Source organism: Anguilla rostrata, chromosome 9 (genome assembly GCF_018555375.3).
Source record: "Anguilla rostrata isolate EN2019 chromosome 9, ASM1855537v3, whole genome shotgun sequence".
Taxonomy (NCBI): Eukaryota; Metazoa; Chordata; class Actinopteri; order Anguilliformes; family Anguillidae; genus Anguilla; species Anguilla rostrata.
In genome coordinates, this window is record NC_057941.1 from 18,725,448 (window position 1) to 18,935,523 (window position 210,076).

The 210,076-nt window shown below is 41.5% G+C and overlaps 12 protein-coding genes across 21 annotated transcripts; 5 read left to right on the forward strand and 7 right to left on the reverse strand.

Annotated features, from left to right (window-relative positions):
* Positions 1-660: 660 nt before the first annotated feature.
* Positions 661-11,406, reverse strand: LOC135263166 (solute carrier family 35 member F2-like). 2 transcript variants are annotated; one of them, XM_064350851.1, is made up of 10 exons: positions 11,271-11,405; positions 10,741-10,824; positions 9,283-9,391; positions 8,570-8,742; positions 7,015-7,142; positions 6,545-6,704; positions 5,707-5,863; positions 4,865-4,917; positions 4,173-4,327; positions 661-3,321 (listed from the first exon to the last, which is right to left on the reverse strand). In XM_064350851.1, the coding sequence occupies exons 1-10, from the start codon at positions 11,299-11,301 to the stop codon at positions 3,043-3,045; spliced, it is 1,329 nt and encodes a 442-aa protein (XP_064206921.1). In that variant the 5' UTR covers positions 11,302-11,405; the 3' UTR covers positions 661-3,042. The 2 variants fall into 2 exon arrangements, with proteins under 2 accessions (XP_064206921.1, XP_064206922.1); XM_064350852.1 differs by lacking the exon at positions 10,741-10,824 and having other exon boundaries at positions 11,271-11,406.
* Positions 11,407-11,544: 138 nt separating this feature from the next.
* On the forward strand, positions 11,545-14,534 carry LOC135263168 (ras-related protein Rab-39B-like). Its single transcript, XM_064350853.1, has 2 exons — positions 11,545-12,392; positions 12,623-14,534. Exons 1-2 carry the CDS (start codon positions 12,178-12,180, stop codon positions 13,047-13,049), a joined length of 642 nt encoding a protein of 213 aa, XP_064206923.1. The 5' UTR covers positions 11,545-12,177; the 3' UTR covers positions 13,050-14,534.
* Positions 14,535-17,565: 3,031 nt separating this feature from the next.
* On the forward strand, positions 17,566-30,773 carry LOC135263165 (cullin-5). 3 transcript variants are annotated; one of them, XM_064350848.1, is made up of 19 exons: positions 17,566-17,678; positions 19,778-19,887; positions 20,444-20,543; positions 21,333-21,509; positions 21,697-21,838; positions 22,241-22,386; positions 23,164-23,244; positions 23,388-23,526; positions 24,405-24,535; positions 24,906-25,013; positions 25,271-25,335; positions 25,759-25,891; positions 26,131-26,262; positions 26,824-26,947; positions 27,078-27,253; positions 27,983-28,144; positions 29,082-29,200; positions 29,509-29,632; positions 29,895-30,773. In XM_064350848.1, the coding sequence occupies exons 1-19, from the start codon at positions 17,655-17,657 to the stop codon at positions 30,087-30,089; spliced, it is 2,388 nt and encodes a 795-aa protein (XP_064206918.1). In that variant the 5' UTR covers positions 17,566-17,654; the 3' UTR covers positions 30,090-30,773. The 3 variants fall into 3 exon arrangements, with proteins under 3 accessions (XP_064206918.1, XP_064206919.1, XP_064206920.1); XM_064350849.1 differs by having other exon boundaries at positions 23,388-23,481; XM_064350850.1 differs by lacking the exon at positions 17,566-17,678 and adding an exon at positions 17,688-18,107.
* A 5,289-nt stretch (positions 30,774-36,062) lies between these two features.
* Positions 36,063-68,524, forward strand: capn5b (calpain 5b). Of its 3 annotated transcripts, XM_064350854.1 has the most exons (14): positions 36,063-36,183; positions 42,078-42,282; positions 50,394-50,525; positions 55,421-55,629; positions 55,838-56,030; positions 57,584-57,777; positions 59,010-59,087; positions 59,430-59,625; positions 59,983-60,105; positions 61,102-61,298; positions 61,644-61,765; positions 62,042-62,092; positions 62,476-62,612; positions 62,937-68,524. In XM_064350854.1, exons 2-14 carry the CDS (start codon positions 42,118-42,120, stop codon positions 63,117-63,119), a joined length of 1,980 nt encoding a protein of 659 aa, XP_064206924.1. In that variant the 5' UTR covers positions 36,063-36,183; positions 42,078-42,117; the 3' UTR covers positions 63,120-68,524. The 3 variants fall into 3 exon arrangements, with proteins under 3 accessions (XP_064206924.1, XP_064206925.1, XP_064206927.1); XM_064350855.1 differs by lacking the exon at positions 62,042-62,092; XM_064350857.1 differs by lacking the exon at positions 62,937-68,524 and having other exon boundaries at positions 62,042-62,139.
* A 984-nt stretch (positions 68,525-69,508) lies between these two features.
* On the forward strand, positions 69,509-105,311 carry LOC135263170 (unconventional myosin-VIIa-like). 2 transcript variants are annotated; one of them, XM_064350859.1, is made up of 48 exons: positions 69,515-70,019; positions 73,709-73,771; positions 75,532-75,645; positions 75,823-75,975; positions 78,351-78,535; positions 78,789-78,910; positions 79,204-79,346; positions 79,439-79,552; positions 80,273-80,426; positions 80,970-81,046; positions 82,978-83,097; positions 83,356-83,498; positions 83,998-84,208; positions 84,567-84,702; positions 85,064-85,170; positions 86,944-87,081; positions 87,309-87,467; positions 87,850-87,942; positions 88,536-88,630; positions 88,847-88,931; positions 89,653-89,871; positions 90,387-90,704; positions 90,908-91,111; positions 91,263-91,427; positions 92,109-92,198; positions 92,455-92,582; positions 92,970-93,096; positions 93,551-93,670; positions 93,890-94,063; positions 94,817-95,044; positions 95,614-95,784; positions 96,459-96,576; positions 96,819-96,945; positions 97,273-97,442; positions 97,640-97,833; positions 98,003-98,127; positions 98,214-98,371; positions 98,573-98,726; positions 99,360-99,515; positions 99,721-99,826; positions 100,082-100,195; positions 100,490-100,577; positions 100,920-101,026; positions 101,132-101,317; positions 101,814-101,930; positions 102,079-102,162; positions 102,307-102,426; positions 102,786-105,311. In XM_064350859.1, exons 2-48 carry the CDS (start codon positions 73,754-73,756, stop codon positions 102,876-102,878), a joined length of 6,528 nt encoding a protein of 2,175 aa, XP_064206929.1. In that variant the 5' UTR covers positions 69,515-70,019; positions 73,709-73,753; the 3' UTR covers positions 102,879-105,311. The 2 variants fall into 2 exon arrangements, with proteins under 2 accessions (XP_064206928.1, XP_064206929.1); XM_064350858.1 differs by lacking the exons at positions 99,360-99,515; positions 99,721-99,826; positions 100,082-100,195; ... (5 more) ...; positions 102,307-102,426; positions 102,786-105,311 and adding an exon at positions 85,384-85,425 and having other exon boundaries at positions 69,509-70,019; positions 98,214-98,720.
* Positions 105,312-105,803: 492 nt separating this feature from the next.
* Positions 105,804-122,578, reverse strand: LOC135263171 (glycerophosphodiester phosphodiesterase domain-containing protein 5-like). 2 transcript variants are annotated; one of them, XM_064350861.1, is made up of 17 exons: positions 122,307-122,578; positions 122,116-122,226; positions 116,947-117,245; positions 116,485-116,588; positions 115,782-115,875; positions 114,977-115,036; positions 114,249-114,347; positions 113,693-113,786; positions 112,724-112,869; positions 112,109-112,191; positions 110,967-111,117; positions 110,168-110,392; positions 109,512-109,669; positions 108,905-109,052; positions 108,712-108,794; positions 108,242-108,321; positions 105,804-107,740 (listed from the first exon to the last, which is right to left on the reverse strand). In XM_064350861.1, exons 3-17 carry the CDS (start codon positions 117,127-117,129, stop codon positions 107,613-107,615), a joined length of 1,836 nt encoding a protein of 611 aa, XP_064206931.1. In that variant the 5' UTR covers positions 117,130-117,245; positions 122,116-122,226; positions 122,307-122,578; the 3' UTR covers positions 105,804-107,612. The 2 variants fall into 2 exon arrangements, with proteins under 2 accessions (XP_064206931.1, XP_064206930.1); XM_064350860.1 differs by having other exon boundaries at positions 122,116-122,578.
* A 1,100-nt stretch (positions 122,579-123,678) lies between these two features.
* LOC135263172 (serine/threonine-protein kinase PAK 1-like) lies at positions 123,679-143,830 on the reverse strand. Of its 2 annotated transcripts, none has more exons than XM_064350862.1 (15): positions 143,316-143,830; positions 136,710-136,898; positions 136,338-136,432; positions 136,106-136,253; positions 135,452-135,489; positions 135,105-135,236; positions 132,999-133,254; positions 130,770-130,833; positions 130,248-130,296; positions 129,614-129,726; positions 128,962-129,079; positions 128,675-128,774; positions 128,081-128,277; positions 127,534-127,671; positions 123,679-126,006 (listed from the first exon to the last, which is right to left on the reverse strand). In XM_064350862.1, exons 2-15 carry the CDS (start codon positions 136,882-136,884, stop codon positions 125,920-125,922), a joined length of 1,710 nt encoding a protein of 569 aa, XP_064206932.1. In that variant the 5' UTR covers positions 136,885-136,898; positions 143,316-143,830; the 3' UTR covers positions 123,679-125,919. The 2 variants fall into 2 exon arrangements, with proteins under 2 accessions (XP_064206932.1, XP_064206933.1); XM_064350863.1 differs by lacking the exon at positions 143,316-143,830 and adding an exon at positions 143,131-143,260.
* Positions 143,831-144,374: 544 nt separating this feature from the next.
* On the forward strand, positions 144,375-148,080 carry LOC135263174 (aquaporin-11-like). The gene is made up of 3 exons (XM_064350866.1): positions 144,375-145,196; positions 145,413-145,529; positions 145,855-148,080. The coding sequence occupies exons 1-3, from the start codon at positions 144,602-144,604 to the stop codon at positions 145,962-145,964; spliced, it is 822 nt and encodes a 273-aa protein (XP_064206936.1). The 5' UTR covers positions 144,375-144,601; the 3' UTR covers positions 145,965-148,080.
* On the reverse strand, positions 147,344-154,056 carry LOC135263175 (methylosome subunit pICln-like). Of its 2 annotated transcripts, XM_064350868.1 has the most exons (7): positions 153,448-154,051; positions 152,817-152,953; positions 149,763-149,909; positions 149,406-149,510; positions 149,040-149,213; positions 148,208-148,277; positions 147,344-147,621 (listed from the first exon to the last, which is right to left on the reverse strand). In XM_064350868.1, coding segments are annotated over exons 1-7 (753 nt in total). In that variant the 5' UTR covers positions 153,567-154,051; the 3' UTR covers positions 147,344-147,620. The 2 variants fall into 2 exon arrangements, with proteins under 2 accessions (XP_064206938.1, XP_064206937.1); XM_064350867.1 differs by lacking the exon at positions 147,344-147,621 and having other exon boundaries at positions 148,204-148,277; positions 153,448-154,056.
* A 1,037-nt stretch (positions 154,057-155,093) lies between these two features.
* rsf1b.1 (remodeling and spacing factor 1b, tandem duplicate 1) lies at positions 155,094-168,538 on the reverse strand. Its single transcript, XM_064350864.1, has 16 exons — positions 168,334-168,538; positions 164,855-164,946; positions 164,557-164,649; positions 164,074-164,279; positions 163,149-163,291; positions 160,841-162,903; positions 160,381-160,650; positions 160,098-160,202; positions 159,750-159,829; positions 159,383-159,437; positions 159,006-159,139; positions 158,733-158,800; positions 158,080-158,290; positions 157,689-157,924; positions 157,340-157,522; positions 155,094-157,038 (listed from the first exon to the last, which is right to left on the reverse strand). The coding sequence occupies exons 1-16, from the start codon at positions 168,485-168,487 to the stop codon at positions 156,485-156,487; spliced, it is 4,647 nt and encodes a 1,548-aa protein (XP_064206934.1). The 5' UTR covers positions 168,488-168,538; the 3' UTR covers positions 155,094-156,484.
* A 3,332-nt stretch (positions 168,539-171,870) lies between these two features.
* Positions 171,871-177,154, reverse strand: LOC135263176 (small ribosomal subunit protein uS3). The gene is made up of 7 exons (XM_064350869.1): positions 176,997-177,154; positions 176,240-176,370; positions 175,449-175,542; positions 174,676-174,770; positions 174,086-174,273; positions 172,773-172,974; positions 171,871-171,942 (listed from the first exon to the last, which is right to left on the reverse strand). The coding sequence occupies exons 1-6, from the start codon at positions 177,024-177,026 to the stop codon at positions 172,775-172,777; spliced, it is 738 nt and encodes a 245-aa protein (XP_064206939.1). The 5' UTR covers positions 177,027-177,154; the 3' UTR covers positions 171,871-171,942; positions 172,773-172,774.
* Positions 177,155-178,001: 847 nt separating this feature from the next.
* On the reverse strand, positions 178,002-206,377 carry si:ch211-176g13.8 (F-BAR and double SH3 domains protein 2). The gene is made up of 20 exons (XM_064350908.1): positions 205,992-206,377; positions 204,281-204,378; positions 199,238-199,283; positions 193,551-193,627; positions 192,896-193,040; positions 192,523-192,656; positions 191,306-191,360; positions 190,958-191,086; positions 190,567-190,689; positions 189,359-189,454; positions 186,897-187,013; positions 185,812-185,916; positions 185,164-185,325; positions 184,791-184,928; positions 183,660-183,743; positions 182,505-182,682; positions 181,715-181,935; positions 180,949-181,150; positions 180,639-180,706; positions 178,002-180,294 (listed from the first exon to the last, which is right to left on the reverse strand). The coding sequence occupies exons 1-20, from the start codon at positions 206,010-206,012 to the stop codon at positions 180,202-180,204; spliced, it is 2,292 nt and encodes a 763-aa protein (XP_064206978.1). The 5' UTR covers positions 206,013-206,377; the 3' UTR covers positions 178,002-180,201.
* Positions 206,378-210,076: the final 3,699 nt, after the last annotated feature.

Sequence of the window (210,076 nt, forward strand, 5' to 3'; positions counted from 1 at the left end):
TGACTCCCCGGCCAAATGTGGAACCTCCCCGAATTGTTGTTTTACATGGAAACAAGATCTGAATTTGTTAATTGGTGTGTGTATATATATATTATATCATGCAGTAATACAGTTAATCATTTAATCACACCAGTTGATCAAATAACTGTTTATTGCAGTAACTGGTTTACATTAGGCTATGTAATTCAACGCTTCATACATCTTCCATAATGGGATTGTAAAACAGTCAGTAGCCACGTTTACATGTAGAATATTGCGTCATTCCGAATACATTCAATTCCATTGAACATTGCAAATGAATTGTTCACATGCACGTTGATCTGGGTATGAGTTTACATGCGCAATCATGTAATCATAATAAAACTTTTTTTGACATGCGCAGAACCCAAAACTATAGCTAACTTGATCTGACGTTCGAGTACGCAATAAACATTTCATTAAATATCTCCAAATATGCGTCGTATGATGTGTAAAATATTTGCACTGCTAGTGTTCTTACATGTCAAGCAGCAGTGACAATGGAATTATCCTACAGTTGCTAAATAAACAGAAGAGCTCAAGAGCAGTTTATAGCAATGCCCACTTACCAAGGTGCTTAAAACCAACGCCACTGTCTTTTACTTCTCGAAATTCATTCACCATGCGTTTTGTTTGTTTAAATATATATAGCGATTGACATATGGAATCAAATCAAGTTTGATTCATAAGCGACAAGGAGCTCAGCGAAATCAGAACTATTCACAATGTAATTTCGCAGTTCAAGCGTTTACATGGGTAACATTCTCTTATTGATCGGATTATCAGGTTTACACCAAGCCTTTCAAACCGAATGGAATTTCAATCGAAGGGGATATTCTGCTCCGACTGAGGTGGTTACATCAAAAATAGTTGATTTCCTAGTTAATTCGATTAGACATAGAATATGAGGCTCCATGTAAATTTACCATACTATACCATATTGTGCAAACATTGATTATCACCACTGGTAATTGTCATGTCAACAATATAACTTGTGACAAGAGCTATTTAAGTGTTCATTACTGAGAGTAAGACAATGGGCAATGGGCAAATGGAAAGTATTGTAGGCCTACTGCTGACTGACTGCTGACTCAGAAAAAGGAAAACTGGTCAATTTAGCGAAAACTGGTCAACACTATGATATGCTAACACATACCAATGTTTTGTCCAAGCTATGTTTATAATGACTAAACATCAATACCATTACACACCTTACAATTTAAAATATTACAAAGTAGCCACAATAATAAATATAGGCAAAAGATGGATGTAAACTTTATTGTCTGTACAAAAATGTCATGTAAAGCACAAGAGCTGTAATAAGGCAAACGGAGGTTCATCTGCCACCGGAGTGGAGCTCACCCATTTAAAATTTCAAATGATGTTTCCTCGACTATTTGTAACAGAAAACAATGAGAGGTACGATACTGGAACTGTAGCATGCTGCCTGCAACTTGCCAAAATGCGTTTGGTACTAGCACCGCTGTTCAGAATGCCAAATACAATAACATTGTATAAATACATTACTTTCATAAGATGAGAATCAAGACCTCTCACACTTAAACCCTTCTCAGATTAGACGTTAGATCAAACCTGGAGGACTACTTTACAGTACATAATGACTGAGAAGAGGAAAATAGTGACATTAGTGGCAATATTATTTTCAAATATACAGCATACCATTCAAAAATGTAACACCAAATTGTTAATAAGTAAAACCTTTCACAAAGTAAAAATACAAAAAATATTTGCAAATATTCAAGAGTGAGATCGGCAAATGTGTATGTCAGTTGGCAAACATAATCAGACATAGAGAGTCGTTTGCAGTGTGAGGTAATTGGTTTCTCAGGCAATTAATCCATTTGCTTCAGTCAGCTAAACTCCACTTACGCAGTTGTGATTTTTCTTTGACAGGAGCTTAACACTGCTAAATATTTGGAGGAAGGACTGCACAGGAACACAATTTTGATTCACAAATAGTGATTGGACATGATCCGCAAGTTATGCACTTATTCATGGTAAATGGTAAATGGACTGCATTTATATAGCGCTTTTATCCAAAGCGCTTTACAATTGATGCCTCTCATGAATGATATATGTTCAGATTTGCACACAGATAGTGAACAGAGTTGCACATTTGCAAACATTCCATATAATGTTACTTCATATTCATATTTGTGAAGTGTTTTATATTTGCAGTGTTCTACACATTTACCAGTCATGTTATACATTTGTGAGTGGGACTCACAGCAAATAATTATAAAATATTAGCAAATGATACTGTCACTAATCTCACTCCAAAAAACTGGCCCATAATACAGCAAAAAGAAGTTCCTTCAAATGTATAAATATGACTGGGAATTGGCTGACAAGGGGCAGATACAGCTGAAGACAGCACTGTACAGTCAGATCAAATTCTGCTCATACCAGAGGCCCTCATGTTGCTCAGGGAGGGAGGACTTCCTCATGTCTTGACCAATCACCGCTTCCTCACAGGTCTACTCTAAGGTCATGTCTGCACCCTCCTGAACACAGCATGTTGTTCATTGTTGTTAAGATGGCACTATAATTGCAGCAGGGCATTCCAAATAGGAAGAATTGTGATTAAGATACAATAAAGAAAAATTGCAAATAAATGAAGGATTATGCCAGCTTTGAGATCAGGTACATTCTAGTGCAATCTTTTAAATGCACAAAAACATTTACTTGATTTAAACTATTGACTAACAATCATCTTGAGAATACAAAACAATTCTTTTCAGCTATGTAGCTTAGGTCACTTACAGTAGTATTCAAGAAAACGGAAGCTACGCGCCAGGGACACACATTTGTGTCTCAAATATATACATATATAGGTTATGCTTGTTCTTCCTTGTTACAAAAAACATGAATACAGTGCTGGTGGAAAGGAATGTTCAAGAATGTACATGGTCGCTCAGATTACACTAAAAGTGCATTATGCAAGGGTCTGGTATACAAATGCACATGCTAAATGGAAAATAAATATCCTTGGTATTCAGGCCATTACATCCTGGTGCTCTTTTCTATAGTGCATACCGTCTGCTCACTCTGACTCCACTGCATCTCCGTGCATTTGCTCCCTGACCCTCCTTCCTGCTCGTCGTTCTCAGAGGGAACGTCCAGTTTAGCTCCATGGCTCACAGCGTCCTCCTCAACCGAGGGGCTCTCCGGCTCTCCCTCGCTGGGACCAGACGCGGGGACGGGGGTCAACGTGGGCACGGCGTTGAATATGACGAAGCCCGCGGTGATGACCACGAATGACACGATGTACAGACCAGAGAACTGAGGAGACAAGGAGGGGCACATGAAAACAGCTCCACGGGTGCATTACACCTGACCTCCACAATCAGGGTTGAGGAGAACTGCTCAGATTGAAATCCTTGAACATTAGCACCGATTAGCCTTGCTGAAACAGTGGCCAGGGTTCAGCAACCCTTGCTTTAGGTCATAGTCAGATAGTGTTGACACTATATACAGTTGATACTCTGTTGGACTCACCATTTGTGTTGCATCCTATTCACTTGCTGAGTGTATGTGCAAACAGTATACATATATACCGTTCATGTAATATCGACTGTGAATAAAAAAATTGATTGTGTGAAAGATCACACACATATATTCTCTAAGCAGCCAAGCACTGTACCTCAGTTCAGGCTTCTCCTTTTCCCGACCAAGGTAATAAGATTAAAATTCCTCCTTGAATCCATTTTCCTTAAAGCCTCATAAAACCTGTATTAAGTCCTAGTCTGACACAAAGACAGAACATGCATTATGTCCTATAGCAACCTTAGATACTTAGATACTCTGGTTGGGGTGTGGCCTATTTGCCTACAAGGCCTTATGCATTATGTAAGTCCTATAGCAACCTTAGATACTTAGATAATTTGGTTGGGGTGTGGCCTATTTGCCTTGTAGGCAGTAGGGGCCCCCTGCTAGGGCAGGGCCCTGTGGGCACGGGGGCCCTCCTGTACCACGGGGGCTGCGGGGGTGTCTACTAAGCCAGTCTGTATAGTTCTTTACCATTTTGGTTCTCAAAAGTTAAGTAACCATGTACATCAGACCTGTCACTCCTGTACTAGACCAAGCAGAGCCCTAGTAATTTCCCAAGATGGCTTCCCCCTGCTTTTACTCACACTGTAGTGAAAAAGGTAGATCCCGCAGAAGAGGCTGAAAAGGTCCGCGGTCAGCAGGGACAGGTTGACTGCCGTGGCACTGGTCAACTTTATGACCATAGGCATTAAGCTGTAGAGGGCGAACATGCAGAGGCCATAGACGGTGAAGAGCAGGACTGTGGAAACAAAACCCATCTGTGGCGTTACACATGAAAACCCATGCTGAGAATTTTTATGGTGACAATGTTAATGAGGGACTTCCATATTAAGAACTTAGAAGAGCTATTCTGGAATGGGATAACTGGAAGTTCAGATAAAAAAAATAAAAAATAAAAAACTGAACTCTTTTTAACAGCCAATGTTATGTTTAAGAATGTTTATAGATGAAATTATGTTTGGTTTGAAACATAAGTTCAGTTTCAGGACTTCCAGACAGCTGCATTTTTCTCTAAGATTTAGCATGTGAAATATTTAGTCCAAAAGTTAAAGAGTTAAAAACCAGATGGATCTGCTCAGCCAAATAAATTATCTGTTCTTACAAATCAAGCACCATGCAATCACCCACATGTGCATGTCTTGTGTCTTGTGTTTTGTGTTTTAACTAGCACTAAAGATGGTTTGAGCAACCAAAAGGTTTTTGCACTTCATATTGTCTAATTTTTACTTTTTAAAAACGAGAATTCATAAAACAGAAAAAATCAGGATTAACTTACCAACAGCCCAATCCCACTTTATCATAGCTATAGCTTTGTGCTCCAAGACTGCTCTGTGGGATAAAATGGAAGAAAAACAGTAATAATGGCTTCAGACCAGCCTAAGTCTGTACAAGCAATTAGAATGGACAGATAGTCCCCTCATCCCCACTGTTTCGAGCCAGCACAACTTCATTAGCTTCATTTAAAACAGAATTGTTTTGATGTTTTGCATGCAGACCCACATGCAAAGTAGATTTAATTAGCCAAGCGGATATGCTGTGAATCAGATAATTTAGCACCTAATTCAGCAGCAAGTAAGTGCAAGAGCAAGAGAGAAGGAAAAGACAGACAAAGCAGAAAGAGAATGGAGATAAAGAGGATGGTGGGTACTGGTACTGAATCTAGACTGCCAAAGCTGACTCCGGCAGCCCCATAAGGCGATGCATAATTAGCCATAGCATTGGCCAATAAGGGAGGGATTCATTCAGCCAGGATTTTCATTGTTCACTAGCAACTCTCATTGGCCAATTAGGTGACCAGTCTGCTTGCTTATGCAAATAACTTTTTGTCTCCCACCAATGCATTTCTGTGGACATGTGGACTCCAGTGAGAAAAGCAGCGGATTGACATCACATGTTTTGGAGGAGAGCATGCACTTGTCCGCACGCTCCCAATTAGCAGCAATGAGCGCAAGCGGTGATTATGACTGGCCATTGCAAATTAGGGGAAATAAGTAAGAAAGGCATAAAAAATAATGCTTGGCAGGAGTTCATCAGAGGGAGACAGAGGTATACATATTCAGCTTCAACAACCCTAAAGCCCTACCCCTACACCCAGAACAGAGCAGCGGAATCCCTTACAGCTGAATCCCACTGAATAGGGTGCCGAACAGCCCCACCATGCCCAGGAACTCTATGCTGCTCAGGTTCTTCACCGTGTACTCCTGACACACATTGGAGAGAGCATACAGGGCCGCGCTGAGGAGCACGAGCCCGTCACCCAGCAGAACACTGCGTGCTACAGTGAGGGAAAGAAAGAGGCACAAGTAAATCACTACTGGACATCCAACCAGCACGCTGAAGACCTACATTCCATTTACACACTCATCTAAAAACACAACTTATCAATCTGTGCACCAGGCATTAGGGAAACTGACTTTAACTGCAGGTTGTGGCTTTACTATAGTAGCCAAGACTTAAACACGTAATCTAAATAGCTTCAATATATATTAATCTGCTAAATTTCAAACTTCAAATCACTCTGGACTCCAATAAGGCCATGATTTACATACCTCTACCAAACAATGATTAAGGAATCATATAAACAGTTAATTTCATTTCTCTAACTAGCATAGTAAAGCTCCCAGCTTCCTGTTGGTTACATGCAGGCTTTACTTCGGTGAATAATAATCGTAGGATCAAGTCCAGGATTAAACACTGGGAGCTGTTAATAAAGTCTGTGCAATGAAGCCTGAAATGAGCATTGTACTGATGTATAATATTCAATTCATGTGACCAATACGTTAATTTTTTTATTCCAAATCCTTCAGATATATATACAAAGGCTAAAACAAGTATAAATATCTATCTTTTATGTCAGAAAAAAAGAGAGGTTAGTGGTTATGACATGAAAGCAATAGTGGTTATGTTGTTTTAGATACATTATGCTAGTTATGGGTAATTGCAACCGTGTACTCACTGGAACCCTGGTCTCTTCCTGAAAGTAGGTCAGCCCCAACCATAGCCCCCACCCCCAGGAGACACACGCCCACTGCCACATAGTGCACCACCTTGTATCGGGTCTTCAGGAAGATCCAGGATAGCACCATCAGCACAGGGATCACAAAGCAATCCAGCAGCTGGAACACAGAACATGGAAAGGACACATTCAGGAATCCCTACTTTAACAGCAATAGAACAGAGGACACGTGGATGCTATAACATTAGGAACGGTGCGGATGCTATAACATTAGGGCAGCAGTATAGCAATGACCTGCCTACACATGAATATTCAAAGAACTGAATTCTGAACTGATTTCTTTAAGCAAGGATTGGGACAAACACAAACATGCAAGATCTCTTAAGGGATCACTGCTGTAACAGCATGAACATGCTACTATTGCATACAAGCACAGGTATGTTAACAATTACATTACAGCATCTGCTCACCTGTATGCTTGTCAGTGTTGTGAACTGGTACGCCATCACTACAGTGTAATTTGCCTCAACGTCAGCAAGCCCCAAAAATAAATACTTCCACCACTTTGCCTTTAAAATCTGCAAAATATTTTCATCACCTGTATTTAAAAATCCAAAGAAAAAGCACCAAAGGAGTTAATGTTGACATGCCATGAACAACGACTTCACATCCTATTCAGAAGGGCAAGGAAAGAGCAATCACAAGCAGCAAACAGTACAATTGGTTAATGGTTAATGTTTGGTAAACATTTAAATATAAAATGTGCACAAACAAAATGCATGAACACAGTATGAGCATAATTTGATTATTCAAAGGAGAAGTTGTATTGCCAGGTCATTGAATCACTCCTTTTAATTCTTGTCTTCAGTTTGGGCTAGCTTGACCCATTTTAAACTTTTATCAAAAGAGGAAAGCCACTTTTGAGAGATCTATTTCCTAACCAGTTGTAACCTAAACCACTGTAATTGTGGTTGTTTTGTGTTTATATTTGCAGTTCATCACCTGTATTAGCATTATCTGTCTTGCCTAAATGGTTCTTTGAATATGAAAAATAAATTAGAATGTCAGACAATAAATATCAATAATCTAATGCATGAAAACCTTGATTCATTTTATTTTTTTTACAGAAAAAACTCATTTAGGTCCCCCAAGCCTTTGTTATAGTGGAAAAAAAATGAATGACACTTCCATTGTTAAATGTGATCTAGCAGAGGTAAATGGCTACCATTAATCACATATATTGTTTATATTGTTTGGAACTGAGATAAATATAATAAATATTGAGCATATTTGCTCTTTAAAATACTTTTAAAATCCTTAAAAAAACACTTTCAAATCCCTATAATGCCCTGGGTATATCTGACCTAGGCTAACAGATTCACAGGTGCAAACAAGTAAACAGAACACAAGGGTTAACTTAAAATCTTCAGTAGTTTGAAAATTGCATCATATCAATTTTAAGCAATACAATGTTTTAGAAATAAAATGTTTATTGCATGAATTTTAAAAAAGGAAATGATATTCCAATTACTGAAACATAGCACACTGGTGCTGTGCCCTCTGGTAAGGCTCTTTATAAAAGACTGTGTTTATGTGGTAGTTGAAGCATTAATCCCTGGACCCAAGAATCAAGGTTTTCAATCCCAGTTGGTTGATCTCAAATTTCCAGTAAAATTTAAGACATCATAGTGTAAGCAATGAGCAGCGCTCCTTCAGTAAATTGTGCAAAATCATGTCAATTTTAAACCCATCTAAATTTAGATAAGCATGCTTGCAAAGCAATCAAATAAAAAGTACTCATACAAGTGCATGGCTTCAAAAAGAATGATACAGGATGATATTCAGAATGTAAAGGAATCAGCAGTGTACCGGACTCTGACAGAGACAGTGACAGGGATGGAGACCGAGGGTAAGTGGTATTCAATTAATCTCAATGTGCAAGAACAGCTCCACAGGTCCGAATGCAAAATGAATCTGCAGTACACATTATTAGACAGTGAAGCAGCAGTAGGATGGTTCACCCACCTTTCCTGAAGGCCAGTGTGATGGTATAGGTCAGGAAGAGAAGTGCATAATTTAAAAAGCTCTGTAACATTGGCGTGTTCACTTCTCTGTAAGCCAGGTACTGACAGGTGACCGCTGTCCCACATATCAACATGGACAGAGCCTGACCCATGGCTATCACCTTGAGTAAGTGCCTGCAATGATTGCAAGTGCAATTGTTTAAAAGGACACATCAATGCAAAATTATGCATTAATCCATATACAAAAATATCTCCATCTAAAAATTCTTAGAAATTAATTTTTCAGCAAAATTAATTAAAGACCATCTCTCCTCATCTTGTAAACATCTTGTGACCTAAATATTTTCGATAATGCAAGACAATCAGTTAAGCATGTTTTTCCTGAGTCCACATCATATTGCATTTACCCCTACTTACTGTCATCAACTAAAAATCAACAAATGACAAATTAATGCCTGCGATGCAAATGTGACTGTTTGATCTGACAGGTTTTATAAAGGCAATCAAGGATGCTAAGTTGAAAGGTTTAGGAGCACATTAATGCATTCCAATTAGTACATAACATATCAATTTTCAGAAGCAAATGTTTCTAAAATGAGGGCACTGTAGAGCTAGACTTAAAAATGAGATCTATCAATGCCACGTACATACGGTTAGCTTATTTACTCGTTATGGTCTCAGTTTACTGTAAAATCAACGCATTTTTTTGCTCACCATGTAAAGACATCTCTCAGCCTGTAGCTTGAGAAAAAGCTTCTCCATGGCCTGTGGTAAGCTTCACTCTCCATGGGCTCCCCTGACTCCATCCCGTTCTGCAGCAGCCCTGAAAAACAACAGACAACAAAGAAAAAGACAGATATGGAGACAGAGTTAGATATTAGGGGAAAGGGAGAGGAGGTGGGGAGAGAGAGGGATTGGGGATGGCTCCTGATACGTACAGACTCCAAAGTTCTGCACTCCTTCAGCTCTGGAGCTGAACCCAAATTCTGAGAAGTGCAGCACTAATCTTTCCAGGAATTTGAATCTTATTATAGTGTGCCCATTAAAGTTTCTGCCACAGACAGCGATTCTTGCCTGTTTCAAACTTCCCCACCAACCCTCATCAGTTCCCCTACACAGAAAGGCTTTCATGTCACTACCATTTAGCTTACAGCTATTAGTCAGATATTTTTTCCTCACTCTAAATTCACATGAGCACAAGTTTTAAGCTATATTGCTTTAGTAGTATCTGTATGAAACATTAACATCAGAAATCCAGCTCAATGCTGTATACGGCAGCATATTGTTTTTGTGTGCATGTGTGTGCGTACGCGCAAGAGAGAGAGAGATAGACTTTTGCGCCTCCTTTATTGCACAGGACAGAAAAATTTAAGAAAGAGAGACCACATTAACACAAATACCCACTCAAGAAACATACAGAGCAAAAGGGGAAAAAATAGTAAAAATAAATAATATAAGAAACAATAAATAAACAAAAATGTATATACATTTTTTGAAATATATGTAATAAACACAATTAGAGACCATTGCAAGAAACCTGAAGAAACAAAAAAATGGTAGTGAACAAAACTACACAATCACAAAAAAGAGCCAGAGAACAATTACAGAAAAAGTATCACCTTACCACGACTTTAAAAGAGCAATTCTATGCCGCCCCCCCCCCCCCCCAGATATTTTTCTATGCTTTACTGATCTTGTCTGGTGTATTTGAACCAATGAAATACCCTCAAAAGCGCAAACCCCACCTTTTGGTCCTATTGGCAGGCTCAATTACACCGGGCAAGATCAACAGAGCACAGAAAAGTATTTGAATCCAAAACAAATACGTATTTGACCCAGGTCTGGTACACTGTACAACCCCCCACTCCCCAAATGTCCCAGAAACCCTGAACATTATTCACCAAAGTGAAAAACGCTCACTCAGTGAGCAGACGCTTACGAACAAGTCCAATATACAGGGGTAGAAAGTTCTACAGCTAACTCCATTAGTATCAAGCGAAATGTATCAAGCCACATGAAAAATACACAAGGTAACTTTGTAACTTGCAACCGAATGCACATTGACTTTGCTGGGCAGTCTATTTTAAATGGCGTGGTGCATTGATCTAATGAAGCCTACTAAATTCTGTAGCTCGGCAGGTAACTTAAATGTGATCTGGAGGCTGGACTCACTCGTTCGAGAATTGCAACAGGAGATGCCGCTGTCATTCGAGCTTCGATTCATGCTGTTAGATTCTGACACAATGTCAATATGCGCTGGTTACGTAGAAAACACAAAACGTTAGGGAGCAAAACAAATCGGACAGAAAATGTCATTGTGCGTCAGCTACCCACAGCCCACCACTCTGCAAGAAACCTCAACAAAATTCAGTGCAGTAGTATGTATTAGGAATAGGAATTTTTACCACGTGGCTTCCACGTGTATAGCTCGCTACAGTGACTCGTATACCTTAGCCACCCGCTAACTAGCCTGCCAACTTAGATGACGAAGCCGACATTTAAAGCATTGAACGACTGAGACAGGTGCTAGCTACACTCCTGGCACAGAACTAACTGCTGGTCAAACTTTAGCAACTTTGCTAGCTAGCTAACTGATAACCATCACTAAGAAACTGTCAACCTTGCATTGTCTTGATAGGTAGCCCATTACATTTTACTGAAATATGAAATCATATATATTCTCAGTCATTGCCATTTTATACCTTTGTATCGCCACCCCTCGTTTCCTTCCATTTCCTTTTTATTGCTTTTAATCTCGACGAGGATGTATCGATGTAAATCATTACATCCTAATGGTCAGGACTGTGTATGCGTCAACGAGGAAATCTAACTATTTATTTTCCGCCCAGGAACGTATTTCTAACATCTGATTGGGTATATTCCAAAACCACGCTCCTAAGCGTCTTTGGTATACGTTGTCTGTAGCTGTCAATCCAAAGTGCGCATTTCCGTGCCATTGGGCAATTTTGTGTCTTCAACCGAACTGTATGTGGTGCTGAAGTGACAACTCCTTTTCCATAGCAAGTGGTGTCTGATGATCACGATAGTAGTGGGCAGTGTTAGCTAGCTACTGTTTCGTCCAGTATTGATCATTTAATATTCCGGTAGCCTATTGCTACGACATTAAAATAAGAAAACACAATAACGAAATTAAAGTAGCCTAATATAATTAGACAGGCTATACGGTTATTCATAACTAAACTTCTAGGTTATTCGTGTGTTCATTTTGAAATTATTTTTTTTAAACGGGATCTGAAAATGTGTACTTAACTGCACGAAACGTGGCATGGCAAAAAGAGGGATGCTGTGATATCTGCAGTAATGCCACATTTGGACGAATGTGCTGGAAGCAGAGTGTGGCGCACAGTAGCCTATGCAGAATTTACGAATAACAAACATCAAGCTGTCTTAACAAGACACAGAACTTGGCTATTAACTAAAATACGAAAATATTTATTTGTGCTAATTTCTCAGTCCCGTCGTTTATAGGGTTCTATTCGCAATTACCAAATCTGCACCGCTAGTAATTGCATTGTCATTATAGCCTACTAGTGTCTTGTGCGCATAGTCTAGTTTATCATTATTTCACAGCTTAATTGGGATGTTGTAATGGAAGCGATTTGGATCTACCAGTTCAGATTGATCGTAATTGGGGACTCGACAGTGGGAAAATCTTGTTTGTTGCGCCGCTTCACTGAAGGGAAATTCACGGATATATCTGATCCGACGGTGGGGGTAGACTTCTTTGCCCGCCTGGTGGAGATCGAACCAGGCAAGCGTATCAAACTTCAACTCTGGGATACAGCAGGCCAGGAAAGATTCAGGTAAGTAGACCCCCCCATGTAGTGTGGTAGGCTACTTCAGTTCTGTCTGTATGAGCGTAGTAGTTCCAAGAAACTTCAAGCTTTTTCACTTAAGACTTGCCTGTTAGCCAATAAGTTACTGACTTACAATAAAGTTTCATGACAAAGATATGATAAATCAGTAACTTGTTGTGCATAACTTAATTTGCCTGCTGACAGCAACAGTGCGTTTTTTTGTTTGTTTTTTTCAGATCCATAACACGCTCATACTACCGAAATTCGGTGGGAGGATTACTGGTCTTTGACCTGACCAACCGGCGTTCGTTTGAACACCTGAAAGACTGGTTAGAAGAGGCAAAGATGCACGTGCAGCCATTTCAAATAGTTTTCCTCCTGGTGGGCCACAAGTGCGACCTCATTCAACTGCGTCAGGTGAGCCGCGAGGAAGCTGAGAAAGTGGCTTTGGCCTTTGGGATGAAGTACATCGAGACATCAGCGAAGGACACTGTGAATGTTGAAGAATCCTTCACTGTACTGACGAGGGATATCTACGAACGCGTGAAAAGAGGTGAAATAAGCATTCAAGAGGACTGGGAAGGAGTGAAAAGTGGATTTGTCCCTAATGTTGTACACTCTTCAGAGGAAGCAGTAAAACCAGGTCGAAGGTGCCCGTGCTAGTGCAGCTGAGTGGGAAAGTTTACAGTTTAGCATTCTGCAGCCAAAGATAAGCAATGACCCAGAGCGGAATCTTAACAATGCACAGTGGAAACTGCATCGTAACGGGAAACTTGTCGGCCTTGAAGCAATCCAAAGATTGTTATAGTTAAACACTATAGTATTACTAATTTTGCCAATAACTATGTATCATGATGTGATATAATTCCAAAATGCAAAATACACAAATGGAGCTGTCATTTCCCCATGTCTATGCTATAGCCTGGTTACAGTAGACTTATATAATGCCAAGTTCTGACCTTTGTTTACATAAGAACTAGATAATCATTATCGAGTTTATGCAGTGCTGAAGAAGAAAAACAGCATTTGCCTTTGGTTGAATGGATTTGTTGATATGTGCCTCAACTCAAAAGATACAGTAGGCTACCAAAAGCAAGAATTATTTGTCTGATTAATTAAAGGGCTAAGAATGTATTTTGATGATGTCAGTTACATTCGCATGTAACCAGAGATCGTTTCATCCTCATTTTCGTATTATATTTCACTGCTGAGCTATTTTATGTGGTGTGGTTGAAACCCCAGTACAATTCAATATTTAAGATTTATTGAAGAGAACTCAGCGCATTTTCCCGAAAAGTCTAAAAAGTCGTTTTTATTAAAATAGTAGGCTTTAAAAAAGTGTATAGCTCAGAGAATAATTTCCTCTGTTCTTGTCAAATAATATTGATAGTGGCATCCTGGACTATCACCGCTGAAAACTATGCCATTAGACAAAACAGCCATCTGATAATAATGAGAGCGGTGAGAATTCGGGTGTGAGCAGCCGTTCCAGACGCACTTGTGACTGGATTTTCCCCGTCCTGCCTAGTCAGACAACGAATCTATGTCCCCGCCCCCGAATTAAACGAGTAGTTCGGGTCAGTGCGTTAATTTGTCCCACTTGAACATGAACACTTACAAAACTGTCAAATTAACTAATCAATGCTTTATGAACAACGAATGTAGGCCTAGTGTCTGTTATATTGTGGTGTCATTAGCCTATACCAAATATCCCATTTTAAGTCATGCATTCACGGTGAGTTGATGCCAAATTTCCAAAGGAATAAAATGTGTTTTGTGAGGGTAATGTTTTGAACACTGTTGGAAATGCAATTAGCATTGAATGTTTTTGTTTTTTTTCGATTTATGATTTTAAACTTTTAAAGATTTCTTCCCGATACAAAACTTATATTTTCATTGTATTTGAGAGTAGGCTAAGACACATTTGGTAGCCTATATGCATTACAGGCATAGGGTAAAGACTGGATGCTGATACGAGAACAGAGCGATTAGCAATTAGCTATTGTCATATGATAACATCGCACTATTTATCTTACTGTTAAAAGACAATGCTTAATTGCTTATATTGCATTACAACTGTGCGTTGTATATGGACTTTTATTCAATAAATAAAAGATCATGAAAAACGGGTGCGTTTTTTTTTTTACCTTATTTCAGCACTATCATGAAGCCTTTTCTTGAGCTGCCCAGTTCTTTCTAGAAATGATTTGGTCCCATGCACAAGGAAGCGTGAAGGACTGAATTTATCAGAGCTTGGCCGTCACAGACCACACAAACCTAAACAATTGTAATGCCAACAGGGAAGGAACTCTGACAAACTGCAACCATTAGATTCCTCAATGTTAGCTAGGCTACTTTGTTAGTTGTTCAGTGGTTATCACTTTGATTGCGGAGCGAAAAATCAGCAATATGACCTTCTGCCTTCGCACAAGTGATTGCTACTTTGTAGTAGGCTATATTGTATCAAAAGAAGGCAGCTAATCATGCCTTCTAATATTCACAGAAGCTTAAGTCGTAATGGCACTACAGCTAAATGCTAGCAACCGACTATACATTTTGCAATCAAGCGTAAGTTTAAAAAAAAAGTTAATTACATTAATAATGCTGCTAAAGTTTTCAATACCCATGTTGTAGCCTACATCAGTTTAACTAGCCTACATTAGGTTGCAGTCGATCTACATCCTACTTGTTTTAATGTGGTAACCTGTAGGCTAAGTTTAGGTCCATGATGAAACGTCGGATGACAGAACACTGTATATCTGGGCATTTTTACGGCATCATCATTGTAATCTCTTTTCTGCTTTCCGTGGTGTGGCATACCTTGGTGTAGCCTATAAGGATAAATGTATAGCAGCTGTCAATACACCTCTTTGATCACAATATAAGGCCTACTTGATCTATCTGCTAAACGTGATTCAAGGGGATTTAACAAGTAAGTAGCAAGCATAACTAACCAAATACACCGAAGAAGATAAACGGTAAAGGTATGACAACAAAGCATAATACCCCATCGCAACACGAGAATTGCTGAAAGAATCGTACGTGTTTCCCGCAGACTGTTTTCCGAAACAGAGTTGCCGCCCCCACCCCTCTATTCTCTGTAAAGTCGCGCAGTCAGGGTTGCCAGTTGGTCTCTCAATTTCCTCCATAGAAAACTCAAAATCCCCCATTTTCTAAAATTTTCCCCCCTGCCTCCGAAATGACCTAGAAACAAGATTTACATCTGTCAGGGTCAATTTATTGCTTTCAAGCAGAATATTTTTCAATAATAGGCAAAAACTGATATATATATATATATATATGTATAAAAATGTTCAAGGTAAGACAAAAACTTACTGTATAAATGTCTATTGGTGTTCAATGTGGCATCTTTTTACTTAAAGGCATACTATGCAGGAATTTTACCATGAACATATTATAAAATAACCATGCTAAGACATATCTATGATGCACGGGTAATCTGTCTTTACATATGTTTACCCATTTACCTGTATTTATTATTCTGTTTTTGGCATGTCTCTGGGTGTGGCGCTCTTTTCTGTGTGGGGAAGGGTGTGTGGCTACAGAGCTTGTGGTTTGTCCAGCAAAATTCAAGCCAACAGGTCTTCTTCTAGTATTAGAGTTAATCTTGACATTGCTTTTCCTCTGTGGCATCAGCTGAAGTTCTCTAACGAGATGAAAAGAAATGCAGAGTTGACTTGTTGTCTGTTGGACCAGAAATAATGTTACCCGCAGTGTGAAGCTGTAAAAGTCCCAACAATAAAACCACTATTACATTCAGCATAATGGAAATAATTTAGCTATAGCCTACGTTCAACAAAATGTAATTAAGCTATAATCTGCATTCTTACTGTCAATCACGGTCGCTCATCTCATGGTACTACCGTTACCTCTAACTATCCAGCTAGCTACGATAGGTCGGCTACTTCGTTAGTGGGCACAGTTGAACATGGAGGAGGAAACGTCCTTATTCGTAAACACAGGACCATAACAAGGCTTAAAAATCTTGCGTAGTATGCCTTTAGAGTCCATTAATGTACCAACAGCTCATCATGCCTCCAAAATGAGGTCCTCAAGCCAGTCCTGACCATTGTCAAAAATGTGTCTTACCATTCAATTCCAGTCCTGTTTCACTCTTTTTTGTATATCCCTACTTGGCCACAGTTTTTGCTGGTAATGGCAGCATATCGAAAGCCTTGTTTGCATGTTTGAGACTTCTGGATCAAAAAAGTATAAGAAAAGGAATAATTTTCACCCAATTTATAAAAAAAGAAAAACTGGTGTCATTTTATGAATTTTAGGAATGAATTGCAGAACTACAACATCACACACAGGGCTTCATTTCCAGCTACCATTCATGCGCATAGGTCGTTTGCTGTTACCCGTTTTTATTTTGAATGTTTGTATATATCGATGTAACTATCTTTATTGTTGTCATTGGTGCTGTTCTTGTTAATAATTTCCCTAAGTTATTCAAATACTTTCTTGAAATTTCTTTGCTGGTAGCTTTGACTCGCTTGAAAAGCCACCAAGGAACCCGCTAGTCGTGACGTGACTAACATTCGCAGTAGTGTTAGCTTGCTGTAGGCAAAATGATTATTTCGGTTGGAAAGTGGCATCAGAATACAGTTAAGAGAGCAATGTGGGCAGATAAAAACATCCAAGTTTTAAACGGCAGTCTAACTCTGTGACAGGGACGGTTATATGAAACTCTCATTCATTTTCTTCAAAGAGAAATTCTCCTTTGAACGAGAGATCCATTTATGGGTGAAAGTTTTGCTCTGTGTTACATCAGACTTCCGAGGTCCATGTGATTTTAGGTGGCCGGGACTCAAAATGTTGAATTTACCTAGATAATTGGTTAATACAAATATCATTCCTGCATAGAAGGTATTCTTTTGCAATATTATTGGGTGCAATGTTATGTGTTGTTCAAGTGGATGCCACTGAAGTGGGAATTTAGAGTCTGAGTGATGGATATTCATTATAGAAACATATTTTTCAATCAGCTGCCAGCTGCTTACAAGCTACCTTACCAACCTGATTTTCACAACTCCCCAACATAATCCCAGAAAATACATCTCCCATCAAATCCCTCATGATGTCTCTCCTCCTATTTTCAGCCCTATTGCCTTTAAATCCCCCATAAATGTAGCATTTTCAACCAATATGGCAACATTGATTCTCAAACTGAGCAGCCCTGCTTGCCTATACAAGTAATGGCCTGTAAATCTCGCGAGACTCCGCGAGGGGATAAGTTGAGGGAACATGGCGACGTCTAATTTGTTAAAGGTAGGAGGCACTTCATTTATAAATCGGCAGTATTTCGTGTATTATTTTTGTGTGGCATTTTTTGGTGGTCAGTTTACTCTAGCGTAACTCTCACGAAGGCAAAATATTTATGGTTAAGATGTGATGTCATACTTCGGACAAGAAAGGCAGACAAACTGAATCTGTTTGTTGCTGTAGTACAAAATTACCAGTTTGTATTGGACATCACACAACTTAGCTAGCAAGCTAGGTAGCAAACATGAGCTATTAATAATAGCTAGTTAGGTATTATTGCGCATGGCTAACGCAAATTACATTCCAAGTTCATTTTTATCTAGCTTATGATGTGTGGTAGCTATGTCCCATTAAAGGGGCTGATCTCCTGTTAGTTAGCTTTCAGCTAACTAGCTGGTTGGCCAGATAACTGCATGTTGTTCCCCCACAGAGACTGTAAGTTGAATTTGAGTTGATGAGAGATGTTTAGCTAGTTAACTGTGCTGTGTCTTTACCACTTATGAGTGGGAATGGTTTGCTCACTGCCTGACTATCCAGGTCAGATTTCTTTTTCGCTTTTAATGAGCAGTTAAAATGTTCAGTTGTACAGCTACGAAGTTCAGATATAAAATGCTTATGATGGAAACGATCTGGTCATTGAATTATTGTGGAATTTAAATTTTATACATGAAGTGCATATAGCCTTTTTTATTTTTAAACACATCATGCTTCAGCATTTACTTGGAAATTGTACTTTCACATGCACACCAAATTTCATAGTGGCAAATCATTTAATGTAAGATGTCATGTAGCAGCAAAGGGCAGATGTGAATTACCTTAGAAATTGGAACAACGATATGGAGGGCACATTTCTGAATATTAATAGAACTGTTCCCTTATTGCAGAGTCCCCTGGGTCTGTGTTTCTGCTATGAGTGAACAATCTATTGCGCAGATATTTCTGTCGTTAATCGTAACGTTCATTTATAGGATTCCTTTTTTATTTCATACTTCTCTCTGTAATGGTGCCTCTGCTATGACACTGACACGTCTATATTACCAAAAAATTGTTTTACTGTTTTCATTTATTGGTCTACCATGTCATGAAGGAAACATTCCTCCTTGCCTTTTTTCAGGTTATTAAATTATTTTCCCTTGATCTTGACCATTTAGACTTGAATTTAACGAAATATTCATGGTAGGTAAAAAAACGAGCCTGTCCTAACTTTAAGACTATCATACGGCACATGGCTAACAGTGTAAAACAGATGCACGTCTCAAGACAGACCATTCAGAGATGTTTATGTGAGTGAATTTGCTAACATTGATTATTTCATTGATTATTGTGTTTTATTTCTCATTTCCTGTTTATACAGGCACTTGCATTACACAATAATCAGTGTCAGAGCACTAGTTTAACAACAGAGGCAAACAATAACTGATTGATGGAATTATACAGTACGTGTAGGAGACGAATGTTGTATTTCCAGGTTTGGAATGTCACAAATGTGTCGGTCAGACACAAATTTGTCTGTCTTTGAATATTGCTTTGCCAGCTTGGTGTAAGTTTGCGTTTTTCAGTCCTTTTCCAAACCTGTACCTGACCCCAAGCATTCAGCAGAAAATAGGCCAAAAGGTGCACTATCCCCTGCCCTACCTTGATGATTGACCTTACGGTGGGAAAAGTAGGCTAAATGTTTGGCATTTTGTATTTTTTAAGCCAGCTGTGAGGTTGCCTTTTTGTCCTGCTAGCCAATCCTGTATTATGAAATAACGCACTCCAGATTGTATAGTCTTCATTATTTGAAACGCCTGATTGTTTTTTAAACATTTTCTTTCTCCAATCGGATGGTCGTTCTAACTTTAATTATCCAGGTATCTTTGTACACCCACATCTTTGTACTTTTCAATTTTTGAAGTTCTGCTGTTTAAAGGAACCTAGTCAGTGGTGCAATATTGACTGGAGGGACAAGTCTATGAGCTGCCTTGGTCCTATGACTGGTCCTATGACATTCCATCACACAAACCTTTGTATAAATAAGTGGGACTGACATTCAGTTTCTGAGTTATAACTATGTGAGTTCCAGGCACAGCAGGACTAGATGTGTCTTATGATTCGCTCTCCAGAACAAAGGCTCCCTCCAGTTTGAGGACAAGTGGGATTTGATGCGCCCTATTGTTCTGAAGCTGCTTCGCCAGGAGTCCGTTACCAAACAGCAGTGGTTTGATCTGTTCTCGTGAGTACAGCGAGTCCTCCCTGCACCATTTGGCCTGAGTCTCAGTGCCGCAGTTCACAATAAACTTTTTAACAGTTATGCAGACTGCTATGGTTTTGGCCTAATCCTGGGTTTCTAAGTCATGTTTACTCTTTTGGACAGTTATTTTCATGTTGGTTACAATATAGTCTGTAGCAGCAATAGAATGAGAAGTCATATTTTATGTCCCATTCCTATGCAATATTTAGAGTTGTTGGTCATTTTAAAGTCTGTGAGATTAGTTCATTGTTATTTTGCCAGCTGTTGGGACTGTTTTAGTCTCTGTGAGAGTAGGATCCTGTTTCTCCACACCTGTGAAAAGCAGGGTGAGAAATAACAGCGATCGAAACTGAAGACGCTAGAGACAAAGCATGAATTTTTTTGTGGTAAACAAAATAGGCTCGCTTCAGTAAAGTGCATGTTGGCTTGGCTTGTGTATTTTTTGTCTTTTTGTATTGTTTTTTTGGAACGCATAAAGATTAATTGTTTCAGCAGCTGCTTATGAAACCCTCCTGCTTATGTTGTCCACCTCTTGCAGAGATGTTCATGCGGTTTGTCTTTGGGACGATAAAGGTCCTGCAAAGATCCATCAGGCTCTCAAAGAAGATATTCTAGATTTTATCAAGCAAGCACAGGCGGTAAGTCAGGTTTACCTTTCAGGTTACTTTCTTTTTCTTATATGTAGTTGTGCTGCTGGTGAGTTAGTGTCTGGGGAAGATTGCCACTTTTGTGGTGTACTCTACTTTGTATATTAAGCATGTTAACCAGTGCTGAGATCTCTGGACTGTACTGATTATCCCGAAGAGCCTGGGTGATTAATCCCATACTGGACACTGTTTTTGTACCCGTGAATAAGGTACTATCCCCCTGTTACTCCACAGATAATCCAGGTGTCTAAATTAGTTAAAGGTCAGGTACATTTTCAGGCAAGTATGTTCAGTTTATAAGGAGTGGTGGTCAGGGGGGCTGGAGAAGAGAGGAGGGAAGTAGAATTCTGACTTCCCCTGCTTCAGTCATACATTGAAAGTCTTGTGAAACTCACATCCACCACAGTCTCTGCATTGTCTGTTTTATCAAAGTATGTGATGAAAGGTTGATAAAATTAAGAACATACAGATGTGTAGTACTGGCTCCATATGTACCTGTGTTATGTCTCAATTTACACTGTGCAAACTCTAAGGAATCAGGGTCTTCTTGTTCCAAACCCACATTTGAATTGTAATGAACTTGAATGCACTGAGCCTGTAGATGCCAGCACTGAAACTAAATGTACAAGTCTTCAATATGAACCTCAGTGTAACTGTCCTGGACCTGAATTTGTGCATTTCCTTAGCTTTATCTGTTATGAAATGTGTTATCAGTTTAGCACTGTTAATCCCTGGATTTGATGTGTGGGTGCTGATGTTTGCTCCATTTCTCCAACACAGAGGGTGCTAAGCCACCAGGATGACACGGCCCTGCTCAAGGCCTACATCGTTGAGTGGAGGAAGTTCTTCACCCAGTGTGACATCCTCCCCAAGCCCTTCTGCCAGCTGGAGATCACCCTAATGGGAAAGCAAGGCAGCAACAAGAAGTCCAACGTGGAGGACAGCATTGTGAGGAAGGTATGAAGGCTGAAGCAACCGTATCACTGGATAGAGTGTTACAGACTGGGTGTAAGAATGTAGTGTGAGTTGGTCATCTCTTTAAGCTTTCAGATATTACCCACTTCTTAGTTGGTATGGTCTGCGTCTTCCATAGCGCAGTGGAGCTGGACTCTTATGGCCTATACCTATCCTGTCCCATCCACAGCTCATGCTGGACACGTGGAATGAGTCGATCTTCTCCAACATCAAGAACCGTCTGCAGGACAGTGCGATGAAGCTGGTTCATGCAGAGCGTCTCGGGGAAGCTTTCGACTCGCAGCTGGTCATCGGGGTGCGGGAATCGTATGGTGAGAGGAGAACAGAGATTTTCCGTATGGGGATTTGGTAGTGATGGTGGGGCGGTGTTCCAGAAGCCTCTGCTGATGATGACAGAACATACTCAGACTATTGTGATCAAAACCCTGAGGCCCTGAAAGTCAGAGGGACTCCCTAGTTTTGTGGTAAACTGGTCACTCCAAGTAAGCCCATTAGGCACAAGTGCGTCTATCACAACACTGGCCTGCATTCAATCAGCATATATCCTTTACTAAGTTTTTAAAAAGAAGAATTATACTTATATAATTATAATTATACCCCTATAGTAACTCGCAGACTGCTGTTGTTTAAGTGCTGTTTGTAGTGGATGGAGTGAGTCCTCCCCTCTGCAGAAGCAAGGAGCTGTCTTAATTCTAACCGTTACTTTCCTCCAGTCAATCTGTGCTCCAATCCTGAGGACAAGCTGCAGATATACAGAGATAATTTTGAGAAGGCGTATCTGGACTCCACCGAGAGGTTTTACAGAACGCAAGCACCTTCATATCTGCAGCAGAATGGAGTTCAGAACTATATGAAATATGTAAGTAGTCTGTCCCTTTTTGTCTCGGTGGCAACGGAAGATGTGCCTTCTCAGGTGGAACAGATAAAAAAAAATGTCTCCTGGGCTGCTGAGTAGCTCACTCGGTAAGCACCACGAGTGGGTGAGCACCACGCCGGTGCTGACCGTGGCTGGCAGCCCACAGGAGCGGTGGATAATCGGCTCGGCATCGCTCAGGGATACGGGAGGGCTACGGTCGATAGGGAGAGCCAGCATTGTTCATTGCTCACGAGACCCCTGCTGTCCGTCCAGGCGCCTGTGGCTAGCTGCCTGCACACATGTATGAATGGGTCTCCTCCGCCCCTGCTCTGTGTGCACACAACTTATGGCTACGGTGAGAAAAAGGAGCAACCGGCTCTGGCAGGCATGTGTTTTCGCAGGAGAACCGCTGATTGATTCCACTCCCGGGTCTACAGCAGAGGCCGCATATGAGCATGGTTCTGCATGATTCTCAAATTGGACATTCATAATTCAGGCGGCATTGGAGATGCCAAATAAAGTGTTTTAAAAATTTTTCATGCTATTGTGCATTGACTTTCTATGTTTGTGTGTTGTATGGTCCCCTGCCTGTCTTTGTGTGGAACACAATTCTTTTGTATGTTTGAATGTATGTGTAGGAATACATTCTGTTTTTGTGAAGTACTTTTTAAAAGTTTTGTGTTGTAATTTCTCCTGTGTGTCTCGCCGCTTCATTTGGCTGTGTATGCTTGTTGCTTGTCTTTGCATACTGACCCACCAGTGTGTGTGGTTTTCTTGCAGGCAGATGCTAAGTTAAGGGAAGAGGAGAAACGTGCACTACGTTATTTAGAGACAAGACGTGAATGTAACTCTGTACAAGCAGTGAGTATCCTGAGGAGTTCACCAATGTCAAGTAGTGTCTAGAGTAATGCTAAGCATTTTTTTAGAGCTGAAAATTCACAGTTGCATGCAAGGCGGACACGAGCCTGAATTCTGACAGTTTTGTGCCTTGTTGTGTTTTCCAGCTTATGGAATGTTGTGTGAATGCTCTGGTGACGTCGTTCAAAGAGACGATCCTGGCGGAATGCCCGGGCATGATCAAGCGAAACGAGACTGAGAGTGAGTACAGCAGGAGCGGTAGTGCTGCTGACTCAGTAAGCTCAGGTTCGAACAGAAACGCTCAAGATCACTTTATTTTCTTTTATTGTGTTGCGTGTGCATTGTCTTTTTGTTGTCCATTGCATTTTGAGCCTGGGGGAAGCAGTTCCAGTTTACAGTGTCAGGGTAAGCTTGATACTTTTGGAAGGATTTTTAGTCAGGATGCAACAGTAATTCCCCCTATTTGAATTTGAACCTTGACCTTTTGTTACAAGAGGACACAAGAGCAGTTTCCCCTGGCCACAATGATCAAGAACTGCCTACTCTCACTCAAAACCTGTTTTATTGTTGCCATGACTTTCTGCACATTTCATATTTTGTTTAAGGTTACTTTGTGAAATTATTCTTGTTGCTTATCAGTTTTAAAAATTATAGTGAAAATTAATCCCATGTTTGCTTAAAATACCTGAATGAATGTTTACCAAAATGAATGTTTACTGTGCTTACATACACATAGTTCCCCTTAACACCCCAACCATAATGTGGGTGAAAAGTTGAAACATTCCAAGGGCTGCATCGCGGGGCTCTTTATCCAGTTGCCTTTGTCCAGCTGACTGTACTTTGCCCTTAAGGGTTTTTTTTTTTTTCCGCAGAACACACGATCACTTTAATGCTCATTAGGCTAATATCAAGCTCACTGCAAGCTCTAAGGCTTTTGGAGGAGTCATCATGCACCAAAGCCACTGTTCCTTTCACTGCTAACGGTGCCTTTGAATCACGTGAAATGTGCATTGCCAACGTTACCTGAACGTGGTGTGCGTTTCCAATGTTAACTGCATGCGTTACATCATTTTTCTGTTAGCATGCTGTGTTTTAATTTGCTGTTTAACTCTGTATCTACATTTGATGCTAACAGGGTGTGGTTGTGTTTGTCTCCACTGCAGAGTTGCACCTTATGTTCTCTCTCATGGACAAGGTTCCCAGTGGCATCGAGCCCATGCTAAAGGACCTGGAGGACCACATCATGAACGCAGGTCTGGCCGACATGGTGGCAGCAGCCGAAACCATCACCACTGTAAGTACAGCGGGGTGATTCACGTGGTGTGGAGGGAAAGGGGGCCTGGAGTAGGGGCGTGGGGCATGGAGGAGGAGGGCGGAGAGTGTTTGGGAACAGCAGGAGGAATTCTCAGAATTATTGGTTGTGGAGGGAGGAGAAGCAGGCCTGAGCAGAAGAGGGGAGGGAGCCTGGGATCTTTTCCATGAAAAGATAACATCTTTTTGTGCATCAAGATCACAAGTCACTTGTGTCCCTTAAGCACTGTAAACATGAGCTTAATACCTGACAGTTTTGAGGTGTTTGCAGTGTCAGAACAGCTGCGCAGCTAGTGATAGAGGGCCAAGTTCTTTCTGTTCATGCTGTCTTTACTTTGTGTGTGTGTTTTCAGGACTCAGAAAAGTATGTAGAGCAGCTCCTCACACTGTTCAACCGGTTTAGTAAACTGGTGAAAGAGGCCTTTCAGGATGACCCACGGTTCCTGACAGCCAGAGACAAAGTGAGTCGGTCTCAACAAATGCACAACATACTCTGATTATTCCTCTAAGCTTCATACATCATTTAAGTAAGTGTTGGTAGGATGTTAGTTTTTAAATAAAAAATATCTTTTTCATAAAATCCAGTCATACGATTGGATGGCTGTCTCTCAGGAGACTGGGGCTAGCCGTTTGTACAGTTGACATAATGACAGTTTGAAGTTGGTCTGCTATGAAGTAGTTCAGTGGATATTGACGTAGTGAATCTCTGAATTTCCAGGCTTACAAAGCTGTTGTGAATGACGCCACAATATTCAAACTGGAGCTCCCACTGAAACAAAAGGGGTGAGAATGGCTGCTTCGGTCTTGTGTTTTTGTTATATTCTCTGATTTCTTTTAAAAAGCTATACGGCTATACTTTAGAGTACTATCCTTTCTATTTCACTAAAGCCTTCTTGTTAGGAATGAAGATGACCTATTACATGAAATCAGACTGTTCTTGGGGGCTGGGCTTGCCCCTACTTAGTATATAGGGGAGGTATAGAGAAGCAGAGGTGGGTGGAAATACATGAGTATCCTGGCCTTTTTTTTAAACCATGGTTTACATAATAGAAATCATTAATTAGATGTGTATCACCCAAAGGATTCTCTTTAACCTCAAGTCCTGTGGATTTATTGGAGTGGCAGAGACCATCAGTGGTGCGAGTGTATGGGGTGACTGTGCGGTGTGTGGTGTGGCAGATACTGACCAACTTTGCCTACACACAGCGTGGGACTGAAAACTCAGCCCGAGTCCAAGTGTCCAGAACTGCTGGCTAACTATTGCGACATGCTGCTGAGAAAGACGCCATTGAGCAAGAAACTCACCTCAGAGGAGATCGAGGCAAAGCTGAAAGAAGTGGTACATGCACCAATTCATCTGTCTTAGTTTTTAGAATCACACTGAATAATCATAAAATCCTGTTTCTAAGGCTTTGTCAAGGGTTAAGAAGTTATGTATAGAATTACGACTTCTGTTTAATGTGACTATAACATGAATTGGTACAAGGCAACATTTTTCATAGGCTTTTTTTTTTAAATTGTTTTGATGTTTATGTATCCAGCAATATGACGCGCCCACTGTTTGTGTGATCTCCCCAGCTGTTGGTGCTGAAGTACGTGCAGAATAAAGACGTGTTCATGCGATATCACAAAGCGCATCTGACCCGTCGCTTGATCCTGGACATCTCCGCAGACAGCGAGATCGAAGAGAACATGGTGGAGTGGCTCAGGGTACGACCTCAGGCTTTCCAGTTTGTGATACTGAGCTGCTGCTCCCTGTATAAGATGTCCCCCACTTATCCATGGATAAGATCTTTAAGTGACTATGTGGTAGTGTTACATGTTGCACATTCTGACTTGCTTCATTTATAAAGCTGGATGTAGCTGTTCTCAGTAGCAGTATTTCAACCATGATCTGAGCCCTTTCCCTTTGTCGAGTATTCCTAACCTCTTGCTGCTCTTATTTTAGCTAAGAACTCAATTTGCAATCCGTATGATCAATAATGAACCAAATATAACATTGTATAACTGTAATATTTTTATAGTTTCCACTTTTCAGTTCATGGATTATATTATCACCAATTTACACTTAATTAAATGACCAGTATATTATGGGCTATGGTCTCATTTTTTAACCATTTTACTGGAACAAATGGTGTACATAAACATTTTATGATCAGTTGGTCATGCTAGGCTGTACCCTGCTACACTGTACGCTGTCAGGCCCTATTGCCCTTTCAGACATGCAGAGGAAAGTGTCAGGCATTTAGGGTGCTTGCTTTTTCTGTGCAGGAAGTAGGCATGCCTGCAGACTATGTGAACAAACTGGCCAGGATGTTCCAGGATATCAAAGTGTCTGAGGACCTCAATCAGGCCTTCAAGGAGATGCATAAACACAACAAACTGGCTTTACCAGGTAACATTTTATTACCTTACCGGATCAGTGCGGATGTTTAATGTTCCAGATTGTCTACTCTGCAAAATGTCACCTCCGAGTTCCCCTTATGTGTGGGTATGCGCCTTTGTTTGCCTGTGCCGCCATGTAGCCGATTCCGTCAACATCAAGATCCTGAACGCCGGTGCCTGGTCCCGTAGCTCAGAAAAGGTGTTTGTGTCCCTGCCCACTGAGCTGGAGGACCTCATCCCTGAAGTGGAGGAGTTCTACAAGAAAAACCACAGTGGAAGGAAGCTGCACTGGCACCACCTCATGTCCAATGGCATTGTGAGTGCTGACCCCTGCTGGCATGGACAGGAGTAATGCACAAATATTACAAGATTCAGAAATATCAGTTGGGCTGCTTCCATGTGGTAGTATATGTAGGTGCCATTATGGCTTCTGAATTCTTTCCCCATTAATTTGTTAGCACAATATGTTGGACCAAAACATATTTTATGCAGAATCCATTAAGTCTGCATTAGTAATATTAGTCTCTGCGCTTGTGACCTATTTGTTTATGGACTGCATTTAAATGGACTGCATTTTTACTATCCCAAATATGGATGTCAGCCATTTTACACTAACCACACATCAGGGGTTAGTTATATTTCTTTTAGTACTACCTTTTATGTTCTAAAAGGCATACTATGCAGGATTTTTGCCTTGAAAGTATTGTAAAATAACCATGCTAAGGCGAACACGGTTGAGGATGGAGGAGGAGACTTCTTTGATTGAAAATGCAAGACCACAGCAAGGCTAAAAAGAAATGTATTTTTCTTTTGTTTTCAATTATTGTGAAGCCCTTTGTGTTGCGCTGAGGTGTATTAAATGTACTATATAAATTAAGGATGATGGTTTGAGAAGGACTTTCATAAATCTCCCCTGTCAGAAACTCTTGGAACTCTCTTGTGTTCTGGTACCCTGTCTGAAGGCAGCGTAGGGCATACAGTTTGGTCTCATTAATGGTCATATTGGCCTTTATCTGACACAACTTTTCCTCTTCCTTCTCCACAGATTACATTCAAGAACGAAGTGGGGCAATATGACCTAGAGGTTACAACCTTCCAGCTAGCCGTCCTATTCGCTTGGAACCAAAGACCCAGAGAAAAGATTAGTTTTGAAAATTTAAAGTTAGCCACAGAGCTTCCAGATGCTGAACTGAGAAGGACACTCTGGGTAAGGACAGAGCACACATGGTGTCAGGAGGGCACAGTTCAGAGGTCAGAGATGGCAGTGTGCTGATGAAGTTTCCCTGCAGCAAAACTGTATTTGGTTAAAAAAATATATTGAGGGCAGGAAAGATTATTGAGGGTTATTACCATTTATTCACATACATTATGTCTTCACTTGGGTCGTGACCTTATTTGACAGTTACCTGTGAGCTTAGCTGGTTTATTAGAATAAAAGAACCCTTGTTTCTGAGGTGTGGAGTTTCTTTGCATGTAAGTATTTCTTCTGGTCTGGAATTCACACCTTCCCATCTTTCATTTATCACCCAACTGCTTAAAGAACACTAAACCACAAAGATAATGTGTTTTAGGATGTTCAATACTTTACAATCTAGGAGTTTTTCAGTTGATAGCATAAAATTGGGTGAAGGACAGAATGCTCCTTTCCACACGTCATTCTTATTTTTCTGAGATGTGTATGTAATATAGTCCCTCTCTGATGAATTTGAAGCAAATGGATACTATTTCAGTCTGTATTTTTTCATTTTACATTTTGCATTTCTGTGTCAAGGATAATGGCAGCCCTTTTTATTGCTCATTTGATGTTGTTTTGTAATTGCTTGGTCCGTAATTCAGCAATCCTTTCAGTAGTCTTTTTTTTTTTGCCTTCAATCCTGTAAGGTTTCTGAAAAACTTGTAGAACTCGAGAGAAATGAATCATTTCAAATTTGCGTGACATTACTGATTTGAAAAAATCTTACATTTAATTTCTGTTTGTTTACGTGGATATGCATATTAGTATTTGCAGTACAGACCTTGATGATAGCACTGCAGTCGTACAGTGTTGTAGAGACCCAGCAAGTGGCTAATGGTACGTGTCAGCAGTCAGTATCCCATGCTGTGTATGTGAATATTTGATTTTCTTTTGCCTGTTGTCCACACAGTCTCTCGTAGCCTTCCCCAAGCTCAAGCGGCAAGTGCTTTCATATGAACCTCAAGTCAGCTCTCCCAAAGACTTTGCCGAAGGCACGCTGTTCTTTGTCAATCAGGAGTTTTCTTTGATGTAAGCACCATTTTTTTTCTCTTGTGGAAAATGCAATAAAAGAACACACCCATTAAACTACCTTCTGTATTTAGTGTAATTTCTGAGATTAAGTGAATAAAGTTTAAGTGATGACATAAAGATGAAGTGAATCGATGAAAATGAATTATTTTTTTATTGTTCCTATCCATCATGTACTACATTTCATATCCGAACAACTGAAAACACGGTTGTTGTGCTGAACATTTTGGCAGTAGATATGTTACTAGTATTCAAGTTCAGACCTGCTGCATTATTTCATGTGAAGTAACTGAAATGCTGTTTTTTAGAAAAAACTCGAAGGTGCAGAAGAGGGGGAAGATTAACTTGATTGGCCGGCTACAGTTAACCACAGAGCGAATGAGAGAGGAGGAGAACGAGGGCATCGTTCAGCTGAGGATATTAAGAACACAGGTACACCTGCGTGTGATCCACAGGTTCTTGATTCCGATACCTCTGTGTGTTAGGCAGTGCCTGAACTGATTCAAGGGTTAAGCTGGTTATATAAAGCACATACCAAGAATATGGCCCTCACAAGGCTTATTAGTAAATGTCCACTCTAATTTTTCCATGGCTTAGTCTTCCATGGGGCTTATGTGGTGCCCTTGAAAAATGATCTTGATAGTTTCGTCCACTACGCAAAGTTAAATGCTGTTCTTGCCCTGTCTCTTTGCAGGAGGCCATTATCCAGATCATGAAAATGCGGAAGAAGATCACTAATGCCCAGCTTCAGACCGAGCTGGTGGAGATCCTGAAGAACATGTTTTTACCACAAAAGAAAATGATCAAAGAACAGATTGAATGGCTGATCGAGCACAAGTACATCAAGAGGGACGAAACAGACATTAACACCTTCATCTACATGGCGTAGCACAGAATCGCGGCAGACCGGAGCCATTGGGAAGACTGTGATGATATTGGTGAGGATGATGATGATGATTATGCCTGGTGGACAGTGTTGACTGCGTTGGCTGGAGGCACCACGACAGCAAAACAGGCTTGTGTCAGCAACGAACTTGGACCTATGACTGACGATTCAGTAACGGAAATATTAAAATCCCTGCCTTACCATACAAAACGATAAAATAAAGAAAAGAAAAAAAACTAATAAAAATTCAAAAAAGAAAACAAAGGACTACATTTTGCCAGTTTGTAGGCAGTCTGCATGGTGGCGTTGGCCTTGGTGTTTCTGTGTCTCTGAGCAGCATGCTGTTCTCTGGAGCTCACCCCCGCGTCCTTTCAGAGAACATTATGTGTGTAAAGTGTGTCCAGGCACCGTCCCTTCACCTCCCCTCACCAGCTGGAGCACAGAGACTTGCCCTCGATAGACAGGCCACACCCCTCCCGCTGAGACCCGAGAGAGAGAGAGTGGGGGAGGGCGGTGCACGACCTTCTGTTTGAACGTAAAGAATTGTGACTGTACAATGAGACCATTTGCACTCTATGCCTTTTAATCTGTCTGCATACGGAAATATCCTACTCTTGTGCACTTCACATGAACTCACTTTGGTTATAATGGAAATGGTATTAAATCAACAGTCTTTGGCATAATCCATTTCTATGAATTAGCCTAACTTCTTTGTTTTAATAATCATAGTTTTTCGATGCAGCAAGAGAAAAGGTGCTACAACGTTAGACCCGTTTAATACGATTGTATTAAAAGGGACCTGCTTGTTGAAAGGGTTCCGGGCCATTATTACGGTAAGTTTTCTGCTTCCATAGGTGTACAGAACACATGAAACACAGTGTCCTATTCATGATGAATTCACTTTCACTTTAGCCTTAATTATGATATAATATTTATTATGTATATTTTTTAACCTCTGAAGGCAAAAATTAATTGTACTTAAATTCAGCAGGTCACTCATTTTTTAGTTTTAGATTTTTGAGTTTTTAGAATTAAGGGGGGACTCGCATGTAACACACCCACTCGAAAAACTGATCCCACAGAGTGTATGGCAGCATGCCTATTATCTTGTGGGCCAGGGGCTTGTTTTCATTCTTTTTACAGAACATTTTCTTTTGTCAGAACTTACACTCCACAGAGAGCACTGCAGGTTTGCATTTGTTCAAAGTTTACACCAGGCTGCCGGCCAATGAATAATTAAAAATTAAAGTTCACAGATGCTGCCTTTCTATCGGGTAATTAAACCCTCATTTTACTGTTAATGCTGAAGTGTGTTAATTTTTTAAAATGTGGTATTTTGTTTCATACTTTTTTGATCATTAATTAATAGGCGTTCACCAGACTTGGAGGCGTAGTTCAACACAGCACTTGAGTATATTTTGGTATTTGAGACACAAAATGCTTGATTTGTTTAAATAGGATTATGCTTATTTACTTTCAGATGGAATGACATTTTCCTTTTAAATTACTTGTTGAATACAGACCGGGATTGAATGACGGTGATTAAGCCAATATATTCTGACGAGCTTTTTTCACAGCGCCACCCCCCACCCTGACTTTGCCCGATTACTTATCCTGCTCTTTTGGGCTTGGGAATACGAAAGCTAACTGGCCCTAACTCTGTTCTGCATTGTTAGTATTTTTGTCCCACATAGCTAGATTAAAACTCGTGATAATGCTAATCAATTCTCTGTATAGTAAAATATCATCAGAAGGCGGTTTGCAGAGGAACATTTCTGTTGATATGGGCATGCTACCACGAATGTAGAAATTGTGTGAGCAGCTTTGTGTTAGAGGCTTGTGAACGATTGGGTCTGCTTTGTCTGTTTTTTAAACCTTGTTTCTGATAATAGCTAGCTAGTTTTTTGCTGTTGTCAGAAAAAAATAGGTTTTAGAATTTGTTTCCACAGACAGAGATGACAAACTTATCATTTGACGGTCATTTTCCCACCCTTTTGTCCGTACCTTAAATATTTGGCCTCTTGGTAGTGATGCTGTTGCATTCAGGTTATAGGAAGGTTTTCATGCTTTGTACAGAAGCTCCTCTGAAGCAATTGGGCCACATACCTCAGAGATCTGCACTCCAATCGTTTAGGGAGACAAGGCCATTTTGCCTGATTTGCATTCAGCCAGTACATAGCAATATATGATGCTGAAGAAACTGGTGTTCATGCCTTTCTGTTTTAAAATAGTTTCTCATAAATGTCCATGTCCATAAACAGGGTCTCAGATGTGTTCCTCTGTGGATTGAGTCCACCTCCTTGATGTCCTCCGCAGCGTGTGTACAGAGGTAGCTGTGAAAAGGCATAAGTAAACGCACCTTTCTATACCACTGGTGTGCTCCTGTCAGCTCAGCGCAGAACAGAAGGACTCAACTGACCAGCCTTGATCGGATCAGCTGGACTGGAGAGAGCAATGAGGTATTTGTAAAGTATCTGAAACTTTAGAGTGACCTTCTGTCAGGAAAGGCTGTCATGAATATGTTCCTCTTGTAGCATCACTCCACACAATGATCTCTGTTGTGAAGAGAAGTAGCAAAGGGGACATAAAATATGCAGAAGTGGATTGCGAAATACCAGAACCCCCCCCCCCCAAAAAAAAAGAAGAAGCATAAGACCATCACTGGAACACTGGAAGAATAGTCATTCCCTTACTAGGATCTGTGGATTGGTTAGTAATTAATTGTTCACACGTAAATTTTACTTTTGTTATTTTGAACACACTTGCATATGAGTTCAAACGGGTTCATTTTTATCCAAATGCATCTTTGTTGGGAGCCTGTTATAGATGACAGAATTCAACACATTCCCTGAAGGTTTGGTAATAAACAATGTCCCCTGGAAGCCTGTAACACAGAAGCATATTCTTACAAGTGACAAAAGGACAGTACTGGAGCCCTATTTGCCCTGTGTGTTTCAATTGAATATTTTTTTCATTCTGATGTGAATTTAAAAATAAAGGTCAAATAACCAGAGGCAGCGTTTGCAGCAGATGGTACTGTATCACCCTCTGGAATTGTTTGGTGAGAGGGTGTTAAATTTCCACTGTCAGATACTGGGATTTATTTGCCTACCAGGTTTGGTACGGCCTATAGGTTGTATAATGTGCCACTGTGAATGTCAGATCCCAACGCGTGAGGAATGCTTTATACCAACCTGGCTAGAATGAACCAAAATAACACAGGTAAATGTGAGTGTGAGTCTGTGGATCATGATAACACAGGTGAATGTTCTTTTGTTCTTCATATAACCAGCACACGCACTGCTTAAACAGTGCATTATTGTCCTCAGTGTGTCACCTTTTTCATTTTTTAATCCAACAACTGGGAAACACAAGTCACACCCAACTGAGCCTTTTGGTCTTAAAATGGAATAATAGCACTCTTATATAATAATTTAACATGAAATATGACTGACCTAATGTTAATGCAGTAACAGTGAAGTTAATACTTAACTGGTGCACAATAAGACTTGGACATAGAGTACGTGTTTCCCCAGTCTGTTTTTTTTTTTTTTTAATTATTATTATTTCTCAGCCTCATAATGGCTTCCTTGACTTTCTTTGGCACAACTCTGGTCCCCATGTCAACGAATGCCAATGACAGACTTCAGTAGCAAGACTAGATTCTAAAAGTTCTCTAATATCTGCACTAAGGAAGCATTAAACACACCTGACTAATCAGAAACACCCGTGAAGCCTATTGGTCCCAAACATTATGGTGCACTGAAATGGGTTGCTATGTATAAAAAGTGCTGTAATTTCTACATGGTGAAACCAAAGTGTATAAAGTGTATACCCTTAATCAAAAGCTGAGAATATGTGCTTTAACCACGTGTGAATTGTTTGATAACGAATCTAAAATTGTAGCATACAGACCCAAATCAAGAAAAAGTATGTCTGTGTCCCAAAGATTATGGAGAATACATATATGACAGGTGATCAGAAGACTTATTTTGCACTTGTTAGCCACAAGTGGGAGACATTTTTCTGCAAACCGAGTTGGTTTAGATATAACCATTGTATTTTATAGGTCATCACACAATGTGCTTTTCCATTTGCGTAACTAGAACACAATGAATGCACTATTAAATTGCAAACAAGCCTAAATCAATAGAATACATAAGCAGGCAGAGATTGAAGCTGCTGTCTGTCCCCATATCTTCTGTTTGTTGGTTTGCACAGATGTGCTACGCTCACTCACATATGATTCCTTAATATTGTATTATGTAAGCTACATTTATTTTTAACAGTGACATGAGCGGAACTGTTCTCCTACACAAAATGAGAATACAGCAAGCACAAGTTTTAAAGAAAAAGAAAATGCCAATTATATGCTAAATTCAAATGTGGTAGTGACCCCTGAGAGCTTTTTGAAGGGTCAAAAAGAAGTACACATCAGAATTATTATATTCAAACTAAATTTATAAAAATGTTGCTAATCTTTTTCAACCTTTTACTTTCTTCTATTATTGGATATTGTCTTACAAGCCATGCAGCACGAATGTAATGCAGCTATACTTCAGAAAAAATAAACTCCATATTTGATATACTGATATTAATTGCATTATTTGTGCTATTAATTTCAGGGAATTTTCAATTTAACAGTAAAAAGCTTTTATTTCTATCTATATCTATGTTGAGCAAATATTTGTATGGTGTGGCATTTTTAGTATTTTCCTTTATTCTGTGCCTATTCTGTAAATCACAAGTCATATGGTCTGTCAGATACAACACTCTTGATACCAGAAAATATTTAAGTTACTTTGCAGTAATGGCAGCGTGGATAATCACAGAAAAGAATCACAACAGTGTACAGCATTGCATTTAACAAAAAATATAAAATTCTATGCTGGTTGACCAATTGTGTAAACATCTGTGAAGCCTGTAGGCTTCTCCGCTAGAGTTTAGACACATCTAAAGAATGTTGTATAATTTGTTTATCTTATTCTTCATCATCTTTCCTGCTGATATGCACATTTTCTATACCCATACTTTTGCTGCTATAGTTACACTGCTGCCAAGGTTTCCTCATTCCTTGAGTATGGGCCACATTATGGTGTTGTAAATCTATCATACATATCCCTCCAATCAATAACTTTACGGAATAATGGAGGCTATGCATTCCCCTTTCTGCTCTACAGTCCTTTTTGACAAATTCTTCCCTCTGTGAGATGCCTTCATGACCACGCATCCGCAACAAAATCCATTTTATCTACACAAGGACACCAAACCCCCAGTCAGTGCCGAGGCCCTGGCGACACTGTATCTAATTCTCTCTTCACTAAAGTCATAATTAGGCGATTGATTAAACTGAGAACATCCTACATGTGTTGCAACTTAGTTTCCGTTCACGTTGTTTGAATTTTAGCATTTTCCTAAAATCTAAATAGATCCTTTATGTGTGCTCTAAATGTTAATCTATGTATGTCAGTTTGCCACCTAGAACAACCACTCCATGATGTCCAAGCGCAATATATTAGCAATTTAGCATATGCAAGATGTCAATGTTTGAGCAATCGACCGATAGGCTATACGAATTGACTATTAGAGAGAAAATAAATAGGCCACAAAATGGCCACAAATTCTGGATTTTGATTAGTGAAAAAATGTATGGCTGTATGTGCCAACACAGCTGGAGTGACCTAATTAGCTTATAGCAGAACTAGCCTATGCACGTCAACAATCTATAGGACATATTCTGCAGTTTCTTCAGAAATGTTTAATTTTTTTTTTTTTTTTTAAAGGTCTATTGTTCGCAAACCTAAGTAGCTGCAAGTACCCGAAACCGCATTGGGTCTTGTTAGAGAAGATTACAGTCTGTATTTAGATCACTGTAATATGGCTCGAGTGGAGTTTGCGGTTGCACATGCTCAGTTGAAGTTGATGCGCTGTTTGGTAGCTCCTCCCAGGCGTGCGCGAGTAAGAAAATTGCAAACAGAGCAAAAGGATCGGAGCATCACAGAGCAGGAGTCACAGCAGCCCCGGGACTGCAAGACGGCCGCTGGAACCCCGGAGGATCAGACGAAATACGTCACCGAGGAAGAGGAACTCGGTTCAGGTAAAGGGAAAAACACTGCAGGTGTTCTGCATGTATGTTTCACGAAAAAAGAGTGCCTAGATGGGTTGTGGGGTTTAAACATCGCATTGAAGGGGAAACTGGGGACGGATGCTTGCTAATTGCATAGGAAAGCGCGAGACACGGTCCCATAATTTGATTTATGGCTCCAACCCTGCTTTCTTTATGGATGGCTCGAGGGTAGCCCCTGCCAACTGACTATTCGCGTGCTGCACCGCTCGGGAGAAGAGAAGGATGTTGCTAGTTGATACTAGTATCTACATCTTAAGAAAACAGTAGAACATGTTCTCATATGTTTGGGTCCGCGGGAGGTTATATCAAGCTAGCATTATCGCTGTGATTGAAATATCTAAGCATGGCTTTTAATAGCCTATTGTCTAAATTCAGCTTTATATTTTATTGATTCCTTCAGAGAATAGTTGTTGCAGTGATAACGCCTATTACTAATGACCATGTTATTTTTGACGTGACAGTTTTCGTGCTGCAGACAGTATTAATTTGGCTGTGACACACACACGATTACCTTCACCTTGTTCCTTGTTTCAATATTATTAGGCATGCAGTCAATATTACCTAAACATATCTCCTACAGTTGAAAGATTTTTATGAAATTATGTTTGAACACTGTCATGTATTTCCCTTTGGTATTCTATTTGCATAATATCTTGCAGATGCAATTAAGAGGGGAAATGACTGAATAGTACCTATGTGTATGTCTCAGCACATATACCTGTATGCTTATTAAGTGCAAAGGTAAGATGGTGAGAATATTACAATTTTCCTTTTTTTCCATAAATGCTCATTTGAGTTTACTTCAGAAGCTTAGTGAACTAGCTTGTGAATAAAAGAGAGAATATTTGAAAAAAATAAAATAACAAACCAAGATCTCTCTTTTGTTCTCCCTGTTAGTTCTTCTATGTAGAGGACAGATAGAGCAGGTCTTGCAGCTGCAGAGGGGCTGCTGCCTAATGTTGTACACTGACTCTGAACCCTTACCGTGACCTAAGGTGATACGGTTACCAGTCTGAATAAAGTGCATCCTTCTTATGGGGTGGCCGTTTTGTTACAATTGTGTGAAGGAATTATGGTGTCATGATTTCTTTGTCATTGTCTGTGACTTGACTGAAATGCCATAATTCAAATGAGGCTGATGTAACATTAGCATAACATTTAGTAATATTACTATCAAATATTATGCCTTTGGTGGCATATTTGGCGGGCGGTATGCATGCTCTCCCCGTGTCTGTGTGGGTTTCCTCCGGGTACTTCGGTTTCCTCCCACGGTCCAAAGACATGCAGGTAGGCTAATTGGAGACTCTGAATTGCCCATAGGTATGAGTGTGTGAGTGAATAGTGAGTGAATGGTGTGTCCAGGGTGTAATCCTGCCTCTTGCCCAATGCATGCTGGGATAGGCTCCAGCACCCCCCGTGACGCTGCCCAGGATAAGCCGGTGTAGATAATGGATGGATGGATGGATGGCACATCTGGCTTGACATGACTGGTAACGGGACTGTGACACAACAGCACTCGAGTGATACGACTATGGCATAGCAGCGTTTTGGTGACACAATTGTGTTTTGATATGATTCTGCTGGCATGGCTACCCTAACATTACCTATGCCATGACTATGCCATACGAATATTGTGGTGCCCTATCTCTGTCAAGACATTATTATGGTGACTGTGACATGGCATGATTCTGCCAGCGTGACTGGCAAATGTTGGCATGTCTGTAAGTTCTGTCGTGATCTGGGATGCCAAGGAGTTCTAGCAATGTACTCTGATCAGAGTGCCTTGGTTTTTCCCATACCTGTCCTCAGGTGACTGGTGCACAGGTGTCAGGGTATTCCTGGATTTCAGGCTTAGTCTATGACCTTGCAGCGTTTACCAAGCCCAGAATATCCATCACACTCAGCCTTCACCACCAGTGTCCTTTCAGACCTCATCTGCTTCATTTGCACAGATCCTTTATGGAGGAGGCATTTTGTTATAATATGACATCATCAACTTGGGGTCTCATGTCCTGGGTTCCCCGGTGTGTGCTGGCTTTTGTTGCAGCCAGTTAGAGTTGGCTTGATCAAACCTTGATCAATTAAGGCTGATTTAAACATGTCATTTTTTCCTTGAAGTTATTTTATTTCTGTAATGTGCTATGTGGCAAATGACACCTTTGAAAAGAGATACCAGTTTTAAATTGATGATAGACTGACAGGTGAAACTGGTGCAGTCCCAACTGCTGACAGTCTGGAGACCTGGTCCCTGAACCTAAGCCACCTGGCAGAGATAAACTGGCATGGTGTTAAAATAAGTAGTTAAGGGAGAACTGATCAGATTGTCCTGGTATGTGAATATGGAACATTTATTCTTCATGGAGCTGCCTTGCGATTTTTGACATAATATGGCTTTTATATGACCTGTAAATTTGGGAGTTCAAAGCCAGCATCCACAGGGGAATCCAGGACTACATTTGAGAGCCCCTGATATAAAGAATCAAATTCTGCATATTATTCTTTTTAATTCTGTTGTTACTTTATGCAAAGTTTTTAGTCTTAATAATGTTTATATCTTATATATTTATATCTCTTTGCTGATTGGCTGTTGTATTGATTCTATGAAATCATTATTTGATTTATCAAGGTAATAAATTTAATTAACATACTCAATGTAACATACCTTTATTTGAGATATTACCAATTTTGTATCTGAGATTTTGTGAATTGATGGTTCTCGCAATGTATGCAAGGCATTACACATAGAGATTTACTTTACACATTTGTAGCTGTTATCTTTATTTTAACAAATGTTAAATAAAGTACTTATTACATGTTATTCTGAATTAGCAGTTTAAATTAAGTCCTGGAATGGCCCCTAGTTTGCCTCCCCAATCACTGAGAACATTGTGCAGACACTGCTGATCACCTGTTTGTGGCCCAGGCGTAACCAAACATTTCTGCTCTCCTGTTCTTCTAGTGCTCACCCCTATACTACTGCCATAGCTACAGCAGGTTTAATCTAGACCCGTAAATGGACTTTTACACCTTAGAGTGCAATAGTGACCTTACATAGTTTGTGTAGACCAGCATTTGCCTCTTGTCAGTTCTGCTCATTAACAAAAAACAAATGAGTGCAAAGTATTTTTCATATCTTGTTGAAACAGTATACCACAAGTTTCCGGTATTCAGCCTGTAGTTTACACGGCTTGTTTTTTTTCAGGTTTTCATGATATAGTTTCAGCATGTGATAGAAGATAGCCTTGTGAATTGGAAGTGTGTAGTGGACTATCTGGCTGTAATTGCATGGTTCAAGATATCACCCCCATCTCGAACAAGAGTTTTCTGGTAAGGTACCATTCTAATGTCAATCACTCGAGTTCTGTTCCACCTCCAAACGCTAACAAGATTATAGGGCCGTCTGCTTTATCCCACAAATGAATCTCCCTGGCAACCTGGCCCTTTTACCACCAGCTAGCAGCACAACCCCCACCCCAACCCATCCACCTCTGCTTGTTCTCAGTGAGAACTATTGCCTGGAACAATACTTACAGAGAAAATTACTTTTAACTGAAATGATCTTATGGGTGAGATGTAGGCTAAGTCTTGTTGGAAATTAAAACTAAGCAGATCATTTTAATATGAAATAAATTCTTTAAAAAGATGCTCACCCAATCATACTGTTATGATTTTTGCTTTTATTTCATTCAGATGATCCATTTCTGGAATAACTTATTTTTCTTTTCAAAGCAATTTTGGGGCAGTCAGCCAGGACAATGGGATTTGAAAAAGATTATTTTTTGCATATGCTTTTCTGTCCTTAAGTTGGCATGCATCTGTTTTTTGGCCTCTGGTCTTCAGCAGTACAAAAAAACAATACATACACTCTTCAACACATAATCCTCTCTGCTATTTCTTTTCCTTTATCTGCATGCATCATTATATTAGATGCAGTTATTTATTTATAAAGTGTGCATTTTGGCCAAACAACAAGTGTTGTATTAATACACAAACGGAAAACATAAGGCATACGATTGACAATTTTTATTAGTAACGTGGACTGTGGCGTCGTTTACAGTTTAATCTGTTGTTGATGGACGGAAAGGCTTCTGTCTCGCTTGTGTTGCTGAGCTTTTATCACTTAAAGAAATGGCGCCCATGCTATTGCATTCTTTTGCAGTGCAGCAGAGTGTAGTATCAGTGCTCTCGTTATGGATACTCTTCAGTGTGCTTGAAGGAGAGGTGTCATTGTTGTGATTATGGCTGTCCTGCCCAGTCTCTCTGGTTGAGGGTGTCGGTGCTGCTATCGTGGCTGTGATACAAAGTCAATCTGATTGGGGTTGTCGGTGCTACTATTATTGACGTTCTGCCAAGTCCGTCTGATCGGGAGTGTTGATGTCTTTTCCTGGCTCTTCTGCTGAGCCTCTCTGACTGGGCTTTTCTTTAAGGGGAGGTGTCAGTTTTGTTATCCTGGTTGTAGCACTGAATCTGCCTTTAGGGGTGATGTCAGGGGGTAGGATTCTACAGATGGAGAGTGGTCTCCTGCTGCATATGCAATGTACTGACCACAGATATTTAACCCATGCCCTCCAATACGGTTTGTTTCCTAGGATACAGCCTACCAGCAAGCATACCATTAAATCCAATGAGGTGAAGTGAGCACCGTGTTGTGTTCAGTTGCCTTTGCCATTCTGTTCAGTGAATGTGTTTTTTGTATTTTTTATCAGAATGTGTCCATTAAAAAGCAAATTATTTTTTTAAAGAGTATCAAAGCATAACAGTACATGATGATAAGAACAGGCTGTTCAATCACAATTTGTTATTAAAAACCTTTTGTAACCTATGCAGCTTTATACTGTAAGGTGAAATATCATGATTTAAGAACTATTAGGGATGCAATCTCAGGATTTTAAGTTACATAAAGATATAAAAATGGAAGCCAGGAACAAGGGAGAATGGGCTAAATGACATATTATTTTAATACAAATGGTTTTCCAATGACAATTCTGTTCTTTATAGAAACATTTTGTATCCATAGAGCTGTGGCTAGAACTGGAAACACATTCTGCATTCTAAAGCTTTATCTGTCTGGTGTATTTCATTTATTTCTGTCTAGTGTTATTAATTTATAGTTAAACTGCAAACAGAGAGATTAATGGCTGATGTCAGAGGCTAGGGAAGAATATATTAAACAAGAAATTAAGAAAGCAAAACATTACTCACAGGTTGAAATGGAAGCTGTTATGGAGACCTGTAATATTAGTCATTTTTTCTGGAAAGTTATTTCCAGATTTCACAGATGATTAAGAAAAACTCACGGTAATTCAATGTGCAATAATGTGTATCATTCTTTACTAGTCGGAGTTTCTTGTCTTTGAAATGCATATTGAGATGATTTGGTGGTATACATTCATCAAGTCTTTCACCCAACCTCCACCCTCAACCTGGGCAAAGGCAGAGGTGTGTGAGCATTGTTGAGGTAAATGGTATGACACGGATATTTCTTTCCGTGGCTAATTTTGGAGTGTACTGTGGTTCCACACTGAGCTCAGTCCGGTGGGGATGGACACCTTGTCTCTGCAGCCCCCCATCCTGGTGCACACCAGGGATATTATCACAGGCTTACGCTGTGATGTGCGTGAGCCCATCCCCCCCAGTGAAAAGAGAAATGACAGAGTAGGTGTCATCCGAAGAGCAAACAGCACGCTGCGATGCAGTTTGTCACGAGAGTCCTGCCCCCTCCAGGGAGATAATGGGATGAGGATGTAAGGAAGGTTTGACCCATTTGTTGGCTGTAAGAGTCTTGGTTGCAACTCGGTTTCCTTGAGTGCACCCTCTGTTTCTCTCTCTCTCTCTCTCTCTCTCTCTCCGTCTGTCTTCCACAGCGCCCCCTGTGTGCTGTGCACTGTAACTGCAGGCTGCAGCATGTTCTCCTCAGTGAAAGCTTATGAAGGCCAGCACTTCGGCTCCCTGAAGAAACAGTGTCTGCAGAGCGAGGTGCTGTTTGAGGACCCTCGATTCCCCGCTGTTGATGAGTCCCTCTTCTACCTGGGCAACAGGATCGGGCGGGTGGTCTGGAAGAGACCAAGGGTGAGATTCTTTCAGACAGCCAATCAATCAATCAATGATCAATCCATCGGTTTGGTTTACTGATCAGAATCATACGTGAAAAACGAACTATGTGGTTCCAATGTCTATTTAATGTACAGTCCATGAGCAGTTAAGACATTTTCCAAGTTTATTTTCCAGTATTTATTATCATGTTATTTTCACTTTTCAATGGTAATGCAGCTGGAATGGCAAATTACTGTATAAATTAAATTCTCCTGAAGCAGGATTATGTAGTTGTGGGTATGTTTTAAAAGAATACATCAGGTGTGCTTTTCAACATCACAAACCAAAACACAAAAAAGCAGCAATGAAAATATACACTGTCAGGCTTTCACTGGTACAGTTTGAATGAATCTATGAATCCTCTTAAGTGAATTGTCAATCACATAAATGTAATTAAAGTAAAACCTGACACACCTTCATCCACACTCATGCCTCCCCCTCCAAAATTTGAAATTTGCCTAAAGCAAGCAGGAGGCTTTTTAAAAATCAGAAGAATTATGCCTATAAATGGTATTTCATAGTATTTGATTTGCCGATTACTTTGTTAAAGCTTTAATAGATGTGGTAAACAAGTATCTTCTGTGTCAGTAAATAAAATAGAAACATGCTGGGTTTAAGTAGTGTTAAGAGTCAAGATTAATATGTCTGTCACAAATACGTATTATCATTCTGTGCAAGAAACACCATCAAAACCTGGGAGATTATATAATGCTGGCAGTTCAAATTGCTTTTTTAATTACCCCTGCTAATTCATAATATTCTTGCAACATTACTGAGAGATTGCAGCAACAGTCTCAGAAAAGCCATGGAGACAGTTTCTTGTGCTCAGAGACAAAGACACAGTAAGCTGTTGCCACGGTGCAATGTCTTAAAAAGATTTAAAATTTGCCATTTTTTTTAGTTTCAACTTTACTTAAAGAAACATTTCTGGTTGAGTCCAAAATTAAAGGGATTATTTTAGAATGTTGAATGCCCTTTTAGAATTTTGTGGCCTAAAAAGTTACCAAAAATCCACTTTATTGACACACATATTAATCAAGTGTCACCCTGACTGCTGCTCCCGGTGAGATATCACCGCAGTAAATCCAAGATCACATTTAGCGCTCAATGGTCCCCAAGAGCCGTGCCCACTGTAACCCCCAGGCAGACAGCAGCATTAACCGAGTCTCTTATCCCTGCTTTCATGGCCTGTGCTCTGTGTGTTTCCCATTCCTGAGGCTACACGGACCGCTATTGCAGGTTCAGAGACGCCGCGCCATCAATAAACTGTCAGAGTCGGGTTTAAAGCTACGTGTTGCTCGCTAAGTCACTGAGCATGTCATTTATCCTTGTGTAATAACACAGCTAGGCAGGCTGTGTCAAGTTCTATGGTGACGGAGCAACGTCTAAAGACTGTTATTGTTTTGTTTTCTTTTACTTGTCGTGCTCACCCAGGAAAATGGCATCCCTGTGAAGAGAGCTGTTTGTCAGTGCAGATGAAAGTGCATTTTAAAATGACAGGTGTAACAGCGAAGAGGAAAGCTACCGCTGTTTTTACTGATGGGCAGAGTACTGTGCGTAGTCCGCCTGCCTCATTTAAGGTTAACACTTAGAAGTCAGTAGGGCTGTGTGTGTGTACGTGCGTGCATACGTGTGCCTCTTTAGGTTCGTAGTCTTTTGAAGGTTTGATCTCCTGAAGGGGGGGTGGGGTCAAACATGCTTTCAGGATGCTAATGTTGACTACCCACATTTTTGGACCACTATAGCTTTTTGGGGTTGTCAGTTCCCTCCCTCTGAAAGAGAGCTCAGACTATTCCTTCAGTCTGTACATGTGGTCCTGCCTGAGAAACACCTCCAAATGGAGGTTGAATGATCTCTAGAATAAGGTCAATGCGTTCACTCTCTGTATTTTTAGTTTAGCACTTGATTTTTTTCCCCCTAAGGCAGTAATTTGCCCAGCTGTAGGTTGCCAGGTAACAGCAGAATTGATCATGTTGTTGTAATTTGGACGAAACTTTATGAGCACATAAATTGTCAGCTGCATCCTTATATGAAGGCACTTTATGACCAGGTCTGCCTTTGAGTAATGAGAATGAGTTATTGTTCTTTATAAAATCTCTCTCTCTCTCTCAGCATCAGCGTTTTATACATTCTGTTGACTTGGGGGTTGGTCCTAGCTCCTACTGTCCCACTATTGTAACACTGTACTAAGCTATACCAGTTATCTGTTTTCACCCTGTTCTTCTGAACTCATCCCAGTGTCAGTGGAAATAATTGATTTCTCTGTGTTTTAAATATGTCTTTTATAATATCTTCATATGTAAGATGGTGGTTGCATTAGTGTAATGACCATGTCACAAAAATTACAAAGGGCATTCAAGTAAGATTAAGCATTGAGGTCACTGGGAGCAGTTTGTTTGGATAATGTGTCTATTTTATTGTACTGGTTTCTGAGCCAGACTTGAAACTATGAAAGCTTTGCCTGAGGAATTTATAGATCCTTCGTAAATGAAACGGAGAGGATGCTGGGAGAATGTCAGACCTTGAGAGGGGCGTCACCATGGCATTCATACCGCCTCATCGGCTGTAATTAAAATTTGTGTTCCCGCGGAGAGATTTCAGCTGAGTTTGCACATCGCTGACCTCTCGTGTGGCCAGTTCCAATCAAACCCATTGGATGACAATGTATGCAGGGCAGGCTCCCGTGTCACCGGGATGTCACCAGGCAATCACGGAAAATACCCCCGGGAGTCACTTAGAATCTCACGAAGGTCCCCCATGTCACAGTCTCTCCCTTTACAATAAGCACCAGAGCTCCGCCTCCCCACAGAAGCCATGGGGCTGTCCATGACGAGGCCAGAAAGTACAATGAATATATTATGTGCTTCGTATAGAGTATCGTATATAATAGACCAGTCACCAATATAGTTTACCTCACCACTGAAATTACTGGAGACATATCTTCCTACTTGCTCAATCCCCTGCTGTTTTTATTTTGTGTCACATAAAAAATAAATAGGTCCAAACTATGTTCTCCATTTCTGCTATTTGGCTGCTGCATCAAAAATGTAGGCTCTAGTGGCACAGCCCGTAAAGCGCTAACCACATGCTCTGTTCGAGCTGCGACGTCGGCGGTTCGAGGCTGACCGCTGACTTTTGTCGCACGTCTCTCCCTCTCTCTCCTCCTAATTCTTTCTGTCTCTCTACACTGTCCTGTCAAATATAGGAAAAACCCAAAAATATTTAAACATATTTTTTTTTTTAAATGTTGGATTTTCAGGGGTAGTCTCGACTGGAGCAATTGTTGAGGGATGTTTAAAGGTTTGCTTTCATTTTGGCTGCTGTGCCCCAGACAGAGACATTTAACTCAGAGAAATCTAGATATTAAAAAGGGTAATGCCAAATGTCCTGCCAAAATGTCAGTGATTTTTATGCACAAACAAGTCGTTTATCACTGCTCTGTGACACTTGCCTCCAGTAATGATCTGAACGTTGAAAGCCATGCACTTTATTTTGCGTGGAATTAACAGCCTTCTTCTTCAACACATTGTCAAATAGATCTTTTGGAGTCTGATGATTGACTTCAAATAACAAGAGCCATGTAGGCGGAGACATTAGCTGTGACACGTTAGCTGTGAGTAACTTGCACCACCTGATTGATTTTTCCCTTTGCACACTGCCAGGAACAATGTGGAGGAGGACCAAGACTGATGGAGGGGAGGGTATGGTCTAAGGGGGAGGGGTGGAACCTGGTTTCCACCTCTGCAGAAATGTTCTGCAGTGTAGATGTGGCTTACATGTAACATCTCTGAAGACATTTGTGTAAATATTCATCACCTTGCCTGCTCCAGTGTAGCCAGGATATTAGGCTTTACATGTTAGTAATTACAGAGGAACCATAGAGGTTTAGGCTGCAGTATTTCCGTTTTCCCAGCTCTACTGACACATGACAGGAGAGCCCACATTATTGTCATTCGCTGTTGGCACTTTTCTGTGAACATTTGGTGTTAGCTTGATGGAACAGATTGGAAGCATATGACCTTTCTGTCTGGTTGCTTCAAAAGGCACACAGAATAGAATAGAATAGAACAGAATGGAATAGATTTGAATAGAATAAAATAGAATAGAATTTAGCCGACTTCATTGATCTACAGTGGTGAAATTCATTGCATCACCAGTGGCACAAATAGAACAATAAAATACATTTAAGACAGATATAAAAATCCAAAAACAATCCGTATAGTCTATGTACAGCACAGTTATATATTTTTATTCGCTACATTCTTCAGTCTATATTCCCCCATGTTTGGCTTTAGTAATTTCCTTATTTGTCTATCTTCTACACACAGAATGATCTATTGAAAATATATAAATATGCCCATTGAAAATATTTGCTGGTGTTTTGTTAGCCTTTCAATTCCTTATATCTGATAAAAACAGTATGAGCCAAGTGTCTATTAGAAAAATGAAAATTGAGTAGACAGCATCAAGGCAAACAAATACTTCAGAGATATCTCTGTAGAAGGGATTTTTATGATTCTTGGTTCATATTCAGGATAATCAATAATACTGAGCTGAGCTGAGCTGAGGATGGCATTTCACTCATAAATACTGCCTACATTTTATTCAGTGCTTATTGAATCAGAATTTCCTGTTTATAAAGGCATACACAAATGTGTTCAAATAATTTTTTTAAATGTAAAATTTCAAAAATAAATTGAATTTTTTAGATATCTTGTTACCACTTTAGCTGTCCTCGGGACTGATAATCAACTGACTCCTGTTTACATCCACAAAATCATGCCCCTCTCCACATACGCCCATGACTTTGATGTAAGAGTTTGATATCTGGAGGCTACACATTCATTAGTTATGCATTTGTGTTGGCAAGATTAATGAATTGGTATCATGGACCATAAAGGGACTCGGGTTGAATCTAGATTCGACTCTATTAGGACAGAACTTCTGAAAGGCACTTTGCGCTGTGGGTTAGATGGCTTCCTGTCAAACGTCATCCGAAAAAAGTATGTCCTCTTCGGAAGATCAGATCTGAAACGGAATGCGTGTTTCGGAGTGGCAGGGAAAAAGATCCGTTTGTTCTTTGCCGCGGTTACAGTTGCTGCCCTCCTGTGGTAGTGATGACTGTGTTTTCCTTCTCCTCTGACCGTCTGTTCCAAAGAGCATGACTGATCAATGTCACATAACATCTCCACAACCTCTGATAAATTTTTTCAGCACGTACAGTTTTTGAATAATAAAATGGCATTTCAAGGAAGGTTTTTTATTTTTTATTATTAATGTAGGCATAACAGTCCATGCAATTTGTTGATGTATACATACATTTTTGAAATTATTTCTTTGGTAATTTATTTTTGTAGAACTAAAAGGATCATTTATTCATAGGGCGGCAATGTAAAATACATTTTCTGTATTTCTTTTTTGAATGTAGAAGTAAAATTATATGTTGCTAATCAGAACAGTGTCCGAATGAATTGTGGAGGGAAAAGATGGATGTCTGGTTTTGGGAAGTGACTACATGTGGATGTGATTACATTTGTAGGGTCCTTACAGTTTTGCAATCATTGTATGATCAAATTTCAGAATTTACTTTCTGAAACCATATTTGGGTTTTGAAAGAGAATTAGGGATTTCGAAATGGAATTAGGTTTTATAAAATTCAATTAGTGACTCTTCATACCGTGGTAATAAGAATTCTGTAGGGAACGCCATTGAATTATTTTAAGCAAAGAAATAAGGTGGAGGGGATTTGACATTTAACTACAGCGCACAGGAAGCAGCTATAAAGTATGCTGGCCCTGTTCTAGTTTCTTTAGTTTTACACACTTCCCATAATGCCTGGGGTCACAGTGAACATGTGATGTACCATGGGAAACACACAGATAAATACTTCCCAAGCAGGAGGAGTGGATCAGTTTGAAATGAAATGCCTTTGCTTCAGCAGCACTCGTTCTTCAGTGAGAAGCACACAGTGAGTGATTATTTGATTGGCTGTGATAACTATAGAAATGGTATTAAAATATGAGGAGATGGCTGACAGTGCGAGCCATTTCAAATATATTTATAAAATATATTATCTGTAGAGTTAATATTTGTGTAGCTTTGAAGAATAGCCACTGAAAGAATGAAGTACTGTTCATGAAGATGAGACCTCCAACACTTGAAATGTGTAGACAGAGAGTGTGATTTGAGTAGTTTGAGAGATGAGGGGGTAAAGAAAGAGAAAGGATGGAGAGAGAGTGATGGGGGACAAATGGAGGGCAAATGGAGAAAAACTGTTGCAAGAGGTTGTAATGGTAGTAACAGGAGTATAGAGTGATGTGAGATGTGGCTAGGAAAGAGGCCTGGTAATACAGGAATGGAGAGTTATGGGGTGATAGGAGACAGGGAAATGAGAAAGGGAGACAGAGAGATAGCCATCAGTCGCCATCTGTATCAGATTAAATGAGTAAGTGATGCTGAATGGCCACTATGTTCCTCAATAGCAGAAGCAGAGAAGCCAGAAGTGGTAGAATGGGCAGGAGGCTTGTTTGGCAGACAGAAAGTACTCTGCTTGCTAGTGGAGTGTGTTTAGGCAGTCACTGGGACTGGTTTGATAGTCTTCTCATTTGGATTGGAGTGGTGGTTTGGACAGAAAATTTGAGCACTGACAGGTCCTGCAGCGCAGTATGCCAGCAGCTACAAATGCTGCTAATAGTTAGCGGGAAAGACAAGCAGGGCTGACAAATGTTCTCAGTACAACTTTCTCTGTTGAAAGATGTCTATTCTACTCTGAGTTCTGCTGAATTATAATGCAGCGAAACCGACTGAAGCCCTGACCCAGAGGTCTTCCTATCAGTATACATTAATTGCCCCGGTATCAGAGTGTCTACCTCTTATCTCTTCTGAGTACAAGCTTTTCTTCTCTGAATCTCTCTTTCTGTCACACTACACACCAAGCAAGGTCAGCAAATGCACAGTGTGGAGCTATGCTGGGAGCTATCAAGACCTCAGAAGGCTTTCTGATTTACTGTGCATCCGTGCAGTAGCACACAATGTACTGTTTAGGCAAATACTGCCGTAGTTAATGAGTCCATAAGATTCTTTGGCAATGGCACTCTCTGTTCATCTTAGCTCTCAGCACACTCCCTCTATATCATTTCTCTCCGTAGTTATATTGCTTTTTATTTTATAATGTGTTCTCCCGCCCTGATTCTCCTCTTCTGTGCAGTGTACCATTCTCTAATGCTGTCTGTTCACTCTCACCCTCGCTTACACTCACTCTCTCGTTAACTTATGTGTTTCTTACTCCGTATTAATTTTTCTATTTCAGTGGGCTTTATTGCCGTTGTAAACATGTAATATTCAAACACTATATGACCAAAAGTATCTGGACACCCCTTGGTCTAGGGCTGTTTTTCATGGTTTGGGCTAGGCCCCTTAATTCCAGTGAAGGCAAATCTTAATGCTACAGCAGGATATAATTACATTCTAGATGATTCTGTGCTTTCACAACAGTTTGTGGAAGGCCCTTTCCTGTTTCAGCATGACAGTGCCCCCAGGCATACAGCGAGATCCATATACTGTAGAAATGGTTTCTTCAAGAATGGTTCGGAAGAATTGGCCTGCATAGACCCCTGACCTCAACCCCATCCAACACCTTTGGGATCGATTTGAAAGCCAACTGCGAGCCAGGCCTAATGGCCCAATCAGTGCCTGACCTCACTAATGCTCTTCTGGCTGAATGTAAGCAAATCCATGCAGTAATGCCACACCATCTGCTATAGACTTCCCAGAAGAGTGGAGGTTGTTACAGCAGCAAGGGGTGGACCAACTCTATATTAATGCCCATAATTTTGGGTGGGATGTTGGATGTCAGGCGGCTGCGTACTTTTGGCCGTGTCGTGTATGTCATGCTATTGGCTGTGTATTATTACAGCGCCATGGCCTGTTCATGTATGATGGTAATCAAGCTCTTACCGCTCTACCCCTAAGTGAAGAACTCTTTTGTTGTCTACTAATTTCACATTTAGTTTATGTACTCCCTCTCTGTATCTGCTCCTTTTTCCATGTCTTATTCCTCTTATGCCTCCTGTCTCTCTCTACCACAGGAGCTGTGTGATGACCCTCACCTCTTTGTAGATGGAATCAGTGCCCATGACCTACACCAGGGACAGCTGGGAAACTGCTGGTTTGTGGCAGCCTGCTCCAGTCTAGCCTCCAGGGAATCTCTGTGGCAAAAAGTAAGGCACTATGTTTGTGTGTGTGCGTGTGTGTTTGAGAAAGAGAGAGAGGAGAGAGAGCGAGAGAGAATATGTATGTTTGTGTGTGTGTGTTTGTGTGTATGTACGAGAGCAAGAAAGCATTTAAGCAGACTGGTGTATATAATTGTAGAGGGTGCTTATAATGTACAATATGGTGTAGGTGTTTATCAAAGAATAGTGCCAGTGAAAACAGATGCCACACAGAAGCCTGCTTACATAGACTAAGCTCAGTCATCCTCAGCAAATCTATTTGTTTAGATGTGTTTGTTCGCTAGTCAGTCCCACATTCAATGCCAAATCATAAAAAGGTTTGCCAATTGGCAGCTGTCAGCCAGATTTGTCATTGCAATCCTCTATATTTTGATAACGAGGAACAGTGGTGTGAGATTCTCATCATCCAAAGATACGGAAAGATGTTACCTCAGGCATCATCGACAGCCCCATTTAATTCCTATTCAGTTTAAAACAAATTTCCCGTCTACAGTAATTACAATCAATACAATTTAATACTGCCTGCCTCTTGAAAGAGAAGAGGCGTATATCATAATTGTCTATAATATTGTGAGTAGACACAGGGGGGCGTTTCCTCTGGTCCCAAGTTGGGTGCGTGCGTCCATGTGTGGGAGCTCTTTGAGTTTAATTTTGTATTAGAGGGCTTCATTCTTTTTTTCCTCCTTAATGGTGTGTGTGTTCCTTTGAATCTCAAGTGTGCAACCTACACAATTACAGGTTTGTTATGGAGAATCCTATCATCACTGCAAAGAGAAGCGTATCATGTCTCAATGGACTTGTTAAAACATTGTCTTTGATTCCAATAAAGGTTATTTTCAAGAAGGGTTACTTTGAAGCAGTGATCCAATATCTGGAGATTCAGATGAGCTTTTAGAGCAGAAGTTAGTCTCTGCTCCTCTGTTCCTCTGTGCAGGGGAATCACCATGACAACCGGAGTCAGATAACAGACTGCACAGCCTCCGTTGAGTTGTCACGTAAGGGTTTGAGGTCTCTAGCTTTGTTCCCTGAAATCATTTTTCATGATAGGATTTCATTTTAAAAGTATTTCGTATTACCACATCAACCTGTCCTGGAGAATAGTCCCAAATAGCACACTATCTTGTAACACTGTCGGTCTTGTATTTTTGAATAGGTAGGCCTGTCATTTTCACCCTCTCTAGATTTGAGCATTGACAATTTTGGCAGCTGCCTAGGTGAAGGAGAGGGAATTGACTGTTACAGTTTGTGCAGGTGGTTACTGGGGCGATTGTGGCGGTGTGAATAAGTCAAGTACTGAAAAGAACATGATGTACATTTAGTTGTGAATATGTGCATACACCCTGTTCATACGGCTAGTTTGTCAGGCTGATGTGTTCAGAGACAATTATAAGAACATTAGCACAGCAGCCATTGGATCAGTAAGCTAATGTGTACTGCTATTAAGTAATGTTTGAAGCCTGCCGTTACGCATGGATAAAAAACTAATTGTTTTGCATTACTGTCGGCATACATACCGTAATGTAATTGTGATGTGTCTTAAGAGGAAGGGCATATTCTTAATAGATTTTGTATTATTCAGAAAATTATGTGTTGAAATAAAGTTTTTCTGGTGGGACATCCTGGAAGTGACAATGAAAATGAAGGGTTGAGGCTGAAACCAAAAACAGGGAGGATACTGGTAACGCCTCAACCTCAGATTTAACGTGGTACTGCTGACCACTTCAGTGGTCAACAAGGAAATGTTATTAGCACAGTGAGATGTCTGCCATAGCACATTACAGCAGTTTAACACCGGGCCAACACTATTACTGGACCTCGCCTTCCTGTCTTTAGCAGATATTCTCGGTCAGAGTGACTTGGAAACACAAGTGGAAACACAAGTGTAAATGTGCAGTAATTCACTACAGGGGGAAAGTATAGTCCCTGGAGAGACAATATAATTGTAAGACGTGCAGACTTAATTAACAATGTGTCAACACTATCTGCACTATCAAGAGTGTGGACGTCAATGGCTATGCCTTAGTTGTTGTGTGCACATCAGTGGTTGTAAGTGTAGGCCTGTATGGGTACTTGTATGAATAGGTGGACGTTGTGTTTTCTGTCAGTTACATGAGCATAAGAATTCCACTGAAACAGACGCACCAGACTGGTGTGGGTGTGGCACAGTGTCCTCTCTGCTGGGAATGGTCCCAGGAACTGATATGACAGATGTTATTGTCCCCTTTTATAATTACCTAGCGAAAGGTGCTAAGCCATGCAATCTTACTGGTCACGAGGTCCGAGGTAACAGATAGGTCAGGTGACAAATTGGTGACGAAAGGTCAGCTCTTGTGGGTGTAATGGTTGTATAACTTGTGAAAGGGGATATCTATTACTTTGTGGCATACCATGGCGAGCCCTTCCCAAAACAGAGGATAAATACATGCACTGTGTACAGAATTTATGTGGATACCAGAATGAACTATGAAAGTTTGACACTGCTAACACCCAGTCCTTGTATGGTAGAGGCCAGGATTGTCTTTTGTCTTGGGCTTAATGGTCCTCTAAAAATTATAATTACAAGTCAAAGGTACAGTAACTAATAAGGAATGATTTCCAGCATACAGTGAGTAAGGTGAGCGTCCGTGATTTTTTATATCACAGTTGCTCCCTATGAGTATCTAGCTCATGTGTTCTTGTCTGCATTAGTCCTCACATATATGTGTTTGACACGGGTAGGTATGTAGAGGAAGAAAAAATAAACATACTGTATGTGATCAGTTCTAGGAATAGCTTTCATGGCATTTTAAATGATGATTTGCACTTTTTCTATTCGTTTGCTTGTCTTTTATTGTTGTATCCTATATATTCTTGTATGTTTGTATGTATATACCATCATGTATTCTGCTCCAGCTGAATGACTGAAACTAAGCAAGTGTGGGCTTGTAAGAGACCTTCTGGGAGCCAGTAGGGGGGAATCTTCCCTCTGGTCAAATAAACCCCAATTCCCCAGTGCAGTGATGGGGAAACTGTTTTGTAGGAGATGCTCTTTCAGATGAGGTGCTAAACCAAAGAGCTGACTCCCTGTGGTCATTAAAGATCCCTTGACACTTATCACAAAGAGTATGGGGTTCCCTCGTGTTCTGGCCAAATTCCCAACCTAGCTTTCATAGCCTATCACCTAATCACCCACCAAGTTAATTGCCTAAAAAATGGTTTGCTCCCTCTCCTCATTTGATGATACGTTTTGGCGCAAAATGGCTGCCATGCATCACCCAGGTGGATGGTACACATCAGTGGTGGCTGAGGTCAGTTTCTCTCTCAGCATTGTAAAAAGTGCATAGATTTTAATGAAAAGCACAATATAAATAGGAAGTTGTTATTATTATTATTATTATTATTATTATTATTATTGTTATTATTGTTATGTTTTACTATGACTGCAACCAAATTACCCACCCAGGGAAAATTGGGATCTATTGAATTGAATTGAATTTTAATAGCCATATTCTGACATTGCTGGTTGTGGGACTGCCCTAGTATTATGGACATAGATAGGATGGTTGCACTGTATGCAGGAAGGGGTTTATCTATCCAGAACAGGGCAAGGAGCAGATCTGTCCCTACAGTGGTATGATAGGCAGCTTGTTCTCCTTGGAGACCTCATTAGCACCTCTGTGAACATCCTATTCCCAGTCCTCTCGCCCAGACGCAGAGCACCCCAGCGACACCGTTCCCACGGAAACGACTTTGGCCACCCTCACAGGTGCCTGTTGGGGTCTCAGCTGTGTCAGCCCTCAGCACCTCCCGTAACGTGTCTTCAGACAAGCGTGGCGAATCAGGGAATTCTGAACTGGGGTGGAATAGAGTTTACCGCTGGTGTGCCATTGTGCAGCGTGTTTGAAAGCATTATCCTGCATTTTGTTTTCCTTCAGTTGGAAACCCAGGACCAGTCTAACTCATCCAATTATGTGTATGGCGTGGACTTATAATCACATGTAAGTTCAGGGTGACCAGTCCTGATCACTTTGTCTTCCTCCTTGGCTGAGGTCCGGAGCCAGATAAAGATCGTATGAAGTAGGCAGCCTCTCAGTCATCCAGAAGCACAATTATTCCGGATTCACGGTCAGGGTGAACAGCTAATAGGGATGTGGAAAAAATAGACACTTTAATGAACTGTTCTGATTAAGTTCTTCAGTAATCAGAATAGAAAGGATAGTTCATGTTAAAAAGACCTTTCTGGGGCACTCTGCCTTCTCTGCTTTGACATGAAGAGGGCTGTGGATGCTGCTTGTAGTAAATATCCAGCGCGTACTTTCGGCATGCTTACTGTGGCAGACGTAGCCACCGGACCATTTGATGGAAAGTGGGATTGGTGAAATGGGCCAGTGGCCCTCTTCTATACCCCCCTGTGGGAGGCAGATTAAATCAAGGAAACTGAAAAGGTACCAGACTGAAAATATACTTTAACCCTTTATACTCCGTTCAAACTGTAATAATAACCGCACAGGCTGTGGAGAGACAGGCCATTTAACATCCAAATAGGCAGTTCTGTTATTGCAGGCTTCAAGGAGAGGACAAGCAAGTGCTTTTCTGATTGGTTGAGATGTATGTGCCCCTGTCCGTGGTTCTGAAGGCCTCCCTGGCTTCTCTCCGGCATTAGACTGACAAATTAAGTTATTTCCTTGTCTCTGACAGTACTTAACAGTCCCACTCGAGCGCGCAATTTATGTTGAAGTGATAAATGCGTCCCCTAATTCAGAATTCATCACCCAGGATGAACCTGAACGGGTGTGGGAAAGGATTATGGGCCTTTGTTTATGTAACTGTTTAGCATTTTGCCGCATGCTGATTGGGTGACCCACGCCACATGTATGTTTACATGTGTGTGTGTGCACTTGCAGGTCATTCCAGACTGGAAGGAGCAGGAGTGGGATGTCGAGAAACCAGATTCCTATGCTGGGATCTTCCACTTCCGCTTCTGGCGTTTCGGGGAGTGGGTGGATGTGGTCATCGATGACCGTCTGCCCACTGTGGACAACCAGTTGGTCTACTGCCACTCCAATGACAGCAATGAGTTTTGGAGCGCTCTGGTGGAGAAGGCCTATGCCAAGCAAGTACAGCCAATAGCAGCCTGGGGGGCGGGAGGCTTAGGAAACCCAACTGCAGTTTAGACAATTAGATTAGATTGCCAATCACATTTTGATAATATGAGTTAAGCATCAATTTATGAGTCAAAATGACTTTGTAACCTCTGTTTTGGGCCAGTGAGGGTGGTGGTGAGGAAGGTTGGGTGATGATTATCCTTATGTCACCCGCAGGGTGTACGGTTGCTATGAGGCGCTGGACGGGGGCAACACGGCCGACGCCCTGGTGGACTTTACAGGGGGCGTGTCGGAGCCCATGGACCTGCTGGAGGGCCAGTTCGCCCAGGACGAGGCTGCCCGCAACCAGCTGTTCGAGAGAGTCCTGAAGGTCCACAACCGGGATGGGCTGATCAGCTGCTCCATTAGGGTAAGGACCCAACCACAGCCCAGCAGTCACCCCTCACATTTCTGCCTTCTCTCCTCTACACAGACACGCATGTAAGTGTTTTCAAATAATACAGACCTCTAGTTTCTTCATTGAGATTGTTACTTTGTTAGTAACAAGTGTAGTTGTGTGGAGGGAGACCGAGAGGGGACGGCGATTCAGCCAATGATCTTAACGGCCCATAGCCGTATTTATTTTATATAACTTAAACCCATTAAACACTTCACAGATTCTGCTGTTGCATCATTTCTCCTCTGCGATGACCTCGTGTCACCCTGATAGCGGGGTGGGTGGGGCTAATATTCTCACGCAGCTTGCGTGTGACATTCTCACCAGGCCTTCCTGATGCGTTTTTTTTTTGGGCAGGCTGGGAAAGCTGCAAGGCTGACTCTCTTCTGAATGAGTCTATTTCCATTAGCCCCTATGGTCCCTGTATGAAAGGAAGTGTCAGCTTATACGATCCAATTACCGCCAAGTGCATTTCTCTGCATTCACGTCCGCCGCACTGTGCTTAATGCAATCCAATGGCATGCTGCGGTTTCGTGCACGTAGCATTTATTACCTGAAACTGAATACACCAGTAATGCCCGTGTGTATTCCAAATTTGATCTGAAGATGATTCATTTAATGAAATGGTAAAAAAAAATGGGAAGCTTTGGCACTTCTGAAGGTTTGAGTTTGAATGGCCATTGAAACATATGGATTCTCAGATTAGATTAACAAAATGTTATCAATGTAATACTATTGCTGAATTCCAAGCCTATTTATGCAGCCTAGGTTAGTACTGTGTACATGACAATAGTGCTTTGTAGCATTAGGCCCTCTAATACCTAGAATTATCATAACTTTCATAAAGTTATCATTTTTTTACCTTGTTTTATGATAATTTCACTAAATTTCATCTAAATCAATCCATAACAACAGACGGACAGGCAAAAAGACAAGGTCACACAATCTCCTTACTGCCTAGTCATAGTGGGCATAATTAATTTGAACAATGAAACAGGTCGGTATTCAGCAAACAGTGTGAAATCCGGGCAACTCTCCAGCGCTGGGGAACTCATTGTTTTCCCAGAGCATGTGTTTGTACATTGTGATTTCAAGCACAGCTGAACTTGGGCAAATTGAGAAAAACGTTTTATATTCATGAATTTTCAAGGATCCATTTCAACAGGGGAGCAGCCAGACAAACCAAAATGAATTTCCTAAAGAGAAGTGAAACTCTGGCACCTTCATGGTCTGTTTCAGACCCCGTGTTCTTGATGTATTATTGCATTGGACTTGTTTCTTCATTCTGGGGAAGTGGTGAGATTTAAAACTACAATAAAGTCTCTTTAAAATGGCACCCATAACATTCCCTGGATAGAAACTATAATTGGGTTTTTTTCTTTGCACCTGCAATACAAATCTAAATCTACTTACATTTTTAAAATAACTTGTTTTATACCAAATGGAAAAACTCTATGTTGTAGTGTGTCTCTGATTTTGAATTATATTGAATGTCCTCTGAGTGCGCCTACTGTTTTGTTGCCTAGGCGACTACTGTGGAGGACATAGAGGCGCGGCTGGAATGTGGCCTGGTCAAAGGCCACGCCTATGCCGTGACAGACGTCAGGAAGGTTCGACTGGGACATGGGCTGCTGGCCTTCTTTAAGTCAGAGAAGCTTACCATGATCCGCATGAGGAACCCCTGGGGGGAGAAGGAGTGGAGCGGCCCCTGGAGTGATAGGTAATGCCTCCCTCTACTGGTGTGGAGGGCTACAAAATACTTTTGTCAATTTTGTCAATAAGGAGTGCGGTTAATAAACAGGTTAGTAAATGAAGCTTAAGCTTCTGATAGTCTTTATGTTTTAAGTGTCAGTGTTGTGTTCTGCCCTGCTGTAAGTCTCCTTGTATTAAAGTGGGAGATTTTAAAGAGGCTATTTCAGGCCTGTGGTGAAGCTATGAGGTTGAAACAAGGTCAAGACTTGAGACAAAGCTTTGAGGAGAGTTGGTGTCAATCCTATGTCAATTCCAGTCACTTCAGAGAAATTAACTGAAATTCCAGTTTGTAAAATTAAACATTTTCTATTAGTTTTTTTTTTTTTTTTTTTTACAATTAGGCTAAAGTAATGACTTAAAATTTCCCATTTCAGTTTATTAATGAACTGAATTTCACTTAATTTCCTGAATTGGCTGAGTTGAAATGTAACTGACCCCAGCCCTGGCTCTAAGGTTGTCATTTCAGGGAAAAACCCACGGTTATGTCTTCCCTCATGGTCCTCAGATGGAGATCGATCACACATTCAGCTGGGCCTTATGCTTCCCTGAATTATTCAAATGTCTGATTAAAGAAAAGGAATTTTCTGATAACTCCTGAATTGAATTAAATATCGGGAGTTTAATTTAAAACTATGATGCTGGGATTCGATTTACGATACATTATCAGTCAATACGTTTCCATTTTCTTTGAAATGTGCAGTCGAAACGGAAGGTCTTATATCCTATTAACAGAAACCAGATAGCTCCTGGGAAGATCAGAAAGTTTCTTAATGTATTTCTTCTTTTATGTAGTTATAAAGCTCCGCTGTATGGTGTGGTTTTCTGTACACTCCTCTTTCAGCTGTTGTGGTTAATGTCTGTGACAGTTCTTTGGAGAAAGCCAAGCATGCATACCTGCCCTAGCAACTCATAATGTTCTCATAATGCTGCTACAATGTTATAGCAAGCTTTAGGAACCATGATCATTAGCTGGCCATTACCTGGGTCAGCCTCAGCTCACCCATACATTTCAGGAGGTTTGAACTCAAACTGCTTGACAAGGCTTTGAGTGGCTAATTGATGTAAAAATGTATGCAGATGACGAGTAGCTAAATTTTAGGTTTAAAACTGTTCATTTCGTACATACCCAAACTCAGCTAGCCCCCAGTCCCCGTTTTTGGTGGATCCACATTTTGTCCTCCTCCTGCATTTCTGCTGCAGCTCTGAGGAGTGGAAGAAGGTGAGCAAGAGTGAGAGAGAGAAGCTGGGAGTCACAGTCCAGGACGATGGAGAATTCTGGTGAGAAAAGTCTTCACCCATTATAACCCCCTCCCCACCCCTATTCCCACCCTGACAACAGGGAGACCTGATTTATTTTATTTTCCACTCACGTGCCTATACTTGCAATCGAAATAGTATTCTCCTTAAGTTCAGTAATTGTTTGTGACCAGTTGTGAGAGTATCAAATGGAAGCCTCCTTCTGTTCTACCCTCTGTCTTCACTCATTCACTTGTTCCTTCGCACATCCTCTGTTTCTCACTCATTCCCCTGTTTTTCGCTCATTTCCCTGTTCTTCACCCATCCCTCTGTCCCTCACTCCTCCTTCTGGTTCTGTCCCTGTGGCATGACCTGTGACACCAGGATGACCTTTGAAGATTTTTGCCAGTACTTCACGGACCTGATCCTCTGTCGGCTGATCAACACGTCCTACCTGAGCATTCACAAGACGTGGGAGGAGGCGGTAATGAGGGGGTCCTGGGTGCATCGGGACGACCCTCTCAGGAACCGCTCCGGAGGCTGCATCAACCACAAAGCCAGCTTCCTCCAGAACCCGCAGGTAACAGTGTTAACAGTGTACCAACAGAAGAAAGGAAGCCACTCTAAAGACTTGTGGATATGCGTTGAAAATTAGATTCATGTGGAGCTGGTACTGGGCACTAGTGAAGAGAAAATTGTGATGTCTGTACACTGCTAAAAAGTATATAGTTGAATTGCTAATATCCTAATTCTTCTCTCGCAGCAATACTCATTTGTATTTCTACAAAGCTTGTATTTCTGCAAGAATAAATGAGGACATTTGCAATTTGCGTTCGGCCTGTTTTTTGAGCAGTGTGCAGACCGAACTCTTTTCTCTCGACTAGAAACAGAGTGTAACGCAGGTGCCCCTGTCACGTATGATGCTCTGCGCTTGCAGTACGTGTTTGATGTGAGGAAGCCGGAGGACGAGGTTCTGATCTGCCTGCAGCAGAAGGAACAGCGGGCCCGACCCAAAGAAGGAAAAGTGGAAAACCTGGCCATCGGTTTCGACATCCACCGCGTGAGTAGCAGGGCAGGGAGCGGGTGGGGAGCGCTAGGGGAACAAAGGAGTTGGGCAGGGAGGGGGAGAGTCAGTAAGGAGTGGGAGGAGTCACACAGGGAATTATGGGAAATAGGATGACAGTCACAAGGGAATCTCTCTGAGTATACAGGATCGCCAGACAATAGGAGGGGGTGGCTGGCAATTCTCAAGGATCTTACTCATGTTTTCACAAAAGGAGGTCTGCTGTGTTTGAACAGTTACATTACATTACATTACATTACATTTATTTGGCAGACGCTTTTATCCAAAGCGACGTACAAAAAGACGTACAGTTACTTCTTCAAAGCTGTCCAACTAATCTCTCTCCTCTAGAACTGTGTTATGGTGACATAAGATGCAATGATAGCACTCAGAAGTTTCCTTCTGAATGTTTCATCACCTTCACACAAAGGAGAGGGGCATTTCTGAGGATACGCCATTATTGCTTCTCAGCTAAGGGAGTTAAGAAGCAAGTTCTGTTACTTCCATTGTTCCGTGTACAAAGGTTCCAGTGAAAGCAGGTGCCTATGAATATTCATTCACATGTGAGACTCATGCCTGCTTCATACTGATTCTAGTCACTATTAATCATATTTGTAGTGTATTTTTGACTGTCAATCACTCAAATAAATCTGATAGCATACCTACCACCTGCTTGTGAATATTCATGAGTTCCTTCATCAGGGCTCTACCTGCAGAGTGCACTGTTTGACTTGCACTGTGGAAAATAGTAAGTGAGCACGTACGGAAATTCATGCATTCAGCTGTAGGGTTCTCCATGTAGACGTGGATGGCAAGGTGTGGCTTGAGACCATAGTGTAAAAAAGGACAAAAATGGGATATAATCTCAGCGTGTGAAAAAAATCAGTTCTGGAGCTGGGTTGGAAAGGAAGAAAATTACACTCATGAAATGAAAGCCATTGTTGTGGTCTCCACTGGGGAATGAGGTGAGAAGCAGGGTTCTCTTGTCCCCAGGTGGAGCTGAACAGGAAGTTCCGCATGCATTCAGCCCAGCAGAAGGTGGCGGGCTCAATCTACATCAACTCCCGGTGCGTTTTCCTGAGGAAAGAGCTCAAGGAGGGACGCTACGTCATCATCCCCACGACCTTCGACCCTGGGCAGCAGGGCGAATTCCTGCTCCGAGTCTTCACTGATGTGCCTTCAGACTGCAAGTAATCTAGCCAAGCCTCCTGTGCCTCTCCAGGCCTCAAGGGATATGTTACATTTATTTGTGGATCAGCTGCATTTATTTACGGATCCGATGCATTTATTTGTGGATCAGCTATATTTATTTGTGGATCAATTACATTTACTTATTTTTGAGGCAGTAATACCCCCACGCATTACTGTTCTTTCACTGATGCCTGTTTGTCTCACAGCCTTATAAAGCATCCCAGAGATTGTCTCACATACTTTTTCTGCTGCAACCCAACAGAAGAACCACTTCTTTTCTCTTGTCTTGTCACTTACTGTTTCACCACCTGGCCTTTCCAACTCCTTTCTGCCTGTTTCTGCAGAGAGCTGACCCTGGATGAACCAGCTCAGACCTGCTGGACCGGGATGTGTGGCTACCCCCAGCTAGTGACACAGGTGCACGTGCTTGGGGCAGAAGGGCTGCAGGGCCAGGATGCCAATGGAGGTATGCCCCCATGCGGATGGGAGGGGTGCGCCACAGACACATGCAGGAGTTCTGTCTCGCACAAAGAAGCTGTTGCCGGTGCATTACTGACCTGGCCTCATAAATGAATGGGTTTGAAAGGTGTTTTAACCTTGTCCGCGAGGAAAGCCAAAAGCGATGTGTAAATCCCGTAACAGTTGCTGGTTTCGCTGCCCTTTGAGACCTGGAGTCCCGGAGTTTGTAGCGAGAAACTAAACTAAGATGAGTCACTTAGGAATCTCTTCTGGTCACATGCAGAACTCCACTGTCTGAATCCCCAGAAGAAGAGACACAGCATGATGACAGGAGGTACCTGAGCACCACCTAGTGGCCAGTAGCTGTCACCTTAGGATGATGTAGGTGTTAGTTGTCAAAGATACTATTGACAAGATTTGCCCAAGTCCTATTGGCATAAGATAATTGGACCTGAAAACCATATCTGATCTAATTCACTTTAGCTTCTCAATCTGTTATTGACACCCTAAAGCATTTTTTGATGCATTTGGAATCTTGCCAATAGTTTCTTTGTTTCTTAAGAGCATTGATATTGATTCTTCAAGAATCCCTCTTTCAATTTAAAGAGATGTATTTCAATTAGGTTTTAAAAAACCGTGTAGACATTTTGACAATCTGATATATCTGTAAATGTTCACACTATGGAGTCTGATTGGCGGGTGTCACTCTTTTTTCAGCCTCTGACCCGTATGTGATAATCTCCTGTGAAGGGGAGAAGGTGCGCTCTCCGGTCTACAAAGACACGTGCAGCCCGGACTTCGACATCAAAGGCCTTTTCTATAGGAAGAGACCCAAAGAGGGCATTCACATTGAGGTGGGTGAAACTAGAATTAAGCCTGAGCATGAAGCTGAACAGCTGTTAGCCTTTTGCAGAACTGACAAAAACGAATCAGTTTGACAGGAGTCTCACGTCCAGTGTGAATGGCATCTTGTCAACTGTTGGCTTTGAAGCAGCCCTGTGTTTGAAGCTGCAGTCTTTGCTGAAAGACCTGATTGCTTAAGCAACAACAGGTAGACTCTTACTGTCCTTCTGTCTTCCCTCTTCATCTGTCTCATTGTTGTCTCTTTTATTTTTGTTTGGCTACCTCTCTCTCCCTTTCTCTCTCTGAACCCTATGAACGGGGCCTGCGACGGGCAGATCTACAATAAAAATGTGATCGTCGACACCTTCCTGGGTCAGGTGACCCTGTTCAGCGAACCCACCGACCGGCAGGAGCAGCACACTGTCCACCTGCGCGACAAGGGCAACCAGCAGAGCAACGACCTGCCTGGCACTCTGACTGTCCGGCTGATCACCTGCAGCCTGCTGACCAACATCTGAGCCCCGTGCCACGCCCATTGCAGCCTTAAATCGCCCTCCCCCCCACCCCCCCTTCCTCTCCGGTGGCGCGAGGCTTCCCCAGGACAGCTTTTCCCTCCTCTGACATGGATGTTTGCGTAGCCTGTGCGTATCCAGAAGTGGTTTCAAGGGCTACAAATCGTCCGGGGGGGAGCACCTCTGTGTTTTTGAACGCTGCGTGGTGATGCCCTTTCGGATGCATCATCGCCGTCCGTCTACATCATCGACCCCCCCCCCAGGTTAAAACCCGCCCCTTCTTGGCTTTTGAAAGAACCCTGCTTATTCCTCTCTAAAATAACCCACTTTTCAATGCTGTGCCCCTTTTTCCCTCAGGCACAAAAATACTGCAGCCAATTTTCAGCGCTTTGTCCCTGAAGAGGCTTCTCTTCTCCCCTGTTTGGGGTTGGGACAGTCTTACTGTTAGCCTATGAAAGCCCTTTTTTGCAGGGTGCCATTAATTGACAGCACATCACGTACTGTACTGTGCTATACTACACTGTAGGGACTGAGAATACAGACATCTCATCAATGAGTTTTATGGATGGGTATCTCCTAGTCTGTGGGAATATCATTTTTATTTTTTTTGCCAAGGTGACCATGTTGTTTCGTCTGCCTGTCGTGCCATCAAGTACCTCTCTGGGACCAAAGGCAGCCATGCCATGCCATGCCATACCATTGCTATCCGCCTTTTCCCCCTTCGATTGTATTCGCCTTCGATGTCTGCTGATCGCTGAGAGACAAGTGTAACTGTGGTGAGATGGCTGTGCATTTGACTCTCACGGTATACCCCAGGGATCGCAGTTCTACTGCAGATGTGCAATTACTGTAGTCCTCCATTTGCTAAACATCAAAGTAACAAGTTAATAAGTTTTTGCTACATGATTGATGAGTAGATCACTTTTCTTTGTCGGTAGCAGATGCCCGTGATAATGAAATGTGGTTCAAATCACAGGCGGGTGACATATTAATCTGGTGCCACGAGAGGGACGCCGCGCATCTCCAAAGATTCTCTAAGGTACTGTAAAGATATACATATCAGTTCATGCGCACTTCATGGTGAAAGTCTCCAGTCCATGCTACCGAGCGTTCCATCACCGGAACTCCTTAACACCGGACCTCCTTAAGCCCTCAACAGTGTAAATAGTGTCCTGGCCAGAACTCCTAATATGATCCAGGAAGTAGCACAGGGAGAATATTCTCCCTTGTCATCACCTCGATCTGATGACTCCAAGTTTGTTTATAGGTCACCAGTATTCGTTCTGCACAGTTTACTTCACACGTGTGTCGGTCCACATCATCATGTCTTGAGTCTTGTTCTCTCCACTGTTGGCTGTAGGCCTGTGTATTACAGACTCCTGAGTTTTCACCACAGATTATGTTTCAAACAACACCCCTCACCAGTTCTAACCAGTGCTCAGCAACACCACAAGTTAGTACACCAGCAAACAATGAACTAAAAGCACTAAAAAGGTGAATGCTTGGTCAACATTACACTTCATGCCCTGGCATACGCTGTGTAAGAGGTACATACATATAGAGGTATAAATGAAATGAGTACCCTGAAAGTGTTTTATTGTTGATACTGTTGATACTGCGTTGTATTATACAAATATACTGTATTATGTATCCTAAGTATCTTTGCATTGTTTTACTGTAATTTATATAAAGAAAGTAGTATTTACAGTGTTATATCAGGTTATAATAACCCTCATTTATCATGTGAAAGAATAGAAAACAGAATTAAGCATTTCCATTTTTTTAAATAATGTTGAATGATGTTTTTGGCTATGTTACCCTTGTGTAAATAGAGGGTGGTGCACGGCATATACCTCACCTAGCTGTGGTAGCAGAGTCGTGCATGGAGAGCATGTGAGCAGTTTGAGGTACATGTATAATAGCTACACCATGGCTGTGTTCGAATCAGCGCACTTGCCTACTGTTGAGTATACAAGTTGCATACAACTTGTACACGACCTGTATACTGAATAGTAGGCAAGTGCGCTCATTCGGACATGGCCTGAGTCAGCTATTCAGCTGCTAGCATCACACCTGAAATCACGCAGTCGAACATGATGTGCCACTGTCTGCTTGTGATCTGGAAGCATGAACTACCATTTGGATCATCTGCAAACATTGTGATAAACTTACATTACTGATGAATTTGTGGCAGTGACCGCACTCTTAATAACTGCAAAGATGGAAGGTGTTGGTTGTCCTGATAAACGTATTTCCCTTTTCATCTCCAGTATGTATCAGAGTGTGGATATCCTGTAGTAGATCTTCTACCCTGCTGTCACCTTGAATGGACAGGCGATATATACATTTCAGACAATGGTTTCATCAAATTTATGAAATGATGAGCAAAATTTGTGGCCATGTAATGAGTTCACTTTTGAAGTTATGTACAATTTCAGAATATTTCTACCCATAATATAGGGGACTTTTTAGTTTACTGTGTAATTGGGGAAGATGGCTCAGTCACATACCAGTTACAGTGTACAACAGTCTAGTTGAAATATCAGCCACGTCATTCCTGCAAAGAGTATTTGGTACAAATGAGTATTTGGTTATTGTAGTGAGGATTTACAGAATCATGTAAAGACTTACCACACTGATCTGTATTTATTATCTGTACTGCTTTGCTGTGCAATGTGTCCCTCTGCATATTTTATTGGGCATGGGATAACTGATTTTCTCAGTGCCTAAATTGCTGTACTCAAATTGAGACTGCAGCAACCATAATAACACATATAATGATACACTGTACAGGCAGTGATGTGGAACTTTTTTATTTTTAGTTGTTTTATGATGAACTTGTTTACAGCTGTCAATATTGGCCTGTTTATTAAGAAATGTTTCTTCTCTTCGGGAATTAGTTGTATGATTGGCATCAGAATATGTGCATGCTTATATATGGAATGGCAAAGGGGTTGATAAGTTTTTTTGTTATTTGTTTTTTGCTGCCAACTTGAATATACCTTTATCACCTTTACTTTTCATTGTGAGTCAGCACAAGTGTGATGAAAGGGGTTAGATTACATTGGTAAAAACCCCATGCCAAACAGATTACTGTGGGTGATATTTCAACAGTAGAAATGCCAGTGCCAAACACATAAGCTGGGCTGTAATCTTACATGGCTTGGGAATAAATGTTCAACTCTGCTGGGAGAAACTCTAGCCAGTGAATGCTAGTGTTTCCTTCTTAGATTAAAGGTTTTTGAGAAACTAATTTTGGAAGGAATGTTCAGTCACCTGTTATTGTACAGTAGCTAAAATGCATGTCTTGAAATTTTGTGCAGCTTCAAGGTTACTCCTTGTAACACAAAATAGTTTGACCTCAGCATGGTCATATTTCACAACCATCGCAACCACAATTGAGCGGAGGATATTAATCCCTCAAAGGAGCAGGTCACTCAGCCAGTCACTCAATGCGAGCGCTGCATTGAATACTGTGCAAGAAGCAACACAGCTTCACAGAGAGCTTTTTACTGAAGCAAATTATATACACTGTCTAACATGTTATTTTCAAAGTGTGTGAGTTTCTTTATAAACTTACTTGTAAATTCAAATGCTTTATGGATGGAGGCCCCAGTGTTTGCAAATTAAATCTTCAGTATGAACCAGGTTCACAGAGACCATGAGTGTTACTTTAGGACATCCAAAAGCCATTATAATAATGTCAAACTATAATACCTTTATTATCAAGGCTGTGTTCATGTATGTGTATAACACACACACACACACACATACACGCAGTGCAATTCATACGCATTTGGACAGTGACACTTTTTTTATCATTTTGGCTCTCCAGCACATTGGATCATTTGAAATGAAACAATGAATATGACATTAAAGTGCAAACTGTCCGCTTTTATTTGTGGGTATTTACAATTTTACTCCATATTGGGTGATCTGTGTAGGAATTACAGCCCTTCAGCCCTTTTTATATGTAGTCCCCCACATTTTAGGGGACCAAAAGTAATTAGTCAATTGTCGGCTCAGCTGCATTTTGGCTGGCTGTATGTCATTGCATTATTACTTCATGCATAAGAAGGCAAACAAAAGGTCAAGAGTTGATTCTAGGTGTGACATTTGCATTTTGTTGCTGTTATATCTCAACATGAAGACCAAAGAAGTGTTTTATTTAAAATCCAATGGGGTGGAGTACAGAGCCAAAACTACAAAAATGTTCACTGTCCAAATACAGACTGCACTGTATATAGGATATTAATTCTTTTTTTTTTTTTGACACATTGGCTTAAGATGTATGATTCTTATACTGATTTATGTTTAATGTTGTGATTGCACGTGGATGGCACTGGACCATAGTTGAGAATCTCTATGTGACTGACTGTTCTATATTGCCTTTAGTTGGAGAGGGAATTCCTGCTTCTCCAATGCTAGAATACCTCCTTTCTGATTACATACTTACCTGTGTGCGGAAAAAGCATACGTTTCTTAAATATCTGTAGATATTTGACCTAAATTGCCAAGATATGGATTTAAAATAAATGAAATGAAAATAAAATAAACTAGTTGACTTGTGTAACTGTATGCTGTATACTGTATGTTGTTTTATCTTATAAGTGTCTCTCCTGTCAAATTATTTAATTTGTTTTGTAATTGCATATCTTCTGAAATATTAATAAGGGACATTTATTAAATTGGTCAGTGAGCCAAAACAACTTATGGATGATGCCAGATTCAAGTTTATGTTCCCTCGCATCCACTCGACCTGAGTTAGGTTGTCTTGTTGAACTTTTTATGCGCATGAATTTTGTAATGTTGCACAAGACATGAAGTTCTTCAGCTTCTTACTCCTGGTAAAGTTTATGGAAGTTTAAAGAAGAGTGGTAATTTGCCTAATAAATTCAGATGATGTTAGCCAGGTAATGTAATGTATTCATAATTCTGAAGACGATTAAGACTGGAAAGACTGTGAAAGACAGAATCTCTTAGTAACTCGTTCTCTTGTGTCATATGTGAATTTCTTTTGTGAATAAAATCAGCTATATTCAGAGAGTGAGCCAATAAAACTCTCGAGTAGTTTTCTGATGTTAGACCTGCAAAATATACTGCATGATAACATTCAATATATTAATGGATATTCGTGTCTTTTTTATGCACATCTTTTGTCAGTATTTTGTACTTTTTTGTTGAATCTTCTATATCTGTTCTATCTTGGGTTCAAAATACATGTTTTTTGTCAAATTCTGAAAGCTGTACCTATAATTGCACTCTTATTTGAAGTATTTGTTCAGTACTCTTTAGGGTCACACTGTGGTTATTTTATATTTATTGCTTATTTTAATTTTTTATTATTATTCATATTTTTTGTATTTTGTCCATTGGTGGCATGACTTTTAAATAAAAGTGAAAATTCCAATAAGATTGTTTTTAAAGAATATTATTTTATGAATTTGTTGACTGGCAAGTGCTGTTGTACTGGCATGTGCTACTTGCAGAATAGGCAACAGCACCTTTCTCAAGAAGGGGAAGTGCATATTTTGCAACCTTATGTTTGCTGATCTTTTGTTTGCTTCTTTTTAAGAAGCACTCTAGACAAACCTATTTGAGCATCTGATTGTATGATTGTTTTGCATAACCTATCGATACCTCTCTCTGTCATAGCATTGCCACCTAGTTTGAATTGTTGTGAACAAATGGATTTTATACTTTTCACCAAGGACTGAATTGAATTTTTTTTATATAATGCAAAAGCACAAAAACAGATTAAGTTGTAAATTTGTTACATTTCAGATGTGTGCCCTGTGTCGTGTACGTTTAACAATTATAGGTTTCCCATCACTAAAAAACACTCATAAGGTTCCATAACCTTTAGTTTTAGATAGAGGGCATGTTGTTTCTTTTGAACACAGTACAGGATTACTGGTCATTTGTCACTGTGGGAGAAAACTGTTTGGATGTTGATTGGATAGGTCCTCTTTGATTGGATGTCCTTGTGTGACATGGTTACAGTTTCCCATGAAGTGCAGCCATCGTGCCATTTCTGATGCTTCTGCAAAATTCTGGCTGGAATCCAATATTCTTGCTTTGCAGTTTGGCTTTAACTTTGAGTAGTGCACCAAGGGATATGTACCCAAGATCTTCAATCATTCATTTATTTCAGCTTGAAGTACAGGAGAATGTAAATAATGAAAGAAAAAAAGCTGAAAGTGTAATTTTGTTGTTTGTTGTTTGTGTGAGTTGTCTAAAATTCCCCTGTAGCTATGGTGAGTATCCAGCACTTAAAAGAGAACTCTGTTACAAAATTAAATACTTGGCTTGCTATGTGCTATATGAATCTTGAATTGTGTGTCTGTTGACCTTTTACACACAGGGGCAACCAGGAGGAGGCTTTTCTGAAGGAGAGGACCAGAAGCTCCACCATTCTAATGTTTTCACATCCCCTCCCCTTCCCCCCTCTCTCCCTGCCTCCTGCCTGGCCGTGGCATAACCCCTCCCACCGTTAAGAGCGATCAGTGAATGAGAGCCGCCGTGTCAGTCCGGCTCCTCCCCAGGGCACGGCCACTGGGAGCAACAGGTGCTTCGGCTACCCCTCGGGACAGAAAGAGCAATAGACAGCGAGACTGACTGGGTGAGAGAGGGAGAGAAAGTGCCGGTGAGAGAAAGGTAGTAGGACACAGCAAGAGAAGGATGTACAGCAGAAAAGAAAGCTCAAACGGACAAAAATAGAAAAGAGCCTGGGAGCTTTGGCCTGGTTTCTCCCCTGTTCTTCAATTGGCGTGCTCACCTGTCTTTTCCTTCACCACGGACTTTCCCAAGAGGACCCATACACACTCAAACACACACACACACAGACACACTCATATCCTAAAGGGAGACAGCGAGAGAGGAGAGGCAGTGCTGAATCGCTGAGAGGTGAGTGAGAAAACCGCCTCGAGACTTAGTCCCCAGGCACGACGCTTCCCTAAGCCCTTCGTCCAAAGCTTCTTATAGCTCACATATTTCACCCCAGCACGGTTCACACCAAGCTTTAAACTGGGACATTTGTATAAGTTTAAAGAGACAGCGTCTGTGTTTTTGTCTTAGTGTGTCATCACTTTAGTTTTGCCTCGATGTCGCTGTGTAAGAAGCGCAAACCTAATATTGTGACTGAAGTTTAGATTTGTCCTGAGGTGAAAGCTGTGGTGTGAAGCTGGAAGAGCACAGTCAGAGGAACCAAATATCGTTTGGCCCTGTTCAGAAATGGTCAGAGGCCTGGGCACTGGACAACATTCATGTTCATAGTGTCCTGTTTTACCAGCTGTTACATGTTGTAAAATAACCTTCCTTGTTTGTTTAGAAGATTTAAGGGAATATAATATGATTAAGGGTTAGAGCAACTTATTTACATAACTTAAATTGAGCTGCTTGCCCAGAGCTGCATATTTGGTGGTGTAAACAAGCCCCCTGCTCATGGGCTACAACACTGAGGTCACAAGCACAGCTCCATTGCTCCCTAACCCATGACTTCACACTGCTACCTCTGTCTAAAATGTATTGGTGCTATGTATTGCCCTCCTCGTTTAATGGATATTAAATCTGATCTTGACCCTGACAGTTCAGAATCAGCCAGTCATATTACTAATACTCATTTTCTTTACATGTGGTTCTTATATCACTGTATTTGTAATTGCAGCAATTACTTATTTTATATATGAGTACAACAGTAAATTACTGCCAGCAATTGTGGTGACTCTCAATGTCTTTGTGCTTAGCCTGGAAGACACATAATATGCTTTAATTAAGAGAGTGTTAGCATGCTGGCAGACAACTCCTAACGGCTGCTCTGCTGAATCTGAGCAAAAGGAGCATTACTGTATGTAATCACCACACACATTGGGATTATCTCCTATATCTGCAGAATCCTTAGGAAGCCCTTTGGCATTAAAGAGATCCCAAATCCTCATCAGACGGGTGGTGTGTCAGGTCAGGTGGGGGCTGCAGTAGGTACAGTACTACAGACAGGAAGTGGAATGGGAGGGCTGAGCTCTGGGAGAACAAGTGACAATGACAGTGACAATGACAACATATGACAATGCCCAGCCCTGTGACCTTTCACCCTGTATCTCCATCCTCTAAGCTCACGTCTTTCCTTCCACCGTAGAGGCCCCACCTGCCCAGGCCTGAAGGCTGGCAGCAGACTGGCAGCCCATGGTTTTGGATTAGAAGCTCTTATCTTGGCTTCTGTACAGTGTCAATTATTCAAATTGGTGATAAAGCTACTAGGAGGTGCCTGGGTGTCACGTAACGTCTTTAAGTAAGCCCCAAAACAAATGGAAGCTGTTTGGGATTATTTAACAGGCTCATAATTTATGGTTTACATAACTTAGATTAGCCAGGGAATCAGAGTAGGTCCAAGTCCATAATAAAATAATTCAACACCCGAGCATGTATTGAACTCAGACCTGTATTCAATTAAAGACCCTATCAAACCTAATTAATTTAGAGGTTACTGAGATGAAAACTAGCACGCAGCATCTGCCCTCAGGGACATGATAGGGAAATAGTGGTAAATAGTTTAATCTAATTTATAATTATATTATACATGTTTCACTCCAGTTCTGAGGTTTCCAGCTCTTCTTTAATGAGTGGGCACAAGATCCATAAGAAAATCTGTGATGGCCACATTAGGGATAACTACGTATGTAATATATCTGCCTGGACGTCTTTTTGGTGTGGAAGCCACAGTCCGACACATTGAGGTTTTTTCTAATGGAATTACAGTGGGGAACTGGAATCTTTCCAGTTATGGATCCAAGGGAAGTACAGCAGCTACAAGGAGAATACTACATTAAAGGGGCACCTCACTGGGCAAATATGGGCATAAATCTGTTGGGGCTACTCTGCAAGTACAACCCTGTATAGGGGTATTTGTAAAAAAATATATATATTGGACACTGATATATGGCTTGCCAGACTTTTCTCTTCCATTCGTCCTGTTAATGCCCAGCCGAAATCAGCGAATGTCAGAAAGAGTGAGGCGCTAATCTGCTCACACCATGTGTCACCCAGGATGAGGGTACATGCCGGACAAATGCTTAAAGTGGTGGTGTTTTTACAAGTAAGAGCTGGAATGGTGGATAGATGTGAATGAGGAGATGGCTGTGTAATCTCAAAGCTTTAAATAAAGACTGACCATGGCTGCCTCTCAGCTGGAGGCTAATTAGATTGAGCTATTGCTGTGGATTACCATGGAGACTCGTCATGTGGCAGGGATCGAAAGGGAGAGAGAGAGAGAGAGAGAGAGAGCTTTAGATTACAACTGCACTCATATACAGGTTTGGTCTCACAGCTGTATTTGTTAGTATCATGAAACTCTTTTAGTTGACTATGTCCAGTATAGTATACTAGTTAAGGATGTGAGCTTGTAACTGAGAGGTCACTGGTCAAAATCTCTATGGTTTCATCATGTAGCCCTGCTATTTCAGGAGAGCCTAATGTTTGGGATATATTAATGTTATGTACAGTAGTTATGTTTAGTACTTTGTTGCATTTCCTTTGCATGAAATGGCTGCTTGAAGTCTGACCCATAGACATGACCAGGTGCTGAGTAGTTTCAACACTACTGCTTGTCTTAGCATAAATTAAAATTTACAATTAAAAGTGAGAAATGAAATGTATGTTTTCTATGTTTAATTGCTTTTAAAAAATTATGAAGGATGATACATTAGTGTTATGGAATAGTCCCAGTAGTCCATAACACCCATCGCATAACACTTTATACTGCAAAATTACATACTGCTAGTTTTTTATTTATTTTTTAGGTCCTGGCAGTGGTAGGTAGAACAGAGAATGCCTTATAAGGTTGTTTCTTTGTATCCTAGATATAGTAACTAAATAAATATGGACAAAACAGTGGATTTGAATTAAGTTCGGTTCCTGGGGATTTAAATTAAGTTCAGCACCTGGGGTTTGGAACAAAGTACTGCATTTTGGCACTTCTAGAACAGTTATAACAGATGGGAATTTCTGTCCTGTCTGAATTTTTTATTTCCTTTATTCATTTAATTGATTTTCATGTCAAAAATCAACTTAAAATGGTGCAAAGTTCATGATAGCGGTCCTGCTCAAAGCTGCATTACAAACATGAAAAATATGTGCTGGTTGTGTTCATGGTTGTTTGTGCATGTGTCCTTCATCTCTCCTATCTCTCTTTCTTTCTTTCTCTTTATGTCGCTCTGTATATTTCTCCAATTTATCTGTTCCTCTTTGTTTGTATAATTAACCTGTATCATTGATTCCATGTGAATGTGTTACCAGTGTGAGTGTAGCACTTGTGGGTGGTAGGATGTTGCAGTGTTGGGTTTGTTCCTTATTTTCTCATGGGCCTTCCAGTCTGGATGCGAGCAGGACGATAGCACGTGAAAGGGCTGTTTTTCCCTTTCTCCATTCAGTCCACCAGGTCATATGACTGGCTAGATCAGGGGGTAAGAGCCTGACTGTGCTCAGCTCGGAATGCCTGTCACGGTTCCTCACGCTATGAAAGGGGACGGTGTGACGTTGCCACATTCTTCTGGCCTCACTTGATGTTCCTGTGGTGCTCACCTGTCCCCCATCTCCTGCAGGGTCTCCCCATGGTGACTTCTGATGTCCAGGAATAAACAGGCGCTATGGTCATTCTACAGCAGGTACAGACCCGACTATCAGCTTGTCATTCTTTTCCTTTTTTTCCTTTGGGGGGAATCGATTTTGGCTGAGAAAAAGATGGGTTCTCCCTACACTTCTAAACTGTATTTGGTGTAAGACATACAGCTGCGTCTGTGTGTATTCTGTGCTTCAAATATGCATAAATCCCAAAAAGAGATATTCTCACGGTGTAACAGTGCCTTTGGTCCCATTAGCATACATACATGACATCAAGGAAGCTGTGCACACAATCATATTCAATGGCCACATGCTGGTTTCAGAACCTTTCTTGCCCACATGGTCCCTTGCGGCTGCATTTTGCTCCGTGTAGTGCTTATACTCCTCAGCGTAACTGACCACCCATGACCTTGTTATATCTTATATGTACATGGAACTCAGACCAGGGCTGTTATCAGGAACCTGCCATGCTGACTCACACTGATGTCATGATAGATACCCTGGGGCTCTGGCTAATCCTAGCTCTAGCAACCTACATTCTGAATATTTTGGTCTGTTCTTTTTTGTTGTTTTATAATCTGTGCTCATTTTCATTGAATGAATGACAATTGTATTATTTAGAAATTTTACAGATTAAGTAGAGTACGTTTAAATATATATTTGTTGTCAGAATTTAAACATTTGAGTAGTGTTACAGATACAGGGAACAATGAAGTAGGCCTCATTTTTACTCATTTGAAGTCTTACTAATCTGCTGATCACATGTGTTGTGCATAGTAAAAAAAATGGATAAAATGTGATAATCTGGATTAAGGGTACTTTTCAGGAGCTACTTTTCTATTTTACCTAAGATACTATATTGTACTGGTATAGTCCCAATATGTAATTTGGATGTAAATATAAAATATTTCTACCCTCCCTCAAGAGATAAGCAGGATTTCACTCATATTACAGCCAAGTGGTAAACTATTTGCAGGAATAAGGTATACACTAACTGTCATATTGTCATATTAGCGTGAGGTAAGGTACTGACCACACTATCAAATAGTTCTTGTCATAATGAGAACAGACTGGTATACACAGTATTGCTCTGCCCTTTTGTAATACTGTTTTGTAGAGCCATGGTCCATGATTTCCCAACATGCGAAATTTGCCCTCCAGAATCTGTGATAATCTTTTAAGCATGAAAGGAAGTTAACTCACCCAGATCTACTACATTACATAAAGCTGTTGAAAAGCCTTAAAAGAGTTATTTTAGGACAATGTTCAAATAGGTTTATTGTCACATGTCCTGTGTTTAGATAACTGCAGAGTTCTGTAGTTTTTATTTTGCATATGTTTTGTTCTGCACACATAGAAATTCAGGAACTTTATTTTCTTGCCATTTTGTTGTTACTTTCTTTTGCCATTGTCAATGTGACTTTGTTTTTTTCAGGAAGCAGTGCATAAAGTCCTCTTCTTTTGTTTGCATTATTTATGATTGTAATAAAATCAGGAGATGTTTTTGGAATATTCATTACGTAGACCTTGTGGTCATACATCCCAAGAATCCCTAGTTACAGGGGTTTCTGGTGCTTCTGAATTTCCATTGAAACTGTATTTGTCACACTCCTTAATGAGTTTTCAGAAGATGCATAAAATTGGAATGTCTTTATGTTAACAGAAGGGAGACAGAGCTTTCAGTTTCAGCCTGTAATAATATTAGTGGTGCTAACCCCAGGTGCAAAATGAATAATGTATAATCCAATCACTCCAAGTGGAAAATTATTGATAATTTCCCAGCCCTAATTGGGTTTTGTTCCAGGGGGACTATGTGTGGTTGGATCTGAAGACCGGCCGAGAGTTTGACGTCCCTATTGGTGCTGTGGTAAAGCTATGTGAATCTGGACTGATCCAGGTTCTGGATGACGAAGGAAATGTGAGTGATAAAGCAGAGCCACGCTCTGTAATTGATTAGAGCTATAATTAATGCATGTGATAGTGTCCGTGTTTCATTGTCCAGAAAAGAAAAAATAAGAAAAAGGAATGTTTTACATTTCTGATGCGTTCCCGTTTGCACACCAAGCTCCTGAAAATCTTCCCTTCTCTCCCCTAGGAGCACTGGATCTCACCCCAAAATGCCACCCACATTAAACCCATGCACCCCACTTCTGTGCATGGGGTGGAGGACATGATCCGTCTGGGTGACCTGAATGAGGCCGGAATCCTCCGCAACCTGCTTATCCGCTACACTGAACACGTCATCTATGTGAGTGCCAGAAGGACACTGGGTTACCCCACCACTTCCTGCATTTCACCACGCTGGCTACTGTACACACTGCTGCCTCCACTCTATATTGTCTGTGAAGGGGCAGTCTACAAATAGAGGAGAACACCCTCATAACCACACGCTGGCTACTGTACACACTGCTGCCTCCACTCTATATTGTCTGTGAAGGGGCAGTCTACAAATAGAGGAGAACACCCTCATAACCACACACTGGCTACTGTACACACTGCTGCCTCCACTCTATATTGTCTGTGAAGGGGCAGTCTACAAATAGAGGAGAACACCCTCATAACCACACACTGGCTACTGTACACACTGCTGCCTCCACTCTATATTGTCTGTGAAGGGGCAGTCTACAAATTTAGGAGAACACCCTGCACTGCCAGACGACCTGTATCCTATGCACAGGCCACTCCGCTCCTCAGTGTCAATAGGTGATTTTTCTGCCCACTGAAATGAATTGTTCAGTACAAGTGATAACTTCAATCACACATGAATTCACCTTGTGTCTGTTGCTGAAAGGGATTTGTGAAACCTACAGTGGTTTTTGATGTGCGTCCCACAGTGTGGTCAGCGTCACAACACTACCAGGCTCAGCTTTAGCTCATACTCACCTCAGACTCATCCCACACTTATCACACCTCAGCTTACTCAACCCAAAGTGTGTTGAGCCTCAGCCAGAACTCAGCCAGAACTCAGATATTTGGCTGTCCCTACGATTAATCCACGTCCTATGTGTTTTGTCTCTTTCTCTGTGAAGACAAACTGCGGGGGGAGGGTAAGTACAGAACCATTCTGCGCTGCTGATCAAGCATCCGTTCTTTAACACGAGAGCGTGTGCATATCAATGTTTCGAACAGCTTGCCAGGTCATGTATTACAGGCAAAGGCCAGTGGCATGTTCATGTCCAGGCCTGACACAGTGCTTTATACTCTCTAGACAGTAGGAAAATACAAGCTAAGATGGACTGAATGGCCTGGTTTCATGATCGGTTATTCTCATTATACTACTGTCTCTGCATTTTGTGCATTGAGTACTTCCCTACAGTGTATGGTGGCCATTTATCTGGAAATGTAACATATTCTTGAACATGTCACTGGCTTCACCTGTTCAAAGCTTCAAAAGTAAATGTTCTATGGCCTAATCTAAGAGTTTTCCCTGAAATTAATTTGTGCTTGTTTCACCATGATTGTGGAAGAAATCCCATTTGAGCTTTCAGGATAAAAAATATTGTGCATTAAGTGCTCATGTACGACAGCACCTTAACATTAGACAAATAACAATAGTGATAATTGCTGATAGGTATTAGTGATAGGTAATAGTTTAGAAACATTCGCAAATTATTATTGATGGAAATAGCCATCAATCATTCTTTAAAGTCAATCAATCAACATTCATAAATCAATGTAGTTCCAATGTTGTTTTGTGAATAGAAATCCATTTGAAATTGGAATCATGTTTGTCAGGCTACATTACTTGGTGCTAAAATTTCTGTTTTCATACTGACAGCTATCCGCACATTTTAATTAGCATTCAATGATGCATTACAGGTTGGAGGGTCTCTTGGTGCTAATTAAGGGTGCAGTGTATTTGCAGAGGTGAATGTGTTGTTCAGTGCACAGATGCTGAGTGTAATTTTCTTCTATTCCCCTGAAATGTGTTTATACGCTAACATTCACTTTTCATTTATAGTATGGGTCGAGGTCAGTGCCCAGATTTAAAATGCATGCAAATCAAGTCTTCACTTAGTGAGAAATTGTCATTTAAGTTTCACAGATTCCAAAAAATACACCAAATTAGGTCAATCATCATAGGTAAACATGATTTGCTACAGCGGGAAATGGAATGTAGGGTGTTGTAGGTAAATATTAGTTTTTCACCTCCATTAAATGGATCAGATAGACAGAATTACACCAAATTGATGTGGGTCTTTTGGTAGCAGATTAATTATTGAATAGTATTTGTATGACTAACAATGTTTCCGTAATTATGACATTCAATCCAATAAGATATACTATCCTAGCCCTAGTACAATGATTATATTATCCATAAATAATTCATCTTATTCAACTGCATTGTTGAGGTGTATTTTATTACTATTACCTACTGAAAAGAATTGGTAGCTCGTAGATTGCACAAAGATCACATTTGTCCATGCTCTTCTAAATTGGCAGAGGATGTTGTAATAATGGAGTGGGCTTGCAAATGCAGTTGGCCATTTCAAAGAAAAAATGAAAAAATTTAAATTGATTTAAAATGAAATGAAATAAGTAATGCCATGTTGTTGATGAATGAATAATATGATGGGCATTCATCCATAATGTGAGTTTGACATTTGACCCCCAATTCTGTAGACTTACACAGGGTCGATCCTGGTGGCAGTGAATCCCTATCAGCTGCTGCCCATTTACACGGCCGAACAGATCCGCCTCTACACCAACAAGAAGATTGGGGAGATGCCGCCCCACATTTTTGGCATCGCTGACAACTGCTACTTCAATATGCAGCGCAGCAACAAGGACCAGTGCTGCATTATCAGGTGCTGTACACTGTCCAAGCAAACGGCAATCAGCAATTCACTGTTACTGTAGTCTCTCCAATAAGCCAACTACTGTACAGTGGATTATTTCCAAGAAATTAACAATCAGCCAACAAACAACTGGAACCTGCAATTAATTATTACGAAGTGGCCTGTGTGTGTGTGTGTGTGTATGTGTGTGTGTGTTTGTTTGCGCTTGTATGTGATAGTGCATGCGTGTATTCATGAGTGTGCTGATGTGTGCTTCCTCCAGTGGTGAGTCAGGAGCGGGAAAGACAGAGAGCACTAAGCTGATTCTGCAGTTCCTTGCTTCCATCAGCGGGCAGCACTCCTGGATCGAACAGCAGGTCTTAGAGGCCAACCCAATACTGGAAGGTCAGGCTATTCACCGCTTTTCTGCATGTTTTTTACTGAAATAATACTAGGTCAGACTCAAGCTTCTGGGTCATGCAAATTGTTTTCAGATAGAAATTGAAGACCCCCAAACAAGGGATGAACTCTGAGAGTGATGCTTTATAAATTCTCTAGAATAGTTGGTATGAACAAGAATATTTAGTCTGACCTAATATTATACAATCATATTTGTAGCTGAAACATAGTTCTAATGTAAGAGTGTTAACCTATGTTATGCTCTTCATGAATATGACTATGATATCAACTTCCTGTAGCTTTTGGCAATGCAAAGACCATTCGTAATGACAACTCCAGCCGGTTTGGAAAATACATTGATATACACTTCAACAAGAAAGGAGCGATCGAGGGAGCCAAAATTGAGCAGTACTTGTTGGAGAAGTCCAGAGTATGCAGACAGGTAAGGAGGAGTGGCAATCGAATGGATTGAGCAATACCCCAATACCTTATATCAGAAAAAGCATCTCTTGTGATGATTGTGTCTTCTACTAGGCTCAAGATGAGAGGAACTATCACATCTTCTACTGCATGTTGAAGGGCATGACTCCCACTGAGAAAAAGGACCTGAACCTTGGCCAGGCCATAGACTACACCTACCTCACCATGGTGAGATAAGTGCTCATAACAGCATTACACTGCCTCACCATGGTGACAGAATTTCTCATAACAGCTTTACCCAACCTCGCCATACTGAGGCAACTTCTTATAACAGGTTTACTCCTCTGAACTCTCAACATACCCAGGACACAACGCCTTTTCCCCATACAGCCCGCTTTACCTACCCAGAGGCTGGACGCAAACCGGGTACACGAAAGTCACAAAAGTCCTGTCATGATTCCTCCACACTCCACACCATCAATGGCACTTCAGGGCCTACAAATACATGAAATAGATAGATAACGCTCTGTTTTACATTGTGTGACAAATTTAATGACATTCTTTAGATTGTAGATGCAAAACATTGGTAAGTTCTGTTATTTATGGTACCATTGTTTGGAATAAACTGTTTACTTTTAAGATAGCCAGGTTTTTTCATTGCCTATTGTATATATTGACACCTGATATGATATTTTTAATTAATGACATATAGACAGTGATTTGTATGTGTGAGTAACTTGGAATGTTGAAAATGTGTTTACCACCATCATCATGTAAACAGATTATCATTTTGAGAGAAATGTAATATCATGTTAAGGGAGCAGTGAGTAGTGACAAATCCCTATGGCTATACTGGCCAAGCCATATGAACTGTATGCAAGGCAGATCTTCATTGAGACCTGTGTGTATGTGTTAAAATGCTTTCTCCACCCTGCTGGCGGTCTCCAGGGAAATTGCACCGTGTGTGATGGCCGTGATGACCTGAAGGACTACTGCAACATCCTTTCTGCCATGAAGGTGCTGATGTTCACAGAGACTGAGAACTGGGAGATCTCTAAGCTGCTAGCTTCCATCCTGCATATGGGCAACATTCACTTCAGAGGTGGGCTATTTGCACCACTGGCAGTCCTCCCCACACTGTGGCACACAGCATCTACTGTAGCCTACTCTCTAATAAATGTGTAATGCACACATTTGTATGCTACCAAACCTGCATGGAGAAAGAAATGCTGGTGAGGTAAACCTTATCCATGATGGTGATGTAAACTTTGATGATTATAGAAGATTACAAAAAACATTACACAGCAGTACTCAACAAGCTGTAAGCAAACTCAGCATTGGATATATCTACTGCTCTCGGAGGAATTTGAGGAGATGAATTTAATGCTGCGCTAAGTTGTAAAAGCCTATTACTGTAAGTGAGTCAGAATGATGTTATGCTGAGTACCGTGAGTTCATTCATTTTGCATTATAATCAATGAAGCTATATGACTGAGAGAAACATCTGCACACCAGTATCAGTACTGCCTTTACCTGCCCTTCAAGCATTGACTGATTCTCTCTAATACTGTGACAGACTGTGACCCCTGTCTGTGATAACTGCTCCTGACTCTGTCCTGTCTGGTATTGCTTCTCACCCACCTAGCTCGGACATACGCCAATCTGGATGCCTGTGTGGTGGTGCAGTCTCCTGATCTTGTCACTGCGACAATGCTGCTGGAGGTGGGACTTAATCTGCCATGCATTTATGCTGACTACAAAAGTAACTCTGAGATACGAAGCTAGAGGCCATTTAGACTGTGATAGGGCTGAGTGGAAATTGCCAGGGTGACCTTGTAAAAACAGTAAAAATGGAGGAAGAGGAAAATTCAGAAGGTAGAAATTTACAGTGAAAATTTTTTTCTCAAAGCATAAAATGGCACATAAAATATGGCTTTTTTTCTTGATTTTCACCATAATGGCATGCATTGCAGACAATCCTAAAAGAGTTGCCAGTTATCCAGAGCTAAGCAGTATGACTGCATGGAAAGAAAAATATGTTTCTAATTACAAACCAGTTTTTTGGGTAACGGCCAGTGTTCCACCCCCAGAACGAGGGCAGTTGTGTGACTATTTTCTTCAGTTCCTCATGCCTCTAGTTGGAGTTTGTATGTACAGCACCTAAACTGAAAATCATTATCCTGCTTCAATCCCTTTGATATGTTCACAGCCTTGTGGCATTCATTCTTATTTAAAGCCTTCTTTATTACATGGCACTAGGTGGTTGCATAAAATTACAACCCAAATTTTGAGTTGTTTTATTGTCTGTCTTGGCCCCCAGAGGTGGAATGAGCTCCCCACTGCAATCAGAACTGTGGAGTTGCTCTCTATATTTTGCCACCGACTCCAATGTAAGCAGCACCATGGCTTACCTAATGCTGAGCTCTGAGCATTTGGGTTTACTACCCATACCTATGATAAATCAAAAACTATATCCCTTATCCCATCTGCTTCATAACAATACTACATTCTCTGTTTTCCTCTGGCACCTGTTATGGCACCAAGCTTTATGTTGTTATGCATCAAGTGCTACTATTGGTTGTGACTATAACAATGTGCCGTCATCAAATCTGCTCATTGCCTAAACCTGCATTTGTATGTCCAAATATAGATGTCTTTTGTAAATTGTTATGCCTTGCATGTGTTGATATTGACATACATATGTGCAGCGAGAGGATGACATTGTGCAAAGTGACTTTGAATTCGGTCACATGCTCTTCGCACTGCATAAAAGCTGAAGATCAATTGTGAAGTGGCTCCAGGGGATTGGCTAATGAAGAGGGGTTATACACATCATATGTAAGGCTAATTATCACCTCCTTGCAAAGTAATGACCAGCAAGAATTTTTCCACCCCCCATCCCCAAACCATCCGATGATCAAGACCCTCAATTGATCTTTATTCTGTGTAGTCTCTTCCTGTCCCCTACGTCCTTGACTGTTTAAAGTTGTCTGCCTCCAATCAGGGGTTGGTTTTAATGGCTGTTCTGTGTGATAGGCAGTGTTCTCATTAAAATTGATGGTTCAAGCAATGGCTCCTAGGTGCATTTGTCGAGTGTCTGGGCAGTGTAGAGATAATGGCCATCGTTAAGGGGAGACAAGATTGTCAGAACAGTGATAAGCACTGGTGAAAGACATCCATTGTCACAGCATGAGTTCAGTACACTGTGAAACGAAGAAGCAGAGGGAGGAGTTCATTTTGATGGGACGCAAGTCTTCTCTGCAAGCTAATCGGGAGGTTGGATAGAGTCCTGGACGTACAATGGATGCACAGGGCCCACTTGTGGCAAACATTAGTTTGCACTTTTCATTTTCTTTATCCCTGCTTTTTTGCAGATTGAATGCAATTACCCACAGTATTAAAGAAGACTGATTGCACCATAAAGGAGCCAGCTATTGGTTGAGAGCCATCTTGTATTAGAACAAGAAATCTTGTTTAGTTGTGAAACCTTTTGAAAGTCTGCTTAAACAAAAAATAAATCAATAAATAAATAAATAAATAAATAATAATACATTTCAATAAAAACTTTTCAGAAGCAAGCTTCTTTCGTCAGGGCAGCCCTGATGAAGGGACTATAAAAAAATAACTAAAAGGTGTGTCCATGTTCTGTGAAGGTGAAACCTAGAGACATGATGGACTGTTTGACTACCCGCACCCTCATCACCCGGGGAGAGTCTGTCTCCACTCCTCTCAGCATGGACCAGGCACTGGACGTCCGGGATGCCTTTGTAAAGGTCAGCCCCTCCACCCTGTTTTCCCCATCAAAGGAAAGGTGTGGTTGCTGATGTCAGTTCCTGAATTTAGTCAACAAATCAATAATCAGAAATGATCACTTCCAAATGAATATGTTCAAGAACTACACTCACGGCTCCTACTCTAGGTCTAGAGCATGTGTGTTTGTTTATGAACAAAACAAATAATCGTGTGCTATGCTCACAAGTACACAGTAGCAAAGCACAGAGCAGAAAAGACTATGTTTTCTTACTTTCCAGGGAATTTACGGAAGGTTGTTTGTATGGATTGTGGACAAGATCAATGCTGCCATCTACAAGCCACCCGCCAGTGAGACCCAATTGGTCAGGAAATCCATTGGCCTCCTGGACATCTTTGGGTTTGAGAACTTCACTATCAATAGGTGAGCCTAAAGTAAATCTATAGGTGTTTTGTGCCTTGTAGGGTCCCACAGCATGTGACCGTCTTCTGATCTGTCCAACAAGTGTTCTATGGAGTTTTCACAATCCAGTGTATCACTTTTACCTACTGTATTCATGTCAAGTTATATAAGTTCTGGCCTTAACCGTTTCCCCCTGCGGTTGTCCATCTTCTGCTGTTTAACACTGTCCTTATCAGAAAATATATTCAGTACATATATACAATGCTTTCCACATGAGCAATTATATAATTAATTAACTGGACTTGATGAAGATGAAACTTTGACACAATAGTTCATACAATATTTTACTGTATTTCCAATCAAGTTAACACTTTAAAAGTTCTTTACATGAATGACTTAAAGCTTCCTGCAGGTGATTTGACCTGCCCATCTGGCATCATCTAACTGATGATTTGTTTGTTTATTGTTTATTCGATTTGTTTATTGTTTATGCGATTTGTCTTTTACTTATTGCCTACAGTTTTGAGCAGCTGTGCATCAACTTTGCAAATGAGAACCTGCAGCAGTTCTTTGTGCGGCATGTGTTCAAGCTGGAACAGGAGGAGTACAATTTGGAGAACATTAACTGGCAACACATCGAGTTCACTGACAACCAGGATGCCCTCGACATGATCGCCATCAAGCCAATGAACATCATCTCTCTCATTGATGAAGAGAGCAAATTCCCTAAGGTGCCACTCAAAGAGTTAATCCAGATTCCATTATTGTTTATGATTTACAGCCTAGAGGTATTCACTCCAGTTGGAGAGGTGGTAAGGATAGCCCACATCAAGAGAGAGAGGGACAAATACTCTGATTCAAGGAAGGAATCTGAGTCTTCTACACACATACTACAAATTTATGTTAACATAGTAAATAGTTTCCCTAAGAACGTATGATTTTTGCAAATAACTTGAATAATTCACATTTCCTTGTTCTGTTATATGCATATGCTTCGTTCTAAAGCCACTAGTGGACTTTGGATGGTGGAGTTCGGAAGTGTTTCTTCATTCAATTGTATAAAAAATTGTGCCTAACGTGTGCTTCCAGGGGACAGAAGCCACAATGCTCTATAAGCTGAACTCTCAGCACAAACTGAACTCAAACTACATCCCCCCAAAGAACACCTACGAGACTAAATTTGGTATCCAGCACTTTGCCGGGGTGGTGCACTATGAGACCAAAGGTACAGAGTGATGTCTTGCTTTTGTATAATAATACTTTTTTTCATTAATATGTTTTATCGTGTAAAAGCAGCTTCTCTGGTGGATCAGAGGCATGCAGTCTGCCTGTGCCTACAGCATCTGAGGAGCAGTACAGCACACTGGCTGCACAGCTCAGCTTTGAACAAAGGAGAGAATATAAGCTTGCAGGATGAGAATCTCTGCTGTATGGGAAGATGTGGCCATATTGGGGCAGACCTACAATTACAAATGAACAAATAGCTGATTACATTCTGGTTAAAAAAATACTGTGATATTGGATAGCCCCTATAATTTTTCACCTTGTAAATGAATTAAGGTAATTACACCCTTAATTATATTTAGGCTTTCTGGAGAAGAACAGGGACAGCCTCCATGGTGACATCATCCAGCTGGTTCATTCCTCCAAGAACAAGTTCATCAAGCAGATCTTCCAGGCCGATGTTGCCATGGTAACGTTCCATTACCGTAGTGATTTTGTCAGGAAATCGTTCTGTGATCTATTGGGTGACCTGGTCAAAACATGCCCAAAGGACAATCAACTTGAAAATAAATAAGCCTCTCATTTAACATCGATGCAATTATTTGGTCTTTAATTGTCTGACTCATCATGGCTCTTAACATTGGCTCTTTCTCCTGTTTCTCTGTGTAAAATCTGACCTCAGTTTCTGTGTGGCTATCTGCAACCTGCCACCCCTCCGCCCAAGGTAAAATACCCCCCAGTTAGCATTATTTGCTACTCCCAATTACCATGTTGGTCCAGCACCATGAATCCTCCCCTACCCTGTGAGGCGCCTGTAGCACAACCTCCCCTCATCTCACCTTGCTTCAAGTGTTTTCCAGCCCTACTGATCCAGGGTCATCATATCCATTCACAATCTCATAACAGTTACCACTGCATGTAAAAGTTGGATACTGGTTAAGGATAGGACCCCAGATGTGGAATGTGTAGGCGCTTTCAGACTCCAGTCCATGGTTTCTCCCCCATATCCCCCAAAAAATGACTACATTTCCCATCTCAGTAGAATGTAAACCATTCTTGCTGCAGTGCTCAAACCCAAGAAAACCTCAGCATTGAGGAATGAATGGTAGAGAATACGTATTTACTTGAGATATATTGTCCAAATGACATGATAGTTGATATAATATGCTAAAACAGGGTTTCACCCAGAAAAATTGCGGAAGAAGAGGTGGGAGGGTAAGCAGTAGTGGAATGAAGCAGCGAGCCGTGGTATTCACACGGAGTAGCCTGCACCCGACCTAGCAAAATCATGACTGTACAATGACAATTTTGTTTTTTTAGTTTTATTTTAATGTTGGAATTCACGAGTGCCTCCAGTATTAATACGCGGAGAAAAACATGCAGAACTAGTGACCATGTAAAAGTGAACATATTTTAATTTATTCTCCCAATGAGATCATTGTTTACAAAATGGTTGAAATGCAAAATTTGCTGAACTTGAGTGGAGGTCTCTCATAGAGACAGATCAGTCCTATGTTTTGTGTGTTTACATTAAGAGCTGAGGCCCTTCCTGTATTTTCACCTGTGACACCCCCACCCCACCCCCCTCCCCCTCAAGGTTTTCAGTAAGGTCACCCTGTGGTAAGCACACTGTTAAAGTCTGGACTTGAAGCACTGTTCATTATAGCCCTGATATTCTGCTAATGTAATTTATTCTCCTTTAGCTTACGAAAATGACTTCAAAAAAATTCCATACTCTACTGCATTTGTGTCTTTGAAATATTATGGCCATAACAGTAATTGGAGCCGAAATATTTTCTGGGCAAACGTTAGTCATGAAAACCACAGAGATTTGTGGAAATAATTTAGTGACTGTACCCTCTTTCTCCCTCAGAAAAGTTGCCTTTGGAAACTGCTCTAAGCTTTTCCCCAGCAGTTTTGATATTCAGGGAGGAGAAAGTCTACCCTTTGAATGCTCAGTGAAAAGCACTTATGCCACTTATAATGTCCATGTTTAAGATTCCTGTATGGTAGTGAGGGAGTCAACGACAATGACAAAGGGAGGGACTGAGAGGAAGGTAAAGGGAAACGCTGGAAATGAGGAAAGGAAAAGGCCATGAAAGAGAGAACAGAGTCATGGGAAAGAGAAAGAGAGCGGAGGTGGAAAAAGTAATCAGACCGGCAGGCATTCTGGGCGGATCCCCCACCCCTCCCCTTCCCAGCTTCCCCTTCTCCTGAGGTCATCTCTGTTGTGTGAGCGCAGGGCGTGGAGACGAGGAAGCGTTCTCCAACGCTCAGCAGCCAGTTCAAGCGCTCCCTGGAGCTGCTGATGAGGACGCTCGGCGCGTGCCAGCCCTTCTTCGTGCGCTGCATCAAACCCAACGAGTTCAAGAAGCCCATGGTGAGTCGCCGGCAACCTGCTGCCACGACGGTCCCTTAATGGGCAGGATCATGGTGGCGGATTGGGTTTGAAAGGGGGTACTGTCATTTTGTCTACAAAAAATGTCATATAGGGAACACCCCTGGTGGAGGAACATCTGCTACACAGCCGAGTCCAAGCTGATGAAGTTACCGTAATGTTGTGGCAATGTGACAATGTTGTCCATAACCTTGTTTCCATCCCTGCAGCTATTTGACAGAGAGCTGTGTGTCAGGCAGCTGCGCTATTCTGGCATGATGGAGACCATCCGTATCCGCCGAGCTGGATATCCCATACGCCATACCTTCACAGAGTTTGTGGACCGCTACCGCGTACTTGTGCCTGGTGTCAAACCTGCCCACAAACAGGTGAGTGAGCTCTGAGCACTGCATTCATGCCATACATGCACTCTTGCACCTGAGAGTTGGATGAAAATCCACATATCCCAAAAAATTGCTCTTCCATCATAAGCTTACTTGGCAAACTTAATTGCATACTAAAAAAGAAGAAAGCCAAATATTTAATGTTTATGTATCGTGTCATGGCTCCATATAATGATAATGTTAAAATGATTGCATGTACACGTTGTATATCTGCGGTTATGGGGTAATGATCATTCTCAGAAATGGTCTGCAGTCATATTAGGGTCCTCTGACATACAGTACCCCTGGTGTACTGACCTGTAGTTGAACAGGAGAACATGTTGGATATTGTACACTCATCCCTTCATAAAATTGTGATGTTTCACAGGAAGACTTGCATGGGACATGTCAGTGCATTGCTGAGGGTGTCCTGGGGAGAGAAGGTGACTGGCAGATTGGGAAGACTAAGATCTTCCTCAAGGTGCCTCTTTTTGTCTGCTATACTGCTTAATCATTGAATTTCCAAATCAACAGCCAGATGAGCATCTGAAGGCCAAGGCATAAAGGTGTGCTACCTGTATATGGTGAAACATGGATTAGTTGGTTTCCACAGCCTATAGGACTGCTTGGTCTGAAGGCACTGCTGTATACCAGACTGAGGTCAGGTAGCTGTAGTTTTTTGTTTGCGTTTTTTGCTTTTTGTTTATTTATTTGGAGATTTACAGTACTTGTGCATTATATGTCTTGCCTTGCACTTTTTAACAATTAATACATGGTAGTCCTTGTTACTGGGTCATTAAATGTCCATGACACATGGCACAGGAAACCCCTTACCACAAGGGCAGAGAGCAACAGACACACTTCCAAACAGGAAGTGGCCTCTGGATCAGATTATACTTTTTACACAAAATTCTTGAGAATTATTGAAATAAGATGAACCTGGGTCCATTTTCTGCAATTACAGAATACCTCAAGCATATACTGTATGTAATGCATTGTTGAAAGGTTCAGAAGAATCATGGTGTGACGGGAACCGGCTTTACGTAATTAAATATCTTACTGCAATCCTCTCAGGATCACCATGACATGATGCTGGAGATTGAGCGGGACAAGGCCATCACTGACAAGGTCATTCTCATTCAAAAGGCAGTGAGGTGTTTCAAAGAAAGGTGAGAGAAGCAAGAGAATGGGGGGGGGGGCTCTAGGACCATGGCTATCTGGGGGATACACCCCTGCCAGTAGTTGGTAAAGAATTTGCTAATAATAATATGGCTCATTTTGATTGATTAACCTTAACCTATCCATCACCGCAAACACAACCTATGATTCTAAAAAAACTCAGTCCTAACCTTAATTGAATACGATTTCACTCATTTTCCTTACAGAACTCGTTTTCTGAAGATGAAAAAATCTGTGATTTTGATCCAGAAAATGTGGAGAGGGTACTACTGTCGAAAGAACTACAGTGCAGTAAGTTTCACTTTTTCTGGTTTCCTCAGCAGTCTGTGAGCTACACTAGCATCATCTACCTTACCATTTATTATCGTCTGACTCCGCTGTCTTTTTAGTTATTGATACGACTATCCCACAATAGAATACCTTAACTCTTCACTAGTGATGACTGTACAGAACTATTCCATTTCCATTGCATTGCCTACAACCAGTTTGTAGTACATGACATCACAATGAGTTCTGATGTCCACCCACAAATGCAGACGAGATTGTGCTGCAAAAAAAATTTTTCTTGTCATTTAATTGGAAGCTCTGTGCTTGTTTTTCTCCTTTGTTTGTTAATTCAAATTAATCTGTAATTTCTACAGGCTGAACTGGCTTTGCCAACATGGTAAAAAGATGAATTAAAAGAATAAAACATATGTGCAATAAAACATCTATCCATTGTCAATCCCACAAAGGAATTTTGTACCAAAGAAATCTTATTGAATCAGCTCTATTTAACCTGATCTAATCATATGTCTTTTCCCAGACAGATTAATGAAGTCTTTGAGGCATGTAATTGAAAGAATTGTCATCTACTATATGGGAGTTGGACAAAAGAGTTTTATACAAAGCAGCACAGTAAATCCTGTGGTACTGTCTCAGCTCTCTGTTCTAACTATGTGCCATTGCCTGTGTGTGTGTGTGTGTGTGTGTGTGTGTGTGTGCACGCGTGTCTGTCTGTCTGTCTGTACAGATGCAGATTGGCTTTTTGCGGCTACAGGCTCTTTTCAGATCCCGTAAGCTGTGCAGAACCTACCGGTCAGCTCGGTACCATGTCACCCACCTTCAAGCGTGTTGTCGGGGGTTTCTGGTGAGGCAGGTCTTCCAACGCCAGTTGTGGGCTGTCGTCACCATTCAGGCCTATGTCCGTGGAATGATCACACGCAGGCTGTGCAAGCAGCTAAAGATTGAGGTACATAATAGAATATTAAGTGACAATGTGTAAAATTATTATAAAATATTCAGTGACATATAGTGCCATCTTAAAACTGGCTAGCGACGCTGCTGAGTGCAGAGCACAAAGAAGACCATGGTATCCTTGCTGAATACTGTACAACCCAGGGTTACTAGCTGGATATTCAAATCAGTTGGTGCCATTTATTGTCAGCTATCCCATGTGAGCGCTCATTACATGATTAGATGATTGTACTTGTTAGATGATTTCCAAGAATGCCATTCGCCTTACCATGTCAGTCTTCCTTCTGTTGATGGTGAGAGTTGGGAATTTATTTTTACGCATTTATAATGTTATTAATAATAATTTGGAGACAATACAGTGTTAGACTATACAGAGTTATACAGTGTATACACCCCAGTGACTATTGAAAGGTTATTTTTAAGTCTTCATATTTAACCTTCTACCTGAAAGCTTGTGTGTTCAAGGTGAAAGATGAAAGCAGTGAAGCCCCCCTTTCTGTCTCTGTGCAGTACCAGCGTCGCCTGGAAGCAGAGAGGTTGCGAATGGCAGAGGAGGAGAAGCTCTTGAACCTGATGACAGCCAGGAGAGCCAAAGCAGAGGCAGAAAGGAAACACCAGGAGCGTCTGGCAGAGCTGGCCCAGGAGGAAGCGGAGCGCAAGAGGAGAGAGCAGGAGGACGCACGAAGGAAGAAGGAGATGATGGAGGAAGTAGAGAAGGCCAAGCAGGAGCCTGTCAATGACTCAGACATGGTGGACAAGATGTTTGGCTTCCTGGGCTCTACCAACTCCTTCCCTGGCCACGAGGGACAGGCCCCGGATGGCTTTGAGGTAACATGAAAAGATGGATAATTAGCATGTGGTTAATGGGTCACTTGGATTTGACTTTCAAACCTATTTGTGTCTCAGGTTATGCCTATATATCCTCATTTTACCTACCATGGCTTTACTGGCCATATAACATTTTTCATTTGCATATGATTTGTATGTCACATGTCATGGCATGTGTGTGTATGTGTGTGTCTGTGGGACAGGATTTGGAACAAGCCAGAATGGCCCTGGAAGATGAAGACCTGGAAGAGTCCCTTCCACTCCCAGATGATGAGGAAGAGGACATTTCAGAGTACAAGTTTGCCAAGTTTGCTGCCACCTACTTCCAGGGCACCACCACACACACCTACATCCGACGCCCACTCAAGCAGCCACTGCTCTTCCATGAGGACGAGGGAGATCAGCTGGTGGGTTATCCTGTGACCTGGGCTGCCTTCCATATCTGCACAGCACTGCATCAGTTTCATATTCATTTCAGCTTGAAGGCAAGCACTAAGCACTGCTCTTCAGAATCCCTAACCTCTGCTCCACACATTCTGGCTCCTTCCCCCTCCCCAGGCTGCCCTTGCCGTCTGGATCACGATTCTGAGGTTCATGGGAGATCTCCCAGAGCCCAAGTATCAGATGGTCATCAGCGACGGCAGTGAGAAGATTCCGGTCATGACCAAGATCTACGAGACCCTGAGCAAGCGAACCTACCAAAAGGACCTGGAAGAGGAGGAGGTGAGGAGACAAATGTTGGGGGCTGGGGTCCTGGATGGGAAAAAGAGAGAGGTTTGAGGAGCCGGCAATAGATCTGTTTTCAGGAATGACATTGGTATATCTGCCAAGTTTTAACATTTTAGTGTGTTCATTTATTTTGCTTAACCCACCGTACTTAATGGAAATACTGTACCTGCAGTAACGTTAGCTTACTCGTAATGTGCATAAAACTTAGAAATCCTACTTCAGTTCTATTTGCTGAAGTCAGAAAAGACCGCTCATTCCTGTTACTGAACTCTTGCTTTCGAGGCTAGTCTCGCCTATTTCGGGTATCATTGGATGACTAAGTGAAACACTGTCATTGTATTGCTGGATAACTGGGAGAAAATATGTGAAATCCAATTAAGAAAACTGTAGATTCTATGACCTCATAACACCGTAGCACAGGGTTAAAAACTGGAGTTGCTTCAGGTAAACTGTATCAGTTGGTACCCCTGGTAGGGGTTAACCAGAGGCACTAGGAGGCATATCTCAGCAAGATGGAAGAGGGTATAGAAGCGTAGTTTTCCCATGAACAGACCTCCATATAAAGATGACTGCCTTTCATTAGCCAGAACTGTAACAAAACAACTGTAACAGAACAAAACCACTATAATGCAGCATTCTGGGTGACTTAACTGACCAATGTTGTCTCCCACACAGAGCACTCACAATGAAAGTCAGAAGAGGAACAGTGTTCGCCACAAGCTTGTGTCCCTCACACTCAAGAAAAAGTCTAAAATCACAGAGGAGGTGAGTATGTGGGGGTGAACCGCCACACATCTACTGCTCAGGACAACAACCCTCCAACAGCGGCCCTCTTGTGGACAACTTTGATAATAGATAAAGAGCTGGATGACATCTGCCTTGCAACTCTTCCAGGGTTTCATTTTAAAGTACTATTTTCTGAATAAAGTATTAGCAATTACATTTTCAGTTTTGGTATTTCCATATACTGGGTGTACTGAACATGGATAAGAACCAAGCACAGTCTGTTGATTGCTCCCAGGTGGCCAAGCGTCTGAGTGATGGCGAATACACTGTACAGGTGAACAGTATGCTGGAGGACCGCCCCACCTCTAACCTGGAAAAGCTGCACTTCATCATAGGCAACGGCATCCTACGCCCAGCCCTCAGGTAGGGGACAAAATCTCTGACAGCACCTGCCACAGAAATCCCACACACTAAGCAAAGCAGTTGATGTTTTCCTGTGAGAAGACCTCATTATACTGCTCCTTAAAATTGTGTGTACATCTTTCTCTTTCCCATTCTCCAACCATAGATCTGCTGAGACATCACACATATCTTTACAATTGCAATTCCATCCTTTTTTTAAATATACTTTAAATGTCTATGTATGAAATGTCCTTGTTGTAAACATAGCTAAGCAATGGTTCTCTTTCTCTCTCTCTGAATACCATATATACCCCAGTACCAGAGAATCTAGAGTAGACTTCTTATATATGTCTATGGTGTTATTATTTTTTTGTGTTATTGCTGGTTCCTCTCTGTGTCTTTCCACAGAGATGAGATCTACTGTCAGATATGTAAGCAGCTGTCACAGAACTCATCAAGGACCAGCAACACCCGGGGCTGGATCCTCATCTCCCTCTGTGTGGGCTGCTTTGCTCCCACTGAAAAATTTGTCAGAGTAAGACCAGACCTGGTTTATATCCTAGAAAGATCTTCATCTTAGTGCTTATACTTGTGTATCATGTATGTAATACACCTCCGATGGTTCCTTTCTGTTTTGACATTCTAACACCAAAGAAAAACTAAATTAATTTGTCAACAAATGAATATTCTATGCAGTGGAAGAGGTGTAGGAAACCAATGAATAACCACTGAAGAAATTTCTCAAATATGCTTTTTGTCCTCCACCTTCTTTGTTGTTCTTCTAAAGAATTAAGCAAAGGCCCTTAGATTATGGAAATAAAATGAAAGAATGTTATTTCTGGGCTTTGTTTGAAATGTTTTGTATTTGAGTTTGAGACAGCCAGAAAATCTCAGGACCAGTGAAGCATTTAAACCTGAGAATTAGATAGCCCTCATGTGTTAATGATGTTTCATTAAGCAGTGAAATTTCTATCTCCTTGACCCGACAGTATTTACGCAACTTCATCAATGGAGGTCCCCCTGGCTATGCCCCCTTCTGCGAGGAGAGATTGATAAGGACCTTCATGAATGGGACGCGGACACAGCCTCCCTCCTGGTTGGAACTTCAGGTGCACCCATCCCTCCACCCCTCACTCTGTGCTGGTCTCATTTATCTCAGTCCACTTTCAATCTTGTTATAATTTCACATCGGGTCTCCATCCATTTGACTCTGTGAGTTCCATCAGTTTAGGAATTGACTGTAAAGTCAAGCAAATGGACCTTCTGGTGTGGTGACAGAATGGAGAAACTGGTTGCTTTAAGCATGCTGTCATCATCCACTTCCCCAGGCAACAAAGTCCAAAAAGCCCATCATGCTACCAGTGACCTTCATGGACGGCACAACCAAGACCCTGCTGACGGACTCAGCCACCACAGCCCATGAGCTGTGCAACGCCCTCGCCGAAAAGATCAACTTGAGAGACCGATTTGGCTTCTCCATCTACATTGCCCTGTTTGACAAGGTAGAAGCACCATTCTGCCCCACTGTAGCCTGAATGTTCTGACCATTGTACCACACTGCACAACCGACCAACCATGCAGTCCTACAGACCTGTGGTTCTTAAAACCTTTATTTCTACAGACCAATTATGAAAATTTCAGTGGAGTGCATAAAACGACTATGTAGCACAATGTTCCGAACAATCTGCCTTAGAAAGGCCAGATTAGTCTAAACACATGGCTGCATACTGCTGAGTACAAGTAGCCATAGCATTTGTTGCTTGCTCATTGCCGCCTGTATAGAACACTAATCATGCTATTTTTTTCACACCTAGTGCAGTTTAATAATAAACAGACAACATGCACATTTCTCCTAATGCAGTCTGCTTGCCTCTGTTAGATGGTTCATGTCTCTGTGCCACTTTGCAAAGCTGCCTGTACCGCTACCATTTTGATTGATCGCACTGGACCACCTGAACTTTCAAATGTAAACAAAACAAATTGCAGAAATTGAAATAGGTAATGAACACAAACTTACAGTACTACAAACTTATCAATGGGAAGGGTGTACCTGCTTGTTTGAGCAAAGCAATTTTTCTTACTAATTTATATCAATAGTTAATAATAATATTACTAATGCACTTTCCATTACATTGTAACCTTCCCCATGGGCTTCCAGTGGGCACTTTTAATTCACAATTTAAGTGCCGCTGCCATAGGTTTTTGCGTTCCCACCCCTCTGCTTAGGGCTGTTCTGTCCTTTCCACTCCACATAGGTGTCCTCTTTGGGCAGCGGGAACGACCATGTGATGGACGCGGTGTCCCAGTGCGAGCAGTATGCCAAGGAGCAGGGCGCGCAGGAGCGCAACGCCCCCTGGAGGCTGTTTTTCCGCAAGGAGATCTTTACCCCCTGGCACAACCCAACTGAGGACAGTGTGGCCACCAACCTGATCTACCAGCAGACCATCCGCGGGGTCAAATTTGGGGAGTACCGCTGTGACCGGGTGAGGTGACACCTTGGGGGCTCTACTGGGGAGAGGGGTGCTACCCCTGTCCTGAAACATTGCAATGCCATAACCCATTTTTAGATCTGCAGTTATAGCTGGGATAATCACATTAAGAGAATACTTTTCATTACCTGGGTATAAAGCTGTGAGCAAGTGTTGGGTATGAAGTGTTGGCTACACAATATAAAGTATGATGCAATGTTTGAGTTCAATCAGATTGATATGTTGATATTACATTGTTAAATGTTACCTGGGTGAAAATCCAGATTGTAGCTATGTCAGTAATATTGAGAAAACACTACTGGAGTATATATTAGTTGGGCATGAACCTGGGTTAACCGTTCTGTGATAATATGTTCTTTTCTCAATTTATGTTATATCCCTGTGCAGTGTGCACTTTTTTCTCTCCCCTTGTGTCTCTGTGTTGTACTCTGTGCCTCTGCTCTCTATGTGTGCTGTTTCTCTGTGTGTTGAGCTCTGTGTCTCTGTGCTCTCTCCGTCACTATGTGCTGTCTCACTGTGTCTCTATTCTCTCTGTTGTTTCTCTGTGTCTCTCTGTGTCTCAGGAAGAGGACCTGGTGGCCTTAGCCTCACAGCAGTACTATGTGAGCTATGGGGCTCAGATCCTCCAGGAGCGGCTGCTCAGCCTCGTCCCCTCCTACATCCCTGATCGTGAGATCAGCTCCTCCAAGACCTTGGAGAAATGGGCACAGCTCATTGTGACTGCTCACAAAAAGGTGCTGCCAGTCAAACCAACACCAAGCACCAGTACCAGGCCTCAAGGGAAGCTATCCCATAACTACAAGCCACTTTTCAATCTCTTTGTCATATCTTTCCATAATTTTCATAGTCACCATGGTATCAGTCACAAACATGATCTATGCAGGCCAATGCAGCAAAGGAAACCCATCTCCAAATGTGCTTCAGTGGCCAAATGGTGGCACATGATGACTGTAGGGAATAAACAATACATTTCTATGGCTCTGTCCCACCTTAAACGTGGGAGTGCACAGAATGGCATCATCCAATCAATACCAATCCAAGGGCGACTCCTGTCATTTCACTTTGGTATTATTAATGATATGGGTGTCACTCAGCAACTGACCCCAGCAAAGGTGCCCTTGTCATGGTGTGTGTGTGTGTGTGTGTGTGCATGTATGTGCGTGTTCATGCATGTGCTTTTATTCCTTGTCTCAGAGATAAGTCCCATTACTTGTACTATTAAGATATTTTAATATTAGACTGCAGCCTAATCACTGTGATCATAGGACGGATTTATCTTTTTTCCCCATTTTCCAAGGACACACTTCACTCATTTCTTCCCTTACAGATGCAATTTACATGGTCATGAATTTTAATGTGGCTCAAACTTTTCCTTTCATCAATCATTTTAATGGTCTTATGGCCACAGGCAATCTACACACAGAAGAGAATAGACCCACAGAGGATCAAGGAGGAAGTTGTGGATTTCACTCGGTTCAAGTGGCCTTTGCTCTTTTCACGATTCTATGAGGCCTTCAAATTTTCTGGTACGTATATTTAAGCCTTAGTTATTACATGTGACAACAAACTCATACTTATATGTACATATTAACATACTTAACAGCATGCTATGGAAATATATTTAGCTGCTCAGTGCTTTTAAAGGCAGGAACAGTGGTGTCCTGGAGAATATTTGCTTTGTTTTCTGGTTACCTTCACATTTCCTGTTAAGCCCCTTATCAGTTTTCCGGTCCAATTGAAATCGTTTTTATTTTTTCCTCTACACAAGGTCCCAGCTTGCCAAAGAATGATGTCATTGTGGCTGTGAACTGGACTGGTGTTTACTTTGTGGATGAACAAGAGCAGGTCCTGCTGGAGCTGTCCTTCCCAGAGATCACTGCAGTTTCTAGCAGCAGGTGTGGTACACCCACTGCAAATATCTCACTGGAGCGCAGTGTTTCTCTACTTTTACAGTGGTATTGTTGTTCCCTAGACTGTGAAGACCCTGCTCCACAGAATATCTCTACTAGTCACAGTGATATCATAGGTGCTCAGAATGCCACTGGAATCTTCTTACTACTGAGGCCTCATTTATAAAAATGTGCTTGGATATACACTTAAACTTTAGCTTAAGATCATTTTCCAAGTTGTTTTCTAAATCTCAAATGAACTTCAGTTTGAACTCGTGATTTCAAAAGAGAAAACAGAATGTTTATTTATTTATTTATTTATTTTTATGAAAGAGGAGGTAAACTCCAGGGGCAGAGTTTCACATTGGCTACCATCAAAGGGGATGAATACACCTTCACCTCTAACAACGCTGAGGATATACGGGATCTCGTGGTCACCTTCCTGGATGGCTTGCGAAGGAAGTCAAAGTTTGTGGTCACTCTGCTGGATAGCCCCAATGCACGTGAGCACCCCTCTTATTGACAGCTTGTCCACAGTTCGCATGTGCCACATATTTAAAAAAACGTCACTCCTTATCACCACTATGCACCATCATATGCACCAACTGTAATTACCCCTCCATATCTGTAATGGTGTCTTTTCTAGAAAACTCTGTGATGCTGACTGCCTGCAATGGTCCCGGAATTCTGTGTGTTTCAGCTAGGGAGGATTCCATGTTCCTCAGCTTTGCTAAAGGTGACCTCATTCTGCTAGACCAGGACTTCACCGGCGAGCAAGTGATGAATTCGGGATGGGCACATGGTGTCAACGACAGGACTAAAGAGAGCGGTGACTTCCCAACCGACCTAGTTTATGTGCTCCCATGTGTCACCAGACCCCAGTACGATCTTGTGGTCAGTAATCTCTTACACATCCCTCCGTCTGTCTGTCAATATTTGCACATCCTTTACATGCAGTAAAATGTACATAAATTAAACAAAGTGTGTGCATTAACTTAGTCCCACCCAGATATTCATTTGTGTGACAAGTCCTCTGCGATCCTTTTCTATCTTTGTGACACAGGCCTTGGTCACCATGTCCCCAGAACAGCGTAGGCCCTCGATCAGCCTGTCGCAGCTAGTGCTGGCTGAGGGAGTGGAGAAGGTTAAGCCCTATACCCTGGAGGAGTATTCATATGACTATTTCAGGTACCCAGTTGGCCTCATGCACAGAACCCTTCTTACACGGTGTTGCTATAACCCCATGCTGCTGTAAGCCCTCTGTTCTTCCACAGACCCCCTCAGAAAAGTACTTTGAGCCGAGTGATGATCACTAAGGGCCGGGTGAAGGATCAGCTGTGGTGCTGCACCAGGGATCCCATCAAGCAACCACTACTCAAGAAGGTTCTTAACCATGAGGAGCTCTCCCAGGAGGCCTGCATGGCCTTCATCTATATCCTTTACACTGAGATCACACTGTAGTTTCACACTGTTTTACACTGGGTCTCAACTTAGCCTCACACTTCTTTGCATTGGATCTCTTCATAGTCTCATCATGCTTCATGTTTTATTGTATGCATTAGTATAGGTATTTGATATTCGGTATGCATGACTCCTGCTCCAGTGTGTTCTTCCTTGATAGCTACTGCTGTACCTATCCTGAAGTACATGGGTGATTACCCATCCAAAAGAGCGCGCTCTGTAAATGAGCTCACTGACCAGATATTTGAAGGTGCATTGAAGGCGGAGCCTCTGAAAGATGAAATCTTCAGCCAGATCATCAAACAGCTCACAGAAAACCACGTCAAGTAAGTAATCTATCATGACAGCTATCTTCTGAGATCATGAAAAAACAACACTGTTCAGATTTCTTATATGACTAATGTTCTCCAAGGGTATATACGCACATGTCCTGGAAAGACATGGACATGACTATCCATAAAAAACAGATTAAAAATAAATAAATAAAGCATTGGGCCAAATCTCATTAAGTTTGTAGGAATAGAACAGATCTTGGAAATGAAATTACAAGAGTAAGGGTAATGAGGTGTACTCCTGAAGTCAAAATAGGGACTTCACTTTTTTCAAGTACACTGATTACATACCCTTTTTATGTGGGTATTTAGCAAGTATCACAGCGAGCATTCATTTTTCTTTGTTCATGTGTTTTGTGTGTTTCTGTGCGTCCACATTTGTTCCCATGTTCTGTGTATATTCACAGCAGTGATTACTTTCTCCATTGTCTCTGTATGCTCATCAGAGTGCAGCATATGTTGATGTTTGTGTTTCTGTATCTGTATGGATGTGACCACAGTGGGGGGCCTTGGTGTGTTTGGTGTACTTTGTGTGCTTTCTGTGAGTTATGCTATGTGTTGAAAGTGTATCTGTGAGGCACAGCTGTGTGTAGATCACAGCGAGGCATCTCTGTGCTGTCCTAACAGATACAGTGAGGAGAAGGGCTGGGAGCTGCTGTGGTTGTGCACAGGGCTCTTTCCTCCCAGCACTGTGCTCCTGCCCCATGTCCAGAGGTTCCTGCAATCCAAGAAGCACCACCCCCTCGCCCCCGACTGTATGCAGCGGCTGCAGAAAGCTCTGCGGTAAGTCTTTTCAGAAATTTTTAAAATTAGCAATCCTATTCAAATGGATGCATGTAAGCATGCAGAGACTTGAACACAGGGTATCAAATTCCTACATGCACTAAGGGCTGTAGAGTTTTCTTATTCTGATTTCTTTGGTGTCACACAAAAACTTCTAATCCAACTAGTCATCCCATCTTGTTTTTATTTGTTTATCGTGAACCAGAAATGGGTCCAGGAAGTATCCCCCACACTTAGTGGAGGTTGAAGCCATCCAGCACAAGACCACCCAGATCTTCCACAAAGTCTTCTTCCCTGATGAAACAGACGAGGTGAGGATTTCACGTGACTGCTGGAATGTCGCTAACAGGAGGAGGTAGTGAACCCAACAGGGAATTAAACTAGTGACCTATTGCACATGTACAGAGTGGTAAGAGTATATAAGTTTCTGTTTAGTAGATGGCTGTATAGGCCACTAGATACAGTAACTAAATGTAAACAAATTTTGTTCCTTTTTTTTGTTTACAAAAAATGTAAATAAGTTCTGAAGAATAATGAAATAAAGTGAAAACAAATGTAATTTTCAGGTTTTTGAAGTGGAGTCAAGCACAAAGGCCAAGGACTTCTGTGTCCGCATCTCCAGCAGGTTACATCTCCAGTCCTCAGAGGGCTTCAGTCTGTTTGTGAAGATCGCCGATAAGGTACCGTACAAGCCGCAGGCGACATTTCCACCTGCCGATTGTGAGACTGAAATGTGATCCAGTCAGGTCAAGTTGTGATGAATGTAAATATAAGAAAGAGATAATATTGATAATATTTACGATTCATCATTTCATGATGTTACTATTTAATCAATCTACCACTCAATGTAATTTTTTGCTGTCAGATTGAGGTGTGATTATCACCATGTACCATATTAAGATTTATAGGATTTGTGGTCAATTTCTGTTCTTAAAGTGCTACCTGTTTATTTTGTCATTCTTTTGGTGTATCAGGTGATCAGTGTACCAGAGGGTGATTTCTTCTTTGACTTCGTCAGACACCTCACTGATTGGATCAAAAAAGCCAGACCAGCAAAGGATGGTAAAGTATACCTACTGTATCTTTCTGTTTCTTAATCTATGTTACAGTTGAGACCAAAAGTTTACAGTATATAAACTTTGGAATTGCATTTGTTTCTGTTCTGAAATTGATTTAATTATTCTTATGTATTTGTACTTAAGATTTAGACCTGTTTCATTTTTGCTATAAGCTATATGAGTGTTCTTAAAGAGCAGGATGAGGAAGCATAGTTTCAAAGGAGGCTCTGAGTGTCTTCAACCCTCTAGCTCGTGTAGTGAAGTACATTCAGTTAAACCACAGCAGATCTCTAGGGCTCACACTGGTTAATCTGATGTCAATCCCATCTTTTTACTCTTCCTCTAGGTGTAGTGCCTCCATTGACCTATCAGGTGTTCTTCATGAAGAAACTATGGACCAACACTGTCCCAGGGAAAGACTCCATGGCTGACTGTATGTTCCATTACTACCAGGTGAGCAGCAGATTAATGGCTCAGTATACATGCCTGTTAATACATGCATGAGTGTGTTTCTCTGTGTATAAGACACACTCACCCTCATGGTTGTTCCCTGTCCAGGAACTTCCTAAATACCTGCGAGGTTACCACAAGTGCTCACGTGAGGAGGTCGCCCAGCTTGGGGCCCTCATCTACCGTGTCAAGTTTGAGGAAGACAAGTCTCATTTTCCCAACATTCCTAAGATGCTGAAAGACATGGTGCCCCAGGATCTCATCCGCCAGTTCTCGCCTGATGACTGGAAGCGAGTGAGTGCAAGGCTTCTATGAAAAGTTTACTCTATGAACATGTCCAGTATCATCTGGCACTGTTTCTCCACCTGCAGCCCAATCTTCATAACAGTGCTGCATAAATCACATTGTGTGGAAAATAAATTCTACTGGTCGATACATATTTTACTGTTTTTGTCATTGTAAATTTCAGTGTAATACTGTATGCATAAACCACATTAAGCATTGTAGAAGTGGTGTTTTTATCAATGGTAAATCATGGCTGCTTACACCAAATAAAGAACTATCTGCTTGTTCACTAGCAACTTAAAAGATATTTACATATTCTTGATAGGCTGAGAGTGCACACTGGTGATTTGATTTAGGTCAATGTAAATAGGGTGTCCAGATTTATAGTCCAGTTTCACCTGAACCTTACCCCTGAATGCAGTCTGATTTCAGTGGCTTGACCTGTTCTCATGTCTCCTGAAGTCTCTTCTATTGTGTGCTCATTGGTTCTTGTGTCTCTGTGCAGTGTATTGTGGGATACTTCAACAAACAGGCAGGAAAATCCAGAGAGGAGGCCAAGCTCATGTTCCTGAAAATCCTTTTTAAGTGGCCCACATTTGGGTCTGCCTTCTTTGAAGTAAAGGTAGTCTGTGTTTATATATTTTTGCATATATTGTTAATTTTACATCTACTTCAATAAATGGCTGAACCTAAAGCTAATAGACTCATTAAAAAATTGGAAACAATTTAACTGAGCCATTTTATTTGACTTTCAAAAATCTATTTCACAGCAAACCACTGAGCCAAATTTCCCCGAGATCCTGGTGATAGCAATAAATAAGCATGGAGTCAGTTTAATAGACCCAAAAACCAAGGTGGGTGAAATTTTGTAGCTTTCTGTGAGTGTGTGTGTGCGTGCGTGCGTGCTTGTGCGTGTGTGCGTGTGCGTGTGCGTGTGTGTGTGTGCTTGTGCATGTGTGTCCACATGCAAGATGTGCTCATATTCTGATTCCTTGCAGGACATCTTAACCACACATCCCTTCACCAAGATCTCCAACTGGAGCAGTGGCAACACATACTTCCACATCACCATCGGCAACCTGGTGCGGGGCAGCAAGCTTCTGTGTGAGACCTCACTGGTAAGAGACCTGCTCTTTCCGACATTAACATTAACAGTAAAAGTGAGAGCACTCTACTCTATAACCAAACACTGATATGAAATATTATATATATATATGCTGATATATATCAGCAGCAAATCTGTTATTGTTCCTATGTATAAGAGTTAGGTGGCTGTGGGTTCCAGTGTAAGAAACAGCTATTGTGCTGAACAGCATGATAGAGTACACAACCAGAACAGCAATAGACATATGTGAATAAAAACAGAAGCTGTATATTAAATTAATTAAAGCAATTAAGTCAGTAAATGAATGATGGCAGTTAGATATTGTAATGCCCAGTGATATTAATGGAGGCATATGTGGCTGGCTGCCTGCAGGGCTACAAGATGGATGACCTCCTTACTTCCTACATCAGCCAGATGTTGAGTACCATGAGCAAGCAGCGCAGTGCTCGTGGCAACAGCAACTGAACGCGTTGCAGAAGGATGTGGAGCTCCTGTACCTGCTATACCCCTCTAGGATCTGCCCCTCCCCACTAACTCTGCCAATTTGTGAGCGTTAGGCCATATTCAGTATTTCTGAGTATTTAGTATTTTCTTTCTAGTGTGATGAACGCACGTCAAAACACACACACCCACTGCTTTGGCCGATTTTGGCAATTTTCAGACCAACATCGTGATGGGAAAGAGTTGTGAGGAAAGCTTTTGGGCCTTGTTGCATTCATGCACACAGCAGTCTTTGATCTGGTTCTGGAGCATTTGAACCTTCTGTTGTTGGACTCAGTAGTGGCCAAGACTGTACCAAAGCCATTCTACGGGCTAAAGAAATGATGACAACTGTAACTTTGGGAAAAGGTTTGTGTTAACATTTGGAGAATGGTACGTGTTAGCTTGAGTGTACCTTCACTCAATTGCAATCATGCAATTGAGTTTCATCAGGATTTAGCCATTTTAATTCCTGCCTTAAAGCCTTAAGGTACTGCTTTTCTTTTTCATTTTAAGGTATTTTAGGTCATTTTTTAAATTACAACATTGTTTAGGTTTACATGTTTCAAGTAATCAGTCTATTTATGCTTTATTAACTGATTTGTGTCCTCAGTGTCTCAAATACAATCAAAAAGTAGTGATGCATTTATGAATGCATTGTTCCTGATTCAGGTGCTATTGAGAGCAAGACAACAAGCACAAAACATTATTGCAAAGTTTTACACTGTTGCAGTAAATTTGTGGCCAGTTTCTTTTTCTTTTTTTACAACCCCCGAGTCACAACTTTCCAGATATACTGTCAATACATCCAGATCACACTTTTCTACAGTAAAATGTTTTTGAAGGCATGTTTACTAATGGACAAAAACACATTTTCACAACCTAAATATGACTTATATGGCAATTGTATGGGGTGCCATATAGCATTCTAATTAAAATCCCTTTCAAGAGGGAAAAGCTTAAAGCATAGATCCTGTGCTCTCAAAGCACAGTCCATCATGGCTTTCTAAACTTGCACAAAATCTAGGTTTTAGTCTAACAATAACTCTAAATTTCCCTTTATTTCCCCATCACCTTTTGTTTGGGGTGTCATTCAGCTACTAATTAAAAAGGCACCTTTGATATTGGACCACAATTAGACACCATATGCCATACAAGCTCATTAAGAACAAACCTGTTTTGGTCTGGTCTTAAATTGACTATTGGCCTTTTTGTGGAAGCTAAAGAATACTTGGCCAGGGTTTATTGTAGCCCTGTGAACTATCAAGGGATGTTATGCCCTGTTAATTATTACAACAGACATTATCATAATCATTAAAAAAAATTAATCAGCTACTCTTTTTTTTAACAAAGTCTTTTTCAGTTTTTCACAAGTATTAAAAAGACAACTTTAACAGAAAAAGCATAACCAACAGGTTCCTATCAACCCCCACCCCGAGTCCCCACTCAAAATACTGAACAATTACATCAGACATCCAAAAAAGAAGAAGGTGAGAAAAACAGAAATAATGGGTTATGTTGTCAACTTCAACACCCTCAACAAAGGATGGCTATGACTGCAAAATAGCACAGAATTTCCTAGTAGAACCTCTGATAGTACAGTATATCTAAGATGATACATGATCTGTCTGATCCAGTGACCATATGTTGGCGGGATGTGGTCTTTTCATTTGAACAGTGTGGCCAAGAGAGAACAAAAGGCCAACATATTAATTTTGTAGCTATTGAGAGGGGCACCTGCCAGGGCCACACCAAATAGTGCAATTAATGGAGGTGGGTCTTAAAGATGGATTGCCAGAATGTATGCAACTTTGGACATGACCAAAACATGTGCTAATCTGCTAGTCTTCAGACACATTTTTTGAGAAAGTTTGATGCTGACCTTGATGTAGAGCATGGAGAACCGAGACTAAGAACTTCAGTCCACTGGCGGCCTACACTTCCAAGTGCTCTGGTAGAATACCAAGTGTGTAAATGGGTTACTGAATGTGAAAAATGTAAAACTGTAAACATTGTAAGGGCCCATGGAGGAAGACGTATTATGAGATAATAATGTAAATATTTGAATCAATTCAGTCAATTGATTGATATAATTCATTTTAATCTTCAGTATTTTATTTGGAGAATATTTATGACATGATTTTTTATAAAATAATCAGTGTTATAGTGATTATCATATTGAACATTGGATACCAGATTGATTGGCAACCAGTCAAGAGGTACTAAGTAAAGTGTTCCTTAAGTCACTTGTATATGGTATATACTGTACACATATCAGTGCATCTACATTACATAAAGAAATGCTATTCAAACTGTGAGGAATGTGATAAACTAGCATTTCATAGCAACACTGTGTATTTTGCTCTCACAAAGATGGCAAATGTCAATAAAGGTTCATGTTCGTGTTGGCACATATTACACACTGTATCATGTCATTGCCTTATCCTCTGGACCACACACATTTTGTAATTTCTGCTGTTTTTAAAATATTAACAGATAGGACCATTCTATTTCTGTTCTGCAACACATTTTGTGAGCAGAACATAGGAAGCTGTACCTCTTTTTGAAGATTTTTTCTGAATGTTCGCTGCATACCTAGTGATTGCAGTTATTGGGCCACTTGGACACACTAATACCATTTTCTTAATGGGATCAGGGCTCATCCCATTCTCTATGGCATGAAGCAGAAGAACATCCACATACAGTACACCTCAGTTATAGATAATAGAATATCTATTACCCTAAATCAGGAGAATTAACCAAAATCGACATTATAATGTTGAGTACTAAGCAGCGATGCCATCAGTATTAAAATTGTGATTAGTGTCCCTATATTCCCTAGTGTCCCTGGTGTGGGTGTAGACAATCGAAGAAGGCAACAAGACCCATAAAGAAAGAACAGAAACAACATATTTCAAAATATTTATTTTACATACCATATAGTCATAGCATATAGCAAAGAGACACAGAAGTCAATGTAAATATCACAATGGCTCTTCATTGACAAAGAAAAAGGAAAGTAAGCTGTCCTGCGACACAACCAGAATATCTTTTTCATTAGATAACTCTTCTAATCTGTTTTTACCAAGGTGGCTTATGCATAGTGGCTCCTTCGGCCACTCATAAGAAGTGCCTCAGAAGTCACATATATTTGTGCTATACTAATTTTGAATGTCATCGCACATTCACTGCAGCCCCTTCTCTTTTGTGGTACATACACAAAGGAATTAATCTATTTATTTTCCCCCTATTTTTCTCCAAATTTGAAATGTCCCATTTGTGTGGGATTAAGGTCATCACTGCAACTTCCTCTCTCAATTCTGGAGAGCACAGACCTGTTCTGTGGCTCAGACGAACGGGCACTCTCCTCCAAAACACAATGCCAAGCCACTGCTCATTCTCACTCCGCAGTGAGTCACTGGAGCACACTTCCATGTGTAGCTCAGGCAGACTGTGGTCACGCAGCTGACCAGAGGGGGTCGTTGAGACAGTATGTTCAGATCAAGAGAGATCTCTCACTTCCTAGATGATGCTGCAGTCAATTAAACACCATCCTGGGTGGCTAACAACTACAGCAAGTACTGCCAAAGTCTGGGCTTGATACCATACCATGAGCCCCACTACCAACAGACCATTCACATGACGAGCAACCCAGTGGGGCCCCAAAGAGAGTTTTCACCAGTTCTGAATAGGGAATACTAAAATATTCTTTTAACAGTTTTACAGTTTTACAGTTCTACTATCAAACAGAAACAAACACCAACTGCCTGAGCTGGAGTTTTTAGTGGACCTGCCAGTGAGTGTGTAGAACCTTTCTACATATTAATTTCAAACTTTGAAACCAGAAATGTAATGCATCTAATTATATTTTTATTCCTTACCAGAAGGACAATAATGTTTGGATACTGTTTTTTGTGCCCTTTTCCAAGACTGTCCGTATATGGCTCTAAATGCATAAAACTTGAAATAAAGAAATAATCCATGCTTAAGTGACCATGAAAATTGCAAACATATGTTCAAAAAGTGCTTGTAATTCACTATCAGTTTTGTATGGTTTCATACAGTAAAACCTATAACAGTAATAATACGAGCAGTCTTTTTCCATGTATGTCCAATGTGCTTCTAGTCATTTAAATAAAAACTACATATTCATACTACACAGGAAGCCAGTTACATGAATACTTCACTAGAATCCTGTTTGACAGGGAGATTTGATTAAAGAGAGGAAATGCGGCTAGGCCACTTGTATGAGCACCACCTGTGCTTCACATTACATTCAAATAGATGTAATCACTGAAACGTCACAGGAAAATATCATTTACACAGTTCACACATCATATGTGTATTCACGCTGTTTTCACATTAACTCATACTGCTGCCTTTTGTATTTCTACATGTGAACACAAATATTAATGCTAATCAATTTGGCAGCAGAAATCCATGTATCACGTATGATATCCACATGGTACTTCACAGCTCATATACTGTGTAATACTCAGTAAGGGCTTTATTCCCCCACAAGACATGAACAAGTGCTGGGAAGAGGTAGAGAATTCAACGAATGGCAAGCACCTGGATGATCCTGCCAATATTGCTAAACTTCCTTTCTGGAGGCTAAGCTTCCTGTGACATCACTTCCAGTAAGTCGGATTATTTTCTCTGTAGACTTATAGCACGTCCAGTGAACACTGATCATCAGGAGCAGGGAAATGTGAAGGGTCAAGGCAGATGGGCTGTCCCAGAGGCCTCCTGCAGCTCAGAAATGGAGCTCAGTTTTGGGGCGATGGCTGCATTCAGTGGCTGCCCGAGAGCACTGACGCCAGAGATGGACCATATGTCACTCAGCTCTGTCGGAAACAAAAAGTATTATGTCATGGGTCAGGGTCAAGAGCTAGAGTGAGTTTAGGTGTATGGATAAGTAGTCTACTGCAGAGAGATGCAACACTCCATGTTCTTTCATGCACAAAAGTACATATTTCTTTTATGCATACTATATTACAACACAGGAGGTATGGTACAAGATGTACCCATGGTAAAATAGCACATCATTCAGGAATATGTACCCTGATTATTAGCCCTGCAACCACAAATCTTTTTATTACCTAAATAGAAAAATATTAGATTTGTCCCAGTTGTTAGTTCTTTTTTACACACCACATTCAAAAAAGCAAGGCTTGTTTTCCATTGTAACATTTTCAAATCATTGGAAAATTGAAATGTCAAATTGTAATACTGTCAGTGATCTGGGCATGTTGCACCACAGAACTGCATTCTTGAATGTAGTACATGGCTTCACAAGGGATACACTGCTTCTGGGGGTCATTATTCCCAGCAGATGTGTAACTCACCGGTTCTGAACTTGCTGTAGTTTCCATTGTCATTTGCTTCTCGACTGCTTGAGTAGAAAGCCAGACCCCGTTCCCTCCACCTGGAACACACATGGACAAAATTACCATTCTAGAAGGGAGCCTGTTATTAACTCCAAAGAGACAAAAAAAGACATCCTTCTTGAGAACACAACCAGGAAATTACTTAACTGTTCATTTAACTGTTTGAATTTTTGGAGAAGTACACTAAACTTACTTCCTACACAAAACTGACATGTAATACACCAAATGTGCAACACACTACAAATATATTTAGAGTTCAATAAATAAAAATTGTTCCTTGGATGTTCTAAACAAATCCAAATCCATGTTCTAAACAAATAGTTTCCCAGTTGTTGAACATGCTTGGTTGTTATGCCAAAAAAAGATAGACAAATACAGAATGTGAACTCATGGGCTCATGGACACATGGAAACATCCAGCACACTTACCAGTGAAAGATAAAGACGATGAGGATGAGGGCGGCAGACACAACATCCGTAGGGACCCACATCCGTTTGTAATTCTCTGGAGTCTGCGAGACGGATAGGAGACAAGGGACAGATAGAAAAGATAGAAAAACAGGTCAGGTCCACACCACCAGCGTGACGAGGGGCATGCGCTTTGCCTTGGTCAGTCTCTCACCATGAGGAAGAGCGGCCTACGCAGGTTCTTGAGGACATGCAAGGCGTTGGTGGTGACAGACTGGGCCCCGGCACACCAGGCCAGAGAGTACAGCCAGGGCTGGCTGATCACATACAGGTTAGTGCTGATGTTCACTGATGCATACTTGCTGCAAAAGCCAACACAAACACAAACATTTTTTAAAATGTGGAGGTGTGTTGCTTTCAGGCCAGGAGATACACAGATAAGGCAGAGGTATAAAAGGATGACAAGTCAAGAGGGTATGATTTTGGTTACCTTTTCCCCAGCCATAGACCAGTGGTGGTAAAATAAAAGTGTATGTAGAAGCATAAGAGAGGGGGAGTAGAGATTCTAGTACCCCTCCCAGAGGTTTTTAAGTAAGGTTTGCAGGCTTAGTGGTCCAGAAGGTGATGGGTGAGAGAGGTGGTTCTCCTTAAGATGTGGTTCTCCTTACGGACATGCAGCTGTAGTGGACACTGAGTAAAGGTGGAGCAGGTGCCCTGGTGTAGCAGTGCAGTGCTTGATCTGCTCCTTGGACCTGGAGCTGTAGTGGAAGTGGAGGAAAACGGTGGAGCAGGGAAATACTGCAGGTGCAGGGAAGTGCTACCTTATCTGCTCCTCGGACATGGAGCTGTAGTGGAGGTTCAGCTTAACGATGTTGCCCTCCTGCAGCTCTTCGATGGAGGCCCTCTTTCCAGAGGTCTGCTGCAGGGCTGGGTCCAACTCCTGCACAAGGTCTCTCAATTCCCATGGCAGCCACAGCACCTGCAGAGAATGGCCGCCCAATGCACAAAGAAAAATCTCTTCAAAGTGCCCTAACCAAGTGCATCTTCTCTGTACAGACATAACAGAAGACACCAAAACCATACATTCATAACTATACAGACAATATGTCATACTTCCCGAGCAGCCCTTATGTAAAAAATAAGAAAGACCCAACTGAAAGAAGGGGGCTTAAGTTTCTATGGGAGAGTTTCCTGTAATACACATCCCCACTGAGACACATAGCATCCCTAATAGCCAAAACAAGTAGGAGTTTACCAGGGATTCAGCCTAGGAGGCCCAAGTCAAATCAATAATAACTGTCTTGTCTATCTCTGGTCTACTGTAACACTTCGTTATATATCCTGTTAGGATATTTTTCCTTTATATATTGCTGAAGCAATGAAGGCAAAGGACTGATGCCGAAAAGACTATGAAGCGCTGTGCCAAACTCCTTCCTCAGAGAGGAACAGGAGGACTATGGGAACTGAGGAGCCTCACCTGGTTGGATCGGATGGAGGACTCGTTGTGGATGACCTCCAGAGTGCGGGTGATCCAGGTGTCTCTATAGGGGTGGCCCCTAGGCGGGCGGTAAAGGTCAAAGATCACCATTTTTCCATGCAGGGCAGCCAGGTCCAGGAAGTCGCGCAGCGTGAAGACAGACTGATTCTGCGCTCGGGCCCGATCCGCTGGGGCCAGAGAGGAGGCAGTTCCGAAGGGGTCACGCTGAGGAAGAGGACAAAGAGGAAGAGGAGGGATTCATAGAGGAAGGTAAACAAGTGTGCTATTTGCTCAGACTTCCTTCTCCCCTTCCCTCAGACCAGGTGGAATTTCATGAAGCAACCGATATGATCATTTAGTATAACTTTGTAAAATGGCAACAAGCATTCTTAAGACAAGCCCATCGGGTTTATGAAGCTATTTGTAGCTGCAATGTGCAGCATCAAGATATCCACAGCTAAATTCAGCCATCATAGTACATAACCGTTACTGTGGAAAGTGGTTCAGTTTCAAAACACATTATTTGGAAATATATCTCACTTATGCAGCAATACCCTTTTGCCTAAACAATTACTGTGCCAAGACAAAGTGCAGCTTTGGGTCTGGGAGAGGATTCAAGATCAACAATAATCCTCTGTTGGTTTTGGTAGACCTAAATGCTAGGCTTGGAGTCTTTAAACTTGGATCCTGTTTTTATGGATCACACACCAAGTAGCTAAACTACAGGGAGATCTTATCCAGTGCCCGGAACTTCACATGAGGTCTGTATGAGAGCACATGTACACAGATAGGTGCTCACAGAGAGGAACCAGGCGCCAGCGTTAAGCCTCTCAAGTTCGGTCCAATTGAACATGGCGGCCAGGGCATCTGTGCGGTCCGGGAACACTTCCTGCACATTTGTGGTCCTTCGCAAAGTTCTGTCATGCATCAGAAATGGAACCCCATCATAGCTGATAAAAAATTTAAAAAAAACATAGGTTGTCACTACACCATGATAGTGAACATCACAGGAGAAATCAGTACCTATCAAAAAGACAGGTGACTTTCACAATAAATAGCTATTGCTGGTATTCCTATTATTCAAGTCATAGTACTCCTGCCTGATGGCCTGATTCTATTAATTATTGATTATGTGTTTAATGTATGAACACCTATCTTTAAATACAGGCCTGACTGCTGGATCTTTTTCAGAGTAAAGAGTAGGCTACAGGGATTAAGAGTGTACCAGAACTCAAATGAATGGGGAATGTGGAAATCATACTGCTGAACCATTTCTGCCTAAAAACAAAACTAAAGACAGCTTTCAGAGTCACAAAAGTGAAATGGCTAAAACAACACTTCATTAGGGTAGGTTTGGCTAACGGGGCGCATAGGCTTACAGGTTGAAATTGCAGATGCATAGTTTGGCAACATGTTATGATTTACAGCAAATGTTAACAGCTGTATACATTGGTCATGGAACAAGTAACAACAATGAACAGCAGTGGCGAGGATGTATTTACTCCCAACAATGCCGTGGATTGAAATTTTATTTCATCATCACTTTCTCGGTACAGATGTGTGCTGTTATTCAGTTTTTTTTTCCTAGTAAACTGGAACAAACAGACTGTTTGCTTGTGGAACCCCAGTGCCAAGGGATTTACCTAGCCTGCTGCCTCTGATGCTGTGTGATCTGCACCAGGCAACGCAAGCTGGTACATTACTGCGCCAATAGCAGTCCAGTACACCTCGTGCGAACAATCTGCCACTTTCAGGAGCCAAACTGCATTCCTTCAAATTATTTGTGTATTTGGTGCCAGGACGAGGTTTCACTGAAGTTACTTGATTCAGAGCTATTGGTATAATAATGAAAAATAAAAAGAAGGCCTCTCTGTAGGTGGACTAGCTTTCAGCAGAGGTGGGAGGGGGGTGCTAACTGTAGCAGGTGTAGCTGGTACTGACCTGATGGTGACATCCGTTTCCAAGCCCTCACCTCCTGCTTCGACTACTTTCTCAAAGGACATCTGGGTGTTTTCTGGCGCAAGCTTTTATATGGAGATGCAAAGAGAAACATCTGTTTACACAGTCCTTAGCCTCGTTATTAGTAAGGACATGTTCAAACTGAAAGGAATGTGACTGAAAACAGACTTCATCATTCCCTTAAGGCCTAACATGCACCTGACCAGAGATATATGTGTGAAACAATGTTAACTAGAATCAGAGACCACTAGAGTCCTGGTGAGGTGAAACATCAGGCTCTAAACAATCTCAAAGTGTTGTTTAAGGGGCACATGTTCAAATTTCATATGGGTATAACCTTTAGAGCTTTGGCCCATAGGTCAGAAAGGGAGACAGTTAAGTTATTAATGATCTATTTACTCATTAATGGCTGCTTCCTCCATTCAGAGAAAAAAGGAGACCGATCCTGAAGCATACTTTTTCTGTTCCATGCGTACTATCTACAGAGGGAAATGTGGTGTGGGTATTCAGCTATTTAGGTTACAGGCTCTGAGTCACCCTGTTGTGGAGCTTGAGGGCTGGTATTGATTATTATTGATGAACAGAGCTGACACCCACCATGGGGGCACCTCTGTGCCCGATGAGAATGGGAGCAGGTCCCAGGGTGCCCTCTTGTTTGATGCAGGGAGAGTACAAACCCAGGGGAACCAGGTAAAGGGAAAAGAGCACTGCCACGTACAGTCCCATGGTAACCGCTTGTCGCACTGCAACACAGAAACACCACAGGATCACCTCAGACAGTGGACGGACAGTGGACAACAAACACAAGCAGGCCCAATCACCCCAGTCCAGCATAATATGAAACAAGAGTAATATGGGCGAAGGTGCACAAATAATGTGGAACCCTTTTCTGATAAACATTTCCAGTAAACATTTTCCCTGGGTTTGTCAAGGGTTAGAAATACATAAAGGACAGTATTCTGCAGAATGCAGGGATGGGAAAGGTGCTGCTTGCTTTCCGTTATCACAGTCATGACCCCATCTCCTAATCAATTCCCACAGGGGCACGAGAGCTACATTATAAAAGAAGAACATATGACCTTCACTGCATTTCCCACAGGCATTATAATCACGGTGACCATGGAGATAAGACAGACAGAGAGCTACTGCAGCACACATCAACGCAGGTTGACAAGAGGCTAAAATTATGCTTGAGAAACATGGAACACCCTGCAGATCAGTAATAGGCCCACAACCCCCATGAATGTATTTCAATCTAAATGCATGCAAAACAAATGTTTTTTTCCCCCTGTTTGAATATGATTACAGTGCACTGTGGTTATGTGAGTAAGTATTCTATGTTGATACATAAAAAAATAGCGTGTGGGGTTAATGTTAGGGGTGGGATTAAGGTTAAAGATGGTTAATTAAATAATATCTGCAATTCTAGAAGCCTTCCTATTTCACAAAACAGTTTCCTTGATCTTGAAGTGCAATTGATATAAATTACCATAGTTATATAAAGTGGGTTAACAGTTTAACTAATCCTCCAATTTATTTGCAACAGTTCACCTCATTCATACATACCTTTCTTGTTCATGCGGAAGTAATGTAAGGCTATTGGCCAGGACAGGATTGTCATCATCAAGACCCCGCCCACATGCAGATATGGTGCTGTAACCTATTAAAAGGATGGCAGATGAACATTTTCATGTTTGAGGGAAAAGACAATCAAATGTTCAGTCAACATAATAACATTGTATCTTGCTGTGCATAAACAAGAGGAGATACATTTCTCTTGTGTATTTTTTTAACAGGACGTGTGCTTGGAAGAGCATGAAATGTTATTATTTAATTCGCTGGGCAGGAAAATAACTTTACCCATTTATTTCTCATTCGTGCATTAGTTAGACAGAACAACAGACAAAATATGAAAACAGTATTTGTCCATTACACTATTATGAAAACTGGCATATGGTAGAAGGTAGAAAATACAGCTACGGTTTACTCTTATAGACATAACAGCTGTCTATCTTAAAAACAGACAGATTTCCTGAATGTGACTGAGTGCATCGTATAGAGTACTAGTCATGTCCAGCCCCATGGAGCGTGATGGCTTGACTGAATCTTGATTCTCACCCACCTGGAAGGAGAGGAGGAGAGTAGACCATTCTTTGCTCCACAGGTCCGAAAGCACAGCCGTGGCCACAATGGAGAAAGTCAGAGTCACTAGGATCCCAATCTTCATGGAAAAAATATCATTAAAAAAAATTAGTAGCACATTAAAAACGAATTATCAAGCCACACTGCCAACATAAACATTAACTGTTTACATCCACAAATTATACATGAATGAAAAGTATTCTGAATATTTTTATTTAATTACTTTTTTTCAAAAGCAGCTAGGCAGGCACACACATCAGAACAACCTAGGCCCAGACAGCAAGAGCAAGAACTGAGTAAAAGAATCATGGATACACAGATATTTTAAACCATAAAGATCAACATTAGTATCTTTACAGGCACAGATAAAAGGTCAACCCGACCATTCTATTAGGAGAAAATAAGCAGTATGATTATGGTCTCCAAACTATAAGATAAGACTCTGCATGCCAGGTCTTCAGGTCTTCAAGGTCTTCAGAGACTGCTCTGCAAGACTGAGCTATAAAATGAGATAATAACCAGAACGAGGATGGTAACCAGCACTCTCACTGTTTAGCGGTTATAAAATCTTACATTAGGAAGAGCAGGTATGCAGAGAATTTATAAAGTAGGGTGTTAGAGAGGAAATATGGGAAACTGTGAGGGCAGAGACAAGACAGGAAGCCAGTGGAGAAAGAGCATACATAGGGTAGACAGTGTGTACTGTACCTTGTGTCCCCAGTGCAGATACAGCTGCTGGCCCTCAGACAGCAAACACACTGCAAGAACCTGCAGATAATATGGCTAATATCAGGAACCTCTGATACATAGGGAACCATCAACCACAGAAGGACTTAGATTACACTGCTGAAGTATGTGTAGTTCTGCTCTGTCTTCTAACATAAACAGCAGCCAGGGTCACAGCCTGTTAAAACCTACTGTACTGAACAAACAGAGGAGTCCCATAGTTAAAAAATATAAGCCCTCTCTTGATGACAAATTAACTGAGTTAAAAAGAGAATACGTATTGCTACATTAATACTCATTGGGGACAGTGGGGACTTTTGACAAGCTCTGAACTACAGCAATATAACACATACGGACCAAAAGTGTGATTTATTCCTAGACTTGAAGACTTAAAAAAACATGTTGTTCAGAATGTTCAAAACGTTGTTCAGAATGTCATCTTTTAGATAAATATAATATCGTTGTTATTTTACTGAATGTGTTTTTGGCCCATATAGAAAGTCCAGGACTCCAACTGATGGTCTGCCACTGCCAAAATGTTCATTGTTTTTCCCCCACTTCACATAGTTGGACACAAATCATTCCGGTGCTTATTCCAGGAAATTCCATTGTAGACAGATTTTGTGTGTGACCCCTATACCAGGCCCCAGTACAGCAAAATGCTCTGAGTCAGATCAATTCCTAACTCCTAAAAGTTCATTCAACTACAACAGAGTTTACATGAGGCCAAGAGGAAGAAGATGTTCTCTGTCTGAATGCTGAACATCTCAGTGTGAGGTGCCCTCACCAGCAGCAGAGTCACATAACTGAAGAATGCAGCAGCAACAACCAGAAGCACCACTGACCAGGGAAACCAGAACCCCAGGTTTCCAAAGTTGAACCTGAAACGGAGACCACAGAATATCTTTACAAACACAAGTACGTCACACATGATAACAGTAGCATCACAACAGGGGAGGCAGTGTGGCATAAAGGTTAAGGAACTGTGCTTGTCCACCAAAACACCACCAATGTCCCTTTGATCGTGGTATTTTCCCTCAGCTACTTAAATGTATGTAAAAAATATTGGATTACATTCACTAGGATAAGGGCATCCATCAAGTAAATAAATAACCACAGGCAACCTAATGGTTACAATAAAAAAACATTTTCAAAACAGCAAAATGTTTTTAATACAGCAGGCACATGCACAAACAGACACCAACATATGCGGAAGCATATGTCCCCTGCCCTGAAACAGCAAAAGTGCCCTTTTGGCTGCCGCAAAAAAAATGTTTTAATGTACCACAGGTGCCCTTTTTTATTTTGAGCATATGCCCAAAATAAGCCTGTGTACGGCCCTGTAATACAAGCAAACACCCTGATGCCTGGATCAGTGCATTAAAGAGCTTAAGAAAAGATTATTGAGACTGAACCACATCCTCAATGCACCGTAGTTTAAAAGCAGAAATTTCCTTTGGATTGCTCACTTGAACGCATGTGAGACGTACCAGTCAAAGTCATTGTAGTCATTCTGTGCCTCACTCCAGAAATACAGAAACACCAGGGAGAGGCAAAATGTTGCTATCAGGAGTCCAAAACTGCCACATTCCATCTATGAAAAAACAAAAATAACTTTAAGTGCATTTTTAGCACAGCTCAAAGACAGGAGATGCAGTTCATCATACTGTGAGACTAAGACAGAAAGAAGGAGATTATGTATGCCAGGTTTTAAGAGCTGGGGGAAATACAAAATTTTGGGTTGAAGAGGGAGAGACAAAAGAGCAGGGGTGTGGGAGCAATGGGGTGAGAGAGCAAGCTGCTCCGAGGTCAGAGGCTAATGAGAGAGTGATCAGAGTGGATGCATCGGGAGAGTGAGGTGCAACATGTCTGTCACAGAGAAGAGCCTCGGAGAAGTGCTCTATCTGGTGTAGCGTCAGGAGGCGACGCGGCGCGGCGCGGTGCCCTCGGACCTTGCTGCAGCAGCACTCCCCCGGCGGGGTGCGCGCCCGCTGGTAGCGCCGCCACTGGCACCCGTAGAGGCCCGCCAGGCAGGACACGAAGGGCTGGTGCTCATAGCGCTGCAGAAGCTGCCGGCGCACCACCTTCAGCTTCCCCAGTTTCAGCTTGGACAGGGTGGTGGGGGAGGGGCCCATGGGTCACACGCGCCGTGCCATCACAGCGCAGGAGTGAGAAAAGAGGAGGAGGAGGAGGAGGAGGAGGAGGAAGATGGAGAGCAGAGGTTCAGGCTTCAATCAGTCTTGGTGGAGAGCTGCGGAAAGAGGAAAGGAACCATTAGTATGAGGAGACAGTCCTGAGTTACCGTCGTTAGCTCCAGTAACTCCAATCATCATTCTATACAAAGGCAAATGTATATAAATGGGACCACACCCTATGTCAAAAACTGCTCTACACATAGGCCTGCATTCTGTCTCCAAATGTTTCATGATTATGACAAATTGTATAACATTGAGCACTATATGAATAACATGTAGGCCCTGGTTTGCAAATTGTAAGTGATCAATGAAAGTTTATTAGGCATATGATTAAAATTAATGACAAGTTATATGATTATGCTGACAACAGCCCCACAAATTTCATAACCTATTACACCATCCAATTGCCGACAAGAAAGAATAATGTCTTTCATGTTTCTATCAGTGGCTAGTGGAAAATAGGTTCTAAATGCGGTCAGTACATTTGTTTTCTCCAACACTAATCAATTGGGCCCCAGTGATTGTTTTTCAGCTCTTTTTAATTAATCTTTTCAAGTTAAATGCCACCAACAAACTCCAGCACCCTGAGATGGCATGTTATAAATCTCTCCAGAAATCCTTCTCACATCTCTCACCCTCCCTGCCCTCTGGATAACCGAACATTCAATCACCCACCCCTCTTATATAAGCCTCCCCAAACCCCCACCCCTCTCTGCAGTGTCCATCCATTCTATCAAAAGAAACACACAAATAAATTTCTTATATAACTTCAAGCACAAGCCATTCCTCACCAAGCCTCCAGTGTTATTTCTCCTCTGTATCCTGCTTTCTCACACTGCTCTTTAACTTTTTCAACATCCCAATCATGTAGATACACTGCTGCACCATCACATGAAAATGTTTTTAGAATGTTTTTTGCATTCGCTGGGTGGATGAACTCAATGTTTGAAGTGCTAGCATGAAACGCATTACAATGGGTGACTTGGAGCTTACACTAATATAAAATCATTGTCAACTCGTCAAATGTTGTCATGGCGACTTGCATTCCCATCGGCGGTCTGTGTTCAGATGATGCACAGTAACCACTGCTATTCAGAGCTCATTCCCCATTCAGAGGCACCCCACATTCAGAGCTGAGTCACTCAGCAATCTTTCCACCAACAGAATCAAAACATCAAGTCCAATCAACGGCCACAGTGTCTCTATAGTTCTTGGATGAAAACCACCATTTTGCCTCATCCACTCTAAACCCTCAGCAAAACTGGTGTGAGAGAAATCAATAAAAAAAATTCTAATCAATTTTCATACAAATGCCTTGGGAGCAACTTCCTGTATGTGTATAGGAAGCTCACCTTAAACCTAAAACAGTAACATAAACAGCAAATATGGCAAGACTGCAAATTTTTAAATATTTATAATTAAACACTAAAAAATGATTTTGAATGCAACACGAGACCTTCTAAATGAAGGTCTGAAATTATCAGAAGATACTGAAATGATCTAGTTTAGACAACCTGACATGTTGTATACTGTAGGTAACCCGATTGTGTGTAATCAAATATTTTAAATGTGAGCGATGTGTGACTAACTAATCCCCCCACCTGCCCCAGTCTACAGGAGAACCTGATGGATATGAAACCACAAACTTTTAATCTGCACTCTTGAGAACACCAGGCAAGTCCATACAATAAACAAAACAATGTCACACATAGTACAGGCTGTATGACAAATATCTTCACATATACTTCATATATTACATACCTCTACAGTGCGCTCCCTGCACAGTTCAATGCAAAAGTATAGAGACAGTGACACAATTTTTGATGCTTTGGCTCTGTACTCCAGCACATTGTATGTGAAATTAAAATGGGGTTAATGTTCAAACTGTTAACTTTAATTTGAAGGTATTTACATCCATATTGGGTGTTCCTAGGAATTACAGCCCTTTTTATAAATAGTCCTCCCATTTTAAAGGAGCAAAAGTAATTGGACAATTGGCTGCTCAGTTGTTCCTTGGCCAGCTGTTTGTCTTTGCATTATTAGTTAATGCACAAGAAGGCTAACAGGGGGGTTTAGAATATATTCTAAATGGTAAATGGACTGCATTTATATAGCGCTTTTATCCAATTTACCTTAGGAGTCTGTTGTTGTTGTTTCTCAATATGAGGACCAAATAAGTGTCACCGACAGTAAAGCAGGCCATTGTGAGGCTGACAAATCAGAATAAATCCATCAGAGACATAGCCAAAACATTGAATGTGTCAAAATAAACTGTTTGATGCATTGTTAGGAAGCAAGAGCACACTGATGAGCTCAGCAATAGCAAACAACCTGGTTGAAAGAGCACTGTAGAGGATGACTGAAGAATACTTTCATTTATGAAGAAAAACTCCTTTTCAACTGTCAAACAGATCAAGAACATTTTCCAGGATGTAGGCATTGATGTTTCAAGGACTACCATAAATAGAAGACTACATCACATAACCTCAGAGGGGTCACCACAAGATTCAAACTACTGGTCAGCCTGAAGAACAGGCCAGGTTACAGTTTTCTACAAAGCACAGTATAAAATCTGAGGAGATTGACACTGATGTGACAAGTATTAACCTGAACCAAAGGAATGGAAAGATGAAATTGTAGAGAAAGAAAGGAACTTGTCATAATCAAAGGCACCAGACGCATCTATGAAACATGGTAGAGGTATTACTATGGCTTGGGCAGTGTATGGCTGCCACTGGAACTGGTTCACTTGTCTTCACTGATGATGTGACTACTGGTGTCAGCAGTAGGATAAATTCTGAAGTGCACAGAAACATCTTATCTGAACAGATCTAACAAAATGCCTCAAAACTCATTGGACGATACTTCACCTTCCAGCATGATAATGACCCCAAACAAACTGCTAAAGCAACCAAGGGATTTTTCTATGCCAAAAAGAGGAATGTTCCTGACTGGCCAACTGAACATGTGTTTCACTTGCTGAAGACAAGACTGATGACAAAACGCCCCATAAACAAACAGGAAATGAAGATGGCTGCGGTACACGCCTGGCAGAGCATCTTCTAGGAAGATACCAAGCATCTAATGATGTCTATGGGTCGCAGATTTCAGGGAATCACTAAATGCAGAGGATATGCAACCAAGTCCTAAATATCACACCTTTGTGTCAGATTACATTAATTTGTCCAATTAGTTTTGCTCCCCTAAAATTGGGGGACTATGTATAGAAAGTGCTGTAATCCCTACACGGATCACCCGATATGAATGCAAATAGCCTCAAATTAAAGGTAACATTGTTTCATTTTTACATTCAATGTACTGCAGTACAGAGCCACCTACAAAGACTCACACCTTATATATAACATAAATTGTTTACTGGTTAAATTAAAATAAGGATATGTTTCGCTTTGGGTAAGTATCTGGTACCTGGTGCCCTAACCAGAACCAAGAAAATTATATATCCCATTACATTGTAAAGGCAAAGATCCTGATGTTAAAAATTTTATTTTTTTGTACACTGTACTGCTTCTTTTGACAAGCAAAACATTTGTTCCCAAATGTAGCCTATACTTCATCACCTACCTTTTATATTTGGATGATATATATCATTCTCCCAAAAAGGGGGAATCACTGAGAATGATCTCATAATCAGCACATACAAGCACAGCCTTTCTTTGTGTTTTATAATAAGGAGTAGTGAACAGAAAGGGGAACATCCCATTTCTTGTTCAGTTCCTTCTTCAAAGGAACATTTTCTGTTTTCAGTTGAACATACATTACATAGCTCAAATGTAAATGTACATTTCTCTCGAAATCAAATTTTGAGATTAAAATTACAAACATGATTAAATCATCTAGTGCGAGGCTTCTTTTCTCACCACTGTAGCATTTAATTTACATCTAACCTACTTTTAAAACAAAAAAATTAGTCAATTTAAAATTAATGATGTTTCAACTGCGGCTTGTGTGATGATTTACCAGGTATATGCAGCTCCTCCAGATACTGTATATGAGATGTGGACAACAGAGTTCTTATTCTGATAATCGAACAGTTCCTTTCTCCTGGCTGTTTTAAGTGTAAAGAAAAATGCAATTACATTAAAATTTAAAAGGAGAAAACAGCGCATGTCAACAGAATTCTAAGAACTGGCCTACGGTCTACACTCCTTCATAACTGGAAGAGCACGTATAGTAGAGAATAGTGTAGTCTTTAGGCCTATTATTTCTACCTGGAATTTTACGTGTTTGTTTTACCCGGAAGGACCCCGCAGCAAAGACACTTAGAATCAATGTCCTCCCTATGCAGAGTAACGGGGTCCCCTATAATTCCATTAATGTCCGTTATTTTGCTACTGTATGCATGGTAGGCTAGCTTATAGCAATCGTGAGGATATTCGTTGCGGTTAACGTGTTTTTTTTTCCCGCAACATTCCACAACTGGGTCGAAATACGATGCAGGGTAGCCCATCAATTTCAGTTCCAGTTAACTGCACGAAAGGGCCAAGTAAGCAATACAGTATGAAGGCTTTGTACAACAACTTAATGCACGTGCAAGAGCCACTGCTATAGGCTATGTTCCAATATGATAACTGCCAAAAATACTTTAATCATAACGGTAATTTTATGCATGTCTTGGATCTGTTCTGACCACCACGCATTTCTTAAGTGAATAAACGTTTGTTTTCGTCCAGGTAGACTATTCGTAACCGTTCACATCACTGCCAATACGATTATTGGCAGTTATATAGCGTAATATTGTCATTTACGACCAGGAATATGTGTAAGTTAGTACATACATGCAATTGAAATGTAAACATCAGACACTGAATTTGTCAACCCTGCAACATATATTTTACACATTGGCCTATGCGAGTAGCAGTTCAGAGAGTCTTTTGTCTCTGAACACGCAAATTCTTGACCACTTACGTTTATAGAGCTTGATGGTCTTTCCTTCGAAGCCCCGGGGTGTTCTTTCGACAGCCAATGTGTTTCCGCAGTGTTCCGCAGTGCCTAATTGTAGCTATGTCTTCTACTGATCTAGATGAAGGATGAACAATGAATGATATGCAGGTAAACCGCTGAAAACGAAGCCCAGCTCTCAATCTTTAACTTTCTACCTGTTGAAAATGCAGAGCTGCTCTTTTTTAATGTCATCCGTCCCAGTTTATTTTGTGAATGGCTAATGAACACTGTGCTCCCGACTGTTTAGCTCTGTCCAAACAATCTGCGCGAAGCCGATAGAATCTGTTAAATTGTTACTACTGCTATTACGATTTCACCGCACTCTAACTCTGTCGCTGCGGCAGTGGCATTCTGTTCTGTGTTTTGAAATAAACGAGGCGCCTTTACTGTATGGGGCTCTCGGGGCGGCGATTAAACTGCGATGTTGGGTAACATATTTTCACATCACGTAGGCTACTTCCTTGAGCTGAGAAAAACGTTCTCTTTTCGGTTTATATCCTACGTCATATGTCACTGTTTGGTAAACCTCTTACATTTTACAGTTTCATAAGGTTTGCGTTGTACGGGTTAATTCAAATTCAAGACCCTTTCATCAGAGAAGGGCCTTGAATTTCAAGAAAGTATGTTAAGTTACAGAGTAATAGATAACTGATGCATGTATACTGTATAGTATGTAATAGATGTAATAGAATATATACTTTTTAATATGGCTATAGTATATTCATAAAAAATACTACAGGCATACTGGGTACAGTTCGGAAACTTGGCCCATGTAATTCTAATGTAGACACTGCAATACTGTATTCTGTCCATTGCCTTTGAGCATAATGGTCGTTTCTTACTGAGCACCACCTAACATTGTAAATACATTTTCACCTGAATATTTTCTCGTATTTTCATATAAAATAATGCCCTTTTCCTGAGCAGAAGATTGGCAAATGCAATATTTCAGGCCAGTTTCAGCCAATTGCATGGAGATACCAATTAAGCATATTGAGGTTTAGTAAATGACACATCCCAACATATCATGATAGGTTGTGTCATTTCAACCAGTCACTCAACATAAGCACAAGTCTCATTTCAGGAACCGAGTCTCCCTCAGCACCTCAGGTTCAGAATGACTGTGCTATCAGGTGTCTAATTATTCAGTGTGGCATGAGAAAGCAGCTTGCCAGTTAAAAAAAATCCTTCCTGGATCACAAATGTAAATTAGCCAATTTCCAGAAACAAAGATTGGATTTTCAGTATCACTAATACCTCCCAGTGCACCCTAAATGAAAATTCACAATGAAAATTTTGCTCAATGAGGTGCAGTTTGTGTGCAAGAATATTTATTTTGTGGTCACTGCTTAATCAATAAACTAAATGCAGCTAAATGCAGGTAAACACACAGTTGATTTTTTTTTTATTGAAATGACTCCATAAATAATAAACACTGAAAAAAGGCTGACAGTGAATCAGCTTGTTCAGCCACAGTAAACCACACGGCCACTCAAGCATAAAAAATTAGACTCAAGTTGTAACATGGCATTACAGTTGTTGCCATTTAATGCAGAATCCTTTGGCCTTCCAGCCTTAAATACAATTCATTTTTCTCATTCATTTTTTTGTCCTACTGCTGTGTCTATTATTTTCCCCTTGCAACAAACACCTTAGGTCATCTGTTGCTGTACCTCTTGAGCACAGCGTTGTCTGCTTTAATTGAGACAAACAATCTAAATGATGATGATCTAGGATGAAAATGAGAAGACCAGAAGCAACAACAGCACTCCAGAAGTATGGAGCCACTGGCAACACACAACACAGTAATATTACCACCTTTAAAAGTAAAGAACCAATTCATGCAGTTAGCAGTCAATCTGCCAAGAGCACTAGGAATGACCGCATCCTTTCAGAATGTTTATAAAAAAAAGGAAAGCAGCAGAATTCAGAGGAGACACTGTCTACCTTGGAGCACAGCATGAAATTTAGTTGCTGGGTGCCAGACGTTAGGACACAGTCACAACCCACAATATACATGCTGAATGCTGCAATCCTGTTAGCCTTGTTATTTGTGGATTGTTAAAAGCAAACAGTAGCAGTTTAGAAGAAAATTAGCTATAAATTATTGTTTTGCTTTCTACTACTGCAGTTGAAATGGATAGCTAATTTTATGTGAAATATGTTTTCCCATCAAGTCCAAAATCAAAGCTCAGCTGGTACTCTTCAGCACACATTCCTATACACACACACACACGCACACACAAAAACATGTGCACGAACACGCAGGAACACGTGCACACACACACACACACACACACACACACACAAAAACATGTGCACCAACACATAGGAACACATGTGCACACACACACATTCCATGAATGGCACAGTTTGCCATAAGCTATACTTTCTTGCATAAATTGTGGTCAACTTTTTCATTGAAAATAAAAAAATAATAAGGTTCAAATTCCACAAAGTGATGGAGCACATGGTAAAATAAATAATGAATAAGACAAATAATCTACTCAGCGTAAGCTAGAACATACTGTGAGGTTCAACAGTGTTTCAGATTCTCTTTTACAGTTATAAGCATTTGAACTTTTTTTCAATTTTCCACAGAAGGAATTCAAAAACTACTCAAATTCTTTAGTATTACAGAACACTCGTCCTGGAGACCTCTGACTGTATTGTGTGTCATTTCAACTTATTTCTCTTAATTGTGCTCATTACAATGACTGCCATATTCCAAGAGGTTATGTTGGTTTCCTTCACAGGCTTGTCTGAGGGAAACGCACAGAACCACTGCTTGACCATATATACACAATTACTAGATTGTATTCTATTTTCTAGGTTTGATACTTTTAGAAAGTGGATTCCCACAAAGCAAATTGTTGTAAATAATTAAAACAAAGCCATTTCTATGGTATATAAGGAAGACTATGTCTGTCCTAGTGATGTTTTACCTAGTTTATGAAGGTATGTTTACACTGCATAAAAGCGCCACTTTCAAACATCAGTCAGAGCTTTATGTGTTCATTAATCCCACTGATTGCAGAACAAATACACTGACCAGGACTCAATTGACATGTGTCCTTAACTAACAATTAAATGTGAATCTGTATTTTTGTTCTTTGCCAACTCAGTCTTTTGATTTTTGCAATTACTAAGGAACTTGTCAAACTGAATTTGTGAAGAAGTGCACCGCTATTGTTTATGTTAATTGAATACAGGCCACTGTCATTCACCAGAGAGAAAGAGAAGGAGAGAAAGAGAGTGAGACAGAGGACTTCTACTCCTCCTTGGCCCACTACAAGCAAAAAGAGTGTGTTTGTGTGTGTGTGTGTGTGTGTAAGACAGTAAGAGAAAGGGAGGAATGAGAGAGAGATTTTCCTGATTGAAGCTGGACTGAAAAATATTGCATTTATCAAAACTATTCTCTTTTCAGACCAAAAAAGACTTGAAAAAATAAGAATAATATATTCCATTCTGATAAACAAAAAGAAAAATAAACAAAGACATGGACAGACTAGAGCCTAGGAGATTCTTTCAGAATTTCAAAGAAACGACAGTCACTTAAAGTCCAGGATTAAGTCTTCCAGATCGAGAAAGACTGGTTTATTTTCATTTTGTACTGTCTTTAGCTGCCACCACCTTGGTAACATCCTTGACCCTGTCAAAGGCGCCAGAAGTCCATAGAGAGAATAGATACGTGAATTTGGGGTGGCAGCACACGGCTTCCCTGGGTGAGGGGGGGTGACGGGGGAGAGCGAGACTCCTGCAGCTCAGCTAGTGGCTGTTCTTAGTTGCCTCTTTGGTGGCGATAATGAGGGGGATGAGGCTGGACAGGGGTTTGGCTGCCTTCAGGAACTGGTGCTGAGGAGGGAACACATACAGTGAGCACGTTGCACAAGCACAAGCTGGACAGAAAAGCTGGGTATAAGAAGCTGGACATATTCTATAGTATTTTTGTAGAACAGATGTCATTATGCCCAATTTTCAGATCTGTGGCTGGTGCATGTTATGTGAATTTTATGAAGGAAATAAAAATGTAACAATGTTTTTTATTAGGAAGTTCTTGCTCAATTACCCTTATGGTCTAATTTTGCATTTAAAGGAACTCAGGAATGGAGCATCAAAAAAAAAAAAAAAGATTTTCAGGACATATTCATGAGAAACCATCACAACCACAGACATATATTTATCTATAGTTGTATACTCAGTTTCTACTGAACGTAAACTGCAATCAGCTGTGTGTCAGGCTCACAATGTGCAAAATATCCTGTTGTTTTTTCAATAGAATGAATTATTAGCCCCCTGTCAATGAATGTTAACACATGATATTTTGTATGCTAATGGCCATTGATGTCAAAGAAGAACTCTATTTACCTTCTTTTTACTAAGTGCAGATTTATTCCAATAGGAATTCACAATGAGGATTATGAAATAAAATTTGAATGACTCAACTGTTGTGAAAGGTAATGGTGTTCCTTAGAGATCAGAGTCCTGCAAGCTCTACCATGTCTCACCCAGAACAATGGCTCCCATAACGCTGGGGGAGAATGGGCAAAACAAGGCCCTGTATACTCCTTAGAGTGCAACTGTGTGTTCCTGCCACAGGTATTAATGTTGCAGGACTGTAGGTTGCCTGGAATAGGTTTCTGTTCCAAAAAGCAACAAAGATACTGATACTGTGTTTACAGCAAACAGCTCATTTTCTGTTGCAAACCTAGAAATTAATCTCCTTAAGAGAGCATTATGATCCGAATGGCTGGACAGCACCAGGCATTGCGCTGCAGTGCTTGTGTAACACCACTGGTCTTTGCATCTGAAACCATGGCCAGCTCACATGTCAGGAGAAAGAGTGTTGATCATGGGACTTTAAATCATGGGGCAGGCCGGTTATTCTATGGTGTTAGAGTTTGAGAATGTATTAATGTCCCACATGCTAACAGTCTTAAGTCCATGTGCACGTGTGGGTCCACGCCTGGGGTAATCTTACTGGAGGAACACAGTGAAGAACTGGGGGGCCAATAAACACAGCAGAAGAAGAGAGAGTGTGCTCCATACGGGGGTGTAAGCCAAAGACTTGTGCACAATGTAACAAAATAGCCTTCATTATCCTTAGGCCTATTGACAGAGAAGCGCTTCACAGTAAAACAAAGGTCTACTGTGCTCCAGTCACCAGCTCTACCGCTCTTCATCTCTCGGTATTGTTTTATGAAATTTGAAGTGACAGACTTTTTGCCTCTATATGCACTATTACACTGCAGTAGATCAGAAGACCCAAGTCTGCTTGAATTACTGGCATATCTCAATTGTTCTAAACACCTGGGAAAAAAATGTTAACAAGTGCAAACATAAACGCTCTTTCCTCAGAACTCCTAGCATTGGCGCAGTCACCTGAAGCAGCTCCTTGGCCGACCCCCTCCTCTCCACATCCATCTCTAGGCAACACTTCAGGAAGTCTCGAAATATCACAGACAGTCTCTCTGGGTTTTGTAGTTCAGGAGTTCCATTGGTTGCTATGAGATACAGAGCCTGATGCAGAACAGGAAAATAAATGGGAAAGTAAAATAAATGGACACAGAAAAGTCAGCATTAGCTGACATTGGTTTTAAATATTACCTCAATGAATGACACAGCAACCTCCTCTGGAAGCTATAGCAGGTGTTCCAGTGCATGTTATGCAAAACAAGATCTCCATGATTTCCCATTTACATTTCCTGACTTTTAGAATGATTTAGCATTACTATAACATATATTTTATTATGACATATGTTATTATTTCCTTATCATGTCCCGTTAATGTCTAGCACTGTACCTTTTTTAATTTCACATTTTTATTGGTGTAGCAACTCATGTTAAATGCTTTCATTGGTTGTGCACTTAATCAATAATAGTGAAGTTTTCAGGGCAGTTCCTTTGACAACATGCAGTGACTCCTCACCCTCAGCGGATTCTCGTTGAGGTATGGCGGCTCTCCTTCAATCATCTCAATGGCCATGATGCCCAGGGACCAAATGTCCACTTTGGGGCCATAAGCCTTGCGGGTGACAACCTCAGGGGCCATCCAATAAGGAGTCCCCACCATAGTGCTGCGCTTGCTTTGCTCCGGGGTTATCTGAGCGCAGAAGCCAAAATCAGCTAGGGGGAAACAAAGTGGTAGATGTCAAATTAACTTTTTTTTTTACCAAGAACATTAGTGCACAATGCAAGCTTTCTCTGAGGGAAAATAATACACATATCAAAATGCCATCCACACAGTAAAATATTCTATGATGATATGAGCCCACACTGGATCAAAGGTACTATCAGTATAAAATATATTCTATTATTGTTGATTTTACTCTGAGCATTTTGCTCTGTAATGTATTATTTCTAGGGAAACATGGCAAAGCTTCACAGTGAAAATCTTGACGTCTCAATATTACCCTCTTGTGTCAAAGATAAGGAATTGAAACCTTTTAGCCACACAGTAATGAGCAGACATCATTAGTACTGACTACCAGCTGTCGTCTCTGCAGAACAGAAGTGTGCTTACTGAGTTTCACAGAGCCATCCATCCCAAGCAAAATATTGTCGCTCTTGATGTCTCGATGAATCACCTGGCTTGAGTGAAGGAACTCAAGAGCTTGTAAACACTGAGGAGACAACAGTAAGTAAAAAGAAAATACACTTCACATACACCAATAAGCTTACACACAGTTCTGGGGAGGTTTTTCTGTACAACCTGTTATAACTTTACAATGGGTCCTGATATGGAGCTCAACAATGGGTCACAATAGCTCTTCAATGGGCCCAGGTGGTCAGTAACAGAAATGGACTCACTTCACGACACACTGCAGCAATCTGTGCCTCATCCATACATGTTTCTGTCACCACGTCTGTCAGAGAGCCTCCAGCCAGGTACTCCATGACCACCCAAAGCTCATCTCCAACCAAGTAACTGCAGACAGGCAGCAAATAAGATACACAGTTACACTGGAACAAGAATGAGGTCACAGTTTGGTAGACACATCAGGGTGCCGGAGTATCAAATGCTTGTACATTCATATCCAAGGTATAGAATTTCTGGTGCATATTTAAGCAAATGTATCTAGTCCAAATTGCTTTGGCAAATATCCAGCACTGCATATTGATTACAGTGGATAATGAACTGCCTTTGTGTAGTACCATAAACAAAAATGGACCTGCGGGTACTTTGTGGGAATGGGGTCATTACCTGAGTGATGCACGTTAACCAATCAGAACCAGAGCTCTCATCGCACATTATCTGAGGTAGCGAGGAGGGACTCCTCCAGTTAAACTAGGGAATGGTGGCCAGATTGAGAGGCAGATTGAGGATTGAAGCAGGACCACAGGGAGGTGTTTATTCCTAGCTATAAGCACTGTGGGATATATAATGATAATAGACATTAATGTTAAAAGGCCTCTCATCTGAAGACATGCAAAGATATGCACACTTGTTTGGATAACCCACCTGTCTAAGTAATTGACAATGTTGGGGTTCTTGTTTTCCCTCATGACAAGGATCTCATTAATGATGAGTTCTTTCTTGGGCTGTTGCTGCAGGTTCATCTGTTTGATGGCCACCTGAGGACACAGATACAGTATGGTATATTATTGTGCTTATATCCGTGGTTCATATCATAGATATGTGTCCAGTGCTAAACAGAGCCTTTTTCTTATCTAATTTCCATGTGCACATGCATACTGTAGCCTGTGGTGTAACAGGTATTTAAGAACAAAATACCCTTTCGCAAATGAAAAATTGTAGTGATTTTAAGAACATATAAAATATTTATGTCTAGAGCATATGATATTGAATATCTGCAAAGACGTCTGCTGGGGAACAGGTCTTGATTTTCAAAGGGTGCCTCACCTCAGTGGAACCACAAGCACAGTTCTTATTTTATTATTGTGAGCAGTTTGGATCTAATTAATTCAGCTGAAAAATTGGAAATGGAAACCTAGACGTCAGTTCTTTCAGAATTCAGGAAACCTCACTTAAAATTGACTGAATGGACGTTTAACTCTTCTGGAGTTGAGTGGTTCAGTTTTGTAGCCAGTGTGATAGCCAATAGTGCAGGGACAGCGAGACGGTGATCTCTTACCTCTTGCCCAGTAGCAACATCTATGGCTGTATACACTGTTCCTGATGCCCTGTGGGAAAGAGAAGAGTTTAACCTAGACACCTACCACAAATGCAGTTAAACAGTCAGATGCCACAAGGAAAGGGGAAAAACAATGTTGGGGCAGCTGGGTTCATTCTGTTAAGGCACTATTCCAGCAGGAGCATGTGCTTCTCGGCACTGTCCCAAATGAAGGCTACAACAATGCGCACATCTGGTGAACATGACTGAACCTTCCAAATTGGGAGAACAATGGGAAAATGCTTTAAAAAACAATACTGACATCAAACAATTACAGTAATGCAAATAATAATAATAATCCATGTTTATCCAGGAGCTAAAATCTGCTACATAAAATGATAAATATTTCAGTCACCATTTAGATCAAAATGGATAAAAACATAAAAAAGACCTTGATGAAACCTGTCCAAAACATTACCGGTAAAGGGTGTGCTTGATGAAGGGTTAAGCAGTGAGGTAGGCATGCAGTATTCGCTCACGTACCCCTGGCCGATCTTCTCAAAGTGGGTGTATTTCTTTTTGGGGTCACCCACGCTCACAATACTACCTGTGAAAGAGACATATTTGGGGGAGGGGCACAGACGTCAGAGAATGACAAAAATGATTCATTCGATTGGTTTAAATAAAGCTCAGATAGGCCAAAGCTTTGTAGAAATTAGTTAACAACTGTTGTGATTGGACAAGCTGCTCGGCAGTGGAATTATGGATAAAGATGACCCAAAGTGGAGAGAGAAATTTCATTTATATCTGCAGCAAAAACCAGGTCAGACTATCAGCTAAACTAAAGGGGAATACTGCAGTCAATGTCACTGGGTGTGCTGTGGAATGAGCACTGTCTGCAGTATGGATCAGGGGCAGGACAGACCTGCAGAATAACATCACAGATAAGGGACTATTATTGTAACACAGACTCTCATGTGAAATTTAGCAATCTCACATGGTTGGAGAGAGACTCTGACCTCCCACGGTGATTAGTGACTTATCATGAACTATGACCAGTCTGCAGCATAGACACTAGAGAAGAAAACTGGTCAGGAGGAGATGAAGATGAAGGACTCAACACCATCACTGCTTCGCCAACAGAGGGCAACATTAGCGCATGTTTGGATATATTGTGTATCTAAACAGAAGATTTGTGCATGTACAACCCCTCTCTCCCCAGACACACAGAAAAATAAAAAAATAAAAAACTGACGGATTACAAAAGACACAACGGTAATGTCATGAAATATAGTATTTCATTTGATGTAGTTGATGCTTATAGGTTTATGAGGTGTTTATAGGAACAGATAATATGAATTCTGCAGGGGTCTGGCTAGCAGTGCAGTTGAATTACATTGACTAACACTGAATACACATACTGATCAACAATTATCGACAAGTTCCCGCTGCCTACATTGCAAGTGAGTTTCTCGGGTAGCAAAGTGATTTTATGGCTAATACAGTCAGTAGCCTTATGAAAATAGGTGGGGCTAAACACATCTTTGAGAAGGGTGGTGTAATCCAGACAGTATCACCAGACTTCTGAAAGGATTTCTAGATGCATAATTTGCCCAACAGTGTTATTTATTATTTATTTTTTGTGATATTAGGTAGAAATGTATTATTGTTTTTAGACAATATACTTTATCACAATATACCTGAATGTCTCATAATTGAAATTACTGTAATACTGTATAATGAATCCTAAATGAGCTGATAAGTCAGTATTTACAGGGTAATTGTTTAGCAGTCATTCATCAAATCACTCAGAAAATCTGTGGTAGTCAGCAATAAAAAAGATGTTTTGTATACTAAGACTCCTTATTACAAAAACTTCTCCATTTGGCAAAATGCAACAAGAGTAAAACGTAACAGTCATACTGAAATCATTTTAATTTGTTTGAAACTGTCTGTCTGTGGGGAAGGGCTTCAGGTGTGCATGTGTAAGTGTACAGGTCAGATGTAAACTCTGTAGGTGCTAATCTGGGAATAGTGACCACAGCCTGGGAAAAACTTTACTTAAAATTAGCCAGGCTCAAAAGAATACAAAATAAAAAAGCCATTGTTCAGCTATACATACAAATATATATACTGTATGTATGTACTCATTCTCAAGTACTATAGAGAGAAAGCTAATGTTGACTCCAAATAATTGCATATTATGAAACAAAAGCTTAAAATAGGCTGACCAGATGTTCTCTTTTTCCCAGACATTTCTTCATTTTGGGACTGAAAATATTGTTTTAGGTTTTGCTGGTTCCACAGACCATACAGAAACAAATTTTCCAGTATTACGTTCATAACGCCTGCCCACCCATGTCCTTTTTTAAAAATGCATACCATCACCTCCTCAGACTGGCCAGGAGTGTGAATGGTAGGGTCACTCATAGGCCACCATAGCCCTGGATACAAAACTGGACTGTGACCCAGGATTGTGAAAAACACAGTCAGCAACATACACAATATGGCAAATATGTTGGGTGAGGTAATTTTTCTTCCACTGGAACTAGTAGTGGCTAGCAGCACTGTGCCTTAAAGACTTGAAAGCTAAAGATTATTTATAATAATGCAATATTATAGAGAGCAGGAAAATCCTGCAACAATTTTGTAACACTAATGGATGAAGTCTTTGTCAGGAGTTCAAAGGGTAGCATAGCAGACAGAGAGACAGACACTATCGTCATGGCAGACAGTATGATTTCATTAGCAGTCTGGTCTGAAAGCACTCACGCAGTTTATCCAGAATCTCCTCATCTGACATCTTCTTCTTCTTGATCTTGTCTGTGTTGCTGGGAAGGGTGGGGGCAGAGGTAGAGGAAGAGGAAGAGGGCAGATTGGGGCTGTTTCTTTCTGCAGTAGGAAAGATGGGTGACGTGGCTGCATCTCTGGTGTGGGGTGAGGTGGAAGCATCCTTAGTTGGGGGTGAGGTGGTAGCATCTTTAGAGGGAGGTGCAGGGAGGGGCTCGATCACAGAGCGAGTGTATATCTGTCAGAGGAGTGTAAATATCAGGGGAGGAACACCAGGCAAGTTTCACATTGTGATGTCATTGTATTCTTACGTAGAGGAAGGATTTAGACTGTCACGTGGTTGTGCATTATTCCACTGGCTGTACCACTTCCTTATTTAACATTTATATTACCCATTCTCAGATTAGAGAGCGACCACTCACACCAAGAGCAGTTTCACCAGTTCTAGACTATCCGCATGCCCAGCATCAGATGTTCCCATGGCATGCTGGGACACGACTGGAGTTTTTCCCCTGGAAAAGCTTTTGGATTTTAAACTCCAGTACAGCTGTAGGTTATTACAATAACTGCTTGCTCAGCTTCTAGGGGTCACTAGGAACAGCTGAGTGAGTCTGTTCCATACATAAAACAGAGAGTATATACAGAACTGAACTGTCAAGGTGAAGCACTAACACTCAAAGATCCTGTTACTACAGACCCAGGTTTCAGGAAGTAGCCTATGTAACCATCCACTCTGTCAATCATCCCAACTTCCAATGTAAAGTTCTAACATCCAAAGATCCTGTTACTACAGATGAAGGTCTCTGGAAATGATCTATGTATGCATCCACTCAGAATTACACATATGACAGTGAGATAGTTACACTGGCTTTGTGTGTGTATGTCTGCCAGGACCACAGTGCAAATCTTGGAATCTTATCTTTTCTTACCATCAGTTAGCTTTCATATTTTCAGGATATCATGATAAGTACTTTGGACAGGCAAAGTTACTGGTGTTATAAATGCACTTGTTGTTTATCTCAACACCCTGAGAATAAAAGGCTTTCTATCCAGGGTGTCTAGATTAAGAGCAGGGGACATAATTTACTTCAGAAGTTTTTTTATCACCTCTGTTAGAGTGGTAAACTAACCCTGGTGTAAAATATGATGCAAATATGTCAGCCAGTATTAAACATGAGATGCTGATGTTCTTTACCTCATTAGTTTACCAAAGAAAGTGCTGATGAAATGCGCACACATACACACACACTTACACACTCATAAAGGCATACACACACACATGCACACACACAACCACTTGCGGACACAAATGCATAAGCACACAAACTCTCATAATCATACAGAAGAACATGCAGACAGACTACAGAGGCAGGCATTCTCCCGAGGGCAGATTTCTCTGCCATTGCCTGAAGGAGAAGCAGGGGCAGATGGGGATGATGAGAGAGCAAAAGCTCTTGGCTAAATTGCTAAGAGGTGAGAATGTGCTTGTTTTGAGGGCCTGACTCTTGCATGCATTGTTCACGAGACACCAATGAGCTTAGCATCGGTCTCAATTCTGCAGCATCCCAGGAGGCTGTCACAACTCGTCCAGTAATCCCCACACCCGGCACTGTCAAAGCACAGTCATGTTGCCATGGCAGCAAACCACAAACCACCTCTCATGCACTTCTCTGACAAACAGCTACAGTACATGAATATTACCACCACTAACCACAAAGTATATGTTTAAAATGCCAGGAGGAATAAATATCACTGGCATTTGGCTTAGCTCTTGTTCTTCTATTAACCAATAATGCCACAACTCTCATATTACATAGTATAATTTAAATCTAAACAATACATTTGAGAGAGAGAGAGAGAGAGAGATGTACTACCATCAAGGTCACCAAGAGCCCTACAATGTGGAGTTAGGTGACAGGAGAAGTGGATACAGAGATTCACTTTCTCCTGTATTGTGAAAAATACCCTGTCATTATAAAATATCAAAAAATATTCACAGCAATCACCCCCAATATTAACAAAATTAGTGAATATGAAAAAATATTGTTACTAGAGGGGAAATCAGTCCTTGAATTAACCAGAACTCACAGATTTGGTGTGCTCTGGTCGAGGGGCGACCATAGGTGGGGTGGTGGCCTCATCTTCATCATCCTCATCATCATCCTCTTCATCCTCAGTCAGGGTGGCAATAGCAGGGATATCAGAAAGGGTCTTTGTGCTCTGTAGTGGAGGAGGGGAGTGGGTTGGAAGAACACAACACCTTGTTGCAGTCAACCGCAGCACAATGTCACACTGACACATGCATATGTGTTTCCCTGCTACTCCTTTAACTCAAACAACACTATGACAGTCATGCAAATAGGAGCAGGTAGAGGGCAACCCCTGTAGCCCAGGGGAACTGTGTGCAGAAGCAGCCACAGAGATCAGCCACTTACCAGAACATTCGAAGACCTATGGCTGTCAGAGCTTTTCTCTGTGGATTTAAACAAATGGTTACTCTTCTTAATTTACCATTCTCACAGACTATAGTGTTTATGATTGATTGAAATGGTTTATATCTAATCCTATTCTGTAATAATATGAAAAGACTTTTTAAAAAAGCAACACAAAGTGATTAGCTCCCCAATGAACATTTCTGTGGTGAAAAGTCAAGATGAAAACCCAGTTACATTTGGTTGAAAGTGAAAGTTAGGACTTAGTCGGGTACAACTCAAGCAATATTGGGGTTAACCTCGTCCGTTTATGTCAAAATGTTGCAAAACTTAAATTACCATTGCTCTAGATGTCTAGATTCTGGCTTATGCTCACTGGGTCAAAGCCCTTACTGTTTGCTCTGCATTTGTTTTTTTACATTAAAAAAAATTTTCAGGCATTTAGCAGATGCTCTTATTCAGTGCGACTTACATAGCTTCATTTTTTCACATTCATTCACACATTCAATGCATTAATACATCTGGATATTTACTGAAGCAGTTCAGGTTAAGTGCCTTGCTCAAGGGTGAAACAGCAGTGCCCCGCCTGAGAAAGAAACCTACAACCGCAGAGTTGCAACCTCACTGTTATGCTACACTGCCGCCCTCTGTTCTCACCAGTGAAGCTCATGTACTTCTGGCTGTTGGACGTCTCTGTGGAGTCAAAGAACTTAAGGACATCCAGCACAGCCTGCGGATTCTTCTTCTGCTCCAGCTTGGTGATGTTGGAGGTCTGGAGGAGCCTCGCCCACTGCTGCGGCATGCCCTGTACACACAGAGGCGTGAGGGCAACTATGGGCATAAAAACACACACACACACCGTTTAAACACTGCACGCGCAGCTACTCACGGTGAACTCCCCCGTAATGGCATCGAAGCCCACGTGAATGGTGTGCTCGAAGTCTGAGGGCAGCGAAATCTCTGGCCGCTCCTTCTTCCTGTTATCTGCGAGCAGATGAGTGTATGTGTCAGTGAGACTCCCAAGGGAAGTGTTTTTAATTACACCTCCTGTAGGGACATCACCTGCCACAGACATCACATCTGCTACAGGCACATCACCCGTCAGAAGTATGACTACATTGAAACATAGTGTGTTTTCATTGTGTTGTGCTATTGCTATTTTTTTTACTGCATATTGAAGGACATGGATGGTTATGCTGCACACCAATCCCAACACTTCCCAGTGGCGTTCCAGCAACCCCACCAATCAAGCTCCACTCACTCTTGTCCCCTCCACCCGTGAGGATGGAGCGAATAGAGCGGTCCTTCCTCTTCTTGTCCTCTGGGTTGGGAGGCAGAGGTTTGGATTGGTCCTTGCTGCCGGCTCCGATCATGGTACTGGTGTTCCTCATGGGTGGTGCGGGAGGCTTATCCTCCACCTCCCCATTATCAGACATCCTCAGCTGAACAACTGTGTGGCAGACAGATAACAAACTGCAGGGTCAGCTTCTAACCCTACAAAAGCACATTACCAATCACCTGCTTTAAGAGAACAGTCACAGGGTCATAGGGTCAGGATCAGTAGCTGTGAAGACAGGCAACAACTCATGTGGTTCAATCTCCACACACATGAACAGAACCAGTCTGTTTTCATTTATAGAGGCATTGCCCGCTCTTACAAGGAAAGGAAATCCAGTTAGAGGGTCAGCTTTGATCACACTCAATGCATAGTTTAGAAAGTAATTAAGTTAATTTATCCTCTCCACCACAAGCTGCGATGAAAGACATTCCACATACCTGTACAGGCATCATGGGTCCAGGGTCAGAATGATTCCTGAGCCAGAGAGACCAAGTGTATGAAGTCTGGTACACCTGATGACTGCTTGACTGTCACAGTCAGCAATCGCGTCCTGTTAAAACCAACTCGTCCTCATGTCGCAAAACATTTCTGGGCACTACTGAATTTACTAAAGACTTATTGATGAATTTCCAATGGAAGCTTTAGAAAATTAATTTCACGTTACAGTCACACAAAAGCAGTCAGCAGGATCTCTCTGGAGAAGGATTCAGGCACTGGACACACTTCAGACAGGAAGCCCTGATGCACCATACAGAATATTAAATCCCAATACACCAAAGTATCTCAGCTGAAATCAGTTGAAATCAAACCAAAAGCATATCTTCTTCATGCAATGTGACATACTCATGGGGTCTGTCTCTGCTGGAACACAAACAGCAGCAGTGTAAAACTATCAAGTCGAGTATTGTTCTGCTGTGCCAATTTGCTCATTCATTCTGCTGTTGCCGCTGGAGACAAGCGCTTCTCCTGGTCTCAGTTTGCAGTCAACACCACTTCCTCCAGGGATGCCTGCTCGTAAAAGCCATTTCGGCAAAACAGCGTTCAAAGGGTTGCTGCTGGGAGATGGCTCAAGGCAACCCTTCAGGTTCCACACTGCACTCTTTGCTGGTAGTGAGGATGTAAACCAGGAACAGTGGATGAGCTGCAAACTTGTAGTGTACTGTATTCTACCCAAGCAGTCATGGCATCAAAGGAAATAACCAATTAAAACAAATCCATAGACAATAAAACTACAGCAACAGCGGTGAAACAGTAATCGGGTCATGTTTTGATCCAATTTAGATTTTAAACAAAAATCATATGTGACTGCAGCATATGTGGCCCCAGACATCTAGATTAGAATGAAGCCAGGCACTGAAAATATCCCACCCCAGCAGAGCAAAATAAAGAAGAGATGTATGAAAAAAGCCCCAAAAAGGGGAAATTATATACCTGAGAGCACCATTCTTTCTTTTGATGATCTTTCTAATGTGTGTAACTTCAACAGAAATAACATACAATACATTACCAAGGCTCTGCTTTTCATAGAGAAATAAAAGGTCATTTTGCAGTATGTGCACTTTAATTAAAAAATCCCTGGAGGAGGAATGAGAACTTCAAATGTATATTTTAACATAAACCCAGATCACATTCGATTTTTACTAATATTGCAGTCTACCTCCATTCCAAGTTTCCTCAGAGACTGTTTCAGGCTAGTCAGATTTTCCCTCTAATTTTATAGGATTGAAAAGGATAATTGACAGCCAAAAGTGTTGTAATAATGACAAGAATGATCTTATTTTGTTCTGTTTCATCATCTGTCTTTCAAATTCATAATGTACAACTATTAACCCACTAATTGACAGTTTTTATTTTCAACACAATTGAACATTTACACAATTGAGTCTTCACTCAACGTTCCAAGAAATTATTATTGAATTCTTAAGGTACACACAGTTAAAAATGACACCTGGAAAAGTCAGCCCCTTTAAACAAATTTTAGTTTGTATGTGTGACGTAGAGTCATTATGCTCAAAATGTTACTCACTTACAGGTGCTAATAAATATATGGTACTTTGGAGCATACACAGAGTGCTGACTACTTATTCATTCTACTTTTCTCTTCAGCACCTGTCTGAGTTTTTGGATGTGCATGTATTTTCTGTGTTCTATTACACACAAATTCACACAATAACGAAAGCCAATCCAGTGAGCAAAAGCTAGAATCTAGACGTCTAGAGGGGTGGAAGTCTAGGCTGAGACGTTTTGACATAAACGGACTAGCTTAACCCTAATATAGCTCAGGTTTTACCCAGATTACATTACATTACATTACAGTACAGGCATTTGGCAGACGCTCTTATCCAGAGAGACGTACAACAAAGTGTATAACCATAACCTGGAACAAGTATGACGAAAACCCTAGAGAGAAGTACCGGTCCAAGTGCAGGGAACAACTGCATAGTTCAACTTGGACCCTGAAGGTTAAACTGTTTAACACTAACACAAACGAGAACAGCAACAACGCAGTCTATGCAAAAATACAAGCAGTAGTTAAGACAGGTGCATTAACTAAGTCACCTACAAAACAGCTACCTAGTTAGAACCCTAAGCTTACAGTCATTTACAGGGAGGTAGGGAGGGATGGGGAGAGGTGCAGCCTGAAGAGGTGAGTCTTCAGTCGTCCCTTGAAGTGGGTCAGTGTCTCAGCTGTTCTGACCTCCACGGGGAGGTCATTCCACCATCGTGGGGCCAGAACAGACAGGAGACGTGTTCGGGAATTTAGATTTAGCCTGGCTACGCCATAGTTGGTTATAAAACTTTAACTTTTCAACCAAATGCAGCCAGGTTTTCACTGGAACACTTAGACATCTTTTCACTGACTTTTCACCACATAAGACCTCACTGGGAAAAAGCATCAAAGTAGGCTAAGCCAATTTACATCTAAATGAACATGTAAAAGAACTTCAGGTGCCTTGCGTGCGGAGATGGGATGTAGCTGAACGGGAAGGAGGGGGAGGTGAGTAGGGGATATGGACAGTGGGCAGTGATGTTGAGAAAACAACAATGGGCAGTTGGTACAGAAAATAGATAAACACGCACAATCAAACAAAAACCTCAATGATGAAGAAATACTCGGAAACAAAAATGCTGTTATACATGTGAATGCTTCGCTGGTTGGGCAAACACCCCACATATACATCTATGCTGAGGTAGCCTAATTACCTTGGGGATTAATTATGAAGGACACGGTGGATGTATGTAGTCAGAAATACACACCGGTTTTCCGACTTATGTTTTCTATCTGATCAACCCTGAGGAATTAGCTTCAAATAGTTCAGGTGTTGTGCCATTTTTTGACACAGCTACAAATTTCAACTCCCCTTCACGTGAACATGCATGCCAAGCCACACGCTATGCTGTAATCTCTGCTTTCTAGGGGTTTAAGCTCTTCTCTGCTGTTTTTTTTCTCTCTATATGTTTGCTTAATTTCCTGTGCGATGGTAAATGGTAGAGACTTGAAACTTGGTACACTCATCACAAATGGGTGAAATAAATACATATGAAATCTCACCTCAATTGGCGACATGAGGGGTACTATAATTAAAGTTCAAAGTTATACCCATAACTCACCTACACTCTTTGCCCAGTTCATACCACATTTGGCGCTAGCATTCCCTGGAAGCACCCATACATTCTAGCCAAAGGTCCTGAAATCCGCCATATTGGATTTAATGCTAATTTGCATACACATGTTAAACATGTTTTTCACAAAGACTTTATTTTCTTGACTTATTTGCACCAAACCTGGTATATAGCATTAGTGTACATGACTCAACTTGCTAACCATAAACCACATTCATCAAACAATAACTTTGGGAACTGTGAGCCAATGAATTTGAGATTGGGCATGGCCTACCATATTATTGGCCATAACTCACTGACTATTCATCCAATTTTCACAAATCCTGACACAGATGTTTGCAAGAGGCCACTGAAGTATTTCCAAATATGGCCAAGAGGGAGCCACAAACCTTAAATATGCGTTCCTCAAAAACAGCTAGATAGAATTTCATACAATTCAGTACATATGGTCCAGGGCCCTCTATAAGTCTAAATTTTATGTTTGGTTGAAATTTATGAAAGTGAACGTAGTCTATCCCATAATTACCTATTTCCTAAATGCATTCATTATTTTTGATTGCTTAAAAGCATCTGTGGTTGGTAATCAACAAAGCTCCACACCACATATTGCCATAATTGGCCACTAGCTGGCACTATAATCAAGACTTACATGACTTACAAGACTTCATTCCAATCGCTAATTTTGGATAGTGATAGCAGTCCACTGTCGCTATGGGTATTCTATCCCACAGCTCATTCCAATCGCTTTATTTTATCCATCCTTGTCTCCTCAGTCCTCGCCTGACCTGAAAATTGATTGAGGACCGATATCTTTAAGGACATCCCGATCCGTTAAATGCTCCTTGGAGGGGCTAGGAGAAAGGAGCAAAGAGGCTCCCTAATGGATGCTTGAGCAAGGATGCATGGGCTCTTTCCAAAGGCTTATTTTACCTCCTTGTTTTCTTTCCTTGCTTCCTTAGCTCCACCAAATGTTGGACACAAGGAAAGGACTCGAGGAAAGGACATGAGAACAGAGGAACCAAGGAAACGTGTATTGAGCAAATGGAATGTCCTTGCTCAGTCAAGCGTCAGGTTGAAGCCATCTCAATTACAGACATGGTAGATGGGGAGAGGTGGATAAACAGGTCAATCATTTATATGTCACACATACCAAAAAAAAGTTTTCCTTTCCTCCACTCATCTTCTCCCCTTCTTTCCTTCACATGCTTTTGGGAAGAAGATGAGTGGTGGTGGAGGAGTGGAGGAAAGGATGTGAGCGGCAAAAAGAATTGGGATGCACCCCATATCTCCAATACCCATAGTTCAATTCACAACAAATTTGATCAGCATATTCCTTGGAATTAAGTGAACAACGATGCGAACATAATGAAGCTTTAGATAATGCATAAAATATACATAAAATAGTTTTTGCTTAGGCTTTTTTGTTTTTTGTTTGATTTGCACCAAACCTGGTACAAAGCATTAGAATATGTGACCATATTTTGTAACTATAAACCAGCAGTAGTGGACAATAACTATGGGACCTCTGAACCAATGAATTTCAGATAGGGTGTGGCCTGTCAAATTAATCGTTAAAACTCATTGACCATTCATCCAATCCTCACAAAACTAGAATTGATTTACCATATGGTTATTCTTCTCAATACGCCCAGCTATGACTGGTTAATATTTCTCTAAACAATAAATAGTTTCCCATACATCCACAATTCACTGATTCACTATTCTTCTCAGCTCTGTAGAATGTGCATCATTGCACAACATGTCCTATTGCTTGAATATCATTAAATTTCTTATATGCGTGAGATCCTCTGTTCCTTCAGTCTTAAGCCCCTAAACTGCCACGGCTATATTTTTTTGATTAATTTCTCCAATTAAAATGATAATACTGATAATAGTAATAAAGACCTATATGTAAGATTATAGCTATAAACCATGAATTGTAGAATATTTTGTTGAGTGTGGTGGACCATAAACTAATGGGAAAGAAGACACAATGTTGAACATGGTCTTTTCCACTGTAAAGAGAAGTAGTAAGCAAGGCTGAGTAAAGTTTTCATAAGGATATCATTCAAGTGTCACAAACAAAGTTCAAGGTCTGGCACACCAAAATTCCTCTGCAGTGTTAAAACATCTGGAGCGCATAAGTCTTCACAAACATTTCTCAAGCGTACTATCAAGGGAATAATGAGAAGAATCATAATGAGAAATCTGGTTGAAAAAATGGAGAGACCGATTCTGGTGGGTGCGATTTCCCGCAATTCGTTAATTAATATGCTGTCCGTATTTACAAACTTATATTACTAATATTGACAGGGGATGATATAATGGGGGTCAGATTTTAGTAGGTGCAATTTTGAAATCTGTCTCCCCTCCGATATTAAAAATGCAAAGTCTGACCATCAACAAATTCACTATGTATTATCATCTCTTCGTGTGCTGTCTGTAATACCAAACTTTCGTGACCAGTAATGACAGGGGAGGGTGTGCGGAGGGGAGTCATATTCTAATAGAGGCAATTTTGCACATGTAAAAATCTTGTCGCCCTTCCTATAATTCTGGCAAACACCAAATCCAATCATAACAAACACCTGAACTGGCTATTAGCCTTATTTACAAATGTTGGCTGTATTTTCGGCTATAAGATGACATACGTTTCGAGAATATTTTACAGTGAATAATTCCTTGTATAAACATGGAGGAATGTGTAAATCGATATTACCTGACTATAAATAAGCCTTCCCAAGTATCTTCTGCAGGCATTTCTAGGTAGCATCATGACGACATTTTCTCAGGTGCATGTCGCATAAGGCAACATCCCAAAACCTTGCAAATTCCACCTCTTACACAACGCGGTCAATTTAAAATAAACAAATAGCCTGCAAAATCTTGTGCACTAACACTCACCTCCCAGCGTCTCGATTCCGACAAAGCGCAGAGCAGCTCCTTCGACCTGCTTGTTCTTCCCTCTCACGTTCTGTTCATTTGCTTCCGTCACAAGACTCTACTCCCAGGAGCTATTGTAAGGAAAATACAGTAACCTAGGCTACAAATCTGAAGGCTATATGGGTTGCACACGCATTCTGGAATCGGTCACTTCAATAATCAAATTATCCAGGCATCTATCAGTAATTAATTTTACTTTCCGCCCGTCTGACGGAGAAAAAATACCCAATATGCATGAATCATTGGAAAGTGCACTCTGTTGTGAACATATGACAGACCAGTGGTGACGTTATCCGAGCTTACATCATTGCTTGAGCAGTTTAAATAGCCTAAGAAATACGGAGACGTTTTTCCCTGCAGACACTGTTGAATTTCGAAACATTAGTACAGCAGAAATGTAATATCAAATCAGTGGGGTTACGCGCCAATGTTTAATGGAAATATTTGCTGACATTTCCCTCGGTCGTCTTTGTGTGAATCGCGTGTTCTCGCTCGGGTTTATGGTTAAGGCTACACTGACACCTGCTGGCCTATTCTCATATGTGCCATTGAAATGCCATGAATAGTCTTGATCCGGGCTTCGCTTAACATTAGCCATTTTTATTGTAGTTCTCGTTAAATCTAGGTTATGTTTAGTTTAATTTCTCGCTAAATCTTGTTTAATTTTTAATTTAAATAATGAGGTTTAAAACGTACCCTGATCTAATCACAAACTAGGCCTACTGAGTGAAAATAAGACCCTGGCTTACGGTCCCAAGCACCCATTATTAATAGTTAGAGGACAATAATTAGGCAGCAATTTGAGTCTCAATCAACTTACTTTTCCTTTATGTTGAGTTAAATTCAACTGTTACTGTATTTTCTCTTTGCGATTTCTGTGCTGGGAGCAAAATTGAAACTTGGTTTAATCGTAGCTTATATCAATTAGGCCTATGTATGGAAAACTCAGAAATACATAAGCTGCATCCTTAGAGTTTGTTTAGTGGTCCCTCCCCTGCTTCGTCTTAGTTTAACTTATGGCATGCACTTTTTTTCTCTCCTCACGAGTTGTGCGTGGAACAACTCGTGCAGAGCTAGCCAAGAGTCTTCTAGCACCAGGAAAGATCCCTGACCTCTGATCAGTATCGCCACTGAAAGCTTGGACTTTAGCACGTATGAAAGGGGGTTTGTGGACGCAGAGCTGTAAAGGAAAGCGCCTAAAATAGAGAGACGAGCTCGAACAGAAGAGTTTTAACCACTGCGCTGGGATGGAATATCTAGCCATTTCTGTATTATTGTTGCTGATCATTGTGCTTTTAAGCGAGGCAGCAAGGAGGACAACTTTGAAATTCTTCGCCCGGAAAGATTATGCCGTCTATCTGCTTGAAATAATTTCAACATTTCAGCTATGTGCCTGCACACATGAACTCAAACTCCTCGGCGAAGTGGGCCAAATTGAGCCACAGATAGGATTGACTCTAACGTACACAACTACGGTGGTCCACGCGCTAACATTTCGTGGAGCTCTTTGCAATCCATCCGGTGCCCTCGAGCACATTTACCGTGGAAACCTCACCGGCAAGAGAGCTTTGGCACGGATCGCTTGCCAATTTATTGCGGCAGTGCTTGCACGTTTGGTGATATTAGAAGTCTGGGCTCTGGAGCTCTCCGACTTGCACCTCAAGCACAAATCACTGGGATTTAAATGCACAAGTCCAATTCACACTGTCCTACTGAAAGCAGTTGCTGTGGAATTGGCTTGCGCGTTCGCAGTGCAAACAGCTGTCACTCACTTGAACCGACTGGACGAAAAATACAGAGCTCTTTTCATTGCCGCTGTGGTCACATTCTTAGTTTATGCAGGTTTGTAAATTATTACTGTAATACTTAGCAAAAACAGTTTGGCATAAACATGACAAAAATCTGTATGCGCCGTCTTATTCATAACAGATGCACTTTGGATATCTTCTGGTTGTACATCAATGTGTGTAAAAAATAATTAGCCAGAGATAGTTTTAGTTGTATCCGTTGGGAAGGTATTTTTCTGAAGACGCGCGTGTTGTGCTTCTTGTCCTGTAGGAGGCAGTTTTACTGGAGCCGTGTTCAATCCAGTTCTGGCGTTCTCCATCCAGTTCCCCTGTAGCGGGAACACATTTCTGGAGTATTCCCTTGTGTACGGCGTGGGACCCGTTTTGGGTATGGTACATTAAGAATCCAGGAGAATTCTGTGCCTGGTTTCAGACACAATCTCATTGCGCTAAGTGTACTGGAATCTGTTCGGCATTATTAGACCTTGTGCCTAAATTAGCCTGGAAATGAGGGATTGAGAAGAACAAACAGTGAATATTTAATACTATAATATGTAAATAGTTTTTACAGGATTTTCTTTTTTGAGTGTTAGCAGTGTATGTACACGATTAGGTGAATATCTGATTTCACTGATAGTCATGTCACAGCAGTCCTGTTATGCCAAAATGTGAGATGTGTATTGCATGTTGTCATATTTATCCTCTGTCCTCAGGTGTTGCCTTCTCCGTGCTGCTCTTTGACAAAATCATCCCACTGTTGTCTGGGAAAAGTACATATGAGAGGGGTGCAGACATTGCTGGCATCAAGGATAAGATGGCATGAAAGCTGTATTACTTCCAGCACTCAAGCAGTGCTTTGGAGCTGGTGCATTCACGAGTCAATGCTGTTCTATTTTGACCCTTTGCCAACAATGTGTTAAGTTCTTAGGCGCCTCATGGACTTGACTTGTAACTCCCTCACTCACTGTTAGCCGGCTGAAGATTCTCGAGAAGGGGGAGCTATTAACCCTCACGTTGCTTCGCATCAACGACACTGCGTGCCCTTATATGTTGATAAAATGTTGGTAGAATGTTATGTCATCTGAGAATAATAATGCTGTGTAGTAGCTGTGAAACACTTGAAACACCGTTGAAGGACTGAAGGGCAATACTTACATGAGCACTATGTTTACATGTCTGGCAGCCCAGATGTATCTTTATTATGTTCAGTCCCACAGAACAAAGTTTCAAAGGCCTGTCAGTGACAAGTTTTAACAGGGGGGAGCGTTCTCATCTTCTGTAGTAGGAGGTAAATTGTGCTGGACCAATAACTTACATACAATAACACTGAAACTAGTGTCCAGTTAACTAATGTGGCCTGTTCCAATAGAAGGAAATGACTACCTGACCAAGTCATATGTCAGAGGAATGTATTTATTTTATTTTTTGAAAGATATGGAGAAAAGTACCTTATGCCAAACAGTCACTTTGAAAAAGAGTTTAAATATTTACAAAATATTTTGTATACTTTACAGGAATGTGCTCAGATGCATTTATGCCATTTAATTTTTACTGTAGGCAGCAACTTCAAATATCCATTTTATTCTCTGCTCAACATGGTGCATGGCATTTCATTCCCAATTGCACACAGATCAACACAGACAAAGCAATAATGAAATGCTCACATGCCTTCTTACTCTGCAGTTCATAATCTTGGTTCCAATTCATTTTTGTGACTCTACAGTTATTTCCATTAGTGTCACGTTTTAGATTTTGAGTTTTTATGAGAAACAGTTTGGACTGATTATCAAGCGGTATGTTTTTGGAGCAAATTGACCCTTTTTACATAATCTGTAATTAGTTACTTGTAAAGGGGGAAAAGTCCCATCTTCTCTCAAAATTGCTGACGCCACTTCTAAAAGATTGTCGTGGAGATTTAATCTGTTAAATTGAGCCATAAAAAATGGAAAAAATTTGGACCAACACCCTTCCTTCAGAGTACAGTTGTCCTCCTTAGTACAAATGACATCAGCTTGACTACAAAAACAGCATTGTAGTCATAAATATATACCTTTAGGAAAGGGCAGGGCAGTAGAACAGGATCTGCAAAAGCACGAAGGCCTATGAGAAAATAAGACATTATGATGGATAGGAACATGGCATCCAGCTGAATCCCAGTTACCATCACAGGTGGATTTGAGTAACTCATTATTTCAAACAATCTTGTGGATACAAATGTTTTATTATACAACAGATTTTATACAAGGACTGATGGAATTATTCTCTACACATGTAAGGGACACGCAAAGGTAACACACATGTAAAGTACAATGGAACTTTGAGCCCAAGGACAAAGAATTAGCTGGTGAATGTCAGATACGAGCTACAAATAAACTAAACTGATTCAGTGCCTTGACAGGGATTACGGTCAAAAAAGTCATTCTTCAGCTTCCCCTCATCAAGTGCTTCAGTAGACTGGAAATAGGAAAACTCTCTGCAATCTGCAACATCACAGCCAGAAACAAAACAAATAAACATGCTTGTGTCTGCTCCTTTTCACAATTTCATCAGGGCATAAAGTTTACTTCCCACGCTGGTTAGGTTTTGGTTGTTTCAAGCACACAACGTCAGCAATCTCACAAAGACACATTTTGTGGACCGTTTATAGACTAAATATTAATGTCTAAATGATCATTGTACAGAACTACTCATAACCTTATTTCATCCAAGAATTTGTAGGTGTACTGTATCACCATATTGACAAGCAAGGAATGCTAGCCTGGCTCGATTCTGTGAGTATGACCCCAGTGTCAATGTGGCCTGAACCAGATAAGTAGATAACTGAAACAAGAGCAAATGAACACATAAAAATTCAAACAGCTGCGTTGTCATCACACCCATGTGATAAAATGTTTAGCACTCTGTGAGAAATTCATTAAATGGGTGGCGAAATTTCAGTCCAGTCAAAATAGTGATCAGTTGAATCTAGATGGTAGCTGCCTGGGTGGGACAGAAACCTGCACGCTCAAAGTCCGAGGCTGACCAGGCCCAGGGGTGAACAAAAGCTGGGGGAAACAAAGCTCTTACCAGTGATCCACATCTGCGTCCTCAAACTGGCCAACCTCAGCAGCAGTGCCAGAGCCCGCCGCTATCCCATCTGATTGCAGTAGAAAAGGGGGGAGGGGGTTGTCACAACAAAAGACTAATTGTATAGACATTTTATTAGGCTTTCGTTACATTTAATGCACTGCAGAAGGAGAGATGGTGATGCAAAGGTTCAAGAGTGTCCCAGAATGCCGCAGGCATTCAAGTTCTGGCAGGTGGATACTGATCCAGGATCAGTTCTTAGAGCCAAAAGCCTACATGCACCAGAAATTGACCGCAGACATGCACTGAAATTCTGACACCCCTGTAACACCCAAAAGCGAGAGGCAATTTATCGGTCCATCAGTTTTGCTTTAGAGATCCGAGTTGGTTCCCATCATGGTCATCGCCAGCTTCCTGTGAGGTTCAGCCTGGGCCTCAGGGGGCACTGCTGATGGATGAAAGGAGGAACTGGCAGAATGAGTTCTAAGCTTGTCGCTCCCACAAGGAAATGCAAATGAGACAGAGTGCATACATTACCAGTCCCACAACAGGAAACCAGTAGTCTCTGTGGCATAAAGCTGGCACCACAATCCACACTCTACAGACTAACCAACAAAATGCACTACTAAAAACATACCATAGTTTACTTATTAGCTGTGACATGTAGAAAAACCTTTTGAAAAAGAAGAAAAGTTGTTGAAGCAGAGTTCAGAAGTTGGTAATTGGTTAATGACCAGTTTCGCTTAAAAGTTCAATGCTGAGACAGACAGGTAATTACTGATTCAGAGTTTGTGACCACTTGAAGTGCCCAGAATAAAATGATTATCTTTACCATCACGTCCTGCACAGCTGTCCTCAGTGCTGACTCCGGCCATGCGGGACTGATTGGCTACCGATTCGGCTAGCATGCCCTCCAGCCGCTCCAGTGTGGCTTGGCCCTCCAGGGTGAGATGGGAGAGGCCCTCTTCATAAGTGCAGAAAGTGGGAAGGTCCTCCTGGCCTTGCTCTGCAAAGGACGTAGGGGAGAGGAAGTCTGTGGGGTTTAGCTTCCTGTCAGACCTGACGAACCAAAAACACACCACTGCAGTCCCCAACCCTTGCCGGGCTTTAGCTGTACAACTAAAGCCACTGGTGGGTGGTAGTGCAATACATCAGTTCAGCTTCCCAAGGGACAAGACGGAACTCGCTGAACACTAACCAGCCTCCTCCACGTCATACTCGTCTCCCTCAAAGTCTGAGTCTGAGTCTTCAGGGTCTGGGTGCAAGGCCTGGCAGTCACACATGGCAGAAAACATAGGCTCCACTGAAGAAGCACACAAAACAAAGTGTAAGCTCCAATACACAGAAACGGCACAGAGTAAAGTTATAGTGAGCAGCATAACCAATCACAGCATTTCAAGAAAAAAGCATGTTAAATAGTATGTTAGATAATTATGAAGTTGGATTGATTAGACACTGTGAGACCCCTCACAGGCAAGATTTCCAAAGTCACTGCAGCAAGCTAACACTACTGAATAAACACTGAATGAAGAGCACATGCGATCTCAGCACTCACAGGCAGTTTTATCACTGGGCACAAAGCGGATCTCTGTGACGGGGCCTGAGGAGTCATCGTCATCATCTTCATCGTCGTCATCGTCACTGCTGCCTGCATCTTCTTTCTCAGGGGTTTGCTCAACTTTCTCCTGCATTTCACTGTCCTCTGGAAAACAGCTTGTTTGCTTCAGCACATTTCACAAAATACCATGTCATACGGCCAATTAATTTTTAAAAAGTTTAAAAAGGCAGACACGGGAATATAAAATGAAGCCAAACAAGTGACACTTCCCATATTTCAATTTACCTTAAGCCAATGGCAATGAAAGTTGCATTGAATTCATCCTTGTGCTAATTAATACTTTTTTTTCCCAGATCACCACACACAGAGCTTGACTGATTTTCACAGTCCATTTCAGTCATTCACGGTCTGAAAAACAGGCAGACTGAAAATCTGAATTTAAATATTGCTACTGAAGCTCATTCAATGTGTCTGAGATGTACGAAGTCCTCACTGCTACCAAGTTTGCCATATCGACACAATGGTTGTTTTCTTCAGTCAGGTGGTGTGAGTCTTGCTAGTGTGTCGAGCTCACACAAGTCAATACAAACTACAGCAAAACAAACTTAATGAAAAAGACTTGACAAAACAATGCTTCATCTACATGAAGAGGGGAAGAGAGAGAGGCAGTGAGATACAGGAACAGTAGTCCAGAGTACAGGATGGCACAGCTATTCAATCAGTTTCCTGAACCTGAAATAAAGGCTGAGCATTTACAGTACCAGTCAAAAGTCTGAGTACACCTGCTTGAAACCTGTTTATTTGTGATTATATATGCTGTAATCTGTATAGACCTGTCTATAAACACTGAATATTTCATTATATGATTTGTGTACTTACAAAATAAATAAAAACATTTTTTTTATGAAAATGGAAATCGCCCAAAGCCAAGGAATATCAGACTTAAACCAGACTCATTTAAAAGTCTGAAATGTGTGAAACACTGTGTTAGATCACTGGTCTAAATATAAAAATCTTTGTTAGATGTACTCTGAATTAACTAGAATGTTACCCAATTAACCTCTTGTCACCAATTATCAGGTGTTATCAGGTGAGGGTCCATATTACTATAAATATAGTTACAACAGGCATTCCTGAATGTAAGAGCATTGAAAATGGCTAAATATGCTGAGTTGAACAAAATGGTAATTAGTTGAAGAAATGAAGATAAATCTTTAAGAGAAGTCACAAGAACTTAAGCAACTGTAAGTGTCTGGAACTGTTGTGGCTAAGACCATCAAATGATTTTAAGAAAAAGGCACCCATGAGGACAAGACAAGGTCAGTCAGGCCAAAGTCACAAAGTCTACAAAAACCAGCAATTAACTGCCCCTGAAATACAAGCTTAGCTTAGCACAGACATTTCAACATAAACTATTCAGAGGATATTACACAAAGCTGGCCTAACGGGAAGAATTGCTGCAAAGAAACCATTGTTTAAAGTGCAGAATAAGAGGAAGAGACTTGGGATAAAAACAAACGGAAAGTAGACATTTGAGGAGTGAAAGTCAGTCTTATGGACTGATGAGTCAAACTTTGAAATATTTGGGACAAACTGCCAAGTATTTGTAAGATGCAGAGAGGGTAAGCGCATGATTTCTGTGTGTGGTTCCCACTGTCAAGCATGGAGGAGGCAGTGTCATGGTCTGGGTTTGCTTTGCTAGCGACAGTCAGTGATCTTTACTATGGCAATTGCCAGTCCATGGCAATCTCCACCAGCAGACCCATCACAGCACACTTCAAATGCATGCCATTCCATCAGCATTACGGCTAGTTTTGAATTCTTTCATTTTTAAGAAAGATAATGACCCAAAGCACACACAGTTGTGCAAGAACTAGCCTATCTGACAAAGAATAAAAGTGAAAGACAACTCAAACTAATGACCTGGCCTGCCCAGTCTCCAGACCTCAATCTCACAGAACCTGTATGAGACGAACTGGACAAAAGCAATCCACAAGTGCCCTTCATCTCTGGGAACTGCTACAGAAGAGCTGGGAAGACGTGTCCAGGGATTTTCTTATGAAAGTTCTTAACCAAATGCATCATGTTTGTGAGGCTGTTATTAAGGCAAAAGGTGGCTATTATGAGGAATTCAAGATTTAGAGACAATTTTCAACTTTCTTCAACATTGCTTTGATACTCCTGATGTTTTGTTGTGTATAAAGTGAGTTTTCAGAAACCTATACAATGCAGAATATTGTCAAATATCTTCACTCCAACCCTAACAAAGACCCATTGTTAAACAACATTCATTGAGTTGATAATTAGTAGAATCACGTGTGCCCAATTTGGGTTGAAATGAAAACCTACAGGATGGTAGATCTCCAGGAACAGGGATGGTTACCACAGCATTAGTGCTTCCTGACATGCCCCAACATTTAATTTTGTCTTCAGTAATTATGTTATGTATAGTGCCATTAAATATAATTACTATAAACCGGAGGCTTAAAATATTAAACAATATATAAATTATAATAAACTATATAACTTGAGGCTGCAATATATTCCCATAACTGCCCATGGTTTATTCACACTGAGTTCTTTATTTAAGAAAAAAGGACTCACTGTGTGCACAATTCACACAGGGGCTGGCATTTTTACTTGCCTGCTTTAGATGTCTTTATCTGAGGGAGGAGTATTGGCAGACAGTCTCAAGGGTGACAATGTGCCTCTCTTACACCCTGCAAAAGTGCATTGAGCAGTTTGGAGCCAGCCTGGGACAGGCAGTGGACACTTCAACACAAACAATGGTCTCTTTGGCTCTCTTCATGCTGGGAAAACCAGTGAGAGCCAGGAATTCATTCTCTGGTAACAGTGAGGTGGAGCTTACTGACGAGCTCTGAATGATTAAAAGTCTGAAATGCTGAGCGACTCCTCGGCTAAGAAGCACTCCCTCCCACGCCAGATATCTTTTCCAGCCAGAAGTGGACATTATGAATTAATCCATTCCATTTTCTAACAAATATTACGTTTTATAGTCGTGCTATGGTTCTGGATAACGCATGTCCTCACCGTTCAGTTTGGTGTTGACCATCACGTACAGGTGCTCCTGTGGGTATGCCTTCATGTCTCGTGAGATGGCATGGAGGCTGATTGTCGGGTATTCCACAAAGAAGCCCTTTCCAGACTCATCGAACCACGACAAGCGGCTACACAGAAAAAGTTATGATAGATAATATGAATTCTAGATAAATAAAAACAAAAAGTTTCAAAACGTATTACACGTTAAGATGCAGACGCGATATCTACCAAAGGCTAGATTGGTACCTGTTAAGCTATACCAAACTTTAAAATCTCAAGCAAAGGAATCTAAAAACTTGAACGAAGAATGCAGTACATAAACTTTACGTACGATATGTAGGCCTACATAGATTTTGCGCTGAATGGCATTTCAGATTTCAGGACCAGAAACTCCAGGCAGTCAATAGTATTTTACTGAAACACAGTAGAAATGGTTCAAAATGGCATATATTGTCGCCTGACTAAACACTTGCTAACAGATGCGTTTGCATGTTTATTTGTTGCGATCGACGGTTGGATTGCACCTCAGTGACATTTTAATAATCAGAGAAAATAGACGGCAGGTCACGGCGGGCATCTATAAAAGAGAAATGTTTAACCAAGATACACATTTAATACTCACGTTTCCGCTACGTACAAGGTCCCAGGTCCAAGACCTTTGCCGTCCAAGACCACAGTAGTTTCAGACTGTTCGTATCTAACGCCTTCGCTCGGTGGAGAGACGTTTTTCAGCAACACCATTTTAACTTTTTCCGTTTAATCCAGGTGAGAATGAATGGAATAGCTTATGTGTAAATTGTCAAGAAAAGTAATCCGTTTTAACTAACCAAGAATATCTTCTTTCAGCTATGAGACAAACGTGAAAGCTTGCAAGCTATATCATTTCAAATATTTCATGAGAATCTATTCTTGTCAGCATCACGAAAGCTGGACATGGAGTTTAGACCGAGCGTTGATTTAAGATAAGAGCTGACCATCCTCCTTAATACGAAATGTCTTGCAAACAGTCCTGATTGGATGGCTTGTTAGTTAGTACTTCTCTGTTTCAAACGCCATCTACCGGACTGGAGATGGTTCCTTAATGGAAATCCACCCCATCCCAAAACACCGGGCTACTCCAGGCGAGTGCAACCGACAGAGAAGATGCTTCAACGAACAAATATCCGAATATAGACCAGTTCTTTTATCTCCTAGGACTACAGAACTTCAAGGTGACTCACCAGTCTTGAAACCATGGAAAGTCCAGGAGTCAGAAAGAAAAAGTCCTGCAAGGTTTTTCTTCAGCCCATGAACTCAGCCAGCTGATTCTACAAATTAGTTATCTCCTGGTTGAAGAATTGTACTCATTAGAAAACCCAGGTGATTGGAATAAAATACTGGGGAGGACTTATTTTCTGAACCTGGGGTTTCCTCCTCTTGCTGCACACGATTCTGTGGGATACATGGCAGCATTCTAGTCTGAACGAAAAAGTGTCAAACAGGAATCTGAAATAGTTCCTCGGTATTAGGTTAAGTACAGGCAAAGACAACTTCTGTCTTTGATTTTCAAATTGTTAACTTGCAACAGATGATATTTTGATGAACCTGTTTCTTTAACCTAAAGGAATTCTGGTCACCCATTTATATTTTACATTTTATTTCATGTAGAAGGCATAAAATGGGGCTTTCCCTTTGATATGTATGTGGGTTTTGTTATATTATCTTAGAACCAATGTTTTCAAAGGACAGAAGCTGCACTCCACTCTTCCAAGGAATCTTTCAAAGCATTTTTATGACATTTGTAAAAAATTGTCACTGATGGATGTTTCAAATATATTGCGTTCAGGTACAAATTGTGACAACAATTAAAGCTCTGGCATGGACTGGATTTGCCAACACAACCATGGAGTTTGTGAGAACAGAAGTTGCAATGTAGCAATGAGACTGGCAAAATTCAGCTTTAGATGGGAGAACAAACATAAGAATGCAAAAATTCCCAAAGAGTATTTGAGGGGTTAAGGTAGCTGTACAAAAATGTTTTTCGTAATTATCCTAATCATTGTGGTTCCCTAAATTTACGCAATAGGGTTGGGTTAGAGTATGTGGCTATGTACAAAGTACATATGCACTTTGTCAGCACCTCATTAAACTTGGGTGTGCATTTCTGACTACCTTGTACAGACAATTGTTTAAACCACCACAACCACTTTGACTGACCATTTGTAGCATGGCAGATTCAGTGAGGGGACGTGTTTTGGATTACAGTGTGTGCAAAAAAATAAAAACAGGTTATGCACCCTGGTTTAATGCAGACTTTATACATCAGTTGTCTAATCTATACTGTTACTTACCAAAACAAAGACACAAACATGCAAGACACAGCCACTGTGTGACGGTTTACTGGCGTAAAAAAGGGTTTGGCAGACAATGGACAACTGCTCAATCCAGACAAGATGCCAATGGCTGGATAATGTCATTTTTTTGACTGCAGTACAAATAAGCTATCTTCATTGGTAAAGACCTGTTTATTTCAGACTCCAGAGACTCATTCTAAAACTGGTCAATGGAGTTTACAGCAAAGGGATTTTTAAAAAGTATTAAAAATATTTTTAAAGCAAGAGAAATTCTAAAAAAAAAAAAGTACCTTTTTAAGAAGTTGTAAAAATGTTGGTTAATAAATGAACTGTATAACTGCCATTATTCAAATACCACATTTATCACATTTTCATGACCATTGATTACTGGTTTTCAGGTAGTAGCTTATTTATCACCGAGCTCTGATTTGGCTTGGATTTCAAAAACAACAAATACCAACAACTTGATCAATATAAAAGATGGAAGAAATATCAACCCTGACAACAATGTCAGTCAAGCAAAGGTTTAATTTTGAATGTATATCTATATGATAAATGAAATAAGAGTAGTTAAAATATTATAAAAGTAGAAAGCTAGCTCAGGAATCTGACTAAAAGAACAGTTTTTTCTTTAAAATGTATGCTAAGAGACATGAATTTGTTTCCCAGCAGTTAGTCATGAAGGAAAGGAAGAAAAAAAAGTGTTCAGTATCAAGGATCTGTAAAAATTTGACCTGACTGGACAAATATACCAATGACAATAACATCATTTCCTACTCATTGGTGGAAAAATGGATTACAAAAAACACAACACTTTATATAAGAAAAAATAAAGATTTTTCTACCGGAGATCCCTTAATGTCCAAGTTGAGAATGGAATGCATTTACTACCCCGACCCCAAAAATGATTAGTTATGGACAGGCAAGATATTCGTACAAAATATAAAAATCTTACAACAGGAACTGAAAAAATACAAAGAAAACAAGTAGAGAATATACAGCATAGTGTCTACAATACAATATCAATTTTTGTAAAAACAAGGCCAAGAATGTATTTTCCTTTCTGAAGACCATTGATACTGTAAAGAGAAAGAGACCCCAGTGAGTTCAAAGGAGGACACTGGCAGTCCTTCACCCGGGCGTGTGTGTGTTTGTGTTTTGTGAGAAGCACAAGATGGCACAGACACTGTGCATTTGAAAATTTGACACTGGCCTTAGTCAAAGCCAGCCTTCGTCCAAAACACTGTTTTAAACTGGCGTGAGGAAGTGGTGGTGTTGGCCAATGGTTAAAAGAACAGAACAAAAATAAACCAGGAAAAACTGATTTTACAACTGTTCGCTGTTGCAGACATAGTCCACGAGGTCAGTCACCCCCAAGAGGTCGTCTTCGTCCTCGTCCTGAGGAGCCATCTCCTGCACGACCAGGCCATTGGGGGCCAGGGCAGCGGTGGGTGCCCCGCTAATCTTTGGCCCTCCCTGGAGAGCTCCAGGCCTGCTTGTGATGAAGCCATCCAGGCCCTTCATGGGGCTCTGTCCATTGGCGGAGGGTAGCTCCACCAGGTTATAATCCAATGGGCTCTCCTCGTCATCGCTGGCCATTCTGTGGGTCTTCTTCACGCTCTCATCCTCCCTGCCCGCAAGGGTCTTCTCCCCTTCCTCCTCTTCCTCATCCGAATCGATACGGTTCAGCCTCTTGCGGACGGGCCGCTCCTCTTCCTCGGACTCCTCAGAGTCGTCGTCGTCGTCTTCCTCCGAAGCTCTTCGTCGCTTTAGTGTCACCGGTCTGCGTCGTTGCCTGTAGTCCCTCATGGGGATGGTGGCCCTCCTCACCACCCTCTTTGTCATCTTCTCGTCTTCCTCTTGGTCAGAGTGGAAACTCCCTGAAGCACCAAGAAGAGGAGTGAGGATGAGAGGCCGCAAACCCAGTAAGGAATATTGCTGCTTACATGTCAATATATAATATTATACATGAAATGTCCAACAAATGAAACAGGAGCCAGGGTTGTGATTTAACAATTAGCAGGTGCATTGAATTGTAGCTCAAAACCTTAAACCGTCCGGAAACCTTAAAACTGTACTTTTTACAGCCACTACATCATCTTGTTGACATGAAATGGGCACAAACACTGTGAATAAACATGTAAGATGGAACAGCAGCGAGGAGCAGTCGAGGAGGCTGACCTTCGCTGTCCGAGCTGGACAGGCGGCGGCGTATTGGCTTCTGCTTCTCCCGGTTGGTGGCTGCTTGGGAGCCTTCTGTGTCAGAGGTCTCACAGTAGTTGACCTGCTTCTTCAGGCTCCGGGACGACCTGCGTCTCCTCATGTCCAGGTCGTTATCACTGAAATCACTGGAGCCCTCTGTCACTGCAGAACCCAATTACACAATCACACAAATACAGTGCTTACTGGAAAGTTTATTACAGTGTATGCTATGCAATGTGGAGTCACGCACACCCACGTGCACGCACAGACCCGTGCTTGTGTGCTCCTGTCTGTGTTAACATATATGCTTACTAGCATTTCCTCATACCTATTTCTTCCTCTTCCTCATCCTCTTCCTCCGCAGTTTCCTCTTCCAATTCATCCTCCGAGTAGTCTCTTCGTCGGCGTGGTGCCCGCCTGGTCTTCTTTGCTCGTTTCCTGGACCGGGACACTTTTATGCAAGGACCTCTACCCGTGCTGCCGAAATCGCTGTCGTCGAACGAGTTCAACAGCGCGTCACTCTCCGCCTCGTTCTCCGACACCACAAAGTCCTCCTCTTCCGAACTGCACACATAACAGAATGAGACACATGGACCAGGAAAAACAGTCAGACATACAAGAGACATGAAGAGAGAAAACAAGTGAAACTCCGAAGAAGAGAAGAAAACTGAAGAAAAGAAGGGACACAGACAAACCAATGGCTGATTGTGACTGGGTACCTGTCGCTGAGGCGAAACTCTTCCTCGCTCTCCTCCTCGTCCTGAGCGCTGTCACTGTCCAGGTCATTCAGCCGCCGCCGTTTCCGCCTGCGCGCGGCAGGCTTGCTTCGGGCCAGCCGACCGTTCTCCTTGCCCTCTTCCTGCAGGATGGTCGAGATGTCCTTCCCCCGGTGTCCCGTGATGTTGGCCATGTCCTTCCCTCTACCAGCACCTGTAAGGAAGGCATGCTCGCATCACAAGGCTAGACCCAAACATGCACATTTTCACCTACTGTACCAATAGAATAATAGAATACATAACACGTTTGCACAATGTCAACATCAGTGCTGCTCTGCAATACTTAGCCCTCCCCCAAGCCTGACCACCACTTGGAGGGCTCACACCCTGTCTGTACAACACTGATATCCTTGTGTTAATCCTACACTGAATGTAGCCTATGATTGTTGATCCAAATTCACTTTGAAATTGGCACTTCCATGCAACAAAGACCACCGTTTCTTATCCAGTATCGGAGCATTAAAGAATTGACACCATATTCATAAAAAAGAATCAGGGATCAGCCCCTTGGAGGTTCCATGAACATTCCCTTTTCTGGTCTTCTTTGTTGAACTGGCATTTCCCTGAGGCTGCCATACGATGGCACTGCTACATACCGCCTCCTTCTGCCTCTTTGATGTCCTCTTCAATGGCCTCTTCGATGGCTTCGTCAAACTCATCAAACCTAGTGGCACAAAAACACAAACAGATTATCATTACAACTTGTCAACCAAGTCACCACTTTTTGAACTTAAGAACTCCTTCACTTTGGGACTTAAACTTTGCCCTCTAGGGTATTGCTACACCTTGATTTTCAGTTTGAGCTGAAAATCAATCTGCATAAGATTGTCTACTAATGACCTACTTTCATGACGTGTGGCAACACAAACCTGTAGCTGATATTTTTTCTTCTCCTCCTTGACCTCCTTCCTAAATTCCAGCTTTTGTGCTCCTCTTCTTCGTCTTCTTCCTGCTCCTCGTCCTCCTCCTCAGTCACTACCTTCTCCTCCTCCAGTTTCAATTCCTAAGAGAAAAAGATGTGAAATGTTAGAGGTGAAATTATAAAGTTTGAAAGAAAACAGTTGGTTTTAAAAAGTATAAATAAAATAGAAAACTAGAGAGAAAACAGAATAAATAAGAACTGCTAATTTGTGACAGTATTTTGGATCATGAGGTGGTCATAATGCCAGCCAGTAAATCAATTGTCCTGTGTGTGGTGTAGTCCAATAACTTCATGGCCAAAACACTTGAACTTGATTGTACTCACAGGGGGAGGGATGATGTTTTCCACACTAATCCCCACATACACCAAGCGTTCTTTCCTGTAGGCACAGAGTAGAGTTAAGCCACTCCAAATGACAGCAGTCTCCAAAATGAACCAAACTTATCTGATGCACAAGATTCAATGGTGTACATTCATGCTTTCTCAAGTTCAGAAGAAATAAATGCAACGAGAAACAAAGGAGAGGAAAGGCATTTTTAAGAAGTTTTAAGAAGGCCTTCATCCATCAAAGGTTTTCCAGAGTTCATCATTCATTCCACTACGATAGCAAAAAGAAAAATGTATATATTTTAAAAAATCATAGTAACTATGAAAATGTAAGAAGCATGTGATGCTACAGGCAGCTCCTGACCTTCGCTCCGCCCGTTCCTTTTTCTTCAGGGCCGCATCTAGTTTCTTCAGCTCCTCCTCCAGCTTCTCACACAGCAGTTTCTGCAGGGTTGTGGTGATGGGGTTATAACATGACAGGCTGACTATATAACGGTTCAAGCAAAGGAGCAGACGGAACAGTGTTATAAAAAGAAAAATGGACTATGAACAGTTCAGACAATACACTGAGAAGCCACCTAAGGAAAGAGCCAAGGCCCATCACATCCTGGAAAGAGTGTGTCAGAGTTTACATTCTTAAAAGATCCACAGTAGGCCAAAATTCCCCTTATTTGTGTTAACACTCACGCCTCGTTCTCCGACTGATACTCACATGCTGGCAGGGTGGGCAATACCATTCCCCGTCTGGGATGATCATGAGAGGTGGCCGGAGGCAGGCGGTGTGGTAGCCACTGTCACAGGAGTCACACAGCAGAATCTGTGGGGAGGGATCATTGAGCAAGGCCGTACATGTTCCTTAGCCTTTACTCTTCTGCGTATTTCCTCTGCAGTGCTATAGGTTTATGCATTGCAGCAATTAACCAATCGGCAAGTTGACTGACCAAAAACGGTCAATCAACAACACCATGCTGTGATACTGACACCTTGTGACTCACCAGTTCAGGGTGGTTAGGTAGGCCACAGTGTTTGCAGGGGTCCTCATTGGGAATCCCATCTGAAGATGAGGAGGTGTCTGAATCATTCCCTTTCCTGTTTCTGTTCCTCTTCCTCTTCCTGTCAATCTCCACCTTGTAATCTTCATCACTATTATCATCCTCAAACTCTTCCTCTTCATAATTCTCATCCTCGTCCTCATCCTCCTCACTAGAGCCCTTTGTTTTACGCTTAGAGACGTTTGACCACCTTGCCCTTCGCCGCCGTCTTCCCTGGGAGGGGTGACAGAAAAACAAAAACACACCCTTCAGGTCATGTGAAGACATACAATAATCTGTGTGACAAAAACCGCTATGGGGTGTTATAATATAAATATCACATTCCTCTAAAGCACTCAGTTTCTTTAATGTAAACACTGTTCTCATTAATGAAAACAAATGGGTGGAAATTAAGGAAACACACCTTTGTTGACTTGGGCTGGCTGTCCGGGTCAGCAGTGGTCTCTTGCCGTTTCTTTTGCACAGGCTTGACTTCCTCTTTGTCACTGCTTTCTTCCTCCTCGTCTTCAGCTATGGATGTCATTTGCATCCTCTCCTGTTTCATGTCCTGGATTTCAGCCATCTTGGCACTCGGCCGGGAAATCCTGGGGGACCTCCTCAGAGACCTCCCTTCAGCAGTGTCTGAGATGCTGTCTGAGATGCTGTTCTCCTTTTGGTTCTCAACCTTCTTTGGAGGATCAGAGGCCTGGAGCTTTTGCTGGACACCCTCCCTAATGATAGAAGCCTTCCTTGGATTGCCTGGGACTCTGAGCTTTGTCCGGGCCTTTGTCATCACCTTGCCAGTCTCCAGGCCTTCCTTCACAGCTGCTGCATCCTTGTTTTCACCCAACATGTCAGCATCTCCATCTTCCTGCTTGTCTTCATTCTCCAACACATCATTGCTTGCTGTTTCTTTTTCAGTTTTCTTAATCACCTGAGGTCTTTCATCCTCCTTCCCCATGTCACTCGCTCTCTCATCCCCCATCTCTGCATCTGGTTTAGCTGCTATGTTTATGGAACTACTTCCTCCTTTCCCCCTTTCCTTTTTCTTTTTTGTTGCTGTGGATTTTTCCCCTGTGGTTTCGCAATCTCCATCCTCTGTAGTGTCATCACTAGCCTCCATCTTGTGATGTTGAGTGTCTTGCACAACAGCAGCTGAATTAGCTGCATCATCCTTGTTAGTGGACTGATTACATTCCATCAGAGAACATTCAGCAGGTGTTTCTGGATCTTTTTGCGATTTCTCTCCGTTCTCTTCCTGCTCTGGGGAAGTACCTCCCTTTGTCCTCAGAGCCTCATTGACTTCCTCTTTGGTCTGGGCTGAGCTTCCTGATTGTACCTCCTCCGGCTTGCTTTGGCATTCTCCTTTGGAGAGAGATGCCTCAGGTGCTGACAGTTTCTCTGCCTCTTTAGACGATGATTTTGTGTCTGTCCCACCAAAAGCTGCCCCAGAAGCATCCTTAACAGCACTGGGTCCCTTCTCCTCAGTGGCTGTGGTCTTCACCATTTGATCAGGGAGTGTAAGTTCAACAGGGTCAGCTGCCTTCTCTTTGTTGTCCTCCTGTTTGCCCTCTTTCTTATCCTCAACTGATTTTTTCTTCTCTTCATCATCCTCCACCTCTTTTCTTTTCTTCTTCCTCATCAAGTTCTCTTTCTTGTCCTTTGATGAATTTTTATGATCCTCTGTGTTTTTCTGGTCTTTCTCCACCTCTTTCCCAACCTCCTCTTTATTCATTACTGAAGATGGTATACTACCCCCTGCCACTGTGTTCTCTTCAGCTTTCTCCATTTCATATTTCTGTTTCCCACTGTCAGGTGGACTGCTCAACCTTCCCTTGTCTAGTACCTCCTCTTTACTCCCACTGTGGTCAATGGTTTCTGTGGTTGCTTGGACCTCCATATTTAAAGGGCTACCTTTTGTCTCCTTCAGTGACACTACCTCATCCCTCTTCCCCACTTTCTCCTTCAGCAGCTCTTTGGTGGGAGTAAGGGATAGATTCCGTACGATGATGTTGCTCCCGTTGCTGCTATCAAAGTCGTCACTTAGTTTCATCTCTCTCTTCTTCAGAGGGATTTTTGCCTGCTGGTCACTCTTAATTGCCCTCTGGACGTCCTCCACCATCTTACTCTTCACTTGCTGGGGAGGTTCTGTTTTCTCAGAATCCTCGGTTTTTACCACAGCAGGTATCGGGGCAGGATCATTGGTACTGCTAATATTTAACTGTGCTTTCGGTTCCTCTTTGATAACAGCGGTGGTCTTGACCCCGTGATCGATCACTGGTTTTTCCTCCATGTTCTTCTTGCTGATTAGGGACTCTATTCTCACCCCATTCTCTTTGCTTTTATTGGTTGTAGTTTCACTGCCTGTGGTCTCATGCTTCAAGTCATTTTGTTCATTTTCACGCTCTGGGGAAACGGAGCAGGATGCATTCTTGGCGAGGTCGTCACATTCAGCCTCTTGTTTAATGTCCTCAGGTTTTTCACTCCCTGATTGATTTGGAACACATAAAATAACTACACTAAATTACAATTAAGCATAACCCATTGCACATACATGAAACACTGCTCACCAGATACCCTTACATTTACAACAAGTATTCTCACCACTTGCACTACTTAAATATAACACATAACATTTTGCTACATATTAAGCAACTCACTGGGTAGGTTTCAGTAGAGAAATTGCACAGCTACAAGTGACCCAAATCCAGCACATGACATAAACTCCCCACCTTCAAGCTCCTCTTTCTTCTCCTCGTCTTCGGGGCTTGGGCTAGTGCTGGCAGACCCCTCTTCCTGGTCCATCTTGGTCAACAGTGCTGGGTCAATCTGTGTCTTCAGTAGAACCAAAGTGCCTGCCAAGTCATCTCGTGTTCTGCAGAAAGAGATAAGAGATAAGAAAATACTGAAGTGTCTGCCTGAAATGCAACAGCACTACATTTAAAATGTGTTCACTCTTTGTCACTCATCCAGTCACAGTCCAATTACCATGCAACTGTATTTTTATTTGTATTTTTAACAATGTTCTCCTGTGTTTATCTGAATATACAGCGAGGGCCTGAACCATTCTCTTTCAAATTGAGAGACTGAGTTGAAGCACAAGCAATACATGTGAAGCAGACTACTTATTTTCACATTGCAAGTTTCCAGCCAACGCCACAGTTGTGTTTGGATCACTGTGCAGCAGGAGTGTTGTCACAGGCAATTCATAAGAGCCCCTTTACGGATACACATACAAGATATTTCAGACAGTCATTACATTTTACTTGTTCAGAACAATGCACTTTGTATCCCAGATAATCTATTTCACTATTTACACACCCTGTCATTCATAGAAGTCTTTGATGCTGTTAGGTGCAACTTTTTACATTAAATCTAACAATAATAAAACACAATGTAAGAAACCAAGTGAAGAATTATACAAACATCCTGAATAAATATCAAAACATCACAATCAGCTAAATATCATGCCCAATGTAAAAAAAAAAGAAAAAGACCCCATACGTTCTTGGATGGAACATAATGAATCCATTGTATACATTACCTGAATAAAAAACTATTCAGGGCAAACATCTTAAATCTGCAAATCAGGATTTTTAAAAACCTATAAGCTGATAAACATGATTTCTGAGTCGCTGAATGGCTACACCATCATACCTGACAATGCATTTCCATGAGGACCCATCCAAGTCATCCTGCTCCTCCACATAGACCCGGATGTTATGGTCCTGGTCCAGCTGAAACCAGTACATGAGCCCATCCTTGTCTCGGCCAATGGGCTGCAATCGCATTTTGTCAGGGTCCTCCTCGTTGATCACGGCCTTGAACTTGAGGTTGTCATCAAACTGGCACTCGCACAAGTACTAGAAAAGTAGAAAGACAGGACATATTTATGAAATAATGTTTCAGTAATCTGACATTTGTCTTCATTGGCCGACCTGTAAGGCGTTTATTTCTGAATCCATGCCCCCCCCCCCCCCCAGCTCCACATAATAAATGAAAAATAAATAAATAAATAAATAAATCAGCGGTACATATACTGTAATTGAGAAGAATAAATGAAGTACATTCCATACAGGAACGTCAGCAGAGGGCAAATGTCATGAGTGAATGTGGTGTATGAAAGGCTACAGGTCGTACTTTGAGGATTTCAGTCTTGCATTCTGCTGGCATCTCCAGGTAGCCCTTCTTCTCCAGTTCCCAGGCCCAGGTACTGTTGAACTCCTGACAAACCTGGTGGGATAGAAACACGAGCAGCCAGTTTAAGATCAAGATGTAAATTACCCAGACAGACAGGCCGCAGGCAATTACCTACTTCCCAATTAGGTGGACTGAAATATATAATAAGACTATAATATGATGCAGAACAAGCCTTGATTCCACCTGAGAATGCACACATGGAGCTTATAAAAGCACATCAACCAAATCATTTGCTCACCTTTATGAGGTACTTCTCCCATTTGTCTACAGGCACAAATTTGCCTATTTTCCTCAACAACTTCACATGAAGCTCCACCAGGACCTTTGGAACTTAAATCAGAAATGAAGATAACCATGAGTCACATACATACATTATCAACAAAGATGCCTTTCTATTTGTGTATAGTTCATCTTTATTGTAGGGTTTACATTTGATACATCAATGTGGTTCACAAACATTAAATACTGATCAGTACAGAGCCATTGTGAAAACAAAAAAACAATTCTGCACAAGAATAAATAATTCACTCACTTTTATAGCTATTGAGCAAGCCTCTACTAGGAGTGGACTCCTTCACCTCCCAACCCTACCCCTACCCCCATCCCCATATACACACATAACACATCCGAAAACAATTAAAAAGACAAAGACCAGACATACACACAATAACACAATTATGACAACATATATACAAAAATTCTAAGGATCTAATAACCTAATTTAAACATTATGGAGAAATAGCAAATGTTCTCCCTCTGTAATAGCAATCCATAAATTAAATATTCAATTCCACCCTTCCGTATTCTTTCTCTATTAATCCTCTGAATCATTCTTTATATCTGCTAAAACTTTCCATACCTTCCCTCAAATATGTTCAAACTGCCCAATTTTGTTCTTTTGAACAGAAATACGTCTTCTTACCTAGCTGACATCTCCAGCTGAGGATGGTCTGCCCACGAGCTCAAGCTAAACCTCAACAAGACAGAGCAGCTCTCTTCCCTGGAAAACCCTGCCCTCTGCAGGACCTCTCCTTCCCCATCCACAACAATACAGGGACTCCGGCTCAGACAACCAGGAATATCGGTGTGACTCTAGACAGCCGACTGTCTTATACGGCCCACATTGGTGCCGCATAATGCAATCCTGGTTCGCACTTTACAACATCCGCCGAATCAGAGCCTTCCTCACTCGAGATGCTGCCCAACTCCTGGTTGAAGCTCTAGCCATCTCCCGACTGGACTACTGCAACTCCCACCTGGCTGGGCTTCCGCCTCACTCTCTCCAGTCCCTTCAGCTCATCCTTTCAGCCCATACTTTCTCAAATTACCAATATGAATGTATCAAGGAACCAGTATGTATATCACATTTGTAACAACAATCATATAAATAGTTATTAAACAATTATTATTGTTTATCTTGTTAATCCTATCTCTAGTGTTTTCATCAAGATTTTTGGACTAGTCTAGCTTGAAATATTACACCTAGTTGGGCCATCTACAGAGGCTAGAACACACAACACAATGATGGTGACGAGTCCACTGCACACACACTTACTGTTCGAAAGCAAAACAAAAGGATTAACTTTGACCAGGGAGGTATTTCACAAAGCAGGATTACTAAATTAGCTGGATAACTGCACTGAGAACGGCTCTTTTTACTTCTGTCCATGTTCCAGATTTGGGAAGGTTCCGGTTTTCACTCAATGCAGTTATCCAGCTCGGTAATCCTACTTCGTGAAACAGGACCCAGGGGATCAACTGAATGGAAGGCTGTCAAGATTCAGACTCTGCACTTGTTATTTCTGCCACAGACAAACATCTGTGAAACTCCCAAAAGGGTGTGGTCAAGTGGTGATGCTTTGATATAAATACATCAAGAAAATCAAATGGCAAGTTTATTTCACAGGGAATGGCCCATTGTGGAAAATGTAAACACTACCAAACTCAAGTCATTTAAAATTGTATGATGTAAATTCTCTATAAACCTGGTAAAGACTACATTCAAATAAAACAAACACTTTTACTGACCATAACAGCTATAAAAAGACAGCCTAAAGAACAGAAGAATCAAATATTTTAGGGGTATGCAGAGGTAATACTATCTGTATCTGCTCACGTGAAATGCATTACATACAACAGTCCAGAAGCTCATTAAAAAGCATTTTATTGTGCAACAAATTATCCTTGTTTCATTGTTCACTTTTTCAGCTAACATTTCCAAACATCATCTGAATATCACTTATTCATTTAAGGGAAAAAAGAAAAACTGTATTCAATGCATTATCTGTGCAAATCCCAAAACAGTAACAGATGCAGACACACCCCGTACTGTACAAAATAAAGAAATTACAAGAAAATGTTTAATACAGTGCAATTATTCAAGAAGTACCACACTTTGACAATTGGGATTTGAGGTATGCCATCCGCTAAGTTATGGTTTGACACGGCAAACCCAATACGTATACACTACAGAGAGTTTGGCACTTTTCAGTAGGCTACTCCATGCCACGTTATTAAATTACATTTAATGTAACTTGGCACTGTGTTTTTTCATCTTACCATTTGAAAAGAATGTGGTCTGATTATAAATTACGGGCGGGGATGCCTTTAATTTAATCATACCTCATAGCTGATTTACGCAGCTTTATCTAGAACTGACGTTTGTTAAATTTGCCTTCATTGCTGGTAGATGGGCGTTTTTTCTAATAAATAAAAAAAGTCGGCAAAAGTTGGAGTATTGACATGTCTACTGTCCATTTGCCACATATCAGAGAATAGTCTATGACCACCAAGAGACTTCGCGGTTTGTTGAAAAGAAAAAAGGAAATGAATACCACGCGAAGTACACAGAAGCTCTTTTCCCTCATGCTGTGAGAGTTACCACTGAGAAAACGAACGCGCAAACTAACGTTAGCCGACTATCAAACGCAATACGCACATGAAAAGAACAGTGACAACTAGCACGTTTCATCACGTAAACAATGCAGATCCAGTCAAAAGAATGTGATTAAAATAAATTTGTCTAAGTAAAGATACTTCTTTCACTAAGGTTACTTTTGGGATTAAAATCCAATAAGCATTATGAATGAAAGAAACAACAGACCGCTCGCAATAGGCACCTGGCAGCTAACTAGTGCCATTCAAATCAGCCCTGAAGTGTGCCCTGTGCGCGTGCGCACTGTTTTCCAGCGACCCACTGCCAAAAAAATCCAACTGTAAATATAGCTACTGCTGGTCATTGTAGTTTATGTGCAATTAAACACATCGATATACATACAATAAACCGAAAATGCAGTGCACCGTTAATATGTATACTTTTTATATACAGGAAAATAGCATAACTCTGACTGACGCTTCAGTTTTAGTTATTTAACTACCAAACTCGCCATCCTTTCTGCACGCGATCGATGAGTAATTCAGCCAGTGAAGGCAATCTTGGCTGGCTGGAAAATATCTTAACCTACAACCGTCAAACGAGTAAAAATGAACGGTCTTTCGAATGCAAAAAAAGTGCAAACAGAGTATAAACAATTATCTTGCTCTACCCACTGCATTGAAACTAATGCATAAGAGGCAACATGCACGTAAACAAAGTTAAACATACACTCCCCACACAATAACACAAAACCCATCGCACGTCGAGTAATACACTCATGCAGACTGTGGTGAAGACCCTCCCCCCAACATCGCAGCCCCTACTACTTAAATCTTAGCTACCTGTCGCGGTCTCCATTAAGTATCCTTCCAACTGTGGAAATGTAAGCTTTGGTAAGTTTAGTGCAGCTCCATAACGTTCTAGGAACGAACAAACTACGGCGAAGCTTGGAAACAAACTGGGGGAGGAGCCCGTCGCCGCCGCCGAAGCAGCCATTTTTCCCAAGCAGAGGACCTCGGTCTGTGAGCTAGGAGGACCAATGGCTGCCCACAATTCCGCGCGTCAGCGAAGCTCGTGGCCCACAAGTCTTTGCGATTAATGTGAAATCACTGTAAACAAACGAGTATATTTACGTTGTATTTGTAGTAATGATTGGCGTCACTTCATTCACAATACCGTGGTTTAAAATTAGATTAATCGGTTCTTAGAGAATAGCATGCTAAGTACTATACTCTCAGGATTCCTTGTTTTTCGTTATTTTTATTTTATAGGCTTCATATGTGATTGTGTAACCTATAATACAGTATTATAAATTCCAGAATTGACCCCATCAGACCAGAGCAATACCACGGCAAATAACACTGACATTTATCTGTTGTGATGTCTCTACGCACAAAGTTTTGGAAAATGAAGCATGGGTTCAGGTTTGGCTTGCCAATGGTGCATTAGTCTTAAATTCCCGGTGCCACATTTTTAACGAGGTGTTCGATGGCATTGGAAATGTTTAGAATTACGTTACATAGGAAAGTATAGCTGCAATGACTAGATCATATTAATGTGTACTGTGTATTTTCACAAGAAAACAAAAACATGTACATCCATTAAGTGCATTTGAAGACAAAATTCCAAATATAGAGGGCTGAATTAAGTCAGGAGATGAGATATGATAATTTCAACTATTTATTCCGAAACACAGAGTACTTTTTCTTTTTTCTTATTTAAATTTAAATAGTAGATATTTCATACAATATATGATAGAAGCCATTGATTTTAGCATTTCGAAAAATATTAACTGTGTTTAACATTATAAAGAATGGTTGATAATGGATTACAGTCATTCAAAATAAAAAGGATTTTTTGATAACACTCCAGATTTAACTTTTGAACAATGAGTCAATTATCACATGACATGTGGTCACAACTAATACAGTAATTTAAATACTGCAATCAAAAGAAAACAGGGAGGACACAGGTATAGGCATACACTGTATATATCACAGAGTGAATGCTCTTTTTCAACAGTAAAAAGTGCATCCCAGGGAATACCATGGGGCATATACAGTGCTGTGAAAAAGTATTTGTCCCCATCCTGATTTCCTCTATTATTGCATATTTTTTCAGATCTTGAAACAAAATTTAATATTAGACAAAGGGAACCTGAGTAAACAAAGACATTTAAAAAAAAAATTTAAGTTGTTCAATGAAAAACAACTCCCCTATATAACCCATGTGGAAAAAAGTAATTCCCCCTTAAACTTAATAACTGGTTACACCATCTTTAGCAGACCAAATTTTTCCTATAATTTGATATCTGTCCTTCACAACATTAGCCCACTCATCTTTGTAGTGCAGTTTGTTCTGCGTACATGCACTGCTCATTTCAGGTTCTGCCTCAGCATCTCTATTGGGTTCAAGTCAGGACCTTGACTAGGCTACTCCAAAACTTTAATTTAGTTTATTTTCAGCCATTCAGCTGTGGACTTGCTTTTGTGTCTCTGCGATCATTGTCTTGCTGAACAGTCCAGTTAAGCTTCAGCTTCAGCCCATGGACAGATTGGACATTCTTCTTAAAAGTTTTCTGGTACAGAGAATTCATGGTTCCTTTTATAATGGAAAGTCGTCCAGGTCCTGAGGCAGAATGTTGGTATAATTTCTTAACTGTGAAAAGCTGTATTTGTTTCAGGAGACACTACCATTTCCCATTGTCTAATTGTCTAATATTAAATTTTGTCTAAAGATCTGAAACCATTCAGTGTGACAAATGCAATAATAAGGGAAATCAGGAAAGGAGGAAATACTTTTTCAGGGCACTGTATACAAATCCCTCTGCGCTGGAGAGTTTGAGTCCCTGTCATGGCACTCTTTTTTACTGTGACGCTATCTCTGTCCGCCACCCTCTCTGCTACCCATCAGAATAAAGTGGAAAAAATACACACAGGAGGTTTGGCTGGCCACTCTCGTAAAAGTGAAATCCATTCAATGTGCCTCATGTGAACCGTATAAATTTGATCATAAATCATTTGACGCTCCACTGCTGAAAAAAATATTTTTTTGGCTAGTACTTTCGTTAGCAGCACTTCAATTTCCGCTTCCGAGAGAAAATGTTTTTCTTTTGTCTTTTCACGGTCATGTCTTTAAATTTATCAACACACACATGTGCATATAAAAAAAATGTTTACGCGAGTTTGATAAATCTGACGTTGTTCAGTTTTACAAAAATATTGATAAATGAGGCCCACTGTCAGTTAACCCGATGCTACATTCAAAAACTTTCTCCCCAATGATTTTGCTCCCACAAAATCATTTGGAATTTTTCAGTTTTAAAAAGTACCACAATGGAGTATACCACAGGCCACCACATAAACACATTCTGTCAACACAACTACTGTAGAGTTATATTTGTTTTTCCAAATCAGTAAAATGTTGTAAAAACATTAGTTTAGACATCAAGGCAAACTGACATTATGCCGGTGCCAAGTTGGAGTCTTTAGTATAAACCTAATGTGAAACTGAAAAATAAGGGCAGTTCAGAATGACTATGATTAGACATGTCCTAGGTCATAGCATCAGTTGTTCATACCACACCCAAGTACATTTCAAAGTTCCACTTTGAAAGCAAGTCAGATTCAGTTTTCCATCAATAAGTTATGTTATTCCCTTATTTCAGAAGACACTTCACTGAGCAGTCATGCTTTTTCACATTACAGAGGACTCACTACAGTGGAAAGTGAGGGTTTAGGAAGTGAGGTAAACCTACATCATGTATACACTGTGCAGCATGTAATCAACAGTTCAGTGCTAATGTATGAATATTAACAGTATTCCACTGATACAGGAACACATACACATTTACACCCAGGGGTATGGGTATTGGCCCACAATGACCATGTGTAGAATGAGTATTAATCCTGGACCTCCATGGCCCTACCTGTCATTTCATTTGAGACCACTGCCTGGATTACAGTTACGTTCCCCCACTGGTCAACTAAACTCTTCAGCGCCAGGCAACAGAAGAAATTATTTCATACGTCAGATATTTTTTTAAAACCTGTTTTTCTGTAACATGGGATTACCAGCAATGCCTATATTATATAAAACTAATAGCATATGCTCTAACTGCAGTCCACCTCCAGCTTGACTAAATTTCAGCCACTGCATTGCAATCTTAGATTTTCCAAGTGTCAATCCACTATTGATTGAAAGGCAGAATGAGAACTATCAGAACCAGTGCAGTAGTGACAGCTCTGGTGAGATGAGAACGAGCCCATCTGCATACTCCCAAATTGAGAGGGTCACAAATTTAATGATCAAATATAATTGGGTATTTCAAATCTGGAGAAAATAGGGTCATACTTTAAAAAAATAATTTACAGACGTGCTTCGTTAAATATTTATGCATTTATTTTTACAGAAAACTGCCAGGGGTGTCCATGTTCATCTCTAAGGAAAACCTGCAAGACAAAAATGTATGAGGACAAGTACATTCTGAGATCAAATCTAATCAGCTTTATACTTCACGTGTTGCTGTGTAACACACCCAAATACATATGGCATACGTGCATACTTTTCACCTGGTGGCCAGGATGATACTTTTTTCTAAGAAAAAAATCGAGATGAGAGCAATAGTGCATTGCTCGAGATTGTTAGCATCAGACGTAAGAGAAACTCGAACTGAAGCAAGCTGAAAAACAAATTACAAACTGACTGCATGCAATAATGCTGTGCCATGCCTATATTTTGGTGTGCCAAAGGTTCAAATATAAATTCAGCAAGACAAAGTTCAAAGTGAATCAGGGCTTTTGACAGCACACCCACAGTTAAATCACACAAGGTAACCTAATTGGCCTAGCTTTACAGATCTTTGGAAATCACTTAAATGCCCAACCAATTCCCTTTTTCCCCAAGAGCCACAGTGATGGGCAGCAGGGGACTGAAAAATGAGCCCTCGTCCAAACGTCCAAACAGACATGATTTATAACAAGTGCTGGTGAGTTTAGGGGTTCCACACTCACCCTGCTAATCAACTGGGTTCATCTATGCCTTTTGGCCTTTTATATTGTTCCTCAAAGGCACAAGGCAAAAACAAGAAGAGCAGCAGTTTTTTGACTTACAAATACATTGTTCATGAACAACTGAATAATCAATGAGTCACTGAATAATCCCTGATGGGAAAACTTCCCCAAAAGTGACCAAATATCAGTTTTGTCAGGCTGCTACTCAGTCCTGCATTCATGGCCCAAACGTATGAGGTGTGGGTCCCAGGCTTCCCAATCCTCCTCACCCTTATGCGGTGGCAACGGGTGGCCCCTGGGGCATGACGGGGGCCTCTGGCTTGGCCCCTTTCTGCTCAGACACGGGGGTGGTGGGGAGGACCTCGTCCTTGGGCTCCACGATGCTCACATGGTCGGGGAGGGGCTTCTTGGGGCCGATCTTACCGCTGGGGTCCCAGGGAAGCATGATTTTCACCTTAATCCCAAGCACACCTGAAGAAAGAAAAATGTACTGGTTCTCAAAAGCGCATCCCTGCAGGCCTTCAGAACAGCTGCAAACAGGTCACAGGAAGTAAATGGAACTAGATGGCAAAATGATGCATCCTTTTCCTTCAACACACATTATCACACAGCTAACTACTCCTCAGACAAAAGCCTCAGGACATCAAGTCAACTACACATGGTGTTCTGGGGGCTGAACACAGAGAAACAGCATGTGGCCCTGAGCAAAGACTCCTTAATGAGCAGGATGTGTCCTACTCCTACTCTTCATAAAAACCTTGTGGAAGAGAGCCACACTATACCACTATGTCTGAACAGTGTTACGTGCACTTAGTCTTAAGGCAGGGGTCTGCAGCTGTTTTCACCTTAAATTAAGCAACCAATGGCGATTCAATAATTCAGACCAGGCAAGTTAACTGTGCCATCAATTAAGTGCCGCATAACAACAAAAAACTGCAGCAGCTCTCTAGGACTAGAACTGCATGCAGACCCCTGTCATAAGGCATGGCACTCCTCTTTTAGATTGTGGGCAGTTGGGGCTTAACAAAGTACGTTTAACTGCTATGCGCCTCACGGCCACAATCTGAAAATGCACCGCAGTGAAAATTAAAGTCTCTTCATCAGCAATGGGTACATTCATTTCAGAGACTTGAAGTAGTCTGAACAACCAATGTATGACACCTATAAAGCAAAGCACACATGGTGGGTTGGTTAGAGGGCTGAACTCAGAGCTGGATCCAAGCTTCATGTTTCAAATCAATGCAAAGGCAGCATTGACAACTGCTGGGCTGACCCAGTGTCTCCAGGGAACATATGATACTATGAAAACATGCTCTGGTGCGGTTAACTTAAAAGGTCAGTGTAATTGGGAGGAAAAAAGGGGGGAGGGACACATTGTATGTCTTCCCTTTTAAAATGTTATGTAAACTTTACAAACCGATTTGTGAGTACGCAATATCTGGATAAGCATAGTAAACAGATGTTAAAAATATATAGTGAAAACAGAAAAATCCATGTATAACTGTGGAATTAAAGAACAGGGGCTCAATACTGGTAAGAGCAAGCAAGTTACTACACGTTTCACGGAGGGAAATAACCTCACCCTGTCTGAGCAGGACGTGCCGGACGGCAGTGTCCACGTAATAGTTGACAGGGTCTCCGCTGTGGATCATCAGGCCATCAACAAACTTCATGGACTTGGCCCTCTGGCCCCTGAGCTTCCCGGAAACCACCACTTCGCAGCCTTTGGCCCCGCTCTCCATGATGAAGCGGAGGACTCCGTAACACGCCCTGAAACAACACCCGAAAGAGAGGCGCTCAACTCTACATGCTCTGCATTTCATCCCTTAAATGTAACGGGGTGCCTAGATGGGGCAGTATGGCCTGTTCCCATCCTTTCATATTCTTCTTATTAAGGTCTACAAAGTCACCGCAGACAGACATGGCTCTGGGAGAAAGTGCAGGTTTATAGTCAAGTATATTTACACAGCACATTTTCATACAATTGCAGCTCAATGAGCTTTCTAGGAAGTTTGTAGTACTAATGTTTCTTAGGTTTGCAGATAAGAGCTTTCCCCCTCATACCCTGGGGTCACCTGCATCGGTAGACTACGCTCAGATGTTTAGTTCAACACCTCAGGGCATGACACCGGTTGTGTCTGGTACTCTATGGTGAATGGGAGAGAGACTCACCTACGCACAGCCAGGCCTCCCAGCAGTTTGTAGCGCAAAGACTCAGCCTGCGCAATGGCACACAGCCCCCTGGTGGCCACCTTTTCAGCATACAGCTGGATACGGAAGAGAGGAAGAAAAATCGCCATAAATTTCAGTACAGTACAAGGTTAAAGTCCCAACGAGTGCTTAATTTAGCTCACTTGGCACTCAATGATTCATTCTGGACACAATGGACTGTGGAGGCCGAGACAGAAATTAATCATAAAAGAGTGCATGAATTAAACATAAATCTGAAAACCATTTATCCACCACTATGAAAATCTTTCTTTTTTTATTCTACGGTATAACTTCTGCTATCCCATTCATCTGTTCTTCCTACTCCCCTTGTTCTCTGCCATGACAATTCAACAAACGCGATACTTCAGCTGTAGTTTTTCTAATTATACTCGCATACTATGAAAGAAATGTTCCCATTTACTCCGGGACTGCGGCCGGAAGTAGACCAGATAGGTTGAAAGCACTGCAGAATACCACTCTGAGTACTAGCAGCTACAACCATTGAACATTAAGTCATTTTAAAAAGTAGCACTTAAAATAATTATAGAAAATATGAATTCTTAATATTCTATTCTATTAAAACCCCAAAACAGTCCAGTCTCAGATATGACCCACCAGGACACTGCAGAGTTGTTCACTGCAGTTATAAATGACTAAAGCATTGACACACAAGGTAAGCAGCAGTTACACTAATACAAGATCTACACTCACACAATGTTTTCCTCTGCACTCACCTCAACGCTGCCCTCAAGGAACCCAAACCTCTTTTGGACAACGGCCGTCAGCTCACGAATGCGACGCCCCTTCTCGCCCAGGACATTCTGCGTCCTGGAGATGAACAATCACACGAGTGCAGCAGAGCCACCACTTGGTTCAGCACCATTGATAAATCAGAATATTCCAAGCACTGTTTCAATATCAGGAGTCAACACTCTTCTCATCTGTTATGTCCTAATAAGTTGTCCTCCAGTTCAACAGTTCAGGAGAAATATTACTGCTGTCAATGCAATGACTTTTAGCTTTTATCTAGGCTTGTAATTTGCTGCAGGGCTATCGCTGACTTCAGTCCTTAATAAAACCACAGCCTTTATACTTCCAGTGTCCACTATGCATGTGATATGAGAAGCACTTTCATAACATGTATGACAGACAATGTGGTTTCAAACCAAACCCTTGGCATACGCTTTTAAATATTTTCATTTGCCTTTAATGTATACAACTAAACATTTCTCTGACAACTCATAAGCAATGAAGCCTAACCACCAGGGATCCTAACCACCACTGTTGCTGACCTATAATGCCCAGAGACTCAAAAATGATGAGTCACAGAGAGGAAGGTTACCAGACTCTTCCCATTGCAATATTAGATTTCCTGCCTTACTAAGTGTAAATAAAGGGATTTTCCACTGCCATGTGTTTCAATGTTCAGTACTGAAATCCATTTAAGTTCATTATGTGGAGTGTAAACTCAGACTTTTTGTTTTGCATAGAACAACAGATAGGATATGTACCGTTGCCATCTCACCTGGTGGCCAGGATGATGATTTCCGTTCTAGTCGGGGTGACTCTAACCTCCACACCAGAGTAGCCATCCTCCGCAAGCTCACGAGTCAAAAACTCGTTTAACTCAGCTTTGAAGATGCCGTCAGAAACGAACTGCAAGAAAATAGGCCAGTATGATTCACTGCTCGAAAAACTAACCACTGATACGTCCTAAAAGTATTTTAAAAATTATACTCCAAAACATAATTATACTACAAAACATTGATGACAGCGTCTCAGATAGCCGCTGTCATCAAAAGAGTGTGAAAGAATCCAGCACTTAGCACAATCACACTGCAGATATTACCATGCACTTTAAATTAGGCAACGATAGCGAATAAATTTTGCGACCCGGTGATGGTACCCAGCCAGCTACTATCTTCCCTAGGTAGCAATCACAGCTAGATTGTTAGCAATGGGCACTGACAACCTACGCACTTCAACTAAACATAAATAAAGAACAACCGCCCTAAGGTATACAAGAATCACTACCTGTAGGAACACCCTGCTGCGGGCGTAAAATCTGACCGCTACCGTACAAGCTTTCTGAAAATTCCCTGTCCATGTCTACTGCGATAGGGTTTTCTATCCAAATCTATATCAATCCTCTCACTGAGTATCTACGAAGAAACGCACAAACACTTTAACAGACATCACTGATTGTCTCTGAAAATGTCCGAAGGGAATTGAACCGTATCTACCGTCCCCATATTAGTTACAAGTAAATTATTACGGTCTACCTTCCTCTTCTTTGATATCTGCGCAGCCATTTTGATTCGTGCAGCTGAAACGAAAGGACCATTGACTAGATCCGCAGGAAGTTGAAATCATGCAAATACGTTTGTTTGCTGACGTTGTTTTCTTTAAAATGGTAAGAGTGACCCCTACAGACAAATCTGTGCAATTTTACTAAAAAGCCTCCGTGAGCAACAGCGGTTGCAAGGAGTGGTTTAGTTTAGTTTTACACTACCCCCTCAATTTTGTCAACACACTGTAGCAGAAAACCGTAGATGCAGAGTTCCAAGGCATAAGCTATTGGTAATCAAAATGCTATCCATTTCTGCAGGACTACAAGCTTTTCACTCGTTTGCAAAGTGCAATTCCAAATTATACAACGTCACATACATTTTCACATTTATCGGCTTTCATAATGAAATGTCTAATGTATCACGTTCAGATGGAGTAAAACCTGCTTTTGACAGCACAATTAGGTGGTGCTAATTAACAAGAGGCAAGTTAAATGTTTTTTTAATGACTATTTATTCACCTTAACTAGTCTTTGAGTGGCGTCATGGCGACTCCGTATATTTCACTTCATTTTTAAACGGAAACTGATTTTTCAGCTATGCTGAGGAAACGGCAATTCACCTCCACCTACGGGAGGCTCGGAAGGTGAGCACAATTGTTTTTACACGTGAATTAAGTACCTGAACTTCAATTTAAACATTATTTAATTTGGAATTGTTTATAATTCCAACTATAACTTTTTTATTTATCAATTGAGATGTCAGTCAGCAGGAAGGCATCAAACAAACCATAACAATGCAATAATCAGCATTTCTCTAAACTGGAAAAAATACTTCTAGATTCCACTGTGACCTACCACACTAATAAAATTTCAGAAAAGGTCCCCTTTCTCAATGGGGATTAAAACAAACTTTCTAATGAACAGTTCAGTGATAAATGCATGTGCATTAAACAAAACAAAGTCAGATTTTAAAATAAAATAAAACTAATGAACACAATTGAGATGTTTTTTTTATTTAATATTTGTACATATTAAGTACAAACTCAACAGCCAAGACAATACAGAACACATTCAGAACCACTGTTCTCGGACATGTGGCAATACAGTGATGTGAAAGAACACAGAATTGATTCTGAACCACTGTTCTCTGACATGGTAAAACAGTGATGTGAAACTTTGAAGGCTGGCTGTTATAATGGGTCTTCTAGCAGCTCTGAATCATATTCAAATAATAATAATAATAATAATAATAATAAAAACAATTAAAATACAGGCATGCAACTTTTTTTATTTTTAAAAAGAATAATCTTTTAACTTCTTGTGACAATATTTGAAATGACAGACACTGTAAACCATAAACTTAAAAACGTTTGATAAAATTTGCAAGGGGTCAGCGAGATGGAGAGGATACAGATATCCATGTTTCCTCCACTTTAAAGAACTAACTTCAAAACCATTGTTTTATTTAATCCAAATTAATCACCATTTATTCAAAAACTACATCGTTTTTAAAATTCCCTTTTCTTTTTAAATAAATGTAAATGACTCCTGCACACCTTAGCTTGCTGTACTCCAGTGATTATTTGTGCTGACGTTTCGGTCAGAAAACCTTCATATCATGCTTTGATGAAGGTCTTTTGATAGAAAAGTCAGCACAAATAAACACAACATTACTGCAAGATACGGTGAGTGGGAGTCACTTAAGTTTATTCAAGATTCATCCCTTTATCCCAGCAACCATGAAAATTAACTAGCCTATTATTAGAATAACCTTCTATTTTCTTTTTTCAAAAATTGGGCAACCATTACTGAAAATATTACACAAAACAATATTGGCCTTCTCAAAGAAACAGATGTCTGCCATTATTTCAAGGGCGTAGAAATCAAAAACAGAAACTGCCACAATTGGCCAGGTCAATCACAGAAAGGCCTCAGACATGCATTCTTCAGACTAAAAAACTGACATACATACAAGTCCACATAATCATGTGACAAAGCATCCACAGGGATCAGTCATACAAGCGAACAATACTGCAGAGGTCATAAAACAGTACAACAACAAAAAAAAGTGCTGACAAGAATATCGTCGTACAGGTGGATGCGTTCAATTAAATGAGCCAATTCAAGCAGATCGCATTTCTGTGCGAACGTCCCAGTAGCCAGACCAATGTTCTGCCAGTTCCTGACTGGATCTTGTACATGGACTGTTTTGTATAAGTATACTGACTGGTTTCTATTATTGGGATAGTACAGGCTGTAACAAAGGACATTTGGTTGGTGTTGAAGATGAGAACGCTGGTGTGAAAGTAACTTCGTGGATGTTGCACCTGAAACGCTACTATAAGCTGTTCAAAAACTTTGTGTAACACTAAATATGATATCATATTCAACAGACCTGGCTACTTAAAGAGCATATCCTCAGCAAGGTGTACACAGAGAACATAACAGATAAAATACACTTCCAATGTACGCTCAAATAATCATTGACTGGTATGAACTGAAAGTGAGAACACAGCATATAGCTCCATCTGAAAAGCAGTTTTCCCTTTCTTCTGAGGATTTAAATATTAGTAGTAATGCAGATCGTTGTTCTAAAAAAAAGTGTAATATGTATCATTTTCAGATTGCCACTTTTCCCTTATGAGACAATAGAATAGAGACCTTATTTTATTATGGGTGGGGGGAGGGGGGACAAGAAAAACGGTGCAAAATGCAAACCTAGTAATGAGGAACCAGCCTCCTCTCCTTATACAGCAGCCTGTAACATTCCACTAGTCCCCCTTTACCTACAGATTTCAACACCTTCTACCATAGACAAGCTGAGGAACCCATTTTGTATGACAGTGAACATGAAATTTTTTGCACCAGTTTTGAACATTCCTACAACAGTAATATACTGTACTATTAAATTCAACTGACATGACTACAAGTAGCTGAGCCCCCCCCCCCCCAACCCCTCCATTTCAATGACACACTTTCCTCTTTCTCAAGACTGAATTTCTACAATTCAAATGCCCATCTAAGGAGAGAGCTGTGCAATTATGGCACTAAACACACTTGTGACTCCAGAGTCTGCCTGCCCTCTTCTAGCTCCACCCCTGCAAGCAGGGAGGAAGGGCCTGTGGTTTTCCTGCTGATTCTCATGAGAAAAAGGAGCCAGGTCCAGTTAAGTCAATGAGTCAACCAGGGCAGTGGCTTCACACCAGTGTGATCTCCACCTCCTCTGTCTTCTCTGTCTTCTCCACCTGCTTGCGTGGCTGCTGCTTCGGGGGAGGGGGAGCCGCACGCACCTGGGGAGGGAAGAAGATGGGATTTGAATAGACAGAACCATGTGTGAATTAGGTTAAATACAACAAGCACAGAAATTACTGGAGAAAGAACACAGATTACACCCAGAACACAGTTTATATTTTCTACCCAGGCATACTTCATATTTTGGGATCCATTACTCCAGTTGGCTGGTGAAAAGTACAGGGAAGGCAGTGCTAACATATTCTAGGGGAAGTGGTTTCACCTTGACGTTGGGTTAAATATTCAACTTCATGAACGTGTGTCTGCAGGCAACAAAGGCATGGTGACTTACGGGGAACACATTTGGGGGTGGGCATGGCAGCACGGATACAGACATACTTACAGGGCGTAGTTTCCCGAGACTTCCGTCTGAAATAGACCTCGGAGGCCGGGAGAAGCTGCTGCTGTGGCCTGGGTGAGGGAAACAAGAGTCCGGGGTAAGACACCAAGAGAAGCAAACATCAGCCAGCTTGTGACAGCTCGACAGCTCAGTTAGATAATTTCACCCAGAAGTAAATGGGCTTCAAAAGTTCCTTTGAGGTTTACCAGTTTACAGAATTAGTCCTCATGATTAACTCATGTCTTTGGCCTTTCTGACCACTGGTGGTTGAGTTGTATTTGGAGGAGGGGGGAGAGAACGGGAGGGCTCTTACTGAGGGCGGGGCCTTTCCCTGCTCTGGGAGGACCCCTGTTCTCCCCGTTGACAGGCGAGGCAGGGAGAGACACGGTGGCGCTCCGTTGCAGGGCGGTGTGGGGACTGCATGGAGTCCCGGGGCTCCTGTCTGGACTGCAGGGAGGCTGGGTGCTCAGGGGCGGAGGGGGCAGGAGGCATGGAGGACACTGAGAGGGGGAGACCTGCATGAGAAAGGTAATCCTGATTAATGATACAAATACATAAAAATATTAAAGTGAACAGAGAGATGGTTATCTACAGGGGGTATATTGGTCCAAAAGGAGGGCATAAAAGATTGCAGGGCTGTGGGTCATCTTTGAGAACAGGCTATTTTAATTCTTTCATTTTTTCTTTTTTTTTTTTTAAAGGTTTTATTTTTGGAGTGTGTCCATGATTTCCAAAAAGCTGACAATATTTCCATCACTAGGTTTCTTTTTTGTAATAAAATCTGTCAAGCACCAGATGATGATATAATGATTCAGAGGCAGGACCACTTATTAAATACATGTTTATTCATGTTTAAATGTTTTTAAGTGCTTCTTCATTTGAATTTGTATTTTAGCCAACAATGAATAATTATTATGTTCATCATACACAAAATGAACAAAGTGAATGAATCATGATTTGGGTCTTTGTGACAAGTGAGCTCATATGAAACAATTCACTAATATAAATCAGACTTGGCAGTACTAGCATACGGACGGCACAGGGAAGGTATAGCATGGTGGAGGTATGCTTCCGAGTACCTCTGCTTCAGAACCACTCTTCTCGTCCCCGTTCTCAGACTCTGCCAGGTCCTCCACCAGCACGGAAGGGAAGACGCCCACGCGGCCGTTGAACTCGCCCTCCCAGAAGCCGTCGTCCTCGTGGTTGTCTCTGTTGAGGACGTGGATGATGGCTCCCTCTGGAAAGGACAGCTCGTCGTTCGTCTGGCCCTCGTAGTCGTACAAGGCCTTCACAAAGCTCACTGCCAGGGTTCAGAGAACAGGGCTAAGATCAGTCATGGGAGAAAGGTGGAGTGTACCACGAACAGCAAAACTCAACTCTACACAGCAGAGCCGATTCCCCATCAAGCACAGAGACAAGCACAAATTACGGTACTGTAATTTCTGGAGAGAAAAAAAAACAAACATACCAAAAAAAAAACAATCATACCAATCCCTAACTTGGACAAAGAAAACAGAACCCACAGTACATCAAAATTTTTTTCGTATTTAAAGCACTTCTTATGGAATGCATGCTGTGGGGAAATATAAATGCTATGAATCGGATGAACAATCCATAACATTGTGTCCTGCATTTCCTATATGTCCGCTAGGGGGCAGTGAAGGCCATTGTTAAGTATATGCTCACCCATGCCCCAAGAGGAAGGCTCAGGCTGTGTGAAAAGATGCAGTGTCTGCAGATGCAGGTATGTAAGCTGGCCTGTGTGTAAGTTGGTCTGTGTATGCGAGTGTGTGTGTATGTGTGTGAGGGTGTGTATGTGTGTGTATGTGTGTGTGAGAGCGTGTGTTCGAGAGCATGTGCGTAACTCACAGTTTGCATCTCCGTTCATGCTGCCTGAGGTCAGCTCAGGGTCGGTGGAGTTGCTGGAGGAGTGGGATCGAGCGTCCAGGGCGGCCAGGGTCTGCAGCATGTTCAGAAGGCTGCTGGAGGTGGGGAACTGCAAGTACTTCTCCGGGACGTAGCCCACCTGGCCCGCCTTGTTCCTTCCCTGAAAAGGGCCCAGCCCATACAAATGAATGCGTGTACAGATACGCATACACACTGCGAATGTGACCTTATAAACACATCAGTGGAGTGAATAACACTCTAAAAATGTTCCCAATCTTACACTACCACAGGGCAACTTATTAGTAGGCTCTTGTTCCTGCCAAATAGGAAAACCAGTGAACAGCACTATGGGTGGACATGTCGATTCCTGCCTATAATCCAACACAGATACGCTTGCTCTCCCGACTCGTCATTTGGCTGCCAGAGACTGTTCTCAGACCGCAGAAGAGCGGCAGGGCTGACAGACCGATTCATCCTCACACACTTCCCACATGGGATGCTGCTAATTGGAAACATCAAAGGCCTGTGTTCGGATTGTTCTGCGTGCCCGGCTGTAACTGGCTGACAAATGTAACCTCAGCACCAGGAAACCAGGGGAGGACATCCCTGTCTGGAGGATGACATCACCGCCTGGGGGCTGCAGCCTGTTATCCAGAGCTACAGCGCCTATCGAACGATCATATTCTCTTCATACAATGTATAAATATGACAATGACCTAACATCAGATATTTATGATTGCTCCTGACCTTGCATATGCATATTTCCTCTTGGCAGAGCTACAGTTTTTTTATTTTCTGTACAGATAATGAGTAGAAAGAGTACACTCTCATATTGTGCGCTCGGGTGACCTGGACATATTAAGCCCTTTACATCACAATGACAAGGAACTTCATTACATTCCGCACAGAGCAGGGATTTATACTTCATTTTCTTTTCTCCACCGTTTCATAAATAAGTCCCGAGGAACTTTCTGCTTGTCAAAGATCAAGGAGAGGCTTGAACCTCATCCAATCAAATGATGGATCAGCTTAGTGAAGGTCATCAGAGCCCCAGACTGAGAAACAGACCATTCAGTGAGCCCAGCAGAACTGCCGCTATGCACCCCCCCCCCATGTGCCAACAGCTTCTCTCCGTACCTTCACCCAGTCTTCCATGTCACCATCCTCAATGACATCCAGCACCTCTTGCTCCTCAATGGTCAGTTCATCTGCCTGGCAGGCCTGAGGGCAGGGGAATGGAGGGAATGCTCAAGTGAAACAGTGACATTTTATATAAATTAAGACCACTCTACTGGTACCTTGTATGAGTATAGCACTCTGCAGGTGAGACTGATACTGATACTGATACCTTGTATGAGTACAGCACTCTGCAGGTGATTCTGTGATACTGGTACCTTGTATGAGTACACCACCCTGCAGGTGATTCTGTGATACTGGTACCTTGTATGAGTACACCACCCTGCAGATGATTCTGTGATACTGGTACCTTGTATGAGTACAGCACTCTGCAGGTGATTCTGTGATACTGGTACCTTGTGTGAGTACAGCACTCCGCAGGTGATTCTGTGATACTGGTACCTTGTATGAGTACAGCACTCTGCAGGTGATTCTGTGATCCTGGTACCTTGTATGAGTACAGCACTCCGCAGGTGATTCTGTGATACTGGTACCTTGTATGAGTACAGCACTCCGCAGGTGATTCTGTGATACTGGTACCTTGTATGAGTACAGCACTCTGCAGGTGATTCTGTGATACTGGTACCTTGTATGAGTACACCACTCTGCAGGTGATTCTGTGATACTGGTACCTTGTATGAGTACAGCACTCTGCAGGTGATTCTGTGATACTGGTACCTTGTATGAGTACAGCACTCTGCAGGTGATTCTGTGATACTGGTACCTTGTACGAGTACACCACTCTGCAGGTGATTCTGTGATACTGGTACCTTGTATGAGTACACCACTCTGCAGGTGATTCTGTGATACTGGTACCTTGTATGAGTACACCACCCTGCAGGTGATTCTGTGATACTGGTACCTTGTATGAGTACAGCACTCTGCAGGTGATTCTGTGATACTGGTACCTTGTATGAGTACAGCACTCTGCAGGTGATTCTGTGATACTGGTACCTTGTATGAGTACAGCACTCTGCAGGTGATTCTGTGATACTGGTACCTTGTATGAGTACACCACTCTGCAGGTGATTCTGTGATACTGGTACCTTGTATGAGTACACCACTCTGCAGGTGATTCTGTGATACTGGTACCTTGTATGAGTACAGCACTCTGCAGGTTAGAGGGTAGTTGCGCCCTAAAGTGCCCGAAGGACTGGAGCTGCTGTCGTCACACGTCTCCATGCTCTCCTCCAAGTCCTCGCCATCTTCTCTCTCATCGTCACAGACAGTCTGAGGACGCAAAACGAACCCAGTCCCAAAATCACAGTCAGATCAGGCTGTGGTGCAGTCACCCATCACAGAGTAGAAAGTTCAAAGAGTCAATGAAGTACACAGCAGTACAACAGATGCCTATACGGACTACAAGCGAAGCATGGATACTGAGGTCTGGCAGGCTGTGCGATGTACGAACATAAAGAGAAACGAACCCGTAGCCGCATTGCTAAGTAGATGCACTGGAACTCACCGAGAGTGAAGGATCATGTGCAGTCAGGGTGGGCAGGGAGGCCCAGCGCTCGTTCTCCAGCTCCTCCATCACCTGGTTCATGGCGCTCTTGAGCCAGGTGTCCACCGACACGCCCGCGTCTCGCAGCAGATTGAGCCGCGCCTCCGCCTTCACCTTCACAGTCTGTCAGTGACATCAGAGTGCAGGGGATCAGGCAGAGGAGACAGGCAACAACTCGGCCCACAAACCTGCACGCCTGTCCAACCTTTCAGGTCGCACGTGCCCGTGCACTTATCAAACATGTCTGACCACATGTACCTGTGCATTCTTTCTAATGTCAATACACACACGCACCCGTGTGTCTGACCAACACCAGTTTGAACGATTCATCCAGATTACAGAACACAGAAGAAATATTGACGCAGCACTAATGAAACCACATACATGCAGTCAGATGTTGTATTTGGCTTCCTGGTCAGATGTCTGGCAGGGGGAGCTACAGACCACTGAAAAATTGTTTCAATATGAATAGAGCAGCTGGTTGCGGGGCAGGAGCCAAAGCCTACAGACACTGCCGTGAAAAGATTAGCAGTGCATTCAGTCAGAAAGAGACACAAGCAGACTTGAATGCACGAGTAAACAAACGGACACACACACGGGGAAAATTACCTCAGCCTTTCGGATGGCTTCCCTTGCCTCCTCCACCCTCTGCTCCAAGTCACCCTGGTTGTGTTCTGAAGGGTGGACCCCCTGCATTTCACACTCCTCCAGAGTCTGCCATTAAAATAATAAGAGATAAAACACCAGACACAATCAAGATTCAAATCTCCACACTACAGATTCATCCTGGTAAAAATTTGCCAGGAATACTCGAAAATATGTGCCAGGAAAACTACTGAAACCGATGGGGGAGGCTGCTTTCCCTTCCAGCAAAACTGAAACGCTTACGTGACACTTTTACACTAGTGACCTCTATGACCCCTTTTATCTAATCATACATAATACTTAAACATGCACATTCCACAATAATCTTTTAGAAGTACTAATGTACATCCAGCTGTTGATGCGTGCACCAGCCTCCAACGGCTCACATATGTCCTGCTGGGATTTACAGCTGTTTCCTTTGGAATATGCACATGACCGTGCACTCAAGACACTATCTCAGTGCTAGGGATAAATCAAACGCAGCTGGCCAATCACCTGGTGTGTGGAAGATCAAAGCAACAAGGAGACAGATCTCAGATGAGCCCTCAGATTGACTTTGTGTTGCTGCTTTTCTTCCAAAGCAGTATTACAGATTTATGATTCTGTTCAGCAAATGGCAAACAGAGTAGTAAAAAATAAATAAATGAATAAAACCTCTACACATCTCTCAGGGGAGAGACTTGCCTAGAATAAACTTTAATGATATGTAAGCATAACCTCTTGTGACCAGCATGTTCAGGCATTTCAAAGAGAAGGGGGCCCTTGTTTGAGAGGGTCGGGACAGCGGTGTGGAGCTGTGTTTGGGGAATTGGAACATGCCACATAGTGGCCCTGAATACCCAGGAGAGACGTTTGTCTTACTTTTCACTTAAAACACAGAACATACACATTGCATCTGGGCAGCTGATTTTTTGGCTGCAGCATAAAGAGTTAATTATTGTTTTGATAATCATCTTTCATAATCAGATCGGGAGTCGACAAATGCTGTAATGGGTTTTGGGGAGGGCTCAGAAGGCCCAGAGGGGAAGGGCGCTCGCTCGCTCGCTCACCCTGCGGCTGTGGATGATGTTCTTGTGCTCGCGGGCCACGCGCGAAGCCCACTTACGGGCCTCCTTGTTCAGGCTGTGCTCCTCCGCGGTCCCCGTCTCAGTCTGCAGCTGCCGGCCCTGGAACACGCAGAGGATCGGGGGGACACCAAGGGGTCATGGGACGGACAGGCAAGCAGGGACCTCTCTAGCCCTGCCCCACAAAGGAGGAGCTTCCCATGACCCCCTACTCTCATTGGCTCTCCTGGCAACCACTGGACGCATAATAAGAACCATAGCCTCAGGACACGAGGGACAGATGACAGTGGAATGCAAATATCTGAAAACTCAAAACAGGTCCTTAAGACTCCGAAGAAGCCTCCTTCCTACTAAAAAGCAAGGTTTTCCATAGCATATTACACCATGAGACTTCTTACAAGATTTCTTAGTGCCCCAGTATTGAAATCAAATTTTATTGGAGGCCAGGTTGAGAAGTAATTTGTCAAAACAGATTAGGGATTTATAGGGTTGACAAATGACAACACAATTAAGTATAGGCAGATCAATCAGATCCAGAAGTATTAGTGGTAATCCAAGAAACAGAAAAAGTTCACAAATTAAGTGCCCAAATAATTCAGTGAATTGAAGAATATCAGTAATTTGAATTTAACAAAAATAAATTTATTTGCTAAATATTTGGGCCATTTGGTATGTACTTATACAGTCGGCCGAGATTCAACTTATCTCTCTCTACTGACACGTGATGGTTGATCGGGGTCCCATGGTCTGCTTGCTAAAGCTGCACATAAAGTGTTTTCCTCTGACTCATGTCTGTGCTCAGCCTGCGGGCTTTGATGTAAAAAGAAGTATCTGGCGACGTCACATGCTTTGGAGGATATGTGAATATGACTGGCTATTCCAAATTGGGGAAAAGCATAAATGATAACTAAAGAAACAGATTAACTATGACAGCCCTTGAAATTGCAGAATCAATACAGACAATCAGGATTTAAGTGAAATGCCCTGGAAACAATGATCACTGGACAACTATACTTTACAGTGCAAGTGCCTAACAAGACAAAAAAGGCTGAGATGAGGTAGATATGAATTACACACTTGTTTTGGCTTAAAAGCCATAAACAGCACAGCAGCAGAAGACTGCCTTACTCCATGGAATCAATGTGTAGGACATGACCTTTGGAATTAAGCATTGAGACCACTGCAATATTCAGATCACAGGTATAAGACCACAGGTGAAGATGGAGTCTGTTTTTACTTTATGGACCACAAGCTATGGGTTGGTTGCAGGCACTCCTGAGTAGCTGTCTGTGTAGGTTTGTCTGTGTGTGTGTGTGCACGTATGTTTGTGTGTGTATGTGCGTGCCTGTGTGCATGTTTATGTGTGCATATGTGCGTATGTGAGTGAGAGACATTGGGGGGGAGGGGGGTGGGAGTTGTTGATTGGATGAAGCAGAGGGCACCGGGCGGAGGCGGCAGAGGAAGTGGACGGAGCGTGCTCAGAACGGGCCTCCTCACAATGACCCCTTTTCATGGGCTGCCCAGCTTAGCGCTCTCTCCCTTCAATGCAGCCCTTCTCTTGGCCTTCTCTTTTTTCCACTCAGTGAATGTACTGGGCAGAAAACAAAATCGCTAATGTTTCATTAGGAACAGCCGTCTGCTTGTTTGCTTTCCAATGAAAACAGGGCCCGGCGTTGACAAATTGTCTGCAGTGTGGTGCGCCGGGCTATCTGTGGGATGGGTGGGTGGAGGGCTGGAGGGCGTGTCCAGGGACCGTCAAGCTTGCTGCCTGGCGTGTTCAGGCCAGTCAGGGGAAACATTATATAAAACATACCTGTCTTTGGATACCTTGTGCCTAAATGTCTGTTGCAGCGAACTTGACAAGGAAAAGACGAGACACGCCACCTGCCATCCAGACAATGCCGAGCTAAACCAAACGATGTACCTGCAGACCCTATGGCTCCCCAGGATCAGGGCAGTCACAGTTATGCTGTGGATAATGCATACTTCCCTCAGGCGAGCAATACCGTATGACCGCCGATTCAAATTTCAGCCGGTAAACACATATTTTTGTGACACGGCTTATGTTAAGAGTCATGGCTACAGAGCAATCTCTGCTGTTTTCACTACAGGGCTGGCAAAGGGAACGCTGGCTTTCCAGGAACAGAATATAAAAATATTTACACGCTATGAACTTCATAACACAATTCATCTCTTTAATGCAAGCGGACACCGCTGCATATGTTTTGAACTGGATGCACCTTGCCGAATCATGACCCCGGCGGCAAAACGAAACTAGTCAAAAAGCATGATTCGACCTGATTTACGATCTACGTGTACAGCCCTTCCTCGCACGCTGAGAGACTGTAGGAATACGCTGCTGCTGCGACTGCAGAGACGCCGGCGGTGCGATACGTGGCGGGCGACTGCTTAGGGCAGAGGCGCGGGGTTAGCGGGGGGACGCTCACCGCGTCACTCTCGCAGGGCTGGAACTGGAAGGCCGGGGGACTGCAGAACACCGGGTTCTCCCGCAGAAACACCTGCTGGTTGAAGTCTTGTGTCACCTGAAAGGAGAGAGACACAGAACGCTCGGTCTCAAACGGGCTCTGACACAAAATGCTGCACCCTACAGAGGCACATGTCCTGATAATTTACCTGCAGTAACCTATGTACTGAAATGGCACAAACATACTACACTCTTATAGTCACAAAGGTACACTGACAGGAATATATAACACCCTTACATTCATGCATGCAAAAGGTGAGCATATGAACCATTTTTTAGCTTAAGTGCTTAATCTGCCTTTGACGACCTGTGAGTTTCATAAGTAAAAAATAAATCCCACCTATGTAGATAGTCTTTGAATTGATTCACGCAGTCTGATTTTAAGAAAACCTATGCCAACCTTTCTTTGTCCATGTGGGATAAAAAAGAGAAACATTAAAAAATGTTTTTGTGTCTTCAATATTAGGGGCAATGTTGTTTTTTTCTCTTATTATTTACAAAGGAAAAACTGGATCTTGAACAATGCAGTTCTGCAAGGCAGATGTGCTGACAGAACGGAACGTATAGCTCTTGGCTAGCCCACAGCACATTATTTTTTAATGGAAAGACAGCATCAGGCTCTAGGTGAAACATGAGTGATGCAGGCAAATTCGATACTGGTTAAAACAGCACAGGACATCTGATAATAGATCAGGCCTTTCTGAGCGGAACCAAACCGCACCCTTAACTGGTTTTCAAAGGCAGCACAGGCAGCAACCATAACTAAGTTACTTTGTGAAATTTTTTTAAACTGAATATGATAAATTCTGGGGTACTGAATTTGTACCGCCACAGGTGGGCTGTTATAGAATATAAAGTAAAACTGTTCATAAAGTAAACAGTAAAACATTAAAGAAACTATCATATCTACTGATGCTAAAATAAACTACGATTGGGTAACAAAAGCTTGGCTTTTTAGCCGAGCTTTTGTTAGGAATGGCCTACAATTCAAGCAAGTGGACTGCTTGTCCTCAGTGTGGTTATCTGGATGACAGCAGGTGAGAAAACGTGGAGGGGAGGTGAGGAAAAGTGGAGAGGAGGCTGAAAGGAGGTGAGAAAAGGTGGAGAGGAGGCAGAGAGGAGGTGAGGAAAGGTGGAGAGGAGGCAGAGAGGAGGCGGCCCACTCCTCACCCTGCTGGACTTCTCCAGGACGGCCTGGAACATGCTTTGGATGGCCTGGTACATTTCCAGCTCAGCTCGGCAGAACGTCGTCAAATAGTCTTTAAAGTGATCATAAACGCTGCCGTCCAGGACCTGCAGACACAACGCCATTAACATGGGAGAGACAAAGAAGCCAGCCAGAGACACACTTTTCACCCTTTCAATGAAATAAGAGTACATATGTAAACCAGAATATAATGCTCTGAACATGCATATATTCATCTTTAGAAATTAATTCCAACTTTTACCCTCATCCTCTGTGGGATGATCAACCCAGAAAAAGTATTTCTATAATGACGTCTCTACAAAAAGCCAAATGAACACGATATATCAATACCACATTTAGCCGTATTAACCTCACCTTGATGCAGTCAATCAGGTCAGTCTGATGGTAGCGGTCGTGGTGCGCGTTAGCGCCTGCCAGCGTGAGAAGGTACTCATTTCTGGCATGTGTGGCTTTTGCATTGCAGTCGCTCCTCTTTGCTTTTAACTACGAACGACATGCAGGCGTACAAGACATGAGAAAACAGCAAGCCTTATCCCTAATGATCTCAGTCAGAGGAAACATTCCTGAGGAGCAAATATATTATAGTCAAGATCTTAAAATTAACATACATCTCAAATCCGTTTTCCATTTTCCGCACATCACAGTGGAACACAACCCTTTTCACCCAGCGAGTGCCCCTTGTGACAACACGGCATGGCTTACCTTCACACTGGCTTTCTGTAAGCTTATCCTGGACTGAAACAGACTCAGCTTAGACCTGAAAGTGGGGGGAGGGGACGGTTATTAATCCCACGCTCAAACTGTGAGTTTATTTTTCCACAATCGGCACTGAAATGAAATGGTCATACAGATGCCTCACCTAACACCTGCAGAACACTGCTGTTTAACTATTGAGTGAAATTTTGATTGAAACCTTTATTGCCGGGAAGTCCCACTGAGACCAAGGTCTCTTTTTCAGAGGAGCCCTGAATACAATATAAAACATTTACAGGGACAGTTTTACAAAACATAAATTACAGTTAAGATACAAGGAATTCACATACACCAAGTGCAAATATATGGAAAAAACATTAAAAAAACATAAAAAGACAGGGAATAATGATCTGATTGTCCTAATTTATCACTAAAGGCAAGTACATTCGGCCTCTTTTAGTATCATATCCATCACTAGTTTCTTGAAGGACTCGATCGTGATAAGGCAATCTAGCTTTAGTGTATAACTAGAGACGGAAGAACAGGGTGATTCTTAACCTTTCATCTTAGTTTTACCCCATCTATGTATGTATGCAAGCATGCATGTATGTATGAATACATGTATGTATGTATGCATGCATGCATGTATGTATGAATACATGTATGAATGTATGCATGCATGCATGTCTACATGTATGCATCAATTCATTGAGTCTGTCAACCTTTGGACTCCTTTACGGAGTATATGCAGTGATTATGCACAGTATGGCAGGGGTTTGTTGCACATTAACACTAAAACTCTGCCTCTACAAAAGCATTTCACGTGTGTGTGATCTTATTGCACAGGGCCGGTTACTATTCCCCTGAGCAAGGTACCTTACCTCTAATTACAACGGAAAAATACAGGCGGAGTAAATGAGTGTCTGAATGATGTCATGGTGGGGTAACAACTCTGGCCTTTAATAGCTAAAACACCGAGGGTTACTTTGGTCCGTACATAAGTGGGGCTTCTTAAGAAGAGGGACAGAACTCATCCAATCAGTCGATGAAGAGATGTAACCCCTCCATGTGCCAGTGTGTGCGTAACTGCAATGAACAGCCCGCAGACTGAAGGCCCACAGAGCATGCACAAGCTGATACTGCTAGGCCGCGCACCGCGGCGGAATCGTGCCGCGCGAGTTGGCGGGATGCGTTCGGAGAAACTCGTGCCTCGACGGCGGACCTACCTGGCCTCGAGGTCGGCCTTCTCCCTCACGGCCTGGGCCACCTGCTCCGCCTCGGTGTACTTCTTCCTGGACTTGGTCAGCTCTTTGACCGTGTGCTGCAGCTCCACCTGAACGCAGCTCAGCTGGTCGATGCACTGCGAGGGGATCAATGGAGGAGGATGGGCGGGGGGGGAAAAAAACCTGAAATGTGATAAGGGCATCTGACGCAAAGCTGCATTATCGTCCGCCGGGCTCACGTCAGTCAGCAGCGAAAGTGGGAGTTACGCAGCGTTACGGGTCTGCCCCTGCAGCCTGCGGCGGCTACGGGAGCGAGCGAGTGAGCGAGCGTGTCTGGGCCAGGGCGGCCGAGGAACCCCAGGGGCAGGGGCGCTACCTTCTTCAGCTGCTGCTCCTTGCACAGCCTGGAAGACTTGGCGGGGTCCGCGATCTTGTTCTTGTAGTTCTCGCAGTTGTTCATGCGCGCCTGGGTCAGCTGCACGGTGCTCTCCAGGTACGACCTCCACACGGCATAGACGTTCCTGAGGACACAGACAGCCACCCGGGTAAGGAGTGGCCCACGGCGAAGAGGCAATCGTGAAAAGATTGTTTTTAAAACGAGATCTTAACCACAAAGCTAGCAAAGTGGCCTACATATCAGTGTGTTAATATCAATGTACACAAAGGATGAATCGCTCCCCTCCGCAAACTCGTGAAATATATCTGTCCACAGCGGTCCATAAAAACAGCTGAAGAACGACCGCTGCAAAACAAGTATGCAAGGGGATTTCCACACAGCATGGGTGGTCCTGAGCAGACAATGAATAAGGCACTTCCAGGATTAAACCCCCTGCTTTGTAGTTTAATTTATGAAATATCATCTTATCAAAGAATAACAAATAGAAATGTGAAAGATTTTTCTATTGCACAAAAGAAAATACAGCGTGCCTTTCATTTAACATGGCCTAATAAACATGGACAAGCCTAATGGGACAATGGGAGCATTCTGTCCCAGGTCTACAGAACATATTCCAGTCATTGAGATGTCTTACTGAGAATGGGTCCGTTCTTCCATTTGCATGCCTGGCCATTCCCTCTTCAGGTAATGACTGGCCAACTTTTGCAAAGCCTGAGATTAAAAAGCAAAAACAGAGATAATTATTTTTTTCAGATCAGCACACACAAAAACATTCTCATGACTTCTACTGCATGTCGCTCATTAGTAATTAAAAATTTCTTTAACTGAAACCAATGCTTAAAAACAAACAGCACACTTCATACTGGCTCTGTGGGCAGTTTCAAGGAGCCCTGTGAGGAAAGGAAACTAATCTCTACCAAAAGAGACAGCGGGGGAACAGCGGTACTTTGTGACTGGCCCACTCAGACAGAGATGATCACGATTGGTCTAGTCTGACAAAGAAAGAGCTCAATGCATGAATTCACCCATACACCAATGAAACATGTCCAGTTAGACGGTCAAGGGTAGAACCAAAGGAGCTATCGCACAAACTTTATGCAATCTAACTCTCCAACAGCTCATGTTTTCAAGTACAGAAAAACATGACAATGCACACATTATGATATTCTGACCAGACCAGAATACAAAAATACATATAGCTATTTCTTATTCAGAACTGAAAACTTAAGTTTGGCACCGTCGGACTGTCTAGCACTGTGGTTGGACTTTAGGGGAGGAAAAACACAGAGAAGGGAATTATCTGGATAATTTCTACCCAACAAATGACTTGGAATGAGTCACTCCTCTCCTGGGGCAAAATGCAGGGTGTGGGTTTTGGCAGAACAAATTCCAGCGCCAATTACACAAAAAATGGAGGAATGCTCTGACCAACCAGAGAAAGGTTAAGACGAGACATGACGGAGAGAGAGAAAGAGCGAGCAAGAAGAAAAACATTCTGCTGACTCTGGCTCCAGAGCAGCAGGGGACAGCAGATGAAGATCAGAGACTTGGCCAGGAAGTGCCTCTCCTCCGGGCCACCCCACAGGCCACAGAGGATGTCTCACTTTCACAATGGGGGACATTTATTGGGCGGCAGCTTTCCTCAGTGGGAACGATCCAATTGGACAGTGAAACGGGTCAGTGTTTATCCACATGAAGACCCCTTTATTGGCCAGGTGGCTCCTTTGAGCGCCTTTTGGGATTGGGTGCCAGAGCACCTGGGTGGCACCCGAGGAGCTCGGTACAGAGCCCAGACGGGTCACCTGACACTGCAAACTAGCCAACAGGATCCCAGGATGCCTCCTCAATTTGGCGTGTGTTTTGCCTTTGAGTTCGTGTTACCAATGCCAATTGGCCTGAGCAGGAGCTCTCTGCTAAACTGCAGCTCTCACTGCCTCAAGAGTATCTTTTTATTACTGTAGCTGAACTAAATGAAGAGGAAGAAGTACATGTCAAAGGACTGTTTACTTCCGACAATCTGGTAATTGCAGAAGGCTCTTTGTATCTGAAAGCAACCACTGTGAACCATGACTCACTGATCTCAGTAACTGCACACCACTTTTCCCAAATAAGTCACATAATTTACTTGTCAAAGAAAAGCCTCAAGTCTCCCCAGCTCAGGGAGCCAATCATATTCATGTTCTATCTCTAGAGCTGATGGAGCCCGTAGCAGATTAGCATCTGACTATGCATACCGTACTTTACTGGCACAAATACCTTACACCTTGTAAAAATAATTGATGATGGTATCACAGCTGGTATCCCAGTCTGCTGTCAAATAACTGCAAGTTACTGTTTTATTATTCACTTTTAAATGCCTTCTATAACATAAGTAGCTCTTTAGCTTTTAATTCATTAACTTAAGTGCTACCACACTATGTTTGCAAGCTAACTAAACAAGTCAAAACACTGAATTATTCAGTAGACCAAAACCACAGTTACCGATAACTAGTAAAGTAGCTGGGTCACTCCAGCAAAATACAACCAGGATTTAGGAATTTTACAGGCTTATGTTTCCAATTTTCCTCATACTTCCCTCGGGCAAAATTTTAGACATTGTGCATAGTTTCACAGATACAGGGGTCTAAAGATGTTCCAAAATGGTAGTCAGTTTGGGGGGTTAAAGCTTTGATCTGATGGTATGTAAGGATATGGAGTTAAGTAAGGGTGATTTCCATTTCCACAAATTATCTGTGTACATATCTCCATGAAATGAAGAAAGAATAAGGCAAAAAAAAATGTTCACCCGTGATTCCTTCTGTTGAGGATATATCACAAGTATACATTTATAACCATTACTTTGCATAGATGACTTGTTCTTAAGGTATGAATAACTTATTTTGGTTGCCCTTGTAATATCACAAAAAGAATGAGACGCTTATCCCTATTTTTCCCCAAGAGACAGACATCTAAAAATGTTGCCTCAGTTATAAATGGCCATTTTGGATGATCATTGATCATTTATTTCTCAATAGCCATTTGATATCTGGAGCTCTAGTTTCAGTTCTAGTCTTTACAGAGAGGTAAGAAATACGTACATTAAAAAAATGAAGGCTTTCTAAGGAACAGGCCAGACAGCCTGGTCCATTTCCCGTGGAATGACTCAGCTGAAAAATCATAAATAACCTTCATACGCCATGCAATGACAGCCATTTTGAGTCTACCTCAAAGTCATTATTGCCACAAAGTCACAAAAAACTCTTGAAAGAGGCTGTCCTGTTATAAGGCATCATGGGTAAGAGGCAGAAGAGTCTATGTAGTCACTGCCTTTTGAGCTCTGCTACATCGACACATTTCGGCGAAAACCACCATCTCAAATTTCTGAAAGCATCAGTAAATGGACAGAGGCTGCTCTTTACTGCTCTAGTTTCCTGTGCAGAACATCTGTCCTGTTGTTGTGCTGGTGGAAATGTGGAAAAGCACGTGAGGAAAGTGTTGGGCCCAGCCAGCTGCCTATTCCCGTCAACAACATGTCTGTCAGCTGAGACGACACCCTTTAGGTACCACTCTACCCCCACATCCTTCAAAAGATGAACTCCCCCGCACAACGCTGAATGAGACCCTACCCCACCAAGTCTAAAATCAGGCAGAGATTCATTCATGGGTCCCATCACAAAAATACCAAGAGCTGGTACCCAGCTGAACGCAACAGCAATGGCTGGAATTGAGAACGGCGCATAGGCATGTACGGATACAATGTGATTCCTTAAAATGCTACTTAGAACAACAATGCAAAATGCATTATGATTTATAGTGCAAATAAAAACCCCCAAACCTGGCAGTATTAAATATGTGGCGTGACTTTTAATCAGTGTGACGATAGTCAAGATAAATAAAGGCCATCATTGCTTCGCCCATTCCTGTGCCTAGTCAGCGATCTGTGGAGATGAGAGAGCACAAAAAGATTGGCTCGTTCCTGCTGCCTCAGCATTCCACCCCTGAAGATTAAAACAACAGGATCTCAGGCTTTCCTGCTCTGGCTGCTGCTAAGGGATTAATTCTGGAGTGAGGACAGTGACTTCCCAACACTTAAATCACTAGACAATAAGCGGCGCAGCGCTCCCTCTCTCCTGCCCCCAGCACGCCCCTTCCTCAGTGCTCACTGGTGTGGTGAAGTTTACTGAGCTGTGGCTACATGGCTCCCCATGGCCCTCTGCGTGGCTCCTGCCCAGTCAGCAGACACCCGCACATTCTATTATGCTAAGTATGCCATCGCTACTGGAGCGACGAATACTAATCCATATTATGGCCTGCTATCCTGGAGTGAAAGGAGCGCACAGAGCAACAACATATTTCACAAAGCTTTCCAAAACGGTACAGAAGACAATTATGCAAATACGGCTTTCCTGGAAAGAGGTCCCAGGGTTCTGCGAAGAACAGGCAACTGTCCCTCAGCTTTGAGGAGAAACAAACCGTGGAGAGAGCCAGAGAAAGAAACAACAAAAGGCCTCAGTCATGTCTGCAGCAGTATTTATTCCTCCACTATTCCTGTGACAGAGACACATTAGCCCCTTTTCCACCAAAGAAACCTTTATTTTCATAACTCGGGAACAGTTTTCCCTCTGCAGGAACCTGAGATGATATTGGTTCCTGGAGCATAGTTCCAATTCTATACTCCCCCCTTTCAGACCCTGCGCGACATGTGGTACTTTCCTGTTGTCCACCATCCATTGGGATGGAGCTTGCAGTACAGAACATCACCGATTATCGCGAGAATCGCCAGGCAGTCAGAGTGCCATTTTTTAAATAAATGGCAACAGAAAAATATTTAGCAGCAGCTAGAGGCAGACATTCTTCAATGGGAAAACAAAACCAGATCAACATCTGGTCTGAGGACGACAATCAGATGTCTGAGGTGGTGACCCGTAACGAAGATTTCTATATGTTCAGCTGAACTGGGCATACACTACTCAGTTAAACAGTACCAGGATAAAAATGAAAAAACTGAAGCAGGTTGACCAAAACTAAAAACCACAATAAGCAGAGTGTCTGAAATAGAAAGACCAGTACATGGTTTGACGCACTAGACACAGTTCAAACTTAAACAAATCTTATGCAGTCTAATATATAGCCTAGCTGTCGCTTTTTCTTGTCACTTCCCAGTACTTTGCCTGACTTTTACAGTTCCCGAGATGGAGATGGTGATCGGTGGAAAAAATAAACAGGAACAATGTAGTCCCTGTTGTGGATAGTTCCTATCCTCTTTAATTCCTACAACTGTTGCAATTTTAAGGAAAAAATGTCAATGTTTAGCCAATGCACATGTTAGAATGACTAGTGCTAGTTGCTTCAGTGGGCCTATGGGGGAGCCTATGGCAATCCTCAGAAAAGCAGGGTCTCTCTTTGACCAGGGCTGAGGCCCAAATAAAGTGAGAGGCAAACTTCATTGCCTTCCCTCACCCCACAAACAAAATCATCTCAATTCACTACAATGATGAAGTGAGTCAGTGTTCAGACTGAACAGCGTGAACAGCTGCACCTTAAGTGAGCCCATGCAGCAGACAGCATGCAGCCACGTTAATATGGAGTGATCACAGAATGTGTGTATATAAGGCACCTCAGGCGACGTGGGGACCCTTGTAAAAGTTAGCTTTACACATTTGAGCAAATTTATGTGATGTAAAATGCAGGGCATTATCCCAGCAAATGCGTACTCTATAAAGTTGAATAAAGAGTTGCCTCGTCTACAAAGCACCCCATCAGGTTTACAATGTACAAACTGTAGGGAGCAATCCCAGAAAGTTTACACCATATGAACTGAAGGGTGCAATCCCAGAAAGTTTACGCTGTTCAAATTGCAGGGTGTAATTGTAGCGCATGTATATTGTAACTTCAGGATGTAATCCAGATACTATATTACTGGTGGAAATTAAGTTCAAGATAAAAAAACTGGCCCAAAGCTAAAACCCACATACACAAAAAAAGAAAGAAAAAAAAAAAGACATGAGACGCCATGCAATTGCATCATCATTCAGAGAAGAATGACTTCATCCAAATTCCTGCTGATCACAACCTGAATGTTGGCACCCGATTTTTCAGATTATTTTTTGTGTCAGATCATTTGACCCAGCTGTTTGAAATTGGCTTTCCTCCTGTGGTAACATAGATGACCAATACACGTCACTACTCTCAATCCTAACAGTAAGGCAAAAGTGAAATGCCGACTCCCCACATGGGCAACAAACCACAGTACAAACCTCAACACACCATAGTATCTGCCTGTACATTGTTAACAATCTGTCTCATGGATCTGTGCATCAGAAAAGACAGAAAACTATGTACCTGTGCATAGTCTCTCTCTATGGCCGACTTCTTCTGACTGTATGTCCTGTTGAAGAGAGAAAGAACACGTGTGAGACAACTGGACAGACAAATAATATTGCATGTATGGCCACAGACACTTCCCCATTCCACAGATGTGTGCTTTTTATTATCTCCTGTGTGTGGAGAGGAAACCAGGAGAGGAAGAGAGGTTACTCTCTCAATAACAAAGCTCCCTGTCTCTCTTGCAAACATGCACACAAATTTGCAGAACCTGCAAAAAGTACTGAAATGTAAACATATGACGAAACATGAAGACACGTTATCTAGAATTTAAAAGGGCAGCTATGCCCAGGTTGCTGCAATGTAGCTAAAGGATGCTGGTATAGCAGAAACAGCCAGTGAGATTTCTGAGAGCACTGGGCTTTCATGCCTTGACCCCAGTGACCCTCTCTGATCAAAGGTCAAGTGGGGTCACAGTCGAGCAGTGTCCATGAAAGCCTCACACGAAATAACGGTTTAAATACAAACGCAAGCGAGGCGACGTGTCCACATATGATGACCAAAAATGGTCAGTGCATACATGAATATGCGTGTGTGCGTGTAAGAGTGTGAGAGAGACCAGTGTTAGTCTTCAGCTGCCTCTCCTCTGCTGCCCAGCTGCACAGTCAGAGTGCCGCTGGCGAGGCTCTGAGATGGGAAGCCAAAGGACGCTTGTCCAACTACATTAACAATTCAGAAAATTAATTCAGAAACAAACAGAACACAGAGGTTCACTCACAGGATCCCTGTTTGTTTTTCTTTGTTTTGTTAATCTCCCTCTCTTTCTTGTGGTGTGGGGCAGAAAACAAACCTTCCCTTTCATCTCTCCATCCGGAGGGCTCTCTCCTCTCCCCTAAAGCACGCTAAGCCGCTAAAGGATGAGAACAATCCCCCTTCTCTTTTCTCAGAATCCATCGTTGGAGACAAGGTCCGAGTCCAAAGCCGCATGTTTTTCCACATCTGACCACAAAGTAAGGTTAAGAGGACCAATGGCGGCGAGATCCAGCTGGGAGCACATTTTTTAAAACCAATTTTTATTCCCCTTTATTTTGATTTTATTAACTTTCTCTTTACTTGCACTCTGGACTGCCCCACGGTATTTGGAATGTTTTCTCATTGCTGCAACGTCTTTGCCAGATGGGGAGAAAGAAGAAGAGCAGCATGCCATCTCTTCTTAAGTGTGCCCAGTTAGCCGCTGCTTCCTCTCACTTCCACCGTGCAGCGCTGGCCTGAGGACTCCGCTCCACGTGGAGGCAGAACTGAGGTGCCCATTCGACCAGAGCAGCTGACCAGGCACACGACTGTGACGGAGCCATACGCCCGTGACTGAGACTACCTGGGTGCCCTTATGGGCAATTACAGGCAGCCCTGTGTGGCTGTTGTCTAGTCGGCACAGAGAGACAGGATTTTACACTAGACCATGTGGCACATTGCACCCAGCGTTTTAACAGGATGAACCACACAGTGAGCCCCAGAGGACCAAATACTGCTGACTTCATTGCACAGAAACCATTCTGTGAGGGATAATGGGTGGAATGCAATCAAAATTTGTCCTTAACTTTGACTAACGATTCACAGCAAGAATTTTCCAGTTCAGTGAGTTTAGAGATGGTCAAACTGAGTTTGCGAAGAATAAGTGTGACGCATCTACGATTACTTGCAAGTTAAGGACAAATGTTGATTGAATACAAGCCAAGATACATTCAGAGAAGGTTCTCAATCGTGGGAAAATTCATTTAGCTGGATGTTTCATCAGGAACCACACATAAAAATAATGATGACTCCATTCTAATACTCATAGGAGGCGTAGCATCAGTCAAGTGCATCACATGTTTAAAGAGTGAACCAGTGGTATGTGTCTGGCTTCACTGCGCAAGCATTTCTGGCACACACAATGTTTGGGATGGTCTCCAACACCCCATGACTGAGCCAGGGCAGCTCAAAACTGATCTTATGACTGGATCAGAACCTGCCTCCACCCTCTCAAATGACATCACTGCAGTAACTCAGAGGGTGCGAGCACTGAGCTGGCTACTTGAAGTTTAAAAAGTCTTAAAAGGTTTTAAAGTTCTGGCCATGTTCTTGACAACTGGAAGGATCTGATCAGCATGATGCCTTCTCGATGCTCTGAGGAAGACTTATAGGCAAAATGTGTCACAGCGTCCCCTGTCAGCTGGCTGAAAAAAAAAAAACATTGAAAGAGAATCTATTCCGCTGCCTTAATACCACAGTGTGCTGTTCTCATTGCACTTTTTTTTGAGGAAGCAGCCATTTTCCACCTCCCCTTCAGTCTCGTTGGGGGGTGAGGAGACTGATAACATCACCGCTCCGACACCATCACAAGCCAGAATCACTGTGCCTTGTACAGTACAAGAGCAGCAGAGTTCCAGAAACCACAAAATAGCATATCCTCAGACTCTCCAGACTAACCCGAACGCTCAGCTCATGCATTCATTCCATTTCATTCCTTCCTTAGTCCAGGGGTTCCCATTACTACATTGCAACTCATTAATATTCATGAAAAGGCGTGGCCAAGGACAAACAACCACTGCCACAGTATTGTCCTGGGTCATGTCCCTTAATGAATATTCATAAGGGAACCGCATCAAATTGGAATGTTACAATTTCAGCAGTTGTAAGACAGAACTTTGAAAGTAAAGCATGAATATTAGGATACCTGGAGAGCCTAAAGAATCTGCTATCACAAAACAGAATGACTGCTCCAAGAGAATCAAATCATGATGTCACCTTTCCAGGATCATCACAGGAGAGTCACTGTTCTAAGTGTATCACAAAGCATTGGCACTCTTCCATGAAAACCACTGAAGAGTCAATGTCCTAGTTTCAATACAGCCAAGGGAGAGTCACAGTTTCAACACAACCAAAGGCGAGTCACGGTTTCAGAACAGTTATGGGATGGAGTCCCTGCTCCCCTCTTTTTCAAAGAGTGTGGAAGTACAAACACTAGAGTATGTTACAAGCCTACTAACTGAGGCACGTTTCCTGACCTCGCCCCGGCTTTGGGCTGCTTGGATTTCTCTGGCCGGAGTGATTTTTTTCCCCCCCATTTTCTTTCTGAGAAATATTTTGCCGGGTCCCAGGGGTGAGCCCAGACAGAACAGCATGTTCTTTTGTACATGTAAACACCAGAGCGTTGCCTGGGCCATGTCTGCACTGCTAAGTGCTTTCTCGTGGTAAAAAATAACTGGGATTCATAAACACCCCTTTCTCTACTGACGTTTTTCTTCATCCTCTCTTTTGTTCCCTCTCTTCCCTGGCTCTCCACTGTTGGGTTTCCGTCGGGAAAAGGGATTCCGTCTGGCAGCGTGGATTGCGGCGATCAGAAGGCTTGTGAGGACGCGGGCTCGGCCGAAAGGAGACGCAGACGGTCTGCCCCGGCTGCAGCTCGGCGCCCGGCCCAACCAATCACGCGCCAGGCGGCACTGCCGGGGAAGGCCAGCACACCTGCGCTTAAGATGTGGCTGTACGTGAGCTCAGCGCCTAGGGAGGCATGATTAAAAGCAATACCGACTGAAGGAAAGCCAAGGCCCAGCAAGGATTTTTTTATTTAGAAACACTTCCAGCTGCTCAATGGCTTTAGTAACCGGTGCAGCTAACCTTGAAGACTTTAAAATTCTGCAGGCTGCTTATGGCACAGCTGATGGCTGAAGGGGACACTCGCTGCCAGAAATCCTGGCTCATGCTCAAAAACCCCAGACCAGTCCAAAATTTAGCAAAGACAGAATAGAACTAATAAGGGCTTATAAGCACAATTCTACAGTGAAGATTAAAAAGTGTAGGCGTTAAAAAGCCTTCCCTCAAAGGCTTGGAACTCTGTGCCAAATAGTAATGAAGAATACCCTCATTAGTTAACAGCTGTACAATGGCAACAGCAGAAGGGGGAATCATATTTTTTTGACCAGCAGTATATCAAAAATGCAAATTTGAAATCAAACCAGTGCAATTAATCAAATTAACCAATGTTCACAGAACATTGATGTCAAGTGTAAATCATTTCAAAACAGTAAAACCCTTTGAAACACAAAACAGAAGACAAACTAGAAATACCGCCACGCGGTTGTATGCCTCCACCAACCAGTATATATCCGTTTGGATATAAAATGTCATCACCTCATAATTTTATCCTATTAGACATTTGTGTGAAACTTCGTCATAATCAGCGTATGAATTCTTGAGTTATGGCCAAAAACGTGTTTTGTGCGGTCACAGTGACCTTGACCTTTGACATTAAAAATCTAATCAGTTCATCCTTGAGTCCAAGTGGATGTTTGTGCAAAATTTGAAGAAATTTCCTCAAGGCATTCCTGATATATTGTGTTCACGAGAATCGGGACGGACAGATGGACGGACAACCCGAAAACATAATGCCTCCAGCCACGGCTGTGCCGTCGCAGAGGCATAAAAACATCACTAAAGAACAAACCACACGCACGTATCAAACAACAGACATGCTAATATTTGGCTATGCATAGATACACAAGGGACACATCACCCTCCATCCAACAGTTTCTGGGGTCGGTTCCACCATTCCCCACCATGGTCCAAATGTTCATTTGTGACACTCGGATCACCTTGCAACGGAACCAAACAACTAACTCCTGTGGAGACAGCCTATTCTGAGTCTAATGCTTTCTGGGAAACAGTTCAAAGCTGCTCTTCCCCTCAACCAAAAACACACATTTTATGAAACATAATGGAGACCGTTTGTGGAAACAATGTCTCTCTGAACAGCCTGGTCTTAACAGATCGCGATTCTTCCTGATTCAATTAGTCATACTGATACACCCATAACAAAAATAATAATAACAACGATAATAATAATAATGTTACCACATTTTTTACAGACAACACCTCAGAACCGTGTTACAAGCCAGGGTAAGAAAACCCTAGCAGTATTGCAACCCCTAAACAAACACATCTTGCACTTTAATGACCCCCCCCCCCCGCCCCCCGCCTATCATGCGCTATTATTTTTATCATTGCAGAATCCATCATGTTCACCTCATGTCTTCCAGTAGGTCACACTCAGTCTGATGTTTGATATTGAGTTTAGCCATCTGCTCAGCATGAGTGTTCTTCAGTTCTTGAGTGACTTTGACCTACAATAGAATCAACAGGCATCCATGAGCATTTCTTATACAGTAAGTTCCGCACCATGCTTTTCACACTCTTGACCCAAAATAGGTTGCTTGGCCTCTCAATTTAAATACACATTTGAATCTCAGTTCACTAATTCACTCTTCCATTTCAGACCCCTTGCAAATGCATGCAAATTCTGTACGATTCAATTCCAACTCCTGAAAATTGATTCCTTTCCCTTACTCTCGACCATGGATCCGTCTTAACGTTAACTACTTTGGGGGTGATATATTCATGCTGGTACAGTCACTTCAGTACTTAAGTTGCATGCACTGCATTTGTCAATATTAAGCTGGTTCTCAGTATCAGGTAAATTTCTTCTGAATGACTGTTCCCCCTCAGAGGTTGAAACCCACAATGTCGGGGCACTAGTGATTGCAAGACTTTAGAGTAAACCGACGTCCAAAACGGTCTAGCCTACATTTTTAGAACCTAGATAGTGTTAGGTAGCGAGCTGGCAAGCAAGTAAAGATCATTTTAAACAAATAATATAATGGAAATAAACTAGATCGCATATGAAAATATCATTTTTATTATACACCCAAATAACAGCTAGCTAACAACATAAACAACCCAAGTCATAAGAACCAGGCAACTCAGCATAAGAACTTATTTCAGGAGTGAATACAATTAAAAGCATCACAATAATTCAAGTAGTATAACACATAGTAACAAAACTTGGCTAGCAATCGTGTTACAGCTACGGTTTAAAAACAAAAAAAACGTGTGATTGTGTTACAGCTACGGCAAATAACACAACACGCTTGCCCTCTGGAAGAAATTATAAACAAGCTATCGTATCGTTAGGCTAGCTAGCTGGATAATTAGGCTTAGTATAGCTAGCTAGCAACTTCTCAGCGTCGCTAACGTTGTCGTTTGGTGCCGTTTAACCGTTACGAGATTTGAACCATTGATATGAGCCAGTAACTCGCGCAAATCGCTGGATTTCGATGGCTTGCTTTATTATGCTGACTTTTTAGCTAAGCAAACAAACATGCTGCTGTGGTTTTGTTTTCTTTTTAAATTAACGTTATTCGCCAAATATCAATGTCCAACGTTTGGTAACATTACTAGATAGCGAACGCAAGGGCTATAAATTACGTTATCGTACACAATCTAAATAAGTAACTCTTAAAACGCCACATGAAAAGTGATAGAGTCGCGTAACGGTAGCTTGGGTTCGCTTATTAAAGTCTAATAACAGTGCACGCGTAGGACATTTTAAACTTCACCGTTAAGTTTCGCAAGAACCCAGTTAGCTTGTACTAGGCTAACGAATCACCCATTGCTAATGTTTGTAACCCCTTTCCCCAAGCTTAAACACCTACAATTAAAGTTAATTTAGCAATCTTGCTTACAAACTATTTTAAAAACACATCATTGCATATTTGCAATTATTGCACTGTCCTAGACTTTTCTACAAATTACTTACCTAACTATCGTGCACAATTTTAAAAATGCATCTTGTCGAGATACGCAAAGATCTACATGCAATAGTTAGCTAGCTAGCTAGATAGCTAAGAAAATGTGTAAAAGTTTTGACATTTTTGCAGGAAAGAGAGGAAAAACTTACCTTCCTCGGTGGTGGCTGCATGTTTAAGCTTTGACATGAATGATAAATCCTGTTTCTGGTAATTATATTAAACCAAAGGGAAGCTTTAACGTTTATATATATAAATGCGTTTCCCCAAAAAAATTGAGGAAAAAAAGTGTGGGTAAATTTATCTCAGTCAGGCGGCCATGATACACCGCACTCCAGTCAGTCTATCCTCCAACAAAACTCTGCAGAGCTGACAGTAGTGAGTAGCTGGCTGTGGGGGAAAACGTAACGTGAATTGGGAATGGGAAATTCAGCGAGGACGGAGATCGCAACAACAAAAAAGCTCAATAGCGACACTTTGAGGTTATGACAGGGAGGCTGTTCTGGAATTATTGTTGAGTTAATTCTGCGTGGATTTCGGGATTCTTTTCGTTCGACTCGGCTTTAACACTCAGCATATAGCAATATCCACGAATTTTTTTCGAACTGCATATTTTCGAATCCTGTAAAGGAAAAAAATTGCCAGATACCTTCACAGCAATTGAGCGGCATGTAGCATGCAATAATGGACACATTTCTTTTTTAAAAAACTCTCTTTGTTTAATGTAGCCGCAGAGGATTAAGAGCAAACTGATTGCCTCAGACAAAAGCAATACGGTCAAATTTAAATTGCTTTGACCCATGGTCCTCTATTTGATTTTACCTAAAATTATTTATGCCAGTTCAACCGGGCTCTCAACAGCTATGGTTTACAATCATGTACTGGAGAAGATGTTGTGCAGGCAGGTAAGGGTTTTAGCTTTTTGTTTTCAGCAAACCCCTCAAACTGTGCTTCGAACGAAGTTGTAGAGGACGCACTGTGTAGAGGGAGAGCAGTGGGGCTAAAATGAATGAACACAATGACTAACAGGAGGATGGATATCACGTCAAATTGTAGCTCAATTGCACACCACCATACTGTGACTTAAAAAGGTTACTTTTTATCGACACATCCTAAAATTCTTCATAACCTCTACGTAAATACGCTTAAATGCTTATTTCAATTAACTGCAAATGGAGTGTTGTCACCACTGATGCAGGAAGTTGGATTCTCATGATATATCAAGTTACATGCTTATTTCCAATTATTAACTTAATTTTGAATGCATATTTTGCATCCAGAAGAAAAACTGGAAAGCAACACGATTATAACTTCCCTATGAAATCCCACTGACAAATGTTTCAGTTTTCACAAATTGAGATTGAATTCTTAAACAGATGAGGCACTCGTACTGTGAAAAGTAACTAATATAGATCTGCTGTATACATTGTCTTAGTGTCAGTAGGAGTCAAACAGGATTTTGTATTTAAACAAGACACTTAAAGGCAAGTTACAGTCCAGCAAACGAGTGTAAAAAAAAATTAGGTTGTATTCTTATCTATTGCAATTACTCATTTTGTACTTTCTAGAGACCAATATTTAAGCACCACCCTTTGTCAAGACCATTGGCCAACAAGCTGTGTTTCTGTATCAAATAAGCCTTCTGGGGAAAAAAAGATATATATATATTTTTTTTTTTTGGGAAAGATTTTAATAGTTATTGAATGTTCTACATCTTACAGTAAATATTATACAATTACAAACTCGGCTTAATTCTGTCACAGAGATCACTAACTGATCTTTAAAAAAAAAAAGGAAAAAAAAAAGAAAAACTAAAATAATAAAACAGATTTACACTTCATATCCACAAGCCTGACATGGGTCTTTCCACTTCACAAGACTGCCTGCTAATGCTGTGACAACATCCTCACAATGTTGCAGTAACATGACGAAATCCTTACTACAGATGTTACAGAAACATTATCAGAATGTTTTGCTTTAGCTGAGCACTGAATCTCCAGTTGCTGTTATTAAACGTGCTCTGGAAAATGTATTTGGAAGACAAAATTTACACTTTTTGCTTCACAATTAGTGTTCAAAACAGTATAAATGTATGAAATGTCAAGCTGCAATTAATAATGAAAACAAAAACAAGAGTTAGGAGTTCCTAATGTAGTAGTTTAACTTTTGTGAAACAGTTTTCAATCATGGAGACTGGAACACATAAGCAACTATAACCATATGCATTAATATTGATCTCTGCACCTGTACAGAGACAATGGACAAACACAATGTAAACATCTTATTTTTGCCATCATTATAACATTTCAGTTTGTTCTTATGTCTTCCACTAAGGAGAACCTATGGCTATTAAACAGTGCCTTGATACCACATTTATAACTTGACTTCAAACGTTTGTATTCCCACTTAGTTTATGCAGTCCAAGAGATTTTATTTCAGCTCAAGATTCCTCCATCATCACCATATCAGACAGCTTCTACTAGCACTTGACAATTTGATGGTACTGCCACTGCTTGATTCTGAGCCAATTCTTCCCACAATGGACAACTTTTGGTCCAGATTTATGCAACACCATTTTATTCTGATGCAGTTGCACAGAAATTCACACGATAGAAACTGCAGAAATGTCCCAACCTTGGCTTGAATACACCTTCAGAATGCTTACAGAAATATGATTGGCACAAGAGTTTGAAATGTACTAATACAGGTGTACAGATTGTAGTATACCGGCCTTGTAATAACATCCAAGCATGAATTATTTCCTTTGCTCCTCCCACAAGAGGACAAAAATAAAAAATATTTTCTCCTCTTATAAAAAGAATCCCGCCACAGACTTGTGTTCTGAAATGCTCCCTGAAGTTCTCAGAAGCACCCCACTTCAGTTCAACCGTATAGTTTCTCTGTTTCAGAATAATAAACATCAATCATCAATAAAACTTAAATAACACTTAATGGTAAAAGCGCTTAAATTACATATCAGAACTGAAGTTCTTAAACCTAGGTTTTATTTTAAAGTTTTTAAACCTTATTTCAATTCAGAATACCAGAGGCAACAGTCACACACAGTTGAATTTTTTGTAATTTCTTGAAAAAATTCCCCTCCCATTCCCAGCTTCAAGCACCCTCACTAAACACGATTCTAGACAAAATTCCAAACTTAATTAAACCAACACAACAGTTAATATGTATTATTCCAAGTATTGCATGGCATTTTTTAAGCAATTATATAGAAATTATATAAATATTTGTCTAAAATGAATATATAGGTTTGTTTTTGTGGTTTAATTCCATCAGGGAGAAATTGTGAATAATTTGTTTCACTCCTTTAAATTTTCCAATAGGAAACAGTCATAACCCGAGTAAAAGTTCCTGGGAAGAGAACCTTTTTTTTGGTCATCTCTGACTGACTAAATAGATTGGCATCTTTCTGATTAAGATTACTCATCAGATCCTTAGAAAACAAAAGAGGAACAAAAAATGCACCCTTACAGCTGAAAAAGTCCATAATTAAGGACATACGAAAACAGAATGCCTGTGGGTGTATGAGACTGGAACCAGGAATGCAAACAAACATGCAACATAAAACACAGAGTGACATGAAAATAAGCCCCACCTCCTCAGCATGACAATGCACATGCCACCACTGAATCAATCTTACTGTACAGCTGTTCAAGAGATCTAAATGTCAGAGATGCAAACGCAGTATGCACAAAGGCATGAATTTAATTCAGATGAACGAAACGAACAAGTGAAGACACTGCTGATTTTTGGTCCATGGTTGTGACGTGTCAAGGGGATACAGTCACATTCTGTTTAAAATGGAATGTCTGACTCATTGTTGCAAATCATTTTTCACAACTGCTGCTTTGAATTTTAAACCATTCATAATTTGAATCAGAGGACCTTAAATGGAATGATTTACTGTAGTTAGCTAAAGGGAACATTTCACTTTAATTTTTGCAACATGCAGAAAAAGCTGTAGACTGCATTATGGCACTACATCAAACTTTTACCCAAGAATGACTGTTTTCACAATAACTGAAAAACAAGGAGTACGATGGTCTGGTTACAGTTTAAAAATACACCAACCAATGCAGCAATAACCATTGCACCCTTCCATATACAGCCATGCTTTGCGAAGACATGATCCTGCTGGGTGCTTCTATAACACACACAGATTACACGTGCTACTGTATCATACATGGGAACATGTGTTTTATATGCTATAAGTACTGTA

What these genes read in the sequence shown, in the direction of transcription:
- LOC135263166 (XM_064350851.1), bottom strand. Translation starts at nt 11,301, where the DNA reads ATGGAAGGAAACGAGGGGTGGCGATACAAAG. An exon ending in CGAGGGGTGGCGATACAAAG is followed by an intron (nt 10,825 to 11,270) that starts GTATAAAATGGC and finishes CTACGTAACCAG; the next exon opens with CGCATATTGACATTGTGTCA. An exon ending in CAACACTGACAAGCATACAG is followed by an intron (nt 6,705 to 7,014) that starts GTGAGCAGATGC and finishes TCTGTGTTCCAG; the next exon opens with CTGCTGGATTGCTTTGTGAT.
- LOC135263168 (XM_064350853.1), top strand. Translation starts at nt 12,178, where the DNA reads ATGGAAGCGATTTGGATCTACCAGTTCAGATTGATCGTAATTGGGGAC. An exon ending in GCAGGCCAGGAAAGATTCAG is followed by an intron (nt 12,393 to 12,622) that starts GTAAGTAGACCC and finishes TGTTTTTTTCAG; the next exon opens with ATCCATAACACGCTCATACT.
- LOC135263165 (XM_064350848.1), top strand. Translation starts at nt 17,655, where the DNA reads ATGGCGACGTCTAATTTGTTAAAG. An exon ending in CAGCCGAAACCATCACCACT is followed by an intron (nt 24,536 to 24,905) that starts GTAAGTACAGCG and finishes GTGTGTTTTCAG; the next exon opens with GACTCAGAAAAGTATGTAGA. An exon ending in TGAGGATATTAAGAACACAG is followed by an intron (nt 29,633 to 29,894) that starts GTACACCTGCGT and finishes GTCTCTTTGCAG; the next exon opens with GAGGCCATTATCCAGATCAT.
- capn5b (XM_064350854.1), top strand. Translation starts at nt 42,118, where the DNA reads ATGTTCTCCTCAGTGAAAGCTTATGAAGGCCAGCACTTCGGCTCCCTG. An exon ending in GGGAATCTCTGTGGCAAAAA is followed by an intron (nt 50,526 to 55,420) that starts GTAAGGCACTAT and finishes GTGCACTTGCAG; the next exon opens with GTCATTCCAGACTGGAAGGA. An exon ending in TCGGTTTCGACATCCACCGC is followed by an intron (nt 60,106 to 61,101) that starts GTGAGTAGCAGG and finishes TCTTGTCCCCAG; the next exon opens with GTGGAGCTGAACAGGAAGTT.
- LOC135263170 (XM_064350859.1), top strand. An exon ending in CTGCGACAATGCTGCTGGAG is followed by an intron (nt 81,047 to 82,977) that starts GTGGGACTTAAT and finishes TGTTCTGTGAAG; the next exon opens with GTGAAACCTAGAGACATGAT. An exon ending in AGCCAGACCAGCAAAGGATG is followed by an intron (nt 100,578 to 100,919) that starts GTAAAGTATACC and finishes CTCTTCCTCTAG; the next exon opens with GTGTAGTGCCTCCATTGACC.
- LOC135263171 (XM_064350861.1), bottom strand. Translation starts at nt 117,129, where the DNA reads ATGGGCCCCTCCCCCACCACCCTGTCCAAGCTGAAACTGGGGAAGCTG. An exon ending in ATCTGCACTGGGGACACAAG is followed by an intron (nt 114,348 to 114,976) that starts GTACAGTACACA and finishes TTTTCCATGAAG; the next exon opens with ATTGGGATCCTAGTGACTCT. An exon ending in GGCACAGAGGTGCCCCCATG is followed by an intron (nt 112,192 to 112,723) that starts GTGGGTGTCAGC and finishes TCCATATAAAAG; the next exon opens with CTTGCGCCAGAAAACACCCA.
- LOC135263172 (XM_064350862.1), bottom strand. Translation starts at nt 136,884, where the DNA reads ATGTCTGATAATGGGGAGGTGGAGGATAAGCCTCCCGCACCACCCATG. An exon ending in ATGTTGCTACTGGGCAAGAG is followed by an intron (nt 129,727 to 130,247) that starts GTAAGAGATCAC and finishes CTGTGTCCTCAG; the next exon opens with GTGGCCATCAAACAGATGAA. An exon ending in CGGCCAAGGAGCTGCTTCAG is followed by an intron (nt 126,007 to 127,533) that starts GTGACTGCGCCA and finishes TTCCCTCCTCAG; the next exon opens with CACCAGTTCCTGAAGGCAGC.
- LOC135263174 (XM_064350866.1), top strand. Translation starts at nt 144,602, where the DNA reads ATGGAATATCTAGCCATTTCTGTATTATTGTTGCTGATCATTGTGCTT. An exon ending in CACATTCTTAGTTTATGCAG is followed by an intron (nt 145,197 to 145,412) that starts GTTTGTAAATTA and finishes CTTGTCCTGTAG; the next exon opens with GAGGCAGTTTTACTGGAGCC. An exon ending in CGGCGTGGGACCCGTTTTGG is followed by an intron (nt 145,530 to 145,854) that starts GTATGGTACATT and finishes CTCTGTCCTCAG; the next exon opens with GTGTTGCCTTCTCCGTGCTG.
- LOC135263175 (XM_064350867.1), bottom strand. Translation starts at nt 153,566, where the DNA reads ATGGTGTTGCTGAAAAACGTCTCTCCACCGAGCGAAGGCGTTAGATAC. An exon ending in GGTCAACACCAAACTGAACG is followed by an intron (nt 149,910 to 152,816) that starts GTGAGGACATGC and finishes GCTGTTTTCCAG; the next exon opens with AGGACAGTGAAATGCAGGAG. An exon ending in GCCCAGTGATAAAACTGCCT is followed by an intron (nt 149,511 to 149,762) that starts GTGAGTGCTGAG and finishes GTGCTTCTTCAG; the next exon opens with TGGAGCCTATGTTTTCTGCC.
- rsf1b.1 (XM_064350864.1), bottom strand. Translation starts at nt 168,487, where the DNA reads ATGGCTGCTTCGGCGGCGGCGACGGGCTCCTCCCCCAGTTTGTTTCCA. An exon ending in AGAAAAAATATCAGCTACAG is followed by an intron (nt 158,801 to 159,005) that starts GTTTGTGTTGCC and finishes TTGTGCCACTAG; the next exon opens with GTTTGATGAGTTTGACGAAG. An exon ending in TGAGGAAGAGGAAGAAATAG is followed by an intron (nt 157,523 to 157,688) that starts GTATGAGGAAAT and finishes TGGGTTCTGCAG; the next exon opens with TGACAGAGGGCTCCAGTGAT.
- LOC135263176 (XM_064350869.1), bottom strand. Translation starts at nt 177,026, where the DNA reads ATGGCTGCGCAGATATCAAAGAAGAGGAAG. An exon ending in ATCATCATCCTGGCCACCAG is followed by an intron (nt 175,543 to 176,239) that starts GTGAGATGGCAA and finishes GTTCATCTCCAG; the next exon opens with GACGCAGAATGTCCTGGGCG. An exon ending in TCCTTGAGGGCAGCGTTGAG is followed by an intron (nt 174,771 to 175,448) that starts GTGAGTGCAGAG and finishes TTCCGTATCCAG; the next exon opens with CTGTATGCTGAAAAGGTGGC.
- si:ch211-176g13.8 (XM_064350908.1), bottom strand. Translation starts at nt 206,012, where the DNA reads ATGCAGCCACCACCGAGGAAG. An exon ending in AGGAGCAGCAGCTGAAGAAG is followed by an intron (nt 192,657 to 192,895) that starts GTAGCGCCCCTG and finishes ATCCCCTCGCAG; the next exon opens with TGCATCGACCAGCTGAGCTG. An exon ending in AAGCCATCCGAAAGGCTGAG is followed by an intron (nt 185,326 to 185,811) that starts GTAATTTTCCCC and finishes TGTCACTGACAG; the next exon opens with ACTGTGAAGGTGAAGGCGGA.